Source organism: Oenanthe melanoleuca, chromosome 1 (assembly GCF_029582105.1).
Source record: "Oenanthe melanoleuca isolate GR-GAL-2019-014 chromosome 1, OMel1.0, whole genome shotgun sequence".
NCBI lineage: Eukaryota > Metazoa > Chordata > Aves > Passeriformes > Muscicapidae > Oenanthe > Oenanthe melanoleuca.
Window position 1 is genome coordinate 4,570,960 of NC_079333.1, and position 288,358 is coordinate 4,859,317.

Genomic DNA, 288,358 nt, shown 5'->3' on the forward strand with positions numbered 1-288,358 from the left:
TAGAATAGTTGGATACTTTGGTTAAAAAGAAACCCTGCACTTCTTGTCTCTCTTGAATAAATACTTTTAAGTAAATAACTGGGGCTGTTAAATATATCAAAAATAAACAAAAGATAAATGAAATAATATTTCTGCAAGAAAATAGCGTCCAAATTTAGCCCATGCAATTTTTGTCAGAAGAGAGAGGCTAAAATTATCTCCAGCTAAACCAAGGCACTCGTATACTTGTCATTTAGGAACTCTTTCAGTGACATGCAGGCAAAGACTAGAACTGACAATTACTTGAACAGAAAAAAAGAACAACAAAACAGAGGTTAGAGGACGCGTTATTTATTGTGCTCGTTTGACAGCCCAAATGCAATGAGATGAGGCAGAAGTGCCCAGGCACTGTTTACAGGAAGACTCATCTCTTGAAATAGATTTTCATTTTGCTTTGCTCTGTCATAATTAGAAATGTCAAATTCCTTTGGAAAGGAAAAAAAAAAGGCATGGGAAAAGTCTTCGCTTCTTCTTCCTTAGAAAATGAAAATATGAGCAAGAATTGACATATCTGTCTGCAATGAATGTTTGTTTGCTCAGCCTAAAACTTATTTACATTTTTGGGAGTGTGGAATGCATTGTTCATAATCTAGTTAGGTCATCAAAAGTAAATTCAAATATGAATTATTTACCTTAGAATGATGATGAATCTGTTATCCAATGAACTTAACCTGAGATACCAGTAAATCAGGAAAAGTTTAGGAAGTGCTGCATGTAGAAAGCAACAGGGTAGCTGAGAAGTGAAGGAAAAAGTGGCACACACAAGTTGTTCATAGATTTCGGATATGTTGAGGGATGAGCTTTTACTTGTTGCCTGTGGAATTTTTCCCAGTGAGTTACTAAAGAAGCACTGATGGCTGGGTACTAGAGATGGGGGATGGGGAACCCCTCTGATTTTTGGGAGTTTTGTTTGCCTTCTTGTACATACGAGTAAAGAACTGTTATTTCTATCCCCATATCTTTGCCTGAGAGCCCCTTAATTTCAAAATTATACTAATTCAGAGGGAGAGGATTTACATTCTCCATTCCAAGGGAGGGCCCTGCCTTCCCTAGGAGACACCTGTGTTTCAACCAGGACAGTATACCAAGGCATATCATGTTTCTGAAAACAATATTGGAAAATTAATTTAATATAACAACACATCTAATATAGTGAACTTACCATTGCACACAGGATAAAGGAACCACAATAAAGGTGGTTCACAAAATCCCCCAACCTACAGCAGTAACTGTTAAAAACTAAGTTGACTTTTGCTACACCTGTGGTGTTGCTTACTTTGGTTGCTTGGCTGGTTTCTCTGTTTTTCTCCTGGTTTCTGCTCTTAGATCCAGGAGGTTTCCAGATCCTCAGGTCCTGTGTACTCCATCTGGCTGACAAACCCTTACAAGAAATGTTCTTGTTGAACATGGTCCTGTGCCATGTTGGAACAGGATGTTTCTTCTCTCCTTTCTTCATTTCAAATTGTTTTGTGAGCTGGAAATTCCAAGGATGTTCAGTTTTCAAACATTTCTGTAAGGAAATACGCTGCCTGTGTTTTGAGAGGGGTGCAGTGACTCCAACAACATCAATTCCAGCTCACAGCTGCATTTGGATTCCAAATCCTTGGCTCTGGGCAGGTGTCAGGCTGCCAAACAGCTCAACTTCCCAGCAAAATGGGAAGCCCTCCCTGTCTCTGCTGGCTTCTCATGAGAAAGGGCTGTGGCTTCAAGTCCCTTGCTCAGGGCACTCCACGAGGCTTTCAGGCAGGCTTGGATTACATGGGAATTCATCTAGCTCTGCATGTTCCGCGGCTCAGTGAGCAAATCTGGGAACAAATTGATGGTTTAAATTAAATTTTGCTTCTGATGTGCCAAATGGACCACCTGGGTAGATTCCTAAATCTGAATGTCTGGCTGTGGAGTACCACCCTCTGAGGCAGCTGAATCCCATCCATCTGCCACCCTCCAGCCCACAATTTAGCCCAGAAGTTGCATTTTTCTGAAGTGCACCCCATCCTAGGAGGTTACCATGGCAACTGAGGGAACGACTGGCAGATGCTGCTTCTGCTAAATCACTACAGGTCTATTTTATGGTCTTTATTGTAAGACCTAAGGTGATTAAAGAACACAGGTCACACCTGCACAAACCTACTCCTTTCGTTGCTGTTATTCCTGTATCAATGACAAGTAATTCAATTTTTTGTACCAGCCTGTTTACTATTTTGAGAAAGCCCTTGAAGCACTCAGCTTGCCACCACACACTCACCACGCAGTGCAGCAGCAAAGCCACTGGTTTACCAAGAAACACATGTGCTTCCCTCCTCAAGAGGTTAATGTGAAGCTGCCAGTGTAGAGGAACTTGTTAGAGACTGAGTCACCTCCTATTTTTAAAAGGCTGGTGGAAAGGGACTCACCTCTGAAATGTTAAGGCTCCAAACCCTGCTTTTATTATTAGGCTGATAAGGGATGGTAGGGAAATTGTCTTCTCATTAATACCAAATGTCTCAATCTTTTGAAGAGGAATTTAGATGTTGGTGTCTCTGTAAACTGACTCTAACACCATTTTAAAGCTAAGCTGTGTAAAAGCTAAATGTGATCACCACTTGCATCAGCACTGAGGTGATCACTGAGCACTGTCAGAAGAGGATAGCAATATTTGACTCAGTGCCTCATGTCTTGATGCTTGAGCATCCCCTGTTTGCTCTCTGGCTGCCAGATTTGCTGATACAGCTCAAAACCTTGGTGGGCACAGATCTCTGCCCTGCTTCTGTTGCCAGGCAGAAGAGATTCCCAGAGATTCTCAATTTCCCATCTACCCTTTCTTCAGGAATCTATCCTGGTGGATGTCTCTTATTTTTCAACTTGCAGTTTCACTGAGACATCAGCTACCCTCTCATAAAAAGGAGAAGCCCATTTCTCTTCTGGATATGCAGCACAGCAGTTTGTTGTCCTGCATAGCTCTGCAACCTGGAAATACTTTGTTAGAGCCATGTCATGTGGCCATAACCATGCAACACAGAAGGTTACATCCTTCTGACAGCTTTTAATGCAGGATACCCCCTGCCATAGTGCAGGCACCTGGCATTGGAGCATTGCCCTGCAGCCCAGCTGCACTTCAGGCTTCTCAGTAGCATCCCTCTGCTTTTAGACTGCCTTTCAGTGAACCAAAATATCATTGCTGTATTGAAAATATTTCCCCTTTCTTGTGTCTAACTCATCTTTTAATTTATCCTCACATTGTTTGCTTTCAGCTGCTTTCTGCTTCCCAGGGAACAAATATGCAGAAGGAACTGGAGACCTTTCTTCTGCTCTTCCTGTCTGCTCTCTGCCTGCCCACTGACAGGCCAAAACTGCATCTTGGGTTCACTCTCTTACATCTTTGAGTCACTACTACAAACTGCTTCATAGAATGCCAGCAAACAGAGGGGAAAGACAGCATGAGAAGCAGGATGAGAGAAATTAAACTTTGAAGCTCATTCAGTTTCTCATTTCTGTATCTCTTACTCTGTAAGAGTATGTAACAGCCCAAATTTGGAACCTCCAGACTGCAATCAAACCCATTCAGCGCAGCGATGTGAAATTCAAGTGGTGTGAATGAAGCTGTCTCTGAGCCATCATGTGGATTTGCAGTGTGGTGGGGGAAGTGTGTGACTGTCACCTCAGTGGCACCCACAGGCCCAGAGCAGGCACACACAGCGTGGTTGTGAAGGAGAGAGGGGCTGGGAATTGCTCCTGCCATGGAGGTGCTGACTGTGACTCTAGGGGTGTGCCAGCCTCCCTGCTCTTGGTGAGCAAGAGCTCCTGCCACAGAGAGAATCCCCTTCTTCAGTGTACTCATTGCACAACCCTGACATGCAATGGTAGCAGGTGCACCATATAATTATATTTAAAAAGAAAAAGAATCACTTGAGAAAAACTGGAAAGAATTTTGAAGTGGCTCTTCTATGTTACATCTTTGTGCCTAGAAAGCTTCTGTAGTGCAACCAATATCCAAGCCAAATGGTTTTGTCATAGTACCTAACACTATTTTTAAAGTCATGTTCATTTAAAGATTTACAGAATTCTCCCTTGCTCTTTCTAATCCTGGGTAAAATAACCACAAATTATTTTAAAGCACAGTATTTCACCTTTGAATGTTCATGGAATTAGACAGGTAAAAGTCCCAAACACTTTTTACCATGAACAAAGTGCTGAATGAGCATCCTCAGAGCTGTCTACTGACAACTATGACAACATTAAGTCAGCAAGAATTGAAGTGAGAGCCCCAACTCAGTTTGCACAACTACTGAATGGTCATAATTCTCTGAGGAATAGAAACCCCATCTTGCAACTCGACAAGTGCCACATTCATCCCACCATTAAAAGTACCTCGTGCTTATTATGATTCCTTTAGATGATTTAACTGCTACAAGTTTGTTTTAAAGGTATGTGATTTTTAATCAAATTTCTTTAGACGTGAGGTGAGGAAGGAGAAAGTATGAGAAACAGGGTCTGAGCATGGAGTCATCCTGCAGAGGGGAAGGAGAACTGTAGTGCTGTTTGAGAACAGCTGCAGATCCCCTGGGATTTGTATTCCAATTAGTTACAAAGCCTATTAACAAATTCTATTTAGAGGGTTTTCCATTTAAGTGAGATTTTCCTAAATTAGTAGCCATCAGTTCTTATTTGGATAGTGAATCTGTCAAAGTCCAAGGATTATACTAGTGTACAGTCATCCTCCTGCAAAAAAAAGGGCAGCATAATAATATGGTAGAGTCATAGTCAGAAAAAAAGGAGCTTACTCTAAAGAGCAGCATATCTCTATTTTTCCTATCAAAACACCTTGCTGTGTGTTTTAGTAGTGGTTGTTTTTTGAACTTCAGCTTGATCTGCCAGTAAAGGGAAATTAATCTAGAGGGGAGCATTGACAGAAAGTTCTTAAAAAGCACTGAGAAGGTGGATGGTGTCTTTTTGTTGAAGAGAACAAAGCAAATGCAAATACTAAAATGAACATTTAAACCTGAGGAAAATAAATCTCTATTACCTTAAATCACTCAGGCTCAGCAGCAGAGAATGGCACTGAGAAGACAAACTGGATGCTTACACAGATAAAGGTATTTGTGCATGTTATAATTCATGGAAAGAGCTTAAAATTTATTTCATCCCACGTTTCCAAGACTAGTTCAATCTCTGTTTAGGCAGATCAGTGACCTCACAGATGCCTCCTGTGTCCTGTGCCCCTGTGCTTCAGCTGAGGCTTTTGGGGTTGGCCTCTTGTTGTGTGTGTGGCTGGATCAGGAGGGATATGGGCTGGGACCCAGCTGCTGCTAATTGCAGCTCATTTCTCAACAGTGCTGCCAGCTCTGCCCACAAAACAGGACTATTCCCAAGGATTGTGAGTGATGGCCTGAGCCTGGCTCAGTGGGATCTTTCCATAAAAGAATGGCTCATCTCTCCCAGGCAGCCCCTCTGAGCGTGTCCATCCCCTGCACACAACCACACACACTCAGTGTTATTTTGTTGGTGCAAAGCCAGTGAAACCACCATTGAGCATTTTCTTCTGCAATTTCTTCCTCAAAAACATCATCTGGGATAATCTCAAAGAGCTAAAGGTGTACACATACACAATAGCCCACTGTAACATTTATCTACTTATCTAGGTAAGAAAAATTCACAATCCAAATGATGCCGGATGCCTTTACCAAATCTTGTCCTGCCTCCATCGGGGAAGGCACAAAGAGCAGAACTTATGGTTTGAACAAGCTCAGCATCTTTTTTAATTTAAAGAAGAGATTGTGTCCTACAGGGACCCTCTGCCCAGGCTTCAAGACACCAAATTATTTACCACGAATTGTAGCAACATTTATCAGAGAAGTTGCTTTTGATCTTTGCAATGGTATTAAGGAATATCCTTCCTAGAAGTGAGCAGTGACACCTGAACCCTTGCTCTTCTCAGCACACCAGCACTGACACTGCTGAAGTGCATGTGCAATCCTCAGTCCACACAGCAGCAGCAGGTGTTCCCTGTATTCTTACCACCATCCTGTCCATCAAGTTTGGGCTGTTATTAGACAATAAACGTTCTGGATATCTCCAAGTGCAGCAGAAAGGGGCACTAGAGGGAGCTCTGGCAGCACTGCCCACCTCCGAGCCCCAGCCTGAAACCAGAGCACGAGGTTTCCTTCTCAAGCTGGGAGGCTTTGGGATGGCTTCTTACTTTGATTAACTTCTCTGCACATTTGAATAATCACATTTTCCAATATTCTTCTGCAGCTGCAAACTCTGGAATTGCTGGCATTCCCCATTTCTGCTAACAGTTCCTATTATTGCATGGTTCTAGGAGCTCAGATCTATCCCATTACATAAATGTTAATTAAAAAGAAAAAGCCAACCCAAACACTATAGATATCTTAGTTTAGAAGAACTGCCTGAAAAGCTTCAGTGAAGTTTGAAAAATTTTGCAGATATTAAACTTTTTCCCTTATTAAGATTAAATCCTCCTTTTAATCAGTAAACCCACAGCTATGTATCAGGAATTAAAGCTAATATTTAGCCTTTGAATAAATAAGAGATGTTTTGGGACTAATGTGCCTATGGGAGCTCTGGGAAAAAAAAAGACAAGATTATTGCTGTTGGTATGCTCTTTGCTGCCAATTGCTATAACTAAAGCAAAAGTGGCAGAAGCAGCTTTTTTATTTTTAGAAGGATATCCACAGAGATTTATTAAACCTCTCTGGGGAAGATAAAAAGCTATCCTCTCCATATATTTACTTGAGGAAGAATTTATTTTCAAGGCAAAAAATTAATAATTTCTAAATAAGAACACTCAAGCTTCTGTAGAAGCAACAGGACTATTTTTGGAAGAAAATACCTCAAAAATCATCTACAGAGAACCCAACTGCATCAAATATTGTGTTACTTTATTTAATTCACAAAATGCTCAGGAGCCCCAGCAATGGAGCAGACAACCCTACTTTATCTATACTTAATCTTTTCTTATATATATTTCCTGTATAGTTCTTTTAAATCTAATGAGAGCAGAGCCCCTGTTATAAAAATTCAAAGTTAATTTACATGTGATAGAAAAACAAGTATCTTACCTTGACATTTTCTCCTCTCCCTTGTTGATGTTAGATACTTTCTCAAACACTTAGCAGACCTCCTTCCTCTGTTCCATCCTCCTCAGGGTTTCCAACCTCCCTGGGTTTCACAGCACTCCAGTGTTTGAGTTGTCCATTTTTCTCAGCACCCTCTGCCTCCAAAAACTTCTTTCCTCAACAGTTATTTTCTCCTTTGCCATATTCTCTTCACTGCTTCACTTTCAATGATTTCTTAACTTCTCCTTTAAAACAAACAAGGAAACTACCCACCCACCCTTATCTATCTCCTCACACTTTTCCTCTCCCCTCATGTTATTCTTCCCTTGCACAAGGAAGTATCTTCAATGTTACTGCCAGCTGAGTTCCATATAATTCCCACTTCTCCTCCCTTACAAATTTCTCTTTATCCCTCTCAGTTGTTTTAGTTTTTTCCTTCTCCCTCTGTTTCTGTGCTTTATATCCCTTCCCCATGTCCCTTCAGCCTGCTTGCACTATGAATCAGGACATCAGAATTGTGCTTATGTTCTTTTTCAGTGTGGGGAATTCCTTTTGTTGATGTCAGCAAAGTTTGTGCAGTTTGTGTGATGAATGTGTATTTTAATGTCAACAAGGTAATGAAGCCTCCAATACCCTCACCCTCCTGATTTAGAATCCTTCCAGCATTCTATATTTCCCAATGGAGCCTCTCAGCATCTGCCATCCTTGGCAAGAACTGCCATTGAGCAAACAGCTCTTTCTCTGCTCTACCTTCCTTCCGTCATTTTCTCTTCCCCACTGCCATCCAAAAATCTGTGGAGCAAGGGTAAATCCCATAAAACAGATTGAACAGCCTTTCCAAATAATTACTCCCAGGAAACAGGAATTTTAAAATTCAGAGTCCCTAAATCCAGTGGAAATTAAGATGTACCTGCTGCTATTGCAAAGAAGGCAAACTCACAGATCTATCCGTGAAATACAACTATTTCACCAGCATTACAGACCCAAGCACAGAGAATGAGAAGTGACATTATACAACTGAGGGAAAGACAATTTTTGCCTATATGTGTGTGGGAAATGCAAGAACCAAGAGACACAGAGTCCTAAAGTCCCTGTGCTCACTGCAAGAAATAATCGTATTTGTCACTTCACAAACACTGTAAGGAAGAATGCAAATACTGCAAAGGCAGCAATGGGGTTGTACTTACAAGGTGATAAACCAATTGCTGCACAAAGAAAAACCACAAAACTACTTAAAACAACCAAATATTTTAATTAGAAAGCAACAAACATGCAAACAGCAGGTATAGAAATTTATTTGAACCAACGTTTTTACTATAATGAAAGTTACTTTAAAACATTGATCCAAGCTCCCACATTTGCTGTTTAAGGAAAATATTGCACTTGGCATCTTCTAGCACCCCTCATACATGGCAAAACATTTTAAAAACATTTTTGCTTATTTTAACTTGCACACTCTCCCCAAGTCATGCACACAGTCATTCAAAAAAACAAAAGGTTAGGTTATCCAAAAGCAATACCTCAGAATTGCACTAAAGCTCTGTAAGGAAAAATATAATTAATGTTTTATACAAATTTATTGACTTCCAGGTGCTCACACACAATTGTTGGTTACTCTTCATCTTCATTTTCATTCTCCTGGCCAGATCCTTCTGACCTGTCACCTTCCAATCGGTCTGCAAAACACAGATTTAGTAAAAAGAACTTGCAACATTTTCTTTTTCTGGTAAATATTTATTCCGTGCTGTCTCCCATGGCCATTACACAATGGGATATGGCTGTGGGTTTTATGGTAGAAGACAGTCTGTGTGGACTTACAGCAGAGAGTGGGTAGAAATGTTACCACAAGAAAGGAGAAAAGGAGAAATGCCCTAAAGGATGACAGGCATGAAAGCAAAATCTGTGTACAAAAAGGAAAAACCTTGTAGCTGCTGACTGGCTGTCAGCACAGAAAAGATGAATGCAAGCATAACATTAAAATGAGATGGTGACTACAAGGGACAGAAGTGCTGTTCTGGGGAGCTGAAACTATAGCTACAGTTAGAAATGTGAATAGTCCAGAAACTGGGGGATCACTGCCTGTCACTTCAATACATCCGAAAAAGTGTAAATATTTAGAGAAGGGCAACTACAGAATTGTGTGAGGGAACATGACTGGCTCAAGACCAATCACTCAAGCAACAAGCAGCAAGGTTTAGAAACACTCCACTGAGCCGTAACAGATTTTTGCTGAAATTGTTGTAACTGAAGTGTTGGGCAGTTCTCTTAGCACTTTGCTCAAAAGAGATAATGGCAATTGAAGGAAACACAGCAGCATGGAGGCATAGCACTGGACTGGACACATGGCACCCTCCTGGCTCCCAGGGCTCTCAGAGCAGCCAGAGGTGAGAGAGGAGCAGCAGCTACCACCAGGCACAGCTTCCTTTGCTCCTCACCACTGCCAGCCAGAGCCCCCATATTCAGCATCTCCTGTCATTTCAACCTTCATCTACATGTCTGTTAGGGTTTTGCCCCATATGCCAGCAGCTCCAGCAATGCCTCCCACAGTTCTTTATCTTCAACCCTAGACAAATCCAAGCCCACAGTCACAGCCAGTTTATCTTACAATTCATCCCAGTCCTCCCCAGTAGCTTTCCCATTATACAGCACTCACTGAAAAGATCATTCCTGAAAAGAGTATTCTTCAACATCTAAAAATATCTTTTGCTCTTTGTTTTGAGATGAAAAATAACAGCTGCAAAGATATTGCAAGTCTCACACCAAAGCAGCAATTCCTAAGTATTTCTGTTAAGGGAACCTTGAACAACCCTTGAATCTTCTTACCAACCCCAAGAAATGCCACAGACAGCTGAAGGTTTTGATGATTTCCCAATTAACCTGCTATTTCATAGACCAGTGTTGTGGACAAGCTCTTCAGAAGTCTCTCACCTGCTCTTATATGATTCAACGAAGCCAACATTCGGAGCATGAAGGAAGCTGGAACAGTGATGGTGTTTCTGGTCTCTTCCAGCATTAATTCATTTCGAGTTATAACCTGGAGGCAGGCAATGAACAGAAATAAACATCAGCAGAAATAAACACAGAATAATACTGCATTGATAGGGACTTGTAGATACAAAGCCATTTTACAGAGTCCAAAATTACCATAAGGAAGCAATATTTTAATAATTGCTGTTGAATACTGTTGTCTGGGGTAAGAAAAGTCAGATGGTGGACTCTGCCTGCAGGTATCCAATTATCTGTCTAAAGACTATTCCAGTAAGATCATGGTTCCATTGTCCACGTGCATGGCAGATACTAAGATTGGTGACTAAGAAAAACTTTGGAAATCTTTCATGAAGTAAAGCAGATTGATGAGAGAAAGTGCTGTTTCCAGATGGCAACTGTTGTAGAGAACAAAGTTCTAGCACCAGTGCTGGCCAAGAATGTGGGAAGGAAAAGAGATGAGGTTACCCTCAACTCCTACCTTCATGCTGCTTGAAACTTTTGGAGAAAATCCAAGGAACACAAGCCATTTTCTATCCCATTTCAGGAACATTCTTTAACTCCATAATTCTTTGTAAACAGAGCTACAGCTTGCCTCTCAATTACTTGAAGAGCCAGTTCCTGCTGTCTCATTTTCAAGGAAGAAAAATCTTCTAATGAATACTTTTATCTCTCTTCCCTCATTCCTCCTCATGGTACTTTCTTGGCATCCTTTTTTCTTCCTCCATAAATTTTAATCCCACACTGTAGATTGTCCCAGCTTTTAGACTATATTCTTTTGTTATCATTAATCACAAAAATTTCTTAAAGTGGAGACAAGTTCTGACCCTTTTTCAGTCTTTGCTCCCAGATCAGCTGCTATAAGACAGGAAAATAATTCAATTCTTGTTCTCCCTGAGAGACTCTTCAAGCCTGTTCCTCTTGTGAGGAATATGTTGTTGCAAATGTTTGCAATGCCCTTCTCCCTTCCCTTTTCAGCACCTCTTTTCTGTCATTCTCCCCTGTTTGCCAGGCACTTGGCACAGCTGACCCCTGCCTAACAGAAGCAAACTGAGAAGGCAGCAGGCTGCTCTTTATTCCTCTTTCACTCCCTATTTCTCCAGTACATCATCAATAACTTCCCTGACAACCTGCTGTTGAGGCTTTTTCTCTATTCATATTTTGTTCTCATCCCCACCGTATTTTCCTATTTGCTAAGGTCATGGCCTCTCTCAATTTTAAATACATTTCTTTATTTATATGGAACTTTCCTCAAAACACAAATGTTTTCTCCCCAGACTTCCCCCTTCCATGGAAAATTCAGTTCAGATATGCTGGGCACTTATTCCAGACAAACTTAACATGGTAAGAACTATTTTATTGCTATGAACATCTCCTATCCCCTATTTCAATACAGGGAATAAATTAAAAAATAAAAAACATATAAAATTATGAACAGCACTACAGTCAATTATTCTGAAAGTTATTAAAGAAAACATAACTAAATATCTAAATAACTTGCAATTATTAGAAATAAAGGGAGGGAACTAAAATGCAAGAATTACTTTCAGCAGGCATTTATGTTTAGCAATACTTCCAAACCCCAAAGGCTCCAAAACATGTCACGACTAAAGCTGTCACACAAAATGCAAGGAAGTGTCACTTCATTCAGTGCTAAAATAATGGGAAAGGTTCAAAACTCACAAATTGATGGTTTGGAGTTTTTTCAAGGGATGTGGGGTGCTGGCTAAGGGTTCTGTGTTTCTGTTTCTTTAAAATATATTTAGCACTGCTACAGAGAAATAATGATTAAAACCTCCCCAGGTCTACTTCATCCATATTGCCCAAATGATTTCACAAAAAAAGCCCCCAACTTGACCACCCTATAACCAAATCTGTCCTATAATATTATTTACAGAAAACCATATGACATTTTGATACATAGTGTTATATAAATCACTCATATATGATTATTCAGCAGTCAGCTATATGGCCACCCCAAGCCAGTTGCTATATCCAATTATTGCTCTGAGGGCAATATGAAAACAATGAGTTACATAACTTCACATTGGACTTTTATAACTGATTTGGCTTGCAATGTTTGCTTTATTCCATGAAATTCCCATGTGCAATCTTAACCTTTAAGTCCCTTTTATGCCACTGAATATTTAATAGAATTGATTTTTGCACTCCCTATTGTTCTGTATATCCTTGTATTTCCTTCATCTTCCCTCCAGTTATTTGTTTAGAGACAGGCACTTATGTTCATTTATTAATTCCTGCCAGTTTTCCTTCTATATCTGAGTGTTCACACTTCTTCCAACTCCTTTCATGTACATAATAGCAGATCATGTTATGTAATTTCTGGGAGAGCTGACGAAATGCAAAGTGCCAAGGATATGAAAGTCAGCTGCTCTGAAGGGCAGCTTTTTATCTGTAGCTCATTTGTTGAACATTAAGTAACTCTGCTAATTCAATATCAGTAATTTGTACCAAAGGCTTTTATAGAATTAAAGATACAACATTACCATGAAAAAGGAGGAAAGGTTCTTACCTCGTCTGCAAGTTTTCTGTTAAAAATCTTGGATTCTTCCAGTGGCGACCAAATTTTTATATCATAATCAATACCCGAAGAGGCCAGAACTAGAAGTAAGTAACAGTAATTCTAAATTACATGAGTTATGTGTTCATTGATATTTTCTGCCTTTAAATGGAAGAAAAATACTTCACTTGAAGCATTTATTTGCAAATGTCAGATCTCATGCTGAACAGAGCTTGTAATTACCAAGTCTCCACATGAGATCTGCTCCATAGATTACATGGTTTTGAATATATCTATATATAAATGAGGAAAACAAATGCAAACATCAAGAGCTCCCTGTTTTAGATTTTAAAATATCACTAGAATATATAAAAAATAGAAGCAAAAAGTAAAGCAAACCCAGCCTCTACTAATTCATTTCTGCTGATAAGGATATGCATTAACAAAGCTTTAGGATTTGTAGACCCAGGTACAAAGGCAGAACCAAGATAATTTCAAATGTATCTTTGATAATTTCAGTGAATTTCATGTATTTGATAATTAAATCTAAGGATGCAATGGATGCTGTTATAAATAAAGGATGAAAAATATGAAAAGTTGCAGAACAGTCTCTAGATCATTGCACAAAAACCACTGCAGGAATTATAATTCCGTAGAAAAGTTTCAGTAACTGGGAAGCTGATCAAGATTAACTGCCCTAGAAGGAGGATGAGCTCTCTTAATGACACCTTCAGGGTGTGACAGGGAGACAGTCACACTCCAACAAAACACCAGCCACAGGGCACTTTGAAAGGTGTTTCCAAAGGGAGTATCCAACTCAGGACATTTACAAAAACTCAATTTCAATAAAAAAATTAAAAGTTCAAGGCTTACCCTGTGTAGGACAGTATTCCATGTTTCCCCAAACTGTTTGAAAAACCCCCAGCCTCTTCTAGAATTATTATAACAACTTTGCTTGCTGATTTACTAATAGCTTACTCTTACTATACAGCCAGGTAAGCTGTGAAAAAAGAAATAACACAAATGTGTTCTCTGTGTCAGAGGCTGGAGGATGGGTCAGATTTTTTATGCTTTGGTCTATCTTTTCTATGAAGGATTTCCTCTAAACACAAATTATTAGAATTTCTATGAATTTTATTAACTCTTCTAATCCCACAATGCCAGTGAGAGGGAGACACCCACTTCCACTGCATTTTTTGGATAGAGCCAAGTAGAGATCAGATTCCAGCATGATTTCCAAGTATTGCTGGCATTTCAGCAACCAATCATATTTCCCTTGTTAGTACTAGTCATAGAAAACATCTTATGTGTTGAGGGCAGCAAAAGCTGAGATTCTTCTTACTACATCTGATAGTATTTCTATAAGTTCTGTGCCAGGCAGAGTTTGATTTCAATAAATTTTTGAGTAAGGAGGGATTTAAGGGCCAAAGGTCATTAGTGACAGTATTATCTGAATTATATGGGGAAACATGAACACAAAAAATCAATGCACTGCTCTGAGACAGAGTTTAAGACTGAGCTTTAAAATGCTTTAGTGCAGGTAAGCTGGAAATGCAGTGTGAGAATGCTGCTCTTACTGGGGTCAAAGGGGTGAGGCTGCAGACAGTTCACCACGTGGTTGTCAGCCTCCAGCAGCATGAGGTGCTCAGCAGTGTGGCGGTCCCAGATGAAAATGTGCCCGCAGTCTGAGCCACTCATGACAAAGTTGGATCCCCAAAAGTTGGCTTCCTTTATCTGCAAGAAAAACAAAACTTTGTAAGATCCAGCCAGTGAAAAGCCCATCCAAGAGCACACTCCTGTGTCTGCACTAACAGTGCTGCTGAAGGAAAGCTCAGCCCATGCAGAAATAAGATTTAAGATATTTTAAAGGAAACATTTAAAGAAGAATGATTAAAAAAAATAAAAGTTCAGGAAGTTTTAGATTTCCAGAACAAAGTAGCTGCTAACAGGAAAAAGAGAGTAGTTGGGGCAAACTGAACAGTTTGAAAATAAATGTCAGCATATCTGTCACTTTCTGAAGTCACAGAAATGATACTGGAGACAGGGGTATGCAAAGGAGTTTTTAGGAAGAGTTTGGCTAAATTAAAGTTTGTGATTGGCTAATCCCTATGGGGGAACTTTCCATTACAGAGAAACAGGGGACAAGACAGAAGTTTATGAAACCTTCAGAAATCACTTCTGATTTGACTCAGTGTAGGACCTCAAAGTAACTATTGTTAAACAATATAAATTTGCTATCCTGTGTCCTCTAGAGGTGATAGGCATTTTCTTTTGGCACACTTCCTTTAGAAAATGCCCTGAAGAGCAGACATTGCCTTGCTCTGTGCTTTGCCTCAATTACCTTGATATAGATTCATTGGAAAGTTGAACCCTTATGCTGTTAAAATATGTGCTTTATTTCCAGCATAAATATGCCCAGTTTTGAATTTCAGGCTTGGTAGATCTTTGTCTCTATAGAATATGTCCCAACGACTGCAGTCAGTGCAATAAAGTCATCCTGATGTCTAAAAATAAACCAGAGAAGCTGCATTCCTGTAATGAATTCCAATGTATTAATCTTTTAGCAGCTTTTGTCTTATAGCTCCTTTTAATACATATTTTCATTATTCTGTTATATCTAGATTATCCCCAAAAATAAAAAAACCTTTAAATTTTAGATTTTAATTTTCAATTATGACCTCTGCCTATTTCCTTTGTATTCTCTTACTCATACTTCTCAATACTCATAAAATCTAATTTTAGCACCACAGAAATGAACAGAACAGTGAATTAAAATTCACATTTAAAAATTTCAGTTTTCAAAAGATTCTGAAAGTTCCTGTTTTAAAAGAAGGGCTATAAAAAATACAAGATTACCAAATTAAGTTTTCAAAAGTAAGGAAGAACCAGCATAATTCCATTTGCTTGCATAATCTTAATTCATTATATATACATACACCCATATATATATATATGTATATATGTAAAAATTTTATACATATATATAGATGGTTCATGTAATTGAGAACAAACCTTTATCCCTGGGCTGCTAAGGTGTGTAGGAAACAAAGCTTTTTTTAAGCTGTGTCCTCCATAAATTTGAAAGGGAAATATGATTAGCCCTTGCTTTGCAGGAATGAGGGTATTACTCAAACCAGCAGATTAAAATGAAGTTTGTAACTATAAAGACCAACAGGGAAAATAAAATTTCATTTTCTTTCATTCTGTGCATTCCTTGCCATAGGTGCTTTTGTGGAACAAAAGCAAAAAGACCAACCCACATCCCCAAGAAACCAAACAACAAAATCTGTTAAATAATCTATATAGTAACAGCTATGCAGAGACTGAATTAAGACTTACATGAACTCACTTTTAGTATCTTTTAACCACAAAGAGCCTGATGCCAGGAATTTTAAAATAATGGGGGTTTGAGCAATTAAAATTGATTTCTGAAATACAGTGCAAACTCCTTATCATTAATCAAAGTTTATTCTAAACCCTGTTGTTTATGTAGACTGAAATATGTATTTACTGAAGCATTTTTCCCAGTGTAATCAAAGCTATTCACACAAACTCTAGAAAATGGCTTTGAGGGTTAAAGGGACTACTCCTCACATCAGCTGCAAAATAACACACCAGCTACTTCTGCAAAATACCACCTAGAACTCAGAATTTCACACCTTCCAAATATTTCAAAAACCAAAAGAAGAAATAGCAAGGAAAGCAGCATCTGGTTTTCATGCACCATTGCTTTACAAACACAATAACTGCATTTTTCTTAAAATACAGCATCTTGTGTGAAAAAGATGAGGCATCAAGTAGCTAAATGATAATTTAATAACTAGCCCTAGTTGTTTTTTTTTTTTAATTCAGAGATGTCAAGGTTCTTCAAAACTATTATTTAATCCTTACTTTCCCTTCCAAGCTCCTCAGAGTTAAAGATTAAATAATAATTTTGAACAGCTTGGAAGGGAAAGTGAGGATTAAATCATAATTTGGAAGGTAGACACATTTTATCCCACCTAAGCTGAGAGAGAAAATGAAAAAGAAGAAAAATACCCCAAATTTTAAAGGATGTTAACGGGAGAGAGTCTTAAACTCTTTCACAGTGACATGAGTCACACTAATTTTAATTTCCATTTAGAGCAAATTCTGTGCCTTTCAAGTGAAGAAGGGATATTGGGATGCTTACAGTGCAGTGAGCTGACAGTGAGTAAAGCCCCAAAGCCCCCAGAGCACCCCAGTTTGTACCATGGTCCGGGAGTTGCGGTGACCTTTATAAACCATCTTTATCAAGGGGCGCCTGATATTGAGAGTTTCCAGCTCCTCCATCTCCTTCCTCTCCTTCCTCCTCCTGAAGAGCTCCTGGATGCGGGCGACAGCGGATCGTCTGGAATTCCAGAGACAGCAGCACTGAGAGCCCCTCCCCACACACTGCAGGGGCTCTCACAAATCATCATTAGGCACTCCAGCACATTCTCCATCAGTTTGACATAGACATCAACATAATCCCAACTGTAAAATTACAGACTTGAGTTTTTTCCATCCTGGCTTACAACAAGAATAGCATGCAAGACAGTGGAATGTCAAGTGATGCCAGGTTTTATTCCCCCTCTCTAGAACAAACTTCAGCTGCTGGCAAAATTCACATGCTATTTTATTTTCATCCTCCACCCATATTGAGGTAGCAAAATTCTGAAGTGAAAAAGAAAAAAATCTATGCCAGAACATAGAAAATTTAAATTTTAAAAAGCCGTTAAGGATCTAATGTGTCTCTCAGTGTGATTTGGTTTTTCTTAAGATTTTGTCCAATGTATTTCTCGTCTATGACAAGATTCAAGATTTAGACAGCTTTTAAAAGAGTTCCTACTAAGGTACAGATGATTTGAGATCAATTATTGGAGCACCTATCCCATATGGTAGCAGTAAGGCTTACAGCTGGAAATTTCCTAAATTAACAGAGATTAAAAAAAGAAGTCAAATTAAGTAATTTGTTTTGTGAATGCTTAATTCCAGGAACTTATTTTTTTATTAATCTGAAAAGACCTTGGTGTCAAATTTTTCCTGTTTAGCTCTTCATTTTGCAGATCCCCATAATTCCATCTATGACCAGACATTCACATCTCAGTACTGTTTCTTCTGTCATTCCTTGCCATTATTAGCTTTGAGGTCCTGAACAGAGTCCAAGGGGAATGTCACTCTCAAGAAGAAGCAGGTACAGATTTTAGCATAATGCAAGGAGGGAAACTATTACAGCAATTTATATGATCCTAAAAATTAAACTGATCCAGGAACCTCACTATACTGCTGCCAGAAAGTAACCTGAATTTGTTTTCAAGTAGTGTTTTCCAGTGTTTTAGTCACTGGTCCTGGAGGCTCCAGCAACAAGTCGTCTACTCCAGAAAAAAAAAAATTCCACCAGATCTAACTCATAACTAATTCTCTCTTAGATTTTTGCTTAATTTTTGCCACGGGAGAAAGTTGCACCAAAAAGTTAAGGTGAAATAATGTTATGCTACAGCTAAGCAAAGAAGGAAAAGGAATCTAAGTCATTAATGCAAATTTATTTACTATAAAAACAAATAAACCAACAAACCCCACAGTTTTACTAAGACAGATCACCTACTACAGCTAAGCTTTCAAAATAAATTTTAATACTGTGTTTTAGAGAAACCAGAAGAGTTTTGAAAGCACCAGCCAATAGATTCACTTAACAGTGTGCTATTTATTACAATACACTTCTTAGACGTTTGCCTAGAAAACAGCATCAGAAAAAGTAGACTACTACTACTTCCTTGGTGAGAGTTTTCTATCCTTTCAATCCCTAGACAATTTCCTGGTTCATCCTTGTTGGAGAAGATGAAAATCCTTTTTATACTATAGTAAATAAATACACTGGTTTTTTTAGTTAGCCCTTGCAATATGCAGAGCTTCAGCTTTTATCTTCAACAGATTTAAGCAGGTTTTTCACAACATCTTCATACAAGAGAGGGTAGAAAAAAGAAGCCTATGTTCTTTATCTACTGTGCTTTAAAGATTACTGAGTTATTCTCCTCACCAGTTTGCATCTACATAAAGGAAAAAGGGTGGCATGCACATGATAGGCTGCACCAAACACTTACAAAAACTTTAAACCATTATTTGTACAGATTTGGGTTTTACTTGCAAGATTGGGTTTGTGTGAGAAAGTAAAAGCATCTATCATTTATTGTATTGGTTTTCATAATTTTGATGCATTTATTCACATGAATTAATTCAAGATGTGCAGTGAAGAGGCTGGGAAGTTAAGCATCATTAGGACTGACAGAGCAGTAAATTTGTCCAGCTGTTTCAGAAGGGTTACTTGCTGGACAGCAGTAACAAGTCTTGGGATTAGAAAATGGTATTAAAGTAGCTAATTGGTAAAGCAAAGTAGTTTGTTGCACAATTTTTCATCCAAACATCTCTACAAAAATTAATCTCCTCCTCTCCATTCCTCTAGGCTGAAATATGCAGACATTGCAAAAAACCCCCAATACTACTTACTCAGCAATCAGAATCATGCATTTTTAAATAAGAGCAGAAGCACAGAAGCAACTTTTGGTTAAAACTGTCTTTCAACTACATGGAGCTCTGAATTTAATCTCCTCATTTGGGGGCTTATTTTAAAAGGCAGGAGTGGATTTCTATTTAGTTATCTTGTGAAGTCAATGATTACCTACACCAGGGAGAAGGCAGCCAAGCACACATGGCTCTGTGACTGAGCCCTGCAGAAAGCAAGAACATGGCAGGGGCAAGTCTGCTCCAGAAAACATAAATATGAGCCCAATTTAGTGACATTTCAGGACAAAGAACAGTACAGGAAAAAGCCTTTCTCTGAGGAGTATTACTTGTTGATGACTACAGATTTTCTATATACTTTTAGAAGTCATACACTCACAAGAATTTTCAAACTTGACATAGCTGTTTCTATTTGTATTTGTGATGAGCAATTCCTGTCTTTGCCAACACAAACACAGACAGCAACCTCATCACTTGGAGCATCAGTGGGTACAGAAGTGTGCTGTGCCATTTGAACTGTTCTGAGCTTGAGCTGAGCCTGGCTGAGAGTTTCTGCTTCCCTTCCAAATTGCTCTTCCAAGCACAAAATGTCAGACAATGAAATTTATGCACATTGTGTCAGCCCTCCTCAGGCAACCCCATCAATGGGTACAGTTCTAGGAAGTATTCACAGAGCACTGCTTCTCTCCTTACGATCAGCCAGGTTTGAAGTCCTCAAAGTTAATTGTCGTAATTAATTATCAAAAGCCCATTTAAATTAAGCCTGAGGTGAATAGAACAGGGTTTCAGGAGTGAAGCCATATTTTTTTTAGTTAAACATAGGTTCAAGATAAGCAAACAAAAAAACCAAACCCACAAAAATCCCATGATGCAAACTGATCCACAGCTATATATTATAAATGAAGAGAAATGGAAAATATGCATACACATAAGTCAAGTCTTACAATATATAAGGTGTCACATAGGGCATTTTCTGAATATTTAGAAGTTCTGAAGCATAATGAGGAATTTTTTAAAAACAAGAATCTCTAATTTGCACAATTAACTAACTGGCTTGTTTGTTAAAGGGCAATAATGTAGTGGCTGCCATAAAACTCATCTGGTACCTGAGATAAGCCTACTCCTTCCAAACACCATTATCCCAGACTGATAATGGTCAGTCTCCTGAGCTCAGCTGGGTGCAGAGCTCACGTCTCCTGCTTCCCTGCTCCATCCCTTTTGTCTCAGCTCTGCATTGACTATTGAGCTCAGTATTGATTCCTTTCAGTGCTGAGGATTTTTGTCGCTTCTCAAAGTTTCCAAATGTACTCACACACAGACAAATATGGTCTCCTTTTCTCAGAAGACAGCTTTGGGCTGGAAGGGACCTTAAAGATTATCCCCCCAAGCCCCACTAGGGGGAGAGACATTTTCACTGCATCAGTGCTGAGGACCACAAACCCTGATTCCTTCTCTTAAAGTTTTTTGATGTTCACATCTTTTAAGCACTCTTGTTACCATCTTCTCCTTTGAACTATTTTCCCTATCCAAAACAGTTGCAGAGAAACTAAGTCTTATAACCACTAACTTAGATCTTATTTCTCCAGTGCCTTATTTGGACAATGCTCTCAGGCACATGGTGGGATTCCTGGGGGTGTCCAATTGACTTGGACTCAGTTGTGGGTCCCTTCCAACTCAGGGCATTCCATGATTCTAATATTATTTGTGTGTGTGTGTGTATCTAAACCATTGAAGCAAACCTTGATCCAGGTCTGTCATTTCTTCATTGATCCTGTAAAGGAATCCATCTGCCAGCTATCACTGTCCTGCCCAGGAATTCCAAAGACTTGTCTTAACCACCATATTAAAATTGATTCCTTGACTAAATGCCAGCATTTGATTATATTTCTGATATTAATGACTTTCTTTAGGAGCCTCTGAACCTGTGGAAGAGATTTACTGCTACTGTCAAATTTCAAGCATTAAGACAGCTCAACACCAAAGGCAAAACCATCCTGTTAACAGCACACTGACACTACCCCTAAAGCCGAAGTTATTTCACTGCTGAGCATACAAAACCAAATGTTTACTGTAATGCCCTCCTAGGTAATTTCCCAGCTTTCCAACACAATCAATGTTTAAATTATTCTCAGTTACAAAACATTTTAAAATTTTCACCTGATATGCTGTGAATGATGATGAAAAGCAGAGAAAGAAATACTGATAAAAAATTCCATGCTGAATGCATCATTTATTTCATATTAAATTTATAGCAACATGAAACTAATATTCCCCTGGGCTGTGCTGAAGAGCTAAAGAATTCCTTGGTAAGCATGCTGAATATAGAAAGAATGCCTATTGTAAGATTTGAAGTACAAACAGCACAGTTTCCTGAACCTCTAAGAAAGCTGATGAGTTAAATCCAGGTATTCCAATTGCAGCAAAGATGAAAATATAAGACAAAGAAATAAAGATCTGCACTATTTTCCTGGAGGCATTTAAAATACAGGACTCAGGCTAAGTCTTTTATTTAACCTCATCTTGCTCCTTTGCCTTTCCTTCCATAGGAAGCCAAGATGTTCATTTTCATCATTATAACAACTTTTGGGCCATTTCCCCTCTAGATGGCCTCTGACTGAAATCACAGCAGAGAGTTTCTGCCTCTTGGGGCATGTGGCCAAACACAATTACCCAAATTGCTTTACATGTTCTAACAACTGCTTCCCTCAAGTATTTCAATGAAGAATATGAGATCAAGTGATTTTTGCATTTAACTTCATTAAAAGCAACATTGTATAAAATTTAGAATCTATCTTGCTAAATGTGGATTACCCAATACAGCTCTAATAATTATGCTTAAATTCCATAACCTTGTTCAGGCAAAAAATATAAATGGTTTTTGATCCATGTAGTCTTATATTTTTGTCCAGAACTGGATGTTCTCTAGTACCAGACAAAGCAAGTCAGCAGTAGCCCATGCAAATGTAACTCGTTCCTCAGCAGCTCAATTAAAAAAATAAAAGGTATTTCTTTGCACAAACTACACACTTGTCAAATTCCATTAATTTCTATGGCACACGATAAAAATGTTAATAGGTTGTAAAATGTATACACTGCCATTTCTTTTCAATTTCCATGCAACACATGCAGCTAAATATAACTCAAGCAATATGCTCTGTAATTCATAGCATTTGAAGTACAGCAATTCTTAAAATGCCAGTTAGATTTGAAAAACAAGAACCTGATAAATCCAATATACGGCAATAAAAAGGAGGAGGGGAGGAATAAAATAATTAATTACCTCATTATTCTATCACCTATCGCTGTTCCTCTGATATTATATCTAGTAAAGGGAAAACTGAAGTCATTCACAAAGGCTGGGTACCATGTTTTTCAAAGGTTAGCATCTCTTAAAAAGTGTGCTCTATGAATTCCAACTGAGAAGGATCCTTCCCAGTGTATGAGTCAGTATATGAGACTACTTAGATTTCAGCAAAAATAGTATTCAGATTATATAACAGTACACAAAATTAAGTTATAAAATGCAGTAATTCTTCATAGATCACAGCAGCTGTATCATCATTTCCATTTTACGTTAGTATTTTTTTAGATTTTAACCTATTAGTTGTAGCTTTTTCCAGGTTTAGCCTCCACCCCCAGATCAACTTCAAAGTCCAAACAAAATTAATTCAGTCATTAAGGAAATCAGCCCTCAGAGAGTTGTTTTGACTAATTTGTGAAAATTAAGATCAATCCATTAAAAACTGCACTCTCTGTGAACATTTGAAGAGCATTTTGCATAGTTTTTTTTTCCCCTCCCACAGAGTGCATGGTAGAACCCTCTGTTTGAATTAAATTTGCTGGACCCAAAAAGTTTTAAAGAAATGCCCTTGCATATGTCCAGACTGAAAGAACTGCACGTGTTGTCTTATTTGTCAGAGAAGGCACCTTTTCCTGGGGATTCCCTAAAATGCACAGGAGGTTATTTACTCTGGTGAGTATCTAGCTAAACAGCTCTGCTGTACAGAAGAGGTTTTAATTTTTTTTATTTTTTTTTTATTTTAAAATATTCTGTGCACTTCCTTATCCATTTTATTAAAAAGAACATGCATTGACAAGCCCAACAAGAAGAAAGAATTAAATAACTGCTCAGGTTCTTTTAGTCACTTGTGAAAACCATTTCTATAGTGATGCTCAGTGGCTACAGAAATGCTGCTGAAAAAAGTCAGATGTCACATTCTCAATTATCTTTTTTGAAGAAATGTCCTTTGATGTCAAAACTCTTCCTAGCTAAGTCCCAGTCAATGCAGCTGACTTAGCCAGTCAACCAAAGGATCTTGCTATTTCTCCACATTTTGCTGCTACTATTTAAAGTCCTTTTCAAAATATTAAAGCAGGTGCAAACTTTGCCCAGTCCTTCCTGACAGCTCAGTTTCAGGTTAGTTGGTGAGAAACCACCTATCCTCATTATGTTTTGAGATTTATAAGCATCCACAATATGAGATTATGTCACTTGTATCTATTCTTAGATTTTTTGAGAAAAAGATCAAACACTTAACTTGAAAACATTACAACTTGGATTTGTGCCCAAATAATATTCAAATAATGGAAGCTTTGCATTATTAGATTTGCAAAATAAACAATATTTATTCATAAATCTGAAGTCTACATCTGTCTTACTAAAAATAAGGTGAGATGCAGCAGGAAGTTCTCAATTTATTTAGAGCTCTGTTTAACAGAGCTATCAGAAGGGTATTTCTGCCACTTTTTTTCCTTATGAGGAAGCTGTAGATCATGGTTTCAGACTACAGAATTAGAAATCTACCCTTCTTTTCAGTGGGGAAAGCTGTACTTCACAGCTTCACAGCGAAAATGATTCTGAGACAGTTTCCTTTATCTGAATTTCTCCACCTGTAGAGTTTCTGCTCAGTGTAAACAAGAGCTATTTGGTTTATAAGAAAACACAGCCTAAAGAAAAAGAAATTGATTGTAGACAAAGCCAATAATGCTACATACTGGAAATGGATTCTTAGTCAGTTTTAGCATTCTGTTTCAGAAAGCTACAACAGCCTTTTAAAGAATTTTTCAGACTATAGAAAAATGAAACTTTTTTTCTTCATTACATAAAATATGTTCACAAAAGGTAGATTATTGCAGGCTAGTCTTTATTCTTCAGAAAAAAAACCCACAACAAAACTAAACCAAATCCATGGAAAAAAAAAAAAAAAAAAAAAAAAAGACTAAAGCAGCTCCACCTAAGTATTCTACAGAGAAAAAAAATCTACTTTATTACTCAGATATTAATGCCATTAATTATCTCATAAGATGACACATTGGAAAGTAAAGTATTAGATAAACTTGAAAAAATGAGATTTAGTAAAGGAATTGTTAGGTAACACAACTTACTGAGTGAGGAAAGAGAAAAGAAGCCTACAGAAGGCATCCTGGTCGAGTGGAGCCCCAGAATTGCAGGCAATTTTGTGCCATGTATTGCTAATGGTCCTTGAGCAGGGTATAGGAATGGAATCATGCAGCACATTGAGGGTGGGGAACTTATTAATAAAGAAGGGACTGTAGGGCCTTGAGAAAAAGAAAATCAGCAGTATAAAATGGAGTTATACAACTCTGAACTTTCTTCTGGTGAAAGGGAATACTCATTAATTAGAACTGACAAAGCAGAAGAGAGTGCAGGGTGCTGGGCTTGTGTCTGGACATGAGCCCCACTGGAACAGCCACACACAAGAGAGGAGGAGGACACAGCTCCAGATCATTGTGCTCAGAGAATCCTCTCTAGACCAAGAGTAACAGCCGCAGAATTACTCCAGCAAAACCCAAACAGTGCAAGGGGCTGGACTACAACATTCAGGTAAGAAGTGAAACATGAAGAAGAGACAAAACCAGCAAGATGGCAGGAAACCCATGAATTTTTGCTGCTAAGAGTGAGGAAAAACTTGGCGCTCAGTCTGAGACAAAACTTGAAAATGGATGGGATGAACATCATTCAATGATGAGCACTTGGCATGAAAAATTACTTCAGTCAAAACAGAATGTTAGCACAGAACAAAATTACCAATTTTAGTTCATGTATACTCAAGGTAGTGGCAATGCTTTGAGTTAGCTTCCTACTCATTAAAGGATATGGGGTATTTTGTATAAATTTGATCAGTTTGTGAAAGCGGATTTTAGGCTATAACAAGTGCCATAGTACTAGTAGAGAGGACTTCCAGTTCCTTTCACTCTAATATGAGATATAAATACTAAGAAGGCTTAGAGCTATAGCCTTTAAGACCATCAGTGTCTGCTTTCTTTCTGGAAATCCAAATTTCTTTCAGCACACACAGGATGTCTTACTTTTCCTGAGTATCTCAGAGTGCATTTGGAAACTCCTGAAACCTGAAGAACAGGATGGAATGTAATGCTCAGAAGTTGAACTGGAAAGCTTCACTGCTTGGACACAGAAAAGCAGAACAAAATGATCTGGTCAGGCATTAAACCTGAGCAATGAAAGCCTGCAGGAAATCCTAAACCAGCACTGACTACCAAGCAACTTTTTCAGATTTTATCTGGGGGAAGAATAAGGGAGCAGGGAACCTGCATAAAGGATTTTAATTATATCATTTAGCTGAATGATCTTTCCTAGGTGATAAATTCAAACTGTTACTGGAAGAAATCTCACTGCACAAAGAGGAAAGAAATCATTTCAGATAAATTGTAACTTCATTTAGGATGTCTCCACTAGTGGCAAATGGTAACAGCTGTGTGATACCTGGAAGTGTCATTCTTATCACATTGCTACAGAAACTATTACATCGTGGAGGCAACATGGTGCATGAAGAGAAGCCATGAATCCTGCTTGAAAATGGAGATGGGATTAAAATTGCAGGGCTTTTCACAGCTTGCTCTTCAATCACTGCATCATAATGAACATTGCCTCTGCAGGGGAAAATATTTCTGCCATTCCATATCTGCCTACAAATGCTTAGTATTGCATGGAAAGTTAATGGATTAAGACAGAGTCTGTGTATATTGGCTTCTTCATAAAAGCTGTCATCTAGTGAGCAGAATTACTTGTGCTTTGTAATAAACAACTGCTGACTGCTCTTTTTGTCACTACTGACAGTGTGGTGGCTTACAATTTCTATTTTAACTGCAAATTATTCAAAACCTTCTCTAGAAACAACGATTAAATTCTTATGATTTCCAAATGTATACATATTGTAAACTCCTGTGAAGAATTTCCATTGCTAGCATAAGAAATTAATAGCACTGTCTTTGAACAGTAGTAAAGCAAAGATATCTGACACAAGCTTAAATTACATCTAAAGCTAGTAAAAAAAGTATTGTCTGAAGTCTAACAGAAATGTTGCTTAAATAATTTTACAGTTTTGAAATTAGTAAACAAAGTATTAAACAAACAATAGCAAATTGAAGGCTCATTTTACTGAATGATCAAACAAGTATGTACAGCTCTTCATATAAAAAAAGCACAAAGATTACTAAATGCATCTTTTATTAATGGTAACAGGTAGCAGTCTACTTTTTTTTTTTGTACTGACATACATAGTAATATTTAATAACCAAAAGGAAAAAGATTACAGTTTCTCTTTCAGTGATAAAGAAGAATGAAATATTAAAACTGATGTGTTCAATTTATGCACTACAAACACACCATTGCTGCACAACAGCAGATAAAAGCTCTTGCTTTACCAAAATAAGAACATCTAAGGTACAGATGAAATAAAACGTAGGTCCCTGTACCCAGATTTATGAACTTTCTACACTTATGACTAGAGGGAGAATAATAAAAAATAAACGGCAAATATTTAGCACTGAGGTATTGAGCAGGCAACAGACCAGCATAAACATTGGATCTGCAAGAGCCTTCCTGGCTTGCAGGGAAAAGGCAGCTGTACATAGCTTGCACATAGGCAAATTAGACTCGGCCATCGGGTCAAAGAACAACTTATTCTGAGTTTCTTGGTCTTTCATTCAAAGAAACTAACAAGGAAAAGGAAAGGGAAAAAAAGCACAAAGCGTTTTGGCGAGCAGAGGCAGGTGCTGCCCTCACCTGTGCCCAGGGCCTCCTCGGTACCTGGCCCCCGGGATGAGGACGGGGTCGTCGTCGCTGTCGTCGGTCTCCTGCAGGGCCGAGGTGCGGCTGGAGGCCTCGTCCGCGAGCCCCGAGGGCTCCTGCGCCGGGGGCTCCTCGCTCGCCAGCAGCGCCAGCGCAGCGGCCTCGGGGCTCTGCCTGCACGGGCCTTGGCTTGCACCCCCTGCACTGGAGGCTTCCTCCTCTGCGCTCCCAGAGACAGCATCAGCGCTGGGCACATCTGGGTCTGCTTGCATCCCTGAGTGCTCAGGAGCAGCTTTATCTGATACTGCTAAAAAGCAAGTATTGGGGAAAACAAGTCACACCATTAATCGTTATAGGCTATTTTAGAAATGGTCAGCGAGGCTAAGTTATGCAAACTGAGTTCACATTTCATTCTCTATTTCTTCCTCTAACTATTTAAAAGATACATACTTGCTTCTGTTGTCTCTACAGCTTCGTCTGTATTTTTCAGCTCTTCAGCACTTGCATCTTCCTTGAGAGATTCATCAGGAGTCCCTAAATTAAGCAATTTAATACTAAACCACATGATTTCATTTAGATGCACATCTATAATGCAAGCAAGTCTAAATGACACCAGCACTCCTAGAAAAAACCAATCCAAGGAATCCACTCCAAAGTCAGTGTCTCTACTGAAATCTCAGCTATCAGTCACATAAAAATCAGTATATATAAATGTGTCTAGATGACCAGGTCAACACACTAACAAAGAAAAATGTAGTCATTTTTTGTTTCTTAAGGTATTTAACAGCCTTTGCTATGAGAACTTTAGCAACAAAAATAGCATTTGTACTCTTAATACAGACACTCATTATTTCTGAAAACAAATGAAGTTATCAGTCTATTAAAATGGTTTTTGGGTTTTTTTTTTGTATTTCCCTGGAACCAGTCGTTTGACTTGACTGCGCTTTTGGCAATGAACTGAGCAAGACAAACACACTTAATAAAACACAGTGAAAGCTTGAAGGAAATGTAACAAAATTCCAAGCACTCATTTATAACTGCAAAGTGCAGTTGTTCTATTTTTCTATACAAATTGGGTCACAATACACCCCTAAGAAGAAAAATGTTTTTAGAACTAAAGACAAGATAAATTAATGTTTATATTTATTTGCAGCTAAGGTTGGTGTCTTTTTCCTAAAAAAAAAAAAAAAAAATCATGCTTTACTATGGCTACCTTCATGTGCATGTATGAGACTCCTAGTGTGTGCAGTGGGAATCAGGGATGTAAGAGGGAATTTTTGCCTTAGCAGTAGAAATTCCAATGTCTCTTACTTGTTTCTTCCCCATCAGGCCCTGACTCATCTGAAGTTTTTGTTTTTGCAGAGTCTTCTTGGCCTTCAGTTTTGCAATGACTTCCACTCCCTCTAGAGCTTGAATTTGTGATGCTCCTGGCAACATAACATGGAAAAAGAAAATAATTTAGGATCATGTAAATACTTAAGACCATTGCAAAAGCACAGCCTGACCAACATTGTCTATCTCACTCCAGTCAAGTGAGAGCTCCTGGCAGCAGCTATAACCAATTACAGCAATTTCAAAATTCTCTTTTATTGTGTCCATTGCCACTCATCCCACACAATTCCTCTGCATCACAGAACCCTGTTCTCTCCTTCCTATCTTTTTTTTTTACCTTTAAAGAATGTCATCATTACTTTTCCAAATATTGTAAGAACTCCAAAGGATTTGCTTTATTTCACTATTTGCACACTTTTTAGATGTATACACGATCAGAGGTCTTCTTAGAGGAATGACAAGCTATCAACTGAGCATTAATAAATAATGTTATCCCATTCAATTAAAAAAACTGATCCAGATAAAAGTCTCCAGGTCCTTCACCACTAATTTTCATTCCTGTACCTTTTGAGGTATGGACTTCCAGTTCTCAAAGTTTTGTTATTTCTCAAGATTCACTATGAGCTGATATTTGACATGTACTCCCCATTCATATTTAGATAAATATCGTGGGACACCAATTTCTCTTTACAATATGGAAAACAAATCCTCAGGAAATATGTAAACTGCTGACCTGAATGTCATTGAAATTCATGCTTTTAGACTCTCTAGCAAAGACTTTCAGGAAATGCAGTCTTGTTGCTGAGCTCTCGAGTGAGGTGGCCTTAAACTCAGGTAAATCATTGGACAAAAGCAGAAAAAAAGGCAATTATAAGGGTGATTCTCAAGAATTTAGACTGTCTCTTTACAAATATCTTCTGACCTGTGTATGTTATTAGCCAATATTTAACATGCTACATTGCTAGAAGCAGCACAAGTCAAGATTCTTGAGAATCCATTCTAGAGTTCAGGAATTTTGTGCCTTATGTTAAATCAGAGCCTTTACTCCTCTTGATGAGCAGTATTTCTGGATTCAGAGGCTGTAGGGAAAGTTTTGTTAGTTTTTTCAGTATTTCTTCTAAACCCAGAATTTTCAGCATTGTTTCTGAATGGCCAGACAAGAAGGGTACTGCTAGATATCAAGTGGAAGATTTTTGCTATTTCATGTCTCATTTTATAAACCTAATCACAGCCTAAACAGTAAAATATTTTTTTGACTCTTAGGAATCTACTTTGTAGTTCAATGCTCCATTTACATGTCTTCCTCTGTTTCATTTTCACAACTTCCAATTTTCAGATTAGGGGGCTGTCATTTGTTCTCAAGTGCATCATTTTGTCAGATGGAATTGCATCTTTCTCCTGTTGCTCCATTCTTCAGCACAATGTTTTTAGTCAGCCTCTGAACTGACACTGACTTGCAACTTTGTCCTACCAGAAAATGCTTCTTCCTCTCACTACCCACACCACACTACCCACCACCAAACTCCACAGAATTTGCTGACTAACTGCAGAACTAGGTAAAAGCATCATAGCAAAACTAAATTTTTTCAAAGTTTGCTGGATCTTAGAGGCAAAAATCAGTGTTTTAAGTTTCCAAACTGTGAGCAAGGTGTATGTTTTGTGTCCAAAACCACAGCACTTAAGAGTGGCTAAATGTGGCTGAGTTTTGTGACTTTTTTCCCCCCTCAGTACCAATGAGCAAGCATTTCTCCTTACTGTCTCCTACAGTAATTCTGAAAACATAACTAGAGAGACAGAAATAAGATGAGATAAAATAAGGATGATGGTTGCTCTGGGAGATCCTAAGATGCTCTTCTGATAGACATGGACACAAAGCCAAGTACATGAGGCCATTAGGCAGTGTGTGTTCCTTATTTGAAAAGGATGTCACCACTGCAACACCTAAGCAGTTCACAAAGTTGCTATCTCAGCCTTCTGCATTCATCAGCACTCCTTATACACAGAAATTTAATTTCAGTGTTTATAACTCAGGAACTGAGTCACAGAAAGACTCATTTGGAGAATACCATATGAGAAGATACCATATGAAAATTTGGTAGTGACTGGACTACCATTCTATCCCTCTACTACCCTGCTTTGTAACACCTTGATATTATGTCAGGGTTTGATGAAAATAGCATGTTTCAAATTATGCTGGCATTATAGAGATTCAATGCATTAAGAGCTACAGCCATTTCAAATTGTGTAGATACACCTAAAAATAGACACAAGCCACAGGGCAAATAATTATAGCTATGCTAGACAAGTGTTATTGATATGTGCCAATCATGAACTAGTCAAAACCAAAATTAACTTGTTCTTACCACTCATCAGTGAAGTCCAGTTTTATTGTGCTTGTAGTCGTTCCTTCTGTACTGTAGTGCAAACTTAAAACTGGTTCACCTGTTCCTGTTCTTGGCTTATCACTCTCTGTAAATATGGGGTTGATAAAGTTGGAACAGGCATTAGAAATGTACAGAAAGCTGCTATAATTCTGAAGATTAATTTAATTATCAAATGTAGTAGTAACATATATGTCTGTTTAAGATCTCTTACAGCCCAAGCAAAAAGTTAAGAAGTTCCACAGTAAACACACCAAATTTGCAATGCTTGAAAAATAGTCTAAAATTATATCTAAGTATAAGAGCAAACAAAGGAGATGCTGTCCTTCAACATGCAAGTAAATAAAATTTCAGATAGATATGTGTACACAGAATCTAATCATTAATAAGCAGATCAATTTTATAGCAAATATATTAATAGGATTATTTTTTTAAGCGGCATTCAATCTTTTTGCCTCAGTAAATACACATGAAAAAAGGATTATGAGATCCAGATATAACCACCCTAGAAAAATCACCATCCTCTACTTTGTTGCCTACTAAGAACCCAGACAATTACCAGTACCCTTAGGCCTGCTGTAAATTGTCAGTCAGTTGTCATAAAAATACTGCAAATTCATGTTTCAAGAATTTTATGCTAAAACCCCTATTTTATTTAATATTAAGTGCAAGCAGAAGCTTGCAAAATGAGCTCATTCATGATGTCCAAAAGCAAAAGTGAATGGAACTGAAAACCAAGGCATACTGGTCACTCCTCTGCTGCAGAGATGGTTCTAAGGATTTTAATGGGCTGCTTCAGAAGAGAACTGCTCAATGACTCCATCCATCCATCCATCCATGCATCCATCCATCCATCCCCTTTGAGTAAAGTTCATGCTCACCATCTGTCCACAAATGCCATCAGTCCTGAAGTTGGGCAATACTAAAAAGTTCATGGAAATCAGCATCAGATTGAGCCTCTCTACAGAGGTACCATTCTCTCAGAACTGAGGGAAGGTTTATTTAGTGTATTCCAATGCATTCAAATGGCCACTAAAAGCCTCTGCAGTCTTGCTTTTCATGACTACTGAGCCTTTTATCTCATGGATTATTTGGACAAAACCTTCTGTCCTTTCTTTAGTTTATGGAATACAGAAATTGGACTATAAATACCCTTGCAGTATTGGCAGCACACTGACAAGTGTAAATAAAGGAAAAGCTGCAGATCATCTTTGTGGAAGTCAGTTAAAACCTAACATTCCATTCAAACACAAGCCTACAAATTTCCCCACTAAATAGGCTGTTATCATAACAGTAATGGCTACAATACTGGCACAGGATACTTAATTTTAAAGACATAATTAAATTATAGTAACTATGAGATAGCACATGAGAATTTAACCTAACAATCAATGCTCATATTTTTAATCTGCTGACAGGCAGAAGCCCACTCACAGGATGAGAGCAGTGATCAGCTGTGCCAAAGAACTTTAAAATGCACTTCTACATGTTCTGGAGAGAAATTAAAAAACCCAAAACATACCACAAAACCCCTGAAAGAACAAATTAGAATATTTTTATGTGAAAGAGAATTAATCAATTACAACCATGACCCTAACAATGCACAATGGGCTCTGCTCTATGGAAAGAAAAGCTTACAGCCTCTTTAAATTAACAAGTTCCAGTTACACTCTTGTTAGAGTGGAACAATTTTTAAAAGAAAGCTTATTTAAGGAACAGAAATCTAAGAAAGAAATGTAAGGAAATATTTTATAATGCTACATAGACAGTTTGAACAAAACTGACATTCTTTCTTAACTGAACGGGTGCTTCCCCTATTTTTGACAATCTGTGATTTATAAAATCTCTTTTTATAAAAGTCTGTTCAGACTTTAAGCATCCCTTCCTCATCAAGTAGAAATACTGATTGATCCCACATACTGCACAAGTCACCGGGAACTGACACTGAAAGTCAAAAGTGAGAGTTGGAAAATTCTTCAGCTTCCTTGTAACAGCTACAGACAAGACAGATCTTTGATTTGGGAACCCAGCTAAAAAGAGACAATTTCCTGCTGTGAATAATGCAAGACAACCCCCAAATAATGACTGCACTCATGGACTTCCTACTGCTGTGCAAGGTTGGCTTCAGAACAAAATCACTTAATGCTGCCAAAGTAACCAAACATTGCTATCTACAACGAGCCTAATTGAATACCAGGCTTGTATTTCTTGTCTTAAAATCTCAGTATCTGAAAATCTATCCAAGATGCATAAGGGCTGGCTACATTTACTCTGGAAGCAATGCTCGTATTTGTCCACACCCAAAGAGTTGGAAGAATTGCTGCAGACTTCACTAAAGAGGGCACTGACTGAGAAATTATTTTTACAAGTTTCTGGAAACAGATAGCTGTTAAACCATACTGGATAATAGCACTTTGCTAAATCTACAATAACACGAACTACAATTTGGATGGGGTCAGTTCCTTCTTTCAAGTAGCTTTAGGGCATAACATAGACCCTAATAAGAACAAGAAACTATTTAAAAGACAGATGAGAGGAGAATCTGATAATAAACTGCAGAGAATTAGTTGTGTGGTTCAATATTTGATATTGAATTTACACTGCTAATGAAAGCTGACTGGGAGCCCCTGTGAAGAAAACAAATAAGCTTTGCCTCGTATATAAGTGAGCATTCTTTCAGAAAAGCCACATAAACCCTACAAATCTTGAACTCTGTTTTCAGAGAGAAGTGTGATGCCTAAAAACTGCCCAGATTAGAATGAAGCTCTCTATTCTCTTCCTCTACTAAGTTCATCTCATCAGGGCAGATGTACTTCACATTGATAATGAAGAGAAGGAGAGGAAAATGGCCCAAATTCTGTGATTTAGGCGATTCAGTTTATTAATCTGGTTGCCAACTCTATCAGGGTAATCACTGCTTCAAGAGAAAACTGTAGCTTGTCACCACCACCTTACTAAACTATTCTAAATTCCCAAAAAATACTTTAAAACTTTACTTAATTTTATAGGCAAACACAAGATATTTTGAAGATACTATCAACAACTTACAGTTATTTAATAAAAAACCTCTTGAAATGGTCCATTCTTCAGGTGCCTACAGGAAGAAGGCACGTTTAAACTACCACTCTTAAAAATGAAGACAAAATTTGATTCATAACCTTACACGAAAAAGAGATCCACAAACCAAACTCAACTGACAGCAACAACCTTCAGACCCACTTTTTCCCTTAGAAAATGAACTTGTGCAAGTGTAACTTCACAGACACTGGGGCTCTCAACTATAAAGGGTTAAGTGCATAAGGACAAGTTTACAGATTGCATTTCCTAATTAAACTAACACTGTAAGGAACTTCAAGCCAGTTTGCTGCACTGTTCATCTCAAATGCTGCCCTGTTCACTCATCTATTGGCAACTTCATGAGAAGTTACTCTTTACTCATTCCAACTCAGGCAGTACAGTAAAGTTCTAACACTGCAATAGATCTAAAGGCCAACTCTCCACTACTAAAATCATAATCCAAAACATTTTTGAAAAGTCAAGTGCAGATGACTGTGATCCATTTGAAACCATTTTGTTCACACAAATGTGTGAAGGAATGACTTTCAGATTCTGCTGGCAGAATGCTGGCATTATAAATGTATGTGACTGCAATAAGAATCAAAAACCTTTTAACTCAAAACCAGTCTTAAAACATGAATGCCAACAAGAGAGACTGGTCCAACAGAAGACAGCTGATTCAGTACTAAATTAAGAGACTTAAGGAATAAGAAGGAAAGGTAATTCTTTATGGAAATAACTGTTATGACTATCTTCATTAACTACTTACACTATTTTGAGACTTCAAATAGAAGTGAAACAAATGCTGTTAAACTTCAGAAATTCAACTCAATCTAAGCAAATTATTCTTTCTGGTTATCATTTGAACAAAAGATTTCCTAATAAATCTGCTCCTTTTTCAAATTCCTAGTTTTAAAAATTAAAAGTAATGTTGTCTGCTAACAAAGAAGAAAAACATTGCCTTGAAACAACTGGAGAACTGGTACTGGTACTGAAAAGCAAATGTATTTTGGATTAGTATTTTTTCTTGCATATTAAAAAATCTGAAGCTTCTATAAGAGGGAATCTCTTCGTTCAAGTAACTTAAAGCTGAAAAAAACAGTTTTCCTAAATTTTTTACAGTTGTAAGAATCTTAAGAAACTTACAGACTTTCTATTTTAGTTCTAGATTATTCTACTCTGATCAAATAATGCTTCATTCTGAGTTCAGAACAGAGAGCATAATTGGCCACTTGTTATAAGCAAGTTTTCCAGCTAAACCTGATTGTTGGAATAACAGACTACTCAACCAAGAATAATTAGCAAAATTTACACATTGAGGTTTAAGGCTATTTCATCACAAAATGTATTTCCACAAACAAAATTTATTTTGTCAAGGTGCAGTTTGATTTTTTTCCCCCAACATTCTGGCCTCCTAAAGTAAGCCATAATCTCAAGAGTTGCCAAACAGACTATTTTTCAGAGGTGGGATTGCAAAATGGCTTTCTAGTTTAGAATGTGAAAGAAGACAAAGCTGTTTTGTGGGATTTAAGCTATTAAATCTCTACCAACGCTTTGATATGGAAGCATAATGCAGAGTGTATGGCAATCTATTTTTAAATTAGCATCTATTACTCCTTAATTATTCAGCCATAAACATTCCCTACAGATGACATTGATGCTGCTGGAACAGAGTCACCTCTGGCCCACTTCAGTGCTCACAGTTTGGACACTGATGTATAATGGGCACAGAGAAAGCTCCCAAGCATTTTGTCCACCCCCAGTCCATAGGGATCCTACAGAAAACACCAGCACTTGTTCAGCAGGAGGGATGAAGGACAAGGGGATACAGAGGGAAGATGCACCTCAGTGCAATGGGTGCTCTGGAGTTACTGAAACTGTGCAGGAATAACAAAGCTGCAACACCACTCATAGATAAGAGAAACTAATGTGGCATTATGAGATTAAAGATTAATGCAATATTTGTCCTTAGATCCAAGAAGAACCATTCAGAAAAAACCCAACCTGCTTAAGTAATGAATGTTACTTTGCATTTTACAAAAATATTTCAACTGTCTATAGAATACATGAGACATTTACTGTCCCTACACTGAACTGCAGTAATTGCATGAAGAATCGAGCTTAGAATGGCTTTCAAAAACAACAATTAACCTCACTCTGTTAATCATATTGATCATTAAATAATGAGTTTCTGGCAGATCTGCTTACAGAATTCTACTTTATGTGGATGAACAGCATTTTTAGACTGTTTCTCATCATGAAAAGCAACTTTAAAAGGAAGCATTGCAATCAGCTATGGCTGGGTATAGTGCATTTCCTGTCACACGCACCCTGTGGCTCATCAAGTGACATGGATCCAAGCTGTTTGTTAACCACTGAAGAAGGAGAATCTGAAACAAAAATGAGATTTCAACTTAAAACATAAGCAGCAGATAACTGCACAGCAATGTCACGATCATATGTTAGTTTAAAATAAAAAAAGCAGCAACATAAGGAAGCTTTGGGTTTGTTTAATGAGCAGCCAGCCATATTGCATTTCCTGGGCATGACAGAAGCAAAGCCACTTGTTTCAAACCATTATTTATTCACTGAACAGCCTGAAGCTTGCTGACATGTTGAAAATGGAAATGCCTGTCCATTATCAAATAATTTACTGTGTTCTTCACACTTCTGACATGTCAGGAAAAACACTGAAGAGTCATGACTCCTAAAGCCTTTGCTCCAGCTACCAAATGACACCAGTATTTCACACCATGTGCAAAATGTAAATTTCAGAATATGTATATTTCAGCATAAAATACTCCATGGCATACCAGTACCTCCAATATTTAAATACTGTTTTAATAATAATGTTTTAGAACATCAAAGCACCAAAATACATTCCACTTATATGACAGTTTGGTTGTTCTGCATTCTTAGATGTTGCACCTCTGATAATTGAGAACAAGTCTTGATGAGTTTATCACAGTACCACACCTGTCAGTCTTACAAGCATCCCCATCAATCACATAAACAAACAAATAAATAGAATAATCACCCTTCCCTCAGCAGGTAAGTGCCTTTTTTCCCCCTGGATACTACCACTTAATAACTATCACCAGCACTCATTCATTGCACAGACATAACAGATGCAATATTCAATATTTTCTGTGAGTCTATTTCCCTTGTCACCTCTGAAGATCAGATCTTACTTCTGTATTATCTGAAGATGAGCTGATATACATAAATTAATGCAGCATTCCAAAGATATTGGCTAGAGTATCATATCTTGGTTCCACTGGTTAATATTCTGTTACGAACAAATTCATCCTAAACTAAGAGGATTTAATATCCTGTATGACAAACTGAGTCACGGTCTGCCAACATCTCAGCATGCTAAATGAATTTTAACACAAATGTAGCTCCTATATAAGGAAAGCAATGAAATAATACTCTCTGCTACGGGAAGTTCCCTTCCAGCTTTGAGCCAGAATCACAAGTGAGACCTATTTTGTAGTAGAGCCATAAAACCTGCTACATTGACCAAGCTGCTTTAAATACATGTATTCCCAAGCAGTCATTCACTCCCAGCCATTGGTGGAAGCATGGCAGTGTGCTCCTCTGCTACACTGGTATCCAGGTGCAGGGAAGGGGAGGAGGAGAAAAGGAGAGAAACCAGGAAAGTCTGAGGCAGTGCATTCTGGAGGCTGCCTTGTTTTGGGAACTGGGCTTGCACAGCTTATTTCTGTAACTGAGGAACACTAAATTGGTCCTGATTTGTCTTCCTTGCTCAACCATGCCCATGCCTTGCACCAAGCACATCTAAGTCAGATCACAGAATTTATCACTTATCATCTAGATTTATGGCATGTAGCTATTAAGTAGAAGATTTGTAGCATTAATATATTTTACTTTCCAAAAGTGAAGTCTGCTTTATATATATTATATAAATTAGAAGAGAAGGATTTACAGGAGAATTTTTTCAATGGAGTAATAAGCCACTTTTTAGAAGGTAAATCAGAGCAAAAAGCTGGTGTACTGCTGCTCCATGTCATGAGATGTTCTCCTTGTGTTCCAACGGACTCAGCACAGGAATCTGTGCCACTTTCAAGGGCTGGCTTTGATCTCTGCCTCACAAAGTCCATGGCTGGGATTAACTTGAATCAGAAGTGCTAAAGGGAGGGGAGGTCCTGGACTGCAAGCCGAGAAACCTAATGCATGACAGTGATTCCACCCATGCTCTGTTCCTGCACTCCAATCCTTTCCAAAAGCTCATATGCCCTTGTTTAAAAGGTGTTTTGTGCTGCCAAATATTTCACTTGGCTGGAAAATCTCATCTTGTTAACTCTGTAATTAGAGACCTGTATGATCAGAAAAAAAGACCTGTATGATCAGAAGACTAAATTAACATATTTTAATTAGAAACATAAGAAATTACATTACTACCCTCACCAGCACTTCTAATTTTATTAAGACCTCACACTACACCAGCAGTAAGTAAAAAAGTTAGTATGTTTTGCCATGTGCATCACTCAATCACAGTAAATGAAAATGAAAAGGTTTCTAGGTAGAAGTCCATGTCAACAGAGGCTTAAACCTCCCACATCTCAGTGTTACATCCAAGTCTCCATACAACTTTGTGAATGTATTTCACTTGAATAAATTAATATTTAGTCAACATATAGGGAACATCCTAAGTACCTGAATTAGCATGGTTAAGAATAGAGTCGTTTGTAATTTGAAACCCCCCTTGTTTCCAAGTACCCTGAAGCCTCAGATCACCAGCACCCCCTGAAGTGGCTCTGCAGTCTGGAACCCCCACCTCAGGCAGGGAAATCAGCACAACCATGAAACCAGCCTAGAGAAGTTCAGGTAAATGCCTCTTTTTTTAATATATGGCTTTGTTTTGTTAAAAAAAGTCTGAAAAAATTACTTTCATAATTTCTTATAAAGCTTTTGGAATAAAAGTATTACCAAAACTGTGCCATATAGTTAAAAAAACAAACAAAAATCCAAACTCTTACCTGAGCCTTCACAGGCTGGGTCTACATCCCAATGCAGTTCACCACTGGTTGTAATGTCACCAGTACATTCTAAACTGGAGCACCACTTAAAGAGGGAACTGGAGATTCATAAATTTGGGGAACCTCAAACAGAAAATAAAAGATAATTTTAAGGTCAGTTATATGCTGAAGGATCTTCCTGTAGTTTGGGCAATCAGCACCTGACTTCACCAAAATATCAGCATGCCACCTCAGTTCTGACTGAAAAAAATTCCTGCTTACATCACCAGCTTGAGGGTGAGGTTTAAAGCAGTGAGAACTGTTTTAAAAATCCTAAACAAGAAACATGTACAGGAATCTAAGAAATTAAATATTTGATTTAATAACTAGGAATAATTGCTTTGCACAGTGAATAAGCTCTCAGTTACATATTGTGCACTTCAAATACACATTTCTACATCTGATAGCTAAGTGATAGCAAAGAATCTAGTGATAAAAACTGCCATCATTCCCTTGTTCTTCTCCAAAAGCTTTAACACAAGTGAAGGTCCAGTTTGCTCTGCTTTAAAAACTGACTGTATAGGTTGACCGAAAGGAGGAAGAAAAAAAAAAACAAAAGAAAAAAAAAAAAAAAAAAAAAAAAGTCAATTTGCAGCACAGGTTCTGCAAAATAACATGGACATGTATATATCTGCATTCCACAGCAAATGCAGTATAAATACTTTTTTTTTCCTCAGAGGAAAAAAAAGGCTAGTATTAAATCATGTTTTGGTGAGTAAGATTAGGTACAATGACCACTCCAGGAACCCTTGATCTATATGTTTTTTCTTTTTCACTTCGTGATTCAGCTGTTCATGCTTCTGTTACTTTTCAAATTGAATTCCATCTCCTTAAATTCTCAGAATGAGAAGTGATGTAGAAATGGTGATGCATATGTGGCATAGCAGCAATAACAATAACAGGTTAAAAATGTTTAGTTTTTCTTTGTTGTTTGCATATAGCACATAAATGCAGGATCTAAATGTTATGAAATGCCACAAAAATGAAAATAAAAATTAGGCTTTGAAGGAGAAACTATACAATAAATAGAAACCCAATCTAAACTGAAGAATTTACCATAGTTTCCTAATTAAATAAAGTGGCTACCAAAAAAAATCTGAATCTATTCAATACCTAAGCAAAGGCTTGAAGACAAAACAGCCCTGATCCATGCAGCACACACTGCTTCTAAAATTCAGCCAAATTCCAGATTAGGACAATACTTAAGAAGGGGATCCACTAAAGCAAAATCTCTGTCATCCAAGACCTTTTGTCAAGAGTCAAAGAGTGAATCATTACTCATCTCCCTTTCACATTCAAAAATATAAACTGTTGACCATATTTTTCTAAATAGTGAAGGTTAACTACAACAGATTGATCTTGCAAATCCTCATGTAACTAGGAGATAGAATAACTATCACACAGACTAATTTTCTATTAAAAAAGTTTTCATCTCTTGACATTTTCTACTTGTAATTTCTTACATGGTTGGGATATTTTTCTCCTCCTACTCAAGCTTCTTTGGTTGCAAAGATAAGGATTAATAATGAAGTGCAAGTCAGAAGAAGTGGCCTTAATCTCACACTGAATTCCCTCCAAAATTGCAAGTGCAAATTATACAAGTTTTATCAGAGGAGGGATTGAGAACTTGCAGACACATTTTGGGGTGCAATTTTTTTGTGTGAAAGTTCACAACTAGTATGTGCCTGAAAACGGAACACCTGCCTCATGACAGGGCAGCAAAGACAAACTTTCAGGGGAAAAAAAAAAAAAAAATCAGAGATTATCTCTGCATAGGAATTTATTACTTTTAAAAACCCCAAACAATCCAAAACTACTGATTTATTTTTCCTACCTGAAAAGTCAGCTAAGCACAGGGTTAGAAAATAACTCCTATGGAGAAGCAAGAGACCAAAAATATGCAGCTCTGGTTTTCCAAAGGAATAGGTCATGAATAAACAACTTGCAAAAATAAATTGTGGGAGGTCAGAAAAGGAAAACAAAAAGTAACTTTCAAAAAAATAAACGAGCAAGTACAGAGAATATCTCCATGTCCAGGGTGCAGAAATTTTACTAAGTAAATAAACAATGCAAAGGTGATCCCCATTCAAAAGAAATGAGCTTCATTTTTTCCCTCCCTGAGCAGAGGAAGGAGGAATGCAATGAAAGAAGCTGACAAGGCACAACAGGAATATCTGGTTTTTACACATACAAATAGAAAGGAAAAGCCAATGTAATCTTTTATCAAATTTCTCAAGAACTAATTGACCAAACATATTAAATATTTTCCAACTTAAATTTCTCGTTTTATAACTTCCACTGCCTATACTGCTCAAGGCAACAATTCCACCCACCAGACCAAACCTCAAGAAGATACATCCTAATGAGCTCAAGGTCAGGGATAAAAATGGTTCCCCCTCTGTCTCCCCAGAAATAAATATTTCCACAGAACTGAGTAAATCTGTCTTTCAAAGCAATTATTGAGTAAGTAAAATGGTTAAATTTGCAAAGTCATTGCCATTACATGCAGAAGGAGATAAATATTTGAATATTAGTTTCCTCCAAGGCTGTGTATGTGGCTCCTAGTGATCCCAAACAAAAGGATTGGATATTTCCAATAGTTCCCTTAAAGTTCTAAGCATGTGGGAACTCAAAAAACTCCAAGAGGCAGTGTTGGGGGCGTCCCAATTATGCACAAGACCCCTATGCCTCCCAGTCAAAGCAATTACTCAGCTTAAACCTTCCCATTTGTGGCAGTATAGATCCTACAGTGTGCTGTAGGAACTCCACAAGCAATGGGGAGTAAAGAAATTGCTTTGCATTCTGGAAGGATCATTAAGGAAGAGATGGGAGAGCTGTATCAACGTGAAACCTAGATCAACACACCCTTAAGAGGTAGTTAAATCCCCACAGATACACCCTCCAGACATGGCTGTAAACAAATTGTATTCCCTACTTCAATTCAGTGAGAAGCAATTTAGTAAAAAAGTTTTAAATTAAGCCATTCTGAAAAGGAAATGGAAGATCAGGATCTTGACTGTTAGTTAAAATTTTTCTTCTATCAATACTTATACTTGAGTTAAATTCTGGTGTTCAGTTTGCTGAGGAAAAAAAAAAAAAACAACCAAAACTGGTAGATTTTTGGGGTGGTTTTTTTTGTCCTGGCAGGAAACTGCAGCCCCCTACAAGGCCACTGCTACCACTGCTGTTCCTGTTTTCCTTCTACAGGTAACAGGCACCCATGGTTGCCATCCCTAAGATGGGCACACACCCCTCCTAGGATGTACTGGTTTCCAAAACACTCTAAAACCTCTCTGCAGTATTTTCTAGTGTAGAAAGTTATTCAAAATTCAGTAACTGCATATTGTGACTAGAGCATCAGCCACTGTGATATCAAATTGTTCTGCAGGGCTCCAGATTAAGGGATAGACTGAACTATGGCAAGACAGCTGTAAATGTGTGACACAGCCCTTAAAAGCAATTTAGCCACATCTCAACTGTCACAGGATTTATCCATAGAAGAGACACTGCTAGACATGACTTTGCAGCACAAAATACACTGAATTCTCACACAGCATGCAGCCCACTCGTTTTTACATGTTGCCACAACAAAGTTTGCTTCAAGTTTATGCTTTAGGGTTTGCCTCTTTATTCATATGCATGCTTCTGCCTAACTTTCTCAAATATGTTACTGCAAACATATTTGAGGCTTTTGTATAATCATTTTTCATTTCAGTAAGACAAGAGAGAAAGAGGATGGTGAAATGAAGAGTTGCTCTGTTCAGAAAAAAGGAGAGCATATCTGGGGATTCTGGCTAGGTACAAGTATTTTCACTATACTTATTGTAAAACCATTGCACATAAGAGTGGCAAAACTATTTTTCTGAATTGTTACTCTGATTTAGAACACAAGCTAACCCAAAGCCAAGTGGTAAATGTTACTGTAGCACCAAATGCAATTTCAGTGTGCAATTCTCATTCTGCTCAGAACACAGCAATTTCTCGCTCAGCTGCTGTAATATTCATTGCACAAACCTGATACCATGCACCTAGAAAACCATTTCCACATAGTAACACTCAAACAAATGTGTTAGATGGATAAACCTGTCCATTCAGCTCCTGACCATGTGATGATAAACACCACCACATGCAAGGCAAGACAAGCAGCGAGTGCAGGAAAGGCCTTGCTCTGGAGGAGCAGCATCTCAGCAAACAGCAGCAGCACAAACTACAGCTACATCATCTGCTGGAGAAACCTTGGCAAGTGACAACCTGCTGCCTGGGGGTCCTGTGAGGAGCCCTGAGGGGTGGCCTGCTCAGAAGAGGAGGGCTGTGCTGCAGACGCCTCAGCCAGCTCTCGCTGTCTCTGCTGCTCTGCCTTCTTAAGCCTCAGTCGCTGCAAGCCCCTACGGATTATTGCTAACTCGGGTCCCATCAACTCTGACAGACAGGGAGGGGACAAAGAGAGAAGCATTGAGCAATCAACAGCTAGAACAGAGAGGAGGGGTGGGGGGACTGACCAAAGATACAAGCGACAGGTACTAAATGTCATTACAGTGAAAAAAAAATTACTAACATCTGGGAATCATGAAATAGATTGGAATTGGTTTTTCTCTTCCTAAAGGCATGAATCACACTTAAATATTCAGGATTCGTGCCATACAATACAACCCCCTCCCCATCTCCAGCAATGAAACCGTTAAACAAAGAATTATTTAAGGAAAATAGATACAGCCTGGTTAAATCAAAACAAAGCACACAACAGATGTATTCATTCTGAATATACAGAATAAATGAGAATATTTGGTGTAAACTATGCAACTGTGGTCTACAGGTAAGTTTTCAAAATTAATATAATAGCTTCCTGATGTTTCCAAAAAAAGGGTAAATTTTTATCAGAACAAGCCAATGCAAAAAGTAAACTGGAGCTATGGAAAGAGGTAGCAAAACAACAGCTAAATCAAAAAATACACTTCTCTATTAACTTATTTTTAATTTCAGACATTCCTCATGGTTGAGGATTCACAATCTGAAATCACTGTTAAGTGGTCCTACAGACAAAGTAATTCATAGGATCATAAGCAATTCATAAGCATCCTCTTAATAGATTATTCTTTTAGTCCCATATTTAGAAGCTTCACTGTTTTCATCATTTTGTCTTTATTAATTTGCCAGTTAAAGTATTTTGGCATGTTAAGTTCATTGTCTGATTACCAGTATTTTTGAAAACTGCTATAAAATGAGGTGTCCAAGCAATTTTTTATTCTTTCCATGCCCTTTGCAGATTTCCTCCACTTACACAAGTGCTGTGTGGCAAGTGCTTCTCTTTAAATAACACAGATTGTGTCTTTAATTGCAGTGTCTGAATGACACTGAAATGTTAAAATAGTAAAGAGATTTACACTGGCATGGGGCTTTTCAGCCAGGCAAAGCTTAACAAATATTCTGTAACCCTTATCCAACACAGTGAAACAAACAAATCTTAAATTTTCTTTTATAAAGAGAAACAAACGCAAAACCAGAATCCCATAATTGGAAAGTTAGGGACAAGCACCAGTTAATACTGAATGGTTTAATGTACTAATGTAATAGACTAATATCATTTCTGGGAAAAAAAATCCTCTCAGTTTATGGTTGATAAGGTGTAACAAAAATTAAAATATATAGTTCCTAAAAGGAATATATGGCATCAAGGAGAATTTCTACGAATAGTTTTCGTGTCCCAAAACCACTTATGGAAATAAAAACTCCAAACAGCCTAGAGAATAGTTTTAAGGGAATTTCAATGATGCCTAAAATTGCAGTTTTCAGTGTTTGCTGCTGATTCAGTTCCACTGAGTTGAGACAGCCACAATTTAAGATCTAATAAGAACTACAATACCAAATGCAAAAGCAGCTATCCTGGATATGTTCAGTGACAACACCTTTTAATATATTCCAGGATAACTAAGCAAATGTTCATTTTGCCAGCAAATGGAGTAAGGCTCCCATTCAAAATTTAAAAGCAGTTACCTTATATCAGAACACACATTAGGGTTAAGCTTTGTATTAATGAACCAACTGCCCCCCTGCATCCCCTCCCAATATGTGTACCTGGAATTCTATTTATGAGAAAAATCTGTATTATATTTTACTGTTTGTTGTACCTGGTGTTTAAAATATCAGCATCTTAAAACTAATACACAAAAATTAAAGGTTTCCACTGAATGGCACAAGCAGGGCAAGAAAATAAATTTGTTGTATTTTTCCTTAGTGATAAGCATGACAATCTCCAGCAATTGCTCTCATATACATATATAAAAAAATTATTCAGATATTCGGGCAGTAATAGGCTACTGAGGTTTTGCACTGATTTTGTTGTTTAATTGTAACTTAAATGTTCAAACTTCTAGAACATACATTCTGCTGAAGAGACCTATCCCAACAAGCACCAGCACTAAACCATTTCTGCACTGACTCTATTTTGAACAGGTACTTCATCTCTTAAAGTTTTAAAAAATAATTCAGATATAGAAGCTCAAATGCTTACCACATACACATTTTCTGGAACACCAAACCAACAATAAATTTGAACTGTATGCATATGCAAAGGTATTGTGATTTCAAACACAGAATTACCATGAGTGCTCGTGTTCAGTACAGGAATCTGTAGAAATTATTTATGGAAATCTGTTTACAAGACTGGGTTAGGAATTCATGCTCTGATTCTAAAGAAGCCATTTCCTGAAAACACATTCTTCAGTTTCTACAATATTCAAACTTCTATCTGCCATATTGTTATACAAAATGGTGACTGAAAATATCTTTATCCCTTTTTTCACCTTCCAAAATGCCTCCCCAGTCATCCACCTCTTACAACATAACTCTGTCTGGGCTTCCTACTCAGCTCCACTGTATTTAAAATATTCCTATTAGCACATTCCTGTCACCCCAAAAAAGCAGCAGGTTTTATTCACCTTTAAATGCAGGTGAACAAGCTCAGGGAATCCTGTCCTTGATGCAGAGGGCAGTGTTTGGAGACAGATATACAGACTACTGATTATGAGTAAATAAAATCTTACAACTGAGCACAGCCATGGGTTACCAGAGTACATAAACATTGCAAAATGGACATTCCCAACCCAGCCTGCTCATACACAAACCCAGGGCAACCTCTCTGCCCAGGGGCTTCCCTGTTCCTTGAACTTACTCATTAAGTTACCCAAAAACCTGTTTTGCTGTAACTCCAGTGTCACATTTGCACTGCTTCTGAAACAGTATTATTAGATGTGTAAACACCTTGTGCTATTAAATTTATGCCTGCAGGAATCCTGTAGACAAATTTAAGCTGCCAATCTGACACCTTGTTTAGGTTTGTCAAAGCATCTCTGATGTATTATATAACAAATTAGAAAGTATCCATTGTCTGTCAAACAACCATCACTACCCCTTTCAAAACTAAATATATTCTGAAGTCCAAACTCTAACAAAAGAAAGAAAAAATGCTCTTAGAAAAGAGCTGAATTAAGAAATTACAACTTCAGCTTCATGTTACCTGAATAAACTTTTGCTTAGAAATTCAAGCAGATTCCTGGTCAGCACAGATTCCTTAAAATATAGGCTAGAAAATGTATCACAATTCCAGAAATCCCCTCTGGTGCATTATCTTCTTGAAACCCACAAATTTTCAATGACATACCTTGAAGCAATTATTTTTAATATGGCAGATACTCTCCTGGCCAATCTAAGTTCCAGAATAAAGCATATACTTCAAATAGATCAAAATGGACCTTTGGTAATGGTACATGTGTTCTTTGATGGCTATCCCTCTGGATCAAAGATAGTGGCAGCTAAATTGGGTTGCACTGAATTAGAGTAGACCCTCAATCATCTTTTTGTGTGTGTATTGTGAAAAAACTTAATTGTGGCAAGGTCACACAAATACTAATAAAAACACGGATGACTGTTTAATGAATTTCAACTTCTCTTTATCTTCCTTGTCTTTCAGATACCAGGTACCTCAGCATTTCTCACCCATCCCAAAGATTTTGGCTGCAGCAGACACAGTACATTGAATGGCACACTCTCCCCTAGGAAATTCCCATCCCTCCTGTATTCCAGAATATCAAATTTAAGGCCTGAAAAAGACAGAGCTTGATTTTTTACAATAGAATCTATATATGACAGAAGGTCTCAACCTGTTGGTTTTTCAGGTCACATCAACCTTTCTACTGTAACTGTGAGGCCTAGAAAACCACTTGAAAAAAATGAAAATAAACTCTTGTGAAAATATTCCATTCTAAAGGCTGTGGCATTGAGATGGAAAAGGTCAAGTCAAAGCATAAGGTGCTCTTTTACTACCCAAATTAATTTCTGGCATTCTGACAGCAGAATGTACTTCCTTCTTTTTCCCCCAAGAAGAATGTAAGTCTGTATTAAACACAGATGAGTTTCTTCAAGATATACAGACTTAATTATCAATATGTGGTATAACTTATTTACCAAGAATGGAATGTCATGCCAGGTGAACCTTTATATAAATACTTTTGAGAAGTTAAAACCCAACCTGCTGACTCTGAAATGTTGAGGATGGAGGCTCCTCCTGAAGGAGACATCCCCTACATCCCGATTTTAACAGGCACATTGCACTGATGCTGCTACAGCCAAATCCCAATGGAAGAGAGCAAGATGTCACTATACTCCATGAAGACAACACTAAATTTAGAAAAAAAAAAAAAAAACAACCAGCAAAAAGTTTTTATTTCTACTTCAAAATACAATACTGGTGATCCTCCTGGAAATTTCTTTTTCAGACAAAGGTATAGAGTTGATGGTTTTACTTTTTCTTTAAACCACAGCTGCAACCTCTTGGTAACTATAAAACACCTAAGTCTCACTAAAGATGTGCAAGGAAGAAAACAGCTGGAAATCAATTACCCAAAACATCCTAAAAGAGAATTGTTTCTTATTTTTCATAAACAATGACAAGATGGATTTCTTCTCACCAGACTGATGCAGCACAGGCTGAGTTGAGGCCCCTAAAGAAGGCCTTTGCTCATTATCAGGAGAGGACAGTAATGAAGTTGAAGGGGGACTTTCTGTCGAAGATGATGTTGAAGGAGCTTGAGCTGACATGGTAGAAGAGGAAGATGATGGAAGCTGTTCAGAACCATCTACTTCCATTGCAGTTTCTGATTCTCTACTGGGTGCCATGTTATTAGTAGCAGGAGCATCTGTCCGATTAGTCCCACCTTTGATTAAAAATAGAACAAAAAAGCAAGAAAAAGAGCACAAAAGTAAACTTACTCTTCCTCTAAAGAGCCCTTATCACTACCATTCCTATAAACAAATGTGCTCAGTTCTTCAGTGTACTAAGATTTTGTTTACACCTAGGAAAGGCTGATATTGCAAGGCTCAACATCCACTATAAACACAATTTCTTTTGTAACCATTGTTGAAAAGAAGGAAATCACCTCTGGACCGTGATCTTCCTCGTCCTCGATTGCTCTGTGCGACTTCACTGGCTTCTTCAAACCACCTTGACAGCATGTCTGACATCCTCTGCATCAGAGAGACATTAGGACTCTGCTCCCCTGGAGAACAAGTGGTGCTGAAGTTTTATCTACAGGTTTACCAAAAAGTACCTTTCCCCCCCAACCTTTTCTTCCAGGAGTGGAGACCACTCCTTACATCTTTCTCCCACAAGAAACAGCTCCCTTCAGCCTGTTCCCAATGACCCTGTCTATCCTCATTTCCATAGTACAGGTCTCTGACCCTCTGCCAAGATCCCTCATTCCCCTCCTATACCTCAAGCAGAGGAGCTCAGATCTTAAAACACAAAAAATGGAATTGCAACAGCCAAAGAAAACAGACTTTTTGGTCTGTTTAATGATGCCACAGGAAATAATATCAACAGGTTCAAAAAAGGGATTTCAGAAACCCACAGGCAACAGAACCACATGCAGATTGTAAAGGAGCAGATGGGATCACACCCCCCAATTTTTCTAATCCAGGAATTCCAGATACTGGAGGAGCAAAAAGACAGACTAAGAGGACAGACTCATGTTCTGTCCTTAAGCAGCATCTCCTACTGCCTATGTCAGGTACAGAATCTATTCTAGTTTGGGGAAGCAGGAAAATGAGAACAACAGCACAAAAAACCTGGAAAGAAAAACTGTAGGCAGAAAAGGGAGGAAAACTAGAGTCAAATACTTGGAACCCCACAGCTTGTCAGATTTAAACAGAAACACACTATTAGATCAAAATTAAGATGAGTGATGAAAAATGCTCTGCCCTGTTTTGGTATCCCAATTTTTGACACCCAAGCATAGCTTTGGAAATGTTTTATTTGCTAAAATCTCAAGCAATTGAGTAATATATTATAAACATAAAAATATAAGCATAAAAATTAGCCACCCTGTGTTACTAAATGGCATTATAAAAATGAAAAGTACAATATTAGAATCCTATTGCTTTGAATTCCAGTCCCCTAATGTAACCATTAAAGAGCATTTCATTTGTAATTGTGATTGTATGTGAGGTGTGACTACAAAGAAAAAAGTGCTGATGTTAGTCCCTGAGCAACGACAATGAAAAAAAGCTCTCCTTTACTTACATCAGCCTAACTGAAATAATATAATTTTCCTGGTAAGAATATTTTCAATATTTTCACTTCTAAAAACCATGGTACAATAGCAGCTCTGTGCTAAACTCTACAAAAACCATCTTAAGGCTTGGCTGGTTGTTAAAACAATCTGAAGCACGGACTTCAGAAAAACTGTAAAATAAAACCCAAACCAAGAAAAAAAGCCAAACCAAACCAAAACCCCAACAAAATACAGCAGCAAAGACAACAAGCCCCCTTCAAATGCAAATGCTTTTACCATCTCTCTCTCTCTCACTCTCAGGCCTTGCTCTTGGCCCAGTGTCTGACCAATCCCCTCTGAGCCGCAGACGTTTGACGGGAGGCTGACGTAACTGGGGGAAGAGAAAAGGAGAGAAAAAGGCATCACACAGCTATTTATGTTCTACAGTACAGGATTCTAAGCCTAAATATAAATCTCAATTTTCTTAAGTCACCTAAATTCATATCTGTCACCAAAACACAGAATGTCAGCCTTATGTTCAGAACCATGAACAAGCACAACACTTACCAACAAAATAGCACAAGTTTTAGCTTTAACAGAATAAATAAATGAATCCCAGAACTAATGCAGCTTTTATTTTAAACTGACTTCATCATGTTAATTGAATCTTTCTATAGTGACCAATAATGATTAAGGTTTTCTTAAATTCAGCCTGAATTCTGCAGAAATATTCACCTCTTCACATTAAAAACTGTATGGGACTTTCAACTTAATGAGATGTGGACTTGTAATTAAACAAAAGGAAAAAAATCAGACTTTTTGTTTTAAAAAAGGACATTTTATGCAAATTATTTTTTTAACCTAAATTCTTTTCAGTTCTTATAAGGCTTTTTTTGCAGCAGGAAGTATAAAACAATCACTAAATGAGTGGGGTTACTTTCAGCAACTTCAAGAGAAACAGGGAGTGCTTTGCTAATTTAGAAAGGCAGGTCAGAGTTTGAAGTCAAGTGGATTGGCTAGATATTTCTGGCCTAAACAAAAATAAAGAAACCAACAAAAAAACCCCAAATAAACGAACAAAACCCAAAAAAAAAATCAACCAACCCAGAAACTGCTCACAATTTTAAACTAAATACCCTGTGGTGAAAGCATATCAAAGTTTTAACTTTCATGACTTCACCAGAAGATCTGGGAAGAAGTCTTTACATTTCTTCCACTCAATACAACTTTAAGCCAGACTGAAATAAAAATACCCAAGCAACAACACTTTTATGGATAACAACAAGGACAAAGAATAAGCATTTAAAAGCAAAATTCCTGACTGTATTCCTGACTAAGGAAATCCATCATGCTGAAAAATGTTTAAAAATGGTTCCAAACACTCTAAGAAAAGGAGGAAGGAAATGTCAACATCAAACTTCTCACAGCAAAAAGGAAAGAGAAATCATCATTATCATCACATTGTTCCTGCAGATGAGGACAGCAGGATGCTGACAACCCACTGAGAACTCCTTTGTGGCCTCGGACCAAGGATGAGGAACTCAGGATACAGAGTTTGTGAAAGGGTGAGCAAAATACCAGAAAAAAAAGCAATGGATGGCTGGGAGAGTGAAGGGAGAGACAGAAACATCTTCACTGTAGTTAAAGGCATTATATTTATGTTAAACAGAAAACTTAGACTGGAAGTGTCAGCATCATTGTAACTGAACTGAGAATTAACAGCTGGTTGAGTTTTGAAAATTTTAATACTGCTCAGTAACAGTGGCTCACCTCCTGGCTCTAAACATCTTGTACTCTCTTATCTGTCATGAAATGATAATTTTATCAAGGAGTATTAACATTTGATTTCAAGGAATATGGTTCTCATGGCATGAAAAGTAACAGAACAGAGTGACCAGCCACCCCTTGCTGGTCTTATGACCCAAGGTTCAGGCAGATGCCTTCTCATCTCTAAGAGAGGGAAATCAGATGAGAAAGAAAATCAGAGTGACAAAATATTGTAAATTAATACATAAATAAATGTGCATTGAAAATACACCATTTGTGTGACAATCTACTTGTCACACCTCAGTCTACAACCAGCAACATTATTTTCAGATTAAAGGAAAACACGACTGATGGTATTTCTTGTGTGCTGCAAGTTAAAAAACATAAAACACAAAAGGAGGGCATCTTTATCACTTGCCTCTTCCCTTCTCTCTTCTGCAGAAGGGACTTTAAGCTCTCGTGCTGTGTCATCCTTGGGATCAAACAAGTAAATGTAATCTGAGGAGTAGCTCACAAGGATCTCTTGGCCATCTTCACTGTAGCACAGGGATGTCACCCTGCAGGATTTGTTGTTGAGATGAGGAGGGACAAAACGTGCCACCATTCCAACAGTGCCCCTGCCAGCATAATTCCCTTTATATGGAAAAAAGTAAAAAGATAAAAAGAGTAGGGGAAGAGAGGAGGAAGAATAGAATTACACATTTACTATTGCAAATTTTCAATAGCTTATTTGGCATCAACCCCTTATTTGGCATCCAACAAAAGATAATCAGGGAAAAGCTACACATCCTGTAGTTTCTGCAATAATTTTGATCTGGAGAATGACGTATCAGATTTTACAGTCTTTATCATTTTTGTTTACAAATGTTATGTACATTACAAAAAAATAAAAGATGAAAACACACACACAGATATATAAATGTCTCACATACCCACCACATGGTGTTGTATGGAAGCTATGTGTCAAATGTGGTACAAATTTCAGAGCCAAAAACCACAAAACAATAATGCAAATCTATATCTACACACAAATGAGAAAGGAATTCCTTACATGAAATTTTGAAAATTTAGGTCATGCATCTCTTTTTTACCTAATTAAAAAAAATATACTAATTTTTCTTCAGAACAGAAACACTTTGAAACAGCAGAACTATACATTACATTGGACTTTACCATGCTTTCCTGATCACTCACCTCCAATCCAAACGTTAAAACAATCCTAAATTCTAGAATTACAAGTTTGTGAGCAGATGAAAATTACCTATAAGAAGCTCTAATACTGAGAAAAATTACTGTTCCAAAACCTCTTAATTTGACATGTAACTGTCAACTACATGGCAGAAATTATTAAATTAAAATCTCTATTAAATTAAATGCTCACTTGACACAGAATAATTGACCTCCTAAAAAAAAAACCGAAAAACAAAGACTCCACACAACCCCAAACAAGCAACAGAACACTATAATAATATTTTTTAAAAACCAGTCTTCAAAATCTTGATTTTTGTCTCCTTTGCTCTCCAGGCCAAATTCATGCTATTCCTGTACTGTACAATACCAGAGTACACACACAGGACATTTTAGTCAACACCCAGAATCTGTTCCCAGGCACTTCTCACAGAATTTTGCTGACCCCTGTGATGAAAGGGAGAGATCTTATACAATATCAACCTGATGGGAGGGATATTTTTATGTTTAGTGATCCTTACTCTTCCCTTTCTCCTCCACCACAGTCATCAACAGGAAAACGCTGCACAAAATGACAAATTTTGTGCTGCTTCTTATTGACACAAATGTCACAGCTGCATTATTAATTCCTAGTGTCCAAACACTGATCATACATTATAACCAAGAGCTATGTTAAAATGAGATAATACAGTTTTGAGCACCTGAAATTTTTTAATAAAATCCTTAGGTAAGCATCTGAAGCGTGCCAGCTTTCACCTGAGGAATTTGCAGATTTTTAGTGAAATTGTGTTAGATACAGCAATAACTACTGCAAAGGCAAGCACAGTGCAGAATATTATGGAGTTCATAAGATCTCCTCCCACAAGAAGGATCAAGTTCCAGCCTGGTAGAGTACAAGACAAGAACTTAATTAAAATTCAGGGGTCTGCAGTCCCTGGCTTTCTGGAATGCTGGAATCACACGTTTCAGGACAAAATAAGAGACATTTACAAAATGTCCTTTTCTGCATTCAGTACACAATGCATTCGAAGATGCATGAAGAGATTAAGTTTACTTCTTTGAAGATTTCTGCATTAGCAAATATTAGAGTGAAATGACTCTATTATTACAAACCATAGCTCCCAGAGAAGGAAGCTATACTTCTGCAATGTTACACTTGAGTCACCACCTGTTTTGAAAACAACCTGAATTTGGCACTGCCAGTGGGTAGAAATGCTCACTGCACACTCACTCCTACCTGTTGCCCTTGTGCCAAGCATTCTCCTGTCATAGATCCTCACTGAGCTGTCAGAACAGCCCACAGCCAGGTAGTAGGGGATGGGTGGACAGATAGCAACAGAGGTGGCAGCACGACGACAGTTTATTAAAATATCCTGGAACATACAAAAATGCAGCATTGAAATAATAGATCTGAACATTTGAAGTATAATTGTTTTTTGCTTTGTAAGACCCCCTCCCTTAGTCAAGGAGGTTTTGAGAAAATAGGTCTGGCCTGTGAAGACAGACCATAAATGTGTTATCAGAAAAGCCACTGCATAGAAGGAAAACTATCAGAGAAAGAAAATGGCAACTGGCACCACAACTACTGAAACAGAAACCTAACCAAAACAAAGACACAGGAACATTTAAAAACAGATAAGCTAAAAACTACAGATTTATAAACTACCTTGCACTTTGGATTTTCTTATGGAAACACAGTAACTGTGAAAGTGGAAAAGTACTAAGTATGCAGAAACAGTTTAAATCAATTAAAGGATCAGAACAGGTTCCATCTACAGGAAGATAACTGGGTAGAAGGAAAAAAACTGAAAGGAACCCCTAAAACTGGTAAATATGCACAAGGCTGAACAAAATTAATCAAGACTAGCAATACATACTTTGGTAGTTTTGTTCCAATTCAATATTAAAATTGTTTCTAAAATTCAAACACAGTGGACACTGGTCATACCAGTAATCTAATACAATTCATTTCCAAATCTTTTCTTACAGAGGGACAAGGCTGCAGGTGATTCTCAAGGCTCATTTTTTGCTTCCAGTTTTGCACTCTGCATTATTAGTGTAAACCAGACTAAGAGATTCAATTTCAACAGACAATCTTTTCTATCATATATGAAGCCTCACACCAAAGCTTATAAAATAAAAAATGCCAAAGGATATATTAAAAATGAAAAAGTAAAATAAAAAAAGACTCCCCAGACTTTTATTGTTTCTTGGGAAACATACTGTCATCCATCCCCACCAATGACCCTGAAATCTATTACTTCTAAAAGCTTTATCAGAATACATATTGTGTATTTGTGTGATACACAGCTCTACATGTAGGTAATCTTTATTAAAAGATTATTATTACTATTATTATTAAAGTAATCTTTATTAAAAGGTTTAATTCTTACATCTTTACAATCTTCCTTTGTGCAACTTGTTTTGATGCGAGTATCAAACCATCTCACAGTGCCATCCTCACCACAAGAAAGGAAAGTGTAGGGATCATTTGGTACTGTCATAATCTGCTCAAAAGAAAGAAAAAATAAGAATATTAATATCTCCAGAAATAGCAGTAATTTAAAAACAAAAACAATATTAGAAGCAGCAGTAAGGCAATTAGGACTCAAATCAAGCTTTCCAGTGAAGTAATAAGAAAAATTGAAAAACTAATGTTTATTCATATTCAAGAAAAGGTTTGAACTGCTGAAGTCAAAGGAAACCTTTAAATGTCACATAAGATTAAATATCCATAGGTCAAGGCTTACAGTTGTTTCTATTATCTTTTAATACACAACATACATTTACTGCAATCACTTTTTAGATAACTTATCAGTTTGCTTCAACAATTCAACAAAAGTTCAGTTTATTCTCTATCAAGTAATAGGAGACAATTACAAAGTCCTCAGAAGTCTGAATGCCTTGAAAATACTAAATGGCTTTTATTCCCATTGGGCAATTCCTTTACCTCATAGCTAGTTCCTTACAGCAGGTCTGCAGTAAGGGCTGTTATCAAGCATCTCCTCACTGCAACTTTTTTTTTTTTTTTTTTTGAGTATTGACTGAACCATTTTCCTAAGCTCAGCCCTTCTCCAGCTAGGGACAACTCACATAAATGGCTTCATTTAAAGCCTCCTCAAGACATTATGTTAAAGTGACCATAATGTTAAATATGACCTGAATTCCACAGGTTAATGAATGCACAGAAAATGCCAGTTTATCTACACTCTGTCTCCTAAAACGAAAAACAGAATGCTGTGGCAGTATTTTACTTTTCCTACACTACTGCTACTATCAGTAGAAATTTATAAAGCAACAACAATGGTTAATAATGTAATACATTTATTGAACACAGATCATTAATGATTCTTTAACATTTTAAATGAGATGATTTATCACCCCCATGACCCAAAATTCTTAATCCAAGTAATTTATGGATATCTGCAAATCTCTTGACCTGAAGTGGGGCTACAAAGGTAACAGCTGAAGGCTTCAGCCTCTCTTCTAAGACTCAGCAAAATAATTGAGACAATGCTTGCTGAGTCAAATAAGAAGCTTAATTTGAAGAAGAAAGCCAAGGTTCAAATACTAACAGAACAATAAACTTCTGAGCTATGACCACTTTCCCTCAATATATCAGTGTAACATATCGAAAAAGCTGTTTTTCCACTACACATTTTGTACAAATTAACTTTATTTGCATAGTTACAAAAGTTAGCAACTGTTTTTCAATCCAGTAAATTCTTCAAGCATTTAGCAGAGCTTTCAGTGAAAACATTTTGGTCCAATAATGTTGCTGAACGTGGCAACCTCATTTCTAGTAGCTGTATTTTATTTTCGTTCACACTAATGCTATTTCACCCTATACATGTAATATAACTCACACATGGCAACTTTTATGTGCAGTGTTCATAAACATACTAAGTACTTTATAAACACTAAACTAGAGAAATGGAAAAGGGCAAGCTCCAATAATTGAGTCAAAATTACTACATTTAAGTTCAACAAATACCCATCATATATATATATATATATATAATGGGTGTTTTACTAACTAAACACTTGTTTGCTACTTAACTTTAAAAGCTTATAGCTATATGATCATTTTACTGTATTTAAAACAAGCAAGTTAAGAGGTGTACATAAAAGCACGTTCTCTTTCTGAAATGCAATTCACATGAAGAGCAATAAAGAAAAGATTTGGCTGAGGAAAAAAAAACTTGTCAAGGCCTTGTACAAACAATAAATTCTTCAGAAATGTGTCTCAAGAGCCTCTCCCTTTACTTATTTTATTCTCACTAAAAACAATTGTAAAATTTTCTCACAGTTTACAACAATCTACACCAACTTCCACCTTCCTCCGTTTCATGTTTTTGTAATGTCTTCAACTGCCACAAATTCCAAGAGCTGCATAAATCCAAACCACATTCAAATTTAGAATTGGTACCTCAGGGGCGGCTTTTAGCTTTTGTTATTTAGAGAACCCAGTGAGTCAAAGTTCTATATTTAACATGATGATGTGGTTACATACAGCTGAGCAGTAACATCACAATATTTAGAAATTATCTCTCCACTCCAGGAACCTCTCAACTTCAGTGCAAAACAGGATAAGAAAAATAACTTCATAAAGAGACAGAGCTGTTAGAACAGCCAATGTCATATAGGGGTTTTAATATTCCTTACATTAACAGTGTTTAAAAGCAACAAAACCAACCAAAACTGTATCACACTCATGTCATTCTTGTTTACATTATTGCTGAATAAAAATCATCCCAAATAAGACCATTTTGACTGTGCAATATAGCAGGGAAATGTAATTGGTGTAATTATAACCATAAGGACACTTTTACTACGTGAAAAAAAAATTAACTCTGGCAGTACTTCAGCCACTTTCTTTTTTAATACACTCCAATTCTTTTTCGAGAAGTTCTTAAAGATCTTGTTCACTTAACATGCAAAGAAGGTGATCTAAAAGCTTGCTATGAAACCTGAGCTGAACAGATAAAAACCCAAAGCATTTGGGAATTTTTCCCCCTTTGTGTGTACTGCAGTAGTTGTAAAAGAGCCCCAACAAATAAACAGTGAAAAAGCAGGAACATTTATAACCTAAGAAAAAAATTGCAATTTTTTTCTATTTTAACCACAGTAAGTTTTGCAAGCAGTAGCTTTTGCTGTTATTTAAAAGAAGCAGATAGAACAATAAATCCTTACTATCTTCCTAACTTTAATAACACTTTGCTTCCTCACTTGCCTAATTTACATCAACAAAACTTCCAGGGGAGGACTGAAAACACTGCGGCTAAATTTACACCTAAAGAGTTAACTAGAATATACAATACAAAAATTATCTACCACTGTAAACATATTTTTCAGACTAAGTTGTTCACACATGCTGAACTAAGCATTTCTTAGAAGGATTTAAATTGTGAAAAAGGCATGAAACTGCTGAAAAGTTCAGGGAAGAGGGGAGGAGCAGGGGGGAAGAATAAAAATAAAAATGCAAAACAGTCACTTCCCCCACCCCCCAAAATCTACTTCAGGAAGAAATTCAGAGCTCAATTTAAATTTGTTTTGCTCTGCAGAACATTCATCCAGTGAAGGTAAATTCATATTTGCAAGTGGTCTTAACAGCACCACTTTTTGCAAAGTTCTCCATTTAATTTAGACAGCACATTTCTCTGTTCAAGCCTACTTTTTAAAAGGAAAAAAAAAACTCAAAAATGACCAAAAAAAACTTCTGTAACTCTTAATGCACTGAAACAAAGTTTTCAGGAGTTTGGTTAAAATCTTGTGCAACAACACAATACAATATGTATTTTATCCATCTTTAAACTGTGATATATTTCATGAGGTACCTCGTAGGTAGTCCCATAGTGGCAGGTGTACTGGCATTGCCTGTTGGTCTCTGCATCCTGTTCAACATTCGTGTAGAAAATGACTCCATCTCCAGAACATGAAACAATCTGTTTGTCATTGGTGCATGGTAAGAACTTTGCACTGAAAATATTGGCCCTGTGTCCTGAGCGAATTGTTGTGAGAACCTAAAGAACAAAGAAAAAAGGGAGGTTGCAGCAGGTTCAACATTTTCCAAGCAAATAAAGAATGGAAAAAACTGGGAATGTGAAACATCAGTTATGCACAGGCTGCCAGGGACCGACAGTTCAATCCAACAGAACAGAGAAACTGCCTTTACATCAAATTTCTTCTAAGAACAACGTGGTTCTACAAGAGAGATCTGCTCAGGCACTTGCACAAAGCAGTCTGCAAAATACAAGGACTGGAATGCAGCTGCCACCTTTGTTTTCACATCTGGCTTCTCAAAGTGAAACATTAGCCAGGATGATGGCGCAGCCACCCAGAATGTCAGTGAGGAGAGACTTAGAAGGTCTGAGATGTTGTAGGCACTGTAATCCAAGCCAACTTTATAGACTTTAAAATTTTATGTTACTCTTAAACTTACTCTAAAAAGGAGAACTGAAGTTTATAAGGAAGGATGTTTTAAAACTAGCCAAAAACAAATAAACATTTAAGAACTTGATTATGCTTGGCAATAAACCAGGACTTGACCTAGTCTCTCATTTATCTACAGGAAAGCAGAGAAACCTATTGTTTACTTCACGATCACAGCTGATTTCAAACACTTTGTGGTGGCTCTTTATTCTTCCTCACATAATTAGCCCACCAAAACTGAAAAAACCTCCACATGCTTTCTTGTGAACAAGTGAACATTATATCCTTATTTCCCACATCTGCAGCACTTGAACCAAACTGCATTTTCACAACTCCCATTAGGAAAAAAATACTTACCAAGTTGTTTACAGTATGAAAATTACTTCCAAATTTCCACTCAATTAACTTAATCAAAGGAAGTGTTTTGCAAATGAAGTTTCTGTCTCAGTAGCAGCTCATGCCTAACAGTTCAGAAGTGCTATTTCACACCTTTTCAATAATTCCCACTAAAAAAGTTTAACAGTGTATCTGCATATTCTGAAAGATACAAAATATTGATGGCTGAAATCTATTTTTGGTATTCTAGACAATAACAGAAAATACGGTGATAAGGATATTTGCCAAGATGACAGAATTACAGCACAGTTCTGATACCAATTTGCTGCCTTTTCCTGTATTGATTCTCTTACTCAAGCCAGAGAAAATAGGCTAACACAATTGCAACACTCATTAAAAATCATATCTCTAGTACATTGCAGGAATAACCTGATCATTGAGTCTTCTTGCTGGTACCTGCTGTTTTATAATTGCATTTGCATGTATTGGAGAAAAAATAATTAAAAATCATCTTCTCCTCTGCTGTTACAAAAAATAAATAACTCAGCTAACTGAAAAATAAAAAAAGAAAAAAAACATCTCCCATATTCCTCATTAGGCTTAAGCAGAGAAGTATACAATGGGGGGGGAGGAAATTGTCCCAGGAAAGCATAAAGCTTAATTGCAGCACCTTTTAAAGTATTACAATATTTTAATGTAAAAATTATATAATGAGCAACTATCCCATAGTGGGACATTCAAATAAACTCTGCACAATAAATTACATTGAACATCCTTTATTTGCATGAAAAATTCTTACTCTGCAAGTCACTCCACCAACTCTTACTTTGGAATATGTCCATCATCCACTTCATAGCTGTCTTGGATACTGCTTTTCCAGCAGAACTCCCAGTCCAAGAGAAACACTATCTAGTGAAACTGATCTGAACTTCTTCAGGCTGACACCAGTAATTGAAAGAAAGAGATGAACTTTGGAAGCCATGGCTTATTTGGGGAGGTGGGCAAAAGGGTCTTACCTATAGGCATAGGCAACTCCAAACCACCACCATCTTCCCACCACAATCCTTCAGGAAAGTAAAATATCGTTTTCTACTCAAACTCTCTTCCACCATACCAAACACACCTTTTGTTTCTCCCACACATTTAATTTCTGAGTATGACCTCAGGATTTAGTTTTCAGCCTCTGAGAGGAGCTCAGAGCATCTGTCTACCAAACTATCAGCAGCATCTTCAAGAGAAAAGTGTGGGACAGTGCCACTAGCTGATGGATGCCAGCTGGCACTACTGGGAGTCTTTCAGCTGCATTGCAACCCTTATTTCAGTACAAATTAATCCCCATCCACTTGCAGGCACACATAAGGCAATGTAATTTTACATTAGAGTGAACTATTTTAATCAAGGCTGGCGCCCCATCAACATTACACAGAAAGACAATTCAGTACATTACACAGAGCAAAAAATACAATATTTTAAAACTGAAGTGAGAGGAAAATAGTTTATCTGACTGTAAGATTTCATGAGAATTACAGAATCCTATTACTGGTCCTGACACTAATCTGTGGTGAGACCATGTTCCCTTTGTGCCCGGCCATGTACCGTAAAATGGGATAATACCAATGTCGCAAAGGATTAGAACTCTCAGGATTTAAAGAACTGTGAAGTTTTATCCCCATTTATATACAGTAGGAAGTGAATGGTGGTATCTCTGTCATATGATAATTAATAGCTGAAAACTGATATATTAAAAAATATCTTCAATATGTTGAAAAATAGTAATTTGCATCCTGTTTGAAAATTAACAAACAGCCAGAAACAAACCTACCTTTCTGCTGTAGGGATTACTAATTACCAGGTTGGTGTCATCTGAACCAGATAAGATATATTCTCCTGTATCATTCCAGCAAATTGTATTCACCTGCATGAATTTAAAAAAAAATCGTTTAGACTTGCATTAATTCAATTTTCACCATATTAAACATTAATATTCATCCAACACTACAGAAATAGGAGTTAACAAATTCAACTGAAATGATGTAATTTCTAAGCAGCTAGCATTAAAAAAATGGTGTTTTTAAAACAAATTGATAAGGGAATCACCTGCTTCACCTACGGCATCTCAATAACTCCCTCTGCTCCTCAAGAGTTCATTAGGTAAATTAAGCTTCCCACAGTAGCCACAATTTTACACACTCAGGTGCTTTAATGTACCAGATCTACTCCATAGAGAGTTCTCTGAATTTGAACTGGATGGCATCACAGTGCTTTCATTATTGTATCTTCACATATCCAAATTCTGACCATCCATTGCTTTGCACACTTTTCAGTGATTACACCTTCTCAGGGAAAAGCACTGGAGAATCCATCCCAGACCCCTTTTGCAAGTGTGAGTATGCTGGGAAAGAAGAATCCTACAGTGAGGTACAGAATTGTATTGGGAGAACTTAACAACACATTTCCTTATCAATTCTCCTTTTCACAAGACTGTGCTTGATAATGTGTCAGTGAAACAAAGCTGTGAAAGCACTCAAAATCGAGGAAGCTCAAAAGTTATCCTCCAAGCAGCAGCTCATGCACAAGCACCAAAGACTGCATGCAAGACCATTATTATTTCAAGTAAGCCTCTAAAATACCTTCAAGTGCCAAACTGCAGCCACCACCATTTTCTGCTGGCTAGATTCTGTTGGCAGAACAGCTGCCTTAGTGTGATGTACCAGACTGGATTACAGAATTGGTAAGAAAACCCACTTCATTATAAATTATTTTCTTATGACTTTTTTTGGGTTGTTGTTGTTTATTCAAATGTTTCACTCTGAGCCCCCCCCAAAACAAAAATAAGTTTTGTTCAAAACAAATACACCCATTCTAGTAACTGTTTTAATATCAAGTTTAGTTTGGATTAGTTGCAAAACCAGAGTTAGCAGTTTCAGGTGGATCACAGGGACAACACCACCTTGACACTGTCAGGTGGGGGAACTTGAGGAGAGATCTTAGTGTTAAACAAACATGCCTATGCCAGGGTTAGCTCAGTGCTCAGCAGCAGTCAAATTGTTAGGATTTATTAGGAAATGCACAGAAGAGCAGGGTATACATCCATGCATGGCAATCCCACGTCTTCCACACTACGCAGTTTGGGTTCGTATCCTGCTCCCGTATTCTCCATTTCTATTACTGCCCATTTGGAAAGAGAAATTATGACAAGGAATTACTGGGGTGCTCACAGATATCTAACACTTTATTGCAAGAAGCAAATAATTTTTACTGCTCTAGGGAAGGGAAATGATAAAAGCTTATGAGAACATGAATGACATGGAAAAAGTTAAAAAATAATTTTCCGTGGATCTTCACAGTAGAGGAAATAGAAGGCGGTAAATGAAAGAAACAGATGACAAATGGCTTTTTAATGAAACTGAAAATCATTGTTATGGAGCACCCTAAATACCAGAAGTGGAAGGATATACATATTTATCAAAGAGAAAAGAAAAATGATCAGAAACAAAGGTGCAGATTCCACCTTCACCTGCCCATTAAAGCAGAACACCCATTAAATACTGTCTGCTTGCCCCGTCTCAACTTCCTTCAAAAACATGTGCTGGCCACTTTCAAGGCCAAGTTTTCAGGCCCAGTGAGCATTGGTATGACCTTGTATGGCTACTCTTATGATTTTATAACTCTGGCTGTCAATCACCAAAAGCCACAATTTCAACTAGCCCCCAGAACCATCTATCATTGAAATAACCTGCCCTAACAATGGCTGTACTCTAAAATGTTGTCAAACATTGCACAGCACTACAGTGAGGGCAAACACACAACCCAACAGTGTTTATTTTCATCTACATTTCCTCTCAGGCAGAAAAATATTATTATCATTGCTTTAAAGAAACAAAAATGCTAATTTTAAGAATACAGGAATAGAAATAAGAACAAAACACCAAAAAAAACCAAGGAAGCTACTGAAAAATTTAAAGTCACGATATGAGAAAAAAGCGCAAAAAATTAAACAAATTGAGGGGTGGATGTTTATATTAATGTACAAACCCAAAATCTGAAGGACAGCAAAGCAGAGAAACATTGAAAACACAAAAGGGAGACAAGATTATCTAAATTGCAGCATCACAAGTTTACACAAGACATCAATCATTCTCCTCCAAAATTCCAATTTCATTGCAATGATTGCCTCAGTTGAGCAATTTCAATATACCCTATTCAGACCAAAGTTGTTAAAAAATAAACCCGAAGTAAGATGACATAACCAAATGTGTACTAGAGGTCTGTAACTAAACAGGCTTTTTTATTCTGTACCAAATCGCCTTCTCAGCATTGCTGACAACAAAAGACTCCAAAAGTAACCAAGTTTTCCAGTGAAATAAGCTTGTTTTGGGTTTCTTTCAGAGACTTTCCAGTCAATACACACAAAGTTCAGTACAACTTCTGACCAACACCGAATAACCCAAATAAATTTGGATATGGATCACTAAAAACAAATGCTAAAAAAACCAGAATTTTAAAAAAGGTCTCGTCTCATTCTATGGTAGCAAACCCACTATTAAAATATAATGTTAAACAAGAACTAGTTAGAAAATTGGTTTTTATTTTGAAAAAGGTAGATAATGTACTACCTGCACTGCCACTCAACACCCAAGAAAGCATACTGTAACAGTTCCTATTCTGAGAGTTTGGAAACCTTGGGAAAGGGTGTTGGAGCCAGAAGGAAGGATACATCAAACACAAATGACAGACAATTACTAACAACGTAAGAAAAGTCAAAGGATTTGTAATTAGCTTTTTTCTATTAAGTAGTCCACATTATTAATTGCATCTAATTTTATTTGTCACTCATCTAGCCTTGCAAGGAGCCAGCAGGCACTTTTGATTCATTAGTCAATTAGCCAGATATAAATTTACTATCTCTGTGTTTTCCTCAAAGACAATGCAGGAGGCAGTGCAGCCAATCCTTAGAAAACCAAAAAGGCAAACTTCTCACTTTCATGCAAAGTGGTATGAGAATTAATTCTTGTGAGCAGAAGAGATCAGCAGAATACAAAAACAGAAGAAAATAAATAAAAATGTCTGTAGATATCCAGAATATCAGGAATGTCCCCCAAGCAAAGAAGGGGATGAAAAAGGCAATGCTTTTCATCTGTGGAGTACATGTTTCTAACAGAACACAAAGGTCCTATACTGGTTTAAGCCTGGCTTAGAGGACTAAGTCTGAAAAGGACTTGTTCCTAAGTGCCATCCTGAAGGAGATGAATGCCATGAAGGATGCTGGTTTGTTTTTTTTTAATTGATCTGAATGCCTATACATAGAAAAGAGAAGTTACTCCTTCAGGTATTTACCTTCCCCAACAGTAATACTCTTTATTTCACAATGTAGTATTTACTCATGTCAAATGCTTCATCTACATCCTGCATTTCAACCTTCCTCACCTTTCACAGGACAAAAATTGGAAGAAAATAAGCCGTATTTTTACTGCAATTCAGTATGGTTTAGAGGTTTTTTATCCTCTACTTTCCTCACACTTCATTGCTCTCCATCCAGATTGCTTCTCTTTCAACATTTCTCCTTTGGATTTAATCACTTCATACAGTACAGCTCACCTAACTCTACATTTCCTCATCTTCTTAAGCTCCCTTTACAGCTAACACAGAAAATGGCAAGTTCTGGCATACAAATGATCTTACTGAATTTGACCATGTGAACCTTGTTGAAAGAAACAAATCCTGCCCTGGAAGGATGATAAGGCTACTACCAGACATCAATAATTCTGCAGAACCAATTCAATTACTTCACACACTACTGCTAGAAACTGTCTTCAAACCAAGGGGAAAATGGGACTGTTTCAAAGAGAATTGCCCCTAAACTATGAGGTGAAAATACTCAGATTTTAAACAAAAAGGTGCTATAATATTATCACTGTTACAAGAGTCTGGATATGTGAAGTAATTCATGGAATATTCCCTTCTTCACAGATATCCTGCCTGGGTATGATTATACACACAGTTGTATCTCCCACAGGATCTCTCTTCTGTGTAACAGGTAGGAACTTAGGCTTTGTTTTTATCCTCAATTAGTAAAAAAATTTCTTGCCTTAAGAAAGTTGTCCACCGTGTCCAATTACATAGCATGCTTTACATAGAAAATAAAAGTCACAACTTATTCAACAGAGCAATGAAAAAGTTCTTAAAAACACCAATTAACCAGAAAGGGATCAAAGAAAGCCCCAGATCCCTGCCATCCAACTTTTATTAAAAAAAACCCCAGTCATTCAAAAACCAAACCCAGAAACATCTTTTAATAAACAATATAGTATTCATTCCCCACATTTGAAATACATGCTGATCAGCAGTTGTAGGAAGAAGAGAAGAAAAATAAAAAGAGCCTAATTACCATTGATGGTAATAAGGAGTTTAATCAGTACGTGCATTGTAATTTCATTGATTTCTATTTCACAGAACTTTTTAAAACAAAGAGTACGAAATTATACTGAGTGGTTGTTAGCCTTAAAAGATTACTCCTTTCAAAAGACCACACAGTAAATGAGGTAAAAACTCCCAATAGCCCAGTCCTTAAAGGTGGAGAGTTCTGAGCAAGTTTAGCTTCTAAAGACATTTTTTCAAACTGTAGCATTTCAAAACTGTATTTAAATACTGTAGTATTTTAAAAACCTGCAAATAATGCTGTAAGTTTACAATTTAAGCATTTTCCATCCACTAAAACAATTAGGCCATATGTTGAAACATAATTTCAAAGCCAACACAATCAAATCAAAATTAGTTTTCAAATACATATCCATCAGGTAGATTCAAGCAACACCAACAGCAAATCTGCAATTTCTATTACACAACACGGAGGCAGATAATTGAAATGGAGATCAGTCAATTTTAATAAGTGGTGAACAAATACTGTTTTCCTATATTCTCTTTCAATAGGAAAAAACCTACTTTTTTCACAAGGAAATAATAAAAAAAAAAAAGTCCTTATCAACTTCAGGAAGAGAAACTTGAAAAATTTAATCTTAAGTATTTAAGGAGATGAAAAATTACTTAGAGAAGAAATTCAGAAGTAAAGTATCATTGTTACAATCTCAAATATAAAAATTAATAAATACACATAAAATCATAGAATTGTTTGGGTAGGAAGAGACTTTACATCATCATTCTTGTAGCATTTCTTGGAAAAAAAAAAAGAGAAATGTATATATTTGTTTCATTACTCCAACACCATCTCTACCAGAACATTAAACTTCTAATGTAGTCAGCACAGGAGAAGTAGCTCATATTTTATACACAGCAAATCTAATCCTGGCCTTTCCCAGACTTTCCAGGCCCACAAAAACAAAGGCACATCAAAATCATACTTCTGATATCAACAAGGCTGGATGTTAACAACACTTGTTCCATAAAACTACTACTGTTTTACTTAACAATTATATTACTCCTTAATTAAAAGTCCAAGCAACTCAAGCTAAAATAACCCTTACATTTGAACAGCTTCAGAAATACACATGGTAAAGCACAAAAGCTGCACTTACATTTGATTTTTTATAGAATACTTTCATTTTTCACATATCTTGTACATCAAATACCTTAAAAACCATGAATTTCTGCTCTATTCCTCAAAGGTAACATGGCCTCTTTGTCCTGAAACCTAGTTTAGGTAAAAGCTTTTATTTAAAACGATATGTTTTAAAATATTTGGTCCCCTTTCAAAAATTAATACTTAAATAAGCAATATTTCATGTTATGTTACTGCCTGTCAGGAAGGCTTATTTTTGTTTTCATTGTCTATAAGTCCAAATGTAGCACTTGACAATTTGCTTTTTGCAATTGGAAAATAAATCACTCAAAACACTAATAAAGCTTTAAGTCAACACAACATAACAAAAAAACAACAACAAAAAAAAAAGCCTTCATTTCAAGATTTAAGATGAGTCCTAACTGAAAAGGTAGGAAAATGTTTAAATAGCAGGAGAGATTAATTTAATCAGCAGTAGACACAGCATTAAGATACAGGAATGGGATTTTCTTTTGCTTCAAAGGTAAAAGTGTCAGGTATTCAAGAAGAAACAAATAGCTAGAGAATTCAGATGTAGATCTCAACAGGCAGAGTGGTCCAGCTCAGTTTGAATATACAAATATAAGATATTTGCCTTCTTAAACTGAGGGACTATTACCATGGCAACAAAATCACAATTCAAAAATTTTTAACAAACAAAAAAGCAACAAGTGACTTACACATCCATCATGGACATTCAATGTTGCTTCAAGTTTTAATCTTTGGATAAATTCTCTTCTCCCTGTGAAGAAAAATATCAATTATGTAATTTTTAAAACCTGAAGTAGTTAAGAGCCTGCTAATGACCCTTCACAGATAAAAACCTAAACAGTAAAGAATCAGAATATAAATTTAATGCATATGGTTCTCATTTTACAAATCCTAGGACAACCAGACATTTGCTGGTTCTTCCACCACCTTTAATAAGAGTGCAGAAATGCAAAATGAACATTTCACAGGCTGATGCTCCTTCTAAAACTAATAGCAAGAAAACAGAAATTAATCCTGTAGTTATTTGGTTCACTTAGCTGACAGGGAGCAAGTATAATATAGTCCAAGCAGTACAACCTTTGCAACTGAAAACTTAACACTTAAGACCAGTAACATTCCTTTTCATAAAAATTAACTCTGTGAAAGGAAGAGATGAAGGATAAAGATGAAATCTATAAACACATATTAAGACAAATCCCCAGGAACTTTCATATCCCTATACCCTATATACAAACTGATTTACCACTGCACTCAAAACCACGACTGCACTAAACATATGAAGAGGGGGGAAAAAAAAGTACATTGATTAAAATGTGGTCTTTTCCTGAACAAGATGTTTAAACACATGGCTCCAACTCTCAGGTTATACTGAACCTAATATTCCCCAGAAAGCACTTTCAGAAAAGCAAAATACCGATAAACCTAATATTTTTAACTTCAATCCCAAAAGCTCTTAAATTCAAGGACCATTACCCCTTTTTTTATTCTCTATTAGTACATCTCTCAGAACAACATTCCAGGTAAGAGCATCAGACTATAAGCCTTTGCCAAGCTGCACTCTTTCCAAATATATAATTGTGAAATTCACTAAAATTAACCTTAGAAACCTAGAATCAGGAAAAGAACAGCAACAGAATCCACATCTGAAAAATCCTATGTTTCTGAACCTGCTTTGGTTCAGCTCAAGGCAGAACCATGTCAGAGCTCAGTGTTGCCTCTGGCAGTGCAGCACATATTTGGAAAAGTAGCTGCTCCTCTCTCTACCTGCTTCCTCTGAATGCTTTTTTTTTCTCCCATATACTCTCCAGCCTCGAAAAGAACACTTGATACCCACACCTGGCTCCTCACAACCACCTGTCTGGAAGCAGGCACTGAGTATCCCTGCCCCACTCCCTCCTCAAAGGCCAGGACACCCTTCCAGCAGCACCAGCTGTGCAGCTACACCTGCACCCCATCCAATGTTCACACAGCTTTCCCTCCATCACAAGGTCTGGGATAGTTACCTTGGTTTTGCTTGAACTAGAAGCCACCTCCAAAATTCAAAATTGCTCATAACACAGCTTAAGTACCACATTAGATGAAGATCATACTCTGGGAAATATTTTTACAAAATATTTTTTCTGTTTCAAGAGGAGGTACTTGGTGGGTAAAATGGTTATAAAGTACTTGCACTTAAAGCACACCTGAGACAGCTTTAAAAAGCTAAAAGCCAGACTTCTCTCATGCCCCATTTTATAAAGCATAGAAGTTGTGACATCTCAGCTGCTACAATTTCTATTAACAAGGAATAACCATTATTAGAGAAAGATTAAAATAATGACATCTTATGCAACATGTTCTACTAGCAAGAATGTATCTTTGATTAGGAATACACATCTACCTAGCTCACTGTGCTTTCATTACCACTTCTTACACATTTTTCCCACCTCCAGGAACAGACTTTGACCATAGATTCTTAATGGTTGGTTTATTGTTCCTTTCAGTGAAATCCTATTATTTTTGTTAAATGAAATTATTTCCATGTTTTTAATGAAGATTCCTACTTTCAGATTAATTTGATTTCAATTGCTTGTAAGCAAATGTGAATGCTGAGGTGGGGAATATCACCTGTTACATGCTTGGGTATTCAGGTATACTTTGTATAACAGAAATTTTAAAATTTGCTTCTAGGCTGATCCTGTAATGTAAAATACAGAGCACTATCACACTACCTCCAATGGGATAACTTCATTAAGAATTTAGAACTCCATAGGGCAACATAAAACTAAGGAAAAAAAAATCAGAAAAATCTGATACCAGTGGATGATTGTTGGGCATTGCACTACATGCATAAAATACATGGAATGAGGTGATGTCTGCAGAGCAACAGGCAGGTGCTTACTGAGAATCCTCTGTACACACACACCAAAAATGATTCAAACTAATTTTTTAAAAACAAACAGAGCAACAGATTTTTCTCCTTCCTGTATGCTCTGGTTTTAATCCAAATGACTTAAACCAGCAAGCAGGAAACAGTAACTGTGTTCTAATCACACTTTCAGTTTCAATTTTGATTTTCTTACAGAAATCTATTGACAAAAGATATAAACAACTCATTGTTGTTAGATTAGGAATTTTTTTGGTCTTAATAAGAACACAGTATCCATATGAGTTTCAGTAAACCTAAAATGCAGACATAAGGTGTCTCATATACTCAACACTTGGCCATCTTAAAACATTAAAAAGTTGTTAGGTTTGCATACATCATTTGTTATATATGTGTTTAGTTATTTATTCTTTGGTCATAAGTGGTGCTTTTACTCTAAAATAAAAACCTGAACTACATTAATAAACAGATCTGAAGAAAATACTGCCTCTGCTTTTGCTGTTGTTACAAGCTGCGTAACGTCAGTCAATCTGTGTTCCTTGCACTTGAGCAATGACTCCCACAGGTTCACTTGGTTTGATAAAAATGCTCACCAGTAAGTATTAGAATTTGTCACTTGAATATGTTTGTCACTGATTCATTTTTATGACATTGAAAAGAAAGCAAGAAATAATACCTCTTTATTTGTTTTGTATTTACTCTTCAGCATCTCAGCTCTTATTGCTGGACTTCCTAAACCAGATTCTTCATGTCTCCATATCTCCATGTCTGCTCTCCCAAGTGACAAGAATCTTCACAATCCTTAATTCCATTCACCTAATCCAAAGGCTGCCTGTTTCCTCCACCTTCCTACCAAGGCAGCCCTCCCGGGGCAATGATGGACAAAACCCAAGCTTTTAACAAAACCCCAAAAGTACTTTTCTCTTACAATATCAGCATTAAGACTTCTGTCACATTTAGATTTTACCACCCCAATTCTGAGTACAGGCTCTCAAGCCAGAAACTATTTTTTTTTCCCCTTAACTATGTAGTACCTCTAGAAAGGCATTAATTTAATTCTCTGAGGGTACTTCAATATATTGCTTCCTATATTCAAATAAGGCCTGGGACACAGACCAAGTGATCAAGCTGTCATCATCAAGATTATCTCACTGGACAGTGGAATACACATGGGGTTTGTTTCAAAACTGCTAAGGTGAATTTATCAACAAATACACAAGAAAGTTAAACAAAAAAAAGCCCTGTAAAATTTCAAATAGCTGTGATGACCTCCCTGTGAAGTGTTTACATAGCTGAAACTTGGAAAGCTGTCAAGCTAATGCTCCACCCACCCATTTTCACTCATTATGCACCAAGTGAAGCCTCAAGGTTCAGAGCCACTCTCAGTATAATGATCAATAATATTTTCAGGTTTTTAGCCATCCACCCATTCTCACCAAACATTATGCACTACAGAAGCCTCAAGGTACAGTGAAATGCCCGGTGCAGCAATCAATAAATTTTTTAGTTTATATTAAGCTGGAGACTAAGGGACCGTTCTGTGTATGAAAGAAGCCCCACCTTGAGTCGTTCAGAACACAAATTAAAATATGGGAAAGCAGGTGAAAGAGAAGTTGCACCCGTTTCTTTGTAACTTTATTTCTTCAAAACATCCACTGTGCACAAGGTCAAACCAAATGCTGCCTTGCAACTCCCACCTGGACAATTCCCCAACCTGTGTGTCTGGGCACATTTACAGAGCTCTAATCTCACTTCAGGGACCAATATTAAAATACAACAGCATCCCTTGCACTCCCCACACACAGTCCTTACGACACCATTTAGGTCACAATCCTCAGTTTAGGAATTGCTGATCAGGTGCTTTCTACTTGCCTGTTTTGGCAGAGAGACACAAACCTTTCTTTTGTAAGCAACTTAGTCAAAGCTGCTTCAGAAAGATGACAGCAGACAAGTTAAATGCTTCAGGCATGCAAAACCTTCAAGTATTTTTAATTGTGCTCCAGAATCTCCCATTGAAGAAGTACAGATCATTCCATGATGAAGGTTTAGCTTCAAAGCACACTTGTGCTCCACAGAAATGTAACTTTGATGCAAAGCAGCACCAACATAGTATGAGATGTTAAAAGCCAACCCTTACTCAGTAATAGACCCCATTTATCAAATGAACACTCGTTTATATCAAGCTGGCTCTTTGCAGGGCCAGGTCCCTCAGCGCTGGCTCGCTGTGACATTTGGGATGCCCTAGTTTAAAGCTGAAATGGAGCCAGCATCTGTTCCCAATGCAGAGCACATGTTATCCTGACTCTGAGCGCGTTTCAGAACTTCTCTTGGTTTTCCAGGGTACAGTTCAGACATTTCTGAAGTAACTCCATTTGTATATAGCTTATTCTGATAAGTTAACTACATCAAACTCTTCTGATCCACATCTAAATATAATTTTTCCAGCAACCAGAATTCTCCATATACCATACAGTAAACAGGACTACTCACAAGATGCACTGAATTAACTTTCATCAAGGTAAGTTAAAATTCTTAAAGATTAATTAAAACTTTAAAAATTACTTGTTAGCTATGTAGGCTAACACTGGCCCCATTTTTATAGTCGTTGAAACTGTGACACAGGAAACTCAAGCAATTTATCAAAAGAAAGAGTAAACCAGCAGTACTGCCAGAAACCAAATCCATGGGTGTGACCTCCAGTCCTTTGAACAGGGCCCTGTGTTCTATTTCTTCACTCTTCTGCACTACTGCAAAAATGCCAAAAATTATAGCTCTTGGTTCTGTCAATGTTTAAAAGACTACCTTTCAAAAGATTATGATCAAGTACTTCATTATGGTTTAAGTTCAAAGCAGGTAATTCAAATTATTCTCTGTTCTTAATGATATATCACAAAGCCTGAAAGCATGAACACTACAAAGAAAACACAAAATATTTTTATTGTCTACAAAGAGACTTCTTTGCCATTTTAATACATCAGAGCTTTGCTACTAACCAGACAGCATCAAACAACTTGGTGCTAACCAAGCCTGTACTCAAACCCTAAGACAGGCTTAAGTAATGAGCTTTAGGTATTAACACAAAACTTTCAGATATTATAACACCAGGACAAAAACTACAGAAGACAGGACACTATGCCCTCAATTATAAATCAGCAAGCCTGTAATATCTCATGGTGAATATATTAATACAAAATCTGATTAAAACAAAAAAACAAAAAAAAACACAAAAAAAACCTCACAAAAAACACAAAAAACACCCTCAAAAAACCAAAACAGCAAAAAAGAGATCTGCTGAAGTTTTGAAAAAAGCAATGCTATACATTTTAGGATAATAAATAGGCATTTTGGAAAAGACTTCTGTTTAGATTTGCTTGTACAGAATCTGCAAAAATAGGTTATTACTAATAATAATGCTCTTAGCTAATACTGTAGGTAAGGGCACAGAAAAGATGTGCATTAGTAGCAATGGCTGTAATTGACTTTGAAACATCTTTTGGACTGAAAGAATCCACTCCCAAATATAAGCCTCCAACTGGACTCTGTAAGTGGTAAGGTTACAAGCATTTGGGCTTTAAACCATTTTATTTAATTTCTGTTTGATATTTATCATGGTTTATACCTGAAAGATTACATAAAATTCAGCTATATCAATATGAAATGTTTAAGGTGTTGTCAGTGACAAAAATGTAGGATAAAGGATGAGTACCTTTCTCAGAGAAAGCACTTTATCTGTGCTATACTGACTGGTGCTAAGTGGGTTTCATTCACAAGTACACCACATTCTGACAGATATCCTTACACTGCCCATATTCAGTCTTCTGTATTGCTCTTGCCACAGACTGCAAGTGAGATTTTGTGACAGAAGGAAAAAAAAAGCTAGTTTTCAGCAATTTTAATATTTATTCAATCCTTTAAAGTAGTCCAGTGATCAAATACAAACTACTCAGAGACAAAAGGCATTTGAAATTTTTATATTATGCTACAAATATTTCTAATTTCTATAGAGCAGAGTACAAAAGAGAAGCTCTATCTATGTAAAAGATAACACATACCACCTTACTCCTCTCAACAGAAAACTGACACAGCTTAAGTGATTAACTAGATGTAGGATTAACTACATGCAAAAGCTTTTGCTGTTTTCTCCACCAGCACTAAAATAGAACTCCCCAAGAAACACCTTGAAATTATAAAACAGATACCAACACAAAAACAATAGTTATCAGATCAAGAAATATATACTTGTACCCTGCTTTCTTCTCCAAAGAAAAGTCAAAGGAGACTTCTATTACGTGAGGGCAACAAGAAATATTATGCAGATTGTTGCAAGTTGGAGTAAACAGCATTATTGTAGGTTTGAATGTGTCTTTGGAAATGTTTTCCTTTGACTTTGAAAAGTCTTCATTTGAAACTGCTACGTGGGCAGCAGTATTGAATATTTTCTTATAAAAATGACATCAACATAATAATCCAGCCAATCCTTAACAATACTTGAGGAAATACACATCAGGCACTTTGCTTTATGTTCTCAGGTACTACTGATCACTGTGACACCCGAGGTTAGCTAGGAGCTCCACTTTCCAGCAAGAAAAGACGGTATCTAGGAAGTGGAAATGTAGTGCTGTTCCACCCCAGTGCAGAAGTTAAAACTGCTCATAGCAGAACCTGCAAGCACTCAGGCAAAATGCACACTGGAGCATGCACAATTGCTAGGGGAAAAAAAAAAAAACATAGGAAGTGGAATCTGCTTTTAAGAGAGCATTGCTAGCAGGACTGTCCTGTTTCCTGATGAGGAGGTGTGTGCCCCCGCTGCTGCCATCACCTTCCAGAGGCTGCTGGTTCTCCCACTCTGCCACAGGACTAATCCCAGGAATTCCAGACAAAGTCTCCAGGCAAAATCAAAGCCTACTATTTAAAGTTGTTTAAGCTAACTCAATACTCATTTTTAAACAGATTAAGAAGTGATTATACAGAAGCTTATCAGCATATCTACAGACATGTCTTCTAGCAAAAAAACCTCAGGGCCTTCCTTTCCCACAAGTGAAATTGAGAACTTGGACAGCATGGAACTGAATTAAGGCATTTAACATTCTTCACACCTGCCTAATTTAACATACCATTTAATCCTGGGTAGTAAAGGAATTGTACACTGCTGGGTTTGTTTGGGGGAGTTTGGGAAATAAATATATAGATGCCTTAACAGATATGGGTCACAACCCCAGAAGATTACAAATGTAAACACCAAGAAACTGCCAGGATTAAAGATAGATTACATCAAAAGTTGAGCTCAAGTAGAAAGCTGAGTCTTGATAGTAGATGACTATTAAGTTAACAGTGTACTGATACAGCCTAAATTATCACTGGCTATTTAAAAACAAATGGAGGGGGAAAACCCCTTACTTTTAAAAATGACATTTCCTGTTGCATTAAACAGAATGTATTCATCCTCAATAACAAAAAAAAAAAAAAAAAAAAAAACACAAAAAAAAAAAACAAAAAAAACAAAAAAACAAAAAAAACCACAAAAAAAACCACCACCCTGTTTAACTCCAAAGACTATTTTTTTTACTGAAGAGAGTTCTCAGGATTTAACAGTGTTTTTAAAATAAAAACAAATTTAAAAGGAACCAGAATTTTTCCTCATTTTCTAGAAAGGCAAATAACTGGAACACGCTACAAAAATTGTAACAACAAAGCGATGCGACCTAAATAAAGAGGTGGGTTTAGTTTAACAGTTTAATTTTAACAGGTTTTTTTTTTTTTTGGGAAGTTTCAGTAGTTCAAAAAGGGTTGAACAAACATTGATGGTTCAGAACACATGAAGCTCACAGGAAAGAGAAGGGACAGATTCTCATCTTCCCTATGATATCTGTTAGAGAGCAGCCAGCATTAATGACACATTCAGTCTTCACATTTCCTCTTTCAGAGGAAAGGCTGCAAATCCTTGAAGAACAAGATGTGGAAAATAAGGGGCTATTAAAATTCACTGATGTGACTCAGATTCCATCTCATGGTATTCGCATTCAATATTTAATAATTCAACACACACTAAAGCATTTGGGACACATCTGAATCAGCAGCTCACTAAGCCCCAAAGACACAAAAAAGCCAAGACTTGCACTCAAACAGTAAAAAATCCAGCTTTGTTCAAAGCCTGGCACAGTTTGTGTCTGAACTGATCCTTTTCCTTACTGCCAGAACAGGACTGGTCTCAAGTGTCAACAGGTTCTTGATACGTGATCAGTTATATCCCACTAGACTATTCTGGGGACGCTCATGGAGAGAAGATCAGGAATCACATGCAAAGTCACAAGAACTCACAGAGCTGCAGTGCAATATCTTGGAAGTGACTGAACACAGACAGGTTTAATGGTCTGCCCTAATGCAGTTAATGGAAGCAATTCAACTGGAAGAAAGCTAAGAGGGAAAGAAAAATTTAAATAAATAAATAAAGGAAAGAGATCTAAAGGATCTCTCACATCACTGCCTCATCCTGAAATACAAATCCAGTACATGCTGTACACGACTTGTTTTTGCAGCAAGAGACAGCTTTCATGTATCCAAAGCTCATTATTAGAAGATCAAGGTGCAACTTAACTACCAAGCTGTCTGAAACACTCAGTATCAAGGCACAGGCAGTTATTTACAAAGCAAATACATTCCCTGTACAAAAAAGCACACAGCGTAAATTCAATTAAACACTGAAATCAAAAATGAAAATATATTAGAAGTGCACACAAATGTCTGCAGTCTCCAGCTGTCTGCAGGAGAACACTGAAGCTCCAAGGGATATAAAGCAAATACATTTGCATCCTAAGACTGAGTATAATTCAAATATTATAATACACGTAAAGCCTTTGGACTACAACCCACTTACACACACTCCTACTTCCTGGCAGCCATTAACACACATGATTAATGCTCTGTTAATCACAGATATTACACATAAGGTTAATCCCTTAAAATCAAAAAGTACATCTGCATAGTTCCACCCATTTAAAGAAATTATGACAAATCTGCAGATAACTTAAAAGGCCTCCTGAATTTCTGAAGGACAGAAAACCAGCAGCCTGAAACAGTTATACAAATTTTTCATCATTTCTTGCTGGCCAAATACAATGCCAGAAATTCACCTTCCATTTTAGTTCATATGTCAAAATACAACAGCAGCAAAAAAGTTAGTGGTTTATAATATTAAAACATCAAAACTCAGTAAGTAGGTTCATTGATAAGTTCTGATCTAGCCAGTAGTATAAAAATTTAAAAAAACAAAACAAAACAAAAACACAACCCAAAAAACAGGTAGGTAATCCCACCAAAGAACATAATAATGTGATCCATAAGGGTCTACAGTTTTACACAAACTGGTGTATGTACATAAAAAAACCAGAAGCTGTGCTACTATCAATCCCCAGCACCCTAAAAGCAAACATTGGAAATCATTCTCTTATTTCAGGACAGAGTGACAGAAGGCACTGAGTAATCCCAGACCCTTGCATGTAATGTTTTTTTAAAGAAAATATACAAAAATTATCATTGATATGTTATTACTGAATGGAAGCAAAACAGGACAACACTGAGGAGAAAGAAGCAGCAACAAACCATAATGATTAAACCACAAAACACACAGGAAGATGTAACTGAAAAAAGGTCAATTATACTAACTACAAGCAAAGATTTCTAGGATATCAGCAAACCAAGCTATCAAATTTACCTAGATAAATGCTACATGACCACTTGCAGGTCCAAGTGGCTCCTGTCCTCCACTCCCATAGCACAGTTAGTCTATGGGTAAAATAAGCCTAAAGATAACAGAAGGCTGATTAGACTGAAATTAAAACTAAGCATTCAGTACTCAGGCCACAGAAATACTCATCTAACCTTAATCCTGCCTCCCAGTTCACATCTCTTTCTAGTTTTCTGATATGTACCAAATTAGAACCAGCCAGCATTTTTTAATTTGTTGTTTTGTCCAAATGATTTTGTTACATTGTGCTTTTATTATCCTTTACCAACACTAAAGGCTTTAAAAGGGTGTCTTTATTATCTGAGTTGATTTACTTTGAAGTAGGAAAAAAAAAAAAATCATTATTCCTGTATGCTAGGATCACCCCTAATATATTTTCCTACAAGCTGTTTTAGACATATATAGAGTGTCTTTCTGCTCCTTGGTACCAATTTAAATGAGATAGTATCAGGGAATTCATTTCAGACACAGTCTCTTCATTAAACTCCTCCAAATTCAATTTGCTACCAACAGGTCTCGATGCCACATTGTTCTTTCAATAGCCCATCTGTAATTTTTTTAAGTCTTGCTTTTATTAACAAGGCAAAAAAACCTCTAAAAATATCCAGTTTGAGGCAATACCCAATCACTGTTCCCTCTCATGGTTTTTTCAATTAAAATGTTACATTCCTTTTCTGCAATGCTCTTATGCATCTTAAGCTTTTCTACACAACCAGTGAAGATTCAATGACTACACCAAATTTCCTGCTTCCTAATGCTTCCTGCCTCCTTCCAATATTAGACTGAGCATGTAAAAACTGTTCCACTGATGTATTTTCCTCCAACTCATTCATTACACCGTGAATTTCAATTCTGCTTCTGCCTATTTCTATTATTCAGAAAACATTTCTAATGAAAAAAATCTGTGGAGTTCACTTACATCTTTCTAAACACTTCAGTTAGTCGAGTTTCACAAAATATTTGATGCGTGATAAAATATATCACTACAGAACTGTGCTCTCATAATTGGACCATCAGGTACATTTATAATGTTTCTTTTTCAAACAGCATTTAATCTGTTAGACTTGAAGAAAAAATAACATAAAACACCTCTATCAGATCTGAAGTTTAGCTGTGACAATGAGTGTTTTTAACTGTTGGGAAAGAAAATTAATTCCACAGGTTTAGGACATAAAATATAACAGTGTACCTGAAAAAAAAAAAACCACCAAAACATCAAAAGTATTATGCAAAGAATTTAAACAGAAAGGCTGATTAAATACTCTGCCCATCTCCAAGTTTGCAAAAGCACCAGCTACAAAGCTGATCATGTTAAAGCTCTCTGACCCTTCTTACTTCACATTATTTTCAAAGACCAAGATACCTCATGTTAAAATATAGCCAGAGAAAAAACTGGGGAAAATAATGCCTTTCTTTTTCACTGTTCTTCCCAGCATTCAAGTTTCCATTCTGCTGGGTTTGGTTGGTTTGTTTGTCCAAGAAAAGCAAAAGAAAGAATGAAAGTTTACAATATTTTAAGGAAGTATTTTAATTCCACTCTCGTACTCTGGGCAATGTATTTTAGGAAGTACCAAAAGTTCAACAGCAACACCCAATTCTATCTTCATTCAACAAGACACTACTAGTTTTATAAACTGATATGAATGGAAGGCAGTCAATAGCAAAGTTATAAAAGCTATTCTTGCCTATTTTCCAACCCTACTTATGAGCAGGACAATCAATTAACTTCAGAACTGTAATTAGTTCTGGGATTACTGTGGTTTATCCATATAAAGAGGGGGAACTATTGAAACCTAAGTAGTTTAGTAAATTTTCCCTACATATAATTATTCACAGATCACTTTTTAGTAATAACTGCTGAAGCTTTACAAAATCTGATCACAATGAACCTCACTACTGGTTTCCTTACAGCCAATTTTTTACAGACTTCAAACTTTTCTCAAATCTTAAAAACCAGTATGATAAAAAACTTCGTTTGATATGAAACAATCTTTAAAGAAGGGGGAGTAAAAACTCACAGGAAAGCACCACAATGCTATCTCTAAGATATATACTAAGCTTAAAAGAAAAAGAAGGAACAAAGACTTGAGAAAATAGGATCTTCATGAAGATATCCGAGATTGGGGAGAGCTGACTATTTTGGTATTTGCTTCCATTGTATCAAGTACCACAGCTTCCAGCAACCACTCTGAGCTAAAATACAGCATCAGTTCCTCCTTTTAGACTGAAAGACTTTCTCTGGATAACCTGCTATGTCAGACAGCAAAAATAAACCAACCAAACAAAAACCCCAAAACAAACAAATAAAAATAGAAAGGAAAAGTATTCATTCTTCCTCCTGTTTAAACAGAGCCATTCTCAGCAGCAGAAAATCTCACAGAAAAGCACATAAACCCATCACATTAAATAATTCAGAGGAATTATGGATCCCTCTTTCTTGAAGAAATCCATGCTGCCATTGCCCTAGCCAAATTGTTATATGCTATATTTAACCCACATAGAGGCCTTTGTTGTGCTTTACCAGCCACCAGGACAGGTTCGTTAACTCGTGCCTGAAACATTGCCACTATGATACAAAATTGCAAGGTTTGGAGATTCTTGCGTAAGTATCCTGAGTAATTACACTTGCCAGCTTCAAGGCAGAATTAAACACGGATACTACAAGTTTGCCCCAATGTTTTTCAGGGTAAAAGCACCACCAGGTGCTATGAAACCAGTCTGAAACTCAGTTTCCATCTGTGATCCAGCAGCAGGGCTCCTCCCACCAGCACCAGTCTAAGAGGATGCCTAAACCAAATCAAAGAAAAGAGTTACTGACAGCCTCCCCCAGGCCTGGCTTCCTCTGGAGACCTCAAATACAAGCACCGGCTGAAATTGAGACTAATTAGCCTACAAATGCTGAAGGAAACGTAGCTAACAGACACATTGCTGAGACCCACATCTTCCTCCTCTCATCACAGCAGGAGCTCTCACCAAAGAATAACATCTGAAGGACACATCCCAGGGACACACAAAACAGCTCCACGAGCTGTTTCTCTGGAACTCTGTCCAGAACTGACTGGATTTCAGAGCAATTATTTAGGGATCCTGCAAAATCAGAGGGAGTTTTTACAAAGCCATAAATTCCAGGGGTGAGCTGTGTGAAGAGGTACATTACACTGATCCTTCCTGGAGCAGCTGTTTTCAGAAGCTGAGAGAGGCTATTTATAGAGCACCACTTGATTGCCAGTTCACATGAAACTAAAACACTGAGTAAATAGGAAACAGCAATTAGCTCTCAGATGTCTTCCTTGAAAACATGGTCACTGTCAATATTTCTGATATTTTACACTGTAGGACAACACAGACATCCCAGTGAAGGGCTCATTATACCATCCGCATCTTCCTCCCAACTGCAGTGTTAGTCATGGACTTGCTATAATGCTTTTCCTTTGATTTGCTGGCTGAAAAAGTGCAGCAAGCAATGAAGTGATACATACTTCATTTTGTACTGAGATCCATAATTGTTCAGACAAATTTGCAAAAAAAATTTGCCTAAACCAAAAACAAAAAAATGCACATGGACAATGCCTCAAGTCTCCCAATATTACTCCTAAGTTAAAATTAAATTCCTGTCCTCCATTTGTTCTGACTGCTAGACTGTTGAAACATTACTAAAAAGAAAAAAAAAAAAAAAAAAATAGAAAAAATTTATGAATAGGAAGCAGCCTTACTTTCCACACAGATCAGATCAGTGGCACCCACCCGACCATTATGGTCTTGACCAGTGGGACAGAAAACAAAGCTCCTATATAGAGCTGCTGGAGTCTGAAAGAGAAAAAACCCACACCTACACTGCCCTGCACACAAAAAGACACTACAACAGACCTCTTGTCTGGCAAATCTGGACTTGAACCACCACACTTGACTAGCAGTCAAATTAATGAGTTTATTAAGGCCATAAATGCCATTTGGGGTAAAATTGTGGTGGTTCCACAAGACAAGCACACCCTGTACCAGCCCCCTGGTGAAAAGCAGGAGTCACTGAGCATGTCTTGCCACCACCAATGCAGATCTCAACATTAATTCAGCAGGAAGGCTCTCCCAGGTCCTATTTTTTCAAGGCTCTAGAGCAACAGAACTTCTTTAGGTGAAAGGAAAAACAGTAAATATAAGACTTTAACCAAGGCACAAGAGTTTTGTTTTTAACTAGAGTTATGTGCATTTTATTGGAGCAGCACGCAGAAAAGACGTCTTGGTAAATCTGGGAAGATGATTTTAGTATTTCAACTCTCAGAGACACAAGCATGTAAAAGCAGCAGGGAAAAAAAAAAAAAAAAGTCTTCTTAAAAAAAAGGTGCTTCTTCAGAATCTGCACCCTACAGTCCTAATTTTAACATTGAGCTTTTCTGCTCCAACTGGAGCAGACAAAAAAAAAAAAAAAAAAAAAAAAAAAAATCAGTCAGAAGGATTGATCACTAAAAGTTAGAACAATCCGCAGCTAAGGCTTGGCCAAGCACAGCTTGAGACATAACCAAAATCAAAAGCAGCTAGATCGTTAGTTCTCGACCTTTTTTTATTTTAATACTCAAAATTTCTTTCCAAAGGACTCGTGCACTGCACACACACACACACACACACCCCCTTCCCTCTCTAACCGGCAGAAACCTACCAGCAATAACCTCGATTTCCTCAATTGCCCTTTTGTGAATTACTGAGTGCTCAGGGACTACAGACAGAAAACTCCTGAGTTAGGCTCGGGAATGTGATATGCCACCTTAAATTCCACCAGGGAAAAAACCAAACGACAGACCACTTCCACAGAGCACAGCCTGAGAGGCACAGGACGACATTCGTTTTACAACGCTGTAAATCAAGCTCCATCTCGAGTACTCCAGGTTTCTACTCCAAGGCAGGAATTGTTTCTGCCACACGAGCACAAAGAAACCGTTCCCGACTCACCGAGCCATCTACCCTGGAGAGACATCCCCCCAAAAATCCACAGTGCCACTACAACGGATCGCCACACCTCCGACAACACGTAAATAAATGCCGGTTTTAAAAAATATTTTTTTGGCAACGTTTTTGTTGTTTTTTTTTTCACAGAACCTGCGCCATGACAAAGAATATCGATAGTTCCTTCACGCCACAGAAACCTCCCCGCGGCCTCGGAAACTCGAAGTGGCGCTGGCTTTAAGTTGGAAGCGGGAATGGGGCTGGGAGGGGAGGGCACTGCGGGGCTGGGGGCACAAAGGGCGGGCGGATCGGCCCGCACCGGGCGCGTCCAGCGGCTCGGCTTCTCCCGAGCCCCGGGAACACCGCGCCATCATCCCGGAGGCGTTTACGGGCTTTGTTCGCAGCTCAGCGCCGGTAAACCCGGACCCTGCCCGGCACCGGAGCTGCTCCGAGCCGCCGCCCAACTCCCCGTCTGGATCGCCGCGTGCAACAGTTCCTTCGGGAAACAGGGGCGGCGGGCGAGCGGCGCCGCGCACCGGGGGAGCGGGGGGTCCCGGCGGGCCCGGGAACGCTCCGGGACAACGGGGGAACGGGATGTCCGGGATCACCCCTGAGGGCGCGGAGGGAGGATTTGGAGAAGGCGTCGCCGCCCCACACGGGGCACAGGAAACTTCGGAGCCGCGGGACAGGAAGGAGCTGCGGGCCCCCTTCTCCATCGGTGGGGCGCCAAGGACGGCCGGAGCTCACCCACACCACCCTCCCACACACACACCCACACACCCTGTCCTCACCGAGGTAGTGCCTGCGCAGCAATCCGGGCTCCTCCAGCCCCAGGGTCCGCTTGCGCACGTCCCAGAGCAGGTGAGGGCAGCGCCCGCGGGACATGGCCCCGCGCGGGCGGGAAGGGCGCGCGCCGAGCCGAGCGGGGGGGGTGCGCCGGGACCGGCCGGGCGCGCGCGATCACCATGGGAACCGCCGAGCGGGCCCCCGTGCGCGCGCCCCGCGCCCGCCTCGCGCCGAGGCACCGACCGCGAGCCGGAGGCGCGGCGGGTCCGGGCCACGCCCGCCGCGTGCGGGGCCGCGCCCACCCCGGCAATGGGGTCACGCCCACCCCGGCAATGGGGCCACGCCCACCGGGAGGGAAGGGGGGCGCGGGGGCCCGCGACTAACGCGCGTCTCGCGCGAGCCGGTGACGTCGCCCCGCCCCGGCTGAGGGGAGGGCGCGTCGCGGGCGTGGAGGGTGACGTCAGCGCGCTCCGCTCCGTCCAGTGAAGCGGTGTGAAGCCCCAAGGCGGCCATCTTGGCTTTGGGCGCATTACTCGCAGCGCGGAGTCCCCCGCGGCGGCCATCTTGAGGGGCGGAGCGAAGGGGCGCCGGCCATGTCTGAGCCGGGCGGCCGTGCCCTTTGCGAGGACGGCGGGCGCGCCAGCTCTCCCCAGGGGGCGGGGCCAGGGCGCAGCCAATAGCGCGGCTCGCAGCGTCGGCCCCGGCCCGCCCTCTGCGGCGGCGGCCAGTCAGAGCGCGGCCGCCGGGTGGGCAGGACCGGCGGGCGGGGCAGGGGCGGAGCAAGGGCGGACGGACCGACGGACGGGGGCACGGGAGGCGGCCCCCGCTCAGGTCCCGCTCGTCCCTAGGTGCCCGCTCGGACCCCGCTCGCCCCGTCCCTCGCCATGGCGGCCGCCGTCGCGGGGCTCCGCGCCTCCTACCACCGCATGCTCGACCGCATCGAGCTCATGCTGCCGCCGCGGTTCCGGCCCTTCTACAACCACCCAGCGGGTAACGGGCGGGGGTCACCTTGGTTCCCGGTTGTGCGCGGGGAGGGCGGGGCGGGGGATGCGCTCCCTGCGGTTGGCGGGCGGGATCGGGACCGCAGCACCGCGGTTTGGGAGGCTGTGGCGCGGGAAAGCGGCCTGGAGCGGGGTCCCGCTCCGAAACGGGGAATTTGTTGTGTTTGTGAAGGGAGAGCGGGATAATGGGGCACGGCTCGGGGGTTCCGGGATGGACGCGCTGCTGTCACTGTCACGGTACCGCGGGGTGGATGCAGAGCCTGGCCCGGGGGATGCCATGGGTCTAAAGGGGCCTGGAGGCCTCGGCAACCGCTTCTTTCAAGAGGAGGCTGGAAAAACATAGAATCGTGGAATGCTATGGGTTGGAAGGGATATTAGAGATCACCCAGAGCAGGTTACTCAGAGCCCCATGCAGCACGGCCTCGGACACTTCAGGGACGGGGAAAGCGCTGCCAGGGTTCCTGTTATTGAAACGTGCCCTGGTCAAGTCAGCAACCTTTGGTTTTATTTTCTTTCTGCTCCACACTTCTCCCAAAGGCGGCTCGTGCCCTTGGTGAATCCTCTGGAGGACTCCCGTGGGTGAAGAGTGAGTTCCCCTCACCTGACCTACAGTTTACCTTTCGGTGGGCAAACGTGGGGGTTTGCATTATCAGGGAGAAACCTCTTGTAAAATGATCTCGTTCAGTGCTGTTTGTCATGTAAACAAATCGCGTCGGTTGTTAAAACGAGCGCCCGATAAAATCCTGGCATTCCATAGGCTCTGTCCCCACTGTTTTGTGTCAGTGTCACAGGCATCCTTGACTTTTCACCTACCAGGAATATGCACTGTGAAAATGGACTTTAGTTTGCAGTCAGTTGCTCTATCCTCATACAATGGCCCTTTCTTGGAAGGAGAGTCGCTTCTCTAAAGAAATCACAAAGAGTGAAAAGTGCAGTTCTCAAAATGTTTGATTTGTACTGAATTCACTAGACCAATATGTTTAACATTAATGTATTGTTTTTATACGTTAAAAGAGACAACATGTCCAACACTGAGAGACACATTCTACCAGTGTGAAATGTGGCAGCTTCCAGATGCTTTTAGTGGATACAGTGCACAGCAGGTACTGGGAACATCCATGTTCCTTCTTCGACAGAGCTGTAGTGGTAATTGGAGAAGGTTTTGGAGATTCTCTTGCAGTGCTTTTCACTTCACAAAACTGCCTGTGGGCCACTTTTGGTCATCACCATAATCTTCACATGAATAAATCCAGTTTTAGGGATTCTGTGTATATATATGTTATATATACACACACATATCTATCTGTCATAATCCATATTGATGATGTGAGAAAAGCTACAGCACAAGAAAGTACAGAAACTGAACCCCTGCAAATTCTATTTTAGTCTTGAATGTGTGTCTGTGAGAAAGTTATGCAATAGATTTCGCTCTGACTGCAGAAAAAAAAGTGGGTTAAAAATGCAAGGCTTTCTTTTATCTCCAGTGACATCTGAATCTCTAGCCTAATTCAGGAATATAAGCGTCATTGTCATGAAATTATAAATCACTTGTGAGGCATGAAGGACTTTCTGGCACTAAGAAAGCTTCCAGCAAAATAATTGATGCCTGTTAAAAACTGTTTCTTTGGCTGGCCTTGCTGGAGGCCATTGGAGAGCCTGGCACACCAACTCCCCAGGCTGCCATGGAAAAGTGTGGGCTGAGATTGTGCTCCCTCCCCTTTGGCCTCTCTGGTTCACTTTGCCTGACTAAACTCGAGTTTTCAGCACAGAGACTTCTTATACTTATTAGAAGTCATAAATTCTATAAACTGGTCTCACATGTGATATACAAATTAGCCTCTGGTGTCCCCCTGCTCTCATGTGCTGCTGTCATATTCATCCTTGAAAAATTCTGGATGTCAGGAGCTAGGAAGAACTCACCCAGGCTGGGTGCTTGCTGGAGTGCCTCCAAGGAGAGGTGTTTGACAGTCTTACCTAAATAAAAAACTTGGCTTGGTACCTTCCCTCTCTCCAATTGTTTCTTAGTTCTGCAGTCAGCAGTTTGAAATGGTTGAGTTTTCTATTATTAATAAAAATTAATGTCAGTCTTCTTGAAAACTCTGCTGGCTGTTTAGGGAAAGTCAGTTTAACAATTTACACTCAATCCACATCCTCTAATACTTCAAATCTGAACTTGTGTTTTAGAATAAGATAAATGTTAGTAACTAAAGCTACTCTGTAAAACTAATTTATTTCTAACAAGCTGTATTTGCAGTCTGATACTGACATACCAAGTAGGGGGCCAAGAGAACAGCAGCTAAGTTTATATCTTTAAAGGATGAACATTAAGCTGCTGTTACCTAATATTCAACAATATTAGACAAAAGGTAATGTGCTTGTAGTTATTAAATGCAGTTTGAAACTTGATCATAAGCAAGGTGGGTTAAAAAGGGCTTTATGCAAGGCTGCCAAGCCAGTTTTTATTTCCCAAGTCATAGTTTTAAACTTGTGGGTGGTTAAAACTGGAAGTACAAGTAGTTAGTGCAAGGTCTTTCCAGGGCTGAATTCTTAGTGAAGAAATAGTTCTCATAAAAATCAGGCAACCAAAGTCCTGGTGGTTACTGCTACATAATATATTAGAGTGAAAACTTGGCTTCATCTTGCATGTTATCAGAGTGCTGAGCAGTGAACTAAACATTAATGTTTTTTGATAAAATTAGAACAGTGTCCTGTTTCACAGGGAGGTTGGTACTTTGAATCGTGATCTCTCATTTTTGATTTTGAGCAGAAGTCACAGATTAATGATTTCTGGCATAGCTGTAGGTGTGGCTTTACAGGGCTTTGTTTTAACCAACCAGTTGCTATTTTAGCACCACTGAAAGTTATATGTATTTGTAAGAGAGTTGTTTTTCCTCAGGTCCCATGCCCTTGGATTTTTCTGCCTTTCTTCTTGATATTTCATGCTCTTCCCCCATAATACTCTTTTGCCTACTGGTAGACTTTTTGGGGTGCTTTCCCTATTCCTAGGCCTTTTCCTAACTGTTTCAATTATAAATGCATTTTGCCTGCTCTGGCATCCTCAACTGTTTAAACATGGACGTACAAAATCCTATCCAGCTGTTGCAGAAATGTGTGGAGTGATTGCACAAATGAAAGTTGATGCACTGAGTTGATGAATTATGAGTAGTAGGTGCTAAAGCTTCTACAGCAGTAGAAACTGCTAATATAAACAGCTCATTATCTAAAAAAAACCCAACCAAAATAAAACAAACTTATCATGGCTATTAAAACAGCCACATCTTGCTAAATAATTTAACTTTTTTTCTCCCATCCTCCCTCAGGTCCCAAAACAGTGTTTTTCTGGGCACCTATTATGAAATGGGTAAGTACAAGATGCCAGCTGGTGTCTGGGTGTCAAGCCCAGGGCAATCTGCAGCAACTCAGTGAGCAAGCAAGAGTTTCCCAGCAGATACTTGAGCCTTCAGAAAGATTAGAGGGAGGAACAAAATTAGCCTTAATAACAGATAGCACAACATGAAGGGGATACAGTGTGTAGAAAATGCTTTGTGGAAGAATTGTGCTTTTCACTGAGTTTCACAAAGGCTTTTCTCTTGTGAAATACCAACTGTTGCTCAAGGTAGGCTTGAGCTGGCATGATGCAAAACTCCTAAAGCACGTGTTTCTTCTGAGATTAAGGAATTTGAGAAAAATCTTAAGGAAGCCAATTCCTAAACCTCATAGCTTGAAGGCAGGCTGAAGCATAGCAGAGTGCAAAATAGTCTTGACATAAAAAACAAAGGCCATTGTGGCTGTTGGTGCTGCTCTGCCTCCTGTGAGGTTCTGCTTCCCACTTGGCCACAGCTCTGGGCTGTGTTTGTGCCCAGGTGATGCAAATGCCACCTCCTAATTCCCTGTGCTCCTCTGAGGTGGTGCATTGATACAGATAAAACAAGAGATCTCTAAACCCACCAGGGTTTGATCTTCTTGTGTGATAACAAGCAAGGATAGAACCTTCTCTTACCATTGCCAGTTGCTTTGTAACTTTGCCACGTTTTATAGGCCACAGGGAATACACTGTGCTCTAAGCTGCAGCTTGGTTTCTCAGTCACTTGTCTGGACTGGAGCTGCAGGAATCATGGTTAACCTTCCCCTTCCTCAGAGGTTCTCCCTGGAAACACCCTCCTGAGCCTGAGCACACAAGCAGCTCTTCTGGGCCCAAGGAGTCCTGGGTGAAAGCATTAGGACTATCTTACTTAGGGGTTTTTTGTGAACTGGTGTAACAGGAACATTAAATTGTATTTCCAGTAGAGGGCAATAACACAACAAACAAACCAAGCAGAGTTTGCTACTAATATCAAGTAGATCAGTCAAGCTATTCCTCAATCCATATGCAAGTTTTCTACTAATGCTGAAATTATATTTTTAAAAAAGCACTTTTATCCCCTCAGATGAAGCTGAGTGAAGACTATATGGGTTGTTTACCAGCAGTATCTTAGCCTGACCTGTGAGAAGAAGGCCTTTATTTAATAAGCCTCTACTTGTTGTATGAAAACCAGGGTGGGTTTTTCTCAGCTGCTTTCTTAAGCAGCTGTCTTTAAATTAACCTTGTTCTTGAATTAATACAAAACTGCCAATGCCTGGGATTTTATTGTGACCCAGTTGTAGCTGCCATAACCATGTTCTTTTTCCTACCACAAGGGACTGGAAGGGTCTCCCAGGGTCTAATTGCTCACAGAATGCATCCCATCTCCTGCATAATGCAGTAGGATAAGCATTGAGCTGTGAAGCAGCTTCACTCTGTAAAGCTCTTGATCTGCTACAGGAGTCCCAGACTGCTGCTGACTGAATTTCTCTTTGCAGGGTTTGGTGGTTGCTGGACTGGCTGACATGGCCAGACCAGCAGAAAAGCTCAGCACAGCACAGTCTGCAGTACTAATGGCCACAGGTAAAGCTGCACTTACTCCCTGTTTTTACATAGCACCACCTCACAATCTTCCATCAGTACTAATCCACTTCTACAGAAAGCCTTAATTTTAACATGCTATTTAACATCACTGTTGCTGTTGGGTGATAATTCTAGGACATACCTCTACTTGCTGTTAAATCAACAAGCACTCTATAATTATGTAAGTTTTCTACACCTGTCGTAATTTGGATTGTTCAGCGCAAGTTGCTGTGAATTAGGACATGAGTGCCATCCCTTAAATTACCATGACACCATTCATGGCAGTAAGTTAACTCCTTTGCTTCAGATCAACTAATTTTGAAATCAGTCCAGGATATGGTGACTTTTTTACAACAGACTTTAAGGAATTCAAGAATGGTAGGGTAATTACACTAACATAACTAGAAAGAATTTCCAAGTGTTACAAGAAATTGGAAGCAGTGGCACATGGACTACTGCACTGCTGCCTGCCAAGAATTCTCACTGGCAGAAATAATATTCTGTAATCCTAGAGTCATTTAGGTTGGAAAAGGCTTTTAACGATCATGGAGTCCAACCATTCATTCAGCACTTCCAAGTCCACCATTAAAATGCATCTCTTAAGTGACAAAACTACACTTAATATAAACACCTCCACAGATGGTGCTGCACCACCTCCCTGGGCAGCTTTTTCCAATGCTTTTCCTGTCTGGAAGAGTTCTCCAGACTTTGTTTTGATATCTGACACAGTCCTGTGCATTTTGCATAAGTTTTGCATAATCTCCAATGTAGTGCAGCAGGCTGGATATACAGCAAAAAACCACTACCCTGCAACTGTGCTTGACAATTAAGGTCTAGGCTGCTGTAGACTACAGAGGATCTTTCTTTGATGTTCAGGCTATGACTGACCTAACTGTAGCTATTTTAGAAAAATGCAGTACATACCTGTAGATGTCCCACTGGCACTTTTCACTGAGAAAAATGTAGTTATAAGCAAAGCAGTTACCTAACATGAAGGTGTGAAATTTGTTTACTTCAGTTGGCCCATGAATCTGCCTCCAAACTTAGGGAATATCTGAATATTTAATTTTAAATATCTTTAAACTTTCCATTTTATTCAACAGGCCTCATTTGGTCACGGTACTCTCTGGTGATTATCCCTAAAAACTGGAGTCTGTTTGCTGTGAACTTCTTTGTTGGCTGTGCTGGTGGCTCCCAGCTTTTCCGAATATGGAGGTATGCATTAATAAGGATACAACTACAGCTAAGCATTAACCAGGAATTTATAAATACTGCCAGCCTCTCTGTCAGTGCGAGAGGAACTGAACCATTCATGAAACATTATAGAATGTTTTTGCTACATTGTTAGTTTAACAGTTAACTCCGAGTGAAGCTGTAAATATTTTCAGTCTAGCTAGAGCAGCATTGAATCGTGTCAGTTCCAGCTAGATCAAAGGATTTTTAAGCAGAGCTGCATTTTTTTAAAAAATTGTTTCTTGAAGGAAACTTTGGGAGTTTTCTGGCTTCAGTACTGGCCAGGAATGTGGCAAACTTAGCTACTTTGGAACTTCCTACAAGAATTAAGATCCCAAGTTTCCACCCTCAAGTGCATTGTCATTTTAAACCTCCTCTGGTGAATGGATTGCTAGGAAAACAGTGTTACTGTTGTTGATGTTCTACTCTATTCTTAGCCTGTGCTCTTTTTTATTCCTATAGGTATAATCAGGAGCTAAAAGCGCAAAAGCAGGTGCAGTAAAGAGATCCTTCACCCAATAGGTCAAAGCTAGCAACGCACAAACCCATCCCCATGGGACCTAGCTTCACTAATTTTAATGTTTTTTCCTCTGAGAAAATCAAAGAGAAGATTTAAATGTCTAGAGAGCAAATGTTTTCTAAGTGCAAATAACGATCAAATATCTCCACACATTTAAATAAAGGGTAACCTTTTAAAATGAAGGTGGAATTGTTTGTCTTGTATGGTCTCTTTAAAGAAACTGTCTGGATTTTGCCTAAAAAGAGTTGCTGAGCCTCACCTTATCTAACCCCACTGAACAGTGCTGGGGGTGACACAGTACTGGTGACAGCCAGAGCCTCAGACTGAAGTGATCTTTCCTGTCACAGTCAGGAAACCACCTGGGTGAGGGTTTGCCATATTTCAGTAACCAACAGTGGCATTTGCATTTCATTTCCTCATGCTCTTCCTTCCCCGGTAGCATAAGGACATTTGTTCCAGCTTCAGCTGTGTGTCTTCATTTGTTCCCCAGCCACCACTGTCCTGAGCAAAAGGACAGCAAACAAATGTGCCACTGGTGCTTTAGGTTCCATCACAACTCCAGGCAGAAGATGGGGGTATTGAAGCACCAGACTCAGACTCAGGAATTCACATGCAGGGGAAAAGATAACTGAGAGAAGGTCGGTTCTGATGAGTCTGTCAGCTCCCCTTTTTCAAGGGCTGTCCCACCATGAAGTCAGTTTTCTGTTCTGCCACAATTCCACTTGCATGTCTTGGTCCTTGTGGCAGAAGCGTTAATCCAGGGTCTCAAGTGGTGAGTTCTCCAGCTGTGTTGGTCACCAAGGACACAGTGACTGAAGAATACTGCCAGGGAGAGAGGTGGTGTATTCCAGACCCCCTCCCTTCCCAGTCCCCAACCAGGTAAGACTCATCCAGCAAACCAGTAATGGGAAAAAAAAAAAGTGTATTAAAATATTCACAAGATTACAATAGAAAACATTAAAGTCCATTCAAGAAAAAATATCCAAGATAACTGTTTCCAGATGAGTCTGTAAAAGCAAAAGCACTAACAGTTGGTACACTGGCTTTTGTAATCAGGCCATGCAATGCATATCTAGCTCCCTCACATAGATTATACACCTGTCTTACAGGTGTTTGTTGTCTCACACACCTCCAGGACAGAGGTTTATAAAAGAAAAGTACCCAGTCTATGTTTTCAATTACATTTACCACATAAGAACAGCTGGCATTGCAGGGAGACAGAAAACATTGCACAGCACACTGATCTCCAAAGGCATTGAACTTACATTTTAGAGTGCAAAAATACCTGTAAATGAAAGGGCTTATTAGCTTTAGGGCAGTGAAGAGAAGGGAAAGAGAAACCTAAAGAAAAGAATAATTGCTGAGCCTTGTTAATATAATTTTGTAGTCTCCCATACAAAAATGTTAAACTGCAGAGATGTGGCCACAGCCCAGAAGTCCCACCCACATTCTCATCTCTTTTGGTGGTTTTATGGAGGAAATACTTCCATCACCTATGATACAATAAGAACATTTTGTATTTGAGGTCCTTGGCAGATACATTAATAATGTAGAATTCCAAGACAAGACTCCAATACAGAGTGAAGGTGTTCTGGTCACAAATCAAACACTCCATACCTGACCTGTGAATCCACTCTTAAGGCAATGCAGCTTTTAAGCTGCATACACACCTTTACTGCAGTTACAAGACAGATGGTTACCTAGACAGTTCTCACAGGCTTCAAAAGTTTAAAAACCCAATTACAGCTCTTCTAGTCACAAACCGAAGTACCACTAAAGCTTTGAGAGAAAACAAAACCCTACAGTCTCCAGTTATAAATGACACATCAAGCAATGAGTTACAGGGACATTATCTGCCCCCCTGTAATGGCTCTTAATGCTACTTTGTGAACATGGTGACCATCTTCCTCACAGAACAACTGCTGAAGTCAAATGGGGCCATGGAAACCTGATGGACTGAGTACAGCTACCATTTACTTAGAGTGATACTGTATTTGTAATCCTCTTGAAATTTGTTTATGGTAATCAAAAATAAGATTTCAGATTGATTCCAGTTTTGTTTGCATGATGAATAAAATAATTTATTGCAAGTCATCACAAAGGCCCTCCCAGGTCCACTATTCAGGAGCAATGACCCTCCCCTAACTCTTTTAGTCACTGGCTACTGCCTCCAGAAAGGTGCCTGCTCCTCCTCTGGGCTGCTGCAAGCCTGGCATGCAGCACTTGTTTTTAAAAGAGATGATCCTAAAAAGAGCTGGCAGCAGTGCTACAGTAGGACAAGGACAACACCCTTTTTGTTCCTCAAAGTCCAAGCTGTTCCTTTCCTCCTGCAAGGAACAGCATCAGTGAATTAAGAGAACAGCAGCAGAGCAAAGAGAGTTCAATTTCTGGTCATCAGGATATGATGACCTTGTCTGACTTAAATCTCTGCTTGTTCTACCCATCAAGGAAGAGAAGTTGTCTGTCTCCTGAGTTTACTAAGTAAGCCAACTCAGCATTGGTCCCTTTCATCAGCACAGGTTATCATATCATTAATTTATCTCAGATAACCCAAGGAACAGAAAGTTCTCAAGTGTTGTCTCACAATGCCTAAAGTTCTTTTGACTTCAGCATAAATATCTTACTTAATTACATTACTCACTTTTCCATGACCAAAAAGAAAAAAAAAAAAAAAGAAAAAAAAAAAAAATCAACAACCTTGGCACTGGAGAAGGATTCAGACAGATTTCTGTCATTCCTGGGGGAGGACTTTTGTTTCTTTCTAAAAAGATGCTTCATGTTTTTTTAAAAACTTCCAAGATCATTCTGCCTTCATAAAGAGGACCAAAGAAGCCTTGCAGGGAGCCTCCTCAGTCTAGGCAATATGAACATACCTGTAGCTAGACAAAAGCCATGCAAGGAGGTGTCTCCTTGAGTCAGTTAAGATCAGCCAGATCAGTGTGTCTCCTAAAGTTAGCACCAGATCAGTCCTAAAGTTAGCACCAGATTCATGTGCTTCCTAAAGTTAGCACCACATCAGAATTGTGCTCAGATTCTCCAGTACATTCCAGCAGGAAGAGAAGCAAACATTAGTAGCAGACTTCAGAGGCAAGGCCAGCCCCATCTTCTCATAGCAGCAAGTTTCTGATCACCACATTCATCACAATTCTCCCTCTTACTCAAAAACGTTGGGGGAGAAAGAGAGTGATGCACAGAGATGAACGGGAAGATCAAAATCAAGTTTCTCCATCAACAACATCCAAAGCATTAGTGTTTTATTAAGTATAAAATAAATGTCGGGAAGTAACAGCCTGATAAATAAGGAAAGCAGCAGCAGCAAGATTCCTCCTGATCTTAATCATAATTTACACTGTGTTGGAAGGAACCCACCAGGTTCATGGAGTCCAACTCCTGGCCCTGGCCAGGACACCCCCAGGAGTCACACCATGTGCCTGAGGGCATTGTCCAAACACTTCTTGAACTCTGTCAGGCCTGGTGCTGTGACCATTTGCCTGGAGAGCCTCTTCCAGTGCCCAACCACCCTCTGAGTGAAAAACATTTTCCTGATATCCAACCTAAACCTCCCCTGACTCATCTTGATGCCATTCCCTCGGGTCCTGTCACTGGTCACAATGAAGAGAGCAGTGCCTGCCCCTCTGCTTCCCCTCATGAGGGTGTTGAAGGCCACAATGAGCTCTCCCCTCAGTCTCCTCCAGGCTGAACAGACCAAGTGACCTCAGCCATTTGTCAGAAGGCTTCCCCTCCAGTCCCTTCACCATCCCTGAGGCCTCCTTTGGACACTCTCCAATGGCTTCATGTCTGTTTTATATTGTGGCACCCAAAACTGCCCCCAGGACTGGAGGTGAGGCTGCCCCAGGACAATCCCCTCCCTTGCCCAGCTGGCAGTGCTGGGCCTGGTGCCCCCAGGACAGGGATGTCCCTCCTGGCTGCCAGGTACAGAATTCAGCACTTGAGAAGATCCTATAGAACCACAGAATCACAGACTGGATTGGGTTGGGAGGGACCTTAGAGATCATTCACTTCCAAGCCCCCTTCCAAGGGCTGGGACACTTTCCATCAGACCAGGCTGCTCAGAGCCCCATCCAACTGCATCCTGAATACTTCCAGGAATGGGGCATCCACAGCTTCTCTGGGCAATCTATGCCAGGGCCTCACCATCTTCTGAGCAAAGAATTTCCTGACTACAGTTCACCAACATGAGCACTGCAACAACCAAGACAGTGGATCTTATCAACAGATGGAAGCTTGAGTGGACAAACTACTCCTGAGCATTTCTGGGGTAAGTAGGTCCCACTCCATCAGCTTCCAACATTGGGTACAAACACCGTAGCCCTTCATGTGGAGTCTTGCTAAAAAACCCCTGCTTAATCCATGAAGTAGAAAAAAATATTTAAAGGTCTCATGTGAAGAAGAAATTTGTTCATTTTTTATCTTGTATGTATTATTGCCAAAAAATAAAATATTAAATATTTACAGAGCTGTTAGTTAGCTACAGCTCGGTGTCTCAGTTCCCTAGGAGATCTGGCAAATACCTGAAAACTCATGCCTTAAAAACCTCCTTTTTTTTGATACCAGCCAAGCCTTGGAAGAGTTACACAAATTCAGATATTGCAGGATCAACAACTGACATATGGCAGAATAAATTAATCTATGGTTTTCTTCTGAGCCTCAGTTTTAAGAAGCTGGTTCTGGCTTTGAGGGCAATGTCCTAAGATCTACCCAGTGCATGTATACAAAAATAAAGCTATTGATTTCTAATAAAGGCAGCTGTTGTCAGAAAACCAGTGAAGTCTGATCTTAATCAAAGAATATAGTGTTGGCATACCTAACTTTGTTGGAGGGAAAAACATCACTGTACACAAATAGTTATTAAAATTGCACTGGCATAATTAAAGGATTCTCTAATGTGGTTGTGAAAGGGTGTGCCATGGGCCTGTAACTATTTTTCATGTGCTTGGTGTTAGAGTGAAATGTGGGCTTGAGTTTGTGTGGAACAGGTTGCCCAGAGATGCTGTAGAGTTTCCACCTGTGGAGATGCTCAAATCTGGGCACAGTGCTGGGCAGCCTCCTCTGGCTAACCCTGCTTCAGGAAGGCTGGATGATCTCCAGAGGTCCCTCCAACCTCAGCCATTCTGGGACTGATTCTGTGAAACAGACTGAACTAGGGAATGGGTAAAAAAATCAGAGAAAAGGGGTTACAATAGACCAAACTGAAAATTATTTGCTGCCAAAAAAAAAAAAAAAAAAAAAAAAATCCAAAACAAAACCATCACATTAGGATGTACAAAACAGCAATCCTTCTTCTATATTCCACTTTGAGAAGATCTCTGCTGGAAGGCCACTTCTAGTTTTGAGCACCAGATTTCAAGATTCAATGGGTCAGCAAAAGAAATCCTCATCAGCAGAGATCCTTAATAATTGAGGAGGAGTTTAACCTAGAAACATGAAGCTGGAGAATTGTATTCAAGCAGCAGACTTGCAGAGATGAAATAAATAAACTGCCCATCCACATCTTCTGTGCAAATATTGGTTACACAAAATAAACAACACAAATAAAAAAAAAAACAGAGCCCTAGATTTCCACCAGAAGTTGTTCAGCCTCCACTACAGGCTTTTGAGCTCAGATAAAGCACCTCAGATACAGGAGGTGACAGTGGCATAAAGGAGCCATGGGAGAGAGGTATGAAACTATTACAGCTTCTAGATATCCCTTGGAGCCCTTTTTAACTGTCTCGGGTTGCAATGCAGGATGTTACCAAAAGTATGTATTCTATCATCATCTGTTAGAACCAGGTGAGGCAGTGATCCTTATCTTTTCCACAACCCATCCTTCCTCCAGGGAGGTATCTTCTGTTAATGGGCCACTGAATCCCACTGCATGACTGATAAAATCACATCATCCCATTGGGAGATGCTCCACCCAGGGGGAGGAGCCAAGCCTTTCCTACCCAGATAAAAACAGATTTGGAACATCAAGGCAGCCTTTTCCCCACTGGATTCCAGAGGAAAACCACACCCTTCTACATCATCACTGGACCACTGGAGGAAAACTGCACCCTTCTACAGGAGCACTGCTGTAACAAAATCACATTTGTCACTCCAGGGGGACTGCAGTCACCATTTAATGGGACTGCTACCAACACCCTGACTGACGGGGTGCCAGGTTGTATTCTCACTGTTAGTGTTTTGGTTTCTTATATTACTGCATTTTTATTTTCCTAGTAAAGAACTGTTAGTCCTCTCTTTGCCTGAAAGCTCCTTAATTTCAAAATTATAATAAATTGGAGGGAGGGAGTTTACATTTTCCATTTCAAGAGAGGCTCCTGCCTTCCTTAGCAGACATCTGTCTTTCAAATGAAGACAAACACTTAGATGAAATGACAGAGCTTTGAGGAAGAAGTATTTCACTGAAATTTCAGGCAACCATCTACAGCTACAGCTTCCTATGCCTTTAAATCATTATCTCATTCGTTTTCACAGGTAAACTATCATTTCACAAAATCCATTAGATCAACACTATCCCTGCACCTTAAGGACTAAGCTTAAAAAGCTGGGCTCATTGAGAAGTAAACAGTTTTGTGACCCATGTTACACAGGTCAGGTAGGCCTAAAGATTTCCTTCACTCACACTGCTAAGACATACATTTCTGATAGCTAGGAGTCAAAATTTGGCTTACAAGGCCAAGTGAGAGGGTCTAGTTTACAGGAGAAGGCAACCTGTACTGAGAATCTGACCAAGGAAAGGTAAATACCCTGTATACATAAAGAACTCTGAATATAAAGAAGATGTCTTCTTTATAGTCACCTCAACAAAAGAAATTAGGCCCTGTAAGCAAAGAAAAAAGAATCTCCAGGTCAATCTAGAATCTTCAGGCATCTTCCAGTTTCTCCATTAATAATCAAGATAAAAATATTTTAAAATTGTGATGCGAGTTTTCGCTTTCTCTCTCGTCACACAAGATACAAAAAAAAAAAAAAAAAAAAAAAAGAATATTGGCAATTTATAAGCAAAATTCTTACCGCATTTCAACATGCAACATTGGTCTCACTTCTGTACGATTAAATAGACTATTTACACACAATACATATATATCTCTCCCTCTGTATGCACATGCATTGGTCCTAGCCTAGGCATCAAAGGCCACATGTGAGTTCTCTGGGTCAAATCTTGCTCAAGCAATTCCAGTCTGAATGTGTGTTGTCCTTGGGAAGGCTGAGGGTCTCAGTTCTTCCGGATGTCGGCGTAGACCACAGACTCTGACTTGTTGATCTTGTCGCTGTGCTGTCCCCCGGAGTGATCTAACTGCGCGTAAATGACTGGGCCCTGGGGACACAAGGACAGGCAGATCAGGCTTTGGCACAGCAGGCCACACTGCCCCACTTCCATGGGGGCTGCAGCAAGGTGAGAGCTAAAGCAAGACCACAGAGCTTTAATGACTGCGGACAGCACTTGGAAGCAGGTGGAATGAACCCTCAGCTGCACGTGAGCTCTAGTCTGCCACCTTTCTCCTCTCAGGAGCATGCCAAACAGCACCCTTGCCTCCCTCCAAAACTGCCTGATGTCACAGAAAGCAAAATCTAGGATCCCTAGCTCTGAAAAGCAGCAATTCTTACGTGTGCTACGGAGCAAAGACATGTGGCTTAGTCAGATGTGTGCCAGATTTAATACTGAGGAATTATATTTAATAAAGAGGAACTTTACCAGAGGTTTACCAGTCAACAGCAAAGTGTACTTCCCAAACTGCTACTAAGGTCCTGTAAATCCCAGCATGGCTGTGCCACTTGGGTAACAAGGAGGGAATACAGCGGCAGCCACTCTGTGACTCAAATCACTGCCCAAGCCAGTGGTGGGGCAAGACTTAGACAGCAGTGAGCCAGGAAGAGCTAAAATGGTGCAGCAATACCAAATTCTTACCTGACTTCCCAGCCAGCAGCAGCTCACAAACACCTTGGGCAGGCAGAGCCTCACATCTTCAGGACATTTGCTGGGGTGCAGGGGAGGACGTTACAGCCCTGTCCTTCAGCTGAATGTGTGAACACTTCCTAAAACACCACATCCTCTAAAACAGCCCAGGGAAAGCCAACTGCAGAGCAGAGGTCCAGCAGAACAGGTGGGACCTTGATGGCAAGAGAGCTGCAGCTCCCACACTGAACCCCCCAGCTAAGACAAGCACAGGGCTGCCACCACCTCCCTGGTGACCTCAGAAGAGAGAGCACACACCCCATGCAGGGGGCAAAGGGACTGTCTTATCTGGGGATGAGCAGTGGGGGAATTAAAAAGAGAGAGCTTTTAGTTCGGTTGTGGCTTTTTCAGTGGTTTTTCTTTCAAAACTTTTCATGCACATAACTATTCTGGTTTCCCTCATGTCTCAGAAAGAAGTAGCCTTTACCAGCATTCCTCTACCCCCTTCTTGCCAGTACTTTTGGAATCATGACAAATTAGGAAACATTTGTATAGACCTGACAGAGAAATCTTTCCATCTATTTTCCAAAGCAATTATGAGCCAGAGATGAAAACAGACCTTCTGTACAGAAAATTATGCCCTTGAAGGACCACAGGTAACTTCCTGCACAGCTGTTTTCCCCCAGCACAGTGCAAAGCTCACACCTGATAAATACCTTGTCCTCTTTCAGAAGTAATTTAAATCCACATTTACTTCCTTCTGGATAAAGTATATACAAAGTAATAAAGAATAGAGGAAGAAGATGGACTGATGGGTAAAAACTTGCAAATAGGTATAAAACCCTGAATATAAACAACACACTGAGAAAATGGAAAAAAAAGGGCACTGATGTCCTAGAAAACTCTGGATTTTAAATCTCATTGTAGCCACTTCTTCTAAAAATTTCTCTGCTATTTGCTTTCATGTTGTTCTGGTCTCAAACACTGTACTGAGATTAGTAATTCCAATCAGATCACAGTGTCTATATGAACTTCAAGGCAAAGTAACCCTCAAGTTTAATTGCAAGCAATTTTGGAAATCTCATCTGCCGGAGACCAGAGGTCAAGGATATGATGAATTCAGCTTGAGAGCACTATCAGTGAAAAAAAAATTAGAAAAAATAAATTTAACTACATAAAGTATTCGCTGTGACATTCCAAATTTTGTTCAAGTAATTCTTCTGGGTCAATTGTCCACCAGTGGAGTTCACTCAGTATCAGTTACCACTGCACTGGGTTTCTGCCAGTTTAAATATAGTCACTGTGCTGCAAGCAGCATGTTAGTGGTGTGGAAAGACTGACTGGTGTGATCAGCTGATCCAAACCAAGCTGTCATTGTCTCAATGTGTTCACTGTCAGCCACCTAAAAAAAGTGGTAGATGGCCAACAGAGAGAAAAGGAGGGACCAAGGATTTATTGCTGTGCTTATTTATTTGATTTTTACTGCCAACTGATTCTCTGACTATAAGTGTCACCTCGGCCACTTTAAAAACAGTCTAAACAATTCAGAACTTTCATCTAATCCCAAGTAAGCTCATCCTGACTCTTCAGAACCAGAAGACAAACCAGCACTGCTGTATAAAACCAGCATTTCCTGAAGCCTTGCAATTTTTCCATTCAGAATTGAAGGGAAAAGAGTAGTAGGTATACCTGCTAAGGGTTTGTCAGCAGAGTCATGAATTGCAGATTACAGCAAAGAAAAAGGAATTACAAAGTTAGACCACCATGGTCCAATAGGAGTCTACAGAATTTTCAGATTTCTCAGACTCTGAATGATGTTGCAACTACCAGAGATTCAGGCTCTGGGAAAGTTATCTGAAATTTCAATCAAGATTCTTGGCATCACAAACTGCTCCTTTTCAGGGCCCTGGGATACAAACAAGGACATCCATGTGGGAAATCCATGTAGTTCTTGCCTTCACTGGAAATGGTTCCTTACCCACGCAAATAACAGTGCTGGCAGAACAGCAGTCACTAGAGAACAATGGCACAGACAAGAACCACCACAGACAAATCTGACAGGACAGAACACACCTGCTGAGAAGGAGGGCACAGTGAAAACAAGTGGAGCTGACTCAAGCAGCTGAACACTCACAGAATGAGATATGCAAACTGCAGAAAGCAAGGTCCACACCTGAGTAACTTGCATTCAAAACACAAAGTGCAGGCTCAGTGCACTTTCAGCTGAGATGTGATGTGACTGTTTCTAACTTGCAGAGGCAGCTTTGTTTGTTTTGTTTGTATTCACAGTTCTTCTCCCCCAGTGAAGTACAAAGAAAGCATTCAATCACTTCCTACACATCCTACCTTGTAAAAAAGCTACAAGGAATACCACAGGCCTCTGCTGTTGGACCACAGGACTGTGGGAACCACTGGTCTAAAACTACCAGGCATTCCAAGAGACAAGAGTGTGCCTGAACCAGCAAAGAGCCTGCAACAGCTCTGGGAACTACTGGGAACGAGAATCTGCCTTTCACCTGCACAACACCTCAAAAGCTTGAATACTACAGCTCATTTCTTGATTACTAAGAAAAACCAGGTTTTACTTGCATATGATGAAAGATTTCAAATATGTTGATTTGCATGTTGATATGACCCTTAGAGAAACAACCGAACAATGGCTAGAAGGTAACAATCTAAGTGTAATCAACTGAAATTTAGCTTCCTCACTTGTTTAAACTTTCTGTTCAAAATCTGATCTACCCTGATTTCATTGTGGATCTTTCTAAAGCAAAGTAAATATGTTTAGTTTTTCTGTAAAGATGGGGCAAAGGTTCAACAGAAGGTAGAGGAACGACTTGCTGCTAAAAATGTCAGCCACAAAAAGAAACTGTCTGGCTGATAAAAGATTAAAATCTAAAAACTAAACTAAAATTGAATGAAACAAAAGCTATTTGCAGTATTTTTCAGTTGAGGTCAGCAGTGTTCACACTTTATGTTTTCCTTTAGAAACTTACCTGCAGGGAGAAATCTGTCAATGAAGAAACAGACTGGAGTGACTACAGAAGGGTAAAAAGCACCCTGATTCTGAGTAACATCACAAAATTTAGATTTACCCTGCTGCTCCTTCCAGCACACTGAGACTCAGAACCCTGGGGACATAGGAAGGTGAGGACACTGCAAGTTTTCACACCAAAATATTGGAGTATTTTTGCTTTCAAGATGCAAGCACGGAACAGCATCTGTGTGTAGCCCTCAGAGCACTTGCAAGTACTCTTTCATGCCATGACAGTAATTAGATAAAATTTTGGGGGGTTTTGACCTATGGATGTTGAACAGCTACCATATCATAAATCCCACTGTGCTGGTTTTGCAAAATCTTTTTCTTTTCTTTTTTTTCTTTTTTTTTTTTTAAGGGGGGATGGTGGCAATCATCTGTCTCATTCACCCACTCCAAAAGCATCTCCCATGATCTAGAAAAGACAAGTTTAATCCAGGCCTTATAGGCAGCCTGCTGCTACAAGACCTACAAGTCAGTCAAAATCTGACTATTTTTAAATCCTGATTATACAGCTTCAGTGAATAACTGATCTCTGAAGGCAGAAGGCAGCTTTGTGGGCCATGTGCTAAAACTATGGAAATTCTGCATGGCCCAGAAGAAAATGCACTTCAAAACCAAACCAGAAGCCCAGCAGTGTAGAAGCTCTGACTTTACTGAGCTGACTGTTAGCACATTTGTGTTTTTTTACTCTGGTGTTAACACACTAACACACATCTCCATTATCTTGTCAAAAGAAATTAAGAAAACAGGTATTAACTTGTACACACTACACTGCAGCCACTTGCTAAAAGGTGACTAATTAAGAAGAAGTCCATTTTGAACTTAAACTGTCTCAGGACCTGTATCTTCACAGGAAAATTGCTAGGAATACTCAAATTAAGAGGGAAGGAACAGCTTCCAAACAAGGAAATCCTGTAGTACTAACAGGTAGTGATCCTTGCATAGAATCCCTGTCTGACTCATGCTCTGTCCCCTCCCATGGGATGCTAAGCCTGGATAAGAGCCACTTTTTCCCTTCAAAGTCAGCAGAACTTTGCCAGCTGCAGCAAGCACAAGGAGTGGCACTTTCAAGCCCACAGAAGTTGGGATGATCAGTAGAAGAGAGCTCTCAACAGCACAAATCACCTGCAAATTGGTCAGGATCTGGCTCCTCCCCTTGTGAAGGAAGTAAATGCCACGAAGCATGAGAGTGGCAAGGCAAATTCCTCCCCACTACCATCCCACAACAGACTAGGCAGCTTTATGGGGTGGTCCATATCTGACAGACATTGCACTGTGTTAAACAGATACTCACTGACCACTCCTCATCCTTACACTTCACTACCACTGTGTATGTTAATGCACAAGATCACAAGCACGGTTTTTTATAATTTACTATGAAAAGGGCATAAAACTCCATCTAAGCTAATGTGAAGCTGCTGCTCTTTCCACTGCACCAAAGCTTCTCCAGCAGAGCTCACTGCGCACCCCTCGCCCAGCGCACACCACTTTACCAGCAGACAGCCCCTAATGCACAATCCCCACCCTGCCTGGATGTTCTCCACAGCAGCTGCCCCAGCTGGGGGGAATCCTGCCTCGGGGAGGAGCAGCAGAGCAGTTTACCTGGTGTGATCTGGCGGGCACGCTGTTTACCAGCCCCTCTGTGTCGGAGGGCGCCTTCTGCGGAGCCTGCTTTACCGGAGACATCAAGCTCTCAGAGGTACTGCAGCTGACGAGGTGGCAGAGCAGAGTTTGCACGACAATGTTCAAGAGGCACACGGAAACCAAACCAAAACCAAACATAACAAAAGGAGGAGAAAAAAAAAAAAGAAACAAAAACAAAAGACGAATGATGGCAAGGTGAAATGCGGCAGGTTACGCCAAAGTAAAAAAAATTAACATAATGGATTCTGAAATAAACACAAACAATTCTCCATCTCTCCCGAGACATTTCTCTGTCCTTTCCTGAGTTTTATTGGTAAGCAACTATTAACTAATTAACTATTAACATAAGACAGCAGCTCCTCCACAACCCCTGGTCCTTAAATACTCCCATTCAACTCAGCCTCCCTAAAATCATGTGTTTTCTTCTCAGTTAACAGTGGTAAACAGCAATTATCTTCTAACTAGAAGCTAAACAATCCCAGCCACTGAGGCAGTGATAGTCAGAGCCAACACTGGCAAGAGCCACTAGCTCTCTCTACATCAGCAAGGTACTTCCTACCTAAGTCTGCATTAGTTGCCTTGCTTTTATAGTTAGGCTGTGAGCCCAAAATAATTCTCCCAGCAGACACCAGTCTGTGGAGTAATTACCTCAAGACTCACACAGGACATTTCTGCTATGTGCTCTCATACAGCTACTTGAATATCTAATCATGTAAATCTTGGTTTTCAAACAAAAGAACTGTCTTGTGGTGAGAACCAGCACCCCTAAAAGGAAAGCTGCTGGTTTTCACCCTCTGATTGCTTCTTTTCATCTGCTTAAAGCAGGACTGAAAAGAAAGCAAACCTGTGACAGAAAAATTAATACCACAGAGCAAATGCCCTTAAGTTGGTGACTTCTGGGCAATGCAGTGATGGGTCTCTCAGTGCTAGGTCTACCTCCTTTGTACCACAGCACCCAGGAGAGTCTCACCACTGGGCATCCTTTTACCTCAGTCTTTGTAGACAGTGTATAAAGTGAGTACAGAAACAAAGGAGGACAGTGACATTAAGCAGACCACCTCCTTGCAGGGCAAGTATTTTTTACCCTTTGGTAGGTCTTACCATAGCAGATTTAGCCCCTCATACATGCAACAGCTGGATTTTTTAAAAAAATACTACTCCAGCCATCATTGCAAGGGGTTTTGACTGTCTCAGAGACAATATATCCCTTCTGTTACCAAAATTATGTAATGATTAATTGTTTTATTCACAAAACTCCTCAGATCTACACTATCTAAATGTTATCATTGAGGCTTAAGCAGCTAAGGTACTTAGATCCCTTCAAGTTTTCCAACACCCAAGCTGTCTGAGTAGAGGAATGTTTACAGGGAATTAATTTACTTTTATTTTGACACAGAGAGAGCTCTGAATTTCCTGTGCTTTAGTCAATGCACTGGCAAGTTCACTGTTGGAAGAGATGGAGGGACACCATCTGGCATAAACAACAACTCCACCCCAGTAAGACACAAGACAATGAAACCCAAGCACCCAGTGAAATGCACATCCCTTTGCCAACAGATTCCAGCACAAATTACAGTGATGTTAGTAGAGAGCTAGCTGGTTAGTCAGCAAAGGTAGAGGAAATGTGTACACACACACAGGTATTAACAGCAACCACCAACTTGATTAGTTACCATGGTGTCTAGTGGGACTGGAAGAGAAGACCCAGCCCTGTTACATTCCCAATCTGGCGTCTATATCAGGATCTCTGTAAGGAGAGGAAGGTAAGCAGGATCCGATCCCAGCACACCAAGGCAGAAAGAAAAAACAAAACAAAATAAAAAAACCCACCAAGGTCAGAGCATGAATGGAAACCGTGGCCATGCAGGGGTTCCAGATGCCACGCAGAGCCCCAGCCCACCTCAGTTCAAGGCAGAACGGTTATCTAGGAGTAAGTGCTTCTCTCCACCACCACACACCGGGTTAGCATTATGTAGAAGACAGTCCATAAGTCTGGAGGGGGTCACAGCACACTTGGTTTCTTTCTACACATCATGCAGAGCTGGCATGGTCAGTGAAAGCAGGATTTAAACCTCAGAGATTACTTTCCCAAGAGAATAGTTAAATCTGCTACAAGAAATCACAGTGCATGAACTACTGCTCCAGGCTCAGCACCAACATGTTTCCTCCAGCAGGAGGACACTGGAGAGCAGGTCAGTGGGAAGCAGGGCAAGCAGGCCACCTCAGGCACACTGCTGGTGCATGACACTGCAGGGTTCTTTTCAGTTCTTAGGGGAAGGACACATGCAGAAAGGGAAAACCAGGCTTTCCACACAATTCTGAGCACACACAGCCACCCTTGCTGTATTTAGCCTTACCATTGGGCTATAGCCAACTCACTTTGTCTAAGCTCTCCAACTGGGAAAAGGACAGGGCAAAGTTTAATTTGGAAATCCCCACAAGCTTATTTTTGGAGTTATTTTCTTTAATCCCATGGGCAACCCAAAGAACCTGCAATAAGCAGGAATATTTGTTGGGCAAAGAACAGAAGAAACTTGTATGTTTTGGGGTTGTTCCTAAGACTACATACATAATTTTCATTCTTTCTTAGAGAAGCAAATTACCAGCTAATTAGAGAGAAGAAAAAAAGGAAGCACCTCCTCCACCAGCAGCAAGTTTCATCACCACAGGACTCTAATCTGCCTTTGTCAGTTCTTGTTGCTTTTTCATACCCCCACTCAAAGAACTGTGCTTCACTTTGGAGTTATCCTCCTAACACTAAAAACCCTGTAAGGATGGTAACAGTTAACAAAAACCAGACAGTGAATGAGAATGGATGCAGAGTGGCTACTCCTTCCTTACTTTCAAGTGTGGTGATGAAGGGGAATTTGTCAAGTACTTGGCAAGTATTTTGGTCCAGGCTTAGGAGGAAGACACTGGTAACAGAAAGATCCAGTCCTAATCTCAACACACAGCATTCCTTAAAAGTGCATGTGTGGTCCCTTTCCTTTAGAGGGGGTAAGGAAAGTATAGCTGGAGGGAAGGGGAACAGACCAGAGCTAGAGGTCTGGATCAAATGCTTTGAGGGCATATATCCTTGTGTGTGGGGATCAACTTCAGCACCTAGTGATTTTCAGGTGCAACTCATGGTCAGTAGGTCTCTTCAAGCACAGTACAAAGGTAATCACTAAAGCAGATGATCACAGTTCCACAGGACCATTCCTATCTCTAGCCGTGATTGCCAAGGCTTGGCTCAAACAACTCCTACCCCCCCCTTCAAGCCCTCCCTCTGATCCTGCTGCTGTTCCTCACATCAGCCTCGGGTGAGGAGGGAGATCTCTTACCCAGAGTATCGTTTTTTAGAGTTGTTCTTTCTGATGACAAGACACACGACAATAGAGATGAGCGATGAGAGACCTGTAACCGTACCGATGGCTATCCCTGCCACGGTGGCAATGGGGAACGCGGGCAGGCTGTCTGCGGAGAGAAGGGAGAAAACATTCAACTCTTCTGCATTCCCTGCTCGACACAAGTGCAAACCACAAATGCTCTCGAGCCTGGATTTGTATAGAGCAGGAGGAACTAATGTAATACCCAGAAACTACAGCATGCAGCCTGAAAGCGGCAGTGGCAGCCAGGAGGAAAACAGGAACAGAGCGCACACCAGGAGTGTTCTTAATGTCACCATCCTGCAGGAGAGAGTGAGTTCGTGTTGAACCAAAGGTTTTTACATGTCAGGGAATACAAGTGACAGTGAGGACAACCCTATCTCATTTTGTGTCTGAAGGGGAAAATACCACCAGGTTACAGCCATCTGGCAGTTCCCAGCAAGGTCACCGCAAAAAGGTAGGCATGCCTGAAAGCACATCGCTAACCCACCAGGAGTGCTGAAGGTTGAGTGTTCTCCAGGGAGCATGCAGCACACAGCAGAGCTCCTACCCAGATCACTCTTAGCACTGGTTACCTGACTCTGGTGTCTCAAAACACAGCCCTGTACATTTTTATAGACTTTTTTTTTTTCCTTCTTAAGTCAGGATCATTGTACAATACCAGTAAAATACGTAGAACACAGTATTGCTTTACTCACGTTTTCCCTAATATTATTTTGGGGGAGAGTAGGCCAAAAAAGAGCAGCCAGAAACAAAAGCCAATCAGAGAATGAGTACAAAATAATTACAGACTACCATTACAGCTTTTCCCAATGAGAAACAAAGTCCTTTCCTTCCCCCCACACCATGGTTAACACAAGGAACATCTCAGGCCAGAGGGTTTGTTACAAGACTCTATGCTACTCTAGCTACTTGTATCAAACACAAGTGAATCAGCAAAAGATCCAACAGGCAAAACCTACACCTATATAGAAAAATCTGTCTCAGACACCTGCATTTGATCATCACAGGACTGTTGAGGTTGGAAGGGATGTCTTGGGATTGTCTAGTCCAAACCCCCTGCTTGTAAATAACATAGTTTGCCCAATACTCTGTCCACTTTGGATTTGACTGTCTCCAAGAATGGGAGACTCTTCAGGCAATCTAGTTGTGTGGTTTGACACTGGCCCAATGCCAGGTACCCATGAGAGTTGCTCACTCACTCTCCCGTCACAGCTGGGCAAAGGAGGGAAAAGAAAAGCATTAACAAAGGCTTCACCACGAACCCCCCCTTGCTACCTAAAATCAGGCTGTGCCAAACCAATACACTACTCCAGTGTTCAACCACAGTAAAAATGTGGGGTTTTAAGTGCAGACAGAATTTTCTGTGTTTCAAACTTATGCTGATTGTCTCTTGTCCTTGGTGGCACCTTGGGCACCACTGAAGAGCCTGGCTCAGTCTTCTTTAGGTGCTATCAATGTACTTGAATACCTGGTGATTCTCCTGAGTCTTTCTTCTCTTTTGCAGGCTAGATCACCCCTCCTTCTCTTCTGCAGGCCAGACAATCCCAGCTGCCTCCATTTTTCCTCATATGAAAGGCAGAACAGTCCCTTAACCATCTTTGTTGCCCTTTGCTGCACTTGTTCCAGCAGGGACCACACATCAGCAGTACTCTGAAGCAGGAGCATCATGCTGAGAAAACAGGGCTTACATTTAGTCCTGTTCCACTGAAATTCAGTGATTTTCAGCAGAAGGGCTAACTGACTTCTGGATGTTTCACTGATCATAACATCATTCAGTCAAATGTCACATCAGCAGCTTTCTGGCTAAGCCATATAAGGAGTTCCCTAGTTTCTCGGCTTTTTCACCTTTCCAAAAGTGCACGAATAACTGTCTGCAAAAGCATCAAAACAGACATGCATTTCTGACAGCAGACCTGCTGCTGCTTTGTACACCAGAAAACACGCATTTTATCCGAGCAAGGAAGCAAGTGACAAACCAAAACTACAGTGCAGAGTTTTCTGCTGAAAGAATGATATCAGGATTCATAGTTTTGTCACTTCTTTGACTCATCAGTGCTTTTTGGTTTATTAAATCTGAATGACAGATAGCAGTTAGATCTTGTTAGCAAACATTTTTAAAACTATATTAAAAAAATGCTAGTTTTTGCAAGTGAAACTAAGTCTGGCTTTATTGCTTTTCAGAAAATGGCCCCTATATTTTCAAGCATTCCATAGTTACACAAGTTCCTCATAAGCACTTCCAGAGCAGCCAATGACTTCATTGTGAAAGACAGTCCCAGCTACATAACCAAATACCAGCTCTGAAAGTCAATGTTTAAGTTAACACTCAACATAAATCAAAAATCCAGCCATTTAGAGAACACATTTCACTGATTATTACTGAAATTCAGAGCAGTTTCCATTTCACTGAGAGCATGTCAGTATCAGTTTTATGAAAGAGGCAGGGAAGTGAAGTTTCCATTGCTCCTAAGTGTAAAGATTTTCATACCATCTTAATTGTTTCCCTCATGTGTGTTCAGATCAAAGATCGACCGCCTCCAGGCAACACAAGCTGTCTTGAAAACAGTGTTAAGCCTAGTGCAAGAACTTGGAATTCCCTATGCATTTCTGTTGTTTAGGCTTTAAATGGTAGTCCTTTCCATAATCAGGTAGTCTACTGAAAAAACAGTCTTGCTTTTCATCCCTGCCAGTGGAATTCTTCCAACACACTTGATAGAGCTTGTGCAAACACCATGTAGGTACTGCAGTAAAAATCAGCTGGGTTAGTTTGGCAATTTTTAAAAATTAGGCCACCATGGAACTTATTAAATGTTTAATCCAAAATCTAAAGCTAACCTATCATCTATCAGATAATTTAAATGTGCAAAGAATGTATGTGGCTTTAAACAGTTTACACCACCAGATGTATGATTCAGAACCATTAGATGTATACATAGTAAAAAACCAACATGCACAAGTGTCATCATGTATTTACTCCAATTGAAAAAATTGCTTCAGCTCAGTTCAGGATGAGTTATAACCTATTACAAGAGCCTGAAAACCCATTTTCATACTCTTCCTAAGACTCTGAAGACAACTGTTGCAGCATTTTTTCTAATGGTGAGAAGTATTTCAAATACAAGGCTCAGAATCTGAGAGATTCTCTTCCAGATGCCCTCTATGGGGAAGCCATACAACACACAACATTTTTCAACAGCATGCAAGTCTGTTGAAAAATATCAGCTGAATTAGTGTACTGAAGTCAGTCATTAGTTGCTTAACCTGGGTTAAAATCTGAAAAGGCTTTTCCAAGACAGCCAGACTTTGCCAAACCAGCAGCTGTTTTACTGCTTCTTCATAATGATTATCATTGTGAGAAAAATAAACAGACCCTGTTTTATACAGGCCTCATGCTTCCAAGGAACAGGAAGTTCTAAGTGATGGCTGGACCTCAAGAGGTTCCACTCAATCCAAACTGTTCCAAAAAAAGAAAAATTAGATAGAGACCTTGCCTACTTAAGAACATGGAATGCTCTAAAGAGCAGGGGTACAAACCTGCTCTAGCAACAGTATCATTCCAGTTAGGACACACAGATAGGTATCTTCCCTAACCTATTAAAACTAATGGAATAGCTACATCAGCACTGCCATTTATGAATTCAACATTTATTCTTGCCCTCCCTAAATGAGAAATTTGGAAATGCAATTACTGTAACAATCATTTCATTGTAGGAAAAACATCACATTTTGGCTGACCTCCAGGTGAGGTAGAACAATCAAATGTTTTGGATGATCAAGGGAAATAAGAGCCAAATTGACAAACAGAATCTAAGTGCTCTTGAACTGTGACAAATGTTACCAAATGCTAACCAGAAGCCACATATGACTGCAAGCAGCCAGGACCTGAAGTTTGAAGGAGCCATCGTGGATTCTTTAAGAACACCTGAGTAAAAGAGACATTCAACGCAAACATCTTTGCATGGAACACAGTAGCATTTCACTTTCTGTATGTTTGGACCAGATTAATAGTTTTGCATTCCATTAAATATACCAGAAGGGTTTCAAAAAGAAGAATCTTCTACTTTTTCTCCTTGCCCACCAGATTTCATAAATCACCCTAACCCCTGATGCAGGATAATGCAGGAAATATATTTACAGGACTTCAAATGAGAAGATGTGTTTTTCTCAAGCCTTCCATCAGCTTTTCCTAATAATTGTTTAAACCACAGGAACTACTGGGCATAGAGGAAAAGGGTACAATATACAGTTTTTAAACAGCTGGAAGATACTGGTTCCATTGTTAGGACCTGGAAGAAGAGAATTTAAAAAAACAGTTGTTCCCTCCAGGTTACTCCCCAACCCCCAATAAAAGTGATTTAGACAAGGAATGGAGGGGAAAAAAAAAACAAGTGAGAAGGAAAAAAAATCATATAGGATGAATGAATACCTTTCTCCACAACTCTAACTCGGATTTCTCCTGGTTTGACAACAATGTCAGGTGGGTTCTTGACATCACAAATGTACGTGCCGTTGTCCCGGAACTGCATGTTTGATATAGTGATAGAAGCATCTTTCTTGTTAAGATCTCCAGCCCAAGTGATCCTGTCTTTAAATGGTATGTCCTTTCCAGGGTATGACTTCCCATTAGAGTAATAGAAAAACTGCAGTCAAGGAAGAGAGGATATAAGAACAATCCAATTAGCAAGTAGGAGCCACTGTGCTTCTCTCACTACTACAGCATTCTCCCAGAGCCAACTGTGTTATGTACAGCCAGCAGCTGAGGTGTTTCTCCCCCTGCCTCACCATTTCAGTCTTGATCACATAACCATGCTTGTACCTCTACCATATCAGCACAAGAGACTGCAAGTTTCAGTTTTCTGTTGGTTTTGATTTGTTTTGTAGTTGGATTGGCTGGGTTGGTTTTTTCTGTTTTGCAGGGGACAGAGTTTTGCAGACCAAGAGGTGGGGGGAAAGAGAAAAAAACCTGGTAACCTAGTCATAATTAAAGGACAGAACAGTCCTGGAACACAGCCATCTTTCACAGGAAGCTGCCTGCATCCTAGCAGAAAAAGGATACCAAGTTTCCCATCTTGTGTTTTGCTCTGTGTTACTTGCAACTAAAGCACAGCTAAATTAACATGCAATACTCTCCCTTCCTTCCACCCCCTCAGAAAATCCCATGACCAATATAGAGTATATCTAGCTGTTTTCCAAAAAACCTTCAAGTAACTAAATATAACTGTTTCCCAGTTTTTAAGTGACTAAACTGCACATTGGCTCTGCACTCCATGTACATCATCAAAAATCTTTGAAGGATAAACCTCTTTAGTACAGACTAAGGAGGAACCAAGTATTTCCTAACTATACCTGCCCAAATTTGGAAATTACAGCAGAAGTGCACAGACTTTTATAGGACAACTTTGCTTTCAAACATATGGGATACCCTATGAGAGCCATCAAAGGCTGCAGGAGAATTGCAAGAGGACATTCTTTCTTAATTGGTTTTCTTAACTGGATATCCTGCAAGACAGAAAGACAAACCTAATCAAGAATCAACCTGAATTCCCTTCAGCTCAGTCTCCAGAGAACAATGAAAGAAATTTAGGACAATATTCCAGCTTCCTCTCTCTCCTGCCTTATTTACAAAGCAATGTCTCTGCCACATAACAGACTGCCTGCAAGACAGTCATACTTCCACTCCAGTCACCTCCTATCCCTTTTCCTTTTCCTGCCCTTGATCTCAGGCTTGCTATTCCAAAACCCTGTCTATCAGACCTGCACTCTGAATATCAGGCCTTATCACTTGGCAGCACAAATCTTGTCCAGATCAGGTTTGTGCACATCATGGCCATCTGTCCTGCTGAAGTCAATCTTATTTGCTGTCTCCAGATTGACATAAATTCAACTAAGTATTTCATGTGGTAGAAAGCTGGCAAGCACATAGCCAGCTGTCAACATTTCAGAGGGACTCTTCATCAGTCTGCAGCTTTCCCAGCCTTACTGTAACCTTCAACACAGCAGCACTGCATTACCACAGCCCTGTGCACAGGGGAAGTCATCCCACTGGAAGTTTAGAAGGCCAGAGGCAGATTCCTCAGCTCTCTATATGCCCTCACCTGGGGGAGGAGAAATCACAAAGTAAAATATGTCCTGAAACACAAGCTAAGTGACTCAAGCCATCCCTTGCCTATGGTGGAGCAAGATGAGACTTCTTTGGAACATGTGGTGAGGGAAGAGAGGACAAGCAGGGGAAGCTCCCAGTCGAGCCAGCCTCACCACACGGCCACGAGAGCCAGTGTGATTCTAAAGGGGCACAGGACCATCCTTGTCAAGTGAAGCATGGGCTTAGCTCAGACATAAGCTGATCATGAGACTGATCTTTCAAATTCACATGCACCAAGCTAGGCAATGCCATGCCATGATTTGGGCTCATAAATAAACATACCCTTGACACCTTTCCCAAAATAAACAGGGAACTAAATTGTGCTGGGTCACTTCTGCTCAAAGATAATTTGCTTTTCTTTCAATTGTGCTGATAGCTACATCCAGGTGAAACATCTGAACTCACTTCAACTCCAAAAAAAAAAAAAAATGTTATGTGCTGAAGCTGTATTGCTACAACTGAACAGTGATGCAGAAAGGGAATGGCAAAACAGGATATATGGGGAGCGGAAAACACAAACAGATGGCTTCTCTTCACCATCCTGTTCAACACTGGCAGGAAAATGCCCTCCTTCCCTAAGCTTCTGCCCAACTACTGTTGTGGATTCCCAATGGGAAGAGCTGCCTCTTCAAAACTAAATATTTATTTCATTGAGAATGCAGAAGCTTGTTCTTCAGAGCTCCATATACTGCAGATGCTCACACACTGGTTTTGAACATCTCTGCTCTGAGCATTGAAGAGCTCCTAGAGCCTAAACAAGCTCATGTCTGCAGCAGAGGGAAGGAGACAAACACAAACAGGCTGAGCAACCTACTGTCCCCACAACTTCAAAGCTGTCCCAGAGTTCCTTGTTCTGCTTCCTCTAAATTCTGACTCAGGACAAGGAACAAGAAAGCAGCAGCAGTGTCTGAGAAAGAAGAGGAGGAAGAGAGCTATCAACCTACCAAAGCCATTTCTTAGAAGATTTACACCCAAAGGATCTGAGCCCACTTGGGCCCAATGTACAGGAACTGAGCAATGACAAATATTATTTGCTTAAGTTCCTTGCTAGCTTGATTTTCCACTTGTCAAATAACAATAATATGAGGATGTAACTGCTTACTGATCTGAGCTATTCAATTCTGTTCTGAAACCTGGAAGACTGGTCTTACTTCAAACCCTTTCAAAGAGAGGCTATACAGTACACAAGCAAAATAAACAACATGCACAATACACAATGTAACACTGCAATTACAGTGGTAATTCAAATTCTTTGACTGCTATATTCAGTCAAATGCAAAAGGATAGAGGATTTACAAGGCTTCTAGATGCTCATCTACTTCATACATACAGCTTCCATACCAAAAGCCCTCTCCTAAGACTAACAGAGTAACTAATATTTTGTGGTCACTGCACACTCCAGTCTTGGCAAAGATCTAGCAGACTGCAGGATTTTCCTACAGCTCTTAAAAAGCCCCCTAAAATCACAGTGATGGAGATAAGGCAATGAAGGAGGGTCCAATCCATATTTGCTTGCTCCTTAGAACCAACCATCCCAGCCTCCCCTCCCAGGTCTGTTCCCCTGCAGCCACTGCTTACTGAGATACGAGTGGCTGCTCCCTCTGGTTGAAAGCTCCAGGAGACAGATGCTGCACTGCTGATCACTTCTACGGACGTGAACGTGCACGGCAGCTTCGCGTCCGTCCCGTTCTCCACAAACATCTCCTCCGGGGTGTGGACCTCTACTGCTGATACTTGGACTGCATGGGAAAGGAAAAGAGAAGAAAAGAGGAGAACAAGACACATCAGTGCTGCTTTGAGAATCAGAAAGTTTACATCACACTGCCTAGAAGGGCAGAAGAGACGAGGCATCAGTAACTCCAGCTTGGAATGATTGCACAGACATTGCATTTTACCTGCAATCAAACAAGCATAGAGCAGGCCAAGTATATATTCACTTCTCCTTCCTTGCATTATCTGTGACAGGATGTTTTCCACTCACAGATGTTTCCTCTACAACACTTTGTGGAAGTCAATTCTATGGTGCAAAGGATGAGTTTAAAACTTTTTCGTAACAGCTGACAGCAGGCATTGTAATAATTAAGCCTCATCAGAGGAACTAACAACCTGGCCCAGCTATTACTCAGTTTCCTCTCTGGCACACATCTGGTTTCAGATCTTCAGTTTTTCCTAGCTGTATGTAAAACAAAAGCTCAGCTCCAGAAAGCTGAGGAGCAAACTTCTCTCACTCCCAGCTACGCCATCTACTCCTGCTCTCTGCCATGTTCCAAGGTCTGTATGTGCAAGGCCTCACAAATAATCACTTGGTTATAGCTTAGAAACATGAGAATAGTTTAATTTTTTTTCTACCTTATACATAGTCAAAACAGCAAGTCAACCACAACCACCCTCCAAATTTAAAGTAATCAAGGTTAATATTGTGCTTGTTCTGGTAGTTTTCCTAAAGGTGAGTAAAATTCATCATGATTCAGAAAATGTGTTCAAGACATTCTTTACCTGGCACCTTCTAAACTGCCAATGCACTATCCCTATCCAGATTTAAGGAGATACATCTCTACATTCATTCAGGGTTAAGTACAAAAAGCATGATCTTGTGACATCACAACAGAATGTCTGCCAGGGCTCATGTCACATCCATGTGAAAGCAAAAATCTTGTCAAGTCAGCGTGAGTGGGTGCATGTGTAACGTGCTCCTGATACCTCAAATATAAGTTTTGATTTTTATTAAACCATGAATTTCAGCACAGAGATGGTAACAGCAATCTACTTCTGTTCATAGGATTCTAGGCTCTGGTACCTTAAATTCCTTTGTTAGAACAGGAGAACAAATCTTCCTGCTCTATCAGTACCTCAGCTGATTTGTTTCTCAGCTTGAAATAAACTAGCTGAAGTAGGCAAACCAAACAGAAAGATACAAGTCAAAGACTGTTTAAATAAAAAGGAGGAAAAAAAACAAAACACCTACGTTAGCCCTTAAATCATGAGGTTTGAGTTTTTAGTCAGTGAGAGCAACCAGCTCAGCAGCTTTCAGAAGCTGGACAGCAAACATCTGAGAGAATGAGCATGCAAGGAGGGCTGGGAGAATTGAGCACATCACAGTAATTGCAATAACCAAAACCAGAAGAAACCACCATTCACTAATTCTGCTGTTCAGAGTCCACACTGTTCACTTCCAAAATTCACTAACTCCTCAGTCCCATCAGATTCTCTCTTGATACCTGAGATTCTCCTGTCATTACTGGTCTCACTTCCAAGAGAAAAAGTAACCCAAGGGAATGGCGAGTAGGGGTGGTGAATTTTCATCATGAGGTTCTATCAGAGCTTCCTTTCTCTTGTACTCTGACTATGAGCCAAAAAATATTCTTTTGTAAAAAAACTACCAAATATTTATTTGGAACATACAAAGACTTCTAGCAATCAAATTAAATGAACTGAGAGCTGCTGTGCTTTATGTATTTTTCCCAGCTAATGGTGTAGAAAAGAAAAATAAAATAAAATCCATTGTATGAAGTCCAAACCACAGAACAAACCTCCCTTTCAAGCATAAAATAAGCAAGATGCCCTCAGTATTCGTGTAGGAAGAAAAGAGTCTGCACAGACATTGTCTGCTTGTACATGGTACAGAGAACTCCTTGCCACACAGAGGCAGTGGGTAGCACACATCTGCCTAATGTAAAGAAGTCACTGTTCTAACTCACTAGAACTGTAGTGAAGGGGAAAAAAAAAAAAAAAAAAAAAGGAACTTCTCCCCGCTTCTTCCCTAGTCTGCGAAGGAAGGAACTATGTCATCCTGTACAGATGTTCTATCAAGTTTAATTTTCATCTGTCCTATTGTTGGCTCCATTTCATGTTCTTTGCTGATCTTCTCCCCTCTGCCTCTTTCACTGCTTTGAAAATATTTTTCCTGCTTCTGGTGCCTTACAGCATAAGACACAGGCTCCTTAAATCATAACCTGACTGGCAGAAACACCACAAGATTTGCCAGTTGTTCACCTTCAGCCCTCTAATCCCATACTTTTACTAACATGGTGGCTTTTCCCACTACCTTGAACTCTTTGGCCTCCTCAGTCATAATAAAATCCACATGGATCATCTCCAGCTCTAGCTCTTTTCCTCCTCTTCCACATTTACCAGGATTGCATCCACCTTCCATCTCCTCCACCTATTAAATATTCCAGTTGGAGAAAGCTTAATTTTGAGTCATATTTCAGTCACACTTACACACTGCTCTATCCCTCAAGCTTACTCAGCCTTAGTTGCTCTCAAGAGGAAAAAATTATCAGAGGAAACTGTCTGAGAAAGAAGAGTGCTTTAGGAAGGGAAGGTCTGCAAGGTATATAGGGCAAAAATAAATATTTGCTCTTCTCCCATGCATCCTCCTTGATCCCATCACCCTGCTCAACTGCCCCAGTATTTCCTTCTGAACATCTCATCTAGTCTTCAGCAGCTTTTTTTCTTTTCAGCAGAAAAATGGTTCTATTTTTCTCACCTGTCATCAAAATAATTTGAAAAAAATCCACCTGTGTCTCTTCTAACATTTCTTTTAAATCTCTAGTGTTGTTCGAGCCATTACTCCAACTACAATAACTTCAGCTCCATTTTCAACTCCCACACTGCAGTGAAAACTCTCCATCCACATCTTCCTTTCCAGACAATCCTCTTGCTCTTGAAATAGGACAAGACACTCATATTCTTACTAACTGTTTAACCTTACTGACTAATCTTCATTCTTCATCAACACTCTCTCTATTCTCAGGTATCTCTTTCCTTGGTATCTCACCTCAGAGATCTCATCTGCAAAACAAGTTCAAGCTCCCATCACTGCACTGACAACTCAGATCTGTGTCTCTGCTTAGGATCTGTCTCCTTATGTTCAAAGAACAGCCTCAGTCTGACATGTTTGTCAATGCTAAGTCGTCAGCTCACACTAAGTGGGACTAAAGCAGAGCTCAGAGCCCTCCACAACTGCTTTTACCATCATGGGCCTGCCATGTGTCTCTCCAACTCAACACCTGTGCAGCTCCTCTGACTTTGAACTCTTTCCAGGTCAGGACAGAGTCTCTCAGAGTTTCCAGTCACCTGCTCAGCTGACACCAGACTAAAACCTCCAGTTTGTACCTCGGCCTTCACTATTGTGATGTCCTTTTTGCTCTGGACAGACAGACAGTAACAGATCAGTAACCAAGCTGCTCCAAGAGTGACACTAAAAAGAGGGGGACATCATGTATGAAAGATCACTGCTTCCTTCCATGAAGTGGAAATTACACCAAGCACCCATCCCCTGTTTCAGTATGAAGAGACTCTTGTCCCCAACCATGTTATAGCATTGGTCTTGTACAAAACTTTTCAAATCCTAACTGTAGCACTTCCCCCTAAATGCTGTCCCTCAGGCTTGGGAGGATCTGCTCAAAAATTGCAAAATCCTTTCACTTCCTCTGAGCCCTCCAAAGTATGTGGTAACTGCATCTGTATGAATCCAGCCTAAGCTGCCAGTGCTTGGAGATCAACGCCTTTTAAAACTGAAGTCATCTTTTCCTACTTTTACATGTACCCCCTGGTTGCTTATACTTGCCTCACAGTGATTTTTTAAAAAATATCTTGGACAAGAACTGTTTTTATTCTACATTTTTTATGCAGAAATATGGTTTACCATTTGGTTTGGTAGCATATCACAGAGAAATCCTTCTCTGCACCAAAGTTTTACAGCAATTAACACACAGATGATTAAAATTTCTTTGCAGACCACTGTTTCTACTGAGATCTTGGATCCAATGAAAACATTCTGTTAATTAATACTCTGAACACACCAAAATAAACTCAATTCCCCTGGATGCAACTCAATTTGATCACTAGGAGACTTAACAAACCAAGAATGCAAACAGCTAACACTGTAATCACAGGCATCTTATTTCCACCAACATAAACACAGGCCCACATGGAAACTTTCACCAGATTACTAAATACTGGATGCTTATGGCTGCTACAGTTCCCATTCTACACCAGAATGAGCGTTACTCCCCTCCTCTGAAAATGGCTAATCATCAGTTTATTAATACAACTTGCTTTGCTTATCCTAAAGGACACCTGGTAACACAGCCATGTGTTCAATTTATAAATGAAGTCACTTATGGATGAAAGGTCTTGACAAAATAACAGAAAATTCAGCATTTCAGTATCTTCACTCTGGTGTCCCCAGTAGCCCAGGAGTTTCATCAAAAAGGAGGATGTGTTTTTTTTCTACTGGCTAAAGGTCTTAAGTCACAAAAACAATATACACTTGAGAATCGGTGCTTTCACTAACAACTACTCTTACTCAATGTCAAGTGTATTGTGAAACATCTCCTGTTGAGAGCATTCTCAACTAGTTTCATGGCACTTAGCTCTTTCTCCCACAAACCATTACCCTGTAGAACCAGCATGAAACAATAGCAGCCAGACCCCTACAAAACATCCCAGAAAACCAGAACAAAGTTACAGTCCCCAAGTTCAACTACAAGCACTAATGTCCCCCCAGACCATTTATTCACTGTGGATAAAATACCTGGTGGAGAAACCATAGTTTTCCTGCCTTAATAGACAGTAGACATGCCAAAATCACTCCTCTGGAACTGCATGAGATCTGTTAAAGCACCCAGATGCTGGACAGAATTTCCACACAAAGAATTCTTTCACATCATTTAGCCTTAACAGAAAAGTAGAACCGACGTCAGCAGTTCCATGGAGCAAACCATGGTGTACTTCATAGGGACAACAACACACAAGTATTGAGGAGCCACATGTGTCCCCCCTCCTCCTGCTGTCCCTGCAGCCCTCTGTCACCATGACCTTGACATCTGCACTGCACACATTTACACAGGACACAGAGCAACACCAGCTACAGAAATGATGACCAGACAAGAGTCACACCAACCAACCTTGACATCGAAGTTTCAAAGCAGCAAAAACTAAATTCCATAGCCTCAAAGGAGGACAGAAGAGTTTAATTTTACTCTCAAATGCCAATTCACCAGAACAGCTTTTAGCTGCTGCCACAGCACCTCCCCAGGTTGCCAATCTTGCCAAGTAACCCAGGCTGCTGGAGGAAAGAGTGCTTCCTGTCTCCAGGAACACAGCCAGTCCTGCAGCACCCTGCAGCTCCAGGAATCAGAAAGCACAGCTGTGACACCCAGCCCATGAACACCTACCACCTCCTGTCACCATGCTGCTGGAAACCTTCATCCCCCAAGCACAGACAAGCATCTGCAACATTCACTTTCTCCTGGCCTCTTTCCACATTCAGCCAAGCTCTGCCTGACTCAACAATAAGGGAAAAAATAGCATCTTGTCACTCCAAGTGAAAGGAAAGCAGTGTCATTGAGAAGTCCTGAGCAGGCTGTGGCTAAGCTGTTAAAGCAGACAGCAACATCCATGTATCTCAGTCCTCCATGCACCTTCTCTGACAGGACTTAAACACAAGTCTCCAGAGACACCAAACTTCTCCTCCCACATGGCAGGATCAGTTTCTTGGTGTTTTCTCCTCCATATGATGCAGAACTGCTCATTGTTCTGGCAAGGAGCAGCAAAAGAACCTATGCTCAGATTTACTTTCAAAGCCATGCTTTACCAGAAATGAAGAACGAGCATGAAAAACAGCAAAAAATGCCTGAGCTCCCCTGACACACCACAGATTTCTTGTTCAGTCCTGAGGAAATAATTTCTTGCTATATCACTGTCTCAATTCTCTCATCTCATAAAACAGAGATGCTTGTAAAGGTGCTGAGAACTACGAACAAATAAGCAGTGTAGCTTTCATGCTCCTGTTTCAGCATCAGTCATATGTCAGGTTTGGGCAGATATTTAGTCTTGAGGCAAGTAACTTCTGGTTACTTCCAGTACTTTTCCCTTGGGATCACAAAGCAACACTTCCCTGCTTATGCTGCAGGTTGGGACACCAATCAGCAGCTCAGGTACTTTCCAAACCACACATCACATTTTTCTGCTCAACAGCCCTGAAGTGGTTTTCCTCCCATGCCCAAGTAAATTCACAAGTGTTCAAACCCAAGTAAACAGCTCTTGTTGACAAAGCCAAACCAAAAGAGCAGAGAACCCAAAGAAGGCAAGTTAAGTAAAGCAGTTCAAAGTGCAAAGGGTAACTGGAACAGTTGATGGCAGCTGTTTTACCTCTAATCTTGCAAAAAAAAAAAAAAAAAAAAAAAAAAAACCAGAGTCACTAACAAACACAGCACATTATTTTCTGGGCACAAGGAAAGACATCAGAAAATGAGAACTGAAAATACAGAAAGGCAGAAAAGACAGAAAAGTCTCCTTGAAATATACCAGGTTTTTCCCACAAATAGGGAATGAAGCTTACTTATCTAAAGATCTAAGAGAAGCTGGGTAGACATCTCAACACATGGCAGAAAGAATAAAAAAAGCATCCCACCATCACAAGCATTTCCCAAAATTGCTATAGCAATCCACTAAAACTGTCACAACTACTAAGGAAATGAAACTACTAAGGATCAGAAGTTGTAGACAAAAAAAACCAAAACCAAACAACAGCAAAACCCAAACCCATGGAGTGGACAGTGGAGATTGACATATTTCTGGCTGGAACAAAAGCTTCCCTCCAGGCTTTTTTCTTTTTTTGGTTATTAGTACTATCACAAGTGAAGCTATGTTAAAAATACCAAGCATGTTGCCAACTGTTGATGGCATGCAGCATCTTTTTGACAAAATGTATCATTAGCAGTACGGGAGCTACCAATTTCCAAAACAAACTAGGCAGTAGAATTTAGGATTTGGATACATAAATTTCATGAGCAGATAAAGTGCAAAGCCTACGCAGGAAGCAGCCATTTTTGTGACCCTTTTACAGTAATCAATCCACAAAGCTCCAACCAACTCAGTCTGTACACACCAAAAACATCTGCAAAAGCTGCACTTTGAACCATCCAAGGTATTATTAGCATTCCATGAACAGCTACTCCCACCTGTCATCATTCCTGAATCAGAATCATGTCCATCTCTTACCAAGTATTGGTACTGCCACCAGCCTGAAAGGTGAGCACAAGACTTTTTCCTGTATACAGAGAGACTCGATTAAAACCTGTTAAAAACAATCCTACCACTTAACAAGAGCAAGAAGATAGATGAAATTACATCATCCAAGTGATTACCCTCCTCAGCTAACAGGGTATGCATGCAGCCAATCTGTTCTGGTGTGACTAGAGACCTACTTCAGCACTTCAAGCACATCCAAAGCCCTTGGAGGACCAGATTCCTTACTGATCTATGGACTGCTGAACACCTGCAGCCAGCTCTGGCACCAAGCTAGCAGCAATCTCACACTTTCTTGCTAACTGAATTGCTGAGCAAACTCGTAACCAGCTATAACCTGCAGCAGCACAACCACAAAACCAAAAGGAAAAGCCCATGCTAAATATTTCAAAGCATTGTTCCACAAGAATTTGTCAGTGGTGGTGCCAATTTAAATAGCTCACATGCACTCTCAGAACAAGATGAATATGATCAGGAGCTAGTCTGTGTTCAAAACAGCCCTTTCACCATTGTTTTCTTTCAAACCAGACCAACACCCTAGCCCAGTCCGCTGTATACTGCTTTGTACAAGTGAGGAGGGTTAGGAAGCACCAAGTAGGAGCTGATTCATCTGGTTTTTCTCAGGAACACTTCTTTTGTGAATAATTTATGGCCTTCCTTGTAGCATACTGCATCACTTTCCCAGTTTACACATGTGGTGATTTCCAGAGCCATCCCTTGGATTGGAGCAGCGCCTTCCATCAAGGGAGATCCTGCAAAACTTTGATCTGAACACTTCAAGCCATAGAAACCAGTCAGATTTCAAAACTCCTGCTGCATATACAGCTTTATGGAATTTATTACCACAAGGGAGACCTGTTCACCACCTTTCACTTGCACATATTACAAAAAACAAGTTACTGAATAACAGGTGGCTTGCAGCCAACTCTGAACGCCTCCAGCAATGGCCACTTCACCCACTTGGAGATGACCTGCCCTGATTTACCTCCATCTCATGATGGAAGTGCCACCAACCACTGACAACTGCTACACTGCCCAGAGCTTAACCTTCCCTTAAAGTTCAGAATCTCAATCTGATTTGAAACACTGAAGGTAGGGTATAATCAATGTTTCAGGGCAAGTTCCCTTCATTCCCCTTAACACAATGTGCATAAAGTATCAGTAAATGTAACACAAAGCATCTTTTTCTGCAGGGTGGGAGGAAAGAGAGTTCACAAGAACAACCACAGCCTTCCAGTTTTCCTTTTAAGCCAAAACCTAGCAGCAGCAGCACCGAGTGGAAAGTGCCAACTCAACAGATACATGAAAATGCGGGAGCTGAAAGGCACAGCAGCCAAAAGGAACAATGTACAAGGACTGTGGGCTAACCCCAGCAGGCAGCTCAGCCCTGCACACCCCCTCGGTGCAAACAGGGAGAGAACTGGAAGTGTGAAAGTGAAAAAACCCAAGGGTTGAGATTAAAACAGTCCAATAGGGAAACACAAGCCATCACCCACTGCTTCCATCAGCAGTGTGCTCACCATCTCCAAAGCAGGGCTCTGTCAGACGTAACAGTGACTTGGAACACAAATGTTGTAATTTCAAGCAGCCCCCTCCTTCCTTCTTTTCCCAGCTTTTATTGCTGACCATGACTTCTGTGGTGCCCTCCCAACTACTCATGCACCCCCAGCCCAGCTGCTGTCAGGGAAGGGTAACAAACAGAAAATGCCTTGGGGTGTGCAAGGCAATGCAAAACAAGTAACCAGTGCAAAACATTGTTATCGAGGCTCTTTTCACCACAAGTCCAAAACTTAGCACCATCCAAGCTAGGAGGAAAATTAACTCTGTTGCAGATGAGTACCAACACATTTATTTCATATAAACATTTTCAATTTTTTTTTTTTTTAAAGCTTATTCAGGACAAGTAACAGCAAGGCCCATTAACAATTTGAGAAGAAAAACTTTCTTTCTTTCAACCTCCTCAGCAAAAAATACTGATGTTAACCCTGCCTTAGGATGCATTACCACATCTTCTGTGCTATGAGTACTATTCACTGCTAAACCCTAATCTGAGTAAACACTTGCTTTTCCACATGACTGCTGACAGAGATAACAGTGAATCATTGCAGCTAGAGTTCCCCAAGTTTCTTTGCTGGCAGTAAAACCAGTTCAGAACTTCTTGGCCTCTCCTGGCACAGCCATCTCTCACACGAGATATTCACAACCTCTCCATTGCCCTAATCACTTCCTGTGGGGTTCCACTAACCCAGACCACTAAAGTAATACAGTCAAACAAACCACACACAACAGAAAAAAAAAAAAAAAAAAAAAAAAAGACAAAAGGATATATGCCATAAGGATGTAAATGCTTTCACACACAGAAAGCTTCCAGCTTTTTGATGTATTCCTAGGATATCCTGAGTTAGCATTCAATAGTTTAAAAAAATGTATTTTCTTGCATACAAGGCTGTTTATTTTGTTAATTACATGCCGGTGGTAGAAAGGGCAATGTATGCCATAGATGATCAGGCCACATCACATCTTACCACACTTGGAGAACTCCCACTACAGGTGCTAATAATAAAGTTTGGATAGATGACCTGATGATGATCTACATGGCACTACCCCAGAAAAACAAAAAGCCTTTAGAAACTACTCAGACTAAAATCTTTCAAGACAAACAGTACAAGACATCTGCCTCACAATACTAGGTTTCACTTTTTTGGTCTTCCATCTCAATTCTGTATGGGACACAGGATATCCAGCACTACTCAGGACAAGATGGGCCCACAGACAGGCACTGAAATTGCTGTTTAACACAATCAATTTTGATTCAAATAACAAGCAACACAGCCATACATGCTATTACTTATACAAGTAATTGTAAGAGACTGAGACTGTTGAATGGCTGGCGCCAAGAAGCATCTGGCCATTTTACCTCATTTTATCACCAAAACATTAAGGTCCAGACTTTCAATATATTCAAGAACTTGCTGCTGCTGCAAGCAAGGTGAGCTGAGAGTTTATGCAGATTTTGCCTTCGCAGAACCCACTGAGCAGTGCAGGCAAGACAGTTTTCCCACCTGCAGCATCAGAGTGTTGAGCTTAAAAGGACTAACAGCTTCTGACGGGGGTGACTCCAGGAATTCTGACTAAACCTGGCACAAGCACGAAGTGAGCATTGCAACCCTGACTTACACTGTTATTTTCAGGAAACATTTCAAGCAGCAACTGAAATGGGCTGGTGAGCTCAAAGCAGTTAACAGGCACTTGAGCTATTTAAAATCTCAATAGCTGCTTGTTAGTGACCTATGTGTATGTGCCCACGTGCACTTGTGTGTGTATAAAAGGGATAGTAGGAGAAAATAAATTTCAAAAAAGATCAAGCTTTGTTGGCATCAAAAAGAATAATAAAAAAACCACATCGTTATTCTTTCCAGTAATATCCAGACATTTTTTGAGACTATCAGGAGTAATCAGGCACCACCTTCATGTCAAACACAAGCAGGATACCACTTTAAGTCATAATTACATGGCTTACAAATGCACAATTGCAAAATAATTTGTTTTCTTTATATTCTTGGCTGGTTGTTCCAGCTCACTCATGCACAGAAGAGATTATACCTAGATTAACTACTTATGCTACAAAATGTCCCCAGAATCACAGACAGCATATCTGACAATGATCCTTCATTCTTACAAGTAAATGAAGCAACAGGGTTTTCAGATGACTGAGCATAAAGAAGCAAGATGAACTCCTAACCCACAGATACAGGGGCACATGTGAAAATAAGCCTGGAACCGTGTTATCTGTGCCTAGCTGTGAAGCAACCAGGCTTGGCAGAGCAGGCTGTAGTGTTTCATGGGTCCTGCACAGCACAACACCCTGAGCAATATTTCTGTCTTATTTCTGCAGGTTATTGGCCACAGGAGCAGACCTGCCATGGAGCATATGAAGAGGCAGAAGAGCAGGCAGCCACGTGTGCAGCACATCACCCAGCCACAGCCACAGCTGAGCGAGGCAGCAGCTACAGCCCTCTGCAACCACCACACCTACCCTTGCCAAAAAAGGCAGGTTTTGATTTCCCAACCTCTCAGGAGGGGAAAATCCAGCATGAGGAAAGGAAATGGGAAGAGGGTCCTTGAAAAAACACCAGGAGCCTGAACAACATGGGCAAGAAGAAATGCACAGCACCGATTATCCAAGACTCCGCAGCACCCCAAACTCAGGGGAAGGTCATCTCTTCCTTCCCATCACCAAACTCCTTTGGGTATGCAAAAGAGGTGAAGAGCCTGCACTCTGATCACTTATTCCCATGCAGAGATGTAAACCTTGCTTTTCACAGCAGACAGAAGGATTAAGGATGTGCAAAGAGAGAAGAAGCCAACACAGGAATAAATTCAGACTTTCTACAATGATCTACTACCCCCACCTACCCACAGCATTACTGTAGTTGTACCTTTTGTTGTGGTCAGGGGAAATATGCTTCCTTCTTCTTTTGCCCACATATGTACTTCCAAAGATCTCAGCTTTACTGTAATATATGCATATTTCACATCTACCTACTTCATCCTAAATACAAAGTCTGTTTCTGAAGACACACAGAAAACCTTAGCAATCTCTACTTCTTTATTGCAAAATGCAGTCATCTTAAACCATTGCAAACAATGCTCTTTGGGAATAGATTTAGGAAGAGGAATAATAACAGGAATTGGATATTAGGAGGAAGTTCTGCGCTGTAAGGGTAGGGAAGCACTGGAACAGGTTGACCAGGGAAGTTGTGGATGCTCCATCCCTGGAAGTGTTCAAGGTCAGGCTGGATGGGGCTCTTGCAACCTGGTCTAGTGGAAGATGTCCCTGCCCATGGCAGTGCGATTGGAACAAGATTATCTTTAAGATTTGTTCCAACCCAAGCCACTTTAAAATTCTATTAAGTAAATTTTAAGTTCCTTACCACTCAACACAGTTTCTTAATAAATCTCTTCCCAGACCGACTTACAGTTTTACACAGCTCTCCAGACGTATGAACTGAGGAGGGACCAGGCTTCTTAATGTCTCCTACTGAAGTACTTCACAAAGTTTTACCCACTAAGCAAGTAGTGCCAACTGCAAATATCCATCACTGGATATTTGGGGTGTATACATACTGGATACTCCCTCACTGTCCATGCCCAGCAACTACACACAGTGAGCTGGTGGGGGAAATATGTGTAACTTTTCGAGTCCAAGTGATGTGTGGAACCCTCTACCCCAGAGAACATAAGCCACAGAGGAGTTAAGCATCACTCCTGCCATTCCTACCGCTCCGTAGCATTGTACTCCTCACTGGAAATATTCCAGAACCATCTGGACACGATCCTGTGCCATGTGCTCCGGGATGACCCTGCCCGAGCAGGGAGGCTGGACCAGATGACCCCACCGAGGTCCCTTCCAACCCGACCCGTTCCGCGGTTCTGCCCTTACTCTACACCTCTACGAGTCAGAAACGCATCATCTGGCTGGCATAATTCCCCCTCCACCCAAATACTTCCCCACTGACCGAATCAAGTCATTCACCACAACCCCAGCGTCCCCATTCCCCGGTCACCCCGCGGCTCTCCCAGCAAAGCGAAGAGCCGCGGAGCTGCTGGCTCCCAGGGCGGGCTCCATGATCCCGGGGATCTTTTCCAAGCGAATGGATTCTGTGGAACCCGCGCTGCCCTGGCACCGCGGCACCCCCTGCCCTGCCCACGCCGGCTCCCGGGGGCTTTGTTCCCGGCGCACCGAGCCTTTCCCCGCTGAGGACGGAGGTCCTCGGCCGCCGCCAGCCCGGCTCCCAACCGGGTGGGCAGCGAGCGGCAGAGCCGTGCCCTGCCCGCGGAACCGCCCTAAGCCCCGGGAGCGGCGGAACCGCCCTCCGTCCCGGGCAGCGGCGGCCGGCGCTCCCTCGGTCCCTGACTCACCGGCGGTGAGGGCGGCGGCGGCGATCAGCAGCCATGCCGCACAGGGCCGCCCCGCGCTGCCTCCGCCCGCCGCCATCTTCCGACCGCCGCCGCCTCCCCGCGGCGCCCTCATTGTCCGCCCCCGGCCCCGCGGGCCCGCCCCCCGCCCCCTGCCGCGCCCGCCCATTGGCTGCTGCCGCTGTCAGTCACACACACCCCCCGCGCCCGGCCGGCCCCGCCCGCTCCCCGCCCCGCTGTTCTACGGCGATTGGACAAGGCAGCCATCAATCAAGTCCCGGTGACCTATGGGCGCAGGGAACGCGCTGTCCCGCCCCTCAGCCGGGAGCCTCGCTGGCGCCGCCCCGCGGCCGGCCGGCGGTGCTGCGGGGGGCGCGGGCGCTGCGGGGCCGCTCCCGGCCGGTGCGTGCCGGGCGTCACAGAATCGCCGAATCACAGAATCAATGCCGAGTCAATGGGGCTGGAAAAGCGCTGAGACATCATCGAGCCCAGTCTATGATCCAACATCACCGTGTCAACGTGACCACGGCACTGACTGCCACGTCCCGCATTTCCTTAAACACCTCTCCAGCACCTCCCTGGTAGCCCATCCCAACGTCAGGAAAATTAAGCCACAAACACCAGAGGTTTATGTCCAAAAAGGAGACAGAGGAGGCTTTTTACTTTATTCGAATAAAGAGAGAGGCCGAGGGGCATTTCCCTGGGGTCTCTCTAATTTTTGGAGGACGCAGCCTCCTTTTATCCTAATTCCCGGCGCATTTCCCTCTCTCTTTCCCCACTGGCTGAGGTACTTGAGAGTTCCCGAACGCCTGATACCTAAGATTCCTTTCTAATGTATGACCCTCGCTTTTAATTCTTATGGAATTCATGGTTTTCCCCCATTGTTTCTTTCATCTTTCAATATCCAGTTCCATTTATCAGCTAAACCTACAGTTTGTTTGTAAAGGCAAATATCTTTTTTTTCCATTCATCAATCAGTGGAATCCTTCCCATTGTTTCTTTTATCTCTCAGTGCTAGTCTTATCTACCAGCAGACCCACAGCTTGTTTGTAAAGACAAATCCATCATTCCTCTCACCAATGTCTCATCAACCTTTGTGTGAAGAAATTCCCCTGAATGTCCAACTTGACATGCAGCATGAGGCCATGTCCTCCTTATCCTGTGGCTGGTTCTCTGGGAGAAGCGACAGGATCAGCAGGATCCTGGTGCTCATTTAGTGCCCCAACCCCTGTGCCAGCCTCGAGTTCCCCCGGGTGCACCTTACAGCACCGGTTTGTCCCAAGGGAATCGGGAAAGCGCTGCTGCAAGCTCTGAGCACAGACAGTGATGGTTCCTCCTGCCTCCACAGAAATCCTGCCTGTTATTCCCTGGTAGCTCAGAGAGCCTGTTTCAGTGTGCATTGCCTGTAAGCACAAGCTCCTTCAGGAGCTCTCCTGCTGCACCGATCGCACAACCACCTTTGCCTTTTGCCTGAAAATACCTGCTTGGAATTTCCCTCGGCTTGCTGACTGGACTCCCAGCTGCTCCACACCCCCTGAGACCAAGCTTTCATCCTTCCCTCTTCCTCCTGGCTTCTGAAAACCTCTTTGTTGTGCCGTGTTTTCCCAAACATGCATTTTAAAGAAGCTGAAGCTGAGTCATATCTCAAGGCTATTGCTCACTGCATCCCTGGGCCTCAAGAAGCCTTGTGGGATGCTCTGCTCCTGCCCAGTGCTCACTCCATGGATGCTGGTCCTCACCCAGATCCAGTTTCTCTGCCACTCTCTGAACACCTCATCACATCTGCAGGTGAGAAAGGCCACAGGGAAGGCCACTGTGTGCCACGCTGAGGAGGGCTGTGACAAAGCAAGCCTGCAAAAACACAGGCAGATTATTTTTTTATTTTCATCAGCTGTGAAGCCAGACACCATCCTACAGTTCTCATGGGATTTAAAATGTAACAGCTTATGCATCCATTATCTATACCCTAAGGGGAAGATCTGGAACACGTTCCTCATCTAAATGTTGTACATGTTTTCCAGAAACCCAGGCTAGCAGAAATCCAGGGCACCTCTTGGGAATAAATATCAACAACACAGGCAACTCTTTGTATTACAGGGAAATATCACCTAGTTTGGTTGGCACCTCATTTGACTTCCCTTGTGGGTGGTTCCTCAGCCAATTCATCAGTACCCCTGCTTTCCAAATGGAGCAGGAACTGATAGGCAGTGATAAGACTTTCATTCCAAGCCCTTTTTCCTCAATACTTCCTCAGAGCTCTTCCCTTCCATGGAAACTCTGCCCAACTGCCCAGAGTTCACTGTTTACCTCCAGGTCCTTCAGTACTGCACAGTTTAAAACTGTTCAATCCTCTGAAGAGGCCAAGCTTCACCCTTCTGGGTATTTTCACAAGATAGTAAACCTAATTTTTTTTTTAATTGCATTTTTCTTACTCTCAAATTGACTGACCTTTGTTATCCTTGTTATCCTTTGTTTTGGAGAGGTCTCTAGTAGCTCACCACAGAGAGCAAGGAAGATTTTGATGTTAAAAAAAAAAAAAAAAAAAGGAGTAATAACTTCTAAGAGGGGAAGAAAATATATTTAGACTGATTTTACATTTTTAATGGTTTTGTTTTCTCTTTAGCCTGCATCTCTGTACGTCCTAGAGGAATTGTACAGTATACATTGTTGAGTGTGCAGAGATAATCACTCCTGCAAGAAATATCCCACCCAACACACTCATTTTGAATTAGTAACAGAAGAACATGAGAGAAAAAGGAAAAAAACCAGACTCTATTTGTACAAAAAAGCATTGTGTGTACCATACAACAATATTTTTCTTCTGCAAGTTGGGAGAAACTGTGACTAACAGATAATGCCACATTCATGTTTACTTTGGTTAAATAGAAATGCAGGGGTTTGTTTCTTTTTCAAAACTCAAGAGCTGGCAGCAGCACAGTAATTGCATACAGGCTTTGAAGAGTTTGGGAGCTATTTTTCACAAGTCAGTGCTGTTGAGGCTGGAAGGGACCTCTGGAGATCACCCAGCCCAACCCCTCTGCCAAGGCAGAGTCACCTTGAGCAGGTCACACAAGGAAATGTCCAGGTGGGGTTTAAATGTCTCCAGAGAGGAGAATCCATGACCTCCCTGGGCAGCTGCTCCAGTGCTCTGGCCCATTAGCACAAAGAAGCGCTTCCTCATGTTGAGTGGAAATTTTTGCAATTTAGTTTGTGGCCACTGCTCCTCATCCTGGCACTGAGCACCACTGAAAGGAGCCTGGCACAGTCCTCTTGCCACCCACCTTCGAGGTATTTATACATATTGACAAGATCCCCTCTCAGTCTTGTCTTCCATAACCTGGCTTTTTCATCATTTGATTGAGAAGAATGTCCTGGACCACCCACTATGCAAGGATAAGTGTTCCCAGGAAAATTTAGGATGGAAAAGGATGGAAATGATGAGCTATTCCAGCGCTGAATGGATGCTAAGGAGCAATTTCAGTCATGAGTCTTCCTGACATTCCGAGACTCTCTATTGAAGCAGGTCTGCATGAAATCATTATCTGCAAGTTAGGAAAGTAAAAAGTAATGTTGCCTCTACTCGGCTGCGGTACAGTTTAAAATTATGGAAACGAACCACGAATTGGCCCTCACGGCGCTGGGGTTTGTGGCCTGGCTGCCGCGGCCCATGGCTCACCAGGTACGAGCATGGCACCCACAGGGAGACAGGGAGACAGGGCTGTGGCGGTGCCGGCAGTGACCCGGGACAGACCGGAGGAGCCGCAGGGAGCGCCGGTGTCCCCTCAGGAACCGGGAACATGGCGGGAACCGGGACAGGCCGGGTCTATCCCGGGCAGGGCCGCACGGCGCCACAGGACCGTTCTTGTGCAGGGGAGAGAAAACACTACTCACGGCGGCTCGTTGGTCTAGGGGTATGATTCTCGCTTAGGGTGCGAGAGGTCCCGGGTTCAAATCCCGGACGAGCCCACCTTTTTTTTTTTTAATGCTGCTTTTTTTTTTTTTTTTCTTCCTTCTCCGCAGCAACGGCGGCTCCCGCGCACAGCGAAGCGACACGGACGGGACTGACAATGAGACCCACTCGTTCCTTTTTAGCGCAACAAAAAACGTTAAGAACTCACCGAGCACCGGCCGCTCCTCTTCGTCTCGCACCGGGCGTCGCTACTCCCGTTTTTCCCAGGCATGCCAGCAGGGAGACCCCCGCCTTCCTCCTCAGCGAGCCGGAGCTGCGAGGCCGCTCCTCGCCCTTCCGCGCGTCCCAGCCTCGGCACCTCAACCGTGCCGGGCACGGCGCCGTCCCCGCTGCGAACGGGCCTGAGGAGCAAAAGCGCAGCCGGGCCCCGCGGAAGCAAAATACGGAGCGCGCCTGCGCCCCCTTCCCAGCGGGCTCGTCCGGGATTTGAACCCGGGACCTCTCGCACCCGAAGCGAGAATCATACCCCTAGACCAACGAGCCGCTCTGAAGGAACTTACCCAGCTCAGCAGTTCAGTGCCATCCCGCCTCCTCTCGTCTCGGCCGTTTCCGCCATTGTCCGTGTGGGTCTGTCCTTGCTGACCGCCACCTGCGGCTTCGCCCGGAGCTCTGGAACTCATCGCTGCTCTCCCGAACTGCGGAGGCTGCGCCCGTTTCTCCCTGCTCGCCGCCTCCGTCTCCTTTCCCAGGATAATCTCTGGCATCGCCCTTCCCCCGACCCTACGGCTCCGCCCGTTAGCGGTGGCTCCGCGTCCCCGCGAGGGGAGCAACGGCCCCCGCGGTACCCCGAGGGGATCAGGAACAACGCAGCCTTCCCATGCCCGCTCCCACTGCCATCCCACTCCGGCTCCGCGCGCACGGTGGCGCTGGAAGCCGGGCGAGCTCGTTCCTAGGGATGGGGCGGCGGAGGAATGGGACACCCCACACACGCGCACACCCCCCCAGCAGCGGGCTTGGTTCGTCCCGGGCCGCACCGCGCGCTGCGCCCCCTGGCGGCGCGGGGGGGTCGCACCGGTCACCCGCGTGTCCCGGGCGCGCTCGGACCGTCCCGGGCCGATCACGGGCGGGACAAGGCCCACGGCACAACCACAGGCATTGCCATGGGCTTCTGAGCCCACGGCACCCTCCTGGGTTTGTTATAAATGAGAAACGAAGTCTCGATATTCAGCAAAATTCAGATGGGTTTATTTTATATAGACAGAGCAACGCAGCGCTAGGGAAACGTGAGGGGTCACCGCCCACTCCACGCTTCCACAGAACTTGGTTTGCAGCTCCCTTTTTATAGTGTGGTTTTCCTTTTAGTAATCAATAATTGTTATTGTTTTGTTGTAATAATTCTTCAAGGTAAGCAGTGGTGGTCAAAGAAACTTCCAAACTTCCGTGGGACCTTGGTCATGTAACCATCTGGTCTTGGTAGATAAAAAACAGAAGAAGCGGGAAGCCTGATCTTTAGCAGATAGTTTGCGATTGATTACACAAAGGCAAGAAATCTGATTCTGCAAAAAAACCTTTCAGGCTATGGAAAACCCTTTTTTTTTTCTTTTACAAACTGGTATACACAATATTCATAACAGGGGGATTTGAACAGAGTGGGTTTAATCATATATTTCCCTTTATCTAGGTCCATGTTCTTTTCTTATTTTAAGTATTCTGGTTTATACAAACTCCAAAACTTCTATGATTAACACAAATCATTTATCAATTATCACAGTTTGAATCCTGCTTGTCGCTCTTGTGCTCTGTCCTGCTAACACTTCCTGACATCCTCATGTTTCCTCGCCTCTGCATCCCAGACTTTTTTCAAAAAGTCTTATTCCTCCCTGTTCCTCAGTAGTGGCTCTCTCATATTAAATTTAAATTTTGAAGTCCTAATGCCAGTGGAAAACTCACCCCTTTTTTGCCTGCTGTTACCTGTTTTGTCCATTCTTCCTTGGGCTTCTTCATCCCCCAGGAGGAAAGAAAACACACGGATTTTTGTTTTGCTTTGGTTTTATTCCACCATTTATTTATTCCATTTCTCCCTCGGATTTCCATTCCCGTGCTGGGGACACACATACACATTCTCTACACAGGCACACATGTATCTGTTTGTACAGTAAGGCACAACCACTCTCATCCACATGGGACACTGCTGAGAGAAGAAACAGGGGACAGCCAATGATCGCAGCCTGCCCTGCAACACAAGCTAGAGCAAGCAGATCAACGTGGATTCAAAGGCAACAATGCTCCACAGCAAAGCTCAAAAGGGTGGGGAGGTCGTGTTTGCTCATGGTAATTCAGGAGGGAAAGTGCTGCTGGCTCTCAGCAAGTGTGGCCTCAGTCCATGTCACAGGATGGACATTTTGTTCTGTGTGGCCAACACAGCTTCAGGCACTGCTGTCAGGAATCTGGTCAAATGAGATCTGACATCCACCTTCCCCCAAAAACTGTCCAGATTAAAATCATAGTGACTGCTAGGCCACGACTTTTAGTAGCCCAGGAGTGAATGCAAATCTAGTACAGTGCCTAAGTACTTTGGAGGGACTGGCTGCCTGAGCTTGGCCAATTCAGCCTGACAACTCCATTGGAAACTCAGCCAGCTAGGACTTCTTCTTTGACCTGCACAAAATTAATTGGCTGTTTCCAGGAAGCTGGGATGCTTTCTATAATGAGTGCCTCTTGGTGGCCACACACCAGAAGTTTCATCACAGACTGGATAGAGTTTGGAAGTGAGAAGCAGCCCTTCTAAATTTGGAATGGAGCCCAGAGCCAGATAAGAGAACATGCCCTATTGACCTACTCAGCACATCTTTTCTTTGCATACAATCTGCTAGTTGTCATTTTCCACCACACTAAAAGCACCCCAAAGCTGAAGCACGCAGGACCTACCAGCCTACCACAAGTGGCTGTTTCACAGATCAGCCCCACTCCAAAGGGATTTTATTTTTATATTTTATATTTATGTATTTTTATGATCAATGTTCCAGGAGTTTTTCCTGTGTTCAGGGTTCACATTGTCTGCCATACAGCACACATGGAGAAAACAAACTGTTTAAAACCCAAAGTACTTTAAAAGAAGCTACCAAAAAGGCACCATACATATATGTATGTACATAACTGATGAACTTCATCTGAGACCAATGCAGGGGAGGAGAAAAAAACATTTTGGAGCAGGATGAAGAAGCAGAAGGACCGTGAGTGGTGGTGGCAGTTGGCTTCAGGACAGCAAGTATCAGGTCTCTTAGTCCCCAAATATCACCAAGGAATGCAAGCCAACACCTGAGTCTTGAACTCCAAAGAGATTGCAAACAGTCTCTTTTTCCAGCTGTCCCAAAATACAATGTGGCCACTCAGCTCTGTGATGAGTCTGGACCTCAGGGGATTTCTGCATTCTGCTCCTCTCCCGCCACTGAAGGTTTTCCAGTAGTTTCCATCTCAATTAGGTTAGGTGGCTCCTATCCACGTGTTAAATCTTCTCTGCCCTGATTTGGTATGTCCTTTTGAGAGGGGAAAATAAGTAAGGAAATAATGAAAAATAATCATGGGTCTAAGCAAAGTACCTGGGGGTACTTTGATGGTTTCTGTGTTAAGGTGAGCTGCAGCCCGAGCACCAGAATCCTTCCTTCAGCTGCTCCTTGCCAAACCAAGGAAGCATTTGAAGAGGAGGTGGTTGGGGTGGGATGAGACATATCCTCAGGCATCTGGCCATGTTATCAGTAGTTACAGAACACACAAGAAGGTTTATGGAACAAGGGCTGCTTCAGCCAGTGGAAATCCTCTTTATTTCAGTGGGAAAGGCCCATGCCTGCATGCTTTCACAGCTGACCATGAAACTGGTGTGCCCTGCATTTGCTGGCAAAGCTAACAAGCTAAACACATAGGGAATATATATATGTACACATGTATACATACAATGTGTGCACACATATAAATATTTATATATAAGGAGTCATATTGATATAGTGTATACATGGTTACAGCAGGGGAAATGTGCTTTTTACTGCAAGTACTTTCAGATTGCTTTCAAAACAGCAATGCAGGAGGGTGCCTGGTGAGCAGAGCCTCTCCATTATACTGAATCCAGAATCAGCTTTGCTTCTTTTCCATCTGCTTTGTAACATCACCCAGGAGGGCTGGTCGTTTTGAGTACCCTGCCTCACAGTCTCTGCAGCCCTAACATCTGAGGCTTTTGACATGTGGGGAGCAGCAAAATCGTTGTTGTGTTCTGTCACAGTTGCCATTTTTGCTGACAGCAAAACCCTCAGGTGCCTGAGGAGTCACCATCACATCTTACCTGTGTGTCACAGCTACGCTGTGCCCTGGTCCTGTGTGACTGACACTGAAGGCTCACTGGCAGTCCCTGCATCCTGCTGTGGTTCAGGTGCCAGTGCTGCTTCTTCAGTGTCTGATGTTTTCTGTGTGTTTGTGCTCTCACTGCTCTCCTTTGTTTCAGCTTCAGCTTCCTCCTTCTCCTTGTCTCCCTTTCCTTGTTCACAGGCAGTGCTTTGCTGCTCTTCTCCCTGGGGACGGTCACACATCTCATTGTTTCCAGAGGGAGGCTGAGGAGAGTTCTCCTCTCCTGGGGCATCATGACACACTTCCTCCTCTTTTGTATTCCCTGTGTTATTCTTGCAAGGAGTAATTTCCTCTGCCTGTTTTTCCCCATCTTCTGATCTACTGGATGCTCTCCTTGATGGGGGCTTCTCATCAGACTCTGCCTGTTTCTTCTGCTCTTTGTTCCCTTTTTCTTCATCCTCTGATCTGCTGGATCCTGTCCTTGATGCCGGCTTCTCATCAGACCCTGACTTTTTCTTTTCCTCTTTGCTCCCTGTTTCCACCTCCTCTGTCTTGCCATTGGGCCCAAAGACCTCATCTTCCCTGGCACCATTTTCTGGAGAGGACAAGCTGACCCCCAGATCTTCCCCATCTCCGTACTCGGACAGAGATCTCCGGAACCTGCGGGAGGGAGGCCGGCGTTTGATCGACCCTCGCGTCCGCACCTGAGGGGCAGGAGAAGCACGCGGTCAAGAGAGAGGCAATGGGAAACAGGAAAGCACAGCAGAGGAAAATGCCACTGGATGTACCAGCCTGTTCTGCCCTTGGCAGGTTGAGGGAGGAGTCTGTACTCCAGCTGGCGAGGGTGAATGCAGGCTGTAGCTCCTCAGTTAAGTGCTCTGCTGACACCTGAGGAACTGCCGTGCTCTGTGTGGCTCCCTAATCGGAGCCTCAGCCACCGCAGGGATTCACTGGCATGTGGCACCACCTGCTCAGAGCCACTCCCTGACACCAGCCCCCCATTACTGCCGAGCTGAGGTGACTGGGTCCTGCCCCTCCATCCCCCTTCCTTCCCCCTGCCAGACCTGCTGGAGGAGACTCCACACAGAGAGGAAACTCCACACAGCTACATTGAAAGTCTGTTTAGAGCCTGGCATAGATCTTCTCTCTTGGCCACAAATACACACTCTTACAGCAGGACTGAGGGCTCAGCCTTCTCTTCCTCTTCATCCCCAAGCAATAAGCAAGTCTTGTGGAATGGAGAAAGCCTAGCAGGCATATCCTACCTTGTTGTAGAACTGCAGCTGAGTGCTTTCTGGGGGCTGATCAAAGCTGACGGGCGTCTCGCTGGGCTGGGACTGAGTCCCTGGGCTGGTGGGCGTTGAGGGAGGCGTGCTGAATGGAGAAACCAGGACCTTCATCCCAGGGCTTTTGGGAGACACTCCTGGCAGCAGAGCAGCTGGAGCAAAAGCCAGATTGGCCTGCAATGAAAACCCCCATTAGGGGCATGCGTGACAGCAGCATGTGCTACACACCACAGCCACACAGGGGAACCCCTGCCCTGTCACATCTCTCAGCTGTCACAAGCCACAGACCTCCTAGCTGCGGGTTTCTCCTGGTGACACAGTCAACAAACAAGTCTGGGCAGAGAAGTTATGACTGGACATTTGTCTTTCCCTGGCAGCTGGAACTCAGGACATGTTCTTTTGTCATCCTAAAGCCTTTTGGGATTTTCCAGTGGCCCAGCCAAACCACCACAGTCTGCAGTGGCTGAGCTGGCAGAAAATCTGAACACACAGCCAGCAATGGTTCAAGATTTAAACCCTCCCATGTGTGCCCAACTGGAGCTCGCATTTTCCAGCCTGACCTGCAGGTCTTGCAGAATGACTTGTGCAGTTGTGAGAAGACTGTGGAAAGAAGTGAGCTTGTGATCAACTGTAGCAAAACTCTTTCTTACTGAGAAGCTCCCCTAGGCAGATGTCCTTGGGTGGATTAGAGGGACAGTGCTATGAATAGGCTCAGGTTGTGTCAGGGTGGCCAGGAGGCTCTGGAGTGACACGTGCTGCCAGGACAGGCAGCTGGCAGGGGCAGGGCACGCTGTCTTCAGGCCATCGAGTGCTGAGCTGCCCTCAGCAGTGCAGATCAGGCACCATAGAAACATGAAAAGGGCAGAAAGTGCTGGGTGTGTTTGTGTGCAGTTGCAGGAATCCAGATGAGGGAAGTGCAGTGCAGAGCTCCCAGGCACACACACGGGACAGCCTGGAGCACACACCCCCCACCAGGATTGTCACTGCCTGTGCTCAAGGCCAGCTCCCAGTGCAGTGCAGGGGACACTGCAGTGCAGTGTGAGTGACACTGCTGTGAGGAAGGAGCTGCAGGAAGACTCAGCCAGGGTTTCTCTCACTTTCTCTCAGAACTTCACTTAAACTCAGACTCTGCTCAGCAGTGTCGCTGCCATGCCCATGCCCAGCCATGTACTCCACAGATCCAAATGATCCTGATCCATGCACTGACATGCTTATGGGTATACCTGGGGATCACTGCACTGCTTCTGGTGCCCATGGCCACTACCAGACTTGCTCTGCCTTCCTCTTTGTGTGGGCTGGGGCTGGTTCCTCCCCACTGAGGCCACTGCACTGTGTCTACCTGGCTGTCACCCCTGGCTCCTGCATCCCCTTCCCCTGTGGCTGCTCTTCAAGGGAAGTAACTGTGACAAATGCCAATCAGTTTTAATTTGCTGGGGAAGCCACGTGGGTTCTGCCAGAACCTACCTGCAGCTTTTCAATCATGGGTGAGCTTTTCACCTTGACCTTGGGAATGGGGCAAGCATTTGGTGACCGCTTCTGCAAAATAAAATGAAACAGGAAAATCTCACCATGTAGTAAATGAAAAAGAGGAAAGACAATAAAGGCAGAAAACTTGGAAAAGATAAGCAGAAACTGCTGGTAGGGAATCAAATGAAGCTTCATATAGTGTTTCCACACAAAAGTTTATTTTTCTTCATTTCTGACCCTTTTTTCCTTTTGTTATCTAGCCATTCTAGGGCTAGATACATGTACCCCTCCTCTGGGGATGAAGGGCTGCTGTCTGAAGTGTCTGAGCTAGGTGATGCACGATGGCTCTCCTCCTAGATTGCCTCCACTAAGATATCTAGCCTGTGGCACAGTTTGCCACAGGACCAGGCAGATTAAAATTCTACCTCTTAAAGCCTTAATGTTGGCAAATACTGTGAACTTTCTGTAAAAGGAAAGACTTTCTACTTGAGTACCAAGTTAAAGGAAATCCAATTAGTTTAAGCAGGAAGGGCATAAATGGCAGGAAAGGTAGAGCTATGACAAGGCTGGAAGCAGTTTGAGAAAGAAAGAGCATTGCTTTGAGAAAGGGCATACTGCTTTTTTTTAGAAAAGGAAGGAATCTAACACTTTAAAACTTAATGTTCCTTTGGCATGGAGGCAGCAAGAGCCTGTAGCTCACATATAAGAAGGACAAAAAACTACCTGCTTGTTTAGGGCAGATGACAATTTGAAATTTGATGGGTAGACTTCACACCCTGAAATACAGAAGGACAGACCAAAGAGGGCCTGAGTGTAAAATTTCTTAAGTAGCAGCCAGCTTACTGACTTGCTCATTCAAGGGTCCTAAGGAAATATTCTATGGGTATTGCCAACAAACCCTCTCTTCACTCTGGATTAATTATTCCCTTTTTCTGAAGATGGAAAAATCTCATGAGAAGAACTATTACCCCATTATGCTCAACAAAGAGCATGGGTGCTCCCTGTTCAAATCTAATAAATACCAGTGGTTCCTGAACAGTGGTAACTGGATGGATCCATCAGCGTGCCAAGGGTGAAAACAAAAGCAGTAGAAATGGGCTGTGCATCCATGCTGCAGGAGCAGGAACAGCATGGAGCTGACTTTGGGTCAGGACACGTGTGGGAGCAGGGGCAGGTTTGCTGCTGCATGATTGATGGCTTTGGCTGCACAGCCTGACCTCTCTGGCACCTCCAAACTCGTGTCTCAGGAGAGAACAGGTTGCAGAGAGGAAAGACCTTGTCCCCCTATTAAATTGATACTCACTTGCTCATCATTGTCACTTGTCTCAGTTTTGTGGGAAAACAAGGGAAGGGAGCAGGGTGGTTTCCTCCGAGTTGGCTTATGTGGTGGCACCTAAGAAAGAAAACAACCAACTCAGCAGCAGGGAAATCAGGTTTCTTAAAAAGGAAGTGAAATTCAAGCACCAAAGGGCATGCTGTGTGAGTGACCTGCTTGGGAGGCAGGGCTCAGCCTGCCCAAATGAGTCATTCAAAGGCAGCAAAAGTTGATATTAGCACATGGGTGTGCTTGTGGCATGTACAGCCCAGTCCTAGTGTTGGAAGAGGAGTTTGTACCTTTTTCTTTGTGCAAGAGACACTCTTTTTGCTGGGGAGGGTAGAGAAGCCTTCCCAGAAACTTTGTCTGCAAAGCATCCTGCTGGAAACCCCTTCACACTGGAGAGGTTGTTACTGCTCTCCTTCCTGTCATTGCCAGGATTTCCTTTCAACGAGTCTCAGCTGCCTACCTGGTTCATTATTTCCTATTTTATGTCTGATATATTTTTGGGGCAAAAAGGGGAATTCTGACTTTTGCAGAATTTCAGCCCCATTCATTTCTCTTGAATGAAGGAAAGCAGTGCACAGGGACAAGGCCTCAGCTGCAACCTTTAATTGGACTAAGAAATCGATTCTCCAGAGGAGAAGGAACAAGGGAACTTAATGACAGGGGCACTGATTCCTTCTGAATGTCCTTGGGCTCTCAGAACTGTGAGAGAGCTCCCTAGGAAGGAAGGGATGCATAGCACTTAACTATTGCTCTGGTCTAGAAGCCAAGCTGTCTCTATTTTTATGGCAAGTTTGTAGTCTCCTGCCAAGCTGTTAACACACTTTTCATGTGTTAAAAAAATAATCCAAAATAACTGGTTAATATCTGGAATCTTGGATAATATCCACAATAAAGTATTTGGATAACTTTGTTACCTTCTCCCAGGCTGGCATGGGAAAAGGTGGATTATGGCATCTTTGCTCTCTGTACAATTGGCTGTCTTGGAGGACCTGTGCTCCTGAGGTCACTTAAATTATTGAGGTGCTGCACCCAGCCATGGCACTGCTGCACCTCTAAGCAGCCCAGGGCAGCCCTGCCCTTTTCCCTATGTCATGCCAGGAATAATGTGTCTTGTGGAAACACCAGCATTCTGCAACCATGAAATGCTGCACTCTGCCACAGTGGATGTGTCAGAGGTTGCCTGGTAGGCAGAGTTCCCCTCTGCTGGCATGGACCAAGCAAGGGTTAAAGACCATCACCTTGGGCCATTAATCTGAAGCCAGCTTGAGAAATCTGGTGGGGAAATGACAGATGGCTTGGAGAGAAAAGACAGGAAACTTTGTCCTCCCCTGTCTCTGGAGAAAATGAGTTTCTCTGCACTGTGAGGCCCCTCCACGCTGCCCTGGCTTGGGAGCAGCAGAGGTCTGCAGATAACACAAGAGAGGTCTGGGAACTTTCTGCCTTCTGAAGGGTGAGGGACTTAGTGCAATTAAATCCCATACCTTCAAAAGAGGAAATTACTGTAATGGGACAGACAGAGTGCTCTGCTGGCGACTGGAGGGGGAAAAAATTGGCTATTCCCATCCTGGGAGTGCTAACCTCTGACAGATGATAGCATGCCAGCCCTGCAGGGCAGAGGTCACCACTGCTACCAGTCAAAGACAGGAGGGGTGACAGGGAGGATACCCTTAGGCCAGGCTGGGATCAGGAGCTGAGTGGCAGAAGGGAGCAGTTCAGTTTCAAAAGGTGCCTGAAAAGAGCCACCAGCAAACATTCATGCTTCTAAAAGAAAAAGGTGTTATGATACAGGAGGCTGTCTGAAAACTTCAACCTCCTTTCATAAATAACTGTGACTTTCCTTTCTTCCTAAGAGAGGTATTCTAGTGTTTTGCTTAGCTGGAGAAAGTCAGCATGTGAGGCATTGCTTGGCATAGTGGCATTTCATTAAAATAAAGTTTCAGCGTGACAGAGATAGGCACAGAGTCTGAAATATCATTGGGAAGAGGCAGTGAAGGTGAGTAAAGAGGCAGCTTTCTCTCAGACCTACACAGAAGTAATAACCTGGAGAAAACCTCCTTTTGTGAGCGAAGTGCTGATGACCTGCCACTGGCTGCTACACTGCATCATCTGCTGTTGCTTTCTTTTCCCATCAATATTGGCTGTTTCATTATTCACTGCTGCTGTCTGCCCACAAAAGCCAGCCCAAAACAGGACATGCATGCACTGCTGTCTGCTGCTGTTGGGTGAATCTGTGCACCCATCCAAGCTCTGCAATGTCTTGGTTTAGTGTCTATCCTAAAACACAGCTCTACTGAAACACTCATCCACCAATCAGCAATGCACAGAAGGTACAGCCACAACTTGCACTGCACGAGGAGATGAATCCTTTGTGCAGATCCAAAACCAAGGTGGATTCATGCTCAGATCACTGATGTTCCAGCAGGAAAAGACAAGTGATTAACTTCCCACTTGATTTTCTGCTGGTGGCTGCAGAACACCTTACCTCTTTTCCAGGGATATTGGCTGCTTGCTCTTTGAACTTCCCTGCTAGCTGAGCCACTGAGGGTGATGCTGACTTGTCCACCTCTGAGTTGGTCTCTGCTGGCCTGTTCTGACAAAACCAGGAACAAGAAGTTGTGAGTGAAGGTTGGGAAAAGCAAGCCTGTGTATGTGGTACAAAGTTCAAGAGTAAGCAAGGACTTAAAGCAGAGTTTCTCACATCTGGCATCAATCAGCCAGCCTGAGAGCAAGAGGTTTTGGAAGACAGGATTTAGCAGCATTTTCAAATATCCCAGAAAATCACTAATTCATGCAGAGCCTTTCAGCTCCAGCTGAAGAGCCTACACTTAGTACTTTTCAATGGAAGCAAACCAGGTGTCTCAAGCCAAGTGTCTGCTCCTCTTATCATTGCAGTAGGCAGATGGAGCAGGCAGTAATGTACATTCCCATACACCTCCTCAGCCCTCCCATCCCCTTGTTACTGCCCTGGTCACCATCAACCTTTCTTTTCCACTGGTTCTGCTGTGAGAAGCCATTGCCAGTCCTCACAGCAAGCCAACATATGCTTGGAGATGTGTCCCTTGTTGTTCTGTTTTTTTTCTCAGTGAAATACTGAGGTGGGGGTGAGGGAAGGAGGAAATACCATGGCTGAGAGAAGCTTCCCCTCCCCTGGGTCTATAGCAGGCTGAGAAGCAGAAGGTTTGTGCTGAATGATGCTGGATGATGCAGCTCTTCCCACATCACACTGCCCTGGTGTCATCCCACATTCACCTTGTTTTCTTTGCTATGTGTCTATTGAGCAGTGTGAGTAGAAAGCCTTGACATCAAAGCTGATGAAAGGAAACCTTTGTTTTTCATCTCTAGTATCTGATGCTGGGGAAACCAAACCAGAGGAGCTGAGAATAACTAACCAACAATCGTTATTCCAGCCAGGGATAACAATCCTGGTTTTGTTACAAATGGAGGGTTCAGAACAAGAAACTAGGCTATGAACCATCAGTAAGGAACCTCACACCTCACAGCTCCCTGTACCACCACTATGAACCCATGACCAGCACCACCTTTCTCAACCCCTCAATGCCCTTTCTGCTTCTCAGTTTTTGTTGGCATCATAGAAGAAGACCTTTCCCTTCCTCAGAGAGCTGTAAATAAATGCTCCCAATAAATGTTATCTTCTTTTTCCCAGGCCCACAAGCCCCTGTAGGTGTCTGCCATTGCCTGTTAAATTTCCCATACACTTTGGAATAGCTTTCCTGAATCCAAGGAAATCAAATCAAGCTGTCTCATCCCAGCAACCTTCATGCACCTTTTCCCCTTTCACTGGAGTAATTACAGGCAGGGAAAGTGGCAGATAATGGAATGGAAGAGTGTGGTAGGAAAACCAGCAGGGCAACCTGCTGCACTTGAAAAAATATTGTTGGGCTAAGTGGGGAGGGACACCTGTAAAGATGCAGGCTGTGTCTCCCTGCTGTGAAGGAAGGGCAGGCTGGAAAGAGGAAGGAGCAAAGGAAGAACCTGGAGAATGCAGGATGGACTGGGAGGCTTGGCTCATCATACCAGCTGCCAGGATACCTGGGCATGGCAGAATGGACACCTGAAGTAAGGATTCAGCTGAAACTAAGCAGCTGCAAGTGCTGTGTCTGTGGCAGAAAGGCTGCCTGCCCCAGAGCCCATTTTTCTCCAAGAGTTTCTTTCACAGCCCTTTCCCTTCACCCAGAAAAGACACTGAACTTCCTCTTGGCCTCTCTGACCTCTTGTTTTCGGGGTGAATTTTTCCTTTCTCTCTTTTTCTTTCCATTTCAGTCTGAAAACACAGCTGCCTTTCTCTGGTCAGAGCTGGGAGGCCAGCAGGGTTCCAAGGGTGTCTTGTGCTGCGGCTCCTGCGGGCGCGGGGCGCGGGGCCGGGGCGCAGGAAGCTCTGCACATGCCATTCTAAGATTAGCACCAGTAGCCCACGGGGCTGTGTCCTCCAGAAACTGCCAGCTGCAGACTCTCCCATTACGGGAAAGAAAGAGCAGGAAAGGATCCTTACTCAGATTCCTTCTGGCAGTCACACTGCTGTGCTGTATCCAGCTTTTCTTGTAACTTTCTTTCAGTCCCCAGGTGATGTGCCAGGCTCTGTGTCTTCTGGTCAAGGCAAGGTGCTGTATTTGGGTGTTTTTGCACTGCAAGGAGAACATCATTCCTCTGCCTTCCAGGAGCTGGGCTGGCAGTCTCCCTCTCCTCCTTCCCAACATTGTAAGGAAAGTGGGAAGCCTCATTTTATCACTTTCAACCCAGAGGGTGTACCAGTCCTCAGCCTCTTCCACACCTAAGACTAAGACATCTGTTTCCTTCACCCCAGAGCTCAGTGCTGGGTCTCTCCTGCCCCACAAAATTAATGCAGCCTCTCCCATTCCTGGTCACTTTCCCCACCTTGTTAAAATAACCCACCACTACTTTTCTAAATGGTAATAAGAAGAGCTTTGTTCCTTTTCTGTTTCTCTCTCTCTCTCTTTTTTTTTTTTTTTTTTTTTTTTGCACTAACAGTGTAATTACTTAGACATTATTTTTGTGCATTTTGCAGCCAACTGCTGATCTTCCTTTTCAGAAGCAAAGCATGGTCAGCCTGCATGGGCTAAAATCACAGAGCTAAGGTTGAAGGCTTAGTCCATCAGTGACTGCTACTCTGAGGTCTTTTGCTGTTCCATAAAATTAAGTGTCTGAGCATTGTATATTCTGAAAAATGTCAGACAGAGCTGGAAACAGGACTTGAATTATACCATCAATGTAAGCATGGAACTGACTGCAAAAAAAGGAAGCACAACTACCAAGTTCTCTGTAAGGGGCTTGTTTCACTTTTCCCTTCCAAGTAAGTAAGTTTATAAAACTGAGTAAATTTGAAAACGGTTTTCAAAATGTTTCCTCATCTGCTTTTAAAACTAAGCTTAGTCCCTGTTAGCAGCACTGGGAAAGAAAGTTCTGCCTTTATCTGTGTCTGAAGTACAAATGTGCCAATTTGAGCCCCCCAAACCTCTCCTTCCTTATGCTTCAGAGGAGTCCTTGCCTCTATTGTGAGAGCAAAACTTCCCACCAACCCCTGACTGCAGACTGTGTGAAGGGAGGCCACTGGTTTTGGCACAGATCCTGCTCCTCTCACAGGCAGCCTGGGTCTACTAGGTCCCCTCAGAAATGTCCCATCATTCAGCTGGTTTGACTGCTGAAAAGAGGAAGGTTCTACTGGCTGTCATACAATGGAGCATTTTGGCTAAATACCAGCTGAATAGCAGCAGAGATCTATACTTCCCTAATGTCCTTCCCTCCCCTAGGAATCTTCTGACTTCTCTGCTTCTGCAGGTAGGACATTTTGGCCAGATGGGTCACCTGTTGTCTGAGAAGCAACATCTCCACAGCACTTTGCAAGGCTGGAGTATTCAGCAGCTAGGAAATCCATAACAGACAATTTTTGGTACTGGTCCTGTGCAATATCAGCCCAATTTTCTGCAGCTGTATCTAGACATGGTTTTGAGGCCAGTCCCTGATCTCCACATCCCTCCTTTGTTTCACAAAAGTTTCACAGGAATGACTCCCTGCAGCCTGTTCTCACACCAGCCCATCATGCCAGATCCTGTGCTCACACAAGTGCTGCAAAGCTCCCTGTGACTCTCACAGGGATCTTTTCATTGCTGCACACACAATCTAACTCAGCAACAGCAAATACAGCAAAAATAATGACAAATGTAATGTCTCAGAGGCAGATGCAACAAGCCATCCAAGGCTCAGGGCTAGTGTCTTGATTACAGAAATATCAGAAATATCAGAAATATCAGAAATATCAGAAATATCAGAAAGGGTGATAGTCAGTACCCAATGCTGCACCATGAGATGGGGGTTGTCAGTGTGCTAGAGGAAAACAAGAGAGTGTCAGTGTTTTTGGGGTGCAGTTTCTTAAGGCCTGAGTTTCAGACAGCTTATGTTTCCAACCACTCATTCTCCCCTGACCTTTCCTTTCCCCCTTCCCCCCTCCCCTGCACCCGTGTGAGTTTGTGGGGCTGTGCTGTAAACTGGATCACTGAAATGACCTGGGCTTAAAATACACCCCTTAACTCTTTACACAGTTATTTTTAACCCAGATCATTCCAGCCTCAGAGGTCACAGCATGGCCCAACACCCTGCTGCAGTGGAAAGGGATGCATGGGTGGCAGGGGCAGCCCCAAGCACAGAGGGGAGGGCTTTCCTTTAACTGCTCCAGCCAGAGCCTGAGGAAATTACATCCCTATGCATCCTCCTGTTCTGATAAGACAGAAAAATTGTATTTTTGCATGCCTGCTGGTAGAGGCTGGTGTGGTTTGTGGCACTGGTGTTTCACTCTGCAGTGTGCTGCCACACACCTGAGGTGCAGACGAGTCCAGGCCATGACCTGTGAGCCACCACAGGTAAGAAGTTGCCATTAAGCACCCACAAAACACCCATAAATACTGTGTGAGCCATCCCCAGCAGCCCTGCTTCAAATAACAGCAGCCACAAGTGTAAGCAGGTTCTCTACACCTGTAGGACCTGCTCAGCAAAGGAAGGGATGGGGATGCATCTGTGGGGAGGAGAGTCCTTAAGTCAAAATAAACCATCATCACACTCTGCCTGGAGTGTGCAACTGGGAAGCAGTGCTATGGTTTTGCTGGAATAAAAGCATCAAAAGCCAGTCATGGATTTCAGGAGGGAACAGAAGATGTTGCAGACCCTTGTTTCCCTGCGTGGCTCAGCTCTCCAAAGGCAAAGCACTCTGCACAAAGCCTTCCCAGGACTGACCCTTCTCATTTTTCAGTGAGATAGGTGCAGGATTTGAGGAGCCAGCCAGACACAGACCTTGTCTGCATGGGAAAGCTTATACCAAAGTGAGCCAACTCTCTCAGCTTGCAGAGCAAAATACCACCTTAATCTGATTGAGGTGCTGCTTTTCTGCCTAACTGAGCTCATTTTCAATCAGCTTGGCTGAAAGGAGCTGTTCTCAAGCTCTCAGGTACCCAATTCTGACACAGAAAGCAGCGTTTTGGGAATGACACCACACAGTGTACCAAGGAATACCGCTCCTTTTGGGGTTCCCCAGGGGCTGGAGGGGGTGAATGACTCCTGCAGAGAAGTGCTGCCTCTTCCCCAGAAAGGTTCCCCTGCAGAGCTGGGGTGTGATGAACTAGAGATGTCCTGCACATCTCACACCAAGCAATGGAGAAGTGATGAAGCACAGCTCCAATTTGGGAGATTTCCTTTGGCAAGAGCCAATCCCTTCTCCCTGACCCATCTTTTCTTCAACCACAGAGGCCAGCTGGAGACAAAAGGTCACTGAATAGTCACACAGGGCACCATCTAAGGTATGCTTCCTGTTTATCTGCAGAGGACATGAACTTATGCTCTGGAAAATGCACCACAAATGCTTCTCAGTTATTTTGGCTCTCGCATTTTTTAAGTGCGGATAAGATTAGATGGGCAGCTCATAAGCTCTTTAAATCAACTAAAAAAGCTCAATAATAGTTTTTTTTTTAGGATTGGACCCATGCTACTGAATGGAAAAACCTCTTTAATATGTAGTTTGTAGTTTCATTCAAAGTCATCTCTCTGCATTTGACGTTTAGATGAATCCCAGCTTGCACCCTGCTGCCAATATAACCTGAACTGATTTGTTTATCTGTACCCATGTGAGTACATCAGTGGCATCAAGATCATACTGAAAGGAGAACATTGTTCAGACTGGGAAGGGAGAGGCAAATAAGCAGGGTGAGTTTAAAACACAAACTCCCCCAAAAGAGCAACCTGAAAGACGAGAGGGTGGGAAAACACCCAAATCACAGAACAAGGAACGAGGCAGCACAGAGCAGGAGATGCTGCTACCCACAAGCTGCGCCTGCCTGATCTCCCTGGGACCCACAAAAGCTAAAGCACAGGCTGAACACAGATTGCCCAGGAAGTGGGTCGGCTCACACTGGCCTTGGCCCATGTTTCACATCCCTAGAAGGAAATCTCATGATGCTTGTTCCGACTGGAGCTCAGCACCACGCTGGGCCCCTGGCTCAAGAAGCAGCACATCCCAATATGAAAGCCCTGAATAAACAAAACTCTTCTTGCTACACTGACCCCTCTTCATCCCATCAAAGCTTCCTTCTTCCCATCTCTCTCTCTTTACTCCTCTTCACAAATCATTCTCACTGGAGACCTTCCAGCTCTCTGTTTCAGGAGGGATTTATGTGATTTATTTACTCACTTGGCGTCTTATCTGGCAAGGAAGCTGCTCCTTGTCTCATTGTAGTAAATTTTAATTATTGGCTGAAGCCCCAGCTGGAAGTGGCTGCAGCTGTGGCTCTGTGATACCTCATAGCCAGTCCTGTCTATCATTGTGTCAGAGTAGCCTGTAGCACCTTGGGAAGCAGGGCCAAGGCTCCTACCTGCCCTTCCTCCATTTACTGTACAACAGGGATGATATTTCCTGTGCTGTGCTTCACCAGAGCAAAAGCTATCCTGTGAGCCACCTCTGCACCTTCCTCTGGTGGGGCTAGGCTAGTCCTGAGAACTTTGTGAACATTTAGAGCTTTACCACAGTTACTTTCCAGGAGACAAGAAGACAAGAGTATCTTGCAGGTCTTTCAAATGTATCCTAAATATAAAAAAAAAATAAAAATAAAAATTATACTTCTATCTTTCTGCAATATTTTCTTTGGTCAGCCTTTACCAGGCACTAAACACCTCCATTTCACAATCCCAATGACCATTTTGTGAGCTTTACAAATGGCAGCATGCACAGAGTCCTCAACCTTCTCCCCCAAGCTGCCATCAGATGGCTGAGCAAAAAGGAATAACGAGTCTCAGAGTGCCATGGGCCCCTCACTGCTAGGATGCAGGAGTGAAACATTATAGAAAGCTGAGCAAAGAAAGTAAGATTTCCACTTGAAAGATACAAGAAGAATTCTGGGACTGATATCTGGCCATAAAATCTGGTTATGAAAGAGTGTAAGGGTTTGTTGAGGAGGATAATGATGACTTGAGCACACTCTGCAGAATCCTTGACTGTTGTTTGCCAGGACTGGCATTTTGAAGGTTGTGCAAACAAGTTTCTAGTTTGACTTGCAAGAAAAGGAGTGAATGTCTCATATGAGAATGTACACAACTGTGCAGAACCACTGCATGTCCAAGATAAAGCTTTATCTACATTGTGAAGCCTCAGCCAGTGCAGAGGAAGCCTCCACATCTGGCTGTTGTCACAGGCAACAGATTCATTCTTGCAGCTTTGGGGAAAGCAATCTGTGAATTATATTGCAAATGCTGGAGCTCCAGATTTCTGAATACTCTGTGAAGACAACAGGACCTCAGATTAGGTTTGGGACCACTCTGAGCTCCTGGCCCCAAAGATGGATTTTAGACTCCTCTGACCCCCACACAGCTCTTCTGAACATATCTCTACATAGCTGTAGATTGTGGTTTCCTTGAGACAAGGGAGTGCTCATTAATTGAGAAATGTCAAGAAAGTAGAGAAATTTTAGACATGGAAGACATGGAGGCAGTCAGGAGGAGGTAAGGACTTCAAGGGAGTCAGTGCTGTTAAAACTCAGAGGTCCCTAGCAACTCTCCTCAGCTCCCTCTGAAAACAGGACCTCTCACAGCAGCCCTAACAAAGATTAAACTAAAACTCCTGAAAGGCAAATGGCAGGAAAACACATCAGGTCTTCTCTTGAACTGTTCCTTTTTGAAATATTTTCAGTGGAAAGAAACTTCTTGCCTGAGGGTAAATCACTGCTAGCCTTTCTCTTAGAGTCTATTAAGTTAGCCACAAGAACAAATCAGAAGTATGACATTCCTTCTCAAAGTGGCACCCAGGTCAACACTTATCCCACCACAGATAAATGAATATAGGATGAGTGTGTGCCTGACCTCAAATGCACAGCTATAATGAGGGTGATAACGGGGAAGGAGCTCTGACTATAACCCAGGGCAGAATAGTATGAGGAATGTGGACTACAAGGGATTGTTTGTTTTTAAGAGAAAGGGCAGAAAAATCCCACTTTACATAAAATATGTAAAAATATGTAACACTCCCCTGAGTTTGGAAAGAGTTTGCTTTAGGGCAACATTTTTTCTCAAGATTTGCAGTGATCTGGTCTTGATTTTCTCATTCTGAGAGTTCCCTTGTGAAGTGCTGCCATCTTGGTACTCGGGGTCAAGCACTGCCCAAAGGGTAATGTGAGGATATTCCAGCTCAGCAGCTTTCATCCAGAGGACTGCAAGAAAATCTCTCAAGTGCCTCACTTGAAAACTACAGAGGGTTGGATCTGCCAAATTTAAAGTCTAACCAAAGCAAGATTTGGGAATTGGGTAGAGGCTGATAAGTAGCCAAATACTAGTAAAGGGAGAAATGTTTCTCAAAGGAAGAGGCACTGTATTGTAATTGTCCACTACACTGTAAATTAATGGTTTGTGTACTCCCAGCCTTGCCTGCTATAAGAAGAGGGGAAATTCCTGATGATTTTCCATGGTTTAGTGGTTTGAGGTACCCAGGTCTATTTGTACCTATGAGGTACCAATGGCCCAAGTGTGCTGGGCCATGGGGAGCACTGGGCGGTGGAGATGCTGTGGTGTCAGCAGAGCCAGGCAGTACCAGGCAGGAGGAGACAGGCAGAGGAGACCAGCCAGTGCCAGACACGCAGGAGAGGAGCTGTGTCCTTCACAACAGAATCATAGGAAACACCTGTAGACATCTGGAAACTTGATGTGGTGAATAAACTATCTACCTTCTGTTTCAGAGAGTGACTACAATGAAAACAAAATGAGATAAGCATTATTTTAAGCAAGCTGTTCCTCCCTTTGTGCCATGGTACATAGCCCTCAGGAGTGCCTGGCCTGTGCTTGCCAAGCTCTGTCTGGTGAGAGCAGCAATAGCAGCAAGAGTCACTGTGAAAGGCACAAGTGAGATCTTGAATCTCCCTTTTGGTCAGGAGAATATTTGGCAACTGCCTGGTGCCTACATGTTCCCAACACTACATGGGCTGATTAAGCTCAGCAGCATTACCTCAAATCACTGTTAGGAGAATCTGGGATTTATACATTGGAATCATACATTGGAATAAATAATCTGGAATCATACATTGCTGGGAGGGCATTGTATGGGCTTGTGCACTTTAATGCCTATATAGCTACTGCTGTATACACCCCAGAACTGTTCCTGAGGCAAGCCAGGGTTTCATCTGTCAGGAGACCACTCAGGTGACCAGCAGGTGTGTCTCCTCTGATCCAGTAAACCTTGAATTCTTTGCTACATGTTGGCATGGCTTCAACAAGCAGGTTGGCAATGCTTGTCCTAAACCCTGGATTAAAACCCATCCCTTCCTGAGCAGACTAAGGAGTTTGAAACCAACTCTCCCAGAGAACAGAGCAGAGCCCAGGATTCCTGAGCAAGTGTCTTATTGCATGTGGCAAAGGCTGCCAAGAGTGGTTTGATCCAGCACCACCATTACCAAAAGAGGCAGCGAACTGCAGCACCTGGTCTCTACCGGGCAGGGTGCCTGTGCAGGGCCAGCATGTGTGAAACCTCAGCCTGTACCCTACACAGACACAGGCAGCTCTTGGTTCTGCTGTGCTCTGAGCAGGAAAAGGCATCTGGCTGTTCAGCCACCACTCTCTGTGCAGGGGATGGCAAACCAGTCAAAATCAATCACTTATATAAATTATTTTGTGTGTGTTCATAGTGGTTTGGGAATCCGTTACTGAGATGACCACAGAAACCTCCAGCAGAACATGGGTGTCACTGTTTCCTTTTCTGCAATAAGTGCTTTTTGCTTTTTGAGATGCCTGATCCTGTTTGCTCATGTTTGCCATACTCAGAAGGTTCTAATGGGGAAAGGAGTGGTGGGAAGAGATGAGGATGTGGGACAGGGAGAATGTAAAAGGGACAGGTCAAGCAGGGCAAATCCAGGCTTGTGCAGAATCAGCATCCCAAGCACTGGTAAAATTTTAATGCAGAGCAAGTAGGTGCCCAGTGAACTGGAGGAACCTACAGGGTCAGGCACTGGTTGCAAGATGTGGATTGCAGCCTTTTCATTCTGCATTAGTCCATGACAATTCCCCTCAACTTCTCAAAAATCCAGGAAAGAATTTTAGTCCAGCAACTAAAATAAGATTTGGTCCCAGAAGTCAGAATGCTCAAGAGGAAAGACAGAAAAGGTACTCAAGAAAGGATAAGGTGACTCCTATTGCAGGAAGAAGACAGGAGGTTAGGATGAGAGGTAAGGAGGGAAAACAAAAAGCTGTTTAGTACCAGTGAGACCTGAGGAGGAGAGGCTGTGGGACATACATTAAAAAGAGATCATGATCATGGTTTATAAGATACATAACATTTGCCTGCAGACAGTGACAAGGAAAAAACAGGAGGGCTAAGCAGAGAGGCAAAAATCTACGCTGCCAGCCAAGCCAGCTGCCTATACACAAGGTGACCAGGGGTGTCCAAGAGAGCAGGGAAAGCATACAAGCTTCATGAAAGAGTCCAATCAACTGAAGGAGAAACAGCCTCCGCCTTTCCTGTCGAAGGGCTCTGGGTCTGCAATTGCCTCGTGACAAGCCCAGCACAGCCGCTCACAGACAGGCCGAGCAGCCAACATGGAAATAACTGCAGGCAGCAGGAAAAGGATCCTGGATAAAGCTGAGATGTGGCTGGATGCAGTCATACCCAGCCACACAAGCAGAAAAAACGGGGAAAGCAGAGAGGCTGTGCCTTTCCCTGGAGAGGCTCCACGCAAGGTGGGGATCTGCCATCTGAAGCAGCACAGCTTCAGAAATGCACCCATACTGGGTTTTAATCCCAGACTTACCACACAGGGTTCTCCCTTTAACTCTTTTTTGTTGTCTCTGTTCAGAGGTTGAGGCATTTAAGATGACAGATATTCAAGAAATAAAAGAGAAGTACAGAACGATTGAAAAGCTGGTAGTTTACTGTGTGGCTACTGCAGGATGGAAATGTATTGCAAACCATCTAACTACACCTCTACCACTGCAAACTGGAGCTCAGCCATCAGCAGCCTTAAGCACTGAGACACAAAACCCAAGTAGTTAACACAGATCTCTACAACTCCTAAGTTTGACTACACTAGGAGACTAGACTAATATGCTTCTTCCCTTTATGAAGTCCTGGAAACTCAGTGTCTTACTATTTCCTTTGAGTTAATATAATTGTTTTAAAAACACTGGCTGTATTTATCTGGAACAAACAGTTAAAAAAATGTGGGTTTTTTGTTGTTCTTCTTTTTTTCCTCATTTGGCCTTAAAAGAATAGTGTTGATGTGGCAGAGCTCCTCCCCTGCTCCAAGTGAACACCAGGGACACATCTGAAGTGATTGTCCATTAAGTTTACCATATCTCTAAGTCTTTTGGGGGAAATAGTTTGTGCTGCTTAAATGGGAGCGTTATCAGTAAGCCAGAACATTGTAGCAGATACACTGAGCATTCCTATTATTTGAGGTTATGAAAATTCAGATTGGGATGCTGAAAATAAAGTCCCTTATTCTGGAATGCCTGTCAAATACAGCCCTCAGCTCCTTGCTTAAAAAAGCCACAATGAAGGAGGCCAGTGGGAATGTATCAAGAGGAAATGGCCTCAAGCTGCCCCAGGAGAGGTTTAGATAGGATGTGAGGAAACATTTCTTCACTGAAAGGGTTGTTCAAGCCCTGGAACAGGTTCCCAGGGAAGTGATGGAGCCACCATCCCAAAGGACATGTATATGGTAGCTCTTAGGGGTATGTTTTAGGGGTGGGCTTGGCAGGCCTGGGTTAATGGTTGGACTTGATGATCTTACATGTCTTTTCCAATCTAAATGATTCTGTGATTAACTTGGCAGCAGGACTTCAGTGCCATCTGAGAGTTAATGCACCACTATCTCAAGTAATTGAAGATCCCCACTCTCCTTCAAGCAACACTACTTTTCATTTCTCCAAAATTGAATTAGCTGAACACCTACACAGTTTTCAGCTTAGTTCAGGAAGACATCTGGATTTTCTGGTATGTCGGGCAGGATATGGATATTAAGTCCTGTCATGAATTTCTTCTCTCCATCAGATGGGAGCCCTCTAGCAATAAATACTGTCTGAAAGCTTGGTGATACATCCAGAAATGAGCTATAGCAGGTATCAAAATTGCAGATAATATGCTTGAGACAGGGGAGAAATGGGTTATTTCTCAGAAATTACCCATTGAATAAATAAGTTGATGAGGTTGTGTTGTTTTAAGAATCCACAGACACTCCCAATGTGGAATTGCTCCATCAGAGCCAAGGGCTGATTTGTACCCTGGCAGGGTGATGCTGAAGTCCTGATCTACAGCTGACACCAGCTGTTAGCAAGATGTTGGTCTGGCTGGCCTGGAAAGCATTGCTCCCCGTGTGTCTCCAGCAGGAAGGCTCTGGGGTGTCCTCGAGACTTCCAAAGGCTCCATGGCTGAAGGGGTGGGGTGGCAGCTCTGATGAAGAGCAGTGGTGGCCACTGTAAGATGTAGCTGCTTTCCTGGTGAGCTGCCTCCACCAGCTGCTTGTTCAGACCTCTGCTTCTGGCCAGGGCTTCCCTCAGAATCCTTCTCAGCTTCCCAGTGTTTCCCTTCCAGACATCTGTTTTTCTTAATGGTCTGGGAACTGTACACAGCTTGTCAAGTTCCCCCAAATTAATTGGTGCCTCTCTGTGTGTACTTCCAGGCCTTCTTCTGGGGAGCTCTTGCTGCTCTAGAAGGGTAAGGGGTGATCTAATGAAGGAACAACCAGCAAAACCCCCCAGGCTGCCCACAGGAGACAGGAAATGGGCAGGCAGTCTGTGGGGCAAGTGCTCTGATCTCACATGAGCAAGAATTGTAGACTAAGACATAGAGTGGAGAGGTGGCCAGGAAGGCTGGACTGGCATATGCAGTACTTCAGAGGGGAAAGAAATGCATAAACCATGTTTGTCATATTGTGCCTTGAAATAAATCATTATTTTATGCCATCTCAACCATGGTGTTCCTTTAAGTGACTACCTGTAGCTTCAGACATAATGGGAGGCTACACCCTGGTCTTACCTGCAGACCCTTGGGCAGCTGCTCTGAAAGAAACAGGCTGAGAAGATGAAACAGCCTCTGTTGCAGAAAAGGTCTCAACCCAATGGATCTTCTCCCTTGGTTGCCTCACAGGGGTCAGGAAAAAAGCCCTGCTTTTAGCAGTGTCTGAAAATAAAAGATGAATTTCAACACGAAGAGGCTCAGACTCAAGATGCTTCAGGTGGGACGAGGAAGGGATAGCTCTTGGCCTAATGAGTGATTAAAGAGGATGAACTTTCAGCAAGTGCATATACAAAAGGCAAAGTTATCTCATCCGAAGCTATTCAGAAGGGTAAATGAGAAACTGAAGCCACTGAACTGTCAAAGAAGGTGCACAGAGAATGCAAGATGCAGGGACAGTTCAAAATACTTCTGATAAATGCTGAAGTAGGCTGTGGTACCTCTCCATTTAAACTCAGTTAGAGACAGCCTGGTTGGAGCAGCACAGGGATTCAAACTCCTCTTGATTTATCAGGCTGGGAACAGAAAATCAGAAGGGTAAATGAGCCTACACAGAGCTTCCAACTGCAGTGGCTTCCAGGACTCATCAGTTAGGACTGTGCTATCTTTGTAACACATTGCTATGAAATTAGGTCTGCACTGGATACAGGCAGGTCAGAGAAGGAGGTTTGTATCTATCTAAGCCAGGAATTTAGTCTAAAAAGGTACACAGATATGGAGTGGAGGAAAGTGATAGCAAGCACTCTGCTGGCAGGCAGCTTGAGGTGTGAATGCTGAGCTATACCCACAGAAATGTTTTGTTTGCTGGATCCCAGAGGGCTCAGTGGCCCCAGTGGCACTGAGGATCCTGGTCTGCAAGGCTGCTTTCCCACCCTCTGGCTTCATCCACAGTCTCCAGCCTGTGAGACTCCTGAAAATTGGGCCAAACAGGGGGAAAAATGTACCCAGGCAGCTGTAATTTGCTGTTATGTTTGAAAATGCCTGAGTTCTCAGCCCAGTCTGGATCAGCCATAATGATGCATAAGAAATTTAGTCTTTTCCACAGGTAAACAGCTCCTCTATATACCCTAAGGAAAATGCACACAAGCTGCTCCTGAGCTGCAGCTTGGCCTTTGACATAGATTATTTCAAGGTGATCTGAAGAAGATAATGATCTCTGCTTCTGAGTAACACTGCTCATAAAATTCTCCCAAAACACTCTGACAGAGGAACCCAGTGTTTGTAAGAGCTTTGAAACACTCTACCCCTACTTCAGTGCTCTATTTCTTTTCCCTGCTGGCTGATTGGAACTTGTTCACAATTTCTTTCTCTGGCAAGAGGAGGAACTAAAGTTCCTTCAACCTCAGGCACAGTTTCCCCAGGTTCAAGCTGGGCCACCGGAACCAGGTGTCCAGGAAGTGTGGGCTCAGTGCCTGCGCAACACTTGCTCACTAAGTGAATCAGCACTAGGATCCTCTGGCCAGCAAGTCCTTGAATTCACAGGTGTTAAGAAGAAAAATTAAATTCAGCTTTTGATCTCTAGAATTACTGGAATGATCCAGATTTTTGAGTACATTAGTTGACAATGTATTACATGAGATTGAAGTCCTGATGTGAGTGGAAAAGGAAACTTTGCGTTGAGCTGGGAGATGAAAGACACAGTGCTAAGATGGTTTATTTTTTGTTGGAGAAACTAGTGTATGCAGCAATCCATCCCTTTTCTTCCATTCTGGCCTCTTCACAGGCACCTGCTGCCTCTGTTTGCAGAGACCCCCTTTGCCTCTAACTGGGAATGAACGCCCTCAAACTGGGAATGGAAACCCCGGGTTCTCAAGGAGGAACAGTGTCAACAACTCCAAGCAATTGTAGAGACTAAATGAGAAACCAAATTAGACTGTGCACATTTCACAAGCTAAACATGCCCTCACTGCAAGGCCCAAGGGGTAAAATTCCTGGGAAGCCTGGCACAAGTGTGTGTCTGTGAAAACTGGGCATGTTTCATCTGAACTTGCATCAGGGGGAACGTGGCACTCAGCAGAAAGGTATTTCAAGATGACTGACTTGAGTAAGCCATGATTGCTGTTGCATTATGCAGTTTTAAAGGATAAAGAGACCCATTCTAAAAACAGGAAGAAAGAATAAAAATCAAATTGGTTTTGTGTTTTACACAGGCAATAAAATAACCATTCCCAGACTCTTGCAGATGTGATGCCAATTTATTTTGACCTGAGCTTCCCACAGAGAGAAGTTTGCTTGAACAATGCACTGCAGCAGGGAAAAATCATAAACACTTTTGGGGCTGATGCTGAATAGCCACTGGCTTCTCCTAGCAGCCCACATGTGGAAGAACAGCAGAAACAGCATGGTGCTGCCCCTCTGGTGGCCCTATCAGTACCACTAACTGAAGATTGCTTCTTATCTTTCTAATGCTCAGTCCAGTCTATTTTTGAATCATTCATGGGAAAAAGATTTCTACTACATTTGGTTTCCACTACGCTACTCCAAACCACACCAGACCTCACTGTTAGAAATCTTTCCTGCTATTTGGTGAGATATAAATCTTTCCTTTAATTGAATCTCACTATTCCCAGGCATACTGCTTTTCCCATTCACTAACAAATTGTTTCCTCTGTGCTAACAGTTTTACAGTACTTTCCTCAGTCTCTCTGCAAAGCCACACTGACTTGTTCAAACTCCAATCTTCTGAGGCAGAATTCCCTCTCCTTTGCATTTTTGTTCATTTCTGTGCACAAGAAGTCACTGGTCTGCATCCTTTAGATATCCAGGCTGTCCAAACCACACACATTAATTCGCTATGCATTTGAGAAGCCTGGGATGAACAGGGGCATTGTTGAAGCTGGCAGTGGTAAATCAATATGCTTTACAGTTTGGCCACCAGTTATCCACACTGACCAAAACCCTGTGTGCATCTTGTTAGAAGGAGTAAACAGGTGTATTTGCATGTGCAAAAAACAACAGCTTACAGCTACCTGTTTTGTAGAGTTTGAGCTCTTTTAAAATCTGATGATGAATAGTGAAGAAAAAGCCATGCACATAAATCTGCTGTCAATGTGGCAAGTGAGGTGTGGGTCTTTGTTTGCAGAAGACTTCCAGAAACAGCTTCAGCAAGTAATGTGCTTGAATCTGACAAGAATTTGATCCAGTGTCTTTTCTGTCTTTCCAAAAAGTGAAAACCTCGTTTGGCACTAATGGGGCAGATAAGGCTTATCCTTCCCACTACATTACCAGGACCCAGATACTGGTTGTAAGATATAAAGATAGAACTCAGATTTGATGCAAAAGCATGTCTGGCATGAGATTGCACAGCATTGTGACCTGGATGAAGTGTGACTTAAATCCACTCCTAGGTGAGACTCTGTAGGAAGGAAATGTCCCGTGCATCTGTCACAACCAGGTGTGAAGCAACTCTGCAGTGAGTGTGTAATAACAACTTCTCCTTACACAACATTCATAGACCACATTCATCTTATGCCTGCTGTCCTGTGAACTGCTAAAGGCATATCCCTGTCTGCAAAGCAGCAAGACAAGGTCCTCCAAAGAGGTTTCCTTGCTGCTGGGTTCAGCTGCCAGCTCAGATCCCAAATTCAGGCTGTAGAATTGTTGTTTAAGGAAAAGGAGCACCCACCACTCTAAAACACCTTTGTTAACAGACCAAAGTGGAAACAGAATGGAAAACCAACTCCAGTGTATGTGGGCTGGTTCATTTCCATGATAAAAGCCAGCAAGTTTCCAAGCAGCATCTATTGATAAAGCAGTGCTGATGTTTTCCCCTGTTCTTCAGATAAGCAGCTCCTGGGAATGTATGAGAAGGCATGCACGATATGCTGCAAAGCATCCTGCCAATTAAAATGTGCAGCACAGGACAGAAGGCGTTTCCAAAATGTGGTCACCATGGCTTGGGACACTCAGACAACCAAACTGGGGAGTGAGGAGTGGTTCAGAAAAATTCTCCAGAATTCACCAGAATTCTGGTGATACAGGAAAAGCAGAAAAATAAATAAATTAATTCAATTTATTCTGGGGTCTCTGCTAGGTGGAAGAAAGGGCTGCAGCACAGCCCTTGGGGTTTGGTTTTGCTGTTTTCTGTCCTTTGAGATGGAGGTCTCCAATCACAGGGATGTGGAAGTCTGGCAAACCTGATCATTTCCAGGACTCTTCACTGCAGACATGCTATTGTCAAGCAGGTCCCAAATCTGCCCAGACCTGACGATTAAAATGGGGTCATACAGTACCTCTCCCAGTATATTTAAATACTCTTCCCTTTATTTTCACAGACACACTGCATGAATGTGTCATTTTGATGGATTTGGAAGGAAACACAGAAGAATGTGCATTTGAGGTTGAACTGTTCTGTTAAGCAAAAAGAAAAAAAGAAGAGGGGAAAAGGAACATTTTAACTTTTAGAATGAAAGCCAATCATCAGAGCTTCCTGAGAAAGGGGTATTGCTTCCTGGCAGAGCTAACCATGGTGTAATGCCTGTTCGTGATCTCAGCTCCACAGCTGTGAGGGTGGGCAGAGACCTCTCCCAGCCCAGTTCACCTCCTGTCCTGCTGCTCTGAGGACCTGGATGGTCTCAGATTTCAGCCCCCTCATCTGCACAGTTCCCATTCCTGCATCCCCCCCAGTCTGGTCCCCTTGGGTGACGTCTCCTCAGTGCAGTTTTCCTAAGGACAGGGTGAGTGCTGCCCAGGAGGCTGCCCAGAAAGGTGAAGTGAGCAGAGAACTGCCCTCAGCCCTGGAAATGCTTTACCTCTGCTGAGTCAGTGCACCAAGAGGAAAAAAGGACATCTAGCAGGAGTAGTGGCAGAAAACAGGCATGGTAATGGAGGTGTCATGGAATTAAATGTTCCTGCTGGCAGGAACAAAGCAGAGGGGAGCCTTCCCAAAATACACCTAGCTGCTGAACCTCTGCAGCTTAGGGAACCCATCACACCATAGGGAGCCACTCAAGGAAAACACAGTCTTGGATTGTTTCCCTTTGCTGGACAAGTAAAGTTCAAGTGTCTCCATGCTCCCAAGCCCCTCCAGAGAGGCTGGGAAGAGGAATGCCATGACTGCTGTGGAATATGGGCTGCAGAAAGCCACAGCACTTTCAGCGGATGCCTTAACTCACAACATCTGCAGCAAGGTTTGGGAATCCACAAGCCATGGGAATTAGCTTGGGCCAAATCTGAAGATGTAAACTAACAAACCAACACAAAAATTTCTGATACTTTTTGTACCATAAGAATGTTTTGGGGCTGCTTTTCTTTACAAGTAGCTTAGCTTTCCCCAGTACAGTTTTACACATTTTTGATATGAACTCATATTAACAATCCATGGCATAAACTTCATGATTTCTTTTCATCTGCCTTAACACTGGAAAGAAAACTGATTGTCAAAACTATTTTGCATCAAGAAGATGAGCCAAAAAAAAACCCCCAAACAACAAAACAAAACAAAACAATTGAAGATAAATAGTTTCACAAAATTATGTGAACTGCAAGAGCAGAGGTTTGCTGCCTTTTTTTCCCTCTTTAGGATCTAAAATAGTTTCAGTTGCTGCAGAAAGAGATCCCAACTATCTTGCTTCTGTGGGTTTTTCAAAACTAGGGTCTTCCTGCCAGAGATGTGATGGAAATCAGCTGGCTAGGTCAGCCCTGTGCCCTTTTCCTCCTAATGCTGGTAATCCTCATGTGTCCCATTAGAGCAAAGAGCTTGCCAGTTATGCCAGCAGAAATGCACGGAGCAGCTCTGCCTGCCACTGGTGAAGCAAACAGGGAAATGACAGGACTCCTCTCATTCCTGATGCACAGGATCCTTAAATCTGGTTTTAAAGCAAAAAGACTGGTGAGCCTGCCTGTGAAAAGCCCTCAGGAAGAAACAGAACAAAGAATCAGCTGGTGGGAAATCACATTCTTGGTCTTGGCTCTATTTTGGTATAATATCTTCTTACCTTTGGGATATTAAACACCTTTTTGGAGGTGTTTTGAGACAGGACCAAGCTCACTACTTAAAAAATATATTGTAAATTGAGATGTTTTAGAAATAAGAATGGATTCAGCAATCTAGAGATGACCAAACAAATCTCAGGTAACACAGGGAAAAGGTGGGCAATAGAGGTAAAGAGACAGAATCAAGAGCAGGGAGCTCTTAGATCAGACACTTCAGAGAAGCTTCCTGGCCACCAGACCTTCCATATGTGTCACACATGTCTCCAAGAAGGAAGTAGCAGGTGTGTTCCTTTCTACTCAAAACAGAACAGAAAATACTTGAGGGGTGCAGTCCTCTGTGTGTGGAGGGGAGAGGGGGTGAGGGAGAGTGTCCTCAATATGCCAAAATGCTTGTTTCAGCCCTGAATTATAATATATTAGGAGCCCAATTCCCCCTCCCCTCTGAAACATCACAGGATACTACAGTGAAAAAGAATAAAACAAGTGTTAACAGTGAGTGAACTAGGCTCTGTCAAACCTGAAAACCCTTGGAAAGCCAAACATTTGTCATGTCACATAAGCAGTCTGGGCTGAGCTGGTTTCACCACTGCTTGATCCTTCTCCACCCCAAAATCTACTTAGATAATTCGCTTGAGGACGTTTTTTTAACAAACACACCTGAACAGGCCAAATCTTTAACCCTTGCCTGTGGGGTAGGTCAGCACAAATAACAAGGATGGTGATGTTAGCACCTGGGTGTCACCACAATTGCCCAGCTGAGTTATGCACTGGATATCTTCAAAGAAAAATTGAAGTGGTGCTTGAGGCACACTGTTCCCTGGCTCTGTTGCATGTCCCCGGTGCTGGGGCTGCATCCACGCAGAAAAAGGCTTATCTGGGAAGATAATATAAAGTGTTTAGTAAGGTCTCTGTTTAGCAGAGAGAAATACCAAATGTCCTCTTTCATAATTTGAGGTTTTGCCAATGTTGTAATCACCTTTCTATTTCCTGTGCCCCTCCTAAAAATAAATATTCTTTTTCCCTTGCCTCTTAAAAAACTGTGAAAAGCTCGCAAATCCAGGCTGACATGACCAAAGCAAGCACCACCATTCCTGTTTCCAATGAATGGGACAGGAGGCAGAGGGAGGTGAACTTGCCTTGCCCAAGAGGATGTCACACAGGAGAAGGCTTGAACTTAAACACCAGGGAAGCCAGACCCCTGTTCACCAGCCGTGGACACCCTGAGACAAGAGATCCAACTCTCCTGAAGCACAGGGCGCACGCAGCAAAAGGGACAGAAAACCTTCTGGGGGTGTGCTACTCATCTATGTCGCTCAAGCACATGTCCTCGGGTTCTTTTCCCTGCCCCAAAATGTTCTATTGATGAGGAAAATGAGACCTCCCAATGCACGTGGGACAGGGGCTGCACACAGAGGAGGGTGAGAATCACAAACACAGCAGAGGGTGAGAGTCACAACTGCGGCTGCAGGGGTTGGGAAGGAACCCACGCCTGTCACTCCTGGAAGGTCTGTTCTATTATGTCCCCGTTTTTAATGACTCCTTAAAACCTTTCAAAATGATACCTTTTAAAATCTAACACTAATCACACCTCGGAGACTAAAAAGTAAGCAGCAGCTCTTCCTCATTCCCCTTCCAGGGAATTTCTTCCCAAACCATCCCCCTGCTTTCCAAATCTGGACTAAAACCTGCAAAAGGCTCTGAGGTGCACGGCAAGAATTGGGGTAGGAGGAAAGCGACCTTTATCTGAACCCCAGCAAAGAGATATTTTGAAGCTGCCTTCAGGGAGGAATTGCTTTGCAAGGTGGAGCTAAAGCAGATTCGCGGAGCTAGTGGAAATAAAAAAGTTTTCTTTACCTCCATGTCCTGCAAGAGAGAGGTGTCCTCGGGGCAAGCTTTTCTTCCCCACCCCTTTCTTTCCCCGTTAGCAGTGGGAAGAGCCGAGCCGGAGCGGAGCCGTGGAAGGGGTGGGAGAGATCCCGGCTGAGCTGAGCCCGAGCGGACAGAGCCCGGCCAGCGGCCCCGCACTGAACAAGGAAGAAGGGCGGGTGGGTGAGAGGAAGGGAGGGAAGGGAGGGGAGAGGAGGGGGAGGCCAGGCAATCAGGGTTTAAATTTAGACACGAATCTAAACAGATACTGTCCTTCCCGGAGCGCTGGGCTTGTCAGACAACAAGCAACAAGCTCTGTCTCCGCGCCCAAACTTGGGGACACCGCATGTGCGCTTCCTCTCCCCTTTTCTCTCCCCCCCTTTCTATTTTCTATCACCTTATCTTTATTCCCCTCCCACCCCTCCGTTTAGTCTCTACTTCTCTCCACTGCCTGCAGTTCCTGCCCTGGTATCTCTGCTGCGATCTCTCCGCTGTCCACACTTCCCTCTCTTTGCCTGTTTATTTCTGAGGAGAGAATCCCTTTCCTTCTGACTGCAGCTTTCCTTTCTCTTCCTTCTTTTCAGTAGTTTCACTCAGCAATGAACTTTGGAAAGGCAGAATAGGAGGGGAGAGAGGGTGATTATTGGGCTTGAACAGAATTTAAGGCGTTGTCCTGGCTGGGACTCGCAGGAAAGACAAATATCTGCTGGGTGATCCCGCAGAGAGAAGACAGGGATTAATTGTGGGCACTAACAGATGTCCCCTTGCAAGGTTGTCACTGTAAAGCAGCACCAGCTCTTTCCACCTTGAATTTGTGTCTCACACCAGCAGGTCAGAAGGTGTAGGTTGTTCTCTCCCTTCCCGGGGATGGACAGACTGTGCGCTGGAAGCGAGAAGCTTCCGTGGTGGAAGAAAAATTCGGATGGGGGATAGCAAGCCTCCTCCGGAACGTTTTTGCTGCAGTTTCCCTTTCCACGCTGATCGCAGTGTTGTAAACCGGACATCTCTTTTAGCAACTGTTTGCATATGCTTCTTCTCAAAGAATTTCAGTCCCCACCTCTCAAGAGCAGGGTGGTGCAGAGGAATTTGGAAACGCTGCCTTTGTCTTCTGCTGGCTTTCTAGACTGGAATGCAGCTGCAAAGTGACACAATATCATATCGTCATTTTGGCACGATACCTTAGGGGCAGAAGAGAGTTAAAGCATGTTTTCTAGAAGGGATGCATACTTCTCCTTCGCAGTGTTTCACAAGTCCCTGCTGGCTGTGGCTGAAAACGCTCCAGCATGGATATAAATGTGAGTGAGCATCATGATATCCCAGCTCCCTGTCACTGATAGTGGTTCTTCCACTGTAGTTAACTGTTGCTGTCCTGCATGCTGCAGGACTCCCATGGAATTTGCAGATTTAAATCATGATCCAATTATCTCCCAGATTAAATACACAAGTCACTCTGTCCTTACCCAAAAGAATGATAGGCTGAGTTGCTGCAATCTGGAGATTGGGCAAGAGGACTAATTAATCTGTTGCTGAAACACTAGATTAGATGAAACCCCTCTGCTGTGAGCAACCAGAAGATGCTGCAACTGTAGATATAGGAAAATAAAATCGAAAATAAATATGAACATGAAACTACCACTTGTTTGGAAATCCTATTGATTTCTTCAAGTCCTGACAATGGTACATTAGGCGAGGGAATAGAAACTGAACTAAGAAATAGGGTTGAGGCAGGGAGAGCAGGATTCTTCTATTGCCCATGCTTTGCCTGCTGTGGTGACAGAAGCAGGATTTCAAGCTCAGGAATTTCACTGGACATAGGTCCTAAGTGTTGTTTTTGAGATATCTGCCATGTAACACACCGTAAAAGTCACACCTCCCATGACTGTTTCCTGCTGCTCAGGGGCTGTTTCAGTATTTTCTTTCTGCTTTCAGGGGTTCTGTGCAGAGGAAACTGTTTGCTTAGGTGTACAGAAAAGGAAACTGCTAGGCAGAGGCAGTATCGCTTCACCCATACTAGAAAAGCAAAAGCCGTTGCAGGTGCCCCACCACAATTCTTCATTTATTTCTGCCTCCAAATATTTGCCACAAAGCAAATCTTTTCTGCCTGCTGGATTCCCAAATGCCATTGCTTTTGGCATGGTATGCAGTAGTCAGAGCACTTTTGTCATTTTGTCTGTGCTTTTGACACTTTTCAATGCTAAATCTTCCTTCCTGAAGAAGCAAGGAGTGAATGCACAGAAATATGGTGTATGTTTTTCTCCAGACAGGAAGAAATGAGGTGAGGATTTGTTCTCCTCTTTCTTGTTTCTGGACTGAAAACCACTAGAAAAGATAAACAAACAACCTACATGCTTTAGCTGCAAGAACTTTTAAACAAATCTTACAATCAAACAGAGAAACTGGGTGTTTTACATGATGTGCATCTGCAAGTATTTTGAGGTGTCTTCAAGTATGACTCTTTGCATCCTTCTGTATATCCCAGTTTGAAAACCCGGAATGTAGCATTGTCTATGAGACTAATTTGTTCTTACATCCAAAAAAATGTTCCACATCTGTTCTGCTTTGCAGGAAAACCAAAAATAATATAGTCATCACTAGTGCCATTAAAACAGGCTCTGGGGGGAAATTTCATTTGACTGAGAAAATGCTGCAATTGTGGCCCCCTGATTTTGCAGCTTCCTGTCTGATTCTTTTCAAGACATGTGAGGCAAACACAGCAAGTTTGTTTCAGAAGAAAGGACTGGCATGCTAGCATGCTGCTACAGGCAGCATGTAGGGGAGAGATGGAAGGAACTCCTTCATCCTGGCATTCCTGCAAAACAGGTGGTGTAAGAAGTTCTGCCATGCTTAGAAACACCGTGGGCAACATTTGCTGACTTCTTGCATTTTGGCTATGAGAGATGGACAATGGAGCCTCGGCAGGGTGCTCAGATGGGGATGCAGAGACATGACTGTGCTTTATTCAAAAACCAGTTAGTTAAAAGAGCTTTGGACAGCATCTGAAACTTTGTCTGTGGCATTTCTGTCCTTGCAGTTAATCTCATCTGGGTGTGTCTGCCTAGCTGCCAAATCTGGGAAGGTATGTTTGTCAGGGTGGTGGGAGAATGAAGGGTGGAGGGGAGCTGTGGGTTCCTGCAAGACAGATTGTAACTCTATGTTTTTTTAAGACATTTGTTCAGGGTTTTAGTACAGCTCACCTGTCAGTGCCAATATCTGAGGTAGTTCTGTCCACCTCTCTGCCTGGCCTTGGCTGCTGTTATCCACATAATTTCCTGGAATTCACACCACTAACCAGTAGCTGTTACTATATTGGGCTTTTGACCTCCTGAAAATGGGGTCTCAACCCTTCCTGTTTCCACTCAAGCAACTCAATTCTCAACTGAAAAAAAAAACGTGTGGAGGGGATAAGGTAACCCCCGAAGAAACAACATTTGCATTTCGAAGATCAATCAGCTTGAAAAGCCAGCATCCTGTTTTGGGTTGGCTTCACGCATCAGGTCTGACACTGGCAGCCCGACAGGAAGCGAACGTGAGCAGCGTTTTTCTGTGAGAAACTTGATTTTTGAACTCACTGTTCTGCTAAGTGTGCCCTGAGCTGTCTGTGTGCCCTTTAGCACTAAACCAAACCAGTAAACCAGTGTCAGCGGACACTGAGCGTCACCCTCCTCTGCAGGGACTTATCAGCAGGAAATGAACTCAGCTGGAACGCTTAGTGCATTGACGTTGCTGTGCTCGGGTGCTGCAGCTGCAGGGAAGCACTGCTGGGAGCACAGGCACACAAGCACACACGTGCCAGCACCCACACGGACACACGGACCGGCGTGCCCGGCTCTCTGCACCCCTGGGAGCTGGTGTCGGTGGGAAAGTCCCGTTACCGAAGGGAATTCAGTGAAGGACGAGGCTGCAAAGTGGCTCTCACTAAGCTGAACTGGAGTGTGAGTTTGTGTGTTTGTCATGGTGGCCACGTAAAACAGTAGAGACTAACTGAAAGATTGAATCTTTTCATGTGTTCCTGACATCGAGCGCCTGAGTGCTAACATCGTGGTTCAGACTAACCAGGCTTCTTAACTAGGCCTCCCTAATTGCCAGGTTCTGGGCAAATCCTGTCCTGAAGCAAAGTTTAAAAATGCTACATGGCACAGGGAGCATTTCACCTCACAACAATGAGATCACAGTGAGGTGGATCACCCTGGCCCCACAGAGGCTGGTGGGTGGTGTTCAGATAGCTGATGTCATCTCCTGCAGCACCTGAATGTCTTTGGAGAGCTCTTCTTTCACTGCTGATCTGCTTGACTTCAGAGAACAAACTGCTTAAGAGGCATGGCTGCAACCCACTGTCCTCATATAGTGGTGGGACAAATATTATCAGCATGACCCACTGACAGCTTGCTTCGAGACTGAACAACCCTCTATAGTTACTAGTTTTAGTACACTAGGTTTAATATAAACCAACAAAACCAATCAGAACGTGGCTGCTGACACATTCTGGGTATATGTGCTGGTTTTGATTACACTGTTCTCAGGCCAGTCCATCTGTCAGTGTCCTAGAAAGCAGTGTCACAAGCAGTGGCCCTCATCAGCAGCTTCCTCAGCATGCAGCCCAAGCTCTGACTGGACAAGATTTTCTGACTGAAAATGGAACAGCATTTCTGGTCCCTAACGGGTTCTGCACAGAGGAACCTTGCCTTGCCACTGCCTGCGTTAAAAAAGTAAAAGACTTTTGGCTGAACACCAGGCCAGTGCTATAACAACTTTACCTATCTTCTAAAAAATACACCAAGGAAACAGTCACAAACTAAATTCCCAACCAAGGTTATTCAGGAAGTTAGAGGGTGAGAACAAATAAATGTCTTATGCACAAGCATGTAATACCTCTCTGCTCAGCAAAGGCCTGTGTTGTGTGCCACTTCTAGCAGCAGCAGGGCTGGTATCTCCTCAGGAGAGAATCTAACCAACATTTTTAGAAACAATTTGCATGGTGGGTCTCATGTGGCACCAAGCATTGGCACTTCAAAGCAGTAATAAGCACTTCAGCTTTTGCCAGAGCTGACTCACAGGTCAGTCTCTTCTGTCAAAGGCATTGGCAAGTGACTTTAATCACCCTGGCAAGTGACTTTAATCACCCTGACTGTCATTTGGATGGAGAGAGCCGGGCTGGCTCAGGCATGAGCGCTGCACACAGCGAGACTGCACAGCCCCCCAGTGTTATCTGGACACAGAAAGGTTTCTGTTCACGGACAGACTGCATGACCTAGACAGGAAGCCTGGACCAGAGCACAAGGCTGTCTGAGGAGAAACCGTTCCCAGCCCATCCAGCAACCTGGCTGTCTACAGAGAGAGCTGGCTCAGGGAAAACAGCTCTGAAGAGGGCAGACAAAACATGACACAAGCCAGGATGGAGACCTTGCCCACTTTCTGACAAAATACATCTCCAGGGACACAGCCTGAACATCATCACATGTAAAATACACTGAAATTAAGATTGTTCTACGAACTCAGTCTCGGAGGAAGTAAACTTGGCTCCATTTATGGTGAGATATTACTGTCTTTTTACTGGTTTTTAAAAGCAGTGAAGCACATGAGTTGAAAAGGAGAACTAGTAGTGCCTAGCAATACTTTCTTGACCCTGTTATGCAAGGATGCTGAGAGCCCCTAGACAATATTGCAACAAAACAGAGAGAATCCTTCTCCTTTCTCTGAGATCTAACTGAGGAAGTGAGAGAGTGGCTGCACATCAGGAGTTTAGATACTTTTTTTCTTTTTTTTTCCTAAGAAAATTTCAGTTTCTCCTGAACATCTCTAGGAGAAGACAGCAGCAGAAGGCTCCATGTGTCCTGGAGAGGAGGCAGGGATCTCTGCCCACAGGACAGGCAAGGGGAATACTGGAGGAAAAATTATTTTGTTCTGCCTGTACAGGACAGTAGATAAATAATAGGGGTTGGATGGGTGGTGTGTTTTCCTTGCTGAGTTCAGCCCAACAGGATGATGCATCTGGCCTGCTATGAGCTGTGGGTGCTGTGGGGCACCTGGGGCAGATGTTGGTCACAGGGCAAGTTAATTTGGCTTTCTCAGTGCTACATTGTTCTTTACATAGTGTGGACATACTTGGATCCAGGTAGAAATATGAAAATACATCTTCTTTTAGGACAGGTTGAATCAAGTCTCAGTATTACCCCAGTTTAAAGCATCTCTCTAAACAGATCTTTATAAGGTTACTGTGCACAAAGTGATGGATAAAATAAGTTAGCTCAGTGTTTATTTGGGTCAGTAATGCTTGGAAGAGCCTTCAGTGGAAGGTGGAATGGTGTTCAACTAACAAAGACAAACCTTGCAGAGGCAAGGGCTCTGACATACACCCTGCAGTGTGCAAGAGGTAACACCTGAGCTCTGCCTAGTGGCAAATCACTCTGTGAGCTTTGTGGCCCAAAACAGATAGTCCCTGCTGCTGTCATTAAAGGGTAAGGTTCTCCCAAGGGAAGGCTAGGCTCCAAACACCTGTGGTGACACAGAACCTTTGAGACTGATTTAGCAGTGGGCAGGGATAGTGGGTGCCATTCCTTGAATTGCAGAATGACAGAACCATTGTGGTTGGAAAAGAACTTTAGGATCACCGAGTCCATCCCATGCTCACCATTAAAGCATGTCTTCAAGTGCCATATCCACGCGGTTTTTGGACCCTTCCAGCATGGGACAGACCTCCTCAGGCACACAGAGGAGCGGCGATGCCAGGGGACGGCTGCTGCGTTCAGAACCCGCAGAACGGGCCGGCTGCGAGCCGGGAGGTTCCGGGGTGCGCGACTGACTCGGCACGGGTGGGAGCCGCCGGGATATCGCCGGGACATCCCCGGGATATCACCAGGATATCGCCAGGACATCCCCGGGATATCACCAGGATATCGCCGGGACATCCCCGGGACATCGCCGGGAGCCGCGTCCCGCCAGCGCCCCCCGCAGGCCGGCGGGAGCGCTGCCGCCTCCTCCCCTTCTGCCCGCGCTGGGCCCGGGGAGCCGCTCCCGGCGCTCCGGGAACTGTGAGGGCCGGGCCGGGTGAGGGCCGACAAGGCCCGGAGCAGCAGTAGCGCGGCCAGCAGGAGCAGGGCAGGGATTGTCCCTCTGTACTCGGCACTGCTGAGGCCATAGCTGCAATGCTGCGCCCAGTTTTGGGCCCCTCGCTTGTAAAAGGCACTGAGCGAGTCCAGAGAAGGGAAGGGGCTGGGCAGGAGTGTCCTGAGAAGCCGCTGAGGGAGCTGGGGGTGTTCGGCCCGGAGAGAAGGAGGCTCGGGGGGCCCTTGCTGCTCTCTACAGCACCTGAAGGGAGGGTGTAACCAGGCGGGGCTGGCTCTGCTCCCGGCGACAGGATGAGAGGAAATGGCCTCAGGCTGTGCCAGGGAGTCCGGGTTGGACATTCAGGGGGATTTCTTCAGAGAAGGGGTGATTATTCATTGGATGCTCACTGGAGGCGTTGGAGTGACCGCCCCGGGAGGTGCTCAAGGGAAGGCCGGCTGTGTCACTCGCTGCCATGGTCCGGTCACTCGGCCGTGTTGGGTCACAGCTCGGACTCGGCGATTTTGGGGTCTTTTCCCTCAGATCTGAGACGCAGAGCAGAGCTCCCATTGGCTGTGGGCTGCCGGTGACTCCGCCCCCTCCCGGGCCGCGCTCGCGGGGTTGTTTACAACGGCTGCGCGCATTGACCCGCCCTCAGAGGCTCTCATTGGCTGAGACGGGCAAATCTCGCAAGTCTATTGGCTGACAGCGGGGGTGGTGGCTCGTCACTCCTGAACTTTTCTCTCATTGGCTCCAGGGGGGCGGGTAGCGCTGCTCCCATTGGTGATGCACGGCGAAGCTCCGCCCCCCTGGCGCGGTGCGTGGGGTGTAGGGGCGGGCCCGGCAGTCGGTGCCCGGCGCGGTGCGGGGCGCGATGTGCCGGTCCGCGGCTGTGCGGGGAGCGATGTCCGTGTCCGCAGCCGGCCGGGGAGCGATGGCGCGGCTGCTGCTGCCGTGCGCCGCATCGGCGCTGCTGCTGGCGGCCGTGGCGGCCATCCCGCCGCCCGAGGAGGCGGCGCGCATGGCGCGCTACGTCCTGCACAGCTGCGACTGGGGCGCGCTGGCCACGCTGTCGGCGCAGGAGGGGCTGCGCGGCCGCCCCTTCGCCAACATCTTCTCCCTCAGCGACGGCCCGCCCGGGCCCTGCGGCGGCAGCGGCGTCCCCTACCTGTACCTGACCGACATGGAGATCTCCGTGCAGGACCTGGAGGTGAGCGAGCGCGGAGGACGGTGACACTGCCCTGGGGACAATGGGCGTCAGCAATGCTGTCTGTGTTCTCTGTTCCTGAGAAGTTCCTGCTGATCGTGGCCTTGAGGAAAAAAATGGCAGCACCAGACAGGGGAATTGTCTGCAGCTTCCAGAAGCGCTGAGCAAAGAAGAGAGGCGCCACAGAATAAACAGGGAAAATTTCACACGCGAAAAAAGGTCCTAAGCAAAGAGAATTCTTACAGAGCCTGCTGAAGGAATAGTTACTAAATCCCTGGAGCTTACGGTAAAGGGAAGCACACATGGAAAGACAGCGTTGACATGCTGAGAGTCTCAGTGTGTAATTGGCCTTGTCCCAGATCTTTTGTGGCCAAGAGTTTGCTAAAAAATTAACGAAATAGCAGTTGTATGGCTCCGTTATTAGATTTGTTTGTTTGTTCTAGTAACTGGAACCTTAAAATGGTTTAATTATGTATGTAAGTACTGTAGAGAGTCTAATTTCTTTTTCCTGATGCCTTTCTCTCCATCCCAGATACAGCGGTTTGCTTTCAGAATAACTTAAAACCCACGGTATAAATTGGTAATGAATATTTCTTTCTGGAGGCTCCTCAACAGGTCCTTATTTTGCTGCTTCAGAGCAGAAACTGTTGACATGTGATAGTCATGGGCAAGGGAGAAGGTGCCGAGTAATCATGAGTCAGCTTTTTGGGAGTTAAGCAACTTCCTATCTCTCAAGTGATTGCTTTCTGTTTCATGAGGTCACCGGTGCTCTCTGTAGTGTTCAAGTGACTTTAGAGGGTTTCTCTTGGACATGAGCCCTTCTAATGAAACTTCTCAAAGCAGGGGAACTTACCTTACTGGGAGATAATGACCCTTAGTACGTGGCATTCTGCAGTCCTGTTTGGCTTTTCAAGCCATGGTCACCAAATCAGTTTTTAGAAAAACAGTCAGATATGGGTTCTTTAATTCTTTAAGTTAGGTGTTTCACTTAAATGTTCAGAATTTTTTTAAAACCCGACTTCTAAAATTCAGTTTAAATGCCAAAAGAGCTGTTTGGGGGAGCCAGGAGGCTGTTTTGAAGAGGTGTTTGTTTTTGTTCTAAGTAGTTTTACCAACACTTGTGAAGTTCAGTTGGTTGCCTTCTCAGTAACACTTTGCCCTTCCACCAGAATTAACCCGATGAAGTTCATTATATGTCCTTGTTTTCTGTACTGTCCTTTGTGTCTCCAAATTGTAATATATCATCATTTGCATGTGAAATGGGTAGGCTGAATTCAGAGTTTTAAGGAGTGTTGTTCTGTGACGTTTGCATTTTATGTTAGAAAGCTTCAGTACATCTCTGAACTGGGCTTTATTTCAGATTCAGAGCTTGCCCTGGGAGCCTTTCAGGTGTAGTTAAGAAAAGGTGGTGACAGCTCTATTCTTTTTGCCAGTATTACTGAGCTGAATAAAGTACCAAGAGCTGAAAGTGTGATGGGTATGACATTTTTTTCACATAAGAAAACTAATCATAAACTTCTTATCTTACTTCTTGCATTTCAGGTCAATTCAAATGCCTCCTTGACTGTGTCTTTGGCACAGACTCCTTACTGCAGGAAGCACAAATATGATCCCCAGAACCCCCTCTGTGCCCACATAATCTTTGTTGGGAGCATTGTAAAGGTAAGCAGCTGAAAGCTGATGCTGGGCAAGGTTGTGTGCATCAAATATAGATTTATTTAGTGGAGGGATAGGAGAAAGGGGAGGAATTCTGTGCAAAAGCATAGGCTGACATGTTCTGTGTCAGCTCATAATTTGTGGGAGGAAAATGAAGTTAACACTTGATTTTTGCAGGAGTTTTGTTGACATGCCTTTAGCAAGGAGTTTGGAGGGACAATAATGCAGGAAATCTCCCTCATTCCTGTCAATGTGTTCTGAAACTAAGAAGTCTGAAGCCATTATTTTGGAGAAACCTTCGTACTTCATTCACATCTCTCTTGCTCAGTTAAATTCCTTGGTTCATGCAGTTTGATGTGCCTGCTTCTGAAATTCTGTTGAAGTAAATACTTCAACAACTTGAGCTACAAAGTTGCAGATATTATAACAAAAATGTGCATTGTGTGATCTCGTGGCCTTGCTACCCAGGCAGTGTTCTTTTGTGCACCTTTACTTTGATGTCTCGTAGGAGAATTGAGAACTGCATGTGTTATTCATTGAGTATCCCAATCCCATTACTGGGGATGATGATTGAGGATGAGAACTAGTCATCGCTGCTCTCGCATGACAGTCTCAATTCTTATTTGGTGTTTTCACAGCTCTGATATTTGTACATTGCACTCAGCAATCTTGTAGTTGCTTTTCAGAGTTTCTTATTAATAATGGAATTGATTTTATTTAGGTGATTCTTCTTGTACCATACCCAGAGCTCTGAATTGTTGATTTAACCCTTTAAACATCTGTGCATTGTGTATTAAGTGCTGTCATACTTTTCAGCTTCCCTTCTCTGCAGATTCTGTTAAACCATCCTCTTTGTGTGTGTGTGTGTGTGTGTTTGCAAATATCTGAGCACAGTTGGATCTGTTTCTGTCAGTTTCAGTGATCAGGTGCAGAGGAGGTAAAATTACATCTAAGACATCACATTTTAATAATTCACCTAGAATCCATTCTTCTCTGTTTTGTGATTTGTTTATAGACTTATGTTGATGAAGTACTTTCTTGCTCATGCTAACTCTAAAAGCAGCATTTTGATTTAATGTTAAAATCCACTGCTTTGGAAGTGTTGTCTGTCTCACACAGTTGCACACCACATTGAAGATGAGCAGACTCAGCCACAGTAATGAGTCCCTTGGGACAAGACATGGCTGTACTAAAAAAACCACACTGCAGTCAGCAGTGGTTTTTTAGCTAAAACTCTTCTTTACACGACTATCTTATAGTAATATTTTCCTGTTTTTTGTTTAGGTGAATGATTCAGAGGCAGGCATAGCACAAAAAGCATTATTCACTCGCCACCCTGAAATGGAAAGTTGGCCCAAGGATCATAATTGGTTCTTTGCCAAATTTAACATCACCAATATTTGGGTCCTGGACTACTTTGGTGGATTGAAAATTGTGACACCAGAAGAGTACTACAGTGTCAAGCCTTAGTAAGTACTGAAGTTCTTCATGGCTAACTCATTATATTTCACACCTGTAAAACTCCTTGTTTGGAACAGGAAGGAGTGACGCCTGTAGAACTGGCATAGTCACTGTCCTCTGTTTGGATTAATTGCAAGACGGATTATGTTTTGGTCTAATAATTAATAGTAGTGAGACTCTTCTGCATTTCTGAAGCTGTATTAATGGGATTGCAGCAATATTGCTGATACTTCCAAAAGAAAATTGCTGTTGAATCTGTCCTTTTGATACTGAAGTATAGAGAAATTGTGTTCCATTGTCTACTTAAACCCAAGTCTTCAAAACTTTCAAATATATTTTAGCACAGTCAACATGAATTATGCATTCATTTCACTCTTGTTCTTATTCCTTGTAGGTGGAAGAAGATCCTTGGTGATGCTGATGTGGAAATGAATTACTTTGGCTGTTTAATGAAAGATTTATTTTTTCTATATAGTGTAGAGCTGAATTAATAATACAATAAATCAAACACCTTGCATTGTTAATGAGTGTGTATTACCCTTGTGAAGCAGATTTAACTTCTCACTAACTTGAATCATGTCACACTGAAAAACCTTTGTGCATAAGCAATAACTAAATTTTATTCATTGGATGTGAATTTGGAAACACGTCTGACAGTGTGCATTCAGAAATGTTGTGTTTACTGGAACTTAAACAATTTGCCCAGTTCTAAAGCTTTCAGTGCCTTTAGTTAAATAATATTTTTCTGAGCACTTTCCAATATTATTTTAATACCAGTTTAGTTTAGAATTTTGTGGTGAAGTTCTACAGGGTGGCTCAGCTGATGGAATGGAAAACCTTGCCTGTATTACAGGAGTTCCCAAATCCTGTTAAAGAGTTTCCTTTGCACACTAATAAACTCACTTGTTTGAGCCATTTTTCTGTTTTATTGAAAGTGCTGAAAAATACAGTTGTGTTCATGCCAGCTGTATCTATACCTCAGGATAAGTTCTGGGTAATTCCTCAGCTGATTATGTGCCCTGACTATAATAGAAGCAGATGAGCAGTACCTAAAATATCTGACTTAAAAAGAGCAGTGTCTTGTAAATTCAGTGAGACTGTTGTGAAGGATAAATGTTTTCTGATTGAGATTCTGAAATACTCAGCTTTGTTAGTCTGATCAAATGGCAATTTATCAGCTTTTATTACCCCCAACAGCAGAACTGAGCAGATTTGGGGTCTGGAAGCCTTACACAGCAATTTTGGATTAGTAACCCAGAAGTGAAAAAGAAGCAATGCACTATGACACAAATGATTCATGATTTGTAGAGAATGAAAATTAACGAAAGGTGTGCTTAATTAATTCTGTGTTAAAGTAAAAAAAAAACAAAAAACCACATTTTTAACATCCACTCTGATCTGCTGTGTGCTAAGTTCACAAACACTAAAAAGTGTTTATGAACAAATAAGTTGATTTTACAGTGAGCAAATATTAACTAGTTGACCTAGAGCAAAGAATTTAGACTCCTTAGAGGAAGTTGATATATAGAACAATGGGATTTGTCATGTAAAATCCCTTTATCTTAATATTGTTGTTATACCACTCCTTTTCTCAAGTACTGGGATGATTTGTGAAAGTATATTTTATGTAACTTATTAAGAGTTCTTTCTTCGTAAGGGGAAGAAAGGTACTTGGTACTGTTCTGCTGTTCTACTATTTTAAAACTAATTTAGGATCAGAAAGACTTAAAATATAGAAACAATTTATGTTGAATAGGTAACACTGATATTTAATGTGAAATTGAGAAATATTTTTATATTAGGTATGACAGTTGTGAAAAAAATGAATCTGTGTCATGGACTCAATCCTTTCTGTGAGTATACCTGAATGCATTACATGTAACCCTGTAACTTCTGATGTGTGAGACTGATGTTGCTTTTGTTAAAATTAAAATATTTTTTTGACAAATGGTGTCAAGCATTATTTATTACATGTCCAAGAATTATTTTCTCCCTCTTGCTGTCTTTCATACAAGCACTCTCTTTTCATTATTCTTGTTTTACTGTTTCTCTCATGTCTTCCATTCTTGCTGGAATTAATGGGGAAATGTCCCTATTTACACCTGCCTTCCCCTCCTTGGATTAAATCTGTCTTTGTACTTCACATGCTTTCCTGCATCTAATGCCATGAAATGGAAAATTGGAAAGACAAATGCCCAACACATCTCCAACTTCCTTCTTCCACCAGCTGCTTCTGCACCCCCAGATTCCTCACTGATAGGGCAGGGTTAGAAGCAGGAAAGGTGTAGACATTGCATAAACAGTAAAACATTGGTGTGTATCAAGGCTGTTGTAAACACAAATTCAAAACACAGCCCCAAGCAAGCTAAGGGAAAAAAAACCCCAACCACAAACCCCAAATCTCCATCTCAACTAAAACCAGTACCCTGCCCTTGAAGTATTGCTTTCACTTGAGGGTATGGTGCAGAATCAGGCTGGCTTTGTTTCTGGTTTTCTTCGGCTTTTACTATCCATTCCCAAATATTTTCTCTTTGGAAGTGCAAGGGCCTTTTTGGTAACAGTAAGATCTTAAAACAATTTTGCAATACTACTGCAACAATTGTAAATAATCCAATCTAAAATCTTTGAAATTTGTGAGGACCCCTGTGGGAGAATAGTTTATAAGGATGGTGCAGAAGGCAATTTTCCTCAATGAATTACAGCTGTACTGATTAGAGAGGAGTGGAAACGGCCTTGCCTGCCCGATGAGCATGGGAGTTATAAAAGATTAGCTGGCTATCAGTAAGTTAGAGTTTGAGACCTGGAGTTTGCTGTAGTTTGGGATGGAGGCTGCTGGCTGTGAGGAGGAAGGGATATGCTGTTGTGTGAGGTGCAGACAAGGTAAGAAGATGCTGTGTGAGGGACAGACAGGGTTGGGTGGCTGGGTAAGGGACAGGTTGGGGTTAGCCAGTCATGCAGAGAGAAGGAGTCAGTGCTGTGTGGAGCTGCCTGAGAGAAGGCATGTAAAGCTTTTAGTAAAGGACTGATGATGGCGTTAGTCCAGTCTGTCTCCACACAATTGCTACAGACCCCAACCAGATATTTCTTTGGGGAAATGGTGAGCAGTGAACAGGTTAAGCTACCTGTACAGACCTGAATCTGAGGGTCAATTAGAGAGGAACTCTGGAGTTTTATATGTGCATCTCACTGAATACTTGTTTGGTGTGTTTTATATGTAGTAGCGGAATATAAAGCAGTTCAGGTTATCAATCTTCTCCCATAGTAATAGGTGTGTAAATGTTTATATCCAACCCAAGAAAGTTATCAGCTGGTCCTATTCTTCCTCACCTCTTTTCCCTGTGCTCACCTTCATTCTGTTCAGATCATTCAGGAATTTGTTTGCCAGCATGTTTCTTTTTTTTTGCTGCTATCCAGGAGTAATACTGTTGCTTAGAAGAGGCTGAGTGTAATCAAATGATACAGCTGTAAGCAGTGAATCAGTGTTTTGATTTCTAAGTGCATCTTCTATCAGAGCATGCTTGAAGTACCTGTACATATTCTCAAAAGCAATGAAGTCAGCCTCCCCACCTGGGAGGCACCTGCATTCATGAGAGTCTGACACAGGATGTTTGTTAGCTGGGAGTTTAATAAGGGTAATCACAACCTGTCATGTTCTTCCTTCTGCTTCCTACTACGTGTTCTTCCTTCTATTGATCTTGCTTATGTTTGTGTTTCTACTTCTTGATTTTCAATTTCTTTCTTGTGTTTTAAATGTAGGACTTGTGCCCAGTAGGCTGTTGTAGCATGCAACGCTATTGCACAATAGATCTTAAATATATCAGGTATTCATTTAATCCATTATTCAGTTCTCGCTGGAATTAATTTCTTGGCTATTTAATATTATACCTGTGATCCTCACTATAAAATAGAGGTAGCTCGATCAGAGTATCAGGCTAACACAAAAAGTGTTAATTGTAACTTAATGGATTAATTTGTTTTCAAAAGGTTGTTCCCAAGGAAAAACATTGAATAGAGATGAAATCCAACAAACTGATGTATTCTTGTTGAACACAAGAGGGTGCCACAGACTTACATTCGGATGGAGTGTTAAATGTTTAATACTTAAAAGTGGTTATTGAATTCATCATAACTCAGAGATGCTGGAAAAGCAAACGACGGGGGCATGATATGAACAAATTCTTTTTCTACAGTGCTTTACATTATGAATGCTTCCTTCCATAAACACAGCAGCCTGCTGGCTGCAAAAAAAAAAAAAGTAAAAAGGAGCATTCATCATTTTTTTGTGTTTTGTAATCATTTTGTGCTATGGAGAGCTCAGAAGTAATATCCATGAAAATGATTTAAAGGTTTTTAAATTAAGTAACTCTAGCAAAGGAAATGGAGACAGGTGTAGAATGCCTCGGAACATTGAGTGTGAGCAACCAGCTCCAGACTCTATCATGTTTATTTCTGCCACATCCAGAGAGGGGGTTCATTAGCATGACCATGCTTTGGTTTAGGCTTATTATGAGCTGAATTAAACCACTTGACTCTGATTTGTAATTTCCAACAGCTAATTAATCTTGGGTTCTTCAAGTACCCCCAGGCTGCTCTCCAATGGTTTGAGCTGCCCTGATGATGTCCAGGTGTTTGGGTGATGAGGTAGAGCTGGGAAAAGCCTGGAGCTTCCTCTTTTTCCATGAGGGCTGTGTTAGAGCTCAGGCTCTTGTTGCTTGTTCAGTTCTACTGTCTTGGCATCAAGCCTGATTCGAGTGTGGTTGACCCTGACTGCTGTCACCCAGCCTCTGCTCTTGTCCTGGTACTGAGGCCACTGCCCTGCCCTCCCTGCCAGTTCCTTTGCTTGGGTGGAGCAGCCCTTGGCGCTCTCCAATAATTGTGTTCTCTCTGCTGGGGAGCTCAGCCCATTAATTTCTCATGCAAGTCTCTTGCAGCTGCTCTGAGCGCTTTTTGACTTAAGAACTTCTGTGTCTAGAGGCTTCCTCAGCTTCTAAGTTGAATTGGTGTGTAAGGAGATGAAATTGCAGGACTCATTCATTCTGAGTGGTCAGTGTTCTTCACAGCCTGGTTTTCTGTGGAAACAAAACTCAGGTAACATTTCTGGGTCCTCTCCTTTTTCAGGTTTGTTTTTACTTTGTTGGATTCAGATTTGAAATGGAAAGTCTGACCTTAAAGCTACCAAGCTCCCATAAATGTCATGACAACCTACCAGGAGATTAATATTATAAGAGATGTTTTAAAAGATGGTTTATTGTCTCATGGCATCAGTCTCATAGAAGGGTGAGACATTAAAGATGTTACATCAATGCCATAATATCAGAAGCTGCTTAATTCATAGTTGCAATGCCTTATGGTAGTTTTTTAGCCAATCACGTACTTCTACAAAACTTGTTAGCATCTTTTTTACACCACAAAATAATTGCTTTGCTTCTCATGGCTTTGTTGCAATGAGTCATTTTTTAACAAATCATATAATACTTCACAAACCTACATTGATACATCTTAAGCTTCTAACTAACTTTATAATAGGTTCTATTGCTAGACTTTAAAATCTTTTACTGTCTTGCTTAACACATTGCTTGCATAATACACTTCTCTGTTTGCTTAAAACATAATTCTACTTAAATTGTGAACTTTTATTCTTGTTTTAAGTCTGTTTCACTTTTAATGTTCTAATTCTCCAAGGCCTTAGGTCAAACCTTGTATCCATCTCTATCTCTGAGCCTGTCTGCACAAGGCCCTGAGAGTTCTCTGTACTTGCATTTCCCACAACAACTGTGATCTGGGGAGAGGAAACAAATCCAAGTTCATGTATATTAAAGATACAAAAGTCATGTTTTGAAAACTTCAGTAGTTGTGCTGCCTTGTAGAGCTGGAGTGTTCTGGTTGAGTGTGACCAGGTATGCAGTTAGAACCAGCAAAGGTGCAATTCTGTTTTGTTTAGGGGATAGTAGACTTTAATCCAAGAACCTAATAGCTGTAATGATGATTTTGAATTAATTTCTTTCTCTAGCTCTTAATACCCTATGCTAAAAAGCCTTAAAATTTCCCCCCTATTTGCTTCTGATGCCTGCAGCTGCTAGGCTCACTTTTGCACAGAATTTCTCCAATTTAAAAAAAGAGATGCCGTGTTTCTGGTGGTGGGTCCTCTCAAAAGAGGAGAGTCTTCCCCTTGACTTCAATAGTATTATCAGTGTATCCATACAGGTCTAGGACTGCTTCATGTTATTTTTGCTACTTTTACTCAGGTTGTAAATTTACTTTGCATTAGTTTTCCCTTCTCCTTTCCTATAAAAATGCAGATACCAGTTTGCAGCACTCATGTAAAATACTTGTGACTCATCTTCATACCCTTAGATGGCAGGAATGCTTTTACTTGAAGGACAAGATGACTTCTTTTTTAATCTGTAATTAATTTTAAGGGTTTTTAAAAATAAATCTTATTGCTAGAAGCACAGAGTAATTTGAAAAAACCAAATAGAGGGGGTTTGTGTGCAAAGGGGGGAGGGAGTGTCAAGAAATAGTGTGTAATTGCATATCTAGACATCTATATTTATGTTGAAGCATTGAAGATAATTTGTGTTTCTGTCATGGTTTTTATGCCACTGGAACCTATTAAGCATCTTCCAGTGTTAACAAGTAACTGTTTCTATGTTGGAAAGTGGCCATTGTTTAGAGATAAGAGAAATAGGTGCACAAACCCTGCATTATTTGATTATAAGAATATTGCACTCTTATTTCTTATCTTTTAGCCAAAAAACAGTTGCCTAATCAAACATGAATTGGGTTTTTGATTTGTTTTAAATGCTTAAGTGAATTTCAGTTAATTTAATTAAGTTTTTTCTCAGGTGAGCATTTGAAATATGCAGAAGTGTGTGTTAGGGGTAAAGAGGGGAGGAGTATAAATGAAAAGAAGATACTTGTCACAGGCCTTAAAATGTGGCTTCACTATATATATATATATAAGGCATAATCTGATAAGTTATATTCTGTACAGCCATGCAAGAAAATACTGAAGGTGTTCTATAATTAAAAAGAGCATTTTGAGAATGTGTGTAGTGATAAAGTTACAGAATCTTTCTACATATGCTGCAATGGAATTGGGGAAATTCGCCTGCAATTAACAGGGCTGTTGATGATGCCAGAGAGAGTAGCTTGAATAGCCTGAAAGAAAAGAAGCACTGTTCCTCCTCCTTAAAATATGACATAAACATCAGTCTCTTGAGTGCATTAACAACAACAAGATCCAGAGCAGATCATAAAGGCCTCACTGGGGAGGGGGAAAATTGGGTATAACAGATTCAGTAATCTCAAAATTGAGAATTCAAAGAGGGTGTATTTTAACTTTCTCCTAACAACTCCTTTATAGGTTTCCACAACCCCTGTTGCACTGATGATTTTAAGACCATAGCAGGAACAGGAAACTGCCAGTCACAAAACCCCTGAAACAATGAGTAGAAATAAGTTTTTGCATTGCATCAGGACCTGTCTATATTCTCCCATAGGAAACATGCACTCCTGGCCATATTTTTCTCTGTGGTCCTGCACCGGTGTCCCTTTTTATGTTTGGGGTTTTGTTTTTTTCCTTGTTGCACTTGTCAGGGTTTTTATTTGCTCAATGCAGCTGCAAGGAGTAGTGACAGTCAGGTGGGTTTTCCTTGGAAAAGTAGTATTTTCATACACAAAGGGGAATAGCTGTAGCAAAAGCAACTCTTCTGTCTCCCTGTTGGGAGCTGCAAAGCAAGACCTGTAGTTAGACACTGTCTTCTTTCCAGCCCTCCATTTGCTGGCAAAAGTGGAGGGCAGGGACTAATCCTCTTGGAATGCAGCCATTACCACTAAATAAGTATTAATTGCTGCATTCCAAGGGGATTAGCACAGTTGAACCCAATTACAGCAAATCGAAGCTGCACTGTAAGGCACTACAGTGCATTGAGATGCAGTGAACTATTGTAGAACTGTCACTCTGCAACATTTTATCAATAAAAATTGTGGGCTTACACACTATAAACAGCAGACCATTTCTTTTCAGTGTATTAGTCTGAATGGCATGCCTGGCTGCAGGCTACAGTTTGCTCACCAGTGAAAATGGTTGCTTTTTTACACCCATTATCTTTGTGTGAACATCTCAGAAATGTTTTTAATACTTGTTGAGTTAATTATACCACTGCAAGCGTCACTCCCTGCTGGACCAGGGGCAAGGCTCTGCAGTCTGTCTGAAGTCGGCCAGCTCCTCCGTCAGGTGATGTAGGAATTAATTTTGCCTGCGAGTGCTAACTGTATCAAATAGGCTTAGAAGAGCTCCTGATAACCGACCTGTTCTCAATCCCAGCAGTCTGTGGTGATGATTAGAGTCATATCTCTGTGGTAGCAATACAGGAGCCAGAGGGCAGTGTGTAGTTATATATTTTTTTTTAATCCTCAGCTTGACTGTGGTGTGGGTTTGTTTTTTTTTGTTTTGTTTTTTTTTTTTTTTTAGTTTTCATTTATTTCCTGTTAAAACTGCAAACCCTGCTGCTTTTTTTTTTCTGCTTTTTTTTTTTTTTTTTTTTTTTTTTTTTAATAGTACTGTCAAAGCATAACAAGTAAGCGTGAAAAGGGAATGCTTCTGGGAATGAATCAGCCCCTTGCATTAGAGCTGTTCCAGGATTTTTTGTGTCCAGAGAAAGGATGGCATATGGATGTACAGAACCCGTTGTATGTATGCCCTGACTATTTTATGAAAGATCTTATCCTATGGATAATGAGCTGCACCTTAACCAGCATTAAACACACTGAGCTGTACTTGGGGACCACTTCAGTTCCCTGACCCATTCTGTTTCACAAATCACAGATCAAATATTGCAGTCTTCTCAGTGCAGGTAATTCTTGAGAACATACTTTCCTCCACCCATATGTTTAGATGAAGAGTCAAGTTTAGCTGAGAGCTTTTCTTAACACAGCAGGAAGGGTTTTATATTTCCGCTGTGGCCTTGTCTGTATTGAGAAAAATTGCTGCTGGTTCAGCTGAACAAGGGTTGGCATTCATTTCTAGTCCAGGGTTAACGAAGTCCTTACAATCTGACTGAAGTGAGTAAACTGAAACATCAGTAGGGTTGAAACTGTTGGTAGAAATGCGTTTGCAAGATTGGCCAATGTACAATGTGGGCAGGAGGTGCTGGAGTTTTTACAGTGCTGTGCAGCTCCTAGAGATGCAGAGACTAGAAAGGCTGAAAAGGTGACACTGAGCAAATTATTCCTCGTGGTAGAATTGCAAACCTTATGAACACTGAAAGGCTTTTTCCTAGAGAGGAGACCACTTCCTCTTCATCTGTTCCTGTCCTGCTTGTCTGCATGTGATTTGCATCTCTCCCATGCCATGCTTGTTGTGAGAATAACTCGTAATACAAGCATGAATGCTCTTCTGTATACTTTGATTATATTTGGATAATGATAAGCTTGCATTAGTTCAAAAGCTGAGGGATGGGGAGGTGAGAATTTCTAGGGGCACTGTCATGCAAAGCCTTTTTCTGACTCTACCCACACTTCCAAGTGAAGTCCATATACTCAATTTCTCTGACCTTTCCCTATCTAGACATCAAAACACACTGGCCCAACTGCTGTTCTCCCAGTGTGCCTACTGCTGCCATTAATCTCCCTTTCTTACACAGCTTTTCATTTCTTTTCCTTACCTTTGGCCTCAACTCTTTATTCAAAGTGATAATTTGCTGGCTTTCTGCCAGAGGGAGAAGCTATGATCAATAACAGGAGGAGACAGAGGTCAGTGGAATAGTGATGAGCAGTGCCATCTGCTGCTCTGGAAACACTGTTACCCAAAAATATCAATAACAAGGATGATATTTCAGCTTTTGGATAAGGCATTAGTGAGATTGAGGCAGCCACAAGTGAGAGCAGGGGTTTTTTCTGCTCACTAATTCCTTGTTTCAGCCAGTCTTCTGTCACACAGAGATGTGGACAGAAAGGGTTTTATCTATATTCCTGCACTGGAATACAGAACATGTACCTGAGCACAGCCATTTCTGGGACTAATGACACCTCTTTCAGGTTCAGTGCATGGCAGCTCTCCTGGGCTGTGCTCTGCCTTCTGCCTGGTGGTGTCAGAGTCCATCTCCAGCCTTTCCTTGGAGCTTTATGGGTAGAAGAGCCACAAAGAAAACCCTCCCCAGGGCCAGGAGAGAGCAGAGGCTCAGCAGCACTGCCCAGTATCACAGAAAGGTGTGTGCTGCACTATTGTACCTTGTGCTAGACTGCTACTAGTATCTAGTACTTTTGATATATACAGGCACAATATATAATTATTCAATTGAAGGAAAAGACAATTTTATCCATGTATTAGCCTTTATCACTCCAGACAGCAAGGTGACTAATTTCTTCCAAGAACTTCAATTTACTTTGCCTTCCAAAGAGTATAAAACTTTACCTTTTGTGTGCACAATAGCTCTCATCCCATCATACTTTACAGAGTTTTTTATCACCAGTTTCTGTACCTCCTGGAGATGCACATTCCTCTTTCTTTTCTAAGAATTAGAAACAGGAGAAAAAAAAATTATGCACAGAGATGCTTGTACTTCCTCCCAGCATAAGCTCTGATCCTCAAGTGCGTTATTAGTGTTACTGTTGTAAACACTAAACACTCAGATCTGTTGAGCCAGATGTATTTTGATGTGAGTGAGGCTGATTTTTAAGCCTTAGGGTTCATCTAAGCTGTGTTTTCAAGCTTTTCTAATTCACAGTTGTCTAAAATTAACTTTTTTATTAATAAAAAAGTAAAAAAATTTTATTTGCCCACATTTGAAAAGAGCAAAACAATATGAGATTTCTTACAAAGTGGGAGTTAGAAATGAGTTTTAGATCATTGAGTTTAGAGAGCTGTATTGTTCAAGACTATAACTTCCAGTTTAAAATTACTATTTATGCCCTGTGCTGCACACTGGGAATAGTTGCATAAGCCCCTTTTGAAGTCAGGTCAAATTTAATACCAGAAAAAGAGACCAGCAGCCACTGAGTGGGGATGATCTAGGAACCATCAGAGTGGGAAAAAACCCCAGCTCACTGAAAACCATCTTGCAGAGAGGAAGAGGATGACTGACAAAGGAAACCCCAAACAGCAGTACCAGGAAGGCAAACCCCTGCCCTCACGCAGAGGCTGCGAAGGCAGAGGAAGCTGGCAGGTGGACTCCAAAAGCCCTCGAGGGAGGTGAAGCCTCTTCCTGTGGCGGCCACACACCAGCACAGCCTGTGGAGGAGCTTCTTCTCATCATCTTCTTCTCCTCTGCCATCCCCAGTGCTGTCCGGCCCAGCAGGATGAAGTGGAGGAGGATCGCCATCCTCGCCACCCTGCAGGCTCAGCTCCCAGCCACAGGTAAAGGCGCGCACTGGGTTTGTGAGGGGTTCCTGTAAAGCTCCTTTGAGGGAACTGTGTGGTGTTTCTGTGGTGGATTCACCACCATTTTGGTGCAGGAGGGTGTCTGTGTGAGCCCTCAGCCGTGCTGAGCTGCTGTGTTCAGCTGGCCTGGGATAAAGCGCCCCTCTGGAAGGCGGGGATGAGGGGCCCTTCTCCTGCTGGAGTGATGCAGCTGAGCAGTAACTAAGCAAAAGTCGGCCCTCACCTGGGCAGCTTTCCCTGTGATTTCAAAGGGGAGATTTGAGGCAGCCATGGGAAAGTAAGCTGTGTGGGAGAAGCCTCTGATGGAGCTGGGCCGCGGGTCTGTGGCCTCAGCAGAGCCAGCAGGTGGGAAATGGGGCACAGGTGGTGAGCAAAAGGGCAGGGCTCTTCCCCTCATAACCCTGCCTGCATGCTCCTCTCCACCAGGCAGCACAAAATGAAGCCATTTCTTCCTTTGTGTTATTTATTCGTGTGGTGCAAAGGCTGGCCCCACTTGGGTGCCAATGGAGCGGCTTTGGTGGGTGCAAATCTTCCAAAGTCACGTCGAGTTTGAGAAAGAGGAATTCACTTTTTAGGAGTATAGTAGATCAAAAGAGCAACAAAATTTACATCTGGAAGAGGCCTCAAGCAAGGTCTGATTGTGCCATAGGCCACATCTGAGTATGTATTAAAGCCAAATCCTCTGGAAGATTTTTTTTTTTCCCCTCCAGTGTGCACCTTTACTGCACTTAAACCCAGCATCCTCAAGAGCTTGGGTGGCTGCCACAGACATTTTATTTTCTGGGGATGAGAGGAGGGTTTTGCAGTTGCTTTCTAATGCTGTGGAACCAACTAGTCCTGGTGATTTGTGAGGTTTTTATTTCAGGAGGGTTTTGAGAGGAGTTTTATGCTCTGTGGCAGGCCATGATTTGTGTTCGTCCTCCCTTCAACCCCTGGGGCTCTGTCCTTTCCTGATACCCAAATACGATCCTGTACTTAAGTATATTTCTCATATTTTGTACCTTCCTCTGTATCCACAGATGCATGTAAGGCTGGAAGTTACTTTAGGTCAAAATCCGTCTGCAAAATCATCTTTTTACACTTCCTCCTTTTTAACCTGTCACACAATGTCTGTAGTTCAGGCTCCTGTTCGTGCATTTTCAGCAGAAAACTTTGAAAAATACGTAATGCAGATCGCAGAGCTCTCTGGTGCAAAGCTCTTGAGGTATTCACACTCAAAAAAAATACATGATTTAAGTTTTGAGCTGGATACTCTTGTCACTGATTTGGAGGTGGCTGTCTGTGGATTTGAGGGGGAGTATCTTTGATTCGATACCTGTAAGAGTTTGAAGTATAGCAGCACTTAGCCAAAGAGTGTAGGTAAAATAGTAGAAATATAAATCAAAACTTGTGGAATTGCTGCCACATTATGGATACAGAATAGACAGAAACAAATATGTAAGATCTGTTATGAATTTAGCTCAACAATGAGGCCAAACAGTTGGGCTTTGGATTAATTTTTCTGCCACCTGGAGTGTTTTCAAGCTTTCTTGGACTTCACTTCTAGGGAAATGAACTTTTATTTTTTTCATGAAATGAGCTCAGAATTCAGTAAACTGTATACCTTCTCACAGTGAGTTCATTCCACTTCACTGTCAAGTGTTTGTGCTTATTCTTTAAAAGGGCAGTTGAAAAATGCCACCAAGATTAGCACGGAGGAACTCATAAAGCCTTTCTTTTTGAAAGAACTCTTTGAGTTCTGAAGTAAATATGTCAGGCATGAGGAAAAAACAATGTTTTAAGGTAATTCTAGAAGTAGGCCATGAATTCTGGTGCAGACTTTGAATTTGACACCAGACCATAAATTTCAGAATGCTCAAATTTGGTCTTTGAGCAATCAGAGGGAAGGCATCTCATATTTTTAAATACACATTAGTATATGTACAGGATTAATTTTCTTTATTTTCCCTCTTCAAAGGCACAAAAGTGTACATCTGGAAATCCAGCTGAGGTCCTCCTATAATCCCTCTGTTAAAAAGTCCATGACAAGTAATAATTTTAATTATGAGCAGGTGACTTTGTTAATCGTGTTGTTTGTTGAGACAAGAATACTACAAGCCTAGTACCTGAATATCTCAACTAAAATGGCAAAAATTTGCATACAGTTTACACAGCTTATATTCTGAAGTATGACAGGCTTTGATAGCACTAAAACAGTCCTGTGAGCAATACTGTAGAGTTGCCCCTCGATTTTTTTTTTTTTTTTTTTTTTTAATTTTAAGGCTGAAGAGATGATACTTCGATTTATACAACCACTTGCTTGCATATAAGTGTACGTGCAAAAGTTGGAGAACAGCCCTCCCCTTCTACACTTCTTTACAGAGTCACTTTTCTCAGTATTGTCTGCAAAATGGAACTGGACAGTGCCTTTTTTTTTTTTTTTTTTAAGCTAACTCTGTGGAAACTACAGCATGTTGGTCTTTACCAGATGTTACTTGCACAACTCATTTCCACCTTGTTTTTCTGCTCTGCGTATCTGTATCTCCTGCTCATGGGGTTGCCATGATGCCATGAACCTTTTTTAGTCACTTCAGGGACAGGTAATAGGTTTTAGCGTTAACTCTTTTCTTCCCTTTTGTCAGATGATTTAGCTGCTCTGCAAAATGACAAGATCTGTAAACCAGTTGTTTACAAGCTTGTCTAAGGAATTCAAACAAGTAAATTCAGAGTTTTTTCTATACCATCCCCATGTCCTTATGCGCTGTCTTAAGTTCTCAGAGCTGCATTCTTGTTACACCTAGGGGAAAAAAATTTAAAGGCTTAATTTTACATGTTTTATTTCTTTTATTTCTTCTGCCTGTTCACAATGATTCATTAATAATTTATGGAAAAAACCCTATGAACTGGCAGAATGGAACAAAATGTAGGCAATGTAGCCTTTCTTTGTAAAGGGACATTTGTTGAGCCCTTGCAGTGCTATGTTCAATTCTGTAATGCTTGTTACAGAATAAGTGCTTTCTATCTTAACCCTTCCAAGCAGAATTCCTAATCAGTGAAGTAACAAAGTAATGATCACATTCCTTTTGGATTTTTATGTGCGCTAGATAAGAAGGATACACAAAATACAGAAAGCTATCTGCAAAATATATTTCTACTTTTCCTCTGTGTGTCCTTCTTAAGTAAGACTATGTGGATAAAAAGCCCACGTGGAGTTGAAAAAGGAGGTTCACTAGCAGCTTAAGGGGACAAGAATTTGATGTGTAAATGAATGCTCATGCGAGGAATGTTTTTGACAACCATTTTCTGTTATTCACACTTGAATGGTGACTAGCATGATGAGTAAATTTTTTATATTTTGTTTTCCTTGCATATGGGTTATTTCCTATTTCCAAATTATCACCAGACTCCCTTTCAAAAAGAGAAGAAAAATTCTTTTGTGCGATTGCAGACAACCATAGAATCCTCCTCCCTATTTCAAATTAATCATATATGTTTGTATAGCAATGTAAGATGCATCAGCTGTTCTGGCAAGAAAATAGAGGATGTTTTTAGGGCAAGAATGGAAAATGCAACTTCTTAAAAACATTTAAAATGTATATTCTGCTAAAGGTATCTACTTTCTCCATGAGTGTGTTAAACTTATAAACGTATTGTTGACTTTTCACTCTTCTGCTGACTTCGGTCAACAGATAAATTTAAGGTTCACTGCTGGTTCTTTTAATGTTAACAGAACAATTTATGCTATTCTAGAGTCTATGAGAAGCTGCAATTTTGCAAATTTTCCTGATTTGTGATGTTGTCAAAGGTAATACTTTGAGACTGGGACTGAATATTGTTTTCTTAATTAACTTGGTCCTTTAAGAAATGCATGGTATTTTTAGCTTTTAAAGTATGACAGTCCAAAACAGCTTTTTTTTCAGGAAAGCAATGAAAACGTTTATCTCCACTCTGTCCTTTGATTTATGACTTCATATATAACAGATAAAATGTGCAGGCAAATGGAAAGCTTGGTTTGCAGTTCTTCGATCCGCTCACCCAAACGCACAGGCCTCGGAAAACAGCGAAATGCTTGTGTTCAGCCCCAAACAGTGGGTACATCCATCTTTGTGGAAGTTAGACTTCTTTCAGTCCTTTGCCAATATAACTATGAAAAATAGAAGTAGAAACCAACTAGTTAGTTCCTCAGCCTCAGAGGTCACAAGGGCTGGCACTACTGTGCGAGTGCTACTTTAATGATAGAAGCCACCTCAATTTTTGAGCCATGTGGATTGGAAATATTTTAAGTCCTACAAATTTCCTAGGAATAAGCCACCAACCTTTGGAAGCCGGTTGTGTATTTTGTTCTCAATCCTTTGTTATATTTCTGTTAAGTCTTACAAGAACAGCAAGTTTGGAGTTTTCCATCCTTCTGTGCTTTGGGTATACGAGACTATGTTAAACACGTGCTTGTGGAGCCTGAAGAAGTCCTTTTACTATCTGGCCTGTTTCTTTTATGAGATGTATCTGTAATGAAAACTTCACCTCTGTCCTGACTCTTTTGGAGTAGCAGACAATTCTTTTCAATTTGTTATATTTTTAAGTGAAGGAGAAGCCATAATAGTAACACAGCTCTCTGAAAACTCAGATAATGCAGCGGTGAAATATATTCCAAGTTAAATTCGATGGAAGCTTTGAAGAAGGGAAAGAGATTGGAAAATTTTCAACAAATAATAGAATAAACAGCAGCATGACACACTGAATAAGTCCATAGGGTGGCCAGTTGTCAATACTTGAGGGTGGTTTGGTTTGGTTTTTTTAGGACATCTCACAGTATGCTATTTACCTAAAGTTCAAGTGGCTGTCTTAGGAGAAGATATTAACTTTAACTGCAAATAAACCTTTCTAGTTTACTGGTAAAGTTTGCTAGCTTGTAAAGTTAACCTTGAAAATGCAAGTCTGCATGGCTCCAGAAAAAATAAAAGAGCAAACGAACTCTCTATAATTTGTCACTTCTAATATTTTTTTTTTAAGGCAAGTGCTATTTTTGGGGGTGTGAAAGCATGCTGCAATGCTCAGGGTTGCAAACACTGAAACTGATTTCCTTGTCAAAAAGAAAAGCATATGAAACATTTTGAGCCGGAGAACACTTGGAGAAGCTTTCCTAAGACCCCCTTCAAGTTTGTATATTAAAAATGAACTAATTTTTTTATTTACATCAGAGCAACGGTCTGAAATGCTTTTCTAACAGGATAAGCTGCAAGAGCCATGAAATTAATGAGGGAATACTAATTTAGGTGGTGTTTAATTTCAAGTAAGTATTTACTGGCCGTGGAATAAAGACCTATGTAACTGAAAACCCCTTTTTCCTTGTTGTTCATCCAAATTTCAGGAGTTTGTTCCAGCCAAGAGCCATGAATGCTCTGTATTCATTTCACTTAGAGTGTTGCTGCATGACAGCCAAACATGAAATAAACGAAGCCAAGTAGTTATAAAAATGCTTCCCAAATATTTAATGCATCAGTGTGTGTTGTAAATTCATTCCAATTCCCCATGGTATGCATCTCCTCACAAAGCAAGCTGAGGCTTGGGGTAAACAGAAGAGAAAGAAATCTCCAGGTGGTGACCACTGTATAGGTGGGAGAAAATTGAGGCTCTTTGTGTGGGCATGTGGATTTTGGAGCAAAACATGAATTTTGAATTAGTTTATATAGAAATTCAGCTCAAACTAAAATTGAACATCCAGTATTTTACTTCTGATCAGATCAATCTGAAGCAAGAGTTTGGTATAGTCTGACAATGTCACTTTTTAAATACTCTCAGCAAATAGCGTTTCAGTCAAGGAGATCAATTTCTAATCGTCGATACCATGCATTCCTAGTTATCAAGTATTTGTTTTGTCACTCAGAGAGAGTTGAAAGTTTTTAATTACTCCTTAAAAAAAAAAAATATATATATATATATATATAAACTGGATTCCTGAGCTGGGATCTTGCAGCTCACAATTAATGCAGCAGAATTTAATATTATAATTATTAATAAACCTTTGCAAAGAAAAATCATAATGCATATCATATTATATAGCATAGCCATCAAATTGCTATTGGTCATTTGTTTAGTTGTATATCAGCAGGCATCAGTCAGGGAACTCCACATCAAGTCTTTGGGAGCAGAAATTATTTCTGTGTTGTTGCCATTATGCAGTGTCTCATCCAGCCATGTAAAGCCAACTCCAGGAAAAGTCTTACCAGAATTGAGTCTTCTCCCTCTCTTTGTCTCTCTCATTAAGGTTTTTTTTCTCCATGATGCAAATTTGCACAGTGTCATCACTTTGGGCTTTTATGTAAGGTAATTTCAGCAGCACTTTGTGCAAGCAGGTGCATTTCTGGAAATGGCAAAAATAGGATAACATCTTACAAGTTGGATTAATAATTATTCTCTAAGGGAAGGAAGATGAAATACCAACAACATAGTATTTCTCTCTCTCTGTATCTTGTAGAAAAATTCTACCTAAAGACAATTTCTAAGAAGCAAACAAATCTGTGAATTGCCATGAGAGTAGTTGCTCCGTTCATAAAATGTCACCCATGCCATGTAGCAAATTGGTGTCTTTGGATAATTTTTGAAAGAATGTTGTTTAAGTTCTATGGATTTCTTTCTAACTTGCTGCTGATTTTCAGGATTCATTTGTTGTTTTATGTTATTTTATGATTTGTTGCCTAGAGGTAAAATACCTGAGTTAGTGTCCAGAGGGGAACTCATTCTGAAAGTCTAAGTCATTATAGACTAGACACTCTTAAGGTAATTTCTAATAAAAAAATTTTCAAGATAAATGTATGGAAGTAAGTGTACGTTCTTCTGTTTGATTTTTTAAATGATTTTAAATTTTCATATTTCTCAGGAAATGAAAAAAATTGCTATTAATACTGGTTTGGCACCTAATGGTCTGTTGGAATTTGAAGAGATACAGATGCAACACAACTGAAGTAACACATGATAATTAACTGGAGGCTTACACTAAGGAAGGATTTCACTTCGTGCTTGTTTGTTACCTGCGGTTTTTTTCCTGCTTATTTATCAGTCACATCTTTATTACTAAGGGGCTTCTGGTTCTTTCAGTCTCTTTCAGGACATGTAAGTTCTCTGCCTAAATTTTTCTGAGGAGTTTCTCTGGTATGTGATGTGGAAGAACAAAATCTTTGCAGGTGGTAATCTCGGAGAGAATTAATGAAAGCAAATGAGAACTTTGCAGAGAAGGGAAGGGGAATCCTATACCTGTCACTTGTTGCCTAATTTTTAACTTCTTGAAACTATTGATCTTTTAAATGTAAAACTGAGCATTCATGTGTTATGAGCATAAGTATAGCCAGCAAGCTGGAGGAGATAAACAAGGTTATTCCATCTGGATTTTCAAGCAGAAAACACCATTCCAGTTATTTTTAAAAGTGAGCCTCCAATACATGCCAGAAGGGCTTTCTAGAATTTACTCTCTCAAAACACCCATCTAAAAAGGAAAGAAAAAAAATCTCTTTGGATAAAATTAGTTTTAATTATGCTTTTGGTAGGATCCATTCTCATTTCTATTGGAGCAGGGAGAGGATGGGAGCTTTCCCTTCCCACACCCCATGCTCTAGATGAACAGTGGTGCAGGGAGTGCTGATGCCCATGGCACAGAGATGCATCCTGCTCCACCTGGGTCATGGTACAGATAGGGGGCTTCACTGTCGATGAGCTGTAAAATGCTCTCATTTGAAAGCCCAAACCACCCCAGATTTTGGCAGCTGGCCCCTGTTTTCTGCATCAAGCTCAGTACAGTTTGCTGACAATCCGTATTTCTTTTTCCCAAGAAAATTATTCCTGATTTTATTGAAGACAGCACCACATCGTCTGGGGTTTTTTAATACAACAAGTTTGCGAGAGAACTTAGAGAAATTTTTTGAGGCTGTCTGATGCAATCGAAAATTCTGATGAAGACTATTTTTAACTTCAAAATTATGGTCTGCTCCCAAAAGTTTGGAAAAAACTACAGATATTCAAGAGTTGTGCTTTTCTTTTTCTGAAGTGATTTGCCTAAAATATAATGAAATATTCAATATTGTGCCAACTGGTGTCATTAATTGACTTTTTTTTTTTAATTTCCAAAATGTGATCCATTCTGATCACATCTCCAAGTGTTTTTCCTTGACTCAAACATTTAAAAACCCCAAAATTCTCTCACAAAATTACTTCTCTCTAGAAGAAGCAGCTTTAATTTACCTTGTTTTGAATTCCATCTTAAATTTCAGTTGTCCCTAGTATTAATGTGAGCTAGGCAGATCTATTAGTTTCCCTCTCCTGTCTATTCACACAGCTAAATAAATCTCATTTTTCCTTATAACTCAGAGATTATTTCACTATTTGACTCAAAATTCAGCAGCACTATAGTGCATTTGTTGGTGCTGTTAGCTGTGTCTCTTCTGATGGAAGAGCAGCACTGCTTATTTTCAGGCTTGAGACAATTTTTTTTTCTTCTTTTTATAACTCTCTTAAAGAAGTTACATATATGAACCTTCAGCCCTATCTTATGGTAACATCTTTTCCAAAGTGTTTTTCTCTGATTTTATCTTTCTCAGCTGCAGAGAAGTAGCTAACAAGTTTACCCCCTTTCTCTCTTGCTCTTCTTTTTACATCCTGAGCCAAATGTCTATTTGTTAAACATAATGGTGGTTGTAGTAGAATAAATATCAGGTTTAAAACAGAGTTTAAAGAGAAGCAACTTTCTGGAAAGCTTTGAAAAATTAAAATTAATGAAATATTGAAATATTCCCCCCACTACCTTCCCCCTTATTTTCCATTAGTTAATCAAAACCCTTCCAGAGTATTTTTGTGAGACATCAAAAAGTCAGTGAGTAGTTTGTGTTCTGCATTTGGGAAGAAGGAAATTTAGATTCAGCTCTTTATTCTGAATGATTTGGAGCAGGGACTTGGATGGGTCTTCCACATGCTAAGCCATTTGAGAGACTCTTGCTGATTTCGGTGAGAAATTCTAATGGAGCCTATAAAGATTCCTTAGTTAATGGGTCATCAGAATTTGCTCCTGATGAACTTGACAAACTTCTAAAAAAAATAAATCTCAACCTCAGTTGTAGTATTTTACAGAATGAGTTTAACCTTTTGCAGTCAGCTGGGGTATGTGTCTCTAAGAGTTTCCCCATCCACCCTGGCTCTCTTTAGTGGTCACTGTATTCCAGCACAATCAGGATCACTGAGCAGGTTCCTGTGTGTGAGACTCTCTGCAAAACGGTGCACAGAGGTGGGGCTGTTCTCTCATGGCTGGGTATATAAATATAGCATTAAAATAGTATTAATATGAGGACTGATAATATATGCTTATATATGGATGGTTCTGCCACTGCTGAAATTGGAATTATACAGGGCTGGGAGATTTAGAAGGTGGCTACCAAATCTTAAAGATATGCAGGGATCTGAGGGATTCAGCAATATGAAATTTGATCGGCAGAGGCAATCTGAGAAAGCCCAGCACATCTGCTGACCTTTCCTGAACAGAAGGATTATCTGGAAGGGCTTCAGGTATTTAAAAAGATCTGGCAAGCAGCATGACCTCTAGATGTGCTGTGACTGTAATGTAGGGATGGTAATTAATTTCTGTCAAACTTTCCCCTTCTAATTAGTTCATGTCAGTGTTTTAGTAAGTGCCACTTATTTAAGCATAGCTAATTTAAAACTAATTTGGCTATCTTGCTTAGGCAGCTGCCCAATGGTTTCAGCAGGAGTTTTACTTCAGACAAACTGCTTGGGCATTTACCCTGCTGCTCAGCCAGACTTTTGCAGCTCACACAAAGATTTGTGCTGAAGGAAAGGTGCTGTTATCAGATAGCTGAAAACCAATTTAGTGCTGTTTATGTGAGCTGCTGCCACCTCCATAAAGACTGCAGTATATGCCAACCTTTTGGAAGGGAGAGAGTTTCTCATTCTGTGCCTTTCCTTTCGGTGGGGCCTTCACATCTTTTGATGCTTTAATGAAAACATGATAGTGTTCAGCCTCTTCTATAGTTAGAAGGTATCTTACACACAAGAAATTAATTGCCTATAAGTACTTACAGTATCTAGCATTTTTTTGTCAATTTGCATGTATAAATTATTATAGCAGTTTTAGTGAGATCTGAAGTTTTAATGAGATCTACAGTTAAAAAAGATGTAATTCCTAAAGCAGTTTTGTTTTGAGGTTTGCGTCTTTCTTTGGCTCATTATCTTGTTTTGTTGTAGTTCTGATTATTTTGATAGTATCTTCTGGTGCTTTTTAATCCACCTGATTAGGAAGATAGCTATTAAGATACTAAGAAAAATCAATATGAGTGAAATGTAACATTTTAAAATTGGGCAATTTGAACTTTAGGATCTTTTTTGAAGGATTTGTAGGTAATTCTGACAATTCCAATCATCCTCAATCGTCTTTCTCCCCTTAGTGAAACAGTGCTGGTTTTTAGATAAAGCAAGAAAATAGAAAAATGGGGTTGCAGGTTTTATACTTTCACTTGTGGTTGATGATTTACTCTGCAACCTTTAGAAATCCACTGGAATGTGTGTAGGCTTTCCAATAAACTGGAACTGGATCAATCAGCTCCAGCTTAATCAAAATGGGCCGTATGTTGGCTTTTTTGGTTCACTGTGCATAACTTATCTGGTTGTCAATACACAAATAACACTTAGAGGGTGTTAACACAAGTGGCCCTGAAGACTATATGGTGCTTTAGAATTGGATTAATCAACATAGAGGTTTTTTGCCCATTTCATGATGGTGTTTTGAAAGCTGAGACCTATCAAGCATCCTTTAGATCCTCCAAAGCAATGTTTTATGTATATAGGGAATTAAATAAGAAAACTATGTACAGGAAATTTAAATAATGCTTAAGTCTGATTTACTGCTACATTCACACACACAGTGATATGTTCTGCTTACAGGATAGCTGTTAGTTGCCTTGGGAAAATAGCCAACTTTTTCCCTTCCTACTCTTTAAAAAACCTTTGTAATTCAAGGCTCAATTGAACTGATAAAAGGAGCAAAAAAGTAAAAATAAGTTATGTATGCGCTGTTAGTATTCCTGAAGTGGGAATAAAGAGGGAAAAATAAAGTCTGTGTGTTATTTCACACACACAAAGCATCTGGAGCTCTTTAAGAAATATGCTCCAGAGCTGAAGAACATTTATTGCTCCCCACACAACACATGCATCTGTCACATCTCCTAACATGATGGTGTTCAGCCTGGTTGGCAACCAAGTGTTGTTGTTTAGACACAGCCTTTCTGGGATCACAAAAATACAAAAACAATTATTCTACCTACCTCTCACTCCTACAGGAGCATCTGTGCTAAGACCTGATGATTGTAATATCTAAATATCTCATATAGGCTAAGTCAAATGTGCTGTTTTGGATGGGAGCAGTTCTTGCTGTTTCAGTGGATGTTGAAGCTTGGCTCTCAGCTGTCTGCCTGCTGCTTTTCTCCCAGGTAGCTCCTAGCTGCCGAGGGCTTGCCCTATGCATTAACTATTAACCAGGCATCAAGGCAAGGCCCTCCTTCGGGGATTGGCTGCAGTTTATTTGCTCAGAGTGTAGAACTCTGCGCCTCGGGCACCAAACGGAGCAGCACCTTGGTCTTGAACTCCCTGGTCTGGGGCTGCCGAGGGGTGAAGCTGCCTGAGGGGAGCTGTATTTCAGCAGAGCTCTTGTTCTGCCTGTTCTGGCTTATCCAGCCTGTAAAGGGGCTTGGAAAATGCTCCATGCCTGGCACTTACCTATTTTCTGTGTCATGCGTGTGAACCAGGCAGGCATGAGTATGACTGAAAGCTACTTCAGGCTTTTTTTTCCCCGAGTCTTTCATTCTTGGGGTCTTGAGCTGAGAAGGAAAAGTGTGAAGTATTTGGTGACAGAGTCCTTAAGCCAAGTGGCACTTAGAATGGAGTTTACATGCAATTAGTCAAAACATTGCCTCTTCAGTAACCTTATGTAGCATGCAAAGGAACACCCACTTGAGTATTCATGCAGGGGATGATTGCTGCCTAAAACACAATGGGAGAGAGAAGAAGAAATGAAAAGGAGAATAGGTGCTGTTAAAAAAACCCCCCATAAACTAACTGATTGCTGAATCAGAGAACCAGAAGAAGGACCCACACTATCCAAATAGCTTTGGCATAGGGCGAATGGGGGCAAGAACGCAAATCCTTATTGGGAACTATTGGCTGAGTTTATGGAATGGACTTTTTCAGGTTGGCTATAGGAGCCAAAGTTTGCCAGGGAGACCTTCCTCATTCCTAATTTGTTCTATTTACCCATTTGAGAGAGGCATAAGAATAACAATGTTTGATCAATCCCATTACAGACATATTTATATAAATTTAATGGTGAAGTTCACATGTGCTCTTTGGTGTATAAGCATGAAAACATGCTCCATGTCTATTATGGAAACCATTTTAAAATGTAGATTTCATGAGGATCAAAGATGATCCTTAGTGTTTGTTTGCCACAGCCTGCAGACTTATTAAAATTACAAAACCTATTGATCATATTTCATCTTTTATCAGATAAACAGCAGTTTTCTGTGAGTAAGTGAAGTTCTGCCATTAGATGCATGCAGCCCAAGGTGGAGGGAATAATGTCTTCTCAGCAGGTGCCAGGAATAATGGAATATTTCTTTTTTAAGCTTAGCATTACTGTTTCAAAAGCAGTGAGGGCTATTGCTGCTGGGTTCTCTTCTGATTCTTTCCTACTTATTCCCCTTTTACTACCTGGATTTCGTGTTCTGTAATCAAATGATGTGGGTATGTCTTCCTAGTTATTTACCTCCCCAGCATTTGAGATCTATTATAATTTCTGTAATAGTAAATTATTTTAAAAACGCAAACATAAGATGGGAAATCCAGAAATGTGAAGTCATAAATATCTTTTTAACTTTCATTCTATTTGTCTTTCTCGGACCATACTACGTGCATATCCCTGGATGTTCTCCTACACACATATTTCCCATATAAGAAAAAAAAGGCTTTGTGTTTGTGTCTGCCACATTTTAGAATTACACTATTGCAACTTAAGGGCTGGCAAATTTCCTGTCTTTAAAATACTGAATTTATTGAATGATGGAAGTAACAGCTTTGATATTATTTGAGAGATGGATAACCTCCCTGCTGCAAGAAAGATCTGGTAAAAGCTGCTGCTTCAAGAGAATTTAAAACTGTGAGTGAAAAAAGGAATAGTACAGATCCTTTTAATGGAATTATGAGACTCAAATTGGTTTTTTTCCCCCTGTGTAATTCTTTCATATAGAGGGTGTCTGAGCTGTCAGTAGTGTGGGAAGAGCAATGTTAGTTGCAACTAAATTTAAAGAAAGGGCTTTTCAGCAGCCTTCTTGCCCAGGTTCATCAAGCAATGATGGACATGAATATGTTAATTCCTGGATTTTTGTTACTGATTACCTTCTTAGCCAGCTGAATAACGGGTCTGAAGTTTCTGTCATGGTAGTAACTGCCTGTGCAGTTACCATTAAATACAGACATCTTGCCTGTTGAACTTGAAATTTAAGAAAGAGCATAATGTTTTATTTAGATTCTCTTTCAATAAAATGTCTGAGTTCATGACAGGAGATATTTAGAGAGCTGATCAAAGCCATGGCAGTTCTGTCAGCTCCAGAAAGACATTGATGGCTTGTTCTCTGAGAGGAGAAATAAGCAAGAGAGCAAGCCATGAAACCAGCACCATACATCTGGGTGGCTGTGTGTATGAGAGTGAGACATACTGGAGTGCAAGGAGCAGACAAGTCTAAGTGTCTGTGCCCTCTTATAGAAGAAGAGTAGGGGTGATGCTCTGCTATAAGTAAATAATATACCTTTGATGTTTCTTTTTTGGTCAGAGAAGCCTGTTCTTGTTGCTTATCCCAAGGTGTAGGTCATTGCTGTGGTCATATTCCCTCTTCTCCAAGAGAACCACTGCTGGTGAGTGGCTTGTGTGGACTCATGGAAGGACAGAGGCCTCAGTGCCTTCTTCAATATGTGAGATGTCAAAAAGTGGCTGTGTGAGTGCTCAAATTAGTCTAGGTTGGCTACACCAGACTTTTGTCCCTCTTAGCACCTCAGCAGGTATCAGTGTTGCAGTATGAGTGGAACATCTCCTAAAAGCATCACCGTAAATGGACCCCTGTGAAAGCAGACAGAGAGAAGCCATGGTTTAAATTAGTCAAGCTGTGCCAAAATTAGCTTCTTGATAGTTGACATTACAGTGAGTCTAATACGTTTTGATCTTGCAATCCAGACAGGACTGTGATTTCTGTGTCTTTACCTTGTCCCTGAATTATGTGATAGCCTTTTGTTTTGGCTGGGCTGTAACGTGATTTGGGAATGTGGCTTGGCACCATCTACGCTGCAGAATAAATGATGTTCCCAGCATGTCTGAGCAATTATCTGATGAGTTCCTTATCCTCCCCCACTGAAGGCTATTTTTAATCTTTTAATGAATCAGCACTTGCTACTCATCTCATTGTTTTCATTAATCTAATGATTCCTTAGGAATTGGAAATATTCCATAACCCATAATAGGTCCTCACCTTCCTCTCCTGAAGTAGTATGTTTTTGTAATTTCTATTCTAATGGGGTAAATCAAAGTGCAGAATGGTTAATTGCTTTTCAGAAAGTTTCTGTCAAAGTCAGCAACAGAATTCCCACTTTCTATATCCATCAAATATGATATCTTTCCATGCTTGAATTCATTATGAACTAATAGAATGGAAAACCAGACTAGAGCAGGCAAGAAACTTTTAAAGTATATCTCAGGAGCTTTGTTCATGAGCTTTCAGTTAAAGCAAGGGGAAGTTGTTTCATATTGCTGGTTTAGCAGAAAAACTGCTATACAAGTAGAAACTCTTATTAAGATAAGAAAAGTATCTCTACACAAGAGATTCTTGTAGATCTTGCTGCAGCAAGAATGAAAAGGAATGGAAGATAATTGCAGTGCTGAAACATGTAGTAGTTGAGTTGTAATATACTTTACATACCTTTACGACCACCAAATTGAAAGAAATTTAAAAATCATCAACCACAACCAACCTGATTGCCAGCACTTAGATCTGTCTAAGTGTCATGTCCAGTATGGAGAAGCCCAGACACAGCAGTATGATGCAGAATATGGTGAAAATCCATTTGGTGACTCATAACAGGATGCTGGGAATGCTGAAATTTTACTGAATGGTAGAGTCCAAAAGGCCACATGCAAGGAAGATAAGGAGTAAAATAGATACATCAGTGAGGATTTACGTTAAGCTAGAAGGCATTGGAAAAGCCTTAACTGACATTAGATACAAGGTTTTTGTCTGGTTGTTGAAGTGGTACTCTCTATGATGCTATCCTTGTTACTGGCAATGCCAAAGATGTGCTGGAAACCACAAGGCAGCAGGATTTTGCTTAAGCATTCATCTGTTGCATGAAAACAATAAAGCTGGCTTTACCTTGAAGGAGCAAAACATCAACAGCTGACATTTGAAGGGGATCAAGATGAACATAACCTCCAAAAAACCCACCATGGATGTGTTGTTCTGCAGTGAGCTGACAGAAGGGTGTTATGGCCAGGAGGGAAATCTTGCATTGAGTTTGTTTTTCTCTTGAAAAGGTGATACTGCAACTGCTGCATTAAATTAGAGGCTTCAGTGGAGAAAGTGCATTCATTGACCTTGATTTGTTTTTTGTTTCTAGCAACATTTTAATAGAGAAGTACTTTTTTCCAAGAAAAATACACTTGAAAAGCAGGAATAAGGTCTTGAGTTCCCAGGGGATTTCTGTGAGTCTGGATATCATATCTGCATCAGCCCAGATGTCTGTCCTAGGATTAGTGCTGGGTAGCCAACCCTCAGGTGGCCTGCTACTGATCTCAGCACAGTAGCAGAATGATGAGCAATTGACTGCCTCAAAATGTTGGCATGTGTAACTGGAAATGTTTGTAAATTTAAAACAGCAGGGGTTTTCCAAGGTGTTGAAAAGGAATGGAGAAGAGTGGGTGGCAGAGGAGCCACCATAAATTTTCTCCAGATACAAGGGCTGAAAATGTTTTGATTTCTTCCCCTTCGGGCTTGCCTTAAGTTGAGTACCAGAATCAGAGGGGCTTTCAGGAAAGCCATGTGTGGGTGTAGAAAATGAAAGTATGGTAAGGCTACTGTCTTCAAATTAATATAGAGAATAAGTTCAATAATGTCACGGGGTCTGAGGCTGTGATATTAATTTTCCTCTTGTACAGGAAAACCACAGTGCCTCTCACACTGCTGGTTGTCACTCGGTGCTGTCACATGCCTTTCCCAAGTGTGGCCCTTTTGGATCCTGGTCTGTCATTGATCTGCCACGTGAACATCAAATGGCCATTGCCTGTTTCTGTGCCTGTATCCCTTTGTTACTTGAGTACTTGGATTCTGATAGTGTTGCACCCCACAGAGTGTATTAATGAATGCGCTAATTGAAGCTAGGTTAACCAGAAACACGTGTCTCTGCAGGTCTGAGGCACATGCACACTTTGAGGGCAGCTGCTGTGTTTAAGCAGGTGCACATGTAACACCATGAACAGTATCATTGAAAACTGCAGTGATTGATGGCTGGACCTCAAGACTATTTAATGATTTACAATGGCAATCAACTCTTGCTGTTATCATTTTATGGGCACTGAACATTCATCAATGAGAAATACAACCCTTACAGCAAAGCAGGTTGCTATTGGGAGTTTCATGTGGAGGTCAACTGGGTAGCTGAGTACCTCTGTCAAAAGCCTCAGGGTAATTTAAAGTAACAGAGCTTCGTGGGTTTGGTTTGGGTTTTTGTTTAAAATTTTCCGTCAGTCTCCAGAGACAGTGCTGTTTTCTCACAAGAGCATCTCAGAGGCTCTTCCACTGCTGACTTGTTTAGGGTCAGAGAGTTGCTTCAACACAGAGGCTGTGCCTCCTTTTGTTTTGAATGTTTTTGTGAACTCCTTCTGAAATGTGCAATGCCCGGCTGCTTTCCCCTCAACTCAGCAGAAAACGCTGCCACTGCTGATCTCTGTGACAGAGCAACGGGTGACAAACTGCCTTGTCATTTCAATCAAAGCCACCCACACTTGTCATTAGGTTTATCCAGGGTTAAACTGTTCATTATGTGCCAGCCCAGCTGCCAGGGGTGGCTGTTTTTCTTAATCTGGTGTCATAAGCTGTAGGTTGGAGGCGGGGATGGAAGCACCTGCTGGCTCAAGTGATGGCTTTATTCTGGGAGCTGCAGACTCAGCTGAAAGACAAAACAAATGGGGACACGAGTTAGTGGGCCTGCAGTTCACAGGGACAATGTATTTTGTCAAATTAAGAGTTTGTTTAAATGAAATTATACAGCAGTTCTCATCTCCTTCTGCTCCCTATATACCATAATTCTGGAAACTTTATTCCTCTTGTACCCTTCTCTCACATTAAACTGCTTTTGACTGTTGCTGGGCTTTTCTTTTTCTTTTCTCTTTATTTTTTTTCTTTTTTTTTCTTTTTTCTTTTATTTTAATTAAGAATCCTTGATGTTTAACTGGAATATATTCGACAACATTTTTGGTTAAAAAGGCAAATATATAAGAAGAGATGATATAGACTTAGCTAATGTAACCTATTTCACTCTGTAACAGTGTAACTCCAAATACATTTTATTTTTGTTTTTGACATGTTATGTCTCTGGATTATAAACTTATTTTTCTTCATCTTGGCCTATAGTGTTAGGGCAATACAGTTCAATGCCTTATCTCTTGGAAGTGGAAATGTTGTTTTGAGTCTGACACTGGCAGACTTTGCCTACCACTTACTACGGCTAAGTGGAAATAAATAGTATCTTTAAATTTTTCATTAGGTACTGTGCTGTTGTTTGTAAAAAGCCCACCTGGACTCCTGAGAGACAGCTACTCCCTGAGTAGCTAAGAGAGAATAGAATAATTAGATTCAGATTTATTTTTTTCCCAGCCACTAGAAAGAAAATATCTACATCTGAGTTATTTTGAGTAAATACTCTATGATAGATTTTTTTTTTTAATATGACAACATTTACAGGGCATTAAAACTTTAATTTTCATAGAATACTCAAGTACTGGGTATAGTGCATGTGTATTTTTTTAATAACATAAACTACCTAAATTCTGACAATATTACCAACTATTCATTGCTACTGGATAGCTTTAAATGACCCAAATATCCTAAGCAATTTCAATAACTCAAGTTTTAAACCAATATAACTTATTACAGCTTGTTTTCTTATATCCTTCTGGTTTAATCAACCCAATATAGACAAAGAAGCATTCAAGATAAATATATATAATTGTTACATGTATTTTATATTATTTTTAATACAGAATTGATATAAAAAATACCTCTATATGCTGCATGCTAAAAATAAGTGTATTGTAATAATGTTGAGGCTTTCCAAGAGAATATACAGCTCATGTCTCAAAGCTGGGCTCTGGGGCAAGTTTTTATTATTATGGCCATTAAAATAAGAAGTTTTTTCATACAGAAAAACAACATCAATCATCTGACCTGTATCTTTCCCTCAGCACTCTGAACAAAAGGGATTTTATCAGCTAAGTTTCTCTGCTAGCCAAAATGCTGCAAAAGTAGAATGGGATAATTTTTCTGAACTGCCTAAAATTTGTCAGTCAAGTACCTGGTTTGGTCAGGTCCTTTGTTTATAAGGCAGAGCAGGTAATTTTTTGACCTGACACAGTGAGGGACATGGACATAGACCTTCCACTTGGGATGGGTAAGAGCAGTGAGATCTCAATGCCTGCACGGAGTCAGTCCCTTTGTTGTTAGCTGGGATTAGGGGGCTGCAGATGGTTTGAGTTTGGTTGGAATTTTTTATTGGGTGATTTAAAATTGGAAAGCTTTCCTGTGGGATGTATATGGAGTGGGGAGAAAAGGGTAAGATTAAAAGGAGGGGAGGAGAAAATGAGGCAAATGTTCTGTCAAGGTTAGGCTTCTTGCAGAGACAGCTGAGGTGAGAAGAAAAGGGGAAGCATCAGAGGGTAAGCAGCAAAGCATAGGGTTAAGGGGAGAATTGTAGGGATGATGGTCCAGTAACTTACCTTTATATCACCCTTTTCATGTTAGAAATTATCCTGAGAAGCCAAGCTGTGTTCAGAGGTAAGATGAGATTCAAACACTGCTTTGATGGTGACCCCTAAGGCAAAGGTAGAAATGACCTTCCTAAAGTTTTGCTTACATGGATAAGGATGAGCACAGAATCCCAGAATGAGCTCTGGATTCATCTCATGAGGGTTGTGATGGTTGAATCTCTTGCAGCATGAAGCTGTGATAGAGGTACCTTCCTGGGAGATGAAGACATAGGTTTGGATAAACATATATGTTGTCCATCAGAGCTGCCCGCACCAGGGTTTGTTTTCCTACCGTTTAACACTCTGTGTCCTCAGATATTTCAGTTATTCATTGTTTGCACATAAATAATCCTTGCTGTTCCTTCACTGGCTGGTAAACTTGGGATTGACCCATTACTGTGAATGACACAAAAACAGTAAATGTGCTGCTGATTCCCCAGGAACAAGAAGAGCAGGATTACTCAGTAAATTATTATTAATTATCTCCACAAAGGAATGGAGGATGGATTTATCTGAATTGCTTTTCCTGGTGCTACACAAAACAGAGAGGAAGCAGGTATTGTACCTGATAGAGTATTGGTCCTATAAAGGGCACAGTGCAGCTCACAAAAAAAGTGTCAGTAGGATGTGCAGGTGAAAATTTGGGTCTGAAAAGATGATTAGTGAGGATCTGTAAGAACTGATATGGATATTACTAATTAATATGTCCAATGACAATGGCAGAAAAATGTAGGAGTATGTAAATAAAACTTAAAGACTGCACAGGCTAGAAACATGTCTTCAATGAAGAAGCAGTCTGCAATATCAGATAGAATTTCATGGACATATGATACATATAATAACTCATCCAATGTCCCATTTATCTTTGTTTTTAAAATTCCAGAATACGATAGCTTTATTTCCCTGCAGATTGTCTTTACAGCTGACCAAACAGTAGCACTACTTAGCTCACAGGTTCTCTTCCCTCCTGTCTGAAGTACAAGAAAAAATTAGATGTAAGTTGGTATCTGAAGTTCAACCAAAGTTTGCACTAGCTTTAATGATATTGGAATTCACTGACTGCTGTGTGAATTACATAAGTTTAATTATTTAAAAATTTAATACAAGTATTGCAGTGTTTTGTATCTTTAGCTATGTTTTACTCAATAACAAGGTCAGTGTAATTCATATATGTCAGAGATCTCATGTTTGCTGCTGTGCTGCCTTCCTCCTCAGTAAACAAGGGGAAATCACTGTTTCCTCTTAAAAGCAGAGAAGTGTGCTGTAGTGTTTCCTCCCCTTTAAGCCTGTTACCAGTTTAACCTGGATTTCTGCGCCCTGCTCACTGTTTCCAAGTGATTTTTGTTGGGTGTATCATAAATACATTTACCTTCAATGTGTTTCAATAACTACCAAAAGAGACCCAATAATAGTATCAAATATTAAATACTTAATTGTCATTAATATATCAACATTGGATCTTGTTCCTTGAGTATAAATTTGGAGGGAGCAGGATGAGAATCTTAGTCTAATCCAACTTTTTTTTTTTCGTGGTACTTTTAGTGCTGAAAGCTTAATAAGTTTGCAGGCAAATACGGTTCTTGGAGGGAAGGTGGTAGATGAAAGACAGTGGCTTGGCTTTTTGTGAAAGTGTCCAAAATGGGCATTAATCCCTGTCTTGCTGCAGGGATAACTGAACAGTCCCATGAAACATTTGCTTGCTTCTATCTGTTACAGAACTGCCAATGTGTCATGTTTCTCTCAAGTATCCTGTGCTTTTGTTTTCATTTACTTTTGAATGCAGTCTATTTATATAACCCTGGCTACTTTTTTTTTTATAATTTTAAAGAGTCTAGGGTTGGCAGTTCTGTGCCTCTGCTCTACCACATCCTATCTAAATTTGCTTTTACCTTTTCAGTAATCATGTGCTTGCCTGCTTCTACACGTTTTTCTCTGTCCTTCTGTGGCTGGCACAGGAGCCCTCGCTGTGTTTGTAGCTTTGGGAGTTGCTGAATGCTTCTCAGTGGTCTGTCTCACTGCACGTTGTGGATATTGGTCTGAAATCTGCAGATGTGGAAATGAAAGGAAAGGTTTCTGCAATGGGAAGGGGTGCAGTGGCAAGGAGGTGGACTTGGGTGGGAGAAGGTTCTGTAAACTCCACCAGGAGCCAGAGCATCCCCCAGCTGTGACTCTGGGGCACACCTGGGCCGTGGAACAATCGTCCTGGCAACGTGGGGACTGAAAACAAGCGGCAGAAAACCCCACGGAGAGTCAGAAAGACGATGACTTCTGTGAACTGGGGTGTTTCCATGGGTGAGGCTGCCTCCCGTGGGGTCACCTTTTATCGTAAACAGCTGCAGGCAGCTGGGCTGGGGCTTGCCCGGCAGAGCTGAGCCACACAAAACTCGGAGCTGACTTTGTGCTGAACCAGCTGGGTCAAATCTGCGCTCTGGGGGGGGCCTGTGAAACTCGCCCTTTGGATTGCAGGCTGGGGATTCGGGTCTATGCAATAGAGATGAAGGTGGGAAATAACCCAGAGAGGATCTTGGGGTGCTAAACCACAGAAGGTTTAAAATAAATGGTTTTTTTGCCATTCAGTTGTTGAATTTTCTTCATCTGAAATGGCATACACTAAATTAAAATTCAGGATGCTACAAAGTTTCTTGTATAATTGTGGTAAATTAAATAGATAAATTATGACCTTTCAGTACCAGCTTGGCAAAGAGATGTTACTAAATCAAACTAGAACTTAGATCCCGAAACAGAGAGACTTAAAAACTCTTTTCCAGAGTCAAGTGGAAACCTTTTATCTGCTTTATTTTGGTTGTTTTTTTAAAGAGTTTTCTTATAACAACCAGAAGATTCTTTGATTTAGAAAAGTTGTACTGTCTGATATTTAAAAATGAGGCTTCATGAGAATAAAAAAGGAAATATCGTATGAAAGTGTACATGGTTTTATCTTTCTTTTGATATTTCAGAAAAAACAACCTCCTAAAAAAAAAAAAAAAATCTAAGTTTTAATTTTTCAGAAAGAAAATACTTGCAAATTGTGATTTACTCAAAAAGAGGTGCTCTGAGCTGTTGTGCTCCATTATGGGCATTTCAGCAAAGACAGAGCATTCCTTCTTTTTTAATAATATTATGGATGCAAGTCAGCAGCATGAACTATTAAAACTGCATTTTTGCCACTCCTCTGTGCCACAAGATCTTGTTTCTTTAAAATAAAACCAACAGGAGTGCCCGCACCATTTTTATTTATAGGAAATTGATAAATGTGACTTGAACTTTAACTTTTTAAACTCAGCTAACAGTCTGGGGCACCAGAAGATATGAATTTCCATCACTGGAGTCTTAGAGCATAAATACCAATTTCTGCAAGGTGCACCGGGACAAAAATAATTGAGCTTTTCAGCTTTTTTGGGTGAGTTATCAGGTTCATCTCAAGTTTTGGACAGGATGTTCAAGCAGGCAATTAACTTACCAGTTTGTTAAATCTTTGGTTTGCTGCTTTGAGGAGGATGTAATCTGGGCCCTGGGCAGCTACTTCTCCTTTAGCGCTAATGAACATGTCAAGCATGAAATTTAATGTGTTCTTACTTTTGCCAAGAAAAATGTTCTTGCAACATGGTCTAAATACCAAAAGCAACATAATATGTGCTCACAATTTTGACTTTATGGTCAAAAGAAAATAAGAAATAATGTGTTAATTTTTAAAAAAATATTATTATTTTAAAGTCCTTTTTCTCTACTTCTTTTAACAATTTAGCCCTTTTTATTACAAACATTAACAGGGTCTACTTAATGTAGCTTGTGTACTTTATCATCCTGCTTTCTGGTGCCCTATATTTTTGATATTTGAGGCTCTGCTATCTTTCAGGCTCTCCTAGTACAGTATTTTGGAGGAGAGATGCTACATGCTCTCCTGCAGACTTGGTTTTCTGTTTACTATTTGGCTTCTGTGACCGGTGACTGAGCTTTGACAAGTACCCAGTAGCTAGGAACATTATAAATAAACAGAGAAGGAAGCAAACATCTGATTTCATAGCTCTTTTGTCCATGCAGTTAAAAACACACTGTAAAGCACCACATAAACTCCCCAATAATCTAAGATAACATGTGTTGCATTCATTTATTATCCTGATTTTTTATCCTCCAAAGAATGCATCTCTGACCTTTTATTAATTTTATTAATTTTATTAATTGTCTCAAAAAAGTGATAATTTTTCTTCAAACCTTGACTGCAGGGGTTCCTGTGGTTGCCAGGTCTCTGGGGATTTTTCTTCAAAAAATAAATACACCCCTTTTTTAACTTCTCAATGATAGAAAAATATGGAGGTGTGTATGGCAAAGAACCAGATCAGAAAGAAAACAGAGGATGCTGCTATTTTGTAACGATCTTGGGATATGAATTGTGAATTAATGTAGTCTGCAGCATTTTTGATTGCCTGTGATACCAGATGTCCCAGATAATAGATTGTTGAAATAGATTGTAGTGAATTAGGAATTAGGCAGAGTTAGTGGATGTGAGTACTAACAAGTGCATGTTGTTTTAAGCTTCAGCACTGTCCCTGATGTAGTTGAGTTGGCACTTCATGATCTGACAAAGCCCAGTCTGTATGCAGGGAAACATCACACTCTCACCCAGGTAAAACAGATTTTGGCCAGGGAGAACAGCCCTGTGTCTCTTTGTAAGAGGCATTCTTGCTGTGTGCCTGGGGCATCAGCTCTTCCCTGGTTATACCAGCATGTTCAGGGATGCTTCCTGAGCTGCAAGCAGGGCTTGCCCACTGCTAGGTCTGTTTAGCACTAGCAAGAACAGGACAGAAAATGCTGAACAGATGAAATGCTTTAATTTTCCACTGTTTTGTCTGTATTGTTTAGGTCCCTTCCTTTAAATAGAGGAGTAAAATTATAAATGAATCTGTAGTTCCTCTCCACTCAAGTGGAAAATATGTTATTGTCTGTTTTTATGAATCCATTCAAAGCTGCTTACTCTTCTTTTCCATAGAGAGAAGATATGGCTTGGGTGAGTGTATGTAGCTATAGGCACAGATATAAAAATATGTGTGAGGGTTGTGTGGTGTATCCATGAATGTAGACATTTATAAATATATGTACATACACCCTTGGTCTATGGTATTGCACCTATGTTTATGTGGAAGGGAAGGACAGTGAGCACGTTGCACATAAGTGAGAGAAAATGGCAATGGGTGAACCCAAAAGTTTGAGGCTCTCACTTAAACTGAAAAGCATCACTGATTTAGTCAAGTCCTGCAGCTCTGGAAGGTGGCAGGAAGGGAATCCTATTATATCTCTGTATTTCTTCCAGTGTATCTGTCACTGGCTTATCAATAGTCACTTCAGGAGGAGAGTGCTCTGAGGCTACATAAATGCAAAATAATGGGGCAAAGGCAATACCAGCATTGTCAAATTGAAGATGTTTATCGAAAGTTCAATACAGATTTTTATTTTGATTATTCCAACTCCAGCACATATTTGGAATGGAGGGGTGAAATGTTCTTGAATAAGAAGAAAACCTTCAAATACAGATGTGTTGACACTTGCATCTCTGGCAGCAGCTAATATCAGAAGTTCTAAAATATCACAGCTCTGTGAGCAGTACTGTATTTTGTGATTACCTAGAATTTGTATTTCTTATGAGAAAGATACAGCCTAACCTCATAAGACTTGAGTTTAAACTTCTGAATGAGAAGCAGTGTTTTGTTGCTTGCTTATAAGAGCCAGTACAGTATATTTCAGAGAGCACAAACAGGGCTTTTTTTGCCCTTTATCATAGTAAATTGACTTGTTTTTCCCTAAATCTATCGAGTCAATTATTCAGATTGAAACTTTCCAGTTGCTCATTATGGAGGAGTGGGAGTTGGCAAGAAATATTCAGAAAATTCATGCTGCAGTTCATGGTCCTGCTCATAAAAGAGGAGAGAGAGTTTGTGTATCGGTGGTTATTCTATACGGATATGAAGTTTGTTTTTGTGTTTGGCAATTTTGAATCCAGAGTCAAAGTTGCCTTCTGATTAAAAAAACCCCCAAAAAACAAATAAATTAAAGAAAGGTCTTTGCCTTTTAAAAAAAATGGAAGAAGGAAAAATAACTTGTCACGTTCCCTTTCTGCCTTAGTGTGTCTGGCAGCATTTGGACTCACACTGTCCTGTTGCAGCCTTAGTCTGGCACTACAACACAAGACCATTTAGTGTTTTTTTAAATTTTTCTCCAAGCTCCCAGGATGTGCTGATAGCCAAATTTCCAGCTCAGGCGCAGAAGTGCAGGACATTCTGTGCCGAGGCACTGAGTCCTCTCTGGTGGGCTCTGCAGGCATGTCCCTTTTCATGGATGAATGCAGTAACTCCACAAAGATAGCCATGATTTGAAAGCAAACAAACAAACTTTTCACCACCCTTAACTTTAAAAACAACAACAAAAAATTGTATCATACATGTATTGCCTGGAGGGTGTCAAAAGGGCTTTCTTTGGAGCCAGGTACTTCAAAGGAGAAGCAGTCCCTGCTTGTGCTGTGTAGTGGGGAGGGCATGACACCTCTTTGGTTGGTTGAAAGTCTGTGCCGACTTTCTGCAGGGTCTGACACAGAGCAGAGGTGGGACACTGATCCCAGAGCTTGCTGCTGCTTCTTGCACCTGTGGGATCGCCTGTCTGGCTGCTCCTGTGTTTCTCAGAGGATTGCTTGCTTGCTCAGTCACCTTAAGGTCCCAAGTTTGGGAAAACAATAGCTGTGACCCAGACTTAAGCTGTTGCCCTGTTTAAGTCAAGCTCTTATTTGTTTGGTTGGGTTTTTTTATTTCTGCTGTAAAACAAGAGAGGCTGAAGAGCCCTAAAATGACCAAGCCTGCTCCTACACTTAGTTTATTTTGAGCTAACAATTTCTATCTCAGTTAGAGGAGTTTTCAGCTGCTCTAAGCAAGTGCTTTCCCAGACACACCTGGTGTTGGCTGCCTGAGCTCAGGAGAGCCTCAGATGTGTTTTTGCTGGGGCGGTGTGTGGGGGGTAGATCCGTATCTGTTGAAGGGAAACGTTGTGTTGATTTTGAGGCTTTGAGGGGGCCAGGGTGTGCATGAGTGAGGGACCAGGAGCTTGGCTTTGTCGCTACAGTTTATAAGTGGAAGGGACTCCGTGGGTATGGATCTTGTGGTTGCTGTCAGGCAGGGAAGCACGGCCCCCAAGAGTGTCTCAGCAGGGGAACAAATCTCTGTAAAATGTTCAAGCCATTTCATAATCAGCTTCATAGCCAGATCTTCAAAATACCCAAAGGTCTCCCAGAAATCAGTTGTTTTGAACAAGGAAGAAAGGTTAAAGGAAAGGAAGAGGGGGAAAAAAAAAGAAACGATAGTGATATTAACCTGACTGAAGAGACAAAAAGGATGAAGATTTCTGGCAGAAGCCAGCCTGTTGTGGCAATGGGGCCCAGAGCCAGATTTGTGCAGTGCTGGAGGGGAGCAGGTACAGGGAAAAAGCTCCACTGAGCCCATGTTCTGCCCCTTGGCAGGCCAGAATAAACCAGAAAAATCACAGGTGGTCTGCTGGGCAAACAGCTCCTGAGCAGTTCCCAAAATGGCCAGGCTGGTTTCGTGCAGCTGCTCCGTGGTAAATGATGGGGGATTTTCTCGGGCTGTAGCAGCAAGGTGCTGGAGCAAGAAAATGTATTTGTTTTTCTGAGAGCATGGCATCAAGCTCTGATTTGTGTGGTCCACGCTGAAACAGAGACTTGATCTTTTCTGACTAAAGTACAGCACAACTAGAATACAAAAGAAAGGCAAAGGTAAGTCAAAGATATCTGCAGTATGGTCTGCACAAAAGGAATGTGTCATTAACAAACCCTGATAAAAGGACAATTAGTGGTCAGGATGGAAAGCTGTAACACAGAGGTGAGCCAGTTGGGTAGGTGTAAGCAATGTGATTTATCTGTCTGCAAAGGATAATAAAGCAGTCATTCTCTCCTTAACTGTGGCTATAAAGCTATTATTGAAACCAGCCTGGAGAGTGTCTGGTGTGCAATGCCCAGGGGGGCAGCAAACATAAAAGTGTCCTTGGCTGATGTCATGGCTCTGGGTTTACTGTTCCTCTCTGAACTTTCCTGACAAGCACTCAGAATACCATTACACTGCAAGTCCTTTTTCGTGCTCAAAGTCCTATTTTGTCTAACTTTTTACAGCACAGAGCGATTTTACAAATAGAACAGCACTGAACACTCTGGTAACTATAGGTAATAATTTGATGACATCACTTTGTTTTCTTCATTCCCCACCATTAAAATTGTCTGCATTAAATGCATTTTCTTGGCCTTTTGACAAGTACTCAGGAAGTTTGTGCAGCAGGTGTTTGAGAAGGATCATTCGAATTCAACACCTTATAACCATCTCCATGCTTGTGCAATAGATTTTGATTCCTATGCAATGTAATAAGGTTTAAAAGGATATTTTAAAATAAAGTCAGGCATGGTTTTGTAGAAACTCCTGGGGTACTCTTTTCACCTAGTGGTACATTTGTGATTTGAGGAACTTGGACAAAAACAACTGGGAGATTAATGCCAAATTCTCCGCAATATTGTAAGCAGCATGTGGAACTGGCTTCTTTCACTTTTACACTTCTGCTCGGTAATAAAAATAAAATACAAATTTTGATTGAAGATAAGGATATCAATTTTGCTTCTTCAGTTGGAAAGTGAGTAGTCATTGAGCAAAATGACTATGCATTATTTCCATGTAAATGCTGGTGCTATCAGACTCCACCACACCAAAATAAGCACAAAACATTTCTGTGGAAATCAGTAGTCAGTCAGGATCTCTGGGAGTCAAGAGTTCACAAGTTGATCCACATGTGTTAACAACATTATTTAGAATTTTTATTATTGATTTCAGCACTACTGGGTAACTTTCTGGATGGTAAAATTTAAGCTGTCCATCTGCCAGTAGAGCTTGATCTTTATGAGTTTGCAGAAGAAGATATTTCTGATTAGAAGCAAATCCATATCAAGCAGACAAATGTACCTTCTTTACTCCAATTGCAGTAATCTGCTAAGAGAAAGTCAAATGGCAGACTTTATTTTGTTTTTAAAACACTTCCCAAAAAACTGAAAATACAGCTAATTTTGAAATATGATTTTTGAAAAATCTTAATTATACAGTTGTGTCTTGAATTACAAATTGTTTGTGCATGAATTCTATGCCCAATATCTGATACCGGGTTATTCTGCAGGTAGCATAACCAGCTGCAGAATTTGATCTCTCAAAAGCTGCAGAAATACTAATCTCTGAGCAGCCCACCAAGAGGAAATTTCTGTGCCGTAGTCAGCCGAGAATTTTAAGTGAAGCCGTATGTCCAGCGTTATACTTTATTTAGCTTTACCTAGATTATAAATAGCAGCATAAATCTGTCACTCAATTGCTGCTTATAAAGAGTAGATAATAATTCTGAATAGAATTTGACAAGTATTTTTTCCCTTTTTATGCTGCTGCCATTATGATAGCGTTAGAAATGTGAAAGGGAAAAGAGAAGAAATTGCTTTTATTGTTGTAAAGCACGTCTGAAAGCTGTAGTGTTTGGATCACTAATTGTTAGCATGGCAATTACTGAACAGATTTTCTCTGTCCAAGCTGGTCAGACTTTTTCTCTTTTAGGGACTTTTTCCTCATCATAAACTTAAAAGGGTGAGATATTTAACTGTGGAGGAGGATGGGTCTTGCTAGCAGGGAAATTTGGCTTCTGGGGACTTGTGGCACTAGTTTGGTAAAATAAAATTGTCTAAGGTCTGTGCAGACTTGCTTATGATTTCACTGTTTCATTGTTTTTTACAGCATATGAAATTAAATGCATCTTTATGAAATGAAATTAAATAATTAGGATAAAGTTTGTCTCTACATCTGTATCTACATCTCTATGTAATTTAATTTAGATAAAAACCTACTATGTGATAGTTGATGCTGTCGTGTTCAGTAAATTTCAAGTGTATGGAATCAGTTAAGAAATTACTTTTTTTTGTCCTGTCCAAGCAGAAAATTGACTGACAGGAAAAATACATAGTGATTTTTTTTCCCATCATTTTTTGGTTAACCAGTTTTATATTCTAAACAGTATCAGGTAGGGCAGGTTACAAAACCAGATTTCTTTTGCTTCACAGGTATAGACTTTCTCCCTTGACCTTTGTATTTTGTGCATGTGCTGTGCTGTTCTTCAGTGGAAATGCAGAAATATTTGGAGTGTTAAATATATATATTTGGTGCTGGTCAATGAGCTGAACCAGCCAGTCCTTCCTGCTCTTTTGCTTGTACTAAATCATTCTAATGTAGCTCTTGCTATGGACTTGGACTAAACCACTGATAATTTTTGTTGATAAAAAAGAAATACAGCTTTGGGATATATTTATAGAAGAATAATACTTTTTAAATTAAAGGGTTCAGAGGCATTTTTCTCTTGTTTTTTGCTGACTTCCAATGTGTAGGCATGTGAAAATGAATTGCAGAAGAACAAACTGTCAGTTTACTCTGAAAGCAGGGTGGAATACAGCGAATTTAAAGAGTAATGAAAAAAGTTTATTTTCCAGAATAAAAAGTGTAGTGCCATACTCTCCAAACTTAAATTTGTTGGATTGAGTCAATATTTATTGTATAATGAACATTGTGCTAGGAAAAACATTTGCGTTTATCTTTTAATTACTGACACGCAATCCCTATTTCTTGTGCATTTTTGAAGGTGTGCTTGTGTCTGCTCTGTGGCTAAACCTGTCCTCATTGAATTCAATGGCCTTTGCTAACTTGAAATCAATGGTATGTGGAATTCATTCACCCAATTTGGAATCTGCCCTTTACTGGGAAGAAAACCAGGACATTTATTTACATTCATACATTCATACCTTGTGTTTTTTCCTCTATTTGGATGTGATAAACCCCAGCACAATCCTCGTGAGTGCTATTGGCTCCAATACCTTAACTTTTTTTGTCTGTAAAAGCAGGGCAGCTTCTCCAAGTGGATTTCAAGGGATAGATTGAAATAATTAATGCACATCTAATGGCTAATTCTGTGGGATAACACTTTGCCTAATGGGATTAATTCCAGGCTTGCACATGCCAGAAACTCCCGGTGGCACAGATGAGGCCACTGCAAAGCACCTCAAAGAAGGTCCCTGGTACCTTCCCTCTTCTCCTCTGTCCTATTAGGAATACAAACCAAGTCCAGATGTGAATGAGCTATGGATTAATCACAGCTCATCTCAGAAAAACATTTGTGTTTAGGAAGAAGAGTGTTTTGTCCTATACAAGTGCATGAATTGTTTGGCCACTCAGTTTTTTGTTACGTATTTTAGGTGGTATAATAGACAATAAAGGGTTCTGTGGCAAGAAAAACTTGTAATGGATAGAAGTAGAAGAAAGTTTTTTCTTAGAGAGTACAAAAAGTAAATGAAACACTAAGGATCCTTTTAGGAGAAAATTTATTTTCTGTGGGCATTTGATCATTTGGCAATTTTTCACCCCATCCAGCAGTCTGTGACTGCACTTTCCCAAACTGTGCTTTCAATAAAGCTGACCTAAGCTCCCAGTGCTATGAAAAATGGAACTCATATAAATTTCCTTTGCATTCTAAATCCATCTCAGCTGCACACAGAAGGAAAACAAGTACAGTTTCTATGCAGCCTTTTTATCTCTCTCCACATCCCAGAGGCTTCCCAATCTGGCTTTTTGTGGGAGAGAGGGGCTGTTTAAAGTAAACATAATTTCAAGATTTTCATCCATTTTAGAAGCAGCATTAAAAATCTTATAAGGAACATGTTTTATGAGGCTGACAAGCAATTAGATGAGTGCAGTGGTGGTACAAGTGCATGATTCTACACTTAAAAAATTAGTTGGAATGAGAAAAATCAGAGACAACATAATATCCCATCTCAAGTGGCTGCTTCAGATAGGTACTCTGAAACTTGAAGGTATGAACAGAATTGTTCTGTAAAATATATCAGGTAAGTGGCTGAGAGCTGCTTGTCTATGTTAAAATGGAAAGAATGAATACAAAGGATCTCAATCCTCTGAAACAGCTGTGCCATTCCTCCAGGAAAACAAAACTAATCTAAATCTAATCATAAGCAAGAGAATAGGATTCCTCTTTGCTAAATTTCTGGAAAACCTTTTAACAAAAATAAAATCTTGAAGTAAAACCAATACGGTAAATTTAGTGCAGTGGATTAAATTAATTTAAATTACTCATGATAGTTCACCTTTCCAGATTTTTTTCAATGTATTCCCAAGTAATTCCTAGAATTAACTTGACAAATTTTAATATTAGTTGCATGCAGTGGGTAAATCATCTTTACTTCATCTCAGTTGCAAATACTGACATGGAATGATTTGAACTCATAATGTAAATAAATAGGAAATTTTTTTTGTGATGAGAGATTGGGGTTCTTTTCCTTGGGCTTTTGGTTTTTTTTCCCTAGAAGTCTGTTTCCATAGATAAGCAATTAAGAAGGTACCAGCCTCAAGTGCCTGAGCTTTTGAGAGCACTTCAGTACTTTTGACAGTTAATGTATTACTTTTATAGTTGGTGAAATAAAGGTGTTACATAAAGTCATTAATGATAAGGAAATTCTATCCTCCCATTTCTCCCACCCCACATGGGAATATATTGCTTTCTATCAGTCTTTAATTCAATCAAAATTTATTTATAAGCTCTACATTATTGCCATTTCCTACCTATGTGTGAGAAGATGTATTTCAAAATACAGCACCTTTTTCCCCCTTATCCTGTAATGCCATCTGAGATATGATTTTCTCAAGCTGGGTGTAGTCCTTCAGGTGGCTCTTAACAAAATGCAGCAGTGGAGATGTACCAGCCACAGTTTTGTCACCTGATAGAGGAGCAGGGGCCTCAGCAGTGAGGTGTTAACAGGGATAAATAAATCTGTGCCCTACTTGCAGATCCATGACAAAGCCCTTTCTCTTCAGCTTTGCTCTGCCATAAAATTTTACCTGCATAGCTGCTACATCTATGGAAATGTGAATGCTGCCAAATCAGAGGAAGGGAGGTGGAAGAAGCAATTCCTTTTTTTTTAAGTGGAATATGTGAGGGTCCAAGGAATCAGGGTTTGGTTCTGAGGCTCTTTGCTGAAGGAGTCCATCAAGGACCCAGGCAAAGTTTGTTGTGATATTTCCATTTCATGAGAGCTCATCCATTGGCTCTTTTTTATGAGGTTTGTGAAATGTTTCATGTGCTCTGTTCAGAGTGGAATATTCCCCAGTATTAATTAATATTCCTTATTATTATTGTTGCTAAGCTTTGTTGAGCAATGCTGCAAGAAAAATATGCAGGGAATTAATATTAATGCAAATCCTTAAACACTCTTTTTCTCTACATAACTTGCTGTTGGACAGGGGAGATGGTTTCTTTGGGTGTTTTTTTATTTTTGCCTGTGCATACTCTGACAGAGGCAGGACATGACACAAACATCTCTCCACTAAGTGGGTCAGTGGCAGGGGACTGCTCTGAAACTTCTGCCTGCCGGTGTGTGCGCTACTTCAGGGTTTAGAGCCTCAGCCGTTGGGGCCGGTGTAACCTCCTTCCTGCCCAGAACCCGAGCCACTGCATCTGCAGATCATTTAACTATTTCCCTCCTTAACACCCAGCTTCACTAGGAATTTCTTCACCCTCAGAAGCCTCATTGCAAGTGCATGTTGCAGTGAAAACGTCTTGAAGCTTTGCTAACTTTTAAACAGTCTGTTCCCAGTTGTCCTGCTAAAGTAAATCTTGCAGCCTTCCCATCACTTTTCTGCCTTGTGTATCTACCTTCCCTGTGATTCAGTCATTTACCTGCTGAAAAAAATTGTATGATAAATGTGTTGAAAAATGACAGCTACCCGGGTTTTTGAAAAGCGTTGCTATGAACTTAACCTAAGAAAGTGGATGGCTTTCATTGCTGGGGGTTTGGTGTCCTTCCCCACTCTGTCTCTTTTGGCACTGGTTAGACCTGATGCTGTCAGTGAGTTTAGGTGGAAATTTATCCCAGAAAAAGGAAAAAACCCTGATATTATTCCAGTAGGATTAGCTGTGATGAGTGTCCAGGCATAGCTTTGACTGGACATCAGGGATGGCTCCTGTAATTGTGCCAGCCCTGGTCCATGTTGGCTGCAGGAGAAGGAATTGCTCACGCTGTTCTCTGTAAACGGCCTCATAGCTGCAATTCTCCCTCCAACACCTCTATCCTTAGCCTGTGTGCTTGTGAAGGATTTTTCACTACTCTGCTTGCTAGCCCCCATTAGGTCAATGACTTTTGGAAGTTTTAAACTAGGATAAAAGGGAGTGGAAATGCCCTATAAATCTTCTGGTTGGGAATTGTTCTTCAGGTTATCAGTAGATTTGATCACTGGAGCATGAGCTGTGAGTTAGCTGTGAAGTCTAACTTAAAAATGCTAATTTAAAGTACTTAGGGAAATACCTGCTACTCTGTGAAGTGCTCAGTGAACAGAGAAACACATCTGATTGTGATCAGCAGCATCTTGAGCCTGACTCAGTGTCTCTTCCTTCAGCCTTGCAGCTTGAAGTCTCCTTGGGATTCCCGGGGAAAAAAGGAGGCTCAATTCTTTTATGTAGTCCTCTGTCATGTGCACGAGGTTGTAGGAGCTGAAATGAAAAGGCCACCTGATAGTAAATCAGTCGGGGGTGAGTTACTGCTGTGGGACAGAGTTGGTAGGGCAAAGGAAAGGCTAAGTGACCTAGAAGCATTTGAATAATAATTCTTGCCTCTTCCTACACTTAACACCAGATTGAATTAGACCCTCGAAAATTTACAGCAGGGAACACCGTTTGCATTAACTAGATTAAACTTTTGCTGTCCCTGATGAAGATGGGTCTAGTAAAAACACTGGTGCCTAATTAAAGCTCCTACAAAAGCTGCAAGAGCTGCACAGCTTACATCTGTCAGCCCACCTGGTTGGATATCCACATCTGCAGCTGCCCTGTGCATGGTTTGCTGTCTCTAGGAGGCAACATCAGGCTTGCTTCAGGAAAGCCCTTTGCACAGAGTCCTTGCTAAACTGAGAACTGAAAGCAGTTGCTTTTTCTGAGAATGACTGACTGTTTTGATGAAGCAAGGAGTCCCCTTCCAGAGATGAGCAAGGCACTCCCCTCTCTGTTTCTGACAAGGCTCTGGAAGGATTTGGAAGGTGAAAGTCTGCTTTATTTAATTATATATTCAAAGTTAATCATCACCTTCAGACTGAAAAGGTAGATCATTTACTGTTTTCTGCATGTTTCCACTTCCCACATACCAAACAGCTGTTGGAGATCTACTTGTCTTGCTCGTGTTACAGTACCTTGGACTTTTTTGTTAGAGTCTTTACTCCATGATGTGCTAGAAAATAATAGAATCATAGAAAAGTTTGGGTTGGAAAGGACCTTAAAGATCATCTAGTTCCAAAGTCCCTGTCATGGGCAGGAACACCAATGTTTAACCCTTTGTGGCATTATAATATTTTCCTTCTTTTAACTCTATTTCTTCCAAATAAATCAGAGGGAAACTTAAATTGTTTGAAATTTGTGTTAGTGCCTCCCTGAAAGGGATCCTAAAAGGAATATGAAAGGCTCACAAGAATCCTAAAGCACCTTACCTTGACTTTCCATAGGGCTAACATTCATTGGTGTAAAAAAGTGGAAGTTAATTACCTGAAATACTATCATTTTAAAATGTAGTTATTTGGGCTGCCCAACATCTGGTCTTGTAACCTGAATCCGATCATATCAGCAGTTTCCTCCAACATCCACGACTAACTTTAATGCTGAACTTCAGGGGCACGAGCTTTTGGGCCATGCCGTGTTTCACAAATAGATGATAGAATATTAATGACAAATTAATAAAGCCTCTGCCTTCTGCAAGTGAAGGAGAATTTGGCCTCTGCTTCTTCTGCCCTGGAGGGTCACATGTTTGTTTGTTGTTTATGTCTATGAGTAAAACCCATAGAAATATATAAATTTAAACAAACCCCATGAGAGATACATTCTTTATGAATAGGATTATCTGTTATAATTTTAGCTGGCTAACTTTTAGGTATTTAGTCTGGGCTGTCTTTTTATCTTCAGGCCTGTGTACAGTTGAGGTGTAGCACAATGCAAGTCACTCATATCTCTCCTTGTTCAGCCCATGGAACTCTCTTGGGTTAAGAATTTTGCTCTAAGACAGCAACAAGACTCATCATATCCAGCATCTCCCTGCTGGCAACCTCCAGAGAGAAAGGCTGGTAGGTGACTGATGTGGCAGTGGCACCTGCAGCTGTGGAATTCTATCACCACAGGGGGCTGGAAACACAAACCTGCAGGAAGAGGCTCTTGGATGATATAGGGTAGAAGTGAGGTAAATGCAACAATCCAGAGTCACAGGGATCACTGCAGGGGGAAGATGGTGGTGTCCAAGAAAAGCTGCCTGCTTTGCCCCAGCAAGCAGCTGTGGCAGCTCTGGGCTGTTGGGAGAAGGCCCTACAGTATCTGCCTTCAAACACCTTTGTTTGTAACCCCAGTTGCACCAAAAAATCTCTTGTGCTGGGATTGGTTTTCATGGGCTTCACTGAGAAACTCGGTTTCCAGGAAGATAAAACGCTTCATTTAAGGCTGTGTTACTGAATTTTGCTAATCCCTAAAAGTAAAACCCTTAAATGAATCACTTAATAAGGGCCATGGGAGAGAAAAAAATTTTATGGTTGACAGATTTGATCTACATTTACAAGTAATTCAGCTTTTACAGTCTGCATTTCTCAAACTATTATCAGGAATCATGGTCTAACCCAATCCAGATGCACACTAAAAACATCAGAGGAGGAAAATCCTATTAAAAAGAAATGTTTTGGCACGTTTCAAGGGTCCAGGCCATGCGCAGTGATTCAGCTCAGCTGATCCCCATTGGTACTGGCTGCATTGGGCCAGCCCTGTGGATTGGAGCCCCGCCAGCCTTGGGGTGCAGCATCCCTCCCTCACATCATGTTTAGGAGCAGGGTGACTGTGTCTGGATGTGGATCCTGGGACTCCCTGTGTCTCTCCAGGACTGGAGCAGCAGGCAGTGTGGGCAGCTGGCTGGAGCTGAGCTTGCTGCCCTGTGCCAGAGAGCTGATGCTGGGCCTGAGCCAGGGGCTTGTGACTCTGTGAAACCGCGCAGGGCTCTCGAGGCTTCCTCTGCCTCGGCTCCTGGGGCTGCTCTGGCCTCTCACTGCTGCTTTTTATTTCCTTGCTTGTCCGCAGCAGCTCTGAATTGCCTTTTTTTCTTTTTACCTTTTCAATTTTTTTTTTTCTTTACCCACACTTCAGAAAGTAAAAGGCCACAGGGGGTTGTTGGAGAGGTGCTGGCAGAGCTGCTTTGGGGGTGTGAGTGTGCAGCAGGATGAGGGAGATGCCAGCCTGGGGTCCAGATGTGGGAGTGCAGGGACCTGCAGCAGCAGGAGAGAGAGCCCAGGCACAGAGAAGATCAGGGCTGCATTGCTGGGTGGGAGCAGAAAAAAGGGGGAGAGCAAAAGCCCAGGCTTTGGAAGGAGGAGGTGCTGGGAAGAAGCTTCCCAGGGGCAGAAGCACAGCTGTGACAGAGTTCCAGGTGTAGGCAATGGGGATTGAGGAGGGCTGGAAACCTGAGCAGTGCTCTACTCAGTGACTGTCTCCTCTAAGTTCTGGTATGAGAATACTGGGAAGACAATGTCCAACTCTGTGTAGGCACTGGGTAACCTGTGAGGTTAACAGAGTGAGAATCATCAGCAAAATATTTGCTTTTTGTGCTTTGCTATTTGTTTACTGTTTGTGCTTTGCTCTGTGTGAGGCAGCTGAGTGTGACTGCTCCCTCAGGCCTGGCACATTTTGCTCTGCCCAGCTCCCATCATCAGCTTGTGACCTTGGCCTCAGCCCCCAGACCATGGCTGATGAGGCTGATGACAGAAGATACATTTTGGTGGTGTCTAAGGACATTTTGGTGGTGTCTAAGGGACTGGCCTTCTGTTTTGAAGAGGTAGTAACCCCTCCTCTGGCAATTTAAAAACCAAACTTGGTCCTTGTCACCTGAATGTATGGTAACTGTTTTAACTGCCACTTGTTCATTCTGCTTCCTATCTCTTTGACCTTTCTTTCTATAGGCTTTGTGCCTTATGTCTTTTTCTCACTCTCTCTAATCCAGAAACCTGTTTCAAAGGTTATTATTTAGAAAGTGCTTTGTACATTTTGTTCTGTTTAAGAATACAGAAGTCAAACACCTTAAGGAAGGAAATAACATGAACTAAGAGACAGGACAAGGGGAAGCAGCTTCAAGATGCACCAGGTTGGATATGGGGAAAATTTTCTGCAATGAAAGTGGTTAAGCATTGAAACAGGCTCCCCAAGGAAATAGTGGACTCACCATCCCTGGAAGTGTTCAAAAAATGAGTAGATGTGACACTTCACAATATGGTTTAGTGGGTATGGTGGTATTTGGCTGAAGGTTGAACTTGATGATATCCAAGGCCTTTTTTTTCACCCTAATAATTCTATCCATTTTATTGGTCTGTTTCTAAATGTTAGACTTTCTCATTGTCTCAAAACATATTTTTCTAGGAACAATCACAGTCAGAGCAGCAGGCCCTCCATCACTAAACAGCTTTAATCCATTACCTGGGATGCTGGAGGCCAGGCTGCCCCATATCAGCACCACTGGGCACTTGGTTGGCTCTGCAGAGTCAGCCAAGGTTGACTGTGGTCCCCTGCACTCTTAACATCTGCTCCACAGTCCTCTGTCTCCTGCTTTAGCTCCTTCTGCACTGGGGATGTTATTAGTGCTGGAGAAATATTGGACTTGAGATGGTTGTGTGAATGTGCCTGGCTTTGGTACAAAAAGAGGGGATTCAGGGCCAGGATACCCAAAGAGTATCTCAGATGCCTCCAGGCTGGTGTAAAATATTGCCCTGTGAACTGTTTAGAAGAAAAGCTCTGGGAAAGTAATCTCAGCTTATTTGTTGGTTTAATATACAATGTTGGGCAAATAACATAATCTGTCTCTGTTTACCCCATATATATGAAATTTTATAGTCCTGAGGAAATGTGGTAAAGGGTATTTTTCATAAAGTGCTTTGAACAGTATTTTTTAAATGATTGAAGAAGAGGGGGGAAGAAGAAAAACCATCTAGGATCTCAATTTATTTCCATGGATTTGCTTCTAAATGCATGATTTAGGAAAAAATGAATGCAAACTCCTAGTTCAGACAAACAAACAAATCTACGCTGTGGTATTTTTCTGGGTGTGTGAGCTGTCAGTGGGAACAGTGATTGTTTATCTTCATCAAAGGGCTTTTCAGGTTATTGATAATTTTTGTCTTTCTCTTTTGAACTCCCTCCAAATCTGCACAAAGCACAACTCAGGTTAATTTTAAGGTGTTTGTTTGTTTTGTTTTTTATATCATAGTGCAATACTGCTTTTCCTTGGGGGATGGACCTGGAGCTGCATATTGGATCTATAGTTACTTAGCCTTTGATTTTTTTTTTTTAGCTATACTTTATGAACTTTCTACATCTTTATGAACTGATACACAGGTAGTTTCATCAGGTTTATCTGCTGAAACACAACAGTGTTAAAGTGTTGTACTGGATGTGGTCAGTGTATGAGTATTTAAATGGTGGCTGAAAAGAAGATGGAGACTCCTTTTTCAGAAGGAGGCACATGGACAATGTGTGGGGTTATGGCCTCAAGTTACTCCTGGAGCATTGAATGTGATGGTGTCAATGTTTCTTACATTTAATGAAGAATTGCAAAGTCCTCCCCTAAGATTTTGTCCAAACAATGTATTTTCTCTCACACACTTGATGAAGGAAGCCTTAACCAGGCCCAGTCATGAATCCCTGCAGGAGATGCTGCTGGGTTTTCTGAGAAAATAAACATCCTGTGTTGGCTGGGGGAGTTTGCAAACATTTCTCTCCATGGAGATACTCTCGGCTGGCTGAGGTCCTGGATAGTCTGGTTTAACTGAACTTGTTTAGAGACAAAGCTGGACTTATGATGGCCCCTTCTGACCAGATGAATCAAATAATTCTTATATTCAGAATTCCATTTCCTTTGCAAAGGGGCAGTGTTGCCCTCACACTGGCTATTATTTTTCCATGGAGTGCTACGTAGCACTGCCAGATTTATGCTGCCAAGCACCCAGTGACACAAATGACTTTGCTGATGTATCTTATATTTCTTTCAGATGCTGCATCAGTTCTTGGCCTCACAGATCCCAGGCTCTGCTATGTCCTGGATGGATTCCTCTTCATTTATGCAGTGGTCATGACAGCCCTTTTTGTGAAGGCAAAGGTCAGTCTAACCCAACACATTTGGGTGCATTTGGATTTGGTGGTGTAAGATAGTTGAGCTGGGTTGGAAAGTGGGAATGGAGGGGAACCATCTCTTAGAATGAGACCTTTCTATTCTTTTGCTTTCTTTCTCTCTCTCTTTTTTTTTTTTTTTTTTTTTTCTTTCTTTTTTTTTGGCCCCTATGTTTCTGGTGTCCACTTGAGTAGTCTGAGGCAGTTCTTTCCAAAGGTTCATAAATGGAGAAGGGAAGAGTATGTTAGCGTGTTTTGGTGTTACACTTATGGATACATTAGGATTTTGTAGATGGGAGGTGACTGATCATGAGTAATGTGGATTTTTTTCTCCTGCTTTGTCATTGGAAAGAGAGGAGGGGATACACAGAAAATACAGGGAAAATGGCAAGCCTGTGAAGGATGTATTAAAATGTCTCAATAATTCAGACATCTTTGATACTATGAGTGTGATGATGCCCAAACAACCACAGTAGAGGACTTGTGTATTTGATACAGACATGATTCTTTGCCTAAATATTGACTGAGCTAGAAGGTTATTTTTAATAAAGAAATGAATGTGATAATAACAGTTCAAGAAGGCTAAATCAGTACAGAATGTAGTTTGACAGGGTCTTTTTTTAAAGACTACAACACAAAGTAGCTGCTCTCATCGACCCAGAAGTGCCTCTTTTTACCTGAAATTTTGGCTTAGCAATTGATTGCTCATAAATATTTTAAGCAGCTGAGCCAAAGAGCAGCTACAGAAGGGATAATCCTTTTACCTCTTTTTTAGCTGCTGCTGCCACTCACATCAACTTATTGTGGTGGCACTAAAGCCCTGCAAGCCAAGGGCTGCTCCTGAGAGGTGCAGGGATTCCCAACAACTTTGCAGGCAGTTGGAGAACTCAAATCCCAGGGAGGCACAAGATTATGATAGGAAGAGAATGGAGACACAAAATCTGAGGAGGGCAGGTGTGTAGGGAACAAACTCAGATGTCTGTGAGCTGGTGTTACGTGTAAAAAAATGACTTGGCTGCTGAGAGCAGGCTGGTGTGTGGATAAAAGGGCTGCAGCAGCAGGGGTTTGCATTGCCTGTAGCCCCACAGGGAGCTGCTTGTGGGTTACCCTGTTTCTGATGAGAGTAACAGGTAGGAGAGAGGGAATGAAAGGACTGAGGGGAGCCACTGTGTCTCTGCTCATGGAGTGGTCTCTCTTCCAGCTCAGCCAGGCCTCCGAACCACAGCTGCGACCAGGCCAGGATGACGTGTACAATGTGAGTAACTGCTGGTCTTTGTTTTCTAATCCACCATCCAGACCTTCTGGGGCACTTAGAGACAGTGGATTGCCTGCAGGTCGGAAAAGTTCTGCATGAGCCAGCTGATGAGTAGGCTGTACATGCGTGCAGCATGGCAGCTGTAAGGAGGAAAGGTAAAACTTCACAGGGGCAGCTCCTGGTGTCATCCCTCTGGCCAGATGCTGAAAAGTCTTTGGGCTGTTGATTCCTGATCTGGTGCAGAGCTCTAGGCTGGCAGGAGCCCAGGCTGTTTGTTGTGCTGTCCCTTGGAATAAACAGGCCTGTGAGAGCTCTGGGTGTGTGTGCAGCCACTGCTCCTGTTGTTGCTGCTGTTTGATGTGTGCTGGGCAAAGGGCAAATGCCAAGGAAAGCTGTGGAGCTGACTTTGGGCACCTGCAGCTCTTCCACTCTCAGGTGTGTGGAGCCTGAGCCACCACAGCCCCTGTGCCTCCATTCCCAAACTTTCCTGTTGTACCTTGTCCTGTGCCCTGACCATGGGCAGCATCTTTAGGCAGTGAAAGAGGACAGAGGCAGGATCCTGCCTGACCCTCCTCACTAAATTGCTCACTCATGGCAGCATTAAACTCCAGCTATTTTTGCTATGTCTAGCTGCCTTTTAATTTATTTTTTTTTCTCACGCTTTTGACCATAGCCACATCCTGTGATGAGTTCTGTTTAACTCTGTGATGTATGAACACTAATGTAATTTATTTTCAGTTTAAGTGTAGCCTTTCAAGTAGCATTCTCAGCTGTGTTACTCTGACCTGAAATCTCTCCTTTGCCCTTGTCCAAGGTAACCTTTCCCAGCTAAGAATTGTGTTGGGCATAAAAATTTCTGTAGCTTCTTGATGCAAATTTAGATAAATAGCTCTGCAAGAAAAATGAAGCTCGTGGATCTTCACGAGTCCCTCCTTGTCATGCTCCTCTAGTTTTCAACTCATTTCCACTTAGGAGAGGTTCTTGATGCAACAGCTTGCAGTTTTGTTTTTAAGCAATTTCCATAGCTTAAATGTAGACATTTTTGTTGCTAGTTGTATTAGGGAGTAAAAATAATTTCTACTTCAGTTACAGTCCTTGTGAGCTGAGCTCACTGTTCTCTGTTCTGCGTTAAGATCTATTATCTCCTTAACACGGTGTCCCCCCACTGCTTTTGCTCGCCCGTTTCAGAAACTCTCCCGCACGCCCAGAGACGATTACGACGTTTTGGGAGGAAAGCGAGGAGCAGACCCCGAGCTGGGCGGGAGACACCAGGTAACCTCCTGGCACCTGTGCGCCTCTGCGCTTTGATCCGGTGCCTCCCACGCCGTGTCACAGCGCTGCTCACACCGGCAGCCACCGAGCGCCTTCCTGGGGAGGGGACGCCGCGACGTGTCGTAACTCGGGCGGAGCGGGGGGACAGGAGCGAAGCTGCCCCTGCCCTTTGATGTCTGCCCCTCTCGCTCGGCTGGGAGCTCGCAGCGCCGGGGTGGGAAGTGACACCCGGGCCCGGGGCGGATGCGGAGGAGGCCCGGCAGCCGTGGGTGTTTGACAGAGCTCGCTGCGTCTGATGCCATCAAACAAGAGCCCGCAAAGCAGAGCAGCAGCCAAAACAACCCTTTGTGCTGCAGAGCCCGTCACTTTCAAAGGAAAAGGGAGGGAAAACCTCCTGCATCAGCAGTGACAGCTGTAGGGAGCGAGCAGAGAAGAACTAAGTTTTACCATTTGTTAAACTGAAATTAATTTTCCCCAGAGCAATGTGTCTGAACAGAGCCTTATGGGTGGAGGCAGGATGGACTGGACTGGGCAGGTAAAGTCCATAGAGCCGTAGCTGTGCCATGGAGCAAATGCATAAGCACGTACAAGGTAGTAGAGGATGCTAGTAGTGCAATGTATGAACAACTTTCTTCTTCTGTTTTACAGCAGAGGAGAAAGAACCCTCAGGACACTGTCTACACTGTGAGTAGAGCACGCTGTAGGGAGCAGAGAGGGAGGGATGGCTGGGAACAGGAGATTCTGTTTCATAGGAGACTTCCTCCCCCAATTTCAGCTTCGGTTCAAAAATCAACAATTGCTTTTCAAGACCTCTCTTCCCTTCCACCCAGCTTTTCCCCCCAGATCCTCTGTTTTTGTTAGAAAATTTCTGCTCACTCCTGAATGACAGGAGAAAAACACTGGGGAGATGTGGAAAAGAACTTGGATCAAGATACTTGCTAATGCCTAATGCTAGTGACTAACCAACCTTCATCCTGTGGGATTGCTGCTGCAGTATTTCCTGTGCATGGCCTCCAGCCCCTGTGACTGCTCTCTGGCAAAGGCCAAATGCCAGTGCATCTGAGAGGGGCTGCTTAGGAACCTAGATAGAGTTGATTTGACTCTGGCTAAATGCTAAGCACAGGTACAGGAATGTTGATTCTCATGTCTTGGGTCTTTCTGGGTCTTCAGTGCTTGAGAAACGAGCTTGTTTCCAAGACCTTAACTGCTGTTGAATCATGAGCCACTCTGAGATCAGCTGGTTTTAAATGTGGCTACCCAGGGGCTGGCTTGGCTTTTCTACTGTCGTACTGACTGTTTCCCCCTCTCTGCCTGCAGTCACTGCAGAAGGACAAGATGGGTGAGGCATACAGTGAGATTGGAACGAAGGGAGAGGTGAGTCTTACTTTCCTTCCTGGTGAAAACATGGCAACAGAGAACATTTCAGCTTTTGGGCAGAAAATCCCTGTCAGCTGCCCTGGCTGAGGGGGCAGAGGGCATGAGACGGGTGAGGAACAGCTGAAAGAAGGTCTGGTGCCAAGTGCAATGGTCCAGCAGCACTGGAAGATTTTGGGGCATGTTTCTCCAGAGCAGTTTGGAGCTGCAGGTTTATGGTTTCCTCTCCACGGGCTGCTGAGGCTGCTGAGGCTGCTGATTTTCCAGGATGAGGAGAGCAAGTGCCAGTCCCTCCTTGTGCCTGATTTCAGACAAGGAACAGGAGAAATGTCCTTCCCACAGCTCAGCTCTCAAATGTTTAAGGCAGCACACGTCAGTCACGTCTCCAGCTACAGCAGAGGGAGAGTTTTAGCTCAGTGCACAAACTGCTGGGGGAGAGGGACTTGTGTCGAAAACAAACCATCTGGGGACGCTTGTTTATGGCAAAATGAAAAATTGCTCTGACCTACACAGGTTCTATTTTATGTCAAAGTGTCATATATATATATAACCTTTCATTTCCTTCTGACACATGAAAAAAGGGGCATTTCAAAACAAAGTTTAGTGTTGAGAAATGTTGAAGCAACACCAACATTTAATCTCTTCCCTTTTTTTATTCTAATGCTTCTCTTCCTGAGTCAAGCTCTGTCTGAGCTATGGGGCTATAAAGTTGCATCATGTTTTTTGAATGTTTCTGTTTCTGGAGGGACAAGAATACTGAAGCCCTTGTTCCATTCCAAATATATGATCATTTAATAGGTTGCTGCAATTTTAACTGTAACAAGCACTACTCCTTGACACATTTGTGATACAATCTATTACTAAATAATCAGCGTCTACAGAAATGCTGCCAAATCTCTATACATACAGTGAATCAAAGAAATAGCAACACTCTAACAATATGACAGGAAAATATGTCACCAAACCAAACCATTTTGTTTTTATTTCCTATCCTCTCTATTTTCTCCTTAACAGCCCTTGCAGCATGTCTGGGCTGGTCCTTTTTTTACCAGGTGCTTTCCTGTGCAGGGCAGAGTCCAGGCCATGCACAGCTGGCACATCCTGTACGCCCTCAGCAGAGCATGGGGAAACTCAGGGGCTTCTTTCTTATTGCATAATCAGGAAAGCACCCATTAATCAATCTATGCTTGTTTTATTTCCCAAAGCAGCAGAGACGACGAGGCAAAGGGCATGAAGGTCTCTACCAGGTAGGAACCACCTCACACAGCTGCTCCCCTCACCTGTCCTCCCCAGGGGTTGGATATCCAATGGCACTGTCAGGGGGGCACAGAGAAGTGAAAGGCAGCTGGAATTTTCCCAAGTAGGCACCAGGTGTCTCAGTAATTCCTCACTCTTGGAAGAACCAGCTACCCCTGCTCTGGGATCCACAACACAGGGCTCAGCTGCCTTACCTGGGCAGGCTGTCAGGGAAAGGACTAGGCATCACTGGAAAGGCTGTCTGGGGATGCTTCCTGGGATTCAAAACCACCTGAGGTCCCACTGCCAACTTACCCAGAGCTACACCTGATTTCCCTTCCAAATCGTTCACAGAACAAAGTTCATTGATTTGATGTCTGTTCACTTATTGATGCTCATTCTAGCACCACTTACCTCTTAATAATAAACAAATACAATGTACTCCAAAGATCTGCAGAAGCAGTCAGGATGATTTGCTGTAATCATATTTTCACACCAATTATTCAGGATGTACCTTGCCTTCAGGTAAGTAATAGCTATTTGCACCACACAAAGACTAAAGAAGCACTCAGGAGCAAACACCTCTGTAGGGGGGGGGAAAAAAAAAAAATCAGACTTATGATCCTGACTAAGCCCTTGCCATCCTGTTGCTGCCAGGCAGTACTCACACTCATCCCTCACCTGTTTTTCTGGTTTTTCAGGGGCTCAGTGCAGCAACCAAGGACACTTATGATGCTCTCCAGATGCAACCTTTGCCCCCCCGCTAAGAGGGAGCCTCAGAGGGGATGGGCAAGAGTGAGAGATGCCCACCTGCCTAGGGGAGGAGAGGGGGGAAAGCCTTTTTCATCCACCACAAGCACTGTGTGTTTTCTGTGTGCAAGAATCTTCTTGGGTTGGTGCACAGAATCTGGACCTGGCCCTTTCCGTCTCCCTCTCCTCCTGAATCATGTAACTGCTTCTGCTATTAGAATGTACATATCTGTAAAGTTGTTTCCAGTTATAGTGGGTATTAGGCTGATTTTTTTTGTAAGGTTTGTGTTGTGGGGCCAGACCACAGGTGTTTCCATAGCCCTTCCTTCTCTTCCAGAGTATTAAGAATTATGGCTTTATTGCATTTAAAAAATTTGCCAAGATAGGACTGTATTTACTTCCTGTAGTATTTATCTTAGGACTATTTCACCGTTTTTGCTTTAAATTTACCTTTTAAAAACTGCTTCAGTAGAGGACAACTTTTTTCTTTAATTATAAAGAGTGACATGATTTTAACAGTAGTGAAGCAGAGAGGCTGAATGCCAGCTTTCCAGTAGGAAGAAAATGAGCACCAATATCTCAAAAAAGACCAAGCAGTGGCACTGCCATTCATCCATAAATATGTGACAGGTAAGCTGAGTGAGAGACTTCACTGAAAGCAGAAAAACAAAGAAAAAAGAAGATGGGTTTCCCTATTATCAATCCCTGACAACAAACTGTACAAAAGCCGACATAAATGCAGTTTCCAAACCAGTCTCTCAGGAGGCTGCTTCCAAAAGGTGCAGGTTTCATTGTAAAGAGGTACCAGCTCAATAATGTCATGTGTTTTTGATGAATTAATAAAACAGAGTCGTGTGTGTGTGTATAGGCAGCAGTAGTGGGAATGGCACGAGCTCCTTACCTGAGGCATTCAGACTGTCTGAGCCAGCAGCACCATCTCCCAGGGAAGCTGAGGAGGACAGGATTCCAACAGGAGCTTCTACAAACATCCCAGAGGCTGGGATGGGCTGTTGGGAAAATGTCCCAAACCCGGGTATCAAATGGACACTCACCTCCTGCTGCTGCAGCCTTAGTTTTGCCTCACAAGGCTGCACAGTGAAGCCTGGAGGAATTCATCAAGAACAAATCCAGCCCAGCAAACTCAGGGGTGTTTCACCTCAACTCAGGAGCTGACCAGGCCATCTCACCAGTCCTCACAGAAGAAGCAAAGCTAAAGCAAGGCTGTGGGAACAAGAGCTGCTGTTCTTGGGTTCTGCCCAAATGAGGTTATGTCTTCTTTACAGGGACTGGGTGGGTTAGCAGCAGAAAAACTTGTAGAAATGGGTGCTATGCAAGTTCCAAGGCAGTTTTACTTCTTTAGCAGTAAAACTCTACCTGCAGTAGGTGCTTGTAGCTTTTAAAAAATATTTCCAATAAATTAAAGCAAAAAAAAAGTAAACTGAGACATGGTAATGAATGCTTCTTGCAAAAAAAAATTTCCTAGATTCTTTACTGTTCTGCAGTGACAAGAAAAATTGAGAGAACTGGGTGATAACTGAGACAGCTGAGCTAAAAATTAGAGTAAAGTTATGCTGCAAAACACTCAATGCAAGAACAAAGATTGCTGAAAACAGCTCTCTCTTTTTAAATCACCATAACATCATCTGCTAGATGTAGAAGTCAAGAGTTTTGGCAGCATGAAATCCCAACCACCAAACAACGAGAACTAAATTCTTTGGGGGGGTAAAGGAAAAAAAAAATCACCTTTATGTTCTTTATAGATCAATGGATACCTTGATTTCAAAAAGCATCCAACACTGGTTTTGGGGCCACTCACTGTGGGGTTGAGCTGCGTCTCCTCTTTGCCTTCAGGAAGCCACTGAAGCTGTTTCTGCTTTTAGGAGAGGAGCTAATAAATACAGAATTAGAACAAAAGCTTCAAGCAGAGTGTATAAAACCTGGGCTCCCCTCCAGTTTGCCAAGACAAAGGGCACCACAGATCAATCTTCTGGCCCAGTTTGACACACAGGGGAGGGGGAATCAGCCACCAATGAGTTCCAACACATTTAAAAACTACAAACGAGAGCATACATGTTAAAACACTTGGAAAATGGTTTAATGATGTTTACAACAGAAATGAACTGTACAATTACAGTAAGTTTAATATATATAAAAAATTACAGCAGACAAATGCATCTACACAAAATCTACCTTTTCATTCTGATTTACTGTAATCTACACAATCTCGCAATGCCTACAGCTATCTGTAGGCAACCACTGGGAAAATAATAATAATAATAATATAATAATAATAAAGGACGTCTTTAAAGAGACAGCATTTCGCCTTCCTCCTCACCCTTAGTGTGATCAGCAAGGTCTTGAAATGTGTGGGACTCTCACATTTCAGTCTCAAGAAAAGCTTGGGTTGCTTGGGTTTGGGTAGGGTACTCCCATAATGGCCCTTGATTTCAAGTGTTCTTCTGACCTCAAGTGTAGAAATGCAGTATATGAGGAAGGGCAAGAGAAAAAAACCTCCCAGCCAGTGTAAGCAGGCAGTTGCACAGAGCAATGAAACCATTAGGACCAAAAACTTGCCTTACTTAGGAAAAAAAAAAAAAAAGCAAAAAGAAACTGCCCAGACACTACAGACATTCACAAATCCTCATTTCTTTGAAAATTAATATCAGATTTAGAAGAAAGGGCCTGGTTTTCCACTCCCAATTCTTCATACAAAGGGGTAGTTTTCAAACTAACACGCCAAATACTTTTTAAAAAGAAAATTTAAGCTACTTCCTCTTTGGCCCACCCCTTAAAAACAGTGAAACCCCCTTTGCACTGAGAAAGAACCTCAGGTCAGTGGGGAAAAAAAAAAGAACATGCTGTCTCTTTAAAAAGAAAGAAAGAATCCCAGTTGGGAGTGGCCATCAGTGAAAATGCGATCCAAATTGGCGGTCTGGTGGAAATTCCTCACGGAATATTATGTACAGTTTAAAAACCCTTTGTAGTTGGTTTTTCTTTTATTATTATTTATGAACACCTAGGCAGTGAAAACCGTTATGTTAATACATACATAGACACACCCAAAACATACAAAAATACTATTATTTCAAACTACTAAGAATAGGACAAGTTCAGTTATCTCCATGCTATGACTTTAAGAGCATTACACTGAAACAAACAAGAATTTAAACGACAATTTTTTAATATCCCAGAAATATACCAAAATATACATCTAAGCTTTGGAATTACTGAGGTTAGACTAATGCAAGTGCTGGGTAATCGTACTTAATACACAAGTCTAAGGTTCTGCAGGAAAGAAATTATCTTTGGTATCTGCATCAGGCTAATAATATTAACATTTGGATTTTGCTTTGGGATAGAGCTTGTCTGACCCTAGAACCAAACACCCCCCAATCAACTGAGATTAAAAAGATCCATGTAAAAAGTTCCTCCATTTGCAATCCCCCCCCAAAAGTTAAAAAGTCACAGGCATCTACCTAGCATAAAAGGTTGAGAAATACAATGCATAGTTGCACAGTGGTGCTGCAAAAATAAAAGAAATCTAGAAAAAAGGAACTAGAGGAGAAATGAAAAGCTGCTTCTTCTTCTTTCAGGGATTTCTCACGACAGGACAGCCTCTTCCAAGCAGTGAAGGGGGGGGGAAGCTCAGAAGTGCACCTCAGCGTGTATTAATCAACATCACCCAGCCCCCAGAGGGTTAAAGCACCCAGCAGAGCAGCCAATCCTGACCCAAGCCTTCAGCTCCTCACCCACCTGCGAAGCCCCGGCCTCTCCTCCCAGTGCCTGTGCCAGATCTCACCCTGGAGCCGGGAGGTGCTGCCCAGGGCGTTCTGGAGCCCCGGGCTGGCAGCGACCCTCGCCGGGCCAGCCCGGGCCAGGCCGGCCTCACAGGTGGGCTTGGTGTTGAAGACGCCCTTTGTCTTTGGTTTGTTTGTTTGTTTTGAGTTTATACAATCATTAGGAAATCTTTGGTTTTGGCTGGAAATTTTAAAAGAACAAAACAAAACAAAGAAACCGCCCCCTCCCGACTTATAGCAGCCACCGTGACCTGACAAAGCTTCTCTTTCCCATGGGGGTAGGGGAACTACATTCAAATAAAGATGGACCGGGTTAAGGATGCAGCTTCTGGCCAGGTTGGGGAGTGGGGAAGGGATACAGGATTGTCAAATAATAAAGAAGAAAATTAAGTATTTGGAGATTTCTATTTTTTTTTCCTTTTTTTTTTTTTGTTTTTTTTTTGATCATGTTAAAAAGTGAGTAGCATGTACACAGCACTGGGCTGAGAGCACCTCCAGGCCCTGGAGCTCAGTGTGGCTCCGGGTTGGGAAAAGGCAGTGTGGGTGGCCCTTTTCCATGGAGAGTGGAAGGGAGGGGGTGGATATTCACAGACTAATCAAGAGGACCCCTTGTAACCAAAGGAAATAAGATAAGATTGCAATTTGCCCTCACTTTGCAGTAGCTTTTAAGCAGCGACATTCAGAGGCGTTAGGGGGTCACTCCCCAGGTTGCAGGTCACGGGGTGCTATAGGCCAGAGTTCAGTGTTAATCAAAGGAGGGAGGGCAGACTTGGCAACTCTGTGGGGTTTGGAGAAAGTTAAAGCAAGTTACTCAGTTACGAGTTAGAAATGAGGTATACGACAGCTCCTGTACCTGTGGCGGATAAACACCCCACACCTACTCACACCTAGCCTTAGATACTACCACAGAGGAAGGAAATGGAACAACGGCATGGCGGGGACCAAGGAGCTCCTGCCTGGCACAGGGAGGCACAGGGGGGCACACGGGGGGCCCAGGGGCCAGTGCTGCTCCAGCCCCCCGTGGGCAGCCCTACAGCAGTGCCTTCCCCTCCCGTCCTGAGCCCCGAGTCCTTCTCCTTGTGTTTTCCCCTCGGACTCGCTCAGGCGCAGGGAGCGCAGAGGCCAACACGTGGAGAGTGAATGGGGGAAGAACTAAAGGTTTTGTCTCAACTGCCTTGTTCTCAGGACACTGTCACGGGTGCTCTTGTTCCTAAATGGTTTCTCAAGGGGGTTGTGCAATCTCCACGAGCTGCCCCTTGGCATGCCATTCCCGAAGGTCTTAGGATTCCTACTGGTAAATGAGTTCAGGGGTTTATAGCACCGCAATGTGCTGGCTTGGAACGCACACGAAGTTATGACATTCGGGGAATAGGGCATCTGCAGCTGCTGCCACAGAATTCAGCAAAGGCAGTGTGAATCTTGAAGTGGGGCCTACAACAGATAAGACAATTTTGGGAGGGAAGGGGAAGCTAACGTGATAAATTAAGTATCTTACGGTATTATGTAAAGCTCTACCGGAGAACATTCCCCAGCAGACTGACACAGTTTTAAGACAGATCAGCGTTTTGGTCTGAGCTACTTGACAATGTCCTGTTTGGTAGAGATATGAAATAAGGCAGAGGGGGTATGTTCCAGTTCTGGGGCTGAGCCTCAGCAGCACTAAGGAACGCCAAAGGGTATCATCTTCCCTCGCCTCCCACAAGCTGTTTCATTTCCTTCCTCAGATTTGTTTTCCATAAAGCACACCTTGTTTTCCACTTCTTTTGTTCCAAGTGCTCTTTTCTTTGAGAAGTCATTTCTTCAATATCCCTATTACCTATCTATAAATCTAACTAGCTCTTTGAAAAGTCACACAATATTAATACCACTTTTACATAATGTCAGAACAACAATTCTATTAGTAAAGCTTTCAGTGAAGTTCTGCAACCCGATTGGTGTCCGGAGGAAGAGTAGCTGGACAACCCGCTCTCCCCCTTCCTCCCTCCCTTTCTTCACAAGAGCTCACCAAGTTCACTGATAAAACAGCTCAGCCCAATAGCACGATACATGAACACGCACAAGGCTGCTTTGGGGAGCAAAGAAAGGAGTCTTCGAGGTCCCTCCCTTAAAGAGAAAGACCATATGCAAAAGCTGTTGAACAGACTCTGACCTTGGACTACACTGCTTCCACATTTGAAGGAAAGAAACAGTTTTCCCTGACTGTATCCCAACATCAGCCTAAGACCTGCAGCACTGGGCAATCCCCAGACACCGTTTGTCTTCACAGAGCCAAAGCAACTCCATGCAGAAAAGGTGGGAGTACCCGCAAGAGATGAGGTCCTTAGAGGAAGGGACACTGACCCAAAGCTCAAGAAACCCCCACCCAGCTTTTCCTCTTACCCGCTCTGAGAACAGCAGAGCTGACAACTCATCAGTGCCTTTGGTTCCCTACGAGGCCACTGGGAATTCTCCCTCCCCAGTGGAGTCGAGCTCCTGTAGAACCCAGCCCTCGCTGCCCGCGCGCAGCCGGCAGCGGCTGGCGCTCACGCACTCGCACACGCACCCACCCACGCACACCCTGCCCTCTTCCCCGCTCCAGCAGCCCCAGGGGAATGGGGAGGGAGCCCTGGAGCCCGCACAGAGCTGGCTGCAACACCCTCCCAAGGCAAGCACCACTCGCTCTTCTGCTACTCCCAGCACAACACCGAGACACGGGCCAGGAGAACGACCTGGTCCCTCGCCAACAACACCTCAAAGCTCCTCTCCCACGACCGTCTCACAGTATTTCAACCCTTTCAGGCAGACCAGCCAGGTGTTAGGAGTAGGTTAGCTTTCACCTCTCTCAGTTTGGTTTTTTCTTTCATAGTTTTTGGTCTAGACAGGATTAGCATTGCTATTAGAAAAGGAAGTGTTTAAAAAGTTTTCCACCTATTATCAAGCACTACAAGCCCTACATTCAGTAACAAGACAAGGGGGATAAAAAGAACCTGTTTCACTTTTGCTCTCCCAGATAGATTAAGATGCGACAACCATTCTTGTCCCTCCCTGGAGTTAAACACAGCGGACCCAGTTCAGCTCTGGAATAACTCAACTCAACTGAAACGGATTTCCAGCCCCGAGGTCGATCCCAGCCCAGTACAGCCATCTCTCCCCCGAGCCTCCTCGATATTTGTTGCCTCATCTTCAGACCCCAGCGAGGGGCAAGGAAAGGCCGAGAGGGAGGGAAGTGTGCGCACACTCGAAAGGACCCTGAACAGCAACCCCATCAGTAACCTGCATGCCACCACGTGCTGTGCTGCAGATTAGACCACAGATAAACCAACCAAACAACAATCCCAAACCCAGGAGCGACAAAATGTTTCCTTTGGCAAGACAGATACAAGGAAAAAAATTCATGAGCAAACATTTTCCTTCTAACACAGTCAAACCCCCTTCTCTGCCCCCAACATCCACCCACCCCCACCCGACCCTATAAAGTTGTAACCTATAAACAGGATCTCAAATACATACAGCATAATCATGTTTATCAATCATAATAAACCATCAGTTCAACTAAACTCTACAGCTAGAATTATCTCCACTATTTATAAAGTTTGCTTTTCTCTTCTGATTTTTTCAGTTTAAAACCAGTTCTGCGACAATGCTAAGCTATGCTGAGGTATTTTATGAAGGTGCCAGAAGCCAGCTGCTACCCACAAGTATTGTTCTCAGAGCTGTATGGTGCTACCTTTTGCTGAGGGAAGACGGGGAAGGAGCAAGGAGGGAAAGAGGCAGAGGGACAGAGACAGGGAGGGAGAAAGGGGGCCCAGATTATTCCAGTTATGGACGGTTCTTAGCACTGATGGACCTAAAAGCAGCCCCAAGACAAAGCTCAGTAGCTGCTTCATGTTTAGGAATTTGGTCGGAAAAGAAGTACTTGATACGTTCTACATGCTGACCTTATCTACTTGAGTAAAAGATGTATTTTCTCCCTCAGTTAAATTATTTGTAATTTCAGTGCAATCTCCCTAACACCCTCCTAACAGCATCCCAACAGAGGTAAAAATTCAGAGTATGTTCCCACTTGAAGAATCCTGGGAGAAGTGGCAGACAGATCAAATGCAGATATAGGTAAGTTGAAAAAATAAATTTTTTCCCATGCGTTACTGTGTCCATGTGTGAAGACATGCAAATAGAGGAATTGCTTTTCATTGTTCCAAAAGCACTGAAACTACTAGCACTGACACAGAGAGAACCAGGTACCACTCAAATTGTGGAGACAAAGATATGAGCATCTTAAGAAACTGAATTGTGAGCCAACAATTTTTTGACAAAATCTCCCCTGTCAAATATCTTCAAAGTATTTTAGGGGACTCTCCTCTAGAAAGAAGAGAGAAACAAGCAGCAACAAGAGATTTAATGAGTGAGAAGGGAAGAACTTGTGCAAGGTAGGTATCTTGAATTCTATATTGCTTTAGTACTTCAGGAGGGAGAGGACAGATGTACTGGCTGCAAAAACAGAAAGGTATTTGAGTTGGCTGTGTGGGAACTGACAACCATAAATACAGGGAGGGGCAGCAGGTCAGCTTATTCCTTTGGTAATACTCCACGCTAGGCAACATCCACCAGGGACAGACAGGCCCTGCTGGGGTACAGGGTGTGGAGAAATAGCATTTAACCATTTCAGGCAAAACAGGAATAGGGAATAGTGATCTTCATAAGCTAATGTGGCAATAAAAACATCTATATTTTAAACTTCCAGTTTAAAACCAAGTATCATTGAAAGTTTGGACCATGCATTATTTTATCTGTCCTAAAACACTCTTATGACCATGAGAAGTTACCTGTCTCTTTAAAATAATTTTGTATATTTATATTATTTCTTTATCTAAGAAAATATGAATTGATATTTAAGGTAAATTAGATGTTGTTTTGGTTTAGTATCTGTGGTATGGCTCCAGCTGTAATGGTTGTGCTGCTCCATTTGCAACAACAACAAAAAAGAGGGAATTCCTGTTTTAAGGAACTCTGCTTTGCAGGCATGTGCACAGGGTTAAGGAATTAACCATCCTGTCTCCTTCACTAACTCAACTGCAGAAATGTGTCAAAGGACCCTGTGTGAGGCTTACAGAGGTGGCATTTGAACATTAGGTCATAGTTCCAAGAGATGTTTATGTGCACATCGACACCATCTCACAGCTAGTAATAAAAATTACTTCAACTAACACATGTTGTACAGTAGCTCAAAACCAAAACTGATGCCTTGGGTTTTAGCTTTTATATTTTTCAGATTATCTGCTGCTTGGTGTGTAACTCTGAAACTTCATATTAGGTGTTGGTAAGTTCTCTTCACAGGGTAGTGACAAAACAATCCCTTCCCTAGAGAACCAAGGACAACTGGTACCCAAAAGGTATAAACAGAGAAGGGAAGGGGGCAAGCCAGGGAGCTGAGAATTCACAGCCTGGGGCTGTGGTTGGATAATTAACCCCAATGTGGATGAACCAAAACTTATAAAAGTGTAAGAGCTCGTGACTGGGATCTATCTTGGATTTGATTTGGTGTAGCCCCAACCCAATTCTTGCACTGCCGGAGGTGAATCCTTTCAATAAATTCCTGGTTTATTCCTTTTGCTCTATCTAGTCTCTGTTCCAGGTCAGCCTTTCCAGGCAACAGTTCTGGTATCCCAGAAGGAACTTCAAGGCATCTGGAGGACCCCTGGAGTAGAGGAGAGCCCAGCTCCTGCCCCCCTGCTCTGCAGGAAATCTAAGCAGATGTAATGATTGTAAGCAGTGTGTGCTTTCTTTGGGCTGTTCATGAATCCTTCCACAGTGACTGTGGACAGTGGGTTCTAGGAGACCAAGTGTGCTAAAGCCAAAGTGTGCTAAAGCAGAACATGTTTTTCTTAAGATCAGAAAAAAATGTCATCACAAGCTACAAGACCAATTCCTGAAGCCATTCTCTAAATTATTTTTGACCTTCCGGGCATATCTGTGTTTGTGTCCCTGGAAATCTGCTTTTTGAACTATTTGGGTCTGCAGGGAAAGGTTTTCACCTTCTCTTTTCTTGTCTGGGTACTGAGACATGCTTGCAACTATGAAAAGCAACCCTCTCATCTTTAAATACAGAACATGGAACTCTGAAAAAGAGATGCTATTATCCTTTTCCAACACACCACCAAACTTCTTGTGATCATATTTCCTAGGTCTGTAAACAATTGTTTCAGATGCATCAATTTCTGCTGCCAGCATGATGATGATTTTAAAAGGAAACTTCTGCTAAATTCTGGTCTCACATTCTTTTCATTTTCTGAAGGAGCACATGTGCTCTAAATTGGCAGATGTACACTCACTGCCAGTCTGATTTCTGTCTTTCACCTAAACACTGGAGGTAGCCAGCATCCATGAGGAAAAAAGACGATAGGGATGATAGGCTCCAGGAACAACAGTCAGGGATGTTTTAGGGATCAATGAACCAGAGCACACTGGCAATGGATGCCATGGGATATGTGCTGTTTGGGTATTATGTCAGCTTCTGCAAACAAGACCAAGCTTTTTTGGATATGCAGCTACTCTGAGTTTCCAGTTTCTCTCAGAAAAAAACTTGCCAAGAAATTCCCTGGAATCTGGGCCCCAGATAGGGTGATGGGGTAGAGAAGAGGAGGGTAAAGGGGTATAAGGTGCTCACACCAAAGCCATGTGACCAATGCAAAGGTAGTCAGGAAAAAAAGCAGATTTTTATAATAAATAAACCATCCAAGCTGCATTAGTGTTCCAGATATGTACTCAACAAGACCCTCTCCCAACCACAAACCAGCAAGAATGGGACATGAAAACTCATTCAGACAGCTAATGGCACAGTCTCCTGGAACTGTGGAGAGAGGATTTTCCATTGATTTAAGGCCCACCTTTCTTTGTGTTTCCTAGATATCTGCAAGGACCACGCCCCCCACCCACCACAAAACCCTTGGGGAGGAAGGGATCCATCGGAGACAAGCCCAGTGGTCTCCCCCCTCTAACAAAAAAGCTTCCTGATAAATTGTACTTTTGCACAGGTGTGAAAGTAAGCAGGAACTTTCAGAGTCAGGAACAAACGCTACAGCTGCCGTTTTCCCCATCCTCTTACTTCACTCAAAACAAGTCCAAGGACTTGCATTCCTTTGGTAAAAACTACAGACCGTGCTGTGGCCTCCAGACCAGCACAGTGGGTACCAGCATCTTCTCTTCTACTTTTTCCCTACCTCCCTGAAGCTCACCCAGCTGTACTTGTTGCTGCTCTGAAGCTTTTACTGTAGGCCACTGCCATTTTTGCAGTATTACTCATAGCCCTAAGTCTCCTGCACGGCCTGAAGACGTAGAGACACATCAAAAATACTGAGATTCATCCATATGGGGGGAGGGTAAAGGTGGGACCTCTTGGATTAACAATCCTCTGACATTGCCATTCTATTTACACATCAAATAAAAGAAAACAAATTAAAATCAAGTTAAGAGTCTGCCCCAAGGATAACACAAATTACCAACCAAAAAAAAAAAAAAAAAAGATTAAAAACAAGCAGCAACTTTTATATAAAATTAATAAAAACAAAAGACAAATGAAAAAGAAATTGTCAGTAGCATCTATCGCCTCTCTGCATCTGAACTGCACTTACACAAACTAGTCCATTAGTACAGCAGCTTGCTAGAAATTGACTTTGGTTCAAGCTTAGTTTTAAAAAAATAAAACATAAAAAAATCAAAAACACATAAGAAACGGTGGACGGACATTTGTTAGTTTCCCTGCTTGCAGTTCACTAGTTTTGAAGTTTCAGGGGTAATTGGTTTAAATATCAGTAAAATAGGAAGGTGGAGAGTTAGAGATGAACAGAGCAAAACCATGGTGGTGGGGGGAGAGATAAGGGGTTCTGCCACTTGAGTGCAAACACAAATCCCACATGCTCAGGCCACAAACCAAAGCATGTGTAGAGTTTAAAGTTGCTGCCTTCTGGATCTTGGATGAGAAGCTCCAGGATCCCCCTGAATCATCAACAAAATGAACATAGCTGCATCAGCTCATTGTTTTAGGACACTCTGGTGACAAAAGTAAAGGGGGTCGGTGGGAAAGGGACTCTTCTAATACCCTCACTAGCTAAAAGTAATTTAGTTTTATACACATGGCAGAAACCTTTAAATCCATCAGGAATGGAAAGTTCAACGTGAACTGCATTGCAGTGATCCAGTCTCCTCTCTTTAAAAATCTTTTTTTTTTTTTTGGTTCAGATACTAGATTGTATATTTAAGAATATACGGATCTAACTTCTGTACAGTTCATTTCTCCTTCCTCATCCACAAAAATATCCTTTGCTCCACAGATCAGGATCAGCCTTAAAAAGTGAGTTCCAGTGCCAGGCCAGCCCTGGCTGACTGCCACTCTCACCCTGCAGCTCAGAGACCACACAAGATCAGCCCGGGGTGTGCAAAGCCCCAGAGTGGCTCTGTTGTGTTGGCATTAACAATGGCACCTTCTGTTCCCATATTCCTGGCTTCTGTCTTTTGCAGCCAGAAGCACTTTTTTTTTTTTTTTTTTTTTTTTTTTCCCAACTAGGAAGCTCTTCTAAATAGTGTTGGAAGCATCAGAAAAGGAATATTGCTATGAATGGGGAGAATGTGACCTTCTGAAATTCAGTACCAACTCACCTAGAGGGTATCTAGGACTGTAAATGCTGCTTCACATGCTGCCAATTATCCTGGGTCATGATGTTTTTTAAATATCTGTGTGTGCTCTTTCACAGCAAAACAAAATCACTGGAACAGAAGAGCCATCAGTATTGTCACACAATCCACACTTGGGAGGTCACATCCTGCTCTCTGAACTTAAAGGAACCAAGCTCACGAAGCTAAGAGCAGAATTTGGCCATTTTATCTAAATATTTGAGAGAAGGAGAATGGCAGTTTGGAGCTAATTCCTACCTCTGCTTGAAAAGCAGAAACCAACCTGGAAGTTTGCACAAAATGATCTCTGCTGCTGCACTGAGCTTCCTGCACAAATGTTGAACATAAATTCTTCTGACCCTTACATGTAGGCATTAGACAAATTCAAGGATGAGGAAACTGTTCAGAACTTTCCCAGAAGATTAGGACAGAAAGTCTATTTGTGCTCCATTCTTCCTCTCCACCCCCCGCCCTCCCCCCATGGTGTGGGAGCTCGCTGAAAATAATCCAGGAGCAAAAGACAAATGCGTCCAAACTATATATATAAAAATAATAATAATAATAATAATCATAATAATAATAGAGATACACCAGTAATACAGGCCTGCCTAAATTGTACCAGTTAAGAAAGGAACCCCCAACATGATTGATACGATTATAAACACCTTGTATGACATAATGGCCTGTACAACAGACCTATAAAATGATAATTAAAAAAGAAAGATATTTAGACCAAAAAAACCAAGAAATCCCCTTCCTATGTTTGAACTGATAACCCACCTTAACTTGTCATTGTGACTGCTGGAAATGATAAGTAGTCCTTTCACTTTTTTTGTGTTTTTGTGGTTTTTAGTTTTTTTGTGGTTTTTTTTTTTTTTTTTTTTTTTTACATTTTTGGTTAGAAAGTTCTCCGATCCATGAAGCGATCCTGAAAAGACAGTGTTTATTATAAAATTAGGCAAATGTCTGTCCCAGCTTTAAATCCTTCCTGTTTTGCTTTTGTTTTTTTTTTTTTTCTCCTTTTTTTTTGTATTTTTTTGTTTTTTTAAATATTTTTCCTTCTCTCTCTCTCTCTCTCTCTCGTCCCCAGCAACACGGTGAGAGATGCCCATGGCATTTTCAGTTCATCGACCGGGCTGGCAGCCGATCCCAGCGCACAGTGACCCAGGCTGCTGAGCACAGCCCAGCCCAGCTCACTGTGCCTTGGAGGCAGTAGTGGTGGTGGACGTGGCCCCGCTGGCAGAGGCCACGGTGAGGAGAGAGTTCTGGATGGACTCGGTTGAGGTGGAGGTGGCGTGAAGGCTGGCGACTGGTCCAGAGGCCCCTGCGGAGGCTGCAGCTGCAGAGACCAAGCTAACTGGGTTGCTGGTGAGCAGAGAAAGGTTCTGAGGGTTCAGGAACAGAGGGGCAGTGACGATGTTAGGGGTACCTCCAGCATTGGCAAACACCAAGTTTCCAGTTGCATCCAGTGATGTTATTGGAAGAGAGCCACCAGATGCAAGAGCTAAAAAAAGGGAAAGTTGAGCAGGGAGGAGATAACATTAGCAGTAAGCGACATTGCAAAATGTGCCTAAAAGCAAGAGGTCTCTGCATTTGCGTTTCTTGGATATATGTGCTCTCTAAATCACTGAGGGCAGTTGTCTCATCACAAGCTGTTTTGTTTCTTCTTTTCAAAAAGACAAGATTGTGCAGATACTAAAACGCGTCTTTCATTCGCTGCTAAACTAATTCCACTGTGCCTTTCTCCAGCTCTTTTAGCACAACACTGGTCTATGTTTCCTGCCACAGAGAGCCTGTACATCCAGGCAACTTGCCCTGGGAAGGGTTGAGATGAGAGCTCACGTGAAATGACAGCTATCACAAGATGGAGAAGGTCATGTAACCTTGAGCGTAACATTTTAAATGTTGACATATAGCCAACCACTGTTACAACTTACTCTCACGGGTCTACAGCATTCAGTCTGCCTTAGATTATGATCTCCTAAATTTATGAAATGGTTCTTTCTTTCAACCTAGAAACAAGAATTGTTCAGCTAGTTTAGAGGATATTTGAACACACAGGTTACCTAGCTCTTTCGACACTTGTACCACCCAGTTTTTACAAGTGGCAAACTGTGAACTCAGAACAACTCTTGCTGAAGCCAGTGGTAACTTCTGGCTTTGTGCTACTTCCAAAACAAATAAATATTTGCTCTTCTGAGTGTGGATTTATGTATTTCAAGTTCTACGTAAGGATTTTAGGAGGCAGGATGTTTGTTGTACATTCTTTTCAAATACATATGAAGATGAGAATTCAGGATCCAGATTTGCTCAGAACTGCCCTCCCAAGACACCTTAGAATGGTGTAAGTCTGCTCAAGCAGACTGTAGCAGAGCTATAAAAAGCAAATGTCTCACCTGCTACAGATACAGGCCAATGAGGCAAGGACAACAAAATAAATTCCAGATTATATTCAGTATCTCCTTTCAATCACTGTAAGATCATGCACAGTTCTGATCCCCTACCTGAAATTGTACCTGCCCTCATCTCTGTGATCCACAAAATGTATTTGCACATTTGATTTTGGAAAACCTTGACTCCTACACAATTTATGCCCAGTGCTGAGGAGTCAGTGTTCTCTGGTAGACAAAGCCAGAGCGCATAAACCGAAGTTGTGTGACACAGATGCATTAAAAGGAGCACTACTGACCTTGAATAGTTGCCAGTGTACTGTTGCTCATCAGGGCCGGGCTGAGAGCACCACCTAATGTCCCTGGATTGAGACTGAGTAAGGCACCTCTGCAGCAAGCAAGAAGAAGTGGAAAAGAGAAAGAGTGTTTTAAGAAAAGGTTGTCACTGTTTAAAAGCACACCATCATACTTTTAAAAAGGGGGAAGGGGGGGGTGGGCAAGGAGGGAGGAAAGACCAGAGATTAAGGGCTGTTTTTAGATTATTTTACTTTTAACTCCATGAGAAGTTCATGACATGTCTGAAGTACAAAGCACTGTAAATACATGACTTTCATTGATTGTTGGTGTAAAGTATTCTTGCAAAGTATTTTGGGAAAACTGTTGATTGTTAGAGAACGATCATCCTCTCCCAAATGCAGGTAAGAAATATGTAAATCAAGAAGAATTAAAGAAACATCTGTCTGAGCAACATTTCTAAAACTACAACTTCAACAATACATCATCTTGCATCTTTGAGAACTTCTTGCTCATGATGGAAAAATGAGTACAGAGGTGCAAAGTAGGTCTAGGCTATTTCTCCATTTTACAATTAATACGACAGATTCTATGACTCAGTGGTAACTTACAGTTTTTAAGTCAAGCTCTGCAGTGGGACAAATGATTTATCAAACAAAAACATCACTGCAAAACAGCTTTTTCACCTTTAAAATGAACACAGTATTTGTGTACTGTGATGGGGAATGATCAATTGCCATCTATGAGTAAACCTTCAGAATCTGAGATAAATGACAGCGACACGTAAAAGCAATTTATCCCAAGAATTCTCCTTCACTCTTCTGCCACCTCACCTAGAAAGGTGTGCAAAATTGATCCTTACCCAGCTGCAAACTGTGAGGATGCCATCAAGCCTGGGTTTAGTCCTGCTGCAGCAGCCATGGCAGCAAGACTTGCATTTGCAGGCAACTGTGCAGCTCCTTGTAACGCGGCCGCTGCCGCTGTTTGCAACCCTGATGCCGTTACCATCACCTGGCTGGTCCCGAGAGGGGAGGACAAGGGAGTGGAGGTTGTCTGTGTTGTGCTGGTCTCACTGGCACTGGATGCCTCTGAAGTGGAGGCTGAGGCAGAAGGGGAAGGACTCAGGGAGGGTGATGTCACTGCTGAAGAAGCCGGAGGTGCTGTTGAAATCACTGTCGCTGTGTTGTTGGAGGTGGTTTCTGTAGTGCCTGGAAGATTGGTTCTGGTCAGATCACTACAAAACACAGACAGCAGACAACAGAAACCCCTGCCCACCTGATCTCAACTCCATGTCCACCTGGAAGGGGCACAAACACACATTTCTGTAGTACCAAGAAGCACCAAGAGTTCAAATGAAAAAATGAAATGACGCTTCCCAATGTAAGGCTGAGGAGCTCTAGAAGCCAGCAAAGAAATACAGTGTATTTTGTTTCAGCATCACCTGTGATTTTATTCCTGGGAAAACCCACAAAAACTGAAGTTTCCTAGTGCAGCAACAAGGAACAATGACAAGAATGTCCTGGGATACCAGTGACCAATAGTCAGTGACTCTTAAGAATTCAAAAGGGACAAATGGTAGGGGTTGACGTGGTGGCAGCAGAGATTAGCCCTTACCTGTGACTGACAGACTGGTGACAGCAGGACTGGCCAGAGGGAGCACGGGATTGACAGTCAGGGTTGTAGCTGCACTGCTAGTCACAAGGCTTGGCGTGGTTGCCACCTGGAGGTCAAAAAGGAATAAAACTGCTCAGCTGCTCAAAGACAGAGTTACACATTAGCCCTGGATTTTTTTCCTTCCACCCTCAGCTGAGGAGGTTATCAGGAAAAACACTGCCTACAAACTAATTTATTTTTTTTGCAATTTGGTTACTTTACAATCAATGAAACAACCATAGCACCTTCTCTAATTACCAGCAATATCTTTATTCCTAATCATTCAGTATTTGAAAGGAGATACACCCCATCCATATTGTCTCAAGACTGCAAGTTAGCCCTCTCTCTGCCACCCCACAGAGACAGCACCTTGTTTTAACAGAGATACTCTTATAGAAAAAGTTACAAAATATATTATTTTTTATTTTTCTGTTGTTTAAGCATCTCTTTCAGCTCCAACTCTCTTTCTCTGATTAGATTATGTAAATGTCCCAGCATTAACAAAGGTATTTAGGGTAATGTGTTTATATGGAGAAGCAGAATAACATTTCACTTTTATTCAACCAAACTATAAGCCTTACTTTGATAAGTTTCCTTGTGCCAGAGGAAGGATCTCTGAATTTTAAAACATACAAATGGAGTTTTCAATTGTGGATGGCTTATTACAAGAAAGCTACAATAAACGGAAGACATTACAGATAAACACCAAAGATTTAAGGCTGGAGAAACTAGCTTATGAGGAAAAATGAAATATAAGGAAAGGACATTTTATGGAAAAGAAATGGTGTCCAACAGTAATATTTGAAGGCTGTTAGACAGCAATGAGAGAAATGAATCCTTTAGAATTGCCCAAGAGAACATAGCCAAGGAAATAGGCTAAAAATTCCTCCTTTCCACTCTCTTACCTTAAGTCTATTATCAGAGAAATATCTCTCATGCTACACATCCTCTTAGAGGGAGTCAAATGCTTCATGCATTTTAAACAAGACTGGGGCAACTGGGACAGATCAGAAAGCTTTCTGCCCATCTCAAGCAGTGTCTGAAATTAAGAGGAGCTGGATACATAGTACACCTCCCACTAATGCAACCCAGCCACTGCATCTGTCATCTGTCCAGCAACCACTTAAGGCCAAGGTCACCATCCCTATTTCAGGGCAGAGAATGACCTGCAATTAATACAGCTCACCCCCATGGTTACAGTGAGTGACTCCAGCCAATGCAGAAGGAGGCTGCCCCCAAAAGGAGCCTTCCCCTCCAATCCTGCTGCAGAGCCCTCGCCCTCGTGCAGCCAGGCTGCAAGTCACACTGGTTATCTACCCATACTGAAAATTCATCATTGCTCCTCACATGGCTAATTTGCACTCAAACTACTAAATTAAGCCCAAGCATCCTATGGACACAATCTCCAGAGCTGACACAAGGAATCAACAAAGCACACAGTCAGTGAAGGCTGGGGGCAGCAGGGCTGGAACATCCATTTGAGTAGCAGCACAGTCTCAAGAGAAGCTTAGAATGAGTGAAAACACTAGTGAAACTTCACTGATGAAAGGGAGACTGTGGTTAACACCTCAATTTCTTACATACAATGGCAGATTACAGCAACAGAGAAAATTTCTGTAGGAAAACTCCTTTAAGTTGCAGTCTGAGGGAACTTGCACAGTAACTAAAACCCACTCTCATAAATCTCACTATATTCTGCTTTGATAGCAAGGCATGCAACCTTGCTTTGCAACTGGGCAAAAAAACCCCAAACAAACCAACAAACAATAATAAAAAAGACTAAGTACACTTAACACAGCCCCTCCCCTGAAACAAAAGGTTGCATGCACACACCCTGAGACAGGGATGAGGGAAGAGAATAACACATCACCAAAATTAATGGTTTAATGAAATACTGGAAGATATTAGCTACTACAGTGATGAGGGTGGAATAAATACTACAAAAGGACAGCTACAGGCTACATAAATTCCACCACATTCCTATTAGCATAGCTACTATGAAATCTAATAGCTACTGTTTCTATCTATAAAAACAGACCTCCATGGACATTGGTATCAAAGGTGCTGAAGGAACCTTGATGCATGTATTTTGTTACTCTTATTTTCATGAAGCTTGTGTTTACCTGAGGTAAATACAAGTGTGGGAAAATAATTACATGAGTATTAGCTAAACTGCTCTTTTGTTCCATGTCTTTCTTTTATATAAATTATTTCTGACTATAAGTAACAACACTGGAATTGTTGGATTTGTGTGACCTAAGTCTCCAAATGATACAGAACTAAAGGATGGGTAAGATTGGAAGGGATCACAATGGGTCCTTTGGTCCAACCTCCCTGCAGGGTCACTCCTAGAACACATGGCATAGAATTGAGTCCAGGTGGTTCTTGAATATCTCCAGTAAGGGAGACTCCACAGTCTCTCTGGGTAACCTGTTCCAGTGCATGATATAATTTACTGCTGCTCATTTACTGACCAGAGCTGCTAAAATAAAGAGGGGAGGGGAAGAGCTATTAAGCACTTTACAAAAATTACTATCATTTCATTTAAAAAAATTGGGTAAAATGAGGAAATTCCAGATATAAACTGGAGGTATTATCTGAAGTAAGTTCAAAGTGATAACCCCAAGTGCAAATTTGGTAGTCAGAATATTTGTTCATGAGCTGACTAAACAAAACACCCTCTCTGAAGGCCTGACTAGTGCCTAATTTGTAAGCATTATCCCTCTCAGACAGTATCGAGATGGAACACCCAAAATGACAGTAAAATATAAATATGTGAGAACAAGTCTGCCGTGCAAAGAAGGTGCAGCATCTGTAGCATCCACAGTGAGCACAGCAGAACTCCCTCTGCCAGTGATCTTTGCCAACACAGCTCTTGACTCTTACCAGTGAGGTTGGACAGGGGAAAATTGCTTTGATGGGCGAGCTGCTGGTTCCACCACTGCTGGGTGGGTTGATCCTTTTCTCCTTCTGGCGCCGGTTACAGAACCAAACGCGGATCACCTCCTTCTCCATGTTTAGCTGGTCAGCTATCATGGCGATCTCATCCGAGGTAGGCTTTTGGTTCTGACAAAAGAAAATGCTATTTGAAACGTTCTGAAAGTACCTCCTGAAGATTTGCATCGTAACAGCTTCTCCAATAGGCAGAAATCTGAATTTGTGATTTAGATGCAGAATCCGGTCAGTAGTACAGTAGAGACAAACCACAGTAGATGCTTCTGCCCTCCAGCTCAAAACCTCAAATTATGTGTGCTTAGATTATTGCCCCATTTAGCCACCCTCATGAAGGGTAGTGTTTAAGCATATGTCTGAGTATACTAGAATGCAAAATCCCAAAGTCAGTGAACTGCAAGAACCAGTGAGTTTTTCTGAGGGGGTTTGTGCTTGTTTTTAAAGTGGAGCAGATGTTGATTCATGTTTCTTGGCATGGCTTTTGTATTCCCTTTGTTTAGCACTAGCATTTTCCAAAATAGCACAGTAATGAGTTCACTCTAACACATGTAACTGTTAGGTGAAGTTTCTCCATCCTTTCACAGGCTGAGCACAGCACCAGGACCACTGACCTCCAGGAAACTCTTCTCTAAGGCCACACGTATGTTGGTCTCTATGCTGGTGCGTTTCTTCCTCCTACGGTTCAAGCCTTCGATCCCTTGCCCTGGAGAATTCAGGGCACTTGGGCTGGAGAGAGTTGAGTCAGATGAGAGGTTTTCTGAAAAAGAAGAAAGTAATACAGATCAGATTTCATCTGAATGCAGTGCAGTCTAATGCAATTGGTCTTCACCTGTGCAAGGTATGTTAAGACTTGCTCTGTATCTATTCCAAATACATAGAGATTTATGAAGGTCATATGCACTGATCACTGTATTTACAAATTTCAACATATACCTAAAACTAAAAAGCTACCAGTAAGCCCAGAGGATGTCCCCTGCTCCTGTATGCTACCACAGTATCCCTTTAGAAATACCTATACAAAGTTTGTCTCCCACATCTCATTCTACTCTCCACTCACTCACTGCAAGCCCCAGTTTAAAGGAAAAAGGAGTACTTAATATCCATGAGCCGTAGCTGAAAGTCACAGGCAGTTATGAAAAACTCTGAGCAGCCTGAAATTTCTTTTACCCACTCTACAAAACACTAGAGGAAGAGAAGTTCATAACTGGCTTCCAGTGCTCATTCAGTCTCTTCTCTCTGGACATCTTAGCAGATACTCAGTGCTACCAACCACTCTACACAGCGAGCAGCTCCCCCTCCTTAACTTCACCAAGGCTCTTAACCCCTACTCCTGCCTTTCTGGCTTCACAGAGGAGCAAAGAGAGAACATTTAACCTTACTTTGCAGCAGGAAGAGCAGTCTAACCAAAAGGAAAGTTTCAGCAGGGAATATAAACAAAATGATTAATTGTGGTTGGAGTTCCCTCATTGCTTTGGGGTTTGTGGGTGATAAGCAGGTGTCAAAGTCCACAATGCCCATCATTATTTAATAGACTTAAATGGGCAAGTATTTTTTAGATTTTTAAAATACTAATGGCACCTGTAAAGATGTAGAAACCCTTTCTCAACCTGAAAACTCCACTGAGAACCAGCTGAGTTCCATGGCAATAAATTCTGGAATAATCAGTCTGCTTCTCCTGCCTACTTTTACCTAAAAGTAGCCTGAATCTTTCTTCTAAAGATTTTCAGGAAACTGAGTCAAAGCCAAAGACTTTCCCACTTGCAGGATGTGAAGAACCCAAACACTGTTCACAGTCCTTAACTTTACAGAGGCAAGTATTTCTTTAGGCTAGCAGGAAAAAAACTCCTATAACACTCCTTGCAGAAGCACTGGATCCATCCAATGTTGCTGGAAAGTTTGGGGACCACTGTCCTGTGGACTTGAGCACTCAGAGGTATTTATGTCTTCTATCACAGACCTACAACACCTAATGATAACTCCTGTCAGCACAAGAGAATGACACTTCCTTTTCTCAGTGCAGGACAAATTTTCAACACCACATGAAATTACTTTCACTATTTCAGAGAATGCTGTAGGTGCCAGCAAAAAGCTCTCTCCATTTTGGTAGAAATAGGAAGGCACACACCATCCCGGCCATCTGTTTAACATATCCATCAGTTTTATCCTATGCTCAATTGCATACTTGGAAGAAAAAACTGGCTCACAGCACTCTCAAATACTTTCTATCTTAAAACCTAACACCACCTCAAAAGCTCCTTTTGCTGGTGGAAGATTAAAAAAAAAAACAACAGAACACTACCAACATTGGCATAGTGAATAACTTGTATCCCAGAAAAAAAAAATAATATGGCAGGGAAAAAGCAAAACCTAGCCCACAAAAAATTCTTCCTACAGAGAAAAGGATTATTTATGTGAACCCTAGGAGACAGATAAAAGGAATGCACACAGGGGTGTGGAAGGAGATGGATGCAATAAGCTCTGCCTACTGAAACAACAAATCATGCAACCCTCTCTCTACTACACATCTGAAAAAGAAAGCTAGAAGAGGATTAGAAGTTATATGCATTAACATACACAAAGGAGGAAAACCATGACACATATTGTGCCTCATCCCATGCAATTGTTCAGCTGTCTAGAGAACACATTTCGGGAAGTTCATACTGGAACTATTTTGGATGCATATAGGCACATGGAAAGGGAACTATGGACCCTTATTTCTACATCCTCATTTGTCCCATGGGCAGCTACAAAGGCTGGTAGCTTCATAAAACCATAAGGGCACAAACGAAGCAGCTTTTCAGAATCCTACTGATTTTGGTAGGCTGGTGAAGAAATACACAGACTCATTCACCTGCATCATTGAGCCACTTTTCCAGAAGTGGCTTTAACTTGCACATGTTCTTAAAGCTGAGGTTCAAGGCTTCAAAGCGAGAGATGGTAGTTTGGCTGAAGTCATTTCCATAGAGTTTGCCCATAGCGAGCCCAACATCACCCTGGACAAAGAAAGAGAAAAAAGGGATTCACTGACACAGGCACTTCCAAAGCAAGGAATCCTGTCACATTCTGGTGTTCTCTTAGTGACTCCACTGCTGTGTGGGACTTCAGTTTCACAGAGGCTTTCTCAGTGCTACCAAGATTCATGCTAAAGCAATAATCATGAAGAAATGTCAAACCTCAGTCAGTTTAACTGTGTAACTCTTTGCACGAAATCCCTGATGCTTTGTCTTCTTAGCATTATCACTGAGCAGCACATTCCATTGAATAGTAATTCATAATTTTTTCTTAGTTCTTTAAAATAAGTGAATGACAAGCTCTCTTTAGGAGTGGATTTAGGCTTTTCTGCATATTTCACACCAAAGAAGGAAAGTTCAAATAAGCAGAAATGCAATGAATTCACGTTCTCAAATTTGTAGAAAATACTCTAGAAAAGATGTCTGCAAACATACATCACATTTAAATAGATGCAGAAATATTCTTATCTGAACTGTTAGTATCTTCTGCAGTCCAAATCAAATTTCTCCCCAACAGACACAAATTTCAAAGCAGACAAGAAGTTGAACCATTTCAAATAATGATTAACTGCAGCCTTGACTATCATTACCCATCTGCCAGAAAGCTATCCAGCAGATTTACAGGCAGATGATTGTCTCTTTACATCTGTTATGGCTTTTTAAACTCAGTTTTAGCTAGCTATTCTGCTAGCAGACACTCTGACTATCCTAATATTTATGTATATAATACATAGTGATATAGTATACACTTGGAAAGTGGTGTTTAAAAAAAAAAAAATCAATCCATTCTAGATTGTAGCCTTTAAAAACACCATAACATTTTCATGCTTTGTCTTAAAGCTGGAAGGTCCTGCCCTTTGACAAAAAATTCACTTATATTTCAAGTATACTATTTGGTCTAAAGTAGCTTTGTTTAGCTTTTTAATTTTTTTTAGCACAAAACAAAGTATGAGAAGTCTGAAAGAAGAGGCTGAAAAGCTGGAGCACAGTTAGTGGAGTTTAATTGCAAATGGGTTAGTTGGACTGGGCATAAAGCTGGCTTTTCTCTGAGGTCAGCTCCACAACCACAGCTGGGTATGAGTACACTGACAGCATGCAGACTGGCCACACACAAGCCAGGAAGAAAACAACCTTTGGGAAGCTTAGTAAATTGTGCAGGTTGAGCAAAGAAAACAATTTCCTTCCTAGAAGAGGAGCAGAACAATTGGTTTGTGTGCCCTTCAATCAGAGGAAACACGTGGGAACTCACATTTATGCCTCTACTGATATGCCAGGATTCTGTGCATTTTAAAACTCATAAATCATTCCAACAGGAGTAACGTGGATGCTCTTCTGGGTTTATGAAGAAGAAAACCTGGCTATGTAAACCATTTTGGAGATAAGTTGATTTATGTCTCGGCAGGAAAGAGTTATGAAATTTGCTCCAGTCCCCCAACTAAATTTAATTCTGGATTTATGTTGTTCTTACAAACATTTGCCATCTGATTTAAAATGAATAGTTAACCATTTCTTTGTCAATGCCAAAAGGTGGCAGCATTTCAGCTGTAGGCAAGGGAATTTACATATTGGGATGAGAATTTTATCTATTGGGATGGCCATGGACAGGATGGAACAGAGTATAAAGGCACTATATATACATCTGATCTATTCTATAGGTTGACTGAAGCTCTGGTAATGAACTGAAACTGATTATAAGGTACATCATTGTTGTGTGTACTGGTCTGTTAAAAAGCTCAGATGGTCTAGCAGAGGCAATACCTTTCACAGAATAAAAAAATTGTCTGAAATGTTCCCTCATGTTGCTTGAATCTGTACTGAGCAATTAGTCCCAGGCTGCAATGATGCCAAGGTGCAGTTTGCTCATTGTGTCCCTGTATGTCAAACATGGAGGTATTTTTAAGGAAAACAAACAAAGGGATTTAAATGCATCACCCACATTTCAGGGTGGGAGAAGAGGCAGAACTGCTGAAATTCAAAACCTGTTTTATTGTTCCCACAACAGAATGCAGTAAGTGATTAGTTTGCAATGCAAACTAAATCTTACAATTATTTTTGAAAGGCAGGGGTGGCATGAGTGAAAAAGCTTGCAGTACTGCTGGAAATAAATTTCTTTTATCCTCTGAAAGGCAGTCTATTTATCCAACTATAGGAAACCAAAGTAATCAGGATCTCTAATTATCATCCAATTATGCAATTAGGTTGAAGTTATTAGAGCAGCCTAATTACACACATACAAACTCAAAGTAAGGATAGGAATGACCAAATGGAATTTTACCACATTCTCAAGATTCCCCTTTTTTAATCTGAAAAGCAAATACTGAAATGTAAGCTTGAGCAATTGTGTTCATTTTTCCTCACCATGAAAATTCATAACAGGGTCAATAAAGAAAGGTTAACACATAACTTAAAAAGTCTAGTTGAGCCTTTATAATCATCTCACAGCAGGGCAGATTAAACATAATAATGAGAGATCTACACAAACCCCTCTGTCAGGCTATAGGGAAGCTATTGTATTTTACCCTATTCTGTGCTGCTCTATTCGAGCTTTTGTGTGTGTCCATCACTTGTATTTCTGTGCCTCCCTCTAGTGGAAAGAAGGGAGGGAAGGAGGCATACATACCAGCAAAATGCATTTCATTTGACTAAGAACATTCTGTTCTTGACTTATAATTAAGATGCTGCCAGGAACTTTCATTATGAACTTTGATTTTTCAATTTAGGACTTTGCCAGAAAAATAAATCTGACTTCAGCACATACTTTCAGCTAGAGTAGATTTACTTATTTTATTCTATCACATATGTTGGACTGACTGCTCTGGAGCTCAGACTCTTAAATACTTTGATTTTTGCATGCTGTTTCTTCTACTAAAAACATGCTCATTCTTAACCACAGACTCCTGCCAAAATTAATTGGGAGATACTGGGGAGATATTTTAATTTTAATTTTGCAGGGGGAAAAAAAATTGATATTAATATGAAAGGACTCTTGGAAACAAGTTCCTTTCAACAGAATAATGGTACATATAAATGCACTTTGTACTTTTAATTGTGGTCTTCATTCAACCACCTTCACTATGTTCAAGATTACTTTTCTTCTGCTCTATGGGTATTTCTGAGCTTTTAAACAAACCAAAACAAACCACAACTCCAGTTCACCCTTGTAAGGAGAAAACTTCAAAGGTGACAGTCCTTTCAGGTTTTGTTTAGGAACCTTAGTAAAAGCATTAAATACAGAAATCATTGATGTTTAATAGGAAAATACGCTCGAGAGATAAAAACCCTTTGACATCCAAAGCAACTGCACAGATGTGATACACTTTTTAAACACACAGAGCAGTTAATTGTACTGTATGATTTTTGGAACTTTGTACTTCTGAAGGCAGCTTTAAAGTGCTTTGTCCCATTCATGTCACATCCCATAGAATGAATAGTGCACATGCAACGACATCTGGAGCTGGTAAATGCACGTTTTCCCCTGCTGGGAAAATGGCTATGCTTTAAAACCAACAGGGAAGTAAGATGGATGTATGGCTTTTTCTGCTATTTCTTAGAAATCCCCCACATAAAGGCCAGAGCATAACCCTATTTAAGCAGGTTCTCCTAGGAAATGATGGAATTGTAGTCTCCCTCCAGACTTGAAAGATGAGACCTCAGGTTCCACACTGGCAGGCACTAAGGCACGCAGTCTCACCTGAGTGAATCCAAGTTTGATCCGTCTTTGTTTGAAAGTCTTGGCAAACTGCTCAAGCTCCTCAAGGTCACTGGGCTCCTCCAAGCTGGGAGTGTCGATTCGCTTTGGTGTTGACTGGCTCTGTGGAAGTGGCTGAATGGGGGTCGCTGCTATTGTGCGTGTTGGGGTTGCTGGCTATTGAGACAGCAAGGGAAAGATCAAAATCAGACTCGAGAGGACAGTCAACAGAAATTAAACTCCTAAAAGGTACGTGATGTTCTTGGGAGAGAGGTCAGTGAATTGGACATTTCCTGCAATCTGGAAGTTCCTCCAATTTATTAACATTTTCCTCCAGAACAAGCAAACGCAATCCAGAAAACTACAGTAATATGACAGGCTTTTAAAGGTTCTGTCATAACCAGTTAAAGAAAAGTAAGAGATGCTCAATGGTAACTAACTCTCACTTGCTGCAGAAGCTGCTCAAGGAAAGGCTGAACACACCATACTTGATACACTTCTATCGCTTATAAAAACCTTGGCATTCATCCCTTCTAAAAAAAATTTAAAATTTAATCTACTGGTCTTGTGAGGTGGCAGATTGTCATCAGCCCAAAAGATTCAAATCTCTTATTCAATCCTGGAAGAGTGAGCATGTACAGATGCAGCAAACATGGCAAGTTTCCTCCAATGCCACTTCTTGTGACTGACTCAACTCCTCAGGAAGAATAAATTGGATTTACCTCTAACCCTTCCATCAATAGTTGCAACAATAAAATGAACATACTGGTGATATAAGAAATTAAGCAAAGGCAATCTGCAGAAAATGATTCATTCATTCATTCACACTTTCCTTCTATATAAAGGGCAATCTTCTAGGAAGTCCATGCAAGGTTCACTATTCCTGAATATTGGCATACTGAAGCATTTTGCGAACTACAATAAATATCTGAAAGAAAACTAGTATCTTGGAAATGTTAACAGGTGAACAAAATATATTTAGATCTGGTATTGCACAGTTCAGGCTTTATGTGCAACAAGAACACTGTAAACGTGTTTTGAGTGCATAGCTCTACCTCCATGATCAGCTGAGATGCAGAGACAAATCATTTACTCCAGTTAAATTCTAGTCAGTCTAGCTATGGCACTTCAGTAAAGGTGATTTCATGCCCCTGTGTCCTACATCCAGTTCTGAAACTCTGGACTCCTTCAGGGCAAATAAGAACAGCCTCAAGTCCAGGCAGCATTAGAGTACTATGCAAAGTCTATGCAAAGGTTCAGAAAAGGCTCTTCTAAAAGAAATGGCCTACATATAACCCAGTCTTTACATAACTCCTTATGTTGTTTTCCTCCTGGGTTAGTGCAGTGTTTTGCAGTGCACAGCAGATGGTAGAGGGAGGTCAAGATCTATAATTCCATTACTTTAGAAATAATGTAATCATATATGGTCTTTCTAGGATTGCAAATACATGTGTTACACTTACAGGTTTTTTAATATTTTTAATTTACATTATTCATAGTGGGTAATTACCGCAATATGTCTTCACTGATTTCACCCACTTTACATAATTTATTCTTTCTTAGTAGTTTTAATTTTTTTTTTTAATCCAAGAATAATCTTTAGTGAGGAATCATGCTGCTAGCTGAGGTATGAACTAGAGGTGAGACAAATTCCATTTTCCACATGGTGCATGAAAAATACTAGAGGTGGTATAATAGAAAATGTAGTTTTCTAAGGCTCTGATAGACTCAGGCACCTTATTGCAGACTAGAAAATTCTTATATGTAACCGAGGTGGCAGGAAGATACTGTGTGATATTACATGGTATTTGAGAAACAGCATGCAGCCATGAAACTAAACTGTACAGTAAAACCAGAGCCAAGCACAACTAAATTTACAGGCACTGCAACCTTAAAATTGCTTTTCTTATAGTCTGAAAACTTAATCACAGAGCTCTAATATTTTAATCTACATCTATCAGAATATTCGAATATTTCATTTCTAATAATCGCCTCAGTTTCACAGACAGTAACAGGCAAGACTGGCAATGACTTAGCAGTGATTGCAAAATAACTACACTAAAATGAAGACAGATTACAACTGCAATCTTCAGAAAGACACTTGTTAGTAATCTGGTTTTGGTGCTTTTGAAGGAGCTCACACCTCGCTCCTTTGAATTTCCAAGAAAACCTTACAGGAAATCAAACAATGCTCTAGTGCCATTAACTCAAGGTATCAATCATGAAAATTTCCAGCTAAAAACCCACTTTGGAACATTAAAGCCTGGAAGGAAGCACATTGGGGTGGGAGCTACAAACCTGAACTATCTAGGAAGACAAATTCACTATGATAGCTACAACATCTATTCAGGTAACTAATACAAAGGGTCTGCTCACTTGCCATAGTTTAAATCCCCTCAAAGCAAGTCATGAAGTGTAGGAAAAAGGCTGACCTGCGAGGCAAGGGTGATGCTTGGCTGAGACTGCAGGAGGTTGGCTTGGCTTTGCTGAGGTAGTTGCGTTAAGAGATTCTGCGCTTGCAGGAGACCTGGAGAGACAAAAGGGTACATTTGGTTTGTCATTCCAAAACACTAAAACATGAAATGAGGTAAAACAAGGCTCTTGCAATGATGAAAGGTTAAAAACCAATTGAGATGCGAGCTTTTGTTTCACCCTTGCATAGACACCTTCAGATTTTGGCACTTTCAGCCCAAAATCCCCCTGCATTTCCCTGAAGTGTAAGTGGTGATGGAAGGGTAAGAGGGAGAAGTGTAATTCTCCTCTGCTGAAAGAGTTGGCAATGATCTAGGTCATTCCAGTTCTGTGTGCAGGACTAATTTACTGCCCTTTTCAGAATGCAGAGTTTGGATACATCTCTTCTGGTAACCAAGAATTGCAGAGCCATATAAAAATACTGAGCATTAATGAGATCAAATTAAATAACTGAATACTAATCAAACCCACAAATTTGGCTTCTTGATCACCCTCCTTCCTCTCCAAACCACCCTATGTCAGCTGCCTAACAAGAAGGAAGCTTTCTGGCAGACTTAAGCAGACCACACCTGAAGACATAACAAGCCTAGATAACTCTCTCCTGGGTCAAGTAAAGTAGGAATCTTTTGGAAAAAGTAATTGGAATTAAAGTTTAGGTAAGATACTGAACACTGCTCAATTTTAACAAATAGAATAAATACTACACTGAATAAAGGAAGACCCTGCTACTATGAAAAGGTGACAACATCAAAGAACAGTTGCAACTGATAAAACCAATACGCACAATGTGCTGTCAACCTACGAATAAATTCCTTTACAGTTCACTATTTTTACAATTTATTAAATCGCTGAGGAAATTGAGATACATGCCTGCATCTAAATATTTTAACTAGAAGGTATAAATTTCAGGGATTTTTTGCATTTCAAATGAAAAATGTATCTATTTTTAAGGGACAAAATCATGACAAAAATATATCTACTGTTAGTCAAATCCCGTGATTTTACTGTGATTCTACTGTGTGTTATTTTTTTGGTACCTCAGGGCTACAACTATCAATTTCCGCTATAATAACTTAAGAACTTGACTAATTAAAGATACACTTCAATATACTTAGTCCCTAAAACCAGGGGGAACAACAGATGGATGGACTGGTATGCCACCACCAACTATGTACCACTGAAATTCAACATCATCAGCTGTCTGATCTACCTCTTAGCACAATAAGGGCAGGGGAAACAGAATTTAGGACTTGATAAATACTGAGTGAGGAACTGGATGTTTTATGTAAGGTTAAGGTCATAAGAAACATGACAAGAGGGATTACCATGGTTAGAAAGGAGAAAATGTATCCTCAGTAAAGGATACACAAGCACAGATGAGCTATTACCTGACAGTGACACTTGATTTTTGTTTAACAAAGAGCTGAATATGTATTTTAAACAGAATGTGCTGCTACCGAGATGCTCAGGACCTACAGAATACTGTCAGTTGCTTATGTAACATAATGGCACAGCACAGACAATGATGTAAATTTGCTTTGCACCACATAATCAATGTGTTCCAGCTGTGTTTTTGAAAAGCCACAGTGAGGGAACAGAGCTGCTCAAGGAACTTACAAGACAGCCACCTACTACATCTACACATTGCTTTTTACAATGCAAATATTTGTTCACTTGAAAGATGATTTTAGCTGCCCAAATCTAAATATTAATTAGCAAACAGTCACCACTAAGTGCAGAGTTTTTGACCTTAATTCAGTGACAGTGAATTTTAAACTGACAGCTTGAAAGAGAAAGGGGTAAACCCATCACACTGTCACTACAGAGTGACTGACCAACAATGAAACAAAAACCAGGCAGCTGACAGTGATGACATTAGAGTTCTAGTCCACTGGTAACACCATCGATTACAAGTTACTGACTTGTCTTATGACTGCAATCAGAGTAATTAGGACTGGCCTCTTGTGACTTTTTGTCCCCAGAGAAATCCCAAAGGATGGGTTTCTGGCATTAACAATTTTGCTAAAGAGATGACAAGATGACTACACTCTTCCTAATTTTATTCTCACTCACATGGTCTGAAGTACTTATCATGGAATTATCAGTATAAAATAATCTGAACACATTTAATCTACTCTGTTTTTACATCATTTTATCCTATGTAAGAGGAGCTGACATAAGGTGTCACAGGCAGAAACTGGAGACAGAACAAGTCAGTTCAACCTGCAGCTGACTGAAGCAATAACTAGGGGATGGTGAAAGAAGCTGGACCATTTTGGCAATGTCTTTCTCACTGTGATCACAGCCTTTTGTTGCCATGCACACACCTTGGGCACTCCTGGGCTCTTACGGGTGGGCAGATGCAGTTGTGCTCTTTTAAGACATGACTTGAACCAGTCTAAGCTTCTCCTTAATTTCTTTTCTGAGAAGAAATCACTGAGGTCCAAAATACCTTCAGTGACTTACAGATTGCATAGCACTGCCTTTTCTAAATAAATCCAATGTTTTGGGCACCTGCTGAGATCCTGGCATTTCAAACATTGCTGTTTCCTTAGAGACTCCACACTGGCACCAGTATTGCTCAACATCTTTATTACCAAGAAGGCTCATGGGACAAAATATATTCTCAGCAAGTCAGTGGACAACACCAAGGATGGTGAAGTATCAACAGGCCAGAAGCCAGGGTCTAGACTAGCTGGACAAACAAAGCCTCATGAAGATTGATGTAGGAAAATACAATGTTTTGCTTGGTGGCTGGAATAACCCTGTGCAGCCATACAGAGTGGGCACTGGCTGGCTGGAATGCAGTCCTACAGGAAAACGTCTTGAGGGTCCTGGAGTACAATATGATGACCATGAACTGGAAGTGTACCCTCTCAAAACAGCCAACCACATTCTGGGCTGTCCTTACAGGGGTGCAGCCAGAAGGTTGTGCTCCTCCCCCCTCATTTGGCACCTGTGACACCACAGCTGGAGTCTTGCTGTCAGCTTTGGGTTTCCCAGTACAAGGCACAAGGCCATCCTGGATTCTGTACATCCAAGGCCCACCAGGGTGCTAACAGACTGGAAGAGGTAAGTGAGCTTGTTTTTTCAGCCTGATGAGAAGACTAGGGTGAGATCCTACTGCTTTCTTTAAAGACAGAAATGGACTCTGCTCGAGGGTACACTGTAATGAGATGCAATGGATACCAGAGCATGGAAAACTCCAGCCAGATATAGGAAAGCAACTTTTTTTTTAACATGACAGCAGTCAACTCTTGGGGCAGGAACTTGAAAATGCTGTAGAAATCCATTCTTGGGCATGTTCAATTCAACTGGCTGTAGTGCTGAATATCTGCTGTAATTGGACCTGCTTTGAACAATTCTACCTGGTCTCCAGAGGTCCCTTCCAACCCACATGATTTTTTTGAACCTATAAAAGCTGCTATTGTACTTGTATACTTTACAGAGGTCGTATTCCTAACCCTCTGCTCTGGGTTTTAAGAGCCCAGTAGTATTACTACATTAAATATGGCACACAAATCACCTATGTGGCACTCTAAGAGAATGGCTGTATGGAGCCAGATAAGGATCTATGCAGAAGTATGATAGTGTAGAGGCATTTAATTTTTTTTTAATAGTTATAGTAAATATATCTATTGTCATTCAGGATTTTTCCTGTAATGTCTAAGAGTAGCTTGAATAATGGTCCAAGCCAAAAAACTCTTCCTGCCAGCCAAGAGTCCCCTAGGACTGATCTGGGATTCAGTTCTATCTAAAATTAAACAAAAGATAAAACAAACATTCAAGCACAGACTTTTTCAGCATAATTTTAAAAAAGTTGGCCCAGAAGCATAATACATAATTCATCCCAAACTGATCTCCCAAAAGAATGAATTTTTTCATGTAAGAACTTGACTGCTTTATCTCTGCCAAAGCTGTTCATCCTCTCACTGGAAGTTAGCTTGCAAGACAAAGCCATTACAACAACTTCCACATGAGTGGGGTCTCAAAGTCTGTGAAACATGTATGAAAGAAGAAAACAGGACTGGATTTGGCCCAGGTAATTTTACAATTAAAAAAAAAATCATAAAGACTGTCTTTAATAATAAATACCAATAACTTAAAACTAGGAAGGTTTCAATGTTTATAGCTAATTAATAGCTTGCCTTCCACATTTGCCTTTCTGGATATTTTCTTTGTAAGTGCAATTTCTAAATCTCATTGTAATACAGGGTTTGCTTAGATCTTAACAACTCCTGTTTGCAAGATTAATTTAAATTAAATGCAGCATAATTCCCCCCCCACCCATTCAGTTTTTTACTGATTTGATTTCTCTCACAAGTAAAAGGGTGAACAGCCACCCGATGAGGGCAATATTTTTAAGAAGCAGCTCTAATTGTAGTAAGAGATGTTAAATTGATTATTTTAGAGACAGCTCTATTAGATACAAGAACAGATACAAGAGGTATAAAGGTATTACAAGGTGTACAAGGTGCTACATTCCTGCTGGTGACTTTAACAATAATATGAACAACAGTTGCACTGAATAAGAAAACATTCCAGATTTCTATTTCCATTCAATCTTCTGCATATCTGCTGAGGCTTGAAACAATTCTTTCAGTTATGACATTATCAATTACCAGCCATGAAAAATGTGAACTTTAAAATTTGTTTCATATAAGCCCCTAAATAACCAGAAATTGTGTGGAAAAGGAAGGTGACTACATTAGACTTATGGAAGTGGGTTTCTGGGGAAAATTTCCTATCTGCTGCTGGCAGCTATAATGTGTGTGTTGAAAAAATCTAGTAGAATAACATCCTAATTATTGATTAATATTTTATGTAGTGAATTTCCTGATTTTTTTCAAAAGTTGAATCTCAGCTCATGATGTTCAACCCCTTCAAGAATCTAAATACAATTGCTGATGACTGCATTTCTCTGTACCCCTTTGCTTCTAAGTAAAACATTTTTCTTCACCAAATGTTTACATCTTCTACAATCTTTAGATACACTACTCTTCCCTTATTTCCCTCAAAACTCTTCTCATTTAAAAGCAGTGTTTCTCATTTACATGACTACATGGCATACACAAAATATGTAGTCTGTAAAGCAAGAAATTTCTTCCAGAATATATAATCTATACACAAATCTGAATTTTTATGTTTGTTAATAAATGTGTGCATATATAAAGCTCCATGCAGTACCAATGAAGCATCAAAAAAAAATATTAATGCCATTGGTTTTGAAGAAAGCTCTATGCTAGCTTCTTCAGAATATTTATTATTTTATGAAGTTGACTAATGGAGCAATAGGACAAGAACAACATGAAAAAGTCAGCTGCAACAGCAAGTAACAAAATAAAAATACACACTTTCTCAATCTTTCTCATAAATAATAATGTACTGCTTGAGATCTAACAATAACCATGAAGTAACACAAAAAAAACATATCAAAAAGTGATATAAGGGGTATTATGACATACATGTTGCTTTATCATTGAGTGCTCATGAAGAAAATGAGATCTATTCAAGCATTTCAGTTTGGAAGGTTGTCACACACTAATGGCCTATGGTCAGAATTCAGCTTATAAATCTTGCCACAGTTTTGAGCTATTCAGTTGTCCAGGCTGCACATTACCAGTAAAACATGATGTCTTTACCTGCACTGCGTCACTGATGACAGCAATATGCAGGTCTTAAATTGTAGTGAAGAAATAATTTTGCAGAGATGGCCTCTGGAAAATGTACTATGAAAATCTCATCTAGTACTTATTCTACTTCAGGAGGTTGTAAACAAACAAGAAAGCCTTGCTTCCCTTCTATGATGCTAACAACTCATTTTGGGGGATGAATACAATTTGATTCTCTTAGCTTTCCTTTTTGTAAAGCATCTTCAGAAGTATTTTAGAAAACTAGGAGAATTTATCTGAAAAATGTAGGCAGACATAAATACCAATGAGTTTTTCAAAACAATGCTTTTGTGCTTGCTGTTTTCTTGAAAGAATTTACTTGAAAAAAACCCAAAGCACCTATTTTGAAGAACTCTTGAACTAAATTTTAGTGGCTTGATTTCTTCTAGTATAGTATGTCAAGTTTACAAGTTCTACTTCATTTTAAGAAAGCAGTACATCACTAAATGCTTCCATGAATAGCCTTTCAGCCATTTTCTACCAATGATAGTATAAAATCTCTCCTAAATCAAGTCCTATTAAAAGGAAGATAATTTTGACTAACCCTTTATTCAAATGTGAGAGCATTCAGACAGCAAGAGCCCTTCAGTGTAATGGAAAGCCAGTTCCATCCAAGTCATAGTAAGTAAGAAGGAATGATGCATGAAAAACTTGAAAGGAACAGAAGAAAATGAGGTGCAAAGAGCTGCTTTACAGGACAGCCAGGCTCTGCAGGACTCTTCAAGCATAACAGGATTTGCCTTCTGAGCAAGAATCTTTGGATTACCAGACCTGAACAACTGAGTAGAGTCCATGTAGAAGAGAAAGGAGGGAAAAAAAAGGCCATTGGAGTATATCAGCATAAGAATCCATGGATAAATGCAGTTTTCTGTGGGCATCAACAAATGGGGTGCAATCAGCACTGTGATGCATTGCAGCCTGGACACATCAGTCCTCAGAACAAAGCTACTGCACAACAACTTAACTGCTTTGACACAGCACTACCTACCACTGCCTTGTCTCTTTGGCATATAAATTATTCCCAGTGTATTGCCAAAATATTATTATAAGAGCTGTTACACAGATCCAGGATTCTAGCTCTTTTCCCAAAGTATTAATTTTTACTTCAGTTTATAACAAAATTCATTGTACACTCTTTAGGCTTAAGTACTTTTCCAGACTCCCACAAGGAGTCTTTTGGTTTTGTAATCTTTTTCCAGTCTGTCCTGCTTTTGACTGAGATAGAGTTAATTTTCTTCTTAACAGCTGGTACAGTGCTGTGATTAGGATTTTAGATGAGAACAATGTTGATAACACACTGATGTTTTACTTTACTATTACTATACTATTACTACTTTTACTATTGCCAAGCAGTCTTTAGAGTCAAGGACTTTTCAGCTTCTCACACATCCCACCAGCAAGCAGGCTGGGAGGCACAAGAAGCTGGAAGGGCACAGAGCCATGACAGCTGACCCAAACTGGCCAAAGGGATATTCCATACCACATGCAACACTGAGGATATAAACCTAGGGGGAAAAAGCTGCCTGGAAGAAGGCTGGGCATTGGTATGAACCACCTGAGTTCCACCTTCTCCCCTAAAAATGCTTTGTATGGTTTGCTTTTGTGGCAAGGAGCACTTACCCTGCTGCCCCTGCGGCGTTTGTGAGATGATGAACTGTGCTGGCTGCAAGTTGGTTGTTGGATGCACCAACACAAACTGTTGCAGGTTGAGATTCTGCTGCTGAAGCTGCTGCAAGTGCTGCAAATCCTTAAGGAAATGGGAAGGGGACAAAAAAAAAAAAAAAAAAAAAAAAAAGACAAAAATAAAAAAACAAACAACAAAAAAAAAACAGAGAAGACAAAAAAAAAAAAAAAAACCAACCAAAAAAAAAGAAAAAAAAGAAAAAAGAAGAGAAAGAGCTGTGCGTTAGACATTTAAGTCAGCAATGATTCCCAACATAAGATTTCCTATCAGCCAGCTACACTCTAACATTCAGAGATAAAAGTGGATGTCAAACACAGCAGAAGTCCTGCTACTGAATATCCTTTAGCATGGCAATTTGAATTTCATACTCGTTCATAAAACCAAAGTTATTTACAAAATAAGCCAACAAAGTATATCCAGAACTGTTCTGCTTTAAAATCAGAACAAGCCAAATCAACCAAACAAACCAATCTCCCTTCCTCCCTCATTCACATTAGACTTATCAGCACAAAAGATCTCTCAAACTTATTTTTTGAGTATGGAACTCTGCCAGAAATCAAGCTTTTTTTTTTTTTTTTTTTTTTTTTTTTTTTTTTTTTTTTTTCCGGAACAGCAGTCTGCAATTGCCATTTGAATCAACAACAGGAAAGCAAAATATTATAGATTCCTTGTTTGGTTGTTCAGTTCAAATTTCAGAAATTTCAGCAAGTAGCTAACTCAATTAGTAAGTATATTTGATTTGTTCTGAAACAAATTACAATAAGCTTAATAGATATGATTATAATGAAAGGTTAAAAGGAATAATCCAAAACACTGCATTATCATAGAACCCTACCTTTATGTATTTAAACCATTCAGGACTATTAATTTTCTGTAATTAAATGACAGGTCTCAACGTAAAATGTTAATCTCTGAGAAACTGAATTTTCAAGAAAAATGCTTCAACCTGACATTTAGCTGGAGAATGAAAACAGAGAACTGCTTAAAAATATTGTTTCCCCTAACTAGCCTTCTTCTTTCCATCTCCAAACAGGACAATAAATAACAAGAGCAACTGAAATTTAAAAAACACGCTGTGAAGTCAGCCAATATAACAGTGGGAATCCATGAAAACTATCTAAACACACTTATCAGATTTTTCCATCTTTCCAGGAAGAATCTGTTTCAAAATACTCACCAAACAGGTGGAAAAAAAGCCTGAATGAAATACTTCCCACACTTGCAACCTCCCATTACACAAACCAAACCAAGCAGATGAGAAGACTCCCCCAAAGCTCTGTTTCAGGGAAGTTATTCAGGTCTCTGTTTGCAAAGAAACCGTGTCCAGGTGCTGCAGTGCCAATAAACCAGTGCCTGGTGTGGCTGCTTGGAGCTGCTCATCTTCACACAGCCCCAAATTCATGGGAATTCAAGTGAACCAGAGTAAGAAAGAGCTGCTCCTTGGACTGATGCAGGTCCAAGCACTCCCACAACCTGCCCAGCCAGAGAATGGGACAGGCCATTCACTGCCTGCGTGGATTTAGAGGTAAGAAGTCAAAACAGACTGACAAGAACTTCTTTCTTACACAACGCTGTTATCTGTGACCTCATATTATTTTAAATCTGTTAAAACTGTAACTTGAAAGTTGCAACAATCTCCTTCTGGAGATGGGGGTGGGGAATGTCAGAAAGGAAGACTAGGGAGGGGAAAAAATAGGGAGTCCACTGATTTATGAGACCATAGACAGACATTATAAGAAAACGACTACTTAACCTGCATTACACAGACACTGGCCATCAATCACTTGGGCTACTTAGCCCTGTTAAGTCAAAAGCATGCAGTGTAATAATATGGCAGACAGACACCAGATGGATTGATCAAGCAATGCTCTTTTTAGGAAATGGAAATTTCCATTTTATAAGAGAATGGTAAAATTTTTAAAAGTGCCCATGAGCAAAAAAGTGGTTTTAAAGTCAATAGTATTGTTTGCTTTTGGAAAATTGCAGAAATAATGCAACCATTCCTTCAAAATCAAGGCAAATTTCCTTCTTGAAAGAGAAATAACTGGTCCAGTTCTATCCTGGAACTCCATGTTTCTTATGACTTCCTATCCTAATATCACATTGGTCAGAACTGCTACCAGACCTCCTCTTGAGCTCAACACAACATGGATCTCCACTCGTTTATTCACTGATTTTCAATGCTCAGCTGGTTACCTCTGCAGATTGTGCTGACCCTCCAGCTCAGAGGGGTTCATTCTGGAATGGATGTGAGGACTGGATGTAGAGCTGAAAACAGAAATGGAAAGATCTGGCCAAGCTGACTCAGGTTGTGAATACTGGGCAGAAGGAAATAAAGAGAGGCTGCAGAATGAAAACAGAGGTAATAAGAGGAAAAAAACAAACACAAAAGGAAGAGTTGGGAAGACACTGTAGAAGAAAAAAGCATCAACGGAAAAACAGATAGGTTAAGGACCTCTCCCAGTCAAAAGCAAACAAATGAAATCACCCCAGATGACCAAGCAGAATTCAGATGATTTGAAGCACCCCCACAGGAGATGGAGTTACATGCAAGAAAGAATACAAAGAAACAGTGGCAGTGTATCTGTAAGATCAAAGGAGGAGAGCTTTTTGTTTAAGACTATAGTATTCATAACACTGGCTACCCAGCTAAGACATGACAGCTCTTATCATCAGGCTCTTACACTTTAATATGAGAAAACTGTTTTTAAATTGAGGCCTCAGGGATAACTGATATAAGCAATCTTATTCTGTGCATCTGCCTTGGTAAATGGTATGTTGGCTAAGTCTTGTTTAAATACAGAAATATAATTCTGCAACACAAAATGAAAATTATACCTCCAAGGCTAATCACTCCTAAATAGCCCTACCAGCCCTTCAAATGCATTTGAAATCCAACTTTATTTCCACCTTGGGAAAGCTGTATTATTTAGTTAATTATACCATTATAATACATCTCCCAATAGCAAGCACATGAACAAACTGGACACTGTTTTCCTACACTGATATTTTTCTTCCCTTACTGTTAAAATCTGTATGCTAGCACAAGCACATAGAAAGAGATGGAGAGACTTTCAGGGAGACATGCATGTCTTCTGTTGCTGCCTAGCAATTTAGAAAGATCAAAACAATCCAAATCCTACCTCAGCAGAATAATTTGTCAAGTGCTATGTCTTGCTGTGAGGAAGATTTTTTGTTTAAAAAAAAGAAATCTAGATTTCTATATTCAATGCCATTATTTCCAATTACAGCTTCAGCACAAACTTAAGCATCTGTGCCATTTAGAGATTTACATCATATAAATACAGAGGCTAGATCCTGAAAACAAGGAAGTTTATAAAGAACCACAAAAGCTCATACACTACTGTTTAGTGCCAACCCAGGAGCAGCACGAGCTCCTCACCAGGCTGCTGCAGCAGATACCTTATGAGAACTGCAGTGCACATTAAAGAAGTCATGCTTTTGCAATTAGTTAATTAAAATAAATATGGTAATCCCCCTGCTGCAGAGACCTGCCAGTTAATCAATTATTCAAAAATCATCAATGAAAACAAACATTCAGCTATTTGTATAATCAGCTATATGTTTACAATAGCAACACAAACAAAGCTGAGCACTGCTTACAAACCCTTGCCAAGATGGATCAAAAAGCATGGTGCTATCTACCTATGAACCTAGATGGTAGATATTTTCCATAAGCAACTCAGATTATATCCAACACCTGCACAATTTATGCCCTGCACTTTCATCATAAGGAGCAGTTAACAAGATTCAACCACACTCATTTATGTATCAAAATAACCTATCCTAAAAGACATTAATTGTAAAGTCAAACATTTAAGTAATTAGAAATGTCAGAAAACAAGCACAATTTTAATTTGTTCTGCACGTGGCAACTACATGGATCACATGCTACTCTTCTGAGAGCCTTTAGCTCACTCATGTGCACAAATCAGACAATGTTGCCTTCAGAAACTTACTTGACAGCACATGCCTGATCTTTTCAACTCCTCTCAAATACTTCTCTGAAGATTTTCTAAGTTCTGGAGAAAAAGCCAGTACAAAACTAATAACTGTAAATGCTTCACACATTTTCAGAGCTTCACACTGAGGTGGCAGAGCAGGATTAGAAACATCTCACACACACATCACATTGGTATCCACAGGTCTGGTATTTGACAAAACCAAGGCCAGACAGTTCAAGGCACAGATCTTGTTAATAGGAAATTTTAAGCCACCACACTTGAGCAAAGCTTGAGCCTTGCTATCTTAAGCTGCACACCTGGAAGAGGAGAGGCACACACCTGTGGATTGCTTACATATATGTTAAAACACATCCCATCAAATGGGAACTCTGTGACAGGTGCATGGAAAGATGTCAGAAGCTACATCCAACAATTTCCTTGTTGGACATTCCCCATTCTCTTTTTGAAGTCTGTCTGTATTATTGCCTACAGACAGTCTTAACAAAATTAAGACACGATCCTTAGAATTTTAAGTTTCCTTGAATGCTACATCCTTCAGTCATCTCCAAATCATGCCAGTGAAGTGGAATCCTCTGCTAAAAATGGTGTTATTTGGTGACATGACTTCTCAGAGTGCAACAACAGCTTCAGTGGGAGGAATTTCACCAACACGGCAACATCAGCACTGGTCTTTTAAAAACAGGATGGTACCACTCTGGCCCCTCTTAAGGACTTCTAGACCAAGACCACAAAAATTTGTCACTTCAGCTAGTGAAAACCTGATAGCACAGTCAGGCTGTTATTCAGCTAACGGACCAGCACAGTAAAGGATTTAACATTTCACCACTGGACTTCAGACAATTGCAACATTTCCATTCTCGTCCTTAATCAGACCTCATGTTTACTTTTTAGACTTCATCCTGGTTGAATGCAAGAGAAAATAGCCTGAACAGAAAGCATCAGACAGTCTTAAAGAACTTGCTCACTCCATGAAGCAGCAACTTTGAAGATTACATACCCCACATGCTTTGCACAGCTAGACTAATGCAACTGATATTATGTACCAAGACCTTTAATCAATGGAAAGATGGACCTCAGCATGAGCAAGACAATCACCTACTCATGGTACTCAAGATGTCTAAGATGCACATATGATTATCCTTGTCCTCAAGTCCAAGGATTTTCCACACTACATACACTAAGCACAGAGTTAGTGTCACTGCAATCTCCACACTGAATTAAGTCCTGGAAAACCCAGGAGGTTCCTTACTGCTTCTAGTAAGCAGAACATCCACAGCAAGCAGTTCTTCACAAATGACAAGTCTTTTGTACCAGACCATGAGACTGGACAGATTCCAACACCAGACTCATGCTCCAAGCTTTTCTCCAGACACACAGGAGCACCCATTCTTTGTCACTGAACTCGCAGCATTAAACACCAAGCCAAAACAGCACACAAATGCGGCAAGTCAAACTGCTGTTCTTCAGCTCTATCACTTTGCTTCTAACAGGCACCATTGGGGTCTGACAAGCATCCTTTCTGATACACAGGCATCACTTCCCACATCCACACAGGTCTCAACAAGTGCAATTTCTGTGGGCATCATTCCACACCCTTTTTTCTCCTTTCTCACGCTAATTACAAGGAGGGAAATTCAGAAAACACTGCACCTACTCAGATTCTGGTACAAACTCAGAGGCCCAGTGGAACTGAGGAGCAGCTGGCACACATTCCTTGCTAAGACTACCAAACTCCAACCTCACCATCCAAAGATGCACGAGCAAAGACTAACAACACTTGAGGACTCTAGATAAACTCACTGAGGCGAGGAACGACAAACTTTATTCAAACGGTGCAACAGGTCAAAAAAACCTCTTTAGTTTTCCACCCTCTCAAGCCTCAAGGCTCACCTGTGCAATCTGTATTGGCTGAGATAGAGGGATCTGCGTCATCGGCGTCGCAGCAGAGGCCGAGATGGTGGCACCAGCAGCGCTGTGCTGCTGACTGGCTGAGTGCTGCACTGCAGCCGCCAGCAACTGGGCCTGCGCCTGTTGGAGCAATAACTGTTGCTGGGCTGGCGTCAACGTGAGCTATAAACAATTAGAAAACACAGCCATTAATAATGGGAAGAGCCACTTCAGCTACAAAGTCATTAGATAGCTCAGTACTAGTTATGTTAATAGATCCTAGGGCTATTCCACTAAATGGCCAAGGAAGGACAGCCGGCTACTCAACACAGCGTGGGAACCAACCTACCACAGCCTGACACAAACCAAACTGCACCACCACCAACATTTGCACTTACTGGAACCTACAGAACCTAACTCTGACTCTGCTCCTAAGTTTTCCTCACAACTCTACCAGGAGTATCAGGGAAAAAGCAATTAAGTAGCAAGCAAAAGAAAAGAATCAGTATTGCCAGGGTTTGAAAGGAAATTTACACCCAGCAGAACAGCAAGTGATTAGCCAGATGAATGTGAAGCAGGAATGCTGGCTATGGCTACTGAACAAACTGATAACGCCCCAGCTGCTTCACATTAGCATGAATCCCTGCCATATTCCATCATTTCCATTATGCCCTAAGATATAAGTAAAGAACATGAGCTCCATTTGTTTCTCTCCAAGTCTCCCCATCTGCCTTTTTTTTTTTTTTTTTAATAGAATAGAGTTGGCAACTTTACATCCCTTCCCTTTCCCAAACACACATTATCTCTGTGGAACAGGTGGCAGCAGTCTCTCCTTTACATGTAAATGAATCTTGATGCCCATATTTACTACAACCAGTATCTGCACAGGCCTGGAGTTTTGAATGTTTCACTACAGCAGACAATCAGGAATTAAAACAAACCAGTGTTTCTTCTGAGAATACAAAAAATAATAAGATATGCCAGGTTTTAACAATACAGCGAAACAGTCTCACTTCTAAAACTTTCAATGCTTAACTGAAAACTAAATATGATGTTCATTTGTGTACTAACATAGAAGAAGATTTAACAATTGAGCCTGCGATTAAGCAGTCATTTCATGCAAGTGTAGGGATGATCTAACCTAACACTTCAAATCAAATATATTGTTGGAGCAACTGCCCAAAGCTTATTAACACACAAACTCTTACACTGCACAGCTGATCATGTGGAAGCAAATTCTTTAACCATCCCATTCACACAACTTGCTCTTTTTTGAAATGACTGAAAGCCTTTACAACAATTCAGAAACACCAGAAAGTCTAAAACAACAATTATCCCATATTTACTCCTAAAGCTTTGCGATTAAAAACCCCTCAAAATCAGTAGGTTAAAACAAAAGGGTTCAACAGGCTTAAGGAAAGTACTGATAGAGTTACTTAAAAAGAAATGTGTTTGAAAAGAGGAAAAATTAACAGTACCCATAATTTTTGCTCTTCACCCAGCTATAAGATTTTCTTGTTCTCCCATGCCTCATTTTAATATTGAAAAAAAAAATAAATCTCCTCTTTATGACATCAGTGACTATCTCATTTGTAACTGTTCTAAAACAACAGGTTTTAGTTTCTTTGCAGAGTCAAAAGGGATTCTGAGAACAGAGAGAAAGAATTCTTTGCTGTTGCTGTTTGGAAGCAAACACTTAGCAACAAACCCCGAATATTACAGTCTGCTTATTTTTCTAGGAAAATATTTCCTGTTGCCACTTCCAGTGAAGTTCCTCCCTAGGTTAAAGGAAGTTGCAGTGCCCCTGGGTGACAGCTGCGTGGGACTGCAGCATCCCTGGGTAACTCTTACCCCAGTGATCTGTCCTCCGGCCAGCATGAGCTGGGTCTGGGGTATGGCCGCCTGCACTGAAGGCTGCTGGGAAGGCTGGCTTGGCTGCTGAGAGTCCCCAGATTCTTCATTAGATTTAGACTAGTCAAAAAAAAATACAACTCTTTATAGTGTAAAACAGATGTTAATGTATAACGTTGCTATCTCAACACTGCACAATAAAAATCTTTCATCTGCATACAAAAAGCCCTTGGGTTTATTTTAAGAGTGTGTTTAAGCAATGGCTCTGTGTGCCCACCATCTCAGCTACGATTGCTCAAACATGTCTGTAGGTAATGCAGTTTAAACAAAACAAAGAGACTCTCTGGTCTCCTGTAACTCTCTGACATTATTTTCAGGTCTCACTTCATTTTACGCCATGCAACTGAAGCTGACGCTGCCTTTCACCACGAAGAAAGAGAAGGTTGTTAAAATTATTCATTGCCTAAAATCCTGAACAATGGAACGAGAGAAAGGAGATTGTGTTTCCATTTTCTCTATCTCCATCCTGTACCTCTAAGTCATCACACTGTTGGCTTGTACAGAACCTTTTTGAAAAATCCTTACAGGTTTTTCTACCTACAGCAAAATATATAATATATACAGTGCTTTTTAATACTCAAAGAATTTACTTAATTGAATACTGTTTTATTTCAAAATATTCAAGTTTGTTTTGATTTATTTTTGTGGTTTAGTTGCTTGTTTTTTTAAATGGAAGAAATTGTGAAGACACGAGGGAGGAAATGCAAGTGCATGAAGAGGGGGAGAGAGTTTTATGATAATTAAAACTGGTTATGCAGAACATTACAATTCTGCATAGATTTGCATATTTTCCACCACCTGTTTTGGGGACTGCAGAGCGGGCTAATTAACATAAAGGCTCTGATTAATTCTGCCAGTCATTGAGCGATAATTACAGCGCAGGACTGTAAACATTCTGCACTGGAGATACAGCCTGTTTGCCAACATCTCTCTCAGGGATGGAAGTTTACCATGGCAACCAAGGCAATTTTCTGCCTCCTTCCTCTTAGAAAGGAAGGTCACTATACCTCCTCTTCTTTCCAAATTGTTATTATGTATAAGTGGGTCCACATTCTATTGCATTTCATGTAACGCACTACCTACATTCTTTAATAACAAGCAATACTGAAACCAGTTTTCAATAAAACTGCATCCCTTGCCCCTTAATATAGTACAGAGAGGAAGTAGAATGTTAACAGATAAACTGAAGTGCTCAGCATCACAGGAAAGTTTGAAAGCTTTGCTGTCTCACGTACATTATTAAACAACAATTACTCTGACTCTGAAATCACCGTGTGTAATTTACACAAGCAGTCTAAACTAGCCACATTACATAGTTAATGCTACATTATATTCCTATATTCAGTTACCAGAAGTAAGGGCAAATTGCAAAGCAATACTATGTGTTTAAAGCAAGTTAATAAACAGAAGAACATTAAATGTTCTTGGGAGTTTTAAGGTTTTCATGATATCACACCTGAATAAAATTCAGCATTAAGTTATGGTCAGTCCACGTTTTAAACAACTCCAGAACCTGAATGCTTACAAATCCTGAACCTGATTTACAGTTGTAAAAGTGTTATTCCTTCATACCTATCACTTGCAAAACCAGACAGACTGAAAAAACCTGAGTAATGTATCTTAGACTAAGAACTATGTCTACTGATGCTGTTTGGGATGAGAGGAGGATGAGCAGCAGTAACTGTCTTTACCTGTACATTTAAGGACTGAGCAGCAGCCTGTAAACTTGTTCCAGCGAGCTGGACCTACAACAGTGCAAAAATGGAAATGAAATAATGTAGAATCCACAGAAAACTAATGTAAAAAGAACAATCTCCCCACCCGCATCCCAACAAAAATCTTCCCCAAGAACAGTGCATGCCCCTCTGACATCTGAATCAGTGGAGTAGGGGTTGTACTCCAGGCTGAAACAGATCTCTAAGACTCTTCATGATGCTGTTTGTCTATCTACCTCTTACTGAAGGTATCCCTGCCTAAGGATGTAGATATTACCATGGATGGAGTTGAAACAGAGCATATTGGGTGGACAGGCCAACAAGTCCTATTCTTGCTGGAAAAATCCAGGCTTCAGGAAAAGGCATTAAGCTATACTCATCATCATCCTACTCCCATTTCAGAATGGGTCTCACCCCAACACTGCACTCACCAGCTTTCTGACATGAGCAAGCACGTGCACAACACAGAACCCAGAGCATAACCACTCTCCCCCAAATTAACCCAATTCAAGCATTTGCAGCCCTCAGCCACTGAAAAGATGATCTCAACATAGAGGACTGGAGACACTTTACAAAGGCTGTATTGATTCAGGTATACTTAAAACTTGAATTCAATGTTAGTAATTAAAAGGCCCTGAGAAGGTCTTGTGAGTGAGCAGCAAGGAAAAATGCTTCAGAAAGTGAGATTTTTGGAGTGCTTTTTTGTCCCTAATAAGGATTTCCTCTGTACAAAAAATGCTGTATTTTCATTTACTGAAGCCCATTTGAATCAGTCTTGCCTTGTTTCTACCAGCACCCTTAGCTATAAAGAAGGAATGCTCTGTAATTAATTACCAACACTTTCAAAGGTCAGAGTAACAGCCTGTAGAGAATTCCATCTCTGGCCATGTTTGAAGACACTGCTCATTTGAAAACCAGGTGACATGTAAGGATACAATAAAGCAAAGCAAAATGTAGCACTCCTGCCTCTAGATGGAGGACCTCAATATGGTCCCCACGTAAAAAGTCCACATATTTTCAAGCACAGGAAAAGCTAAAGTACATGAAATTAATAACCAAATATTTTGAACAGTCAATCTTGGAAGAGTCACCTTGGAAATGGTTTAGAGGAAGGTACTAGACATACTAAGCATGATCCACATCTAAGCAAACACTCCCAGAAAAGCCCCTCCTCATCAGAAGCAAAACACAGTTTGACACAGTTGATGTAATCTGTGCTTTTACCATGGATTAACTGCAGAGAATAGCCTAAATAACACCACTCTGCCATCCAAATGATATACTCAAAATAATACTTTAAAATCACACAAACACCACATAAAAGACTACAAATGTATATTGCTCAGGTACAGCCAGCATATTCCTGAAAATCTCTGTGAATGCAATTTAGACATCCCTTTCACCACACAGCCAACATTTCCAAATTAGAAATTAGACTGTAGCTGAATGCTGCCTAGAGCCCAGTATTTTGCATTAGTCTAGAGCAAAGCACTGTGTTAAGGTTGAATAACACCCCACTAACAGCAGCCTCACTAGCAGAGGACAGTTTGACAATAGATTCCCACACACCTGCAGGTGAATAAAAGAATACCTGAGATTTTCCTTTGAACCAGTTTCAAGAAATGAATCACACTTTATCAAACATGAAGTTATAAAGATCCTGACAACTGTTTAAATAAATAAATTTTCAAAGTAGGATAAAGCACTGTGCAAAACCCAATTATTGTCCTGGGTCAATCTATGTAACAAAATGAAGACTAAAACAAACACACAGAATTCTGCAGAACAGCTGTATCTGTCTCCATGTTAAACACACACTGGCAAGCCATAAAAACTAGTCAGCTTCCCTCCACATAAAGGCAGCATACAGCAGCCTATTGGTTCAGCAAATTCAAACAGTGGCACTCCCTAGGTCCTATATAAACCAATCTGCTAGGAAAATTGCAATTATGTGACAAGACGTGTGGAATGTTCCATACAATAAAACGGCAGTTCAGAGCTCTTAAAAGAGGGCATAAAAGCTTCAGTACTTCAATTATACCACAATAACTGTGCAACCTCAGACCTCAAACATTCAAGGTCATCCAATTAGGTACAGTATTTTAAAGTTTAACTTGGTGCAGAGGAAGAGAAAGAAATTAGGACATTTGTTTTCATACATCAAGTGCGAACAGATAAAAAAACTACAAAAAAATGCCCCTTATACTTCTTTTCACCTAGGGATGCCCCATTTTGCTTCAGCCTGCATCTGAAGTTCAGCTTTGATTCCCTAAACACAGCAGCAGCAGAACAGAGGGATAGTATTAGAAGTCTGAATATCATCTGACAAACAGGTCACTGAAATAACTTTTTTGTAAAAAAAGACGACCTCACAAGCCATATATGCTTAGTAAGTACAATCAGCTTTCTTTGTAAGAGTGAAGTGTTTTTAACTAGATAGTGACAGTTTTGGAATCTTGGTAGCCATTAGGCCAATACAATCCTTTCCTAACAAATTGAAATTTTGTCTTGCCTTTCAACATGGTATCTCTATTAAGGTTAAAACAACAACAAAACAAGCAAACAAAAAACCTACTCAAAACCACACCATGACATTTAGGCATTCTCAAGTCCCCAAAAATGTGATTGGTAGTCCTCCCAAAGAGGTCTCACCCTATCTTGGCACGTTCTGCAGCCTAATGCAATGAAGTGAGTGCCACAATTAGGACTTTTTCCAGGTGGTGTACCCATATTTATGTTCTAATAAACGACTTTCCATCCTTCACAGAAAGAGAGAACATGGCACACACCAGGGCGGCTGCATTCACAGCTGCCTGAGCCTCCTCTGTTTGAAATGTCTCTTCTCTTACCTGATGAAGGTGCCCAAGGAAGGCCTGGGCCTGGGCTGTAGAGATTGCTCCTCCGACAGGCACAGGCTGCTTTTGAAAGTCCAGGCCATTTGTTTGCGTGCCTGGAGGAAGAGAGAGATTGAAAACTATTAATTACTACTTTTAGTAAGTGGAATAAGAATTAACACTCCAACTTTCCTGCTAATGTCTCAACATTATACAGTAAAAAAACACTCTGAGAGTAACAAGAATTGCATTTTTTTATTGAAAGTGAGCTGGAAAGCAGAGCCAAGGCTTCAGTAATAGAGCATTTGTCAGCTGAACAAAATCAACATAATATTTTCTTTAGCTTCCATCATCTATGCTGTATACCCTGAAGATATTTAAAATATGTACAGATATGGCACTTTGGGACACGGTTTAATGGGGGACTTACAGCATTACCAGTTGGGCTTGATGATCTTAAAGGTCTTCTCCAACCTAATTAATTCTATCACCTGTGTTTCTACTATCCCATCACTCTATACACAGTTTGAGAACCAAACAGATGCTTGATGCAGTGATCAAACTGTATTTTCATTCTCCATACACCCTCTATCCAGTAGCTGAAGACTAACTTCAAGTTCAGAAAGTGCCAGCAGCAAGGTTTGTATGAAAGCCATCTTTCCTTAAAGACAGTTTAAAAAAACCTGATGAAAACAGCGTGCATACACAGCAGTTATGGGCCAGTTTTAATCTTTCCAGAAATGACTCCTCTACATTTCTGTTAAAGTTTGTTCAGAGGTCTCATTAGATAAGAGAACTGCCTGGGCTTGCTTCTGCTTTTACTTACTCTCATATAACTAAAACCTAGTTATTTTCCTACACTTTTGCAGTCTTTTCCTAAACTGCTCAGAAGACATGAAAACCCCCCAATTATCACAAAATAATCTGGGTGAAAAGAAAAAGGAAAAGAAAAAAAACAAGTGTTTTTTTGTTTTGTTAGTACCCACAGTGGCTAACAATAGGAAGGGAGACTCTAAGTGTGTTGGGATGCAGGGAATTTCTAGAACAGATGATGCAATCCTTAATATTGCGTGACTGAAATGAAGCAAAACCAGCTTTAGACTTGCATGTTTACTCGTCATGACAATCAGATTTTGTTCAGTGCCTATGGGCAGGTGTGCATAGTAACTCCTACTTCAAAATTCCTTCTATCATCTACATTCCTTGCCATAAAAACCCAGTTTATCTTAGCAAAAGAGTTAGAGTTATTGAACAACAATAGGTGGTTGCTATTCCTTGGAAACATCTGCAAAAGCAAGTAGGCATAAAATGTAATTAGTAAAACAGACTGTCCAATATCTTACACTATTATTTTGACCTACAAACAGCTTGCACAGGTAACATTTCCAAAGACTGACCCATTGTTCAATTAAATACATATATCAAGTTAGCTACCATCCATTTGAAGTACACCTAAGGTGGCCCTTTGATGCATCTTTGGTGGAAGGTCTGTGTGGGAAGATTTGGTCAACTCCCAAGTTTTCAATTCTATGCTTTGGGCCAAGGTTTACAAACTTGAGAGACATACACGCAGACAAAGACCCACAGATGTGTTAAAAATATTCCAATTTTAAACTGCATCAATTTATTTTGCTTAATTAGTCTAAAATTCCAATTCAAAGTGAATTAGGGACTCTCATTGGTCTGAATTGCTCCTGAAGAAATGCAACTTGGTTGCCTTTTTCCAAAGTATGGTATATAAGAAGGTCTGCTGGAAAGAGCCAGAAGAATCTCATCTATCTTCATTTTTTCCAGTAAACTTCAGAATTCTTTCCATGCAGAAATACAAAGGGAATGAAAAAGTGCTTGGGTAAATATACAAAAGTAATTCCTGACAAATAGCTACCATAAGTCAAAGGAAACAACCTACCACCTTCTCATTTAAGCAAAGGTTTTGAATTAGTTTTCAATGGTCAGGGAGTAAAAAAAAAACACAGATAAGAAAACCTACTGGAGGGCAAATACTCCTCATTCCAATAGGAAACTTGTGGGGGTTAAAAAAAATTATCTGTTTCTGAGAGAACCAGCTGCAGGCCTCACTTTAGGTAGATAGGTGAAGTTGTTCTAGTTAACTATCTTCCAAAAAGAGCCTCAAAAAATCCTGATACCATATAAAAAGAGCATTACTGCACAGGTGTGCAAAAGAAATGCTCCAGTTGCACTTCTGCTGACTCTTAATATGGAAACCTGAAACAAGCCTCCTAGATGGTTTAGAACAAAGCAAGCTCCAAGACTGAGCTTAAAATCTTCATGGCTCCCAACAAACAACTTAGGGACTGTGAGAAAACAACATTTGCTTTAAATTCAGTCTTGAAAAACATCAACTCCCTCTCCCCAGGCCTCCTAAAACCAAACTCAGAGCGAAACAATCCACATTATACCTGTTTACTCTCTGTTCTGCTACTTGCATCTTAAACTTTCTCTGGTGTTTGGAAGCACAATGTCTCTTCCCCTCTGGATGCAGCCTTAATTTTGGAAGGACTGCTACCCTGGCTGCTTGCATTTACAGGATGCCTATGTCTTTTGAAGAAGAGCAAGGAAAATAAAGTGAATCCAGCATATGAGAGGCCTTTGATTTTAAGGTGCTCAGAAGGATGTGGCACCTCTCCCATGGAATCCAAGAAATCTGATAAGGAGCTGGAAAATGGAGCTGTCAGAAGCAGAAGGTCAAGCACACTGTAAGGACACAAAAGGATAGAATGCCACTTTTGCTCAAGGTAAGCATTAAATACAAAACCCTGTGATGATTAACAGATATGACAGATACAATCACATGTATTGTGATTTTAACAATCCAGGGTATTATTGTATTTTCCATCTTCATCCCAACTCCCATAACTGCTAGAGCTCACAAAGACCAAAAACAGCCCAAAAAGAGTGGAAACTCTCCAATTTCCATCTCTCCTTTCTTCTTGATTCCAGCTCCATCCTCCCTGTCCTGCCCCTTCTGGTAGCTCACCAGTAGTTTGTTTTGGTTTGGGTGCTCTGCCCCCAGCAAGCTATGGGATGAAATTTCATCCTTACAGTCCAGGTCTAATGTTGCCAAGCATGTTTAAATTCTGGCATAAATTCAGCCATGTGCTGAGCTACTTCATGGAGTTGGACTGGATAAAGACTAATACAATGCTACTCCAGGGAAAGAAATAGAATAGTAAATACTGAACATGGATTAATTTATGGCATTTTGGAATTGCACCTGCAGAGGGTAAAGAAAGGCATGACAAAGCAGAACAGCAAGGTAACATTGCACCTGCAGTCAGGAGAACAATTTACTCTCAAAATTCCAGATTATAATCATCAGATTTCAGCCTGAGCTTGCAGACTGCATTAGAAAGGAAGAGGAGTGAGGAACTCCAGACCAGGGGAGATGTGGAGTAAGGTGCAAGAAAGGACTCAGGAAGGGAAGGCAGACAAGGAGAAGGAAGATTTCAAAACCAGTTAGTATCTGCACTGTGCTCTGGGAGATCTCTCCCAGCACCACCACCATATTTTCTCTGGTCAGTCTCTCTCTCCCCCTCTGCTGAAAGACAGAGAGATACCCCCAATATTCAGAAATTGTTGTTTCCCTATCCACATTTCCTAATAACAAGTTCAGCAGTGGTAATTGCCTGATTTTAGCAGTTGAAGAATAGTTCATGGTCTCTCTCCTACAGACTTTCTTCTTATGGAAACTGGAAAATCAATCTTTGGAAATGAAGCAATGCAAACAAGTATCCTTAGAATCCTTCCAAATACCACTCTTACAATAACTATTATTTTGCTGCTATGTCAACCAATGTCTTAATAGGACAGTTTCCATAATCATTATAACCTTAGCTTTCACAGTTCTGCATCCACACAGCTCTTACAAGAGAAGATGCATTAAACAAACAAAAAGGTTGAGATGTTTTGGAAAATTTTACACTGCTTATAAAAAGGAGATCAAAAGGGCTCTCCATTTACTGTAAGATATTTTTCTTACTTCTTCTTTATCCAGCAGATACTATGTAGACTGCCAGCCCACAACTAAAGCCTGTAAAAGATTTCTCTAACTCTGCAGTACTGATGACCAGTTGGTCAATACGTGTTCTTAAGAAAACAGCCATCCAACAGCTCCTGTACTCATATGTTTTGGTTGTTTTTAATTAGTCTGAAATATGGGTTGGTTTTTCAGATGCTTAAAAGGGAAGTTAGCACAAAAAATACAAAGTCATAACATATTTCAGGCACTGTATTGTGATCAATATATTTAGGGGACTTTACGATGTTTCCTAGTCAGAGCTTAAAATAAAAAACCCAAGGTTGTTAACTTTCATGAAATTTATCTGATAGCTCAGAGAACTACTGATGTTTGTCATCCTTAACCAGTGGTACCTTGTTTTTTTTTTCCTGAGAACACCAGCTCTGCCAAATGTAAATTCATGCTCCACAGTAATTTCTCTTAACATTTTCAAGTTGCATTACCTCACTACAGTTTAAAACAGGAATTACCCAAATAAGTACCCACTGAAGTTTAAAAGATAGACTATTAGTGTTTACACAGCAGACTCAAGTGATTTACAAATGTCACTGGAAAGCAGACAGTTGGAGAAAGTTACAAAAATAAGAACTCTGAGTGTTTATAAAAATCATCATCACGCATTATCTGGGGAGCACAGGCACTGACAGAAAATCAATGGCACTTCCAGTTCTCAGCATTCGAGCTGAAAGCTGACTTCTTTTCACTCAAGTATGCACTGAGCCCAGAACCATAATCTAAGTACCCCCATCAGAAGCCTAAAATTACATTCTGTGAGTATTCCTTTCAGAGCCTAACATCTGCCAAGTTGACTAATACAACTGATGCTCGAGTTCCCAAAGAACATCACAAATGCCATCAATCACTATCTCCAGTGGTTTAGGAGCACAACATTTTAAAACAAAACAATGACTGCAGAAGAGAGAGTCCTCAAAAATTCTAGATTACTTTAGTTCATATAATTTAAAAATCAGGATACAAAACTGGAAGGAAAGACTGAAAACATTTAAACTAAAGAAACAATATTCCAAAAGTTTTAAACACCAATCAGAGTCAAAACTTACGTAATAACTAGCTTTAATGTTAGAGTATTAAAAAATAGTCACTGTATCCCCTTTTAACATGAAAGGACCCTACAATCCATCCATTTTATGTCATGACCCCCACCTTCACAATGATATTTGTGAAATATTTGCCTAAGAGGGCTGAGCTCTGCTGAAGCAGATGCAATGCTCCTGTGGTAATTGACTGATTACTTTTGAATAAAACAAATCCTCCTCTTTACCAGCTCAGCTGAGGTGAAACTGCTGAAGTTGCACTGAGAGAAGTGTGTTGGGAATGTGCTCTGGAGAAAGCACATGCAGGGAACTGTGGTCACATAGGGCAGGAAACCTGAATTTTCTCAGAAGTTTACACACATCCTCTAGCTACAAGGAGTCCACAGGGACACTTAAAACAATTGTTCCCTTGATTCTGTTTATGATCATGAAATATTTACGGCCCATATGTTTTTGAAATAATGTTTTATATAATCTTAAACCATTAAATATATAATAGAACACTTCTGTGCAGAAAAAAATTGATACTTCTCCCATTAAAAATATAATGACAATTATAAAATGTGAGATGCTAGCAACAAAACACACATTAAGAAGTAGGCAGAATTCCTTTTGACTGAACCCATATATTGGCAGAAAAAATCCAGCCTCTCAGATAAACAAAATTGAATTTATTTAAGTTTAATTTAATTAATGTGTTAATTTCATCACAACTCCAGAGTTTAAAATAAAACTCTTATTATTGAGCCATGAAAAAGAAAACTTGGTTTCCTCATACAAGGTAACCAGACTCCCCTCAAAGCAACAAGTTCTCTCTCAGAATTTTCTCTTCCAAAACACTATTCTGAGCTGAGAAAAGATTCTGAGCTAGGTTAAACTTTCCATTCAGAACTGTCATTTCTCTTGCTTTCAGAATGAGCATTATATTATATATTACCTCCAGAAAGGATTTCAAGCATGAGCTAGCATGATTAAGTTACAATGGCTCAACAAGCTTCTTCAATGGCCTAGAATTTGGTCACACCTTAAAAGCGTGCCAAACGGCAGACTGGCCCTGACACAAAATCTATTTTTCCCAACCAAATTTCAAGGTTCTGTTCTAACACACTAAGAAATTACAGAAAAGCTGACTAACATTTTAAAAGATTTTGATATATTATGCTTTCTCCATTTGACTTGTTCTTGAGAACTGTTGTGACAGCTTGAATGAAATCTAGAACGGAAACAAGATCAGGCAGTGGCCCACATCTGCCAGGGAAAATTTCAACCCAAAAATAAACTATGAAGTTAGAAGTGCCAAAGGTATGCTCTGCCAGGAAAAAATGAGACTATTTATGGAGAGCTAGTGCCACCAGAGCTTCAGTGGTATCAGAAACATAGATAGAAAAAGTGGGGAAGGGAAATCTTATATAAAAAGTGTGGATGGTGCTCCAATAAAGTAGGTATGAATAATGCCCTGTATGCAGTAGGGTTAATGGCAGAATTATTTCCAGGTCTCCAAAATCAAAGAGTGTAGGCTTTTGTTTGGTTTTGTGGGTTTTTAAAATCCTACTAAATGGGTAAAGAAATTTTGCTTTTAATATCCACTCAATTCCACCAGAAAATACCTGTGCACCAATTGATCATTTCTTACCTGTGTTCCCGTCCCCACTCTCCATCGATGGTTTACTGGTTTCTGACGGATTGTTCATTCTTGAGTCTGCATTAAAATAGAAAGAAAGATGAAACAATACAGCAAAAAATCCCCAAATCTATTAATACCTTTTTGTTCAAGAGAAGTACAGAACAGCAGAAATTTGCTATGTACTTTACCCTAATTCAGATTATAACACAAAAAAAGAACAACCAATACCAGAACACAATACTGAATCTTCCAGATAAATATTATTTCAAAATTTTCTATGACATTATTCCCATATGTGAAAACATGGTATTAAGGGAATAAAAGACAGCATGCTGGAGGGCAATGATAGGTAGGAACTTAATTTTCAATACAATGAAAGTCATAGAAGAAAAAAAAAGGAGGGGGAAAGAAGGAATGATTACACCAAGATTCAAAAACATTAAGTCTGACCATCATGGCCTGCATTGTTCTTGTGTTTGTTCTCTCTGCCCCACCCCAACAAAAGAAAGGAAATTCAGTCACTATAATTAAATGGATGCCATTTTCCTAATACTGAATTTCTATTTTACTGGAATGTCACTGACACTAAGTTACTTTATATTTCCTATATATTAATGCAAAACCATACAAATATAAATTAATTCTTCTTTCTCCCTCTGGATGAATGTATTGAAAAGTCTGTTCCTGGTTTCAAAGCCTGTCAGCTGAACACAGTACAATGCAGAGGGCCTCTCCAGATGGCAGACAGAGAATATAGTTTCCTTATATAGGAATCTATACAGATGTTCTCTGTACAGCATCAGCTTTCCAGCTTATTACCTCCTCATTCCTTGCCACCGACCCCAGAGTGGCACATTATCACAAACCAAAATTACAAAAAGAATCTCAAGACAGAACAGCTCATAAAATGAAGTGTAAGCAAATCCTTGAGCACACTCTTCCATTCCCATAATGAGCTAAAAGCAAGTTCAATGAGCTTAAAATGAACCCTTTACTCCAGGATATTCTCTTGCTAGGTGCTTAAAAGGTTACCTCTGTCATGTACTTTCATCAAAGCAGTGATTTCCAAAATACCAATAGGCTGAAGAAGAATACAGAAGCATCATTAACTGTGCTGCATCTTTCCCCCAGACAGTTCCAAGAATGCCCAGACACCTCAGTGCTGGGCAGCCCATGAAAGCTGGAAATGAGAAGATGGACTGTTGCCATGTACCTGCTGCAACCAGTGCACAGGAAAGACAGGGACCTGCTGGAGTGGGTTCAGAGGCCACCAAGATGCTCAGGGCTGCAGCACCTCAGCTATGGGGAAAGGCTGAGAGAGTTGGGGTTGAGGAGCCTGGAAAAGGCTCCATGAAGGCTTTACAGCAGCCTCCCAGTACCTAAAGAAGCCTGCAAGAGAGCTGGAGAGGGATTTTTTACTGTAGTGACAGGGGAGAATGGCTTTACACTGAGGGCAAGTTTGGACTGGATATCAGAAAGAAATTCTTACTGTGAGGGTGGTGAGACACTGGAACAGGCTGCCCAGAGATGTGGTGGATGCCCC

General features: G+C 41.2%; 8 protein-coding genes and 2 non-coding genes across 30 annotated transcripts in view; 4 read left to right on the forward strand and 6 right to left on the reverse strand.

The window, feature by feature from the left end:
* Positions 1-8,323: 8,323 nt before the first annotated feature.
* On the reverse strand, positions 8,324-83,410 carry DCAF6 (DDB1 and CUL4 associated factor 6). Of its 8 annotated transcripts, none has more exons than XM_056499890.1 (21): positions 83,134-83,410; positions 67,487-67,548; positions 61,074-61,166; positions 58,321-58,506; positions 54,877-54,990; positions 53,721-53,856; positions 51,714-51,928; positions 49,826-49,919; positions 48,416-48,535; positions 47,948-48,193; positions 43,236-43,403; positions 36,273-36,332; positions 30,868-30,973; positions 28,484-28,599; positions 27,623-27,706; positions 27,167-27,476; positions 16,831-16,969; positions 14,178-14,334; positions 12,613-12,701; positions 10,023-10,128; positions 8,324-8,770 (listed from the first exon to the last, which is right to left on the reverse strand). In XM_056499890.1, the coding sequence occupies exons 1-21, from the start codon at positions 83,225-83,227 to the stop codon at positions 8,706-8,708; spliced, it is 2,760 nt and encodes a 919-aa protein (XP_056355865.1). In that variant the 5' UTR covers positions 83,228-83,410; the 3' UTR covers positions 8,324-8,705. The 8 variants fall into 8 exon arrangements, with proteins under 8 accessions (XP_056355865.1, XP_056355856.1, XP_056355885.1 ...); XM_056499881.1 differs by having other exon boundaries at positions 27,167-27,479; XM_056499910.1 differs by lacking the exon at positions 36,273-36,332.
* Positions 83,411-83,888: 478 nt separating this feature from the next.
* MPC2 (mitochondrial pyruvate carrier 2) lies at positions 83,889-90,988 on the forward strand. The gene is made up of 5 exons (XM_056499998.1): positions 83,889-84,118; positions 87,450-87,490; positions 88,969-89,053; positions 90,157-90,268; positions 90,749-90,988. Exons 1-5 carry the CDS (start codon positions 84,013-84,015, stop codon positions 90,786-90,788), a joined length of 384 nt encoding a protein of 127 aa, XP_056355973.1. The 5' UTR covers positions 83,889-84,012; the 3' UTR covers positions 90,789-90,988.
* A 6,024-nt stretch (positions 90,989-97,012) lies between these two features.
* Positions 97,013-127,978, reverse strand: MPZL1 (myelin protein zero like 1). Of its 4 annotated transcripts, XM_056499967.1 has the most exons (6): positions 127,868-127,978; positions 114,485-114,645; positions 111,191-111,404; positions 106,717-106,849; positions 103,352-103,457; positions 97,013-98,130 (listed from the first exon to the last, which is right to left on the reverse strand). In XM_056499967.1, the coding sequence occupies exons 1-6, from the start codon at positions 127,941-127,943 to the stop codon at positions 98,029-98,031; spliced, it is 792 nt and encodes a 263-aa protein (XP_056355942.1). In that variant the 5' UTR covers positions 127,944-127,978; the 3' UTR covers positions 97,013-98,028. The 4 variants fall into 4 exon arrangements, with proteins under 4 accessions (XP_056355942.1, XP_056355961.1, XP_056355933.1 ...); XM_056499986.1 differs by lacking the exon at positions 103,352-103,457; XM_056499958.1 differs by lacking the exon at positions 127,868-127,978 and having other exon boundaries at positions 114,485-114,820.
* Positions 127,979-130,279: 2,301 nt separating this feature from the next.
* Positions 130,280-133,778, reverse strand: LOC130261090 (uncharacterized). Its single transcript, XM_056507035.1, has 4 exons — positions 133,746-133,778; positions 132,335-132,961; positions 131,983-132,236; positions 130,280-131,406 (listed from the first exon to the last, which is right to left on the reverse strand). The coding sequence occupies exons 1-4, from the start codon at positions 133,776-133,778 to the stop codon at positions 131,403-131,405; spliced, it is 918 nt and encodes a 305-aa protein (XP_056363010.1). The 3' UTR covers positions 130,280-131,402.
* TRNAP-AGG (transfer RNA proline (anticodon AGG)) lies at positions 131,759-131,830 on the forward strand. Its single transcript has one exon. It is a non-coding gene; the product is annotated as a tRNA-Pro (tRNA).
* Positions 132,246-132,317, reverse strand: TRNAP-CGG (transfer RNA proline (anticodon CGG)). The gene has a single exon. It is a non-coding gene; the product is annotated as a tRNA-Pro (tRNA).
* A 27-nt stretch (positions 133,779-133,805) lies between the features above and the next one.
* On the reverse strand, positions 133,806-164,555 carry RCSD1 (RCSD domain containing 1). 4 transcript variants are annotated; one of them, XM_056500019.1, is made up of 7 exons: positions 163,480-164,553; positions 142,669-142,776; positions 140,166-140,255; positions 138,860-138,931; positions 137,375-137,569; positions 136,108-136,813; positions 133,806-135,310 (listed from the first exon to the last, which is right to left on the reverse strand). In XM_056500019.1, exons 1-6 carry the CDS (start codon positions 163,483-163,485, stop codon positions 136,121-136,123), a joined length of 1,164 nt encoding a protein of 387 aa, XP_056355994.1. In that variant the 5' UTR covers positions 163,486-164,553; the 3' UTR covers positions 133,806-135,310; positions 136,108-136,120. The 4 variants fall into 4 exon arrangements, with proteins under 4 accessions (XP_056355994.1, XP_056356012.1, XP_056355986.1 ...); XM_056500037.1 differs by lacking the exon at positions 140,166-140,255 and having other exon boundaries at positions 163,480-164,555; XM_056500011.1 differs by having other exon boundaries at positions 133,806-136,813; positions 163,480-164,551.
* Positions 164,556-170,722: 6,167 nt separating this feature from the next.
* On the forward strand, positions 170,723-176,389 carry CREG1 (cellular repressor of E1A stimulated genes 1). Of its 2 annotated transcripts, XM_056486770.1 has the most exons (4): positions 170,723-171,742; positions 173,282-173,401; positions 174,680-174,864; positions 175,251-176,389. In XM_056486770.1, coding segments are annotated over exons 1-4 (642 nt in total). In that variant the 5' UTR covers positions 170,723-171,406; the 3' UTR covers positions 175,252-176,389. The 2 variants fall into 2 exon arrangements, with proteins under 2 accessions (XP_056342745.1, XP_056342650.1); XM_056486675.1 differs by lacking the exon at positions 175,251-176,389 and having other exon boundaries at positions 171,371-171,742; positions 174,680-174,865.
* A 9,575-nt stretch (positions 176,390-185,964) lies between these two features.
* Positions 185,965-232,924, forward strand: CD247 (CD247 molecule). The gene is made up of 8 exons (XM_056487309.1): positions 185,965-186,215; positions 225,501-225,607; positions 226,820-226,873; positions 228,062-228,145; positions 228,794-228,829; positions 229,463-229,519; positions 230,725-230,766; positions 231,457-232,924. The coding sequence occupies exons 1-8, from the start codon at positions 186,158-186,160 to the stop codon at positions 231,520-231,522; spliced, it is 504 nt and encodes a 167-aa protein (XP_056343284.1). The 5' UTR covers positions 185,965-186,157; the 3' UTR covers positions 231,523-232,924.
* A 5,836-nt stretch (positions 232,925-238,760) lies between these two features.
* The window catches only part of POU2F1 (POU class 2 homeobox 1), a 107,255-nt gene continuing 57,657 nt past the window's right edge, over positions 238,761-288,358 (reverse strand). For 2 of the 7 annotated variants that reach the window (XM_056487351.1, XM_056487332.1), the window contains exons 2-16: positions 286,825-286,890; positions 280,113-280,213; positions 277,240-277,293; positions 275,489-275,608; positions 273,641-273,820; positions 267,701-267,818; positions 260,369-260,463; positions 257,940-258,113; positions 254,089-254,230; positions 251,849-251,994; positions 251,172-251,351; positions 248,247-248,352; positions 247,495-247,840; positions 246,638-246,726; positions 238,761-245,452 (exon numbers count right to left, since the gene is read on the reverse strand). In XM_056487351.1, coding sequence (XP_056343326.1) covers positions 245,142-245,452; positions 246,638-246,726; positions 247,495-247,840; positions 248,247-248,352; positions 251,172-251,351; positions 251,849-251,994; positions 254,089-254,230; positions 257,940-258,113; positions 260,369-260,463; positions 267,701-267,818; positions 273,641-273,820; positions 275,489-275,608; positions 277,240-277,293; positions 280,113-280,213; positions 286,825-286,890 — 2,228 coding nt within the window. In that variant the 3' untranslated portion in view covers positions 238,761-245,141. Of the gene's footprint in view, positions 245,453-246,637; positions 246,727-247,494; positions 247,841-248,246; positions 248,353-251,171; positions 251,352-251,848; positions 251,995-254,088; positions 254,231-257,939; positions 258,114-260,368; positions 260,464-267,700; positions 267,828-273,640; positions 273,821-275,488; positions 275,609-277,239; positions 277,294-280,112; positions 280,214-286,824; positions 286,891-288,358 lie in introns of all 7 variants that reach the window. The other 5 variants (XM_056487341.1, XM_056487322.1, XM_056487361.1 and 2 more) reach the window with 4 other exon arrangements.

Bases quoted from the DNA above. Each gene is read 5' to 3' on its own strand.
- RCSD1 (XM_056500019.1), bottom strand. The intron at 140,256-142,668 runs GTAAGGTGTTCT...TTTCTTTCTTAG, and splicing joins CCAATATCCCTGGAAAAGAG to GTGCCACCACATAAGCCAAC. The intron at 136,814-137,374 runs GTAGGATATGCC...CCTGCCCCTCAG, and splicing joins AGCTGCAGTTCTACAACAAG to GTGCGGACGCGAGGGTCGAT.
- DCAF6 (XM_056499881.1), bottom strand. From the start codon at position 83,227: ATGTCCCGCGGGCGCTGCCCTCACCTGCTCTGGGACGTGCGCAAGCGG. The intron at 48,194-48,415 runs GTGATTTCCTTC...TTTTAATCAAAG, and splicing joins AGGAAGATCACGGTCCAGAG to GTGGGACTAATCGGACAGAT. The intron at 12,702-14,177 runs GTAAGAGCAGCA...ACTTACTTCTAG, and splicing joins GCCTCACCCCTTTGACCCCA to TTCTGGCCTCTTCGGGTATT.
- CD247 (XM_056487309.1), top strand. From the start codon at position 186,158: ATGAAGTGGAGGAGGATCGCCATCCTCGCCACCCTGCAGGCTCAGCTC. The intron at 229,520-230,724 runs GTGAGTCTTACT...TATTTCCCAAAG, and splicing joins AGATTGGAACGAAGGGAGAG to CAGCAGAGACGACGAGGCAA. The intron at 230,767-231,456 runs GTAGGAACCACC...CTGGTTTTTCAG, and splicing joins GGCATGAAGGTCTCTACCAG to GGGCTCAGTGCAGCAACCAA.
- MPZL1 (XM_056499958.1), bottom strand. From the start codon at position 114,796: ATGCAATGTCTGTGCAATCATTCCAAGCTGGAGTTACTGATGCCTCGT. The intron at 106,850-111,190 runs GTATTCATTCAT...TTCTCTCCGCAG, and splicing joins AGTTAGAGTTGTGGAGAAAG to ACAGCCTGCCCGCGTTCCCC. The intron at 103,458-106,716 runs GTAAGAGATCTC...CCACCTCGTCAG, and splicing joins TCTAAAAAACGATACTCTGG to CTGCAGTACCTCTGAGAGCT.
- CREG1 (XM_056486770.1), top strand. From the start codon at position 171,407: ATGTGCCGGTCCGCGGCTGTGCGGGGAGCGATGTCCGTGTCCGCAGCC. The intron at 171,743-173,281 runs GTGAGCGAGCGC...CTTGCATTTCAG, and splicing joins TCTCCGTGCAGGACCTGGAG to GTCAATTCAAATGCCTCCTT. The intron at 173,402-174,679 runs GTAAGCAGCTGA...TTTTTTGTTTAG, and splicing joins TTGTTGGGAGCATTGTAAAG to GTGAATGATTCAGAGGCAGG.
- MPC2 (XM_056499998.1), top strand. From the start codon at position 84,013: ATGGCGGCCGCCGTCGCGGGGCTCCGCGCCTCCTACCACCGCATGCTC. The intron at 84,119-87,449 runs GTAACGGGCGGG...ATCCTCCCTCAG, and splicing joins CTTCTACAACCACCCAGCGG to GTCCCAAAACAGTGTTTTTC. The intron at 87,491-88,968 runs GTAAGTACAAGA...TTCTCTTTGCAG, and splicing joins GGGCACCTATTATGAAATGG to GGTTTGGTGGTTGCTGGACT.
- LOC130261090 (XM_056507035.1), bottom strand. From the start codon at position 133,778: ATGAAGAAGCCCAAGGAAGAATGGACAAAACAG. The intron at 132,962-133,745 runs GTAACAGCAGGC...TAACAAACCCAG, and splicing joins AGGAAGAATGGACAAAACAG to GAGGGTGCCGTGGGCTCAGA. The intron at 132,237-132,334 runs GTAAGTTCCTTC...CCCGCTGGGAAG, and splicing joins GCACTGAACTGCTGAGCTGG to GGGGCGCAGGCGCGCTCCGT.